Source organism: Lutjanus erythropterus, chromosome 12, assembly GCF_056507025.1.
Source record: "Lutjanus erythropterus isolate fLutEry1 chromosome 12, fLutEry1.hap2, whole genome shotgun sequence".
Classification (NCBI taxonomy): domain Eukaryota; kingdom Metazoa; phylum Chordata; class Actinopteri; order Lutjaniformes; family Lutjanidae; genus Lutjanus; species Lutjanus erythropterus.
The window spans coordinates 15,202,739-15,491,096 of record NC_139328.1 but is presented as its reverse complement, the minus strand read 5'-3'; the positions used below and the strand labels follow the sequence as shown (position 1 = coordinate 15,491,096).

General features: G+C 39.3%; 9 protein-coding genes across 11 annotated transcripts; 5 read left to right on the top strand and 4 right to left on the bottom strand.

Annotated features, from left to right (window-relative positions):
- Positions 1-70,613: 70,613 nt before the first annotated feature.
- Positions 70,614-97,467, bottom strand: wnt9a (wingless-type MMTV integration site family, member 9A). Its single transcript, XM_084732896.1, has 4 exons — positions 97,331-97,467; positions 78,743-79,002; positions 77,447-77,709; positions 70,614-73,392 (listed from the first exon to the last, which is right to left on the bottom strand). The coding sequence occupies exons 1-4, from the start codon at positions 97,420-97,422 to the stop codon at positions 72,892-72,894; spliced, it is 1,116 nt and encodes a 371-aa protein (XP_084589022.1). The 5' UTR covers positions 97,423-97,467; the 3' UTR covers positions 70,614-72,891.
- A 15,412-nt stretch (positions 97,468-112,879) lies between these two features.
- On the top strand, positions 112,880-133,846 carry wnt3a (wingless-type MMTV integration site family, member 3A). The gene is made up of 4 exons (XM_084731689.1): positions 112,880-113,353; positions 121,261-121,502; positions 128,929-129,194; positions 130,339-133,846. Exons 1-4 carry the CDS (start codon positions 113,283-113,285, stop codon positions 130,816-130,818), a joined length of 1,059 nt encoding a protein of 352 aa, XP_084587815.1. The 5' UTR covers positions 112,880-113,282; the 3' UTR covers positions 130,819-133,846.
- A 17,945-nt stretch (positions 133,847-151,791) lies between these two features.
- Positions 151,792-157,561, top strand: arf1 (ADP-ribosylation factor 1). Its single transcript, XM_084731324.1, has 5 exons — positions 151,792-151,912; positions 154,327-154,501; positions 154,663-154,773; positions 154,947-155,071; positions 156,588-157,561. Exons 2-5 carry the CDS (start codon positions 154,357-154,359, stop codon positions 156,741-156,743), a joined length of 537 nt encoding a protein of 178 aa, XP_084587450.1. The 5' UTR covers positions 151,792-151,912; positions 154,327-154,356; the 3' UTR covers positions 156,744-157,561.
- A 5,108-nt stretch (positions 157,562-162,669) lies between these two features.
- Positions 162,670-168,595, bottom strand: c12h1orf35 (chromosome 12 C1orf35 homolog). Its single transcript, XM_084732223.1, has 8 exons — positions 168,028-168,595; positions 165,687-165,837; positions 165,535-165,580; positions 165,354-165,436; positions 164,844-164,916; positions 164,293-164,372; positions 163,867-163,989; positions 162,670-163,203 (listed from the first exon to the last, which is right to left on the bottom strand). The coding sequence occupies exons 1-8, from the start codon at positions 168,122-168,124 to the stop codon at positions 162,948-162,950; spliced, it is 909 nt and encodes a 302-aa protein (XP_084588349.1). The 5' UTR covers positions 168,125-168,595; the 3' UTR covers positions 162,670-162,947.
- A 48-nt stretch (positions 168,596-168,643) lies between these two features.
- Positions 168,644-176,677, top strand: guk1a (guanylate kinase 1a). 2 transcript variants are annotated; one of them, XM_084732225.1, is made up of 7 exons: positions 168,644-168,820; positions 173,673-173,789; positions 174,416-174,457; positions 174,575-174,810; positions 175,012-175,096; positions 175,185-175,270; positions 175,538-176,677. In XM_084732225.1, the coding sequence occupies exons 1-7, from the start codon at positions 168,787-168,789 to the stop codon at positions 175,574-175,576; spliced, it is 639 nt and encodes a 212-aa protein (XP_084588351.1). In that variant the 5' UTR covers positions 168,644-168,786; the 3' UTR covers positions 175,577-176,677. The 2 variants fall into 2 exon arrangements, with proteins under 2 accessions (XP_084588351.1, XP_084588350.1); XM_084732224.1 differs by lacking the exon at positions 168,644-168,820 and adding an exon at positions 172,955-172,992.
- Positions 176,678-178,966: 2,289 nt separating this feature from the next.
- On the bottom strand, positions 178,967-243,742 carry obscnb (obscurin, cytoskeletal calmodulin and titin-interacting RhoGEF b). Its single transcript, XM_084732559.1, has 82 exons — positions 243,533-243,742; positions 239,997-241,086; positions 237,370-237,639; positions 236,920-237,180; positions 235,281-235,586; positions 234,918-235,184; positions 234,361-234,464; positions 233,729-233,897; positions 233,077-233,352; positions 232,708-232,989; positions 231,483-231,764; positions 231,114-231,389; positions 229,299-229,592; positions 228,390-228,671; positions 227,896-228,171; positions 227,534-227,806; positions 227,178-227,444; positions 226,568-226,837; positions 226,223-226,489; positions 225,801-226,067; positions 225,561-225,673; positions 225,315-225,468; positions 225,042-225,203; positions 224,795-224,899; positions 223,422-223,688; positions 221,532-221,801; positions 221,158-221,424; positions 220,774-221,040; positions 219,693-219,959; positions 219,321-219,590; positions 218,607-218,876; positions 218,132-218,398; positions 216,722-216,988; positions 216,312-216,578; positions 215,906-216,172; positions 215,456-215,722; positions 214,358-214,624; positions 213,848-214,114; positions 212,545-212,619; positions 211,846-211,920; positions 211,305-211,397; positions 210,586-210,657; positions 208,818-208,892; positions 206,180-206,446; positions 205,467-205,736; positions 203,526-203,792; positions 201,955-202,233; positions 201,159-201,416; positions 200,632-200,898; positions 200,098-200,370; positions 196,860-197,126; positions 196,375-196,650; positions 195,490-195,762; positions 195,003-195,293; positions 193,358-194,680; positions 192,902-193,183; positions 192,160-192,241; positions 191,941-192,062; positions 191,611-191,808; positions 191,456-191,488; positions 191,252-191,350; positions 190,925-191,143; positions 190,785-190,818; positions 190,630-190,682; positions 190,415-190,513; positions 189,193-189,249; positions 188,228-188,367; positions 186,935-187,135; positions 186,748-186,824; positions 186,494-186,664; positions 186,169-186,328; positions 185,026-185,142; positions 184,753-184,917; positions 184,483-184,641; positions 184,202-184,379; positions 183,984-184,097; positions 183,081-183,248; positions 182,722-182,824; positions 182,484-182,613; positions 182,259-182,352; positions 182,045-182,087; positions 178,967-181,104 (listed from the first exon to the last, which is right to left on the bottom strand). The coding sequence occupies exons 2-82, from the start codon at positions 241,075-241,077 to the stop codon at positions 179,991-179,993; spliced, it is 19,164 nt and encodes a 6,387-aa protein (XP_084588685.1). The 5' UTR covers positions 241,078-241,086; positions 243,533-243,742; the 3' UTR covers positions 178,967-179,990.
- A 7,145-nt stretch (positions 243,743-250,887) lies between these two features.
- Positions 250,888-267,318, bottom strand: atg9b (autophagy related 9B). 2 transcript variants are annotated; one of them, XM_084731682.1, is made up of 15 exons: positions 266,982-267,318; positions 266,587-266,753; positions 264,963-265,006; positions 264,593-264,657; positions 263,699-263,869; positions 261,528-261,669; positions 260,596-261,344; positions 259,244-259,397; positions 258,809-258,988; positions 258,392-258,637; positions 257,938-258,176; positions 257,729-257,822; positions 256,554-256,638; positions 254,484-254,656; positions 250,888-254,341 (listed from the first exon to the last, which is right to left on the bottom strand). In XM_084731682.1, exons 2-14 carry the CDS (start codon positions 266,693-266,695, stop codon positions 254,502-254,504), a joined length of 2,433 nt encoding a protein of 810 aa, XP_084587808.1. In that variant the 5' UTR covers positions 266,696-266,753; positions 266,982-267,318; the 3' UTR covers positions 250,888-254,341; positions 254,484-254,501. The 2 variants fall into 2 exon arrangements, with proteins under 2 accessions (XP_084587808.1, XP_084587807.1); XM_084731681.1 differs by having other exon boundaries at positions 266,587-267,318.
- Positions 267,319-267,987: 669 nt separating this feature from the next.
- Positions 267,988-278,119, top strand: abcb8 (ATP-binding cassette, sub-family B (MDR/TAP), member 8). Its single transcript, XM_084732625.1, has 16 exons — positions 267,988-268,200; positions 269,858-270,188; positions 270,295-270,450; positions 271,063-271,157; positions 271,842-271,947; positions 272,047-272,208; positions 272,804-272,889; positions 273,275-273,372; positions 273,480-273,585; positions 273,703-273,736; positions 273,841-273,977; positions 274,071-274,165; positions 274,258-274,391; positions 276,087-276,234; positions 276,317-276,567; positions 277,697-278,119. The coding sequence occupies exons 1-16, from the start codon at positions 268,097-268,099 to the stop codon at positions 277,778-277,780; spliced, it is 2,127 nt and encodes a 708-aa protein (XP_084588751.1). The 5' UTR covers positions 267,988-268,096; the 3' UTR covers positions 277,781-278,119.
- A 1,581-nt stretch (positions 278,120-279,700) lies between these two features.
- On the top strand, positions 279,701-287,561 carry cdk5 (cyclin dependent kinase 5). The gene is made up of 12 exons (XM_084732920.1): positions 279,701-279,911; positions 280,257-280,345; positions 280,443-280,510; positions 280,645-280,705; positions 280,789-280,845; positions 281,178-281,273; positions 281,468-281,542; positions 284,467-284,563; positions 286,134-286,205; positions 286,390-286,448; positions 286,542-286,622; positions 286,868-287,561. Exons 1-12 carry the CDS (start codon positions 279,875-279,877, stop codon positions 286,952-286,954), a joined length of 879 nt encoding a protein of 292 aa, XP_084589046.1. The 5' UTR covers positions 279,701-279,874; the 3' UTR covers positions 286,955-287,561.
- The last annotated feature ends 797 nt before the right edge of the window (positions 287,562-288,358 follow it).

Genomic DNA, 288,358 nt, shown 5'->3' with positions numbered 1-288,358 from the left:
CCACAAAGGACAGCCCTGCCTGCCTCAGTAGAGTGTTTTAGGTGATCAAGTATCTTCTCTCTGCTTCACCCCTGAAACTGAAGCTACATCTGCGAATATTTCTCTACAGTGACCAAGCCGTAATTTAAGACTTGCAACTGACGATTGGAGATGATGACCTCTTGTGATTTGGGCTTACGCTGCAGCTTACACAAGGCCGCCACTCCAGAGAGAGGGGGGACATGGGTTTTACAGGCCCACCCGCAAAGAGAACGCAACTATTTCCTCTCCATAAATCAAAACGGACACACTCTGTCTGGGGGCTTTCAATGGAAGCAGAGCGTGTTCATTTTTAAAATGAAAAGAGGCTGAAATTAACTTTTTATGTGCTGCACTGAATTTGGCCTCACACATACACTTACCTACCATACATATAGTATTTATGGTTACTTTACTTATTTTTGTAAAAGATAATCGTCAAATATTTAATTGAAAGTTTTTTTTAAACAGCCAGGTATTCCTTAAAATAGCAAACTTGCACAGAAAAAGCAGCTAGAGTGAATTAAAATGACCAAAAATCTATTTAAAAACTCATCATTCAGCATTCATATCAATGATCTTTGACAAAATGAGTGTTGTTTACCAGTATGATGTGCAACATTTCCTCATTAAAATGTCTAAAAACAGCTAGACTTTGTTGAGCTGTGTACTTACATTATCCCAAATATTGCCAACAATGTTCAAACTAAGAAAAATCCATAATTTTTTCCAGGAAAACAGAGGAAACACTAGATGATACGTCAGAGAGTGAGGAAGGAAGTCAGTGAACTTGACCTGATGTCATGTGACTGCCAATTGTTCCAACAGCCCATTATTACAAAAACCCCAATATTCTAGGTTTTTTTGCCCTTAAAACTGTAATATATATAGACGTGCAAACATTAGCTGACCTTCATCATCATGGTAACAATAATAAACACATAGATAACATGAAACAGTCACAGTTTGGTTTAGGAAAAGATCATGGTCTGTGTCAACTAAGTACATTATGGTGCATCACTTGAAAGCATAATATGTGTGTTGTGTTAACAGGCTGTTGGACAAATGGGCAACAAACTTTTTTTTTTGCTATCGGGGCTTCGGAACAACAGGCTATCAGAAGAATGGCATGGCACTGTGTGCAGTGCTTGCTTTCAAGCCTTTTTTGCTGATGAAAGCAGTCTGAGTGAGACAAGATGGTACATTTATGGACTATGTAACCAAAACAGTAAGTTAAAAGACACTAAAACAATAAGCTGAAAGATCCTAAAAGACTTTAGTTTAGTAATCTGTGTGGGTTTGTCTGTCTGTGCGACCCCTTTCTCACCACAGAGGCAATCGATCTCCTGTGAATACAAAAATATTGATTATCATATGTTTGAGATGTTTTCAGGATTTTGTGTCAGGGCAGTAGTCACAGCAATCTTTTTCATTATGTCTGGTCATTAATAATACTTCCACTCCACAAATTTTCCAGCACGGTGTTCGTCTGTGCTTTGACATATCTAGATTCCTCCTCCCATCACAAAAAAACAATTACCACAATTTTCCTTGTAATGAGATTCTCTGCAGGGACCAGGGGTTATGGAACACACATACAGACGAGTCATGACATGACTCACCCCACCAAAGAGCGTCTACAAATATGTGCCTGATGTCAATGACACTATGTCTCGGACACTAAAAGCATTCACATCCCTGAGAAAATATCAGGGAGTAATTACACATTTCCTTTGAGATATGAAAATTATTAAAATATGTTTTAGACAAAAGAGCAGTGATGTGTCACCAAATGCCCCTTTAGGGATTAAAAAAGGACAGAAAAGGCAAGAAATGAAGAAATAATTATCACCGCAATGCAAATGTTTGTTTACCAGCCACTCTGCAACTTGCACGAACAAAATCAATTGCTTGCATCCTCTGTGTATCGGTTAGTTGATGAAAAACTGTGAGTCGATGGCAGCCCATACTTCCAATGTAAACCCACAGGAGGATGTCCTGGAACAATTCAGCCAAAGCGTCTGGCTGAGACTCCGCAGAGCTGCGTGCATGGGTAATTGGTCGAGCAGCAGAGGAATGACCTTAAGTTTAGATTCAGGCAGTTAGGAGACCTTGGAGACAACCTTGATCCCCAGCCTGTCCCTCACATGCTTATACTTTGAGACTCTGCTTATACTTTGCCACTGGGGAAGTGCGCACAGACATTATAATGCCTGTGCAGTGACAGCACAAGGCCTTATATGATATAAGTGCTGTAATAACTCCTTTCTTAATGAATTCTGAGTGCATACTGAATGCCAGTGGAAAAATACAGTTTTCATTTTGTCAAACTATGGAGCGTGCACTCACTTTACTGGCTCCCCTGGTGTCTATATGAGCACATTTTCAACGCTGTCATAATATAGAAACATTACTCACAAAAGCAGGAGAGCCCAGTCCTCCCAGTGAATAACATGGAAGCCCATTTCTGTCAACGGGATGAAAAATAGAAGATCCTGTAAATAAAGAGTTAATATCTCAAAATAATGACTTAGATGCTAAATCATTATTTCGAGGAAGATTCTCATTATTTTGAGATACTGAGTCGCTCTGAGAAAGTTTTTCATTATTTTGAGAATGTTTCACATTATTTCAAGAAAGTTTCTCATTGTCTTGAGATTTCTTAGTATTTTGAGGTCCTTATTATTTTGAGATTCTAACTTATTATTCTGAGGTACTATTTCATTATTTTGAGAAGGTTTCCAATTATTTTGAGATACTAAGTCATTATTTTGAAAAAGTTTCTCAGTTTGAGAAAATTTTATTATTTTGAGACTAACTTATTATTTTGAGATACATTTCTCATTCTTTTGTGAAAAACCCTTTATCACAAGTATCACAAAACTTTGTGATACTAACTCATTATTTGGAGATACTTATTCATTATTTAAAGTAATTATTTTGAGATATTAGGTAAATAATTTAGGATATGAAATATTTCTTTTGAGAAAGTTTCCCCATTATTTTGAGATACTAAGGTATGCTATGGAGATAAGTAAGCCATTATTTTGAGAACATTTCTCCATGTTTTCAGATAAGTAACTTATTATATTGACACTGTTTCTCATTATAATGACTTACAAGATCATTTTTTCCCCACCGCGTTGGCAGAAATGGGCTTCCATAGCTTAAAGAATAAATCTGCGCCGGGGACACAGCTTCCTGTGGATGAATCCTGTGTATTAGTGTGAGGCCCTTTTAGATGCATGGCAGCCCACTTTCTACTGGAAAAAAAACTGGCTTCAATGCAGCAAAAAGCTTGATGGAAGAGAAAATCTCACCCCCGGCGCCCCCTCCTCCCATTTGATTCGGTCAATATACAGCACCAGTGGTGGCTGTAAGTGCAGGGAGCTCCCCATTGATCAGTAGTGGAACAGAATCCAGATCCAGCCAGCTGGGGCTGTTAGCTGGGGAAGCCGTGTTCTTTGCAGTGAGGTAATACTTCAGACATCTGCAGCAGGTTCTAATTATGCCAGAACAACTCAGTGTCTGGCTGCGTTTGGCTAGAGGAATAGCCAACACAAGCCATTCTACTCTTCTCTGTGCGTAAGACATAAAGGCCAAGGGGATGCCCTCATACCGCCCAGCTTCGTCATCGGCTGTGTGAGAAATTCTCAAGAGCAAAAGTTGCCTTATACTAAAAGATATTTATAAGTGATCATGAGATTCCAATAACATTAGAATCACAGATACTGAAGGCCCTTTAATGTACATGTGATTTGGCATTAAGCTCCATAATTTTAAGATGGTCTGCAGTGTGTGAGTTCTAACCTTATTAAATCCTGGAACCCTGTATCTCCTGTTTGATGGTACCATCTGTATTCATTGTTCAGGACAGAGGTTAGAAACAATGTTGTTAGTCAGCTTTGGAGGGATAGTTTGGATTATTTTACATGGCGTGTTCTGATGTGGTGATAGTAAGTGTATTAGCTACACTAAAGTTATAATATTTTCAACACTGCTGTTATGTACGCCACATAGCACTCTCTCCAAACCAACCAAACTCCACAGGTAAAATCAGCTATTTTACTCTGCAGAACACAGGAGCTGCTTGTTAAACACTGCCTCGATCTGTTAGTTTGCACATGTTATGTGACTCTGGTGAATCCAAACTATGCTTTTAAAACACCAAAGATACATAATAAGACAAACTAACTAACAGATCAAGGCAGCAGTAGACCAGCAACTCCTGTGTTCTGCAAAGTAAAGTTGCTGATTTTTCTTACGGAGTTTGGTTGGTTTGGACAGAGTGATATTTGGCTTTTTTGGGCAGTTTCCTGTCAGAAACGGCTGTCTGATGGTGCCCCTCTCTTCTTCTCCTAAATATACTGACTATAGATGAGTACCTCATCCAGCCCCATGTAAAATAATCTGAACTGTTCTTTTAATATCTCATTATGGTAGGCTCATTCATATAGTTTCTCCAGGGGCTGACCTTCAATCTTTGAGCAGATTTTCCTTTGGTGGAGCAGTTTTGGCTTCAAAGTAAAGGACAAACACTTATACCATGTAGTATTACAGTACTGTAGAACACTCACAATCACACAATTAAACAACAAAACATGAATTTGTCTACTCGCACCAGAAGACACAAATAAAGTTTCCCTTTTCACATGAACAAGGATTTTAATAAAGGGGTATTTTTGTTCACCTTTTAACCTTTGACTGTGCCACAACACAAGGTGGTGCTACTGCATCTTCGTGTTCTGTTACTACGCTTTGGCACGCCTGCAACAGAGCCAAACAGGCAAACAGGGTAAAGGCCATGTGTTTAAGGTCAGGTCTGTTTTATAAGCTCAGCATCCAAATTGACTTCCTGTAAGTGAAGAATGATTAAGACTGTCATCCTGTACTCAGACTGCGCTGCCTGAGGGGGGATACATTCCCAGTAGTTACAGCTACATCATTTTTTCATAGCTGACTCAATTATTTTTGATCTTTACCCTCCTCTGAGGTTTCTCTCGTAAAAGCATGACATGGATAATGTTTCACTTTCATAATTAAACTGATATTTCCTTCCATGTGACAAAATTAAAGGTTAGTCAACAACACCCTGGTCTTAAAATAAGATGGTAATAAGAGCAAAACTGCACTTTGCAGCGAAACCCTTGATTTGTGTAAGCTGTAAACTGTAAGTTGACAGTGATTAACACAAAAACATTTGCTGCTATAGTAACCGATCAGCACCGCCTGTGTTATGGTGCAGACATACCTGGCAATTATGTTCAATCTGTTTTAATTGTTCTTTGAGAAAGACTATAATTCTGCTTTATTAAAGAGTTGCATCAGTCAGTTGAAAAGTTTGGTCTGGTTAACTTTGCCATTCTTTCACATGACTGCATGTCAGAGGGGGCAAAAGTACACAGATTCTTTACTCAAGCAGAAGTACTGATGCAATCTCTTTACTCAAGAAAAAGTGAAATGTATTCAGAGTATAGAAGTAAAAACTGAGGGACATTTCGACTGATTGTGTCTGTGCAAAGCTAACTGAACGTCACCTTTTCTCTGTGGTCTCTTTTGTTATGTCGTTTTTGTCTTATTATATCTGTTGTGTGTGATATGCACTGATGGAATTGACCCTTCCTAAAAGATGCTGGGGTACCAGTAAAAGCAAAAAAATGTTGTTGTCCATCCATAGAGGCTGAATTCATCTGGGAAGATGGCGCACAGTGATGCAAAATAAAAATGTTCAATGATCAATGATTCCCCTCAAATGCATTAAAACTTAAGTAACGAGCGTGTTGTTGAAATGTTGAAAATGTAAGGAGTAAAAGTAAAGAGTTGTCAGAAAAAGAAATATTCAACCTACCTGAAAACTCTACATAAATGCACAATACATAAATTTTGTTTCATCAAACAATAACAATGATCTTGAAGTGGTGTGGGATCATGGGAGTTTGTTTTTTCACTTTCAAAATTCCCATGAAATCGCTGCTTATAGCTTATGGGTTTCCTGTAAAACAAGCAGCTAGGGAGGGACTTGTCGCAGACATTGATTGGCATTTACAGAAGCCAACAGTGCTGCGCGTTTTGTTCCCCCCATCCCACCATCATGCAGCTAAAGTTGTCCATGGATGTCATATTAAAGGTTAGCTGGCTCTTCCCAGACTGGGAGCTTCCAGCGAACACAGCCAAACCAGAAACAAAACAAAGCCTCAGAGACCAACGGAGGTCAGTTTGACGACAGGGAATAGGCTACAGTACCAAGGTTTTCTAGCTGGGTTTGGCTCCCCACATCCCAGGGCTGAGTCACAGCAAACCAAGCTAACAGCAGTTACAACCGTTAGCTAAGTTACTTTAGCAACAAGCGCAGCTATCTTTCCATCAGGAAACCCCATAAACGACCTCTGTCCTGTATTCCCTGTCGGCCTCGGATGCTGTCTTCTTCCTGGCAGTAGACTGTTTTCACTGGAAAGCTGCTGAGACCGGTTCTGTTTCCTGTTAATGGCAGCTAACCTGCTAACAGTTAGTTAATGCAATCACCATCAAGAAACTCTAATTGAATCATAGAGTTGAAGCTGAGCAGATGGAGGACACCAGAAGGGAAAACAGAAAATATTTTCTCCTTAAAACAGGATCCAGTTTCACCCAAATGAGTGAATAAAGATATAAAGTTGTGTTTTTTGTACGCTGAGGCCCCGAGAAACACTCAAGTCTGCTCTGGGTAGTGGATGTATTCTCGTTCCATGCTCTGCTGTGTCAAAACCGACAAAGCGTTTCATTGGATGCAAATCTAGAGTACACCCAAACACTATATAAATGAGAATATCGACAAAACAACTTTTTTTGTCATTGCTGGGCCAGATACTGACGTATAAATGACGTAGCACAATACATATGTGATAAAAAAAAAAAAAAACACTTAAACTTGACTTCATGGGAACTTAAAACAACCACCACAGCTGATTAAAATCTATCTGATATGATTCAAGCAGAATACTTGTTCATGGACAAGGTAAAACTAAAGTTTTATTCACATTACATTTAGTCACATTCACCAACTTCTTTAATCACTCTTTGGCTTATCCAATATATACTGTGTTATTCCAGATGTTATAGCACCTAGCAAGGAGCTCACAATGGCCAACAAGAAATGGAGTTCTCTGCTTTTGAAAATTAATGTACATTTGGGATAATGTAAGTACATACTCAACATAATGTATAACACTGTCTAAAGATTTAAGACAATTTAATGCAGAAATGTTACATATTACAGCTTTAAGTACATTAGCAAAGTATTTGTGCTTTGCTACTTTCCAACTCTGCTGTATGAGCCATGCTCTTGCCCTCTTTAACCTCATCTAGAACAAACACATGCACATATGAAGAACACATATGAACAACATGTGCCCACAACACCTCCACATGCACATACTCGCTGCAGCTCAACAGTAGCTGCAAATGCAATCTTGAGTCTTGATTACATACACAGCAAAGTGGCTGACTAACCTCAAATCTCATCATTACTAGTGCTGCAGGGGACGAGAGAAAACCCTCTGTAGTCCCACCACAGAAATAGAGTGGTGACAGTTTAATGGTCTCCGAGCTCAGAGCACCACACCCTTGCCATTCTATATTAAAGACCCTACTCCCGCCCCAGCACGTGACGTCAGGTGCCTGAACCTGCTCTGCAAAACTTTCTGGGATTGTTAATCTACAGGGAGGTAAAATTCCCTTTAAGTGATGACATTAGTGTGCGTGACTGCAAATGGAAATTTCGCAGCCCTCCATCACTGTCAAGGCTTCTAATACTAACATTTACTTCTCATTTATTTATGCTAATCAGTAACAACTGTATTTTTTGTCTTTTTTTTAAATGAGATTTGCAATTTGATATGTCCAGATGATTAAAAGCTGGAAGGACATGTACAATTTTATCATGCTTTGGGAATTCTTTCTCTGCCGAGATGAGAGGCTCATTCCATCGAAATGAATTCTCTGCGCCTGTCTCTGTCCCCTGCATCCACTCTGAATATTCATTAATTTTCCCCTTCAAGGCTTTTCCAAATAATATGACCACTTTTTCCTGTGCACTCAGCGAGCCCTCCGTATGGAGAATTACAACCCACAGACTTTCTGTCTCTCTAAGCCCTATATTCCACAACACGGGGACCTGGTCGAGACAAACTGTTGAAAGTTTGCTGGAGCCTCGGCAGCCTCTGTGGCCTGACAGTCTTCTTGTGTGAGACACTCCAGATGGGATCCCACACTTTGAGCTGTCCTAATGACCAGCGGTATCACCAGAGCCATAAGTGGAAACCTCTGATGTGACAGAGAGGGAAGGAACATCATTAATAAAGATAATGAAGCAGATGGGTGCTCTAATGGGTGGCTGGAGTAAAAACTGAGAAGTCAGTCAGAGGTGAAGACATGGAGTGTGCTTGTTGGGGGACACTCGGATATAAAAACCGGATGCTTACTGCTGTGTTTTTGACCTTGAATAACCACAGTAAACACATGTCAGCCAGCTTTGCCAAAGATGACTCAATAAATATACATTTCATTGTCTTGATGACACATGAGCCTGTTTTCTATATCTGATATGAAAAGTAGTGGAAACAAATTACACAATTGTGTTTGTTTGTGCCGATATTTGGTCTGTAGTGTTATTTATCCATCTAGATTTTTTTTGGTGTGAGTTACTGAGTTTTGGAGATATTGGCCGTAGAGATGTCCGCCTTCTCTCCAATATAAATGGGACTCAGCTTGTGGTGCTCAAAGCACCAAAAAATGCATTTGAAAAATTCAAAACTAGTGTCTCTTTCCAAAAATCATGACCTGGTTAATCAAGACATCCACACACATTGCTGTGAGCAGTTTCATGTAGAAACTACTGAATTTCTGCTGTAAAATCTACCTGAACACCAGGAAACATTTTCTCCATAATCCATTTGCACCAAAATCAGTGACACAGTTGGTAGCATGTGACTTAGTGTTGGTATGTGTTGTGCACTTGCAACCCAGATACCAAAGTTACACGGTGAAAGAACAGGCATACGGGGCGCAGACTGATGACAGAGGCACCGTTCACCTGATTATAAATCAGTGTAGCGTCAAAATGATCTTGAAGGTACTATTTTTAGGTGAAAAATATTTCACATCAAGGAACAGCAAAGGGTCTCTGAGGGATGAGAGGTCTTTCTAGGCATCAGTGAACAGGTGCGCAACTCATAATCCATACATGTGTATTTTTTTAAAGATACTCTATGGAGTTTTTAACCACTAGTAAAGCTATGGAGCAATGTTTTTGCATATTTTGTCTGCACAAGGACACACATGCATGCAAACAAGCAATTCACAATGTTGCCACTATTCCACTTCAATACAGGTGGTGCCAAGAAACACAGCAGTGTGTCAGCAGAGGCAGGACAGAAGAAGCCTCTTTGTGAGTAAACATGGATGTAAACAATGCAGGTTTCAGATGTTTTGTGACGGAGGAAATGCACTCAAGATATTTGTTTGACCTCAATGATACACACAGCTTGTTTTGGTGACTAATGCTGGATGTAAACAGAAAGTTGTATGTTTACAAGAAAACTCAGCAGGAAACCTGAGATTTTCTCTGAAGTTTAATCCCATTTATAGTACAAATTGGTTCAAGGACCGACTCTGTTTATGTGTTCTCCGCAGAAGGTAATTACATGATTTTGCCCGTTGGACGAATTGAAACTGATACATCAAATCTAAAATACCCAAACATAACAGGAGCATATTGTTTTGCAGTCACTCTTACATTAACTAATTGGCATCATGCTTTGCGATCACTGTCTCATTAACAGCTGTGTGACGATCAGCTGACTAGTCAAGTGCCATCATATTCATTCAGGTATGCAGCACGCCTATTATAAACACACCTGTTAATCCACTGATATGCTCATGCCAACAGTGTTTGCTGCTGCAGCTGTTCATGTATGTGTTTATTAAAGGGGGGATAAGTTCTCCAGCAGATCCTTTGAGAAGTTTTCAGTGTTTTCCACCAAAAATGTTATAAATGATCACTTCATTAAAGCATATCATCAGAAAGTTGGGTTGTCCACACATTGTAAGAACCAAAGAAATGCACAGTTCCTCCCACGAAAGTCAAGCCATGAATAGTTAATAAGCACCAAACGTTCTGTCTTTCAAACAAACAGCTAACTTATTAACTTAACTTAAAAGGCAAACACTACTTCTTCTCCCTCTCATATTGTACTGAGGGCAGGTTCCTCAGAGTTAGTGCAGCGGGGCTCCAAACTATTGTTTGAACATGTTTGGAAAGTTTGTGATGAAAGTTTTTTCTTTTTAAAAATGTCTAGAAATGATCATAAATTCAAACATGAATCAGCTAATTCATTTAAAAAAAATTAATAATAATAATTTACACAGCATTTACAAAAAGCTACCCGTGAATCATGTGATGTAGCTAACCTACTAAATAACTGCCACAATAAATCCTTTTGTAAATTCACAAGCAAGAGATTCTGACATACCCTCCACCTCAGAAACGTCCAGTGAAGGAAGGTGAGGCTAACACAGCTAACATGAGCCATGCTACAAATGCTGCTGACTTACAGCAGCTAAAAATATTCAATGCAGCACAGCAGGGGGTCCCTGTTCTGTCTCTTTATCAGGTAAGGGGTCCATGGACTGAAAAACGTTCAAGTGCTCTGGTCTAAACTTGACATTCTGTTTATAATTTTAATGTTTTAAAGGTGGTGACAAGCCATAAACCCAAAGTGTCTTTCTCCAGATTTGCTTGTTGCACCTTTAAACTAAAATTCTTATTAATTCTCATTAATCTCTGTTATTCCTCAATATGACAATGCAAATTCAAATAAACTAAATCATAACAAGATTGTCACCCCATTTCATCAGCCAGTTCACTTTAAACAATGTTTTGTATACAGTATGCCTTCACATTTTTAGCCCTGAGGCCGGGAGATAGAGCCCTCTGAGAAGGGAAACAGTGTGTTGATACGCCCAGGGGCAGTGGAAAAAAAGGCCTGTGTGAACTGTCAGCACCAGATAGACACAAGAGCGGCTAATCTGCTCCCAGGCCACCATTCTCGACCATGTGCCACTTGCACTCTCACTGACCGACTTCCTCCATATGCACACAGAAGGAGGTGGAGAGGGTCTGGGTGTACCCGCAGCTGGAAATCCTGAGTGTAGATATACATGCATGAGGAGACGATTACCAAGCATCAGATGCAAGTGAATTCTGGGAAACATGCTTCCTGGCGAAGGAACCCCGTTTGGAAAACCACTTTGAATGCGGACTTAAGTGGTTCGCCTACAGATTGAAGACACAATGACATGTGTATTATCTCATTCTGTACACTGGGGGAGGCGCTGACATGCAGTTGTGCTTCAATTAAATATACCATTATCCAGACAATGGAAAATGGATCATTTAATCAGCCCCTCCTGGCTGAATGAAAAGAGCAAATAAAGGATTGTTTGCTCAGTGACTAAGATTTTGAGATGGATTGAAGATGGATAGCTACGAATGAGACCAAACCCCATGATATCATATCCTTTACTGTAAATCTCCTCCATGAAACCTACTTCACGATTCATTAGTGCTGAACAGAGTCTGTCTTGTCATTAAGACTGTTTAAATCCTTGAGCGATCAGTAATTAATAATACTTGATTTGGGTGAAGAGGGAAGTTGTCATGGCACTTAACAACTTAATCTCATGTTTGGGTATGTTTTGTAATGATGACCTGTCAATCATATACAGTGTAATAAAGGTCAACAAGTATAGAAGCTGCATGATTTTGGCTGCACCTGTTGCACGAGTGTTTGACAGGTGCTGTCCGAGCATCACGCTAGACCCTTTGCGGCTGACACAGTGACCTTACGGCTTCTGCTGCCCGCAAGGCGGTCCAGGAGCAGCTCTGCAGACAGATCAAAGTGGGAATCATGCCCCACCAACAGAGATAAATACACACTTCCTCTCTTCTCTTTCACACTGGTTTTTCCCACACTCCTCGAACCCCCGTGCTGTAGCGAGGCCAGCTCAGAGGAAATGACAGACCACATCAAGAGGCTCGCTGTTGCTTTGACAGGAGCGCTCGCGCCAGCCTTCAGGAGAGAGGGAGACGCTCTCGCATTCATCAGGGGGTTGCGAGTTATTTGTGTTTCTTTTGCAGATGTCGGCAGTGGCAGCACAGCACGTCCAAATAAAAATGGTTTCACACTCATTTTGAGCCTTAGGCATGACCTACATACACTATATTCACACCAGATGCTGCAGAAGAATGTCATTAAACCTGTGTCTATTTTGTCATTGTTTTTATACTGTAATCAACCATAATTAGTTAGTTAGCAATCAGTTGCTCTAATGGCGATTAATTTATTATTTTGTTTGTGCACTACACCTACTGAATCTACAAACTGAGTCTCTTAAGTGGACAATAGGGCTGTAGGTGAACATAGGGAAGATTAGATTTTGCTCACATCTTTATCATTTACATTTTCAAACATTTTCAGTATCCATAACAAGAATTGACCCCATGACGTTGGTGAATGATGCAAAGTAGTCTTCTTTCCATCAAGTTGTTAAGCAATTTTGAAGCAAACCTTTGACATATAACAAAAAAGTTAAAAAAAAAAAAAAAAAAAAAGAGCTAATAAAATAGGTCTCTTAAAGCATAATTCATCATGAAGTGGAGGTATAGGTTATGTTACCCATGGCTGCAATAAAGAAGTAGAGGTTGCAGACCAGAAATAAGACAAAACCCATCAATAAACCCCAAAGAAGAAGAAGAAGAAGAAGGAGAGGAAGACAAAGACAGAGAAGAGAAAGACAAAGAAAAAACAAAACCACTCACTTTGGTGATCAGTGAGAGAAAAATGGTAAGTCTTCTTCTTCTTCTTCCTTCTCCTGCTTTGGGTTAAATGATAAATGTTCACTCTGCAGAACATATTCAGAACAGGTATTTCCGTCTTCTGTTAAACGCATTAAGTTTCAACAAAGGCAAAAACAACAACTTTAAGCGAGTCTGAAGGTCTTTTGGGAAATTGGGAACTTTTTTTATTTTAGCCATTTCCATCAACCTTTGGTTAACTTAGCTTAGCATAGCTTAGCTCGAAGATTGTGAAACATTTGTTTAACATGCAGGGAAAAAAGAAGTGTAGCAAGTTGTGGTTATGTAGTCGGCCTACATAATTTCCAGTCATTGCACATGGTCTTGCACATAACCCCGTATATCTTAATCTGTTTCTTTCCCTCTTTTTGTGCAAATTAAACAAATGAGACACAGCATGTTGATTACTGAGTTGTAGAGGTGTTGTTTTTGTGTTCCCCCCCAGTTCCAGTCTTTATGCTAAGCTAACCAGCTGCTGGCTCAAGCTTAATATTTAACAAAAAGACATGAATGTGGTTAAGATGTTCTCATCTAGTTCTCAGTGCTCAAGCAAACAAGCATATTTCCCGAAATACCAGTGAGGAAGCCATTAACCTTATTTCTACAATGTTGAATTATACTTTAAAGCTTCAGCTGTATTAGTTATAAGATACTTTATTTTAAATGAAACCACAAACTGAACATTTGTTATTTGTATAACCTATATTCCCTGGCACTTTTTAAATAATTTATTGACTTGACCCCTTCACAAACTGACTGATGTTCTTCCCACTGAGTGGCATATCACAGGCAAATACCTTCCTAATAGCTTAGTTTTACTGCCTATTAGGCTGCTGGCTGTTCCTGGACATTGCAGTGTTGCACACCAGAGTGTATTTAAATAGCATGTAAATCCTACACGTCTGATCTCATCTGGGCCTTATAGACTTGACGGGCCTCACTGGAAATCTTGGAAAACTGGTACTAAACAAAACCGTCTGAGAATTGAACAATGATTGATTTTCCTTTTCCAAGGTCTACAGTCATTTTATTATCTGTCCTGTCCGTACTTTCTCAAACTGTCCATCACAAACGACTGCACTGTGGACATGTCTCTGTCCTTGACGTCAGGAAACGGTAGCTCAGAAACAAGTTGTTTTTCTGGGATTGGCCTTGATACTTACCTGTTTCCTCAATCTATGTTCAGCAACAAAAGCCCCTCTCATTTTGAGAAAGTCATGGTGTAAATCAAGTGTATTTCAAGCCAATATTTCTCTAACATGATCCTTCTGAGACACGTACTTGTCATGGCAAAATATGGCAGCTGCAAGGAAAAACCTCTCCTCAAGCAATGAATTATGTTTGGGCATTCCCTGAACAGCGGCTGTTTATATTTTCTTGGGGGGATATGCAAGGCCACCCAAAACAAAATTGTGTAATGTTATATTATTCCACTGCTTTACTACAAACAGGAGAAAATGCCAGATCCTTCTAATAGGGTTGTGCTGCTTTTCCAGTTTTCTGCTCTATTTTATGCTTCTCCTCAGGAAATCCACCCATGCTCATAAGTTTCTCCACCTGTTTGGAAATATATTTGAATCGTTTCTGGTCCCTGTGAAGGATCATAAGCAGGGCCCTTAATGAGCAAATAAAGTTTGGCAATGCTTTGCACCCAAAATCGGAGAGAATGAATCATTCTGCAGATTCATCTTCTGCAACATCTAATATTGTTTGTGATTCATGTAGACATGTCAAAGGGAACCAGTGGGAGCATGGGAGAACTGAGCCTTGATGTCCCATAGCTGAGTCCAGCTCCATTAAACCTGACTCAACAACTGAGTCCAGCTCCATTAAATCTAACTGAACATTAATATTTGTACACACAAATCTTACAGAGTTTGTGGCTGGACCCAATCTGGGGAGGCTGAATGTGCTCTGTATTGATAATTTCACAGTTGTTATTGCAGGAAAAAATCCAAACCCAACCATTATAAAAGAGATGTCTGTTGACAGGACACCTCGAACTGTAAACAAGGTCAATTATGACTATATTATGAATTTTTGATCCATGGAGGTTTCATATTTGCAAAAAATTTTCAGAGCTAAGAAAGGTGATTAAAAAATCTGTGACATCATCACCATGTAAAGTCAATAGGTCGAGCGAGAACTTGCGAGCCGGGCCAGTGAGAGAAACATTATTGTGCACATTCAGCGGGCCACATACCCTGGAAGTAAATCTGGAAGCCAAGGCATGTGTGCTTGGCAAGCAATTCTCAATGGAAAAGGCACCATATTTGCATCTGGTATCCTGTGTATATTACAAACCCAATTCCAAAAATGTGGGAACTTTGTGTAAAATGTAAATAAAAACAAAATGCAACGATGAGCAAATCATTTTTGACTTGTTCTGAAGCAGCATACACTGCTATCCAGACGATGTGCTTGCTTATTTCAGCAAGACAATACCAAGACACATTCTGCGTGGTTTGTGCTGTCATAAAAGAGTTAGGTCCTATATTGGCCTTCCTGCAGTCCAGATCTGTCTCCTACTGAAAACATGTGGTGCATTGTGAAGCGCAAAATACGACAACAGAGACCTTGAACTGTTGAGCACCAGAAGTTGTATATCAAGCATGAATGAGAAAGAATTTTACTTTCAAAACTTCAACAATTAGTGTCCTCAGTTCTCAAATGCTTCCCGATGGTTGTTAGAGGAAAAGATGATGTATCACAGTGGAAAACATGCCCAAGCTTCTTTGGAACGTGTTGCAGGTATCAAACGCTGCTTCACCGATGCGCCAGCTGTTTGGCCAGGAACACTTTGCCAAGGCAATTTTGAAGGGCCGCGCCTGTAGCAATGCATCTGATCGGTCCTTAACTGCTTGATTTCATTGGGCACAGCTGCAAGAGCAGATCAAGTTATGATAAATTAATCGCTTGTTAGTCCCACGGTGGGGAAATTTGCAACACCAGCACAGGGAATTGGAAGATACAAAGAAGCATCAAGCTAGGCAAGAAGTCAGACACAGGAATGGCATATAGAATCCACATTTAATTCTGTAGCCTGGAAGCACAAAGCTCAAGGGAAAATGACCAAATCAGTAAAGTCTGAGCAAGTCAACAAAATCAGGCAGGCTACACAATCAACTCCTGAAACGCTTGTGGAGGGTCATGAAGCCATGTGGAGGACAAATCAAAGCTGCCTTGCAGACACGATGTGCCTGTGCAATCAAGGCATAATGTTGTTGTTATTTTTGATACAGCCTTGGACGACAGTCTTAAAAAATTACATTGCATTTGAGCATCTGGGACTAAAATTTTTGTAACTGAAGTCTGCCTAGAGCCTAAGTCTCAAGCCCACAGTTTTGATAACATCATTATTAACAAACACTATGTTTGTATAAAGTCATAATATGATTGCTAACAGATATTGCATGGAGTACATGGTCTGTGGCTTCACCAAAATTCAGATAGATCTAATTTATTTTGATTCGTTAAAAAAAAAAAACACTGTGAACTGTACTTCTGCCAGCCAGGTTTAAGCCATGAGAGCAGAGTGGCTGCCTCAGCTAAGAGATGTGGAGGGATACCAGAAGTAAGTCTGGCCAATGAAAAACAGGTGGCTGGACAGAAGTAAATGAGTTGTAAGGACAAGTGTAAATTGCTGCTGGCAATAATTCAAGGACTTTAATTGTGGGTGCGAGATGTTGAGGGAGACAAGATAGGACCATGGTCTTGTAGATACATTATGAAAGACAGTGGAACAGGTCACATTGATGCTGACTGTTTAGCTTGTTCATCTTTCTGTCTGCTGTGTGTCCACTTATCTAATGAGTCTTATGTCACTGTTCATAATCAAAGAGTATCAAGAGCCTCAATCTCTCTGCACTGACAGTCTGTGTCAAGGGAATGTCAGAGGAAAAAAAAGTGCCAGGGCTTTTTAGCAATCTGTTTGTTTATTTTTCTTTTAGTTCCTTTGTGGCTCTTTTAAAGCCTTTGGCACGGGATGATTCCGCCTGGCAGCCCCCCTCCTCTCTACCGCACACCTTCCCTCTTGCCATCCGTAATTACCACACTGTTCGAGTCCTAGCCTGTCCAAAAGCCACTGCAGGTCTGATTTTTTTTGGCTTGGCTCTTCTCTGACATGCCTGGGAAGGGCAAGGAAAGGAAATGGGTGGACCAGCCGCTCTCCGTTCCCCCAGAGCAGGCCTGGGAGAAGCCAGCCCAGTGTTTTTCGACTCGGCCGAGCTTGTAAGGGAGCACAGCCCATCTGGTTCTAATAAATCCGCCATGCGGCTTTGCAACTGGAATTGCCTGACCTGTTTGGGGACGTGATCACTGATACAGTCATTTTTGCAAAACAACAGGGAAGAGCTTGAGTGCAGTTGTGGACGTCATCAGACTTGTAGTCCCCAAACATCTTTCTACTCTTAAGAGAGAACAAAGCTCACACTAAGCAGACCTCCCCAAAAGCCAACAGGGCTAGGTGATGGATGTATGGTGTAATGGTGACCATATTGTAAATATGCATTCCTGCCAACGGTGGGCAGTGTATCACTGCCTCTTGCTTCATGACTCATAATTCATCAAATACGGTCTAAGGGGTCACGGTCAGACCAGCACTAATTTTTATAATGAATCTTAAGTGCTCAATTTGCCCATTTGTAGTTCCATTGCTATCACGCAAGTATTAGGTCAAGGACATCTTATTGGCATGACCCGTAATAAAAACATTTTCCTGCCATGACCATGTAAGTGAAGGTGCGCTAGCTTTACTTTGATTCAACATGGTATTCTTTCCCTCAGATTTAATTAGAAAAAACCCTCTGATTAGTTTCACCTTTACTTACACCATCCTGTTTGACAGAAACTTTCTATTATAAGTCTTGAGATAGGAAGGGAAAGACAGAAGGAAACTAACTTTAAGAATTTCATCTCATTTTGCTTCATCCCATCATATCTTGGGTTGGGAAATCCGAAACATGCAATCCAACATTGCTTATCAACTTCTAAACATTCAAACATTTTAACATTTAAACATTTTAAATATTCTCTGTGTCTGAAATCAGTCACTATGCATTACATACCCAAAATGTGTACTACTGTTCAATATACCTTTGTCTAAATAAACAGTAGTGTGAATCTTTTCAGATGCACTTAAAAGCATGTGTCATGTCACTTTTTTTACTTCTTTTACTATAGTAAATGGTTCCAACCATGAATTTTAAAAATATAATACACCTATAGTGAAACCTTACTTACGTTATTGACGTTTTCATTGCTGTGCGCTGTTTTGTTGTTGTCATTACTACTGCACTGTATTCTGGGATATTTATGCCACCGTAGTGTCCAGTGTTTGCATACTGTAATATTTCCCCAGAAACAGAATGCACCTCACATACCTGTTTGTATTTGTTTCATAGTAAAGTTTCAGACATGCAAAAAAATTCTCACATACAGCATGTTAGTATTTCAGGCACAGCTATTGACTTAGGAACTTTTCATCTGTAATGTTTTTTTTCCCTACAGGTCTTAACCCTATATTACCATGGTTACCAAACACTTAAGATAGGACCTGCAAGTTAGGAAGTTTCTGTAATAGGGCCCCTGAACAGTAAATCTATTTTGCTGTGTGAATGAATGGTAGTATGGGCACACCAAAACAACACACTACGCCGTCTATAGCTTGCCAGATCATTAGGTCATGCAGCGCTATGTTGGTAATGTCTGCCTCCCGATCCCAGGCATATATTTATGACCTGTTGGCTGCGAGAGTCCTGCTGACTCGCGCTTATGAGGTCAAAGCCATCAAAGTGACCTCACCATCAGAGACAACACAACATCTGTCCTCATCTTTCACACCTTCGGTGGCTGGGTTTCCTCAGACCTCCCTGCCTCTCCCTGCACGCTCACTTCCCTCTAATTAGAAACAGTTTGATTTAGCGCTCTGAACACGGTAGATAAAATAACAGAAGTCAAGCCTATTAAGACTTAACAGGGAAAAAATTTAGAGCGGCAGTGTAATGCATTTAAAATAACACTCCACATTTAGCAACACGATCAGAAACAACTTAATTCACTTTTCACATGACATGGAAATAGAGGGAACAGTTGTTATCTTCCAATATAAGCTTGTCCACTCTGTCTGCTGACATTTGACTGCCAAAGCTTGTGAGGAATGTGTAGGATTCAATGGTAGCGCCTATTTCTCATTTAAAAACACATCTAGTGTATGAACAGTAGCAATTTCTGTCCACATTTTTGTTTTCTCAGGAGTGAAATAGCATCTCAAAGGCAAAGCATGTGATGCAAGTGTCAATCAGTTGTATATTAATAATATTAGCAACAATAATGATACAATATCCCACAGGTATTATCCTGTAATTAAAATGGGTAATAATAGGATTTGGGTGGGGGTTTAGAGCAGAGACCACACATTGGGTAAGCTTGTATTGTACATGCTTAATCTGATTAAAACTTTAAATGTGATTATGAAAAAGAGTGACACGGACTTCACAGGAGTGTTGACATCCACCAGGTTTGTTCTTACAGTCCCTCCTGATAGGGCAGGGCTATTAATGTTACTATAATTCTTCTCACTGCAGCTTTAAGAGGCATTTTTTGGAGGATTTACTCACACAATATGGGCTGACAGAGAGTTAGTGAGCTGCTGGTATGGATTTGCACATCTGGTACTGGATCATTTGGGTTCAGTAAAACATAGCAAAGCGTAATAGGACTTGCGCTTTGAGGCAAGGGAGTCCACCGATATGATTCATCTGAGTCTGATGAGGACGGGCCTTTTGTTATTGCTGATTTCTGGGGCTGAATCATACTGGGTTGGTGTTTGGTGTTACCTACACTACACTCTTAGAAAAAAAGGTTCCAAAAGGGTTCTTGGTACACCTCTTGAGTGGGTTCTAGATAAAACCCTTGGAATATAAAAGGGGTCTTGCAATAAAGCGTTCTTGGTAGAACCCCATGGTTGTGTTCTTGATGAAACCATTAGAATATGAAAGGGTTCATGGCAGAACCCCCTGGATGAGTTCTTGTTGGCAACCTTAGAAGGTGGAAACATTCTGGAAAGAACCCGCAGTGATGGTTCTGAATCGCACCATTACACACTGAAGTGTTTTCTTTCAGAACCACTCAAAGGCCATGATGCAGATAGTTCTAGGTATAACCCTTTATGTTGTGTTCCAGGTAGAACCTTCTCAAAGGGTCCAAAAAGGCGAAGAACCCTGTATGGTTCTAGTTAGCGCTTTTATTTCTAATAGTGTAATTAATGTGACAAAGCGCCTGTCCTGGCAACTTTATCTGGTGGTAGACATGACCATTACATCATGCAGCTCATTGTCAAACACCCGCTGATCTACAGGGACTTGAAATTAGCTGAGAAATTAAGTTCTTTTTTTCCTCCATACCAAAATGGTATGACAGGCATGAGTGTAACACTGTGATAAATTCAAAACAGCCAGAACTTCACCCCACATTTTCCATGCATTTTTCTGTGAAGTGTGTGATATTGACCACCCCTTGACTTTTAAAGGAGACACCCATCAGCACAACCTGACAGGCAAAGAACAAAGCCCCTCATTCCTCCCCTCTTATCTGGTCATAATCTATGCACTGAATTCTTTCTTGTGGCCATTTTTGTTCATTTTGTCCATTGCACTATTGGCCTTTGTGGCTTGTCTTGGGAGAAAATTCATGCGTCTTCCCTCCACTTTGTGTCCGGGAACTCTGCTATAATAAATTGTCTTAGCATAGTGGTAATAACAGAAACATCTGAGGGCCACATGGGATGCAACAGACTCCTTTAACTTTTAGACAAAGAAATTAGAATTCATTTCTGCCACAGGACAGCACAATATATTTAGGAAAAAAGGCAGCCTCTTTCAGTGTAGCACACCAATATGTTTTTTTTCCTTCGTCTTCTTTTCTTCCAGGAATGAGACCTTTATCTTGAGAAGGCGACATGAAAAGTATAACACCTGGTATGTATCAGTAAATTGAAGGGAGGAAAGGGAAAGCCATATGTCCACCTTCAGTCTTCAAAGCAGCCAGAATGTGTATCTAAGTGCATTCGAAGATTGAAACAATCCAAAAAGGAAATTTATCACTGAGCTGAAATTTCTGGGCTCTTAAGGATTTAGTTTCATAAACATTGCATGCTGAATGTTTTTCAGCTCAGACTGATGCCATTTGAGCTCAGGCATCTGCAACTGTCAGGATATTTTCTGTGTATTCACCGAAGAAATTCAAGAGTTTCTGTAATAGTTTTTCTAAAGCCGTATTGATCATTTCTGTCTTTACACACAACCAAACAGAGAAGATTTCTATGTTGTGTTTAATAATTTTAAATTACAGAAAACATGCTCACTTTCTTGACAATTAAGTGAAAAGATCTATATCATTCTCATGTCCGTATGGTAAATATGAAGCTGCAGCTATTAGCCAGTTAGCTTAGCTTAGCATTAAGACAGAAAGCAGAGGGAAATGGCCAGTCTGGCTCTCTCCAAAGGTTATAAATATTTGTCTACTAGCACCTCTAAAGCTCACGAACTAACATGTCATATCTTGGCTGTAAAAAGTAAGTGTAAAAATGACCGGTTGTGGTTTTACGTGGGGTTATGTGCCAGACTATTTCTTGGCTGGATCCGCTGACTTGGATCTTGGTTTCTTGTCGTCGCCTTAGGGTTGCTGGGCAACCAGCAAGACTCCAGGAAGTCCACTCATAAATCTAAGTAATACCCCAAGAGGCCGTGGTTTACAGTGATTTTAGAACAGCTAAGGGTTGTTATTTGACACAATGTTAAGCTTTTCTAAAATCACTGTTTCTACTGTTGCTACATACAGTTTGTCAGTTTGTCTGGCACCTGGATTCATAACACGCAACAACAATAATACAATATTGTAATGATGACAAATAATTATTCTTCAGCCAAGCATTGTAGTTTAATGTGATATAATTTATGTGATATTTTTACCACTTGTATGTTGGGCAAATGAGCTCCTAACTTTATTTGCCTTAGATGGAATTTTACTTGCCAGGGGCAATTAGGCAATCCTTATCATTGAGTTCTGTATAAGGCAGGCTTTGTTTCTTAACCTTTCATGCTCTACTACATTGATTTCAGTGTGTCTTCTTTCTTTTTTATCATCCACCTTCATCTTTTTTAGCCACTCATCAACGCTTAGCCAACCCAGTAAATTAAAATTCCCAACAAAATCTGCTTTCCACGCAGCTCAACGAATCATAATCAAGGACTGTAACTATCAATTTTATAATGTCATTTTTTTTTTCTAAGATTATTTTTTGGGCTTTTGCCTTTAATCATAGTGACAGCTGAAGACATGACAGGAAAAGGGGGTGAAGAGAGAAGGGATGACACGCAGCAAATGGGCCGCAGGTGGGAATCCAACCAGCGGCCGCTGCGGAGGACTAACAGCCTCAGTACATGGGGCGCACGCCCTACCAGCAGAGCTATAGGGGCACCCCATAATGTCATTTTTATACTTATATACTTTATAACTAAGTTTTCGTATCATTTCATTTTGTGATTTGACATGATTTTACAGAAGCGAATAGGTGGAGTTCAACACATCCCTACACCACAGAATAGGTCAACTGCTAATGTTTCACAAAACAACATATGTGATTGGTGAAGAGCACCAACAGCAACAGCTTTATCAGACCTTAACTATGTTAAGTTAGTCATATGACATAAGTCGTGTGAACTTACACGTACATATGGTAAAAATAAAAAAAAAACCTACTTGGGATCGTGGTTTGGGTTAATATGAGTATGTTACGTACGTTGCCTGACGGTGATGTAACTCACATGATAGAAGTAACATGACAAAAGTCACGTACATAACAAAACTTAAGCAACTTAAAACTTTAAATAACTCCATGTTGCCTTCTCATGTCAAACAGGAGTCAAACCTCTAGCTTCTCTCCCCTGCTTTTAGTCTTTATGCCAAGCTAAGCTAACCAGCTGCTGGCTGTAGTTTCAAGTTTACATTATCACACATGATAGTGCTATCAGTCTGCTCACGTAAGTCTCAGCATGATAGCAAATTAATGTATTTCCCAAAAATGATTTCTGTACAATTCAGATTGTTCATGTGAAATGTAATTATGTCACATTTGGGATGAGGGGGTTGGATTATAGTATCTTGATCTGGACTCCTCATTAGTAAAACAAGATGGAACATAAAACTTCTCGCCGGCTATCCAGTTTCCTCCTCGTGGTCCACCAACTGCGGCATGATGTTGATAGGATTTTTAATGGTCTTCCTGTGTCTCATAGTCTGCTTCCATGAATCATGCCCACTGCAGTAGGCTCTCCGGACAGTGAGGTGTCATTTCATAATAAATAACATGTGCACTAGTGGGAGGGCGGATGATAAGTGGACAGAGAGAATCATCATTTACTCTGCTGGGGAAAACAAATACATATGGTAGTTAGATAAACTTCAAACAGGGGACAGACATCCTGAAAGCGGAGGGCTGCTTTGCGTGTCTCTTCGGACCAGAGAGGAAAGAGAGATTTGGCTGTGTTTAGAAAGCAGAAGTCCCTCCTGATAAGATATATTTAAGAAGTCTAAACACAGATAAACATATTTGTTGTGTTTCGCTGCTTTGAATGATGCAGTTTTGTTTCGAGTCTTTTCAGAACCGCTGTAGCAGTTCAAATATTTATCATGCTGAATTTACAGTCATTTTCAGTTTTAAATATTTGCGTTTCCCCCACATTTAGAGGCTTTTGGATATGATATCTGTCACATAAAACAGAAAAGATGGTTTTATGAGATTTTATTTGGTAAAATGTAGCAATGTAATTGCTATGTTGGTGCATTTATGTTGTTTCCAGGAAGTTGTCACACTTGCCAGTTTATTAGGTACACCCAGCTAAAATTAATGCAATCTACCATAACAGTTTTGCAATAATTCCTGTGGTGCTGTAATGCATTATGCGGGTGTGTTTTTTATTGTATTATTTAGCTAACAGCACTACAAACTAAAATGACCACACAGTTAAACCAACACTTCTCTAAAATAGTTTAAACAAAAACTGAATATCTTAACTTTCATAAAGGTAGAATTTATTGTAAGGATGATGTATGAGATCTATGAGACTGAATTGATGTCTGAGGGGGATCCTTCCTCTGTTGCACTTCCTGAGGTTTCTTCTATTTTTTCCCTGTTAAAAGGTTTTTGAAGGAGTTTTTCCTTACCCAAATCCAGGATCTAAGGACAGAGTGTGCGCACACTGTACAGATTGTAAAGCCCCCTGAGGCAAATTGTGATTTGTGATTCTAGGCTATATAAATAAAATTTGACTTGACTTGGAAATACTAAACCACTTGTGTTTATGGAAACATACTGTACTGTTCCTCTACAAGCCAGTCAGTTAAGAGTGTGCCACAGTCCAAAAGCATCTTACATCATCAAGATTTTGAAAAACACAACAGAATATGGTGGCCTCAGACCTTTATCAGACTAAACAAGTAATGTTTTTGATCCTGTGGTGTTTGTCAGACCTGATGCTCTTTGCTTGTCCCTTTACTGAATCTGCCATCTTTCACCTGTCCTAAACTGCGGAGATACTATATGTCATTTTACCTCAGCACCTTTAATCACCTGTAACATTTCACTGACAATGAAGATTGGGATGGTGATTGCAACATCATCCAAAGTGACTTTTTCTTCTCATTCAGATGTAAATAATTCAAATTTGAGCTCAGTTCCTGGTCAAAATTGACTCTTTACTAAGCCCCGCCCTCTTTAGTAACTGTTGAACCACTAGTTCTTCAATTTTACAGAGAAGGAAACAAAAGCACCTTTTCATTTCTAGCTGACGAACATGGAATTTGCTGGCTAAAATGATGACTGTTACTGGCAGATTTGTTTGTGTAGCTAACTACTTTAAGCTTATGCTGATGCTTAAACTCCTTAAGACAGCTGAGATGTCCATCTCCACCTGACTTTTCATGTTTTAATCATAACGCATCACATATTTTGAAAGGAGATATCTGCAAAAGGGTTTAATGTAAGTTAAGTTACTTAACAGCTGTGCCGACTACATGGTACTACTAAAAGACCGAGGTTAAAACTATATCAAGCGATGCACTTATGCATATGATAGATAGACAACAGAAATGCACTCATTAATATCGGAAAAGGAAGCACAGGGAAGTCAGTAGGCCTTGAAACAGTTACCCAGCCACACAAACGGCAGAATATTTATGAAATACTACATAAAAAGGAACAGTTGTCCAAAATCATAAAATACTATCACTGTTTTTAGAGTCCCCCTTCAACATGTAGAGAAACACACAGCTTGACAGGTATGTGGTGCCAGTTACAGTACTAATCTATGATTGGACAGTTGCTTCTCAGAGGAGGGGCTTAGCAAAGGGTCATTTGGGAACAAATGATGAGTCCAGACACTTAAGACATCTGTTCAGTGCCAATGGAGCAGCTGCAAGTTGTAAATCGTGACTTTATGAAAGATTAAATTCTTGATGTTCAGGTCTTGAGTAAGTTATTCAGGTGAGAGCATTATATGCATTTCACTCTAAATTAAACTGAGGGGAAAATTTGAAAATGTCTCCCTTGTATTTGACCTCATAAGTCAGACAGCATGCAGAGAAGTAAACAAACAATTAATTGGTAAAACAAACACGCAAACATGTTGACGGACAGGCCTCACACACTCCCTGTGTTCTGTGTTTACCTCTTGCTGCACCGCCTCTCCCTGTGTAACTGGCTCGGCGTCTCTTGTGGCCCTCCACCCTCACGGGGCTGCAGCCTACATGTGTGGCACCCGTCAAGCTAACACCAACAGATAGCATCATTGCAATCCTGACGGAGGCTCAGACAGTGAGCGATGGTTTCCCCTGGAGAACATTTGGCCCACAGAGAATGAGAGAGGGAGTTTCCCAGTGTATTCTCCAAGGGACTGCATGTTTGTCTGGTACCTGCACAGTCAAAACAAAATATAAATACATCCCTCAGTGATATTTAGGCTTTTCAGTGACCCCTACACATGGAAACACGGTGGAAAACAGCACGTCACAGAGCTTGGGATACCCAGAGCGACCATAGTAACGTGATAAACATCATGCCTGCCATTAGACGGAATAAAGCAAATAAAGTGAGTCACTGATTCTCATTTTTCAACCTTCTATCCATCCTGCATCAGCAACATATACGCTAAAGAAAACAAGAGGGCCAAAAAGCAGTGGGTGGGTTTGTGCTTCAGTTTCAACCTTGGCTTTGCTCTCATAAAAATTGGTGGGGGAAAATGTGAGTCGAGGACGGTCCCGCCCAGTCAGCGTCAGGTGAGTCATTTTATGTGGCAGTTCAGGTTGCAGTCGGTCCAAACCGCCCGCGTCTTCTTGTGGCTAGCGCAGGTCAAGTGCTGGTTGGGGAGAGAAGGGGAAAAAACGAGGTAGACTTAATTCATCCTTGCTTGTGACAGGTGTGTTTTTATGTTTTTGTTTTTTCTAGTTTACCTTAATCCCTCTCTGCTGGACAGGGGGCGAGTCCCTGGTGGCACTGCCAGATGACTGCATCCATCGCTGTGAGGCTTTCAAGGCCTCTTCACCTTATTATTTAGACAACGTGCTGAAAAGTTATTTTGAGAGAAAATTAGGTAGATTGAAATCATGTACCACAACTCCTCTAATAACAGTGCAGTAAGAGTGAGTATCAATCGGTTTTGACTGTTCACCCAATTACTGTAATTTTCATAGACATGACTTGCAGTTATGACAGTTTTTCTACTAGAATTACAGACAAAAGCTGCTCTCTTGCTCTGGAACATACTCCACTTACCACTTAGGTTACAAAGGTGGTTACAAGTTCAGTGCCTTTTAACTAGGCATCAATCTTACATTTATGTGCGTATTGTTGAAAAAAACAGACTGCAACTCCATAAATGCTACACTAACACTATAAACGCAATGAACGCTGTGTCTACACCCATCAGACGCAGCTAGCACACAAGATGTGTGGAGCTGACGCAAACAGCTGCTTAGATTTAAATGACAAGTCTACTGTTGTGTGAGACGTGAGTGAAAAATGCATCTGACTCACTTGTGGTCAAGACAGAGCTAAGAGTCTACAGCCATGCTAGCAGGTCTGTGACACTGTGAACGTAGTAGTGTTTCATACTAACATCAGAATGCTAACATGCTCACAATAACAATGTTAATATGGGGGAGCTTTTGTTCATCATCTTAGTTTAGCGTGTTAGCAACTGGAGCTAAACAGAAAGTGCACCTGAGGCTAATGAGAATTACTTTTGCAGACATCATGCAAACATTAATGTGTGTGCCAAGTTTCATAGAAATCCATCCAAGAGTTGTTGAGACTTAAAATTCTACAGCATCCATGTTGAGATATTTTGACTGAAAACTGAAAACACTGACCTACTGAAGTCGGGGGATCCCTAAAGTTAGTGGGTTTCATGCTCTCATTTGTTTTTGCAATCCATCCATTAGTTGTTAAGATATTTCAGTCGGTGGAGGATCTGCCAAAAGACCAACAATGGCATCTGTAGAGCCAAGCTGCTTGGCTAAAAACACTGATTACAATAAATAGTATAGTAATAGTATCCCTGTAAGTGAGCTTCGGCTGTCCAATTAGCTCCCAGCGGTGTGAAAACTTCACTGTGTAAATTTCCCACAACTATCGGAGTAGGAAATATGTAATGTCTTACAAGAAGTAGTGGATCCAATTAGACAAGAATTTCCATGCAGATTATCAAGTGCTGCTGCTTAAAACCAGGTGACGACCATCAGAGAAGAAATGGGTAGGAGAAGAATGGGGGGAGGGTAGATTTCCATCCATGTGTTTTTATTTTAAGAGAAATTTATAAAACTCTTTGTTTTAGAATCCAGGGGTTGACCTGCGCTGTGCCTCCCCCCTTCTCACCCTCTCCAATCACATTTAAGCCTTTAATCAAACGGACATCTGGATTGCATTGAGTGTTGCAGAGAGAGAGGCCTGATTGCTGTTAAGCAGACCACGCGATGATGTCACTTTTCATTAATAATGATGCTGCCCATAGCAGTCGCATTTATCTTCCTGTCTAACGATGCAGAGACCACAGGCCGAGGACATGACAGTGACCGTGGACGCTCGACTGGCCAGCTGAGAAAACAAGCAGACGCTGTGTACGAGTCAGTACGAGTCACTCAAGAAACACAACAATTAAGCCACCAGACAAAAGAAGATAAAACCTGAATGACCACTAACAGCACATGTGATGCGAAGACAGACTCAATGTTCATTAAGGCACATGACATGTAACTAACAGCTGTATCACCAGGACTGATGGTCACTTTTTCTCGTATTCTCACCTTATTTTCATTTTTTCCATTTTAGTCATGTTCTTTCTGTGTATGAGGCAGTCAACAGCTGTTGCAGTGTTTTTACTGGGTCACTGGTGTCATCTGGGTTGTTGTGATGAATTATTTAATGATTTTCTTTTAAACAGATCAATGAAACAAATCATTGACAGCAGAGATGAGCGGTATACCGGTGATGTCACCAGTGTCAAGTTTGCCTACGACATGGATTTTACAATATTGTCATTACTGTAATAAATGTTTTAGCATATTAAATCTAATGTGCTTTACTGTGGCCGCAACAACATGCACTTACAAGGCTGCACTCATGGAACTGGAGTAAATATTCAGTTGCCTACACTAACTACTGTTCCTCTTGCTAACTCCGACTACAGTACAGCATGCAGACTATGTAACAGGAAGATGTGGAAGATAACGCTATGGGCAAAGCATGGCATTTGCATAGCTTGTCAGCTGAAAGAAACAACGCAAACGTCTTCATCTGCACCCACCATCTGAGGAAGTGAAGATCCAGTGGATTAACTTTATTATTTCAGCCAGATGTAAGCCAGGCAGTCCTACTGGACCCACAAGCTTATTTTTGGTGCACATTCATGACTGTATGCTAAAAAGCCTCTGTGATTCACAAATTTTGAAAAACATTTTTCAATGCCTCCACGCTGGCGACCTTTGATGGACAAAGGTCATTGTAACCTTACAACCATCCTTATTGTGAGGACATCATGGTCAAAGGTCAAGGTAACTGTTACCTAATGTCTGTCCTATTCTTGAAAGCGATGTCTCAGCAATGTCTTGAGGGAATTTCTTAAAACTTGTCTTCTAGGATCAAGGATGAAATGATTAGATTTTGATGGTCAAAGGTCACTGTGACCTCACAAAACACGTTTTTGGCCATAACTCAATAATTAAATGCTAATTGTGACAAAATTTCACAATAATATCTAACAGGATACTAGCAATGTTGTAGAATGACTACTTACATGTAACTAGTTACATGTAATTTAATTACAAAATAAATCTAATTGTAATCCCATACAGTTACTGACAAAAAATATATAATTAGTTTACAGTTACTAATCAAAATGTTGGTGATTACAGAGTGGTTACATCCAAATACTCTTTTCAGGCCGCCTGCTCTACAGAGTATACTCTTCGAGTTTTGATGGAAATTTCCCCACATCAGCTGGGAAACTCATGTGTTTACCATTTTACTTTGGACTGCTTTCATAATGAGAGCCCGTACAAAACAATCTCTGCATCAAAACAGCAACTCAGAGATCGATTGATACTGACTTCAGACTTGGAGGAGTAGTAGCTTGGTTGTGTCACATTGCTTTTCATATATATATATATATATATATATATATATATAAATTTTAGATTGTGAAATAAAAAATCAGCTTACTGCAACTTATTTCCTTGTGTTGTTATTTCTTTGGTATTTATTACATTGTAGAATTCTCATCATTTAAGTGTTGCTAGCTTTGAGGTGACTTCAAGAAACCAAACACGGAGCAGATTTATGCTGGCATTTCTGTATTGAGACCATGAAACTGGAAAACCCTGCACACAGGTGAAGTACAATTCTCATTATAAGTGATGTTACATGTGGAATAAAAGTTCATGTCTTCATGTGCACTGGATGACCCAACAAAAGTTCATTCCTGACACACAACTACTCCGTGAACTTTTCTCTGCACTCAGGTTTCATTTAGTTTTGACAGTCAGGGGTGGGCTCAGTTTTAGGCCATTGTGTCCATAAATTTAATCTGTTACTGTTAAGTCTACACCCTTTTCCAAAACTGTGTTATGACTGGCTTATATGCTGTGCAACAGCGTCAATGCAGATTAAAAGCAAAATAAAGAAAAGGGGGGTTGAAGTAGGTCTTTTTTTCTACTATAAAAACTTGTGCTATAGTAGGGGAATGTGTCTTCAGAGCCTGCACCATCTTGCTTTTTATTAAAAAAATCTAATGGATTTTATTACTATGAAAAGACAATGCACTTTTTTACTTTAATCATGTGAAGCAAATAAACTGCAGATAAACCCTCCAATAAAATAAATTGAACTCAGATGCTGTGATGTGGCAGCACCTGTTGCTCTGCCAGCCTCACTTCAAAAAGCAGAGCAATAATGAAAATGTTCTGTTACCCACTTATTTCTGTCAGACAAACAGAAAGTCAAACTGAAGGTCAATGAAAACAACATTACACTTTTTAAAGTCTGCAGTCCATCTGATTTGCATTTCTGTAAAGTGTGGGAAAAAATTGGAGCACCGGGAGAAACTCCTGCACACGAGGGATGCACTTTTTGCCAACAGGAAATGATAATGACGATGTGCTGATCATATGTTTAATTATGTCTTTGCCATTTTTTGCAACCTGATCAGAAACTATAGACACCAGTTACCCTGCTAACAATACTGCCTTCCAAAATGACTGACCATGACGACTTGGCAAACTGATAAATTAGATTTTTGATGAGGCATTGTGCTGTCACTGTTTCAAAACACTTCATAAAACTAACATTTTTATTAGCGATGTAAGTGACCCTATACCCCCTCTCTGTCATGAGTGAAATAAAAATCATTCAGACAGTTTTAAATGCAGTATACCATTTATGGTGCACTGGTTCAAGGTTGATGCAAACGCAGTGATGTAATAATTAAAAACTAACTACATTTAACTACAAATACTACATTCCTGTTACTGTACAGAGTCAGTTTTTCTTTACTCAAGTCTTTTCTTTTCATGTCATTTCCTACTTGTGTTTTCAGAGATAAAAACTGTGCTTTTTATTTGACTGCATGTACTTAAAAACTTTAGTTAATAGTTACTTTACAAACTTTAACTTTAGAGTTCAATACAAAACATATGACGAGCTACTGAATGCAGTATGTTTTGTTATAAATTAAATTATCCAAAGGTTAATACAAGTGCAGCTGAAACGGTTAGTTGTAGTAGTATCAATTAGCTGACTGACCACAAATTAATTCACGACTATTTTGGTAATCATTTAAGTCAAAAACTCAAAAATATTTCATGGTTTTTTCAGGTTTATGTGAGGAGTGGCTGCTTTTCCTTTTAAATATTTTATTTATTTTTATTTTTCAATCATTTTGGAGATTTGCTCTTTGGACAAAAAAAAAATCACGGTGAAGGTGTCACTTTGGTCTCTGGGTAATTGTGACTGTGATCGCATTTCTCACTATTCACACTCGTAAACCAAACAATCAATTGATTAATGGGGAAAATAATCGGTAGATTAATCCACAGTGAAAATAATAATAAATTGCAGTCCAACACTCCTTTTACATTCTTACATTCTTCTTTTACATGAACACATGAATAACAATAACAATCTAATGATTTAATACAAAATAGCAACAGTCACAGGAGACATTTTTCTGCATTGACTGCATTTAATACTTTAAGTACATTTTCAAAAAATGTTTTCATAAAACAACATGCAGACATTGTGCACATATACAGTGGCTGACATGCTGTAGCTTTGGTATGTTAAAGAGACAGAAACAGATGAAGGAGTGAATGAGGGAGGAGCGAAGGAGAAAGTCTCAGCAGCCCAGGTGAGCCTCGTCTCACTAAAGACCCACCACCACTCTGCACGCTCACTTCCTGAAAGGAGGAAAGAGCTCACAACAGAGAAACCAGAACCCAACCAGGTCAACTACACCGCTGACATCATTCATACGTTTATGAACAACCTGTCTACTCGCTTCCGTCTGGCTGTGAGGCCTGTGTGCGTCAAAGTCTCTCATGTGTTTTCACAACTATAGTCTCTTACCCGCTAATTTACCTAAATCTATATTTCTCTTTAGTTTTTCTCTGTCTGCGTACAAAACAGTGGGATAAATGTGCTCTGAACAAAAACAGCTAATTAAGCTGATGGTTACGCACATTCCAAATTTGAAAATTTGAAAATGAAATTTATCCTTTTTGGAGACAGCAAAATGTTAAATTATCCAATGTGTTTTTATAATTTCCCCCTCTACTTTCCATTGCAGCCATGTAGAAACAATATTGTTCATGTTTGACAATGTTTTTAAAATATTTACATTTATCTTATTTTCCTTATTTTTATTTTTAATTAAATATATACACACACACATCTATATGTATATATGTATATATATGTTTTTTTTTTTTTACTGACAAACTACATATCTCACCAATATAAAAAAGTTTACAACAGGATGAAGAAATCATTTCTTCTTCAGAAATATAACTCAAATGAGTACAGCACATATTTAAGTATGACCATATGTTGTATTGTATTTCAGTTTGTCTGGATAAGTGCAGAGTGTAATTGAAAACAGCAGGAGGCTTCATGTTGGGTGCTTTTAATTTGACATCAGCTGATGGTTGCTAACAATGGGGAAACTTAATCTTCCCTAAATTAAATATTTCAAATGTTTTTGGTGTTAAAACAGGTCATGAAATAGAGTGATAATGCAATGCGCTGTTTCTGAAGTTATTAAAGGAGCTTCAGCATGTTTGTTGTTCAATGGCCACATCTGACAATAAGACACGTGATTTTTTTTTTTTTCTTTAAGTTATGAGAGGCCTTTTAGGTATTCACATTGTTAAAAGACAGGGGGTCAGATAATTTATGATTTGTGAATATTTGGCAGACAAATTTCACATCAATGAGAAGAGGAGAAGTCTCTATATTTGGACATCTTTTCAACATTTTAAAGACATTCCTCTGCCATCTGCTTTTGATAGTCATTAAGTTCTGTTTCCACTCTAAATTATGTCTTGCTGTTTTGGTCCGTCTGTTGTGAGACTTGAAAGTTATGTAAATGAAAATTCAAAGGTTTGTTTTATTTAAAAAATGTGAATCTGCAGCTGGGATGTTCCTTTGTGATTCTGACATAAAACACTTGGGTAGCTACAAAGCCAGATTTTTGCCTTTTTTCATATATTTTTCATCACAGAATTCCTGTTTTATGTTATTTATGCCAAAGCCAAAATAATTGTACTGACTGACATCTTTCTAAATCCATTAGCTGGTGAACAATGAAGCTTCAACTCTTCAGAGGTTCAACAGAACATGGACAATGTCCAAATTGACTTGTGGTGCAAACAAGAATGGCCTACTTCAAAGCCTGAGCTAACATTAATGAGGGAATCGTTTTTTAAAGTGTTTTGCTGATTATGCTGCTTATCCAAATGAGGAGTGGGACTTTCAAAAGCGGAAGCCATTTATCTGTGCAGGGACAGCAGAGCCGGTCTGGAGAGTCTCACTGTGCTTCTCTTATCACCAAAAACTTGAGGAGATTCAGTGCATAAAGGCACCGATTTCATCTCCATGGGGTGACTGTCTACTGTCAACAACTGACCCTAACAGTTTTATACAAACCCCAATTCCAAAGATGAGATATTTGATGTTCAGACTGATGAACTTTGTTTTAAATGTACTGTATACTCATTCTGAATTTGATACGTGGAACACATTCTAAAAAAGTTGGAACGAGGGCAATAAAAAGTTGTGGAATGCTTAAAAACATCTGTTTGGAACATTACACAAGTAAACACGTAAATTGATAACAGGTGACAGTGTCATGATTGGATATGTAAGCAGCATCCTCAAGAGGCTCAGTCGGTGACAAGCAAGGGCGGGTCGAGGCTCACCGCTTGGTGGAAAACTGTGAGAAAGTAGCCCAGTTTCTCTTGACAGACAACTTCAAGGAATTTAGGAATTTCACCATCTACAACATATGTGGCAAGGCCAAAACCTAAGAATGAATACCCACGACCTCTGACCCCTCAGGCAGCACTGCATCAAAAGCCAACATGATTGTATAAAAGGATACTACATGGGTTTGGGAACACTTTTCCTGTGTTCTTGGTAAACAGTTTTTCACCACGTCTATAATGCGGGACTCAGCCAAGCAAAGTGAAAGCCGTATATCAACAACATCCAGAAACTGTGGACTTCTCTGAGCCTGCGCTCGTCTTAGATGGACTGACACAAAGTGGAAAAGTGTGCTGTGGTCTGATGTGCCCATATTTCAGATTGTTTCTGGAAAATAAGGACATTGTGTTCTCTAGGCTACAGAGGAAAAAGACCATCCAGATTGTTACCAGCACTAACTTCAAAAGCCAGCATCTGTGATGGTATGGGGGTGAGTTAGTGCCAATGGCATTGGCAGCTTGCACATCTGTGTAGGCCCTGTTTATGCTGAAAGGCACATACAAGTTTTGGAGCAACATATACTGCCATCCAGACATCTTTTTCAGGGATGTCCCTGCTTATTTCAGCTAGACAATGCCAAGACACATTCAGCATGTGTTACAACATTGTGGCTTCATAGTAAAAGAGTTCAGGTACTCGAATTGCCTCCCTGCTGTTCAGACCTGTCTCCCATTGAAAATGCATTATGAAGCACAAATACGATAACAAGAACCCAGACTCAAGCAAGTCTAAGAAAGAATTTTACTTTCAAAACATCATCAATTAGTGTTATCAGTTCCTAAACATTTACTAGGTGTATTTAACAGAAAAGGTGATGTATGACAGTTGTTAACTCCATCCCAACTTTTTTAGAACGTGTTTCAGGCATCAAATTCAAAGCGGATATTTATAAGAAACAGTAAGGTTTATCAGTTTGAACATTAAATACCTTGGTTTCTGTGCTGTATTCAATTTAAAAGGGATTTGCAAATCATTGCATTCTGTTTCCATTTCTGTTTTACATAACATCACAATTTTTTTGGAATTGGGGTTTGTACATCCAGAGTATTTCACCACCTGCCAATGTGATAAATCGGACAATTACTATTTTGCAATCTACACACATGGATTTAACTGTGAAAACGATATATTCAAGCTGGAGGAGTCACTTGGCTCGCTGTTGAGAAGTTGTCAATAATAGCATGAAAGGTTTTCACCCCATGACTAGCAGAGAATATTTCCATGAAATATCCTCCAGATTCAGAATAATAAACAGCATGCTCTGTCCCCGAGCAACAGCATGCTATGATCATACACAGGCTTTCTGTCAGTGTAGAAATCATCATTACCGCAACTGTGCGTCTAAAAAAAGATGAAAGACTGCATCTGGACTGGTGAGGTGGCCTTTAGCAGGTCTGCTGCACTGTTGCGTGCTATCTGCTCCATCTTCTAAAACCTCAAGGTGAGGAGGATGAACAAAAACACATGTGACCTGGGAGTGATTTCACACTGCAGAGCTGGGTCAGGTCATTCTCCATCTTCCTTTGTTTCAGGATGGTGCTTTGAACCCAGGGGCCAGAAGCCTGCTAACTCCATCATAAACACGACATGAATCTTTCAAGCCATTCTGGTATGCGGCCAGAATATTTCAATAGCTAATACGCTCAGATTTGTAATGTTAGAAGATGTTACAATAACCCACAATGCTGTAAATCAACTCACATGTAACCCAAAAATGTTAGTGGATTTTAGGGTTATTAAGAATACTAAAACATAAAAAATAAATGCATAAAAATGATAGATGTGCATGCTTTAGCCATTTTATTACTTAACTTCATGTCACAGCCAACCATTTTACAAACTCTGGTGCCTGTTTTCTATTTTTAAGGGAGTTTTTTTTCCCCACCAGTCAAGCTGCCATTAGTTTTTATTCATTTCTTTCTTCTTCGTGTTCACTGTGATACAATTAACAGAAAAATAAAGTCTACTGTGGAAAATTTTCTAACATGGCTTACCTTCCATCTAACATGCCAAACTTGAGTGTCTGGCCCTGCATGTTGCAGACATGAGGATGTTCCCGTCTGTCTTTAATGCATGTGTTCTGGTTTCCTGGGCTTGCTGGGAACAGGTTTGACTCACCCATAGTCGTGGGACTGGATTCTGTAAAGTCCTCTCATGAGGCCGGAAGTGATGTTAGCCGTTTGTCTGGAAGCCTCCTTTGGCTTTGGTAAGTCTGCTCTTCTCATTTGCTGTGTAGGCTAACATCACCTGACTTCACTTTAACATAAACATATTATTCTTTGGAGAACAGTCTCCATTTGGTGGCAGATATCACAATTTCCTCTTGAATGCTTTCCACTGAGGCACAGTGATAAATTTGATTTGTTTCGGTCTCATCCTATTACTCAATGGCCTTGTTTGGACTGCCAGCTTACGTCCGTGTTTTGGCATCCAGATTGTATCCAGATTGACATTGTAAAATCTGGACAGAAATAACCAAAAGCAGTTTTTGCTAATTGGACACAAGCCACATTTGGAGGTGATTTGAAATGCATCTGGACACTCTGGTCATTAAAATCAGATTTAAAAGTGTCTTTTCCATTTCTTGCGTTATGACACATCCGGAGAGGCTGAGCAGAATCCATGCTGCTACTAGCAGAACGGTATGGAGGACAACACAGAGAACAACAGTCAATGGACCGACATTTGTCTGATGTGACAAAGGAGCTCTGCACCATGATTTAGCAGCTGACTGGCTGGAGGGTTAAGGGCTAAGATGATGGAAGTTAGAAAGCTGTGTCTCTAGCATACATAGTTACTGATGCCTATGTTGTTACCACAGCAACCTATGCAGATAGGTTGGTGATGTCTGGACATACAGATCCAATCGGATCACTTGCAAATAACAAGTCTGTCTTAAATAGCTGATTTGACACACAAATCTCATTTGACTGCAGTCTGAATAAAGCCAACATCTCCACCGTAGCTCTCCTGTTTCTCCCTGTGTTTAATCAGTGGATAATTAGTTCTCTTACCTTCAAATCTCTCTCTATTAGTCAAAGTAAAGAACTTAATCAGAGAAAAACAGATCCAAAAATCTGAATGTGCACAATTTGAAGTGGTATACATACAACATGCATAATAAGGAGATGAAACAAAAACTTGGAAAAACTGGTAGTATGGTCCTTTAAAGACACGTCACACCTACAAAGTTGTTTTTGGCTGATTTGACATTTGCCCTTGTTGAAGTTGGGTGCAGCTTCTGTATAGTAGGAACTGGCTTCTACCCAAACAGGTGCAACTAACAGGAGAATCAGGGAGAATTAGGTTTTGATTTTTGGTTGTTTTTTTGCCATTCACAAAAGAGATTTTTGAAACCATCAACTGACTGATACAAATCAATGTAAAGGTTTTCATTCAGTTTTGAGTTTATTGTCAATTAAGTGAATAATTGTTTAAACTAAAATATGCAAAATGCATACTGCATGCTAACAAACACTTAAGGTTTATCTTTCATTTGCTCATTTGTCTCAATATCAGTTAAAATCTTCTTCTGCAGATCTTCACAGTGGACAAGCAGGAACATACAAACGTGTGTAATTTTCATTTTAAAAAATACCACTAATGTGTTTAGGAAAAGGGTGATTTGAGACTTCATATCTTTATTGCTGTCCTCCAGCATCTCTGATATTACTTGTCCACTGTACTGACTGTATGTAATTGTGTTATCTCTGTCAAGCCCTTCCCTTCCCAGCTGGTTGGCAGAGGCGAGCTCCTAATTGTTTGATGAAAGGCCTCCAATTAAGAGGAAACATGTAGGTCCTGATGTTAACATTTGTGTCCAGACAACGCTGGTGGTCACAGAGGCCTGAGTCTCACAGTGTGGGAATTCAACATAACCCTTTGAGACATGGCCGTGGCTCAATATTAATTCCTTTAGTCATTAATGGCCTTTGCACAAAGTCTTTCGTATATTGTTTTAATAGGGGAGCAGTGCTGACGTAAGGAGGGAGCAGTGTTCTGACTGCTCTAAAGGGAGGGGAGACCAAAAGGTTTCCATTGTCTCAAATGAAGTTGGCAGTGAGAGTGGTTTACATGGATTCTCCCTGCATGGTGTAATTTGTGAGTATTATATTGATAACCTGCATTCAGTGTTTGTCTGCACTCTGCTGTAATAAGAAATGATGCCATATGTAACCGCAGCCAAAGGGACTGAGATCTCAGCCAGACGGTTAAGTAAATCACCAACTGTGTTGCATGTGAAGTGTACATTTGCGTGACTTGTTGTTTATTGCCCACATTCGGCTTCGTGACTGTCTTCCATATTTGTGCCAAGTCTGAGGCCACGTTCCTCAATCCCTCCAGTTTGGTGGTAGAGAAAGAGGCTTGTTTTCCTCACTGTATAATTCTGATCCATTTCACATCCACCATATGTCCTGGGACATAATGTATGTTATATAAATACAGTACTTACACTGTGTGTGGCATAAAGAGTCAGAAATCTTACCCAGAATATTTGACTTCTGTCGTCCTCTGATTCTTCTCCTTTGCTAATAATGTCCTTTTTCATTAATTTCTATTTTCATTCTTTAAAAATATACATGTGGAGCCTCTATCTCTGCTCAGGACTCAGTGGAAAAAAAAACACAGACAGTATCTGCTCTCTTCTGACATTTTGGAAAGGTTTCTAAATCTGATCAACATTTGGAAACACCAACTAAACCAAAATCAGGGCCTAATATCAGAAATTGAAGCTCTGGCAGTCAGCTAAACCAGGAGCCATGCAGCAAAGTCAGGTAAGACTATTGTGGACGTTACTTGGAGTAATAATTTACTACTTCACTAACTCTTATGTGTATAAGTTGGTACAAGACATTTATGGATTGATGGGGATTTGTATAAAAAATAAGAATTTACATCAGGGTGTTAACTGGGGTAAAACTTCACAAGTTAAGTTGTTGACTACTGCTCAAACTACTGCCAAATGCTACCTTGGCACAGTTTTAAAAGGTTGCCTTTACCCTAATCAGCCATAGATTCAATGCATCAAGACTGGTCTCCTCAACTGAAGAATATTTTTATGCACTTGCGTATCAGATTTGTCAATATCCCCCAGTTAAAGGGGAGGTGGTGGTGGGCTGGTGGTTAGAGAGTTAGATGAAAGGTACAGTATAATAAGGATCTTAACACATTTCATAACTAATTATATGACAAAATGTAATCATTTTGATGTTGTGTAGGCATAACATCTGCATTGCCAATGGGAATTAGAGATACAAATAAAGACGTCTCTTTATTATCACTTCTACTCTTGTTCTGTTGGGTGAAACTACTTGTCTCATCCATGGAGTGGTTGGTTCAAAGAGAGCGATACTTGGCTCATATAACAGTGGTTACCTGTCAGAAAAGGGTGTCTGATGGCAAAGTAATGCTGTGAAAACTTTCAAAAACTGATATTGATTTTTAGGTGAACCTTTTTTAAGTGGCTAAAATATCTTTTGTTGCTGACCTTGTTTTCCCCCAGTTCTCCTAACTGGGGGAATGTCGACTGTGATCTACCTTAGCTAATATACTGACTATTGACAAGTACCTAATGCAACCCTGCATCAAATAATCCGAACTATCCCTTTAATACTAGTGCACAAGAGATGGAGATGTAATAAATAAAAGGACAGGATTATCTGAATGACAAGGGATCAGTCATTACATTTATCACCCTGCACTTTAGTTATTGAAAATATACAAAAGTTATACAAAAGTGCGCATCTTAATCATGATACAAGTCTGGCTTAAGGTAAGTCTGTTTAATTCACTATATTCTTTATGGATGCTGCAGAAGAAAATAAAGTTTGCATTCATGGTGGATCCTACAGATTATAAATTTTTGATTTTAATGATGTTTTTTTTCTAATCTTTTTAGATAAAACTGAAGAGAATTTCTTTGGGCTTCTCATACCGACGTGCAGGCCTCGCTTCCACTCTCATGGATCCATGTGTTGTATTTGGCACACTGGCTGAGCACGTAAATGTGTTTGGCAGATCCATAGCGTAGTTTTGTGACTCATTCACAAGTGTTACATGTTAGGTTTGAAGAGTCGGAACTCAGCTGGTTTACAATTTGTCAAAGGTGCCCCTGCCAATAGGTCCTTTTAATTTTATGGCAGTGCCAATCAAATTTACAGGAGGGACCTCTGAACACTTCTGCAAACTTGAAAGGGTCAGGCCTTAAAAATGCATGGTCTTAAAATCTGATGACATGTATATCTTTCCTCAGAGGATTGTTCTGTTTTCTTCACTCAGTGCTCTCAAGGGAGGAAGTGGAGCCACATGCCAAAACGTGTGTCTTAATTATCAATATTACATCATAATGTTTTTACAGTTATCATGTTTTTGCAGTGATGAAAAGCATTTGTGAACCACTGGACAATAACTAATGGACTTGAAAGTAAAGGTGCACAAATACAATCCGTTGCTGTATTGGTATCAGTGGTGATACAGCTGTTAAGGCTAGAATCACCATTTTCGTTCGGTCAAGACTGACCTGTGAACATACATATAAATGGGGGAGCTACAGTATTTCTGGATAAAAGGCGCAATAACTTTTATTTTTCAACTGATCTCAATGAGTATTAACTTTCTACACTTGGATCATGAACCTTTGAATGTAACACCAGCCACTGAGATCAGTTGCGAAATAAACGTAGTGCTTTTTATCCAGAAAAAACGCAGGTTTAGTGCTGTGCATTAACTAGTCCTTTTAATAAGGAACTTTGTATGGAAAAAATATCTATTGCATCATAATGTTGACAAATCACAATGTCCATAAGTGAATGTGCACAGATGCGTATGTCTGCAGGTTCAGCAACAGACTGCTTTGCATATTATCAAGTCCAAACTTCTTATCTGTGTTATTCTGATTTGCTCGTCAACAGAGCCACATTTATCTGTCTCCATCTCTTTGCAGTTGGCTGAGAAATGTGCGTCGTTACTGACTCCAAGGAACGTACTGTGACACATCAGGTTTGTCAAGCATCTCTGTAACGTTTGGAGCTGAGGGACCGCAGCATACATCATCAGACGATTGTTAACAGCATCAGCGTGTTTGAGACGACAGCATCTGGGAGGAGGTGTTCAGACAGCAACAATTAGAGTCCCATCTGAAGAGTGATCATCATTTCAGTGCCACTTTTATATACTTTCCCACAGCCTGTCCCCTGCCCACTGGGACTGCCGATGCTATCTGCTGCCAAGTGTTTACTTAAAAATGTTAAAAGAAAAACAACAAGAAAAAAAATTTAATTATGTTAACCACATGAAATAAAAAAAAACTGATGTAACTGAATTATACTGAAGCTGTCATACAGTACATCGTGTAAAATATCAGGTCATCGTTGGGGTTTTGGCAGTTTTTAGGAGAAAGTTAGACGCCACACAAGTTCATATTATCTACAAACTGATACAAGTGGAGCTAATCCAAACACTGACCCACCCTGTGATTGGATATAATTACAGATGGCCTTCCCGACATCTCATTCACTAAAGCTTTTGCATCAGATTTTTAAGTAATATTAAAAAAGAGAAGTTATAAAAGTTGTTTATCATTTGTCCATTTGATTGGAGCTACTGTATGACCTCACTCTTCTTTCTGAGGGATTACACTTTTGTCCGTCGACCCAGACTGACCACGACTCCGAGGTAAGGCTGGGTTCAGCTCAGATCAAGAGGTCACATCCTTCAGTATTTGTCAAGTTGATATACTGCTGGCAGCATAATTGAAAGGCAGGAGGTTGTCGGGTCGGCAGCGCAGGCACTTTACAGAGTGTTGTTTTCTTTGGGCGCATGGTGAATCTCGAACTGCATATTTTTCTTTTTCCTGTATGGATTTCACATTTGCATGGAAAAATCTTTCTTGTGTGTTTGGATTTCCATTGTGTGGACAACATAAAGGGCTCTGGGATGGGATGTGGGAAAAGGGAGTGTGCAGTTTGCCTAAGTGCATGTTTTTATGTCTGTTTGACAGCCTTGGTCAGTGGCTGATGTCAGTACATACACAAAGTTAACGGCCATCCTCTTTCCGACTCTTAAATTCACTGAGGGAAACCAGTGAAAGGCTGCTACTGCAGATATCCCACAATATAAAAATGTGGATCTCTTCCAGTACATACAATGTTCAATCATTATGCTAAGCCTGGGGCACTTTAAACAACCGAAAAATTAAACATTTGTGGTTGCAATGATATAAAATAACTTGAAAGCTTAAAATTGATCAAGAATCTCTGTAATGTGGACTTTAAACGTGCTTGCCCTTTAATTTGAAAATAAGGGCTGATTTTCGTATTTCAGCGGTTCCTTAAACACTATTTTGAAAGGAAGTATCTCAGTCATATGATTTGTCCTGACAAATTGTGGTCATGGAGACATTGGCCAAACAATCAGTGTATAACTTTCACAGAAAACTGGAAATGGATGTCTGCTCAAAATGTATCCGATTTTATCCTCAGTGCTAATTATTTGTATAAAGCTCAGATTTTCCCATGACTGCTGCAGCAGACACTGAATCGAATGTGGATATTGGCAATAAAATTAATAAACATACATTTTTTTAACATGCACATCTGTCTTCCTCAGTCAGTCTGCCCGGTTGAAGAAAGTTTGCTATGGCTGACCCTCCTGCAAGAAAGAGAGCGTTGCTGCTTCAGCTCAGTGTGAAAAGTACCTGAACACTTCGTCACCTCATCAAGTCTGCATCATGACCTGAGGTAAAGCCTTTGACAAACGCCGGGTGTTGTCTCCAGATTAAACTTCCTAAAAAGTTGGCACACTTACTTTCTCCATTCTTCTCTGGGTTCCCCTCTTTATTGCTTTTTCCGGCTTCTTTCGTTGTTGTACAAATGTCCTGAGTATGAGGTGTTTAATAAGTGTCCACATTTCCTCTGTAAGAGGAAATAATAAATCCTAACTCACTATTTCAATAAACAAAATGTACTACATCCCTCAACAGCTAATGGGAGAAAAGTGTGTTTGGCACATGCAAGTAACAATGATATGCCAGGTGCTGCTATTCTGTTATTGAGACTGTCTGGCAAAGACGGTTTCTTGGCATGAACCGAGGCAGTCATAATTTTGCTTGACACTTAGCAACTGAGCGTGAGAGGTTTTTTTTCTGGGTTATAATAGGAACTGACCTTGTGGTCATACTGTAAGTATGGAGTCATTGACTAAATATTGGAGCATGAGGTAAAGAAATGTCGAGCCTGAAGCAAACGTCATCAGTCCAATTGTCCCTGCTCATCTCTGCACCATAACTCAGATATGTCAGGCTACCTGCAGCTAGCCTCGCAGGCCTGGATCAAGGTAAAAGTCAACCCTGACGACATCAAAACTATGAGGCTGCTGGCATGAAGGATTGAAATACCTTTCACATCCCTGTGACTGATGTCACCTCCACAGGCTAAATAAAGCCATCCTGGGTCTTGTTACACATGCAAGTTATCTGAGCGATTAAACTTTACACCGCTTACAAAAGTGAGACGGACTACAGATATTGCAACAGACTTGTCATTACTTTGTTGTGTGTACTGAATACACAGTGGTGAAGTACTTAGACTCTTTTTTTAAGGAAAAGTAACAAAACTACAATGTTAAAATGCTCCATTGCTGCACAAGTAAAAGTCTTCATGTCCATCCCACTGTCATGACCGCGATACCTCAGTAATACTTAAGTTTTGGTCAAATTTGGTGCAAATGTCCACTTGGACTCATTGATGAAATGCTTAGATTTTGGTGGTCAAAGGTCACTGTGACCTCACAAAACACATTTTTGACGCAAGAATTAACATGCTAATTCAAGACAAATGTCAAACAGGATAATAGCAGTGCTAGAAAGTATCTACTTACATGTAACTAGTTACATGTAACTAGTTACATGTAATTACAAAATAAAAGTAATTGTAATCCATTACAGTTGCTGACAAAAAATATACAATTATATTACAGTTACTAATCAAAATGTATAAAAGGTTCTTTTCGGGTTGCCTACTGGAGATCTGCACTTTACTGAGTGCATTCTTCTAGTTTCTTTTTAAGTTATATAATGTACATTTTACAGTATATGTTATGTATATGAAAGTAACATACAAAACTTACATAAGAAAGATATTTACTTGAACCCAAACCATGTTTTTTCCTAAACCTAAACAAGTAGTTATGTTGCCGAAAACTAACCAAGTTGTTTTGTGCTATTTTGTAAGTCTATTCAGATGTTGCATATTTATTATAACTAAGTAGTTCATGGAGCCCGGCATGTGCAAAACTGACCCTAGAGTGGTTCCTAAAGCAGTATAGTTTTAGTTAGGGTGTAGGGCCACTGACCATGCTGCCATATTTGACAAGCTGGAGTGGACAGAGCTAAGTTAACCACTTTATATGCTGTTGGTGGTTCAGTCTCTAACTATTAACCATAATTTAGAAACTGATGATTCATAATGTGTAAAAAAAAAAAAAGATGTGAATATGCAATGTAACAAGTAACTACGGATGTCACAAATGAAGTGGAGTAAAAAGTACAATATTTTACTCTGTGGAGCAGAAGTAAAGTAGTTTAAAATGCAAACACAATGCTCTGTACAATAACTTTTAACCCCTTTTAACCAATGCTGTTAAACCATTCAGTCACCAGGTGCAAGTCACAAGACATTGACAAAATCAAAACTCAACTCCCCCAGTTTTCTTTGTTCATGCCCCCCTTCACAGGGGGGTCAGTGTGCAGAGTCAGCAACAGAGGATTAAGTGTCATCCTCAAGGACTCTGAGGCAGGGTGGATGTTTGCCAAAACCAGGGCTTGAACCTGGCTTCTCCAGTTAAAGGACAGCTGTCTCCCTCCTAACCGCAGTAACTCTGGCAGCAGCCGTATCACCGCCAACATGGGACGGAAAGAGAATCCCTGACCCAAGTGCAAAAGACAATAGAAAAAATGACATGGGAACATCTCAACTCTCTGGTTCTCCAACACTGAACACCACCAGTGAGGGGATCCCCAGTTTCAAACCGCGGAGCCATCGCTTTGTCGAGGGAACTGCCCCTCATCCTGTGTTCTCTTCCTGTCCTCGGAGTGACCACAGACAGGGATCCCCATGCTTTTTGAAAGTGGAAAATGATGGTCCAGTGTCATTTGTCTGGACAATGATTGACAGCCTCTCCGTGTGCTCCAAAGCTGTGATGGAAAAGGAATTTCCATAAGGGTAAGCAGACATGGGAAGCTCTATTACAAGTCAGAACCCAAGAGGGGAGATGTGGTTACTTTAGCTGACTTCTGAGGTGCTGACGCCTTTAAAACTTCTCAGTTGAAGGAAATTTTGAATTATAGGATGTCATGAATCAATAAGAAAGGACATATCAAAGTCATGTTTTTTATGAACAACATTATGCCCCTGTGAACACGACTCCTGCGACACTTTGATTCCGGATCACTCTCAGAGAGCCCAGGCTCTTTTGCAAGTTGAATTGTACAAAAAAGGATAACCACTTACACATATGGACATTCTCTCCTCAGGCTCAATAAGACTGAAAAATGAGAGAGAAGATGTTGCTTACACACCTGTGCTTACCTGATCAGTCACTGTATGGAGAGGGCAAGACTGTCAGTGTGTCTGTTTTGGAAAATAGGCACCCACTCCTGATTAGACATTGGTAGCATACTTAGCATACTGAGGCCTTCATAGTTATCTCCTTACTCTGAGTTCATACTCGGGGACTGTAGCCCGGATTTTCCAGTCACCCATTTGTTGTTCAGCAACAAAAGGCTCCAGATCAGAAACAAATTGGTGTTTGCCCAGTGCTTGCAAACTGGCATTCAATCACTGTGCGTGAGCTCTTTAAAGATGAGTTCTGAGAACTTATCATGCCTCACAGACAGACGAACGATACCAAGCAGGCCTAATATCTGGTTGCATTGGGGACGGGTCGGGGAGCGATGCAACAAGCTCCAGCCAGTGAGAGCAGTCACAAGCAAGGGGAGAGGAGGAGTTGAGAAGGTGAAATGGAAGAACATCAGAGCAGCAGCCAGAAAAGCCCAAATACAGACAAAATGAGTAAAAAGTATTGTAGTAATATTTCTAAAGTTAGCGTGATATTGTCTCAGTTCATTTTTGATTTCCAAGGGGTATTATCTACACCAATCAGGGCAACAAAACATGTGATGTAGGAAAGCTTGGTTTGTTTCCAGGCAGGGAACATAATGGCAGCTGGTTGGTCTCCATATTTCTGGCATTACAGCTAAGCAGTACACCAGTAAAGTTCTCTTGTCAGTCAGTGTATAGAACCTGCTCCATATAGCAGATTTGTCTGGATTCCAGGCTATATAAAGTTATCAAGTAGTTCAAAGCAGCTCCACTTCCAGCAGCTACGACAGTAACATGCTGCAAAATGATACATAGTATTAATAATGTAATGTCACTTCTTGCACATGTATTCATGACATTTGGAGACCACACAGACTCATTGGGGATTCCTTCAGATGAAATGTCTTGTAATGTGTGACCCCCTGACTGTCACTGATCAGTCATATGTAGAAACCACAACAATTTCAAAGTTTCCCAATTACAAGACAAAACATTGTGCAGTGTGAAGAGCATGGCGATCAGATGACTTTGAAAGTCATGTAGTGTGACCAAGACATTATTGAATCTTGTTGAGGAAAAATACAGTCTTCTGACCTGCTGGTGTGTTCTTTGTGTTTTCTAGTCACCCATCTGACTAATCTCCTTTTCTGTACTCAGGATTTAACTTTGCTATTTGGAAAGTCTTCCATTCCTCCAGTCTCTTCATCATCTATTTGCATTAGACTCCACTGGTGTCTGTAGATATTGGCCTAATATAAACATGGCTTTCATCATACCAGGGGGTCAGTTCAATGGTCAGGTCATGGGGGTGGACACAAACATCCCACCCCTCAAACCTAATTCTCCTGCCGCTTTCTCATCCAAACCCGTACAAATCCCCCACCCAGCAGCCTCCCACAGACCTAAAATGCATGCTGCAGGAGCACAAAAAAGGAACAAGAGCTCTCTGACCACTGGGGCTCTTTCTTTTGTTTAATCGAGGTTGGCATTCTTTCTCCCAGCCTGGGCCTGCTCTGTACTACATGGGTGCAGCTCCAGTGGCTTAGGCCACTGGTGGCACCTGTCTCCTCTTCAGCGCCAGGCCGGGGAGACTGCCCTGCCTTGATCCCCGCGCTAATTATTTTCAAAGCAGCCGGGATTTATATCACACTCATGCAGGCGCCAGTGGCGCTACAGCTCCCCCAGGAAGCAGCTTTTCTAGCTTTTCTCTCTTGCTTGGTGGGCAGAGATTGTTACCATGGACGTGAGCGGCGCTCGGGCACCACAGAAGCATCTGGCCAGCTGGTTGGATTTGGATGTTTTCCAGATTCAGATTGCTTCAGTACATGTACAAATGGTCTCAGCATTCATTCCTCAGCAACTCAACAAGGTTATTCAGTAACAGAAATTATTTCTCCTTCTCACAGAAATGCAAATGTGTGTTTGTCAGGTATACACTATTACCATGGAGGAACTACACTAAAATATTTGTGGAATACACTGCTGACATCATTCATTTTTAAAGTCGTTGACAGCAAGTCAGTGGAGTTGATTGATCTGGGACTTTTATAAAATTGTTTAATTATGCAGATTGGTTGAATCAGTTCAGTTCAACAATACTGCTATATAAAATAAAGAAGAAAATAAATTTTTGACTTTGGAAACAATAGTTTAACAAAAAACAAGTCTATCTGTCTGACTACTGTGTTACTTACAGGAACATTATGGCCTTAAATAAAACAAAGGAAGCTCAGTGTCTTGAAGTAATAAGGACATTTTGACCAAATCAGGAATTTTGAATGGTTTTTAGAGGTTTACCACATTATATCATAAAGAGTGTCCTCTATTGGCAGTATTTTATAATTAATATTTATCCCCACAAAAAAATGTTAGAAAAGGCTTAAAAACTGACAAAATAAGCTATGATTCCAGTAAATGGATTTGCAACATGTCCTTTAATTGTCCTCTTGGTAATCCAATATGAAATCAAAGCAGTTTCTTGGAGGTTGCCCAGATTCTTCCCAAGCTGACGCCACATCCAGGATGTAAAGGCTGCCCATTTTTAAATAGGTGAAACATTATGGTTCGGCAGATTGTAAAACACACAGGAACGTGAACTGTGACCGTTTTCATACAGTAGTCTATTCTCTCCTCTCTTTGTTTTGTGCAAGAGTCAATCTGGATCATTAATTTTACTGGCTCCCTGGGGCTCAATGCATTCTTTGATGTTTTCTGATACACTGCACTTAACATTCCACATGTACTTCTCGTCACTCTCAGGCCCGACGTGACTGACAAATAAGTTATATCCCATGCAATGCGCACTTATCTGAGCCTAGAGGAAAGTAAGGAAAAGGCATGTGTTCTTGGCTTCATGCCATCCTACAGCACAGTGCTGAGATAAGGTCTCCATTTGATGATGTTGCTTGAAGAATGAGGCCGACTTGGTGGGGTCAGTGTACTCTTGACTGGGGCAATGCACATGCAGCCACACCTACAGAATATAATGGACCAATTGACACAAGTTCAGCTGCTCTGTGGTAAAAGGAATCCCCTCCTTGTTCTGTGGCAAATCTGGAGGATATATTTGTCCCAGATGCAAAACTAATACCTTTCATAAATTAAAAAAAAATCCTGATGCTCACATGGCTGTGAAAATGACTCCACTCATCAGGGGAATCTAGTAAGCTAGGTTAACTAGCCGCTATTTGGAAAGTCTAGCTTGCTAACATCAGCACTGATATGCACCTAGCATTACTTTATTTGTTCATGTTATTTGTTCACCTGCTGTGTCGGACACACCAGATGAAGCTTGTGGTAAAAACCTGCCATTGGCCATCTATTTCAAGCAGCAATCTCCTCTCCTTCTCAAGCCACCAGAAACAATGTTGGGCTTTGAAGCAAATGTGACATAGTGGCCAAAACATGTAATGACAACATTTCCCATAAGCTGACATTGTCAAAGAAGTGTCTATAAAATGGTGAATGGATTTTTGGAGCCCAACAACTCCCACAAACTAACCTGTTTCAATATCAGGATTTGATCCATTTGGATCATTAACATTTGGAAAGTCTAGAAGAGCTACATGACTAATTGATTTTAGCTCTGTTCAACTTAGCAGAAGGTGAAACTGGAAGTTAGCTGTTCAGCCAAAGGAAGTCTGTATTGTGCTTGCTCTAGGGGCTGCACAACGAGGAAGCGGTGGTGGAAGATCATATGCAGAAGTTGGCTTCATGCACCACTGAGCAGCTCTCATAGAAATGAATGGAGGCTCGCGTCCAACACTGTATCCAGTTCACCTTAATACATCCATGCTCCTTCCACTACAGGTTTCACAGTTCCCATTAGTATCTGAAACAACTGCCAAGTTAGTAACCTACATCCTGAAAATAGTAAGTTACCCTAACCCTAACTTGGTCATTAACAGTAAACAAGCTAGCAGCTGTTACCTGTTCTTTTGAAGGATTTAGCCATTTTAATGCCAGGGCTCACCTCCCTATGTGCAAATGTTCCACCAAACATTTGCTCAAATAGGCTATTCAGACTCATATGCAACTCCTGTATACTGAGTACTGTTTTTGACCTGTGTGATTATGTTAGACCTCTTTGGGCAACAAGCTTTTCTGGGGCTCATAACACACATTATACCATTGATGGGAATCTAGCTCTGAGCTACTGATTTCTTAGCAAAAACTGATTTTAATTGATTGATTCGAAAGCAAAACTGTATCATTTACTGTTTACTATTGGAACATGACTGTCAAAGTATGTTGATAAAGATTCTGCCATTTCTCCTTAATCTCTTTTCTCTCTCTTTAGCCATTGTTTTGAAATGTTTACACTTCCCAATCTGGCAGGTCCATAAAGGCATGTTTGTCTCTAATTGACCAACTGGCAGGGGTGCTGTTGCTCCTTATTGCCTACAGGTAAAAAGCCTTAAAGTTATTCACTCTGCATCCCAGAGGAATCCTAGAAAAAACAAACCACCATGTTTGACCTTTGCAGAGACTCTTGTAGCAACAGGCTCCTCTTACAACTCATATCAGCTTCCATTGAAGTGCAAACAAAGGCTCAGTAATAGTAACCAAATAGACAAGCTGAGCAGAGGTCTGGCACAGACGGGGGAACATTATGAACATGAGGCAGATCCAGACTACATTTAGACACTCATTATGACCAAAAACAATAAATAACAGTTTTAAGTACCTCTCTATGCCCCGTATTTGTGGACAAGTGGTCTGGTAAGATTTTGTCTATATTTTATGGATAAAATCTTATCAATAGAAGTTTACATTTGACATCAAAAGTCACAACTTTCCAGCTTATATCCACAGTGACACTGGACAGGATGGTACTGCCAGGGGAGTAGCCCATTACAACTGATTTTATAAATATTTAGGCTTAGTCACATTAAGCTGATTTGGGTACTTTACTCTGCTGGTCTGCTGTGAACACTTGAGTCTAAATCTGCTTAATTTGTACTGTGCCACTCTGCAAGTTTTACATTCTCTCGAGATAATATAAATACCTGATTTTACAGTTACGTCATCATGCATTTCTTTATATTTTATATGCGATTCATGGATGCTGTGAGGCTTTTTTCTTAGTTGCTGATGACAGTTTCTAAGAATTTGATCTGGTGTTTTTGGAGGCTCTGAGCACAAGGAAGGCTCCCGTCATCAGCTGGGAAAGTCTGAGCAGATCTGCGATAATTGATTTGGGGAGCAAAAAACTCTAGAAATCCTGGAAGTAGTGAGTTATGGGTGAGCAAGTATCCAATACCAGGTTATTGTGGCGAGACAGCGGAGATGTTGTGGTCAAGGGCTAGGCTAAACTCTCTGGGTGAAGGGTAGTGATCTTTGTGGTTGACTGAGAGAAACAATTACTGGAAGATTAAAAAGGGCTTCAAGAGGAAAAAAACACAATGAGCATTATAAAGGGTTGAAATAGAGATGTTTGTTTTTCCACTAAATGCTTCACTCCGTTTTACATGTTAGACATTTTTGTGGAGCTCAATCAAAAATGGGATGCAGACAAGAAGACTGTGGTTCATCTTTGATCCCTGGTCTCAAGGTGCTGGCTCTGACCACACCGCAAAAAAAAGGAATTTGATTCTGTTATAAAATTAACTCCAATGGGTGTGTTTCATACCAGTACTGGACAATTTGTAAGGAAAAAACATAATCGATCTATTTCAACAAGACTAAGAGTCTACATCCATGCCACTGGTGGCTTTTTGAGGCTGTGCAGTGCTTTAAACTTTGACAATGACAATGTTAACATGCTGATGTTAAGTATAATATTTCCATGTTCACCATCCAAGTTTAGCATTTTTACATACTAGCATTTGCTAATTAGCAATAAACACAAACTATGGTGATAGTGGTTCTCATGATGTGATCTGAACAAGGATGGTTCTCTTGTGGCAGGAGAACGAAACAAACCAGGTTACTTTAAAGAACCAGTCTTGTCAACACTACACTCCCACTGGGCCATCCGTCCTGTTAAAACATAACAAATAGCCTACTGATGGCTCTAGAAAGGAAGTGCTCGGATCCCCAAAGTTATGACAAATGTTCAGATATTTCACAAGATAAGGGATAACCTTAACTTGCTGTTGCTGGTGGGACGCTACAAGAAAAGTCTGAAGATCACCAAGGGTAAATCTCTATTAAGCCAACGCAGAAGTGACAAAAACTGGAGTTCTTGGAAATGCCAGTTGAGGCTGGCTCCAAAAGCAAGTAAATATCCATAGATCTCTCTAAATCGCTATATTAAAATGCCCAACTTTACAATAGAAATAAATTTGTTTATAGCTTGGTACAAAAACAAATTAAAACAAAAACTAATTCATGACAACTGTGCAGATGGTGAACTTTATGTAATCTCCCTTTTAGAGTATATTAGTTACAGAGGTAGAATATCATGTATGCTAGCGCAGTTGGCTAGCTACTTGGTAGCCTCTAATTGGCCACCTCAGCTCCACCCACGCGTCACTTCTTTGCACATTTTTGAATTACCCAAGTCAGGCACTTCCCAGATGGTGACGGCTGCAGCCACCACATTGAGCTTCCCAATAGCTTTTCAGAAACCTATGGGTGACATCACAGATGATCCATCCACTATTTATTAGAATTTCTATGACTTTAATTCGGGGTCTATAGCGAGATCACCATGGGACCTTAATTCGGAAAAAATATGTGCTAGTCAATGTTGAGAGACCAGAGACTACACACCCAAAAGGGGCATGAGTTACATCATGACTTTCTCCCTCTAAAAGCCAATGTTAGCTGCTGAAGCTATGATCCCTGTGCATGTTCATATGGGGATGTAGTCACACAAGCAACAGATGTTGTTTGTTCTTTGTCTTCCCAACTGATAAAAGGATAAAAGGACCAGGAGTTGCTAGATAAAACAAACACAGCATTACAAAGGTAAGATAACTTAACAAGATGTTGGTGATGATGATGTTTATTGTGCAAGAAGAGAGATGTAGTTCACTGAGTGGTTTCACACAAAACTAAACTATGACAAACTATGACTTCTTTGTCTTGTAAAATTATATTTTAAATTGAACTAAATGGAATTAAACATCACATGTGAACAGCCTCTGGGGACTGACTCCTTTTCAGAGCCAGCCTCAAGTGGCCACTTGAGGAACTGCAGTTTTTGGCACTTTCACATTGGCTTAATTTATCAGCCCTGGAGTTTTTGCAGCTTGGTGGTGTTTGAAGAGTCAGGGGATGCCCAGAGTCATTATGATTCATCTTCTAGGGGCCATGATTGTCTGTACGAAATTTCATGACAATCCATTCAATTGCTGTTGAGATATTTCAGTCTGAATCAAAGTGGTGAACAAACCAACACTGCCATCACTCAAGCCACTAGCATGGCTAAAACATCACTTTGGAATTAAATATGTTTATATTTCTGCCAGAAAGGCACCCAAAATATTTACAGTGATACCCATCAAAAGCCCCTCCTTTACTGTGCATCAGTGCTGCAATTCAATCTGTGGAGAGCTTGTTACCCTAACTAGCCTCTCCCTCACTGAATCTACTATCTTGGGCAAAATTCTTAACACAGCCACCGAAGAGCCAATGACAAGCTGGTCACACAAGTATTATGTTTTATGTTTTCCCCATTGCTGTCTAATGTTTCACATTGAGGTTGGGACCATCAAGCAAACTACAGCTCACAAAAGAATGGGCCCATTGATTCCCAGAGGAATAATTTTAGTGGAGGGAGTATTTAGCACAGGCCCAGCTAGAAAGAGCTATTAGCTGCTTCTCCAGCTCTGTGATCCATGACTGGAGAGGCTCAGTGTGAGGAGAGAAAGAGGACCCTCGCCTGGCACCGCATCCACACTCATTTCACCCCGCGCAGGCAGTGTGCTGAAGTCATATTTCAAGGTTGCATATCAGACAGAAAACACGGCCAATGTGATTATCTGAAGTCAAAACAAAGCATCTGATTTCCAACATCATTTTGCAGCAATTGTTCGTACTGACAAGAAAAAAGAAAAAAACAAAACAACAACTAATTCATGATATGTATAGATACAGATATAATCTAAACAATGTCAGTGTGCAGGAAACCATTGCGTTTGCTTCTGTGTACATATAGGTCTTAGTCTAGTCAGGGCACTCTGAGATTGGGTCTGAATTTCTATTTCTCAGGAGAAACCAAAGTGGTCCATCATTACCTCCTCCAGACTCCCCCTTTTCCCATTTCAGCACCACACTGAGCTAAGATATCAGCTAACACATTATCCTCTTAGCCCTGGAGACTGATAGCCAGTGAGGGCCTCGAGCCAGCAGCAGCCATACAGGTCAGGGAATAAAACAGGCATCACAGTTACAGCAACAGTAAATTTAACACAGATCAGATGAGATATTGCTGACGTACTGATCTAATGACTAGTTGCAATGCATGCAAATTGTACATTTAATTTTCCCTGTCTGCAATAACCTTTGTTGTGTTTTTCATTCATAAATCATTCATCAATAGACCCACACTGAGCAAATCCTTTTATTATCTTTGGGATTCAGTAATTCTTGTTTTAGGTCTATATAAAGCAGCAAATATGTGAAACAGTTAGTAGTGGGAGTACAAAAAAGCAGATAGATAGATAGATAGATAGATAGATAGATAGATAGATAGATAGATAGATAGATAGATAGATAGATAGATAGTCCCAAAAGGGTAAATTCTTAATATAAACAATAAAAAATTCTGATTGATGGGGGGTTTTTTGTAATCAACCCTTAGTAAATTAGAAAAAACAAGAAGTATAGAATGCAGATCTCTGTAAGGCAACTCGAAAAGAGTATTTGGATGTTATCCCTTTGTAATGACCAAGATTTGGGTTGATTTTATCATAATTAACCTATGAATTCTTGAGTTATAGCCAAAAATGTGCTTTGTGTGATCATAGTGACTTTGACCTTTGGCCACCAAAATATAATCAGTTCAAGTGGACATGTCAAGTGGACAATTTTGATTCAATATGTTCATCAAGATATTGCATTCATGAGGGTGGGATAGATGTGGGGTTAGAGTGATCTTTAACTTTTGACCACCAAAAAACATCAAAAAGTTAATTTTTGAGTCCAAGTGGACATTTGTGCTCTTGAGTTTTCCTCTTCATAAGAATGAGGTAACCTAATTGTCACTGGCATGAAAAAAGAAAGTTGAAAAATTGTGAATCACAGAGGTCCATCTGCATACAGTCATGAATGTGCACAAAAAAGGGCTGATGGGTCCAGTAGTATGTGAGATTAGCTTTAGACAAGCTCCAGGCCTGCTGGTCACAGACACAAGCACACGGTTACGCCTGGCAGGGATAATTAGCCCCACCCTGTCCATTGTAAGGCTACACTAACACTACATTAGAAAGAGACAGTAACTTCAAATCATTATCCCAATATCACTGAATATCAGGTGACATTATCCTGTCTGTGTTGCCCACCATGACTGACTTTTTCAAGAACATTTGATTGTATTTCTTGGCTTGGACCACTCTATGTCAACACAGGAAGCCAAACCCACCAGGTTTTTATGATTAAGTGGACAAAGTCAGAAGGGGTTTTATTCCAGAATTCTTGCCAAGTCATTTTATATCACTTCAACAAGCCAAAAACCCAACTTATGAAATTACATTAATAGCTGTCAATGCAGCAGAAACAAAAGTCCATAATAGCACAGAGATGTTTTACAAGCAAATCTGGCATTCCTCAGGCACCATGTTTTTCATCAGAGCTCGGAGGCATTTTATGTAATAGCTCGAGCCCTAAAAGTGAGATGTCATGCAGCTAAAAACATTACAGCAGCCCCACATGCTGGCAGTGCTCCAAGATGCACCTGCACTTTCAATTACTCAGCGAGTGAACTTCTCTCTGCTCGTCTAGACACCCAACACCTGCTGCACATTAATCTGTAATGGCCTCCGCTGCCGGATATTCCCGGTTAACAAGACAACATCTGATTGCCACACCTTTCCCTCCTCGCTCTGTTCCGCAGAGGCCGGCATGCTCTGCTTCGCTCGTAACTAACTGATACCTGTCACCGAGTGTGTGGTTTGGGGCTCGGTGGGGAAAGCCGGGAAGGTGGCAGACCCGCTTCACATGAATTTGGCTTTTTGGCAGCTGCATCGTCAGCTTGGATGAAACCGAACACCTCCAGTACCGCTTCACTGGAAGGTTACAGTGTTTCTGGATGTGGTTCATGGGCTCAGTCCTCGCCAGCTACCTTCTTCTCCAGCCACACAGTGACGTCATTATTCCCTGTAGTCACAGCACAGAATCACAGTTTGAATGGCACACTCACATTTTAATGACCTCCAATTTTTAAATACCACTAAACTCAACATGCGTTCTGCCTTTGCACATATAGCCACCCAAACGTTCTGGTAAGTCAACTGGAACTGAATACTCAGTCTTAAAATGTGCTTTAAAATGAAAAGGCAGTGACGTAACATGCTTTTTCAACGAAATTATATTTGGGTCCTTTTTGTTTGAGCTTTATTTTAAAGCCCTGCAGGAATACAGTGTAAGAAATTTACTGTTTTTAGAACAACAAACCTGGAACAACAAACTGCTCAAGAAAGGAAAGCTCAGCAAAATGTCAGTAGACAGCTGTGGACTCTCACAGAAGTCAACACATTACTAATAGTAGTATATTAATGGCAAATGTGTTCATTTAAATCCAATGTCAGAGGTCATTTTACAGAAAACACACCTGTTTTATAATTATTTGTATTTTTTGGCAGGACCAACAGGTGGTACAGTAACAGTTTGCAGCATCAGCACAATGTTTAATAAGTTTTCAAAATTGGCAGACTTCAGACTGTAAATTTTTCATAAATTAAACATGAACATGTTTCACTTCCCAGAATCCCAGTCATAATATATGAGAGATTGCACTCATATGAATAAACCGAAAAACAATGAATTAACCCCTCAGGCCAGTAAAAAATAATTTAATTTTAAAAGGCAAAAATGTTTTGGAAAAATGCAACATTATTTCCCTGTTCAGTCTGACTGATCAACAGAAATTTTATCAACAAAACTGTGATAATTATCTCCACCAGAAGTTAAGGGACAATTGAGTAAATTTGTTAAAACTTGGCACAAATGACCAATTGGACTCAAAGATGAACTGATTAGATTTTGATGGACAATATTCTTTTCATGTACAAGTGTGAATAAATTCTGCATTTCTCTGTTTTGTTTCAATCCAAAATGAATATCTTTGGGTTTCAGACCAGTGATCAGTGCCAGTTACAAGCTAACAAATAACATAGACAAATAAAAGATGCGAACCAAACCGACCATTATGATAGAATTGCAGTAAGTCGCTGATTTTCGAGCACTACAGGCTCCTCACCTGAGTCTGGGTCAGAACGAGACTCAAAAATGTTCATGCTGTAGCCATCTTGATGCGCACTGCTCTTTCATCAGTTAACCTAATGCAGGTGCTGGTGGTGGACGGGGCACAAGGCCAGATCTAGAACTTCTCAATAAAGGAGAAAGAGTAGATGTGCTTTCAGACTCTTTTAGAGGTTTTTTTTTTTTTTTACTTTTCATGTGGAAAAAATCAGGCTCAACAAAATATTTTAGTATTTTTCACATACTTTAAAACTTGTCTGAAGGGGAACTTTGAGGTTACAGAAAGACTGTGGTTCCAATCATCCAATATGGACATAGTAACTAGGATTACTGGGCTGAGATTTATTGTTGCCGGGTGAGTTTCTTGTGTCATTTGACTGTTGTTTTGAGGAGCAGGATGAATGATAATGACCTGAGGTCACTGTGATTCAAGCCTGCAAGGTGCACTCATCTACCCTGGCTGGCTGCAGCCAAGGAATGGAGCGCACACTGACAGCTGCAGCGCCGTGTTGAGTAAAGTGAATGTAAGGAAACACAGAGAGAAGGAGACAGTTGCTCAACCTGTCGACAGCTTCTCCATAATTCAATAAGTCAAGGTGGAGGACCATTCCTGCGAGGCTACAGCAGCTCCGTAAATAGCTGTCTAGCATGATGGGTGTTTTTTTTTCCATGGTAATCTTGCTTGTCTCTCTCAACAGGCCTGCGAACATAATTGAAAACACGGACAAGTTTCACTGACACAAGGAATGTTTCTTTGTCCTGGACGGTTACGCTTTCACTGCCCTGTTTTAACATGTTCCAAGAATCTCTGAATCTGTCTGCAGGTCACTGTGTTCGACAATGCAGCCCTTGTTCCATTATCTTTAAAATGAAATTATTCATCACTGTTTTCATGAACGATGACAATGTTCCTCATGTTTACTTTGCCAAGCAGAGACTGTTCTGTCAGTGTGCTACAAGGGAAAACATTTATCTAAGATTTTTGGGCATGATTGTGGTGTTTGTGAAATTTGTCTTTTCAAAGAGTCAGCTTAAAGGCATAGTTTTTTGTTTTTTGTTTTTTGTTTTTTAAGTGGGTTGTGTGTGAGGTATTTATCCATCATCGGTTTATTACCTACAGCAGATGCACATCCTCAGTGTAGAGAAGCAGAGAGAAGCACCAGCACAGAAGCTAAGGAATGCACTGCAGTGGACAGGGTTGGCAGCAAAATATATTTCAGCAAGTTGAAAAAAAGGTCCACCTAAAAAAATCAAAATAAATTCAAGTCTATGTTATATCTAGAATATTTTCACCAGTTGCCCTTGCTGCTCAGACAGCTATTCTGATGGGAAACCACTGTTATATAAGCAAAACATTGTTTTCTCTAATCCAACCATTATTGTGTGATTTTGGCACAGAATATCACAAACAAACTCAGTCAAGGCAGTGATAGACCAGCAACTCCCAATGTCTGTGAAGTATAATGAATGATTTTGCCTATAGAGTTTATAAGACAACTGGCATCCACTGCAGGTAATACACTGACTCCAGATAAGTACCTCATACAGCCCTTTATCAGATATACTTACATACTGCCAATGGGACCTGTTGGTCTTGTTCTTTTCTTTTTTTCTTCTTTAAGTAAGTTCTGTATTTTGGATGTTTTACAATAAAAAAATATTAGCAAAAGTAAATCACAAAGAGCAGTGTAGACAGTAGTTAAGGACTTTTCCACAAACCTACCGCAGACTGTTGCTTCAATTTCCTCTTCAAATTCCCCTTTTTGTCAAAGAAAAGCGGCATTTCAACTTTCCCACCATCTCCTCTCAATATATCTGCTCCACTACAATTGTGACTTAAGTCTCTGTTGGACCCTGGCCAGCGTGTTAACTCCAGCTAAATCAATGGATTAACAATTTAGCCCAACCCCACCACACACACACACACACACACACACACATACACATACACACACCACCACCACCAACACTAATCTTAAGGAGCTGACCTCGGCCAACAAATGACCAAATTCACACAAAATGAAGACCCACCCCCACCGACAATGTGGTCTTTCCTTTCTTCTGTCCTTATGAGAGGCTCCTATTGAAGCAGCCAGCCACACTTGTTGAGACTGTGGTGACAGATCCTCAAGTACCTCTCTGTTAAACGAAACCCCACTATCCTTTGGGATTCGATTTAGTCAGCGAATGCTTGTCACAAAAACGGCAAGGGTGGGAATCAAGCTAAAGCAAACTATCGTGCATTTATGGACGGGATTACTATCTCCTTAGCTCATATTCCCACACCAAATTAGTCGCTGGTGTTGTAACGGTAGAAGTGGTGAGAGGACGAATGAGTTGCCTTTCCGTGTGCCTTGCGATTTTAGCCTATTTATGTTACACTGTCTTAATTTATGGCCAATAGCACTGGTTTAACTGCCTCCCGTTAGCATGCAGCGCTGGTTGTGACCCATGAGGTCAGCGTTACTGTTGAACCCGTGCCATAGCGTCTGGTACAGTCAAGCGGGCAATGTGCAGCTGTGCAGGGCCGGGGGCTAGCGGGCAGCTCACACACACCATGTTGTCACACTGTTTGTCATTCCACATGTCAGTCATTCTGAGCTCTCCCAAGCCAACATGAACACATTTTAGTAAGAGGATGCAGGAGGAAAAGTTCTGCCTCTTCCTGTGTTAGCATCAATGTTTCCCATATTTTAAAGCTTTCCCATGCTGTCCAGTGTGAATTATGTTCCAAGAGCTACCATTCATGACACTTACCACATGTATGAGCCTTTATTTAATTTATGGTCAGCATAGATCATGCCACACCAAAAACTGCATGCTTGAATAAATGTTCAAATAAATTGCATTCCAAGAATGTGACATGTGACTTTGAAGGCGTGATTTTCAACATATCCCTAAAAGAAAAAATCCCTTTATAAATCATCACTTATGACCCACTAGAAGTGTGTGGTGGTGTCAGTATCTGCAGAGACCCTGCCCTCTGCCTGTATTTTCTTATTTTCTCATGTTTTGCTTTACTCAGTTTGTCGCCCCCAGACGCTGTAGCCCCCACTTAATACAACATGCATGTTTTGAGGTCAGATCTCTAAAAAAAAAAAAAAAAAAAACCATAGCAACCAATAGTTACGTCACATTCTCCATCTCTTCCCACCGCTCTCTGTCTGTGAGAGCAGAGTGAAGAGAGTTTTACACATGCACACACAGAGGCAGAGCAGACTGAGGATTGCTTCATCCGAATTCACACAAAATCCAACATAGAATATAATCACTGTGAAACAATTAGAAAATAATGTTTTCATCCTCTGATTCACAGCTTTGTTCCCTCTGATGGCACTATTTTATCCCTCTCTCTCGTTAGTTAAGTCAGGGAGGAGGGGCCAACTTTGAATGCTGCATTTACAAAAATGTAAAGAGAAACAGTTTGTCAAATACTGACATTTTGCCACACCCCTCAGCATCTCATACAGACACTCAAGGATCTGAGCTGAGGACAGGTTGAAAGAAACCACATAAAACTGGTTGTGATTTCTTGTGTTTGCTGTGTAATGGTCAGTTCCACATGTCTGTAATTTCCCAATAATTTCCTTGAGAGACTTATGTAATGAGGTAAGAATTGCAGGGAAAAATCTAAGTTTGATTCATGTTTGGAAACTCTCCATACAGTGAATTTTATGCTCATGTGTTGAGAAATCTCACATTTTTGCATGTTCAGCTATTAGCTTACCCTGGCAATTTATTGTAAGAAATGATTTTGAAGTTTACAAATGGAACACTGTCTCTAGTTACTCTGTAATTTTCCAGTCTCAGCTTACAAAGTTGTTTCCAAACTTCCTCGCAAAAGATTAAAGCAGTGTCATTTTTCGTCCTGTTTCTGATGATGATCAAGAATTTTAATGGAGAAGAAAACATAGACTGTGTTGAGAAACTGCTCAGTAATTTCTATTAAAACAAGACATATTTTGTGATCCAGCAAAGCTATTATCATTAAAAGTGATAATCACTCACTACCACAAAGTGAATGAAATTATATGAACATGATTACTTTGGCTATTAAACCTCTTCCACTCCACCTGTCCCTACCATCGATGCATTTTTGTCTTTTTTAGAGGTGGCAGGGCATACTTAGGGGAAGATAGCAGGTCAACAGTATATGCCACATACAAATGGTACAAATCACCTAGAAGCTGGGAACTTGAAGATTAATTTAAGGCATGGGTGGATATTTCACACCACAGTTGGTTGGAATAAACATATCCCAGCTGGAGCTGCTACAACGGTTGGAGGGGCCATGAATCTCATCACTACAAAGTCTGCTGCAACTCTTTCTTTGTGCTCTCTTTCTGTTGCCTGCTCTCTCAAAGTTTCAAAGCGACAGAGATCCTATAAGCATAGTATATAAGCATAGTCCCCTGCTTGAGGTGAACAGTGTGATGGGAAATGGAGAAAAGTTGTTCTGCTTACAACATAGATTACAACATGCATGGGAATAAATTACAAAATAATCGATTTTTGTATAATTCTCTCTTCCCCTGAAGCATCTATTCAAATTTTGAAAATCTGGACTGCATAAGGGCTTAGAACAATATGTTGGAGGTATATGATGGCCATTCTCATGCTCTATTATGTCTCATTAGTTGTTGCGGCAATTTTTTATCATTTGTAGCACAGATTTTGTGAAATTTAACCATCTTTGACCACTTGAGAATTGATTTAAAAAGACAGAACTCCCTCCAAAAACACGTGAGGACAGTCAGATGTTGAGAAGCACCACAGAAGAAATCATTCAGGTATAAATCCAGCTTTCTGAATAAATATTGGTAATACTCAAATCCTGTTCTACGTGTTACAAAACATTCTACTGTGTATGATACTTACTGCAAGCAACAGGCTTTTCTCCAATGGACAAACCCAGGTCAAGTTGGATGTTTGGTGCTTAGTGTTTGTGGTCTGTTTGTCAGTGGTTTGTTGCAGCATCACCTGTCCATCCTTTTTCCTCCCATCTCATCTCATCCTACATTCTCCGGGTCAGAGGCGCCGGGTCTAGCCACGGTGCCATGTATCCTAATCACATAAGCACACGGGCTAATCCGCAGGACAGCTGGGGAATCTTTACTGCACAATTGAAGCATGAGCTGGACAGAAGCTTCATGGTCCATCCCTGTAAACCCCCTCACTTTCATCAGCCTGCCATTGTAACCCCCCTCCAACCAACAACACACACACACAGTCACTACAACTACAACTAATTTCCCCACCATCACCCCCCATGCAGACACAAATGAGCGGTCGTAGGTCAGTGCAGCTGCTGATAGAAACTTCCAGGTCCTCCTCGATTCACAGTTGTACAACTTTCCCTTATGTGCTTATATAACATCAACATTCTGGGAGAAAACAAATCCCACAATTTGTCCCAGTAGTTAATATCTCTTACATCCCTGATGCACAAAACAGGTGGTGACCTGGTTGAAGCAAATTCTCCTACACTATTGTAGATGGCTGCTCTACTCTGACATTTAATGCTGTGTAGTTATGGTATTGAATATCCATCCAGTGATCTCCAAAGTACTTACTGTCCAGGTAAATTGATGGACTGAGGAGTATATGTCCATCGCATACATCCTACTGGTGATTCATCAGAACACTCTCTTGTCTAGGATATCTACCATGATGAACTGTTTTCCTCCACACGATCTCTGCTAGAGCAGTTAGAGCATCCATCTCCTTAGAGATTCTGATGAATAATGGAGTAATAGGAGGAATTTCCTCAAGAATAAAATGTTTCTAACCCTGCACCTCTGCTGGATAGTGCTCCAATCCTCCTGGTGCAATCGCAAGTGCAGCAGGCTTGCCAAAAAACCCAGGCGTCTGCACAGATCTATGTTTATCCCATCCCCCTAGAAACCCTGCAATGGGGTCTCTGGGGCTTTCCCGCCTCTCCAAGTATGTCTGACAATGAAAGAAACACATGTTCCATTATTATTTATAGAATAATTTGTTTGTTTATTATTCTATTTTTCCAGAAGGAGAATGTCGAGTCAGGTCCGCTCAGATTTTGCAGGATTTATGGGCTGTATTGAATTCTTCATTTGGACATGGGATGGAACACAGCACATTATAACAGAAGGAGGGGCGTTTGAAAAATGAGCTTTGTCATGTGAAGCTGACATTTTTATGATTGTGAGCAAGTGTTGAAAACCTCCTGAGCCAGTTATCATCATTATCCATCGCATCTTGTGAAGACGTAGTCAATGAGCTGTCTCCCTAAAGACAAGAGGGAAAAAAGCTGCAGAGACCTCCAGAATGGAGCACTGATAGTTTTTACAGTGCATGTATCACAAGATTTATTACACTTGAGTGCTCTTCCTGGTGTTTAATCATTTGAGCAGCCTGTCCTGTAATCTTAGCTGAAGTGATTATTGAGTTAATATTGCTGTTACCCGAGAAGTATATAAATGAAAAGTGTCTCTGTGTCACTAACAGCCCTATAAACTGTTTCACTCAACTTGACTGACAGTCTGCATGCTGATTCAGACAAAGTAATCCTTGTTTGAACTGCAGATTCTCACCAGCAGTCAGATATATATACAGCACACTAAGTATTTTTCCTTAATGCACTGCATTTTCTTAATTCGCTCCTGTTTAGAGAGATGCTGAGCTCACATGTTTTTCCAGGCTCGAGGGACAAGCGGGAGCTCTGACAGGTACTTAACAACAATCAAAAACAGTTATAAACAGGGTAAGCTATTGGGCAGGGCACAGGAAGGAGGCAAGGAAGGCACACATACCCTTCAGACCCCTATCACACTTTCCAGAGAGGAACTCGCTTTTTCCCACCGCGCTAAAAAAAAAAAAAAAAAAAAAAATCATAAATCTGTGAGTTCCACAGACCTACGGCATGAGCTAAGGTGTTTTCATAGTGCTCGGCACATATGTTTCACCCAATGAGTCGGTGTTAAAGCAGCTAATGTGCTGGATTCTCATTAGTGCCTTAGATTTTTGTTGTCAAATTTGGTCGTATTTTTCAAGTTTTCAGCACAAAAATAAAGTGAGACTGTAACTTTTGAAGGAAAAACACAGTCTTCATCATGAAAATGAAAAGTTGAATTCACAGCCAATACAGCGCACCCTTGCAAAGATCAGTATACTTGGTGGTTTTGGTGCTCTAGTTTTACTTAAGTCCAAGGCTATTTCCGGGCCCTGCCCCCTACCTCCCTGCAACATGATGTCCAAGAAGTAATATAATCCATCCCACAAAATTGTTTGATTTTTATTTTATGAGTTTTTCTTGTAGTTTTATACCAATTTATGCTACTCCTTCATATACAACTCAAATAAAACATAATGTTGCATAACCCAGGGGTATTAAAGACCTATTTGAAATTACAGAAGAGCTGTTGAGTTTGTATCCATGTCAATGTATAGAATCTGCTTTTTGTAGTTTATGGTGGGAATTGTTAACTTCTTGCTAGTTTTCTTCTGCTTCTGAGGGGCTTTACATACATTTAAGCAATGGGATCCTACGTGAATATACCATTTTCTGCTAAAATTCAACCAGTTTTGCCAATATCGCATGAGAGATTTCTGTCATTTACATTTTTCTTTGTAGTCTTGGTTCAGGTGGGCTCAGTAAGCAAATGGTGATGCCACATATGTCTGTGTACCAATCAAAGTTTAGCAACATTTGTGTTATATTTCAACTACGGCGTTATTCTCTGTGTGACCAACACTGTACATTTACTGCCAGATTGACAACTTCACTGCTCACCTTTTCCTCTCCTCTCTTGCATTCCCTCAGCAGTACTACACTACACTGCTCTCAAGAGATGGTGTTACACATTTGCACTTTGTCATTTAACCACGGCACAGTTTTGTGGGCTGCCATTTGTGAGTGAATACAAAAATGTGGCCACTGTTGATGGCAGCTTAGCTATGTAAAAACGCCGGGTTTGTGCAGGACGTACCATGTCCCGCGACCAATCAGTGGTCTGCAGTGTACCAGGTACCAGGTACTATCTGTAATGGAAAACCAAAAAAGCCGAGTCATGGGGTGGAAATGCGGCTTTAGTGAGGTTAGGTAGTGCCAGACTATTTCTTGGCCCGGCATAGTAACTTCTTGGAGGCTTGTTGTCAACGTGAGGCTGCCAGGCTAGCTGTTTCCCCCAGCTTCCAATCTTTGTGCTAAGCTAAACTAACCACATGAGAGTGATATTGATCCAACTCATGGCAAGAAAGCAAATAAGCGTATTTCCCAAAATGTTAAACTATTCCTTTACCAGTCAATAAAATTGTCTTTTCATGCTACTAGTTTCTGTGCCACCAGCTCTGCATTTTGCCTATGTATTTAATGCAATGAAGTCAGCATCCACTTACATGATTCAACACAACTAGACCACAATCAACACTCCTCAGCAAATCCTCCACGAGGCAGCACATATACATCCTGTGCAGCGGGGTGATGCTGGAATAACAAATCCTCTGCCACTCTGTCTGCTTGACAGTCAGCCACCAGTCAGCAGACCAGGAGGATGAGAGCAGGAATGGAAGGTAGTCTGGAGGAGGTGGGGGGCAAAGCTTGCTTGATTTTTTTTTTTTTTTTTTTTACCTTTTTTCAGTATGTGCTTTAGTTGCACCCACTTCCTTCATGGTAACAGCTGTCAAAACATTGTCGGATTACAGCACACCACAAAGTTACAGCTCATATTAGAGCCTGGTACAGGGCAGGAAGTTAGGAGGAGTCCAGCAAGCGGGGTACATTAAAGCCTCTCAGTTTCTCAGAGCACAGCAGCTAGGACCCAGGGGAGGAATAGCTAACACCGAGAGGGTGCTGCTCCTGCACTGCTAATTTAGGTACACGTGTCAGGGATATCATGGGCTTTTCCACTGATGTTTTAGGTATTAGGACAGATACAGTCCGTAATTGTGTATTGTTTTCGCACCCGGACGTCAAGTTCCTATTCACAGCCTGGGATCACAAAGCCCCTCTTCTCCTGGATTAGTCAGCTTCAGGGCTTGTGTGATGAGGCCGTGAGATATTTGCAAGATTGTTGAGAGAGAAAACTCCCTGAAATCTCCTCTCATCTGCTGAGGGAATAGAGCTTGTTGAAATAATATCAGTTCAGCAGGGTAATTCTCCGGCATGTACTGTACAGTATGTCCGAATTCCGTAAACCCAAAACAGAAATGTTTATATCTCGCACTAATGAGTTTCACCGTAACTTTGTTTGACACTGAAGTAAAAACATGACTGCCATGGTACCGTGCAGCGTAGTATGACAGAGGCCTTGATAATCAGTTTACACTAAATCAATATAAGATGTCATAGCAAAGTGAGGGTGATCCTGCATGAAACTGTGAAAATCCAACAACGTCTGTATCAGATTCCCATAAACACTTAACCTCAACAATGATGTCTGATCATACAAATGACGTACGATCACATAATGTAGAAGGAGGGCTCTTTTGCTCCAGTTACTGTTCTGCTATCATAAGGTGGAACCTCATACATTTCCCCAGACAGTACAGGCATTTGAACAGGTTGATCACTTCCCACCCGATTTGCTGCTTTAATAAAGCGTAAAAGCCCTTGAAGATTTTTTTATTATTATTTTTGAAATGTATGTATGATAATCAGTCCTTAAAGGTTTATATTCTGTGAGATTCTTAAGTTTTTGACACAACAGTCTCAACTAAAGGTCCACTTACTTGTTTGTTCTGGTGCCTTCAACTACCAACATACATACAACATATCAACATACTTAGTGTATTTAAAACCAAAGTGGGGGGTCTGGGGGTCCCCAACAGACAAAATGTGACTTTGCTTCCTGCATTTTAGTAATTGTGACGACCCCTCCTCCCTGCCACTAGTTTCTCCCTGCCCCTGTTGCTGCTGTTTCTTTCTCTCTCTTGCAGGAGGGTCGTTAGTAGGATGGGCCACACCTGGGCCAGGTGTGCTCCTTCCTTTTAAATAGCTGCCAAGGCCTGCAGTCTTTTTCTTCTTCTGCTCTTCGCCTGCCAGCACTCAGAGGGTTAACACTGCAGCAGCATGAGCCCAGCATGCTGTTCCCTTTTTTTTGTTTTCCCACACACATACACATCCACATGCACCCATACCTGCACTACACCACTGATCAACTGATTTCTTACACGTTTTGCTGATTTGTTGGGTGTTTTGGTTAAATACATTAAGTTTCTCAGCCTGCCACCTCGCGTCTGTCTCCCTTTGTGTTGCAGCCATTGAGCCAGGCTGTAACAGTAATTTTTTTTTTTAACTAACAAAACTATACGTACCATTTCTTTTTTGCAAACGGATGCTTTTAGATTCCCTATAACCAACACTTACTGGCTGGAAAACACAAAAGAGCAGTGAGCATTTGCCTTACCGCATTCAAATTAAATTGAAAGAAGAATATTTTACGAATACTTTTCTAAGAGTATGTTAATTAAGATGCTCTTATAAAAATGTTCTCCTTTCCTTTAAATCTCTTCGTAAGAAAGGGAAAAATGTGTCAGGAGAAATATGGGAGAACTGTGACCCCAGGAGGAAACTGGAAGAGGTCAGAAAACAGAAGACTCTCAGGAAAATCGGACGGGTTTGCTAATAATATATGCATTACTTTTAATGCCCATGTCCATTCAGCATTTTAGGCTGCCCTTTGAAAACCTCTGGCCTTCGGTGATAAAAGCACAAAACTCATCAGCAACATTGAGTGTCCTGCAAACCAGAACGAACTTCTCCTCCATTTTCTTGGTTATCAGGGTGACGAGTCCCCATCTAATATATGATTGGTTGTCTGAAATAGAGCAACAGTGATGACACTGGCACGCATCTGAAACGTTCAGAGATTTCAACCCAAAGTACTTGTAGCAGGCATACAAAAAACTCGGAGCACTCATAAAAAATAGGTCCAGGACTTTATCTTCAGGCATACTCTGTCTTTAAAGAGAGGTTCTAGAGGTCCTCAGAATCATGGGAATAATATATATGTTTCCATGGCATCCGGTATAACTATTTTGGCTAGTGAGGACCATGTGATTCAATCCAAAGAAGTCAAGAAGCCCAAAACAAGTCAGTAACTGCAGCTTGAGTTACAATTTTGTTGTGCACTGCTGTCTCCAGTGGTGCCCTGCAATAAAATGATAACCTATTATGATCAGCTGCATATTATTTGTTTTTGCAGCCACAGGCAGAGACTGATTTTATAGCCCTTGATTTTTGTAGAAATATGCATGAGTTGAAAAGCATCAGTTGGGTTGCGACTTGAAAATTATTGATCAGCATTCTGTAAAATATCAGAAAATTATGAAAAATGCTCATCACTTCTCCTGGAACCAAAGAAAGTGTTCAATATTTGTTTTGTTGATTTGTTTGATTAACAGTCCAAAATCAAATGGTATTACATTTTAAATTCAAATCCATCTTACAAATTATAATTATTGTAATATTTTTTATACAGTGACCTTTTGCACATTTCCTGGGCAATATGTTGTACACTCCTGCACAAGCTGTGCAAGTCTTCCATTTAAATATGATTATTGTACATTTTGTCTTATATTAGACTTTATGATTTGCATCGATATACCAAATCAAAGTGAAAGTGAAAACCTCCTCTCAAAAAACCACCATTCTTATTCTGATTTTAAAAGATTAAAAAGAAAAACATCCTCCAATTTGAGAAGTGAGATGTAGTTTGATAAATCATTTCAACAGTTATTACATATTAAAAAGCTCAAAGTGCCACTGAAGAATGAAATCACACATGAAATAATTTAAAAATTCATTTATTATTTCAGATTTTTTTCGCCTTTGTTATACAAAGATGTTAAATAACTTAAATACATTCTTACCAGTCATTTGTGATCTGTTTATACCTACAAGCTATACACATGAGGTAGAGGAAAATAATTTAGGGTTCCCATAAGACATGAATAAGTGAACATGGACAAAGCTTTGTTGGTGTAGTATCATCACAAAGGGCAATACATGGTTGGTGTGTTTTACAAGCACAGCACAAATCCTAACAAAGAGTACGTGTACATGTAAAGTGATCCACATGTATAAACTAGTCCACACTGATGCAATCATATGGTGATAACCAACATTACAAAGTCTTTTCACAAAAGTCGATTACACAAACAGATCAAATCCTATAAAAACAATAACGTTGATGACTGTGATTTTGTTTGAATACTCTCAAAAATGTGATCATGATCGTGCGCATGAATAAACGACAGCTAAAGGTGAGTTGATTCTAAATTTGTTAGGATTTGTTAGTGCTTAGATAACAGCAAATGATGAGATATGAAGTGAAATATGTTTAAAGTATACACTGCTTCTCGAAGCCTCCACCCCAAAAAAGGAACAAACACCCAAAAGAGTAAAAAATACAGGATATAAAATCAATTTAGACTTTGACGTTATTTACACTAAACACATGCTCATAATATATTTAAAAATAATTTATATTTTATTTTTTTCTACAAAAAAGAATTTTGTACATGATCCACTGACGACTAAACAGTGCAGAGGTTTTGGATTTGAGAATATGGACGACTGGCTGCTGCTGCATCATGCTCCTCGTTCTCAGGAGAAATTTTTAGGCCTATGTACAATCTATAAACAAACAAAAATGCACTCTGTGTGCATTTGGTATTCCTGTCATGCCTGTTTTGAATCAATAGTAGAGAACCTCAGTGTGTTTGGGCCCGAGGAGCGTGTGTGTGGTGAACGCACACACACCGAAACCTGTGGGAAGCAGGCATTTATGCTCCGAGTCTCAGCATAGCTATTATGGTTTCCATGTAGCGTGCAAAGTTCTATGTATATGTTTTGACCAGTCTTTATTTGGCATGCCTTCTCATATCAAAATGCTTGGAATTCATCTCCTCAGGACAAATAACTCATGCAAGTCTCGCTTCCTGAAGCATGATATCACTAGATTTTTTGAATATCATGACAATCATCCTTAAAGACTAGTCCATTAAAGGTAAAAGCCTGTTTTAAGGATGTTTGTCATGGTGGTGTGTCACTGATTACAATCTGTGTGCTGTTTCCACAAACGTCAATTGTTTCCACCAATTTCTGTTTCAGTTGCTTGTGAGAGTTGAACATGTGCCTCACTTTTGTCTCTATACCACAGGAGAAGAAACCTATTTAAAACCTATTTACATTTTTTTTAATAAAAGAAAAAAAAAGATTCTGCACTGCACTGTATCCATAAATACAGATCTTAAAATACTTTAAAGGGCTTTTGGGCTTCAGTGCGTGAATGGCGCTATAATACAAAGCTGGGTCCCTCACTCAGTAGTTAATTCACACCCATCTAAAACAAGGCATATCTTATAGTATATAACATAATGTTCTGAGAGTGCTGAGAATACAATGAAATATTGTTGTTTGCATTGTTTGTGTGTATACAGAGGCATTTCTCATAATATTAAACATTTGACTGCATGGTCATGTCTTAAAGTAATAGTTCAACATTTTGGAGGATATATTTACTTTCTTGCCAAGAGTTAAATGAGGATATTGATACCACTAAGCTTTGCTTAGCATAAAACTGAACTCACAAAACAAAAATAGACATGAAAACAAGAAATATAACATGCTATTTAATGAGCTAATAGAGGTTAGCTGATTTTGTTGCTTTTACTTCGAGCTGACAGATTAACAAAACAGATCGGTTGTAGCCCCACTTCATCCATTACTTTATGTATAATGGTTAGCACAATTTATGTGAATTATTCACTAAAATACCCTCTGCTCTGTGCACTCTTGACTCTGTCAAACCAAACTCCATTCTACAAGTAGGTGTTTTAAGCTAGGGTCATATTTTTTTCACAGTAAAAACTTTAGTTACACCATCACTAAGAATCTTTTTGGGTTTACTTGGACCTAAAGGCACAATCGGCACATGTGATTTACTCAGTGACATCATTAACTAACCTGTGGTGAAGTGCTTTCCACAGACACACAATACTGACTGGCCCAGCACTACAGCACTTATTTTCACCTGGCAACAGTGATGGATGAGGTTATTATCACATAGCAGGATGAGTGGGAATAGACAAAACCTTCAAAAAGTGTTGTGTTTATGTGTAAAATTACTTCGTAATGTTTTTTGGAAGTTAGCCTTATTTTCACTCAACAAGCATAGGAGTCGCATCAGACATCTAACTCTGGGCAAGAAAGTGAACAAGAGTATTTCCCCAACACACCAAACTATTCCTTTAAAGTGTCACCATAGTTGCATGGCAGGGTTCAGTTTGCTGCATTGTGTTAAATGTCACTTTATGTCAAGCATCAATATAAAAAAGCAAATTAACTCATGTGTTACAAAAACTTCACTGACTTCTGAATGAAGACAGCAGATCTGCAAAATCTCAAATGTTTGCATTTAGACATCAATTTGCCAAACATTACACAAATATTAGTCTTATAAAATATATTTATATTAGCTATGAGACTTGCGCATTCATCTTCACTTGAGCAACTCTGCAGACACGTCAGGTTAGATTACCATCTCAGTCGCCCCCATACTGTTCGGACTGACTGACGCACCTCCCACTGCACATGCTGCATGTCTGCGTCTGTTGAATATGGCTCAATCAAATCGTGGCAGCTGAAGAGGAAAGAAGGATGTGAAATGGTAGGGGGCTACATTCCTCCTGTTCTCCACAGTTTTCTTTACAACTTCAAAGTATTTAAAGTTAAACAAAAAGAAACAAAAACTAATAAGTGGATTTAAGCTCCGCAGAGCTCCACTATTTCTGATCTGAGTCACACGCGGACCGTTTTGCTGGTCGAGTGATCACTTGTTGCACTGATGTTGGCTGTCATAACAAGGCCACTGTCATCTCCAACTTGGCTATTATTTGTATTTGCACAATTTCTCTCCTATTCTGTCCAAATAGTTATTATAGTGGTTTAAGTTATTCCCTGAACACTGGTTCGCTCAAGGCCGAGAATAGCCTAAACTGACTGGTTATTTTCTGTTAATGCATTTACTAACAGCTTCATATTATATTATTAAAAAAGAAAAAAATTAGATTTTTTTTCTCCTTGTGAAGGAGTAGTCCCAAAGGATCTATAAATTATCCAAAGCAAGACGACGGACACAAGTGTGCTGCTTTCCAAAGGGCCTTGTCGACATGAATCAAGAAGAAAAACGAGCGAGAGCACACAAACAACAAAACATTTGTGTGGTTAGTGGTTTGTTTTAACATAGTTAGATAAGTGGCTTGTATAATATCATTACAATATAACTGAATTTATGTACATACATATGCAAACACACAATGTGTGTGAGTGTAAATATGTGCGTGTAGAGTAAATCTTACACCCTGTCTTTTTTTTTCTTTTTAGCAGTCTCTGAATATGGATTTCATTGCCATAAAAGTCGTCATTCAAACCCCCCCCTCCCTCCCTCACTATCCCCCTCATCACATGCTCACATACACACAAACCCACATGTAAAAGATTGACAAACACACACACACGCCATTCTTCTTTGGGCAAGGCCCCAGAAACCAGTCTGTTGTTGGTGTCACTGTCCTTGTGTTGGATCCTCATTAACTGGACACTAATCTCTTGTGAAAAAATGCAATTGGATTTTTTTCTTTAATAGGAAAATAAAAGCTCTCTTCAAGGCAAAACCGTGATAAAAAAAAAAAAAAAGCTTGAGATGTTGACCCAGTTGTCTGAGAGGGTTTTTTTCATCTGCAAACCCCAGACACGGGGGCCACAGGAGCTCTGAAACCCAACCCACAGAAATCCCTCAAAGTGCTTATTGCTCCTCCACCGGCTCGCTCCTCTTTTGTTTGAAGAACACTGTTCCAACAGTGGAAGCAAAACCTTGTTTGAGAACAAAACAACCGCTCCTCTTCGATACAACCATCTTTCACTTGCTCCACTGATCATAGGGGATGATTTACCCTTTACAGGTATACACCTCTTCTCTCTGTGTGCACTGCTTGCATTCGACGTAGCAGCACCAGCGCACCTGGCACTGGCAGGGCCGGGTCACCTCCCTACTTTGAGTGTTGTGGCCTCGCCCGCAGCAGATAGCGTCACAGTTCTTGTCCTTGTAGCACTTGCGGGCTGCCGTGCCCGATGAGTACTTGCTGGGTCTACAGAAACTGGGCGAGTCCTCGATGTGGAGCAGGTCCATAGTGCGAGGGATCTGATCGTTCAGGCCAGGCAGCGGCTGCTGCTGCTGCGGTTGATGCTGCTGGCTCCGGCCCGTAGAGATCTCCCCCTCTCCCGTGGCCTCATTGGTGGAGCTTCCAACCTTAACGGAAGTCTCGTAACGCTGCTTCAGCTGCTTGCCAATCTCGTGGAAGGGCAGGAGCTGCCTCCAGCAGGTCTGGACTGTGCAGGAACCGGACACGCCATGACATTTGCAAGTGGTCTCCACTCCAGCCTTGATTACCTGGTGCAGAGACAATGAAATACTGTTAAAGGCAGAATAGGAAGAATTTGTAAGTTGGTGTTGTTAAACACACCAGAAAGGTAGCTGACTGTTTAGTCTTATTCCCAGGACATCAAATATAGAGTTTTCGGGTCTGCAAAGCACAGCAAAATAATAATATGGATGCAGGCACTGCCACATACTTCTGGTGGCTTGTGAGTGATGATTGAGAGGAATTATTTTTGCATGAGTTAGGCATTGTTTGGGGGGTAAAATCCTGCATATTTTTGTCTTTAACTGACAAGAAACATTAAAGCAGAGTTTCCCAGACTTTTTCGGCTCAAGAGCGAAAAGGTAACTTTGGTGTCTCCCCTCTGCTTCATAAATCTCTGATAAAGAACACAACAAACCATGGACTTAAAACATAAATGCAATAATCAAATTTGCTGAGTGTAATATTAAGTTTGTCAGCACCTGATGACAGACTTGCACCGTTTACTGAAAAGCTAGAGCCTTTTAATTTGAAACAGCATAATGCAGTAACTTTAAAGGTGGGGTGCGCTATTCTGGAGAAAGATTGTTTACATTTGAACTTGACAACCAAAGAAATCCTCCTTCGGAAGATTCACCATCCCTGTCGCTCCCCCTCCCCTTCCCCTTGTCCTGTGCACAGGCACAAACGCGACCTGTGGCTGTTCGTCTAGAATAGTGTCATGTGGCTCAGTCCGAGTCACTTTTTGCTTATCATTTACAGAGCATAAAAAAAATCTGATTTTTTTTTCCAGCACACCCAGAAAATGGGAAGTTAGTGGACCGTGAGGAAATATTCACAGATTCTGATAAAAAAAAAGTGCATTGGATTAGAAAAGCACACCACACCTTTAACAGAGAAAACAGGAGCAGAACAAAACAAGGTTTCACAATAAAATATTGTAGTGATGGCTCACATCTCATATCACACTTGGACTGAATAGTCTATTAATTTTGCTGTTTTATGTTCCAAATTACAAAGTGTCAGTGTTTGCACTAAGTATGTGTGCGATTAGTCAAATAAATGATCAAACATCCCTACCATCGCAAGGCTGCACATGAAATACTACTTAGTTAAGCCATTTATTTGATCAGTGTGCAACATCAGTTCACTGCTGCATCTAAGATGTTACGTAAAAACGATGGGTCCCGACCCTAACTTTGGGAAATGCAGCACTAAAGGAATGTAATGAAAGCTATGTGATTTAATGAGCCTTTGTTTGGTAAGCAGCATTTCAAAGAGCTAAATTACTTAAATATGCTCACAATTAGATGATTAGGGTGGAGTAGGGAGGAATGTAAAGATACAGTAGAAAATTATTACATTCACCGAGCTTTTTGGTATCATAATGACAGGAAAAAAACAGAGGCTACACTTATTGCATGTGGACTGTCATCAAAATTATCCTGGAGGTGAACAATATGACATTTTGTCTGAGCCTTCAAATTAAAGAGAGTAGGTGGGAGGATGGATTTGCTATGACCACAGATGACATTTTGATTAAACTCAATAACTGTTATTATGATAAGTGAGGGGAGGTTTTTGCTAGAGAAGTATTCTCAAAAACAATTCATTCAGACAGCCATGGGAAAGAGGAGACTTTAATATGTAGACACTGGGCACTATTCTAGTCCTTTTTCTGTTATGAGTTTATTAACCATAATTATATTGTAATAACGCACACAATACATCATCCAAACAGTTGCAAAGAGAGAGAGAGAGAGCAGTAAAGAGATCTTTTCTTATACAAAATCAAACATAATTGCAAGAGAAACAAAGAGATCGTCAGCAAAAATTACCACAATGCGTTATTTTAACGCTACTGGACCTCTTCGCGGTCAGCCAAAGTTCACTCTAGCATCAACCACAATGTCAAAAGCAGTGTGTATGCGAAAATCAATGACAATAACACATTGTCTTAGACAGGGCTTGGATAGCATCTACAGTTCTTTTCTCAGACTGTGAAAGAGATTGGGGGAACAGGAAGTGCATATTCATCACACCAGCAGGTCAAGAAAATTTGATAGGTCAGCTTTTAAATGTCGGGGGGATGCAGAGGCTAGCACATTCCAGTTTCGTCCTCCGTGTGGGAATTCATCCTGAACGAATGCGGTCTACCTCACAACATGTGCAAATCACGAAAAAAGAGCAAAAACAATGTTGTAAATCTTTTATCACAAATAAAATCTCCCGTGAGATTGGGTTTTGGAGAGCCGAGCTGAAAAGGAAGAGCCTGCATTGGTCTTTTGGGAGAGTTTTGTGTCTGCTAACATTTGGGAAGTGTGCCTCTGCTATAATTCATTCTGAAACCAAACTGAAAATGGCTACAATATGAGAAAAGCCGAGTAAAAGCAACAGATTCCAGGCCTTCAGTTTGCTTTGGCCTGACAGATTAAGACCATTCCCTCTTTTTTATTTTACTATTAAAAACACTTCCAAGATGAAAAACCCATATTTGCTCACCACAAACAATCGCTGAATAGTGCCAGAGCACAAATGAGAGTGGTTGCCTATCTAATCTGGGAGAGAAAACCAAATATTAACTAATGAGCACTTTCAGATTTCACCAAATTTACAGTGGCAATTACGTTAATCAGTTTAGCTCTCTCTTTCTCCAGGTTTCATTGAGATGCCTGAAACTCAACACTATTTTTTCAGTGATTTCACTCTTCCAAGATGCCAAATGTATAACTCTATCAGTGTCATTCCCTTGTGGTCATATTAAATTCCTCTCTGGTCATTTCAACCATATATTTGGACAGTGTGTTTTGCCTTGGACAGAATCCATCTACCAGCACTGTAATGTTTAAACTCCAGTACTACAAAAGCAAAACCATAGATATGGTAGTAGAGGATATCCGGGATAAAGCGCACAGTGAATTGGCACTTCACGTTGCTGTTTGTCTACCTAATTGCACAACTCAGACGGTATTGTATTATCGCAATTTTCCCACCGCTCAAATGATTCATGTGAGCAATTAGCCAACATTTGTGTTTAAGTACTGTCTGTGACTCCAAATGAACTCTGGCCCCATTCAAACTGTTTTCCTGATGAGTGTGTCCTGGTTGGTCTTATGTGTGCGCTGTAACTCACATTGTTGAATTTATTACTTTAATAAAAAGCAAATTACTCTAACTCTAACTGATGGTTAAATATACTGCTATGAAATGATTGTGTAGTTAATTTTTTTCTTTCCTTTGAAAGTAACTCCCTAAAAATTGCCCAATATCATGGATGTGCGCATGAATAATTCTCTGCCTCAACTTAAATTTAGTCATAGTGTAATGTTTTAGACAAATTATTAGCTAATAAAATAATGCCTTCATGGAAGTGCAATTAAGCATTGCATTTCCATGAAGTTCTGGGACTCACAAGGGACAAATTAAAGCAAAAATGGTCCAAATCAATGCTGCAGAGGCTGAGGTATTCTGACTTTTTGTAGTAGTTCCAAAACACTGGACCCTACCCATAGTGCAACTCAATAATATTTTGTGCTTTCTCTTTGGTAAACCTTCTACATTGTTCAAACTCTACAACAACTCTAGTTTGTGTAACACTGGCTTTCTGTTAAAAGTTTCTAGCCTGAGATATCAGATTCCCTGAATCTGCATTCATTGATTTGGGGGAATTATCACTTTATCAAGTTGTTATAGCAACCGTGTTAGCAAATAATTGCTTATCTATACATGCAAAAGACGTGGAGCAACATTAATATTAATTTAGAGTTGTGTTTAGCCCTATGTTCACTCTGCTTTTGCCTCCTTTTGTGTCCCCAGTAACTACTGAGGTAAAGACTTGGCTCTTTAGCTGATAAATGCTGTGCATATCTATATGCTTTTTCATGGAAAATAGCTGCTTGTCATGGCTGAAATGGTGCGAATGAAAACAAAAAGAGTAAAACTGAGGGCTAGAAAACCAAAGCAATAAGCTAAAAGATGCAAAAATGTTCTGTAAAGCTAATGGGAACCGCAGAGACAGCTGATAATTATCTGTGGGTTTTATGATTGTAAAACTGTCGTCATCTTCTGATCCTGCACACTCACCTTCATGCCCACATTTGTGTTGTGCATGTCCACGCGTGCCCGCAGGTCCTTGTTGGAGCGATTGCCCAGGAAGTCCTTGACAAACTTGTTGGCATATTTTAGGTTGTCTCCGCAGCCTCCCCACTGCCATGCCTTGCGGTTCTCCAAGTCCGGGGCCTCATCACACGTACAGCGCTCCATGCGTCCTGCGCTGCAAGCTTTGGCCATCGCGTGGGTCAGGCCCGCCGAGGAGATGGCATACAAGAAGGCTGTCTCTTTAAATCCTGGAAAAGCACATCGGAGAGGGACAAATGAGAACCAGAAAAATAGAGAAAAGGTATTTTAAAGCGCCGGCACCAAACTGGAAAAAACTAGTTTCACCATCCCTAAAAGGCACATTTTTATAATTTTGTTTTCTCCCCCATAGAGCAAAAAGACAGTAAAAGAAGAGCTCTGTGGCTTTAGACAATCCACAGAGAGGATGAGAACAATATTCTGTGGGACCTGGCCAGTCAATACGTGTTATGTCTGTGGTTTCATCACAGGTCAGTTAATGATGAGTAAATGACATGTGTGCTGAAGTTTTGCTGAGAAAAAATATGGCCCTACCTTAAAACATCTGTTTTTAGAATGGAGGTTGGTTTAACAGTCTGTCCGCTCAAAAAACAACAGGAGCAGAGAATATTTTAATGTTAATAATTTACATAAACTAAGCTGACGCTGCCTTCTAATAAGGAGCATTGTAAAGACGCGGCTTGTGATAAAAGACCGCCATATTAGGTACAAGCAATTATCAATATAGAGACAGCGGTTCCACTTCACCACAGACTTAATTAGTTTACATTAAGGACAGACTACTAAAACAGCTAAATAAGGTGTCTTAAAAACATAAAAAGTGACAGATGTCAGAAATACACTACAGTCAATAAGGTAGTTGTGTATGTCAGGTTTGTCCACTTTGATGGAGGCAGACTGAAAGGACACCCATCAACCCCTATTTCTTTATAGTTTTCCATATGATGCCTATTCATAACCAGCAACAACATAACTGCCTGGACATTTGGGCTCCTGATGTCAAAAATGCAGTATTCTTATTCTATGCTATTAAATCATCAGAGCATTTACTGCCAGTCAAATTAGAGGGGCTGCTCTCACCCAAAAAGGAGCGGGAGAAAGTACCCACATGGGCTGCTCATCTATTTTCTATACTAAACACAGGGGAGTAAAATACCCAGATTTTTCCTTTGCCTTCCTCATTGTGCAATACTGGATACGTGGTTTGCTTTTAGAGTTCAAAAAGAAGAGGAAAACCCCTACCTCTCTTTAGTATGTTGGCTCGGTGGCGCCCCTCTAAGGTGCAGTTCCACCTCTCAAAGCGGAATTGATACTGGCATTCTAGGGCGCTCATGGTGATGGCCTCTCTCAGGGTCTCCACCACGCCCGGGTCTCGTCTGCACATCCTGCGCTGCTTCTTTTCCAGTTTGAGCCGGTCGCACAGCTTGTAGTGGGCCCTGCCCACGTTCTCCTCTGGTAGAGAGTTCAGTGGCAGGATAGACAACGGTTCATTACCTGTCAACCTAGAGGGAGAGATCACAGACACGCTCAGGTCAGTGGATACATCTTGATAAAGGTTCAAATAAAGCTCAGGATGCTGACCTTCCTGGATAAACAATAAGATATACTACATAAACAGCGCAGGAAGCACAGCTGGGGCATATAATGCTCCAAAGTTTGGTTAATGTTCAAATGAATTCAGCTGTTCAGTGGTTAATGTTCAGGGGAATTCAACATTTGCTGGAGATTGAGATCAACCTCCAGCACAGGCGTGTCTGTGTATAAAGCGAATTCTCTGCAGAGGTGGAAGAGTTCTTTCTTTCTTTTCATAAGAAGTTCCTGATACTGTTTTGTCCCTCTTTAGCCTTCAGACATGAGTCAAGTCATAGAAACAGCAGTACTGAGAATTTCATATCGATTATAATCTGTATAATGCATTCAGGTGGTATGACATATTTTGAACAATGGCACGCAGTGAACGTGACAGCTATACCACATGCATGTAAAACAGTAGCCAGCGGATACTTGGTTTAATATTTATATCATATCCTGAGGTGGGGACGTCACTCACAGCAGCGATGTATAGATTTAAACATGATCACACAGCAGGATTTACGCTCTCAGCAAAGAATCCCCATAACAAAAGTCCAATATTCAGCTGCAATCCATTTGCAAACTAACAAGCAGAAGTATCAGTTCTAAACATGGTATGGAGAACATGTGGTAGACTTGCTCTCCTTTCGTCAGTTTATTTAAGGGAAGCGTATATAAAACACACAAAGCGGGGACTGCCACATAGCTGGCAAAACCGACGACCAGCGTTCTGAGGTTGTGATGGGGAAAGCAGAACATTACTTTCATAAACACACACAGGGGACATGACTGTCAGCCTGTGACCATTTTGGTCACACCAACTGACAGGATTGGCACTGCAGTTGTTCATTATGTGGAATTTCTGGCCTCCTTTACACCCTTAAAGTGAAACTGAAGAATAAATGGATTTACAGAACTCACAAAAGCACAAATCTTCAGGCCAGTATTCCTTTGCAGACAAACTTGGGACATTTATAAGACACTTTTGTGCATGGCCTGACACCTCGCCTAATGCTGCACTGATAATATGCCTGACTCCTACTTATTGCCTTTACTGTAGAATGAAGTGTTCATTTTTCATCACTGTATAAAGTGAAAAAGAACAAGGATTAAAGCACTCTTTCCAAGTGAATATCTTGAGAGATACAAAGAGCCAAAGAATTATTTTATGCATCAGTTTATCTTGTTGCTAAGCCAAAATCAGTGTGCTACTAACTGATCCAAAGAATAAAATAAGATATGTGCTGTATATTTGACATGACTGTCTGTTGTGTTTTTATATGTTTGTGATCATATGTGTACTGTATGTTTAATATGTGTGTAATCTTTTTAATCGAGCTGCCCGACGATGCAAAATGAATTTCAGTGTATACTGACCATAAAGTCATACTGTACTGTACCATATCATATTGTATCGTATCATTGGACTTTTTTTGACATTCAACAACATTCAAGAGTCCATTTGCACAAACGATTTGCTGTTTATCATCATTTCAGAGATTGTGTTTTAAAGGGATAGTTCAGTGTTTTTGAGTGGGTTTGTATGAGGTACTTATTCATAGTCAGTGTATTACCTACAGTCGATAGTGGTCAACACACCCCCAGTTTGGAGAAGCAGCAGGAGTACCAGTGTAAGAAGCTAAACAATGTACTGCTGTGGACAGGGTCAGCAGCAAAATGCATTTTAGTCACCTATAAAAGGACCACCTAAAAAAACTTAGGTGATAGCAGTAGATCAGCAACTCCTGTGTTCTACAAGGTAAAATTACTGTTTTTATCAAAGGAGTCAGGTTGCTCTGCAGAGAGTGGTATTTGGCTGATATAATGATGGTTACTTGTTGGAGGCTTTCTGACAGCAAAGTAAAGTAGTGAAAATATTCTAAATACAATGTAAACTGATACTGATTTTTTTTAGGTGGACCTTTTTTAAGTGGCTAAAATATGTTCTGACCCTGTTCCACAGCAGTAAATTGCTTAGCTTCTTCTACTATATTTGCTGCAGGTAATACACTGACTATGGTAAAGTACCTCATACAACCCCACTTCAAAAAATGAAAATTATCCCTTTAAGATATCACAGCATTATTATATCAACAATCATAAATTGTTCCTCCCTCCTTGCTTGTAAAAAGTGTTCATACAGCCAAATAAATTAATAGTCCAACCATGAGACTGTAAAAAGTAACCACAGCAAATGGGAGACCTGCCACATAGTTTTTAGAAAAATTATTCCATAATATTTTTGTTAAAGTGCCGAGCACCTGCTGGATGTCACCACCGGTTTAGTTAATGTATCAGAAGTGTTGATCGGTGATCCGCATAACTTACATTTTTGACTTCATTACTGTTTTTCTGAGAAGATTCTGTCACCACTCATACACACTTCAGCCTCTAGCAGAAGGTCACAGTAGTTCTTCAACAAGAGATTTGTTTTATTAAGTCCAATAACTGACTGAAATGTTTCCCCTTGAGTCCTCACTTTCATACCAACGGACTTAATAGCTCACATATGCTATACGATACTGTCTTTACAATGCGTTCAAAATCAGAGCAGTCAAATCAAAAAGGAGGCATCAGGATTTGCTTTCAGATTGGGTCAAACGATTTCCTTTTAACAAAGCATGTTTGCCTTTCCTTAACTTGTCTGACAGCTATGAATTTTCAAGTGGAAACCTGGCAAGCTGCGTCTTGACAGAGATTGCTCTCCCAACACACTTAGAGAGTTAAAAAAAAATGTATGGTTTGAGGCGTACAGAGCGAGGCACACAACAATACACAAGAACTGTGTTTCTCTATGAATAAGCAACATTTTCCTCCTATTTGTTTCATGCTTTGTTAAAATACGCTGCGCTAACAATGCCAAGGAAACATGTTCAAAGTGCCAAAACAAACAACTGCAGCCGACCCAGTGTGTTACATGTGACTGACAACCGTTCCACAACATTTCTATGGCAAGCAAGCAGTCAGGGATTGAATGATGGCGCCACGTGGAGTACCTGCCCGAGACCATGTGGAACACCAGAGAGGAATTAAACATCATGTAAATCCAGGAGATATTTCAAGTTCACACTAGACTGGAATAAATAAAGGTGCTAACTAGAAGTATAAGGGGTTCTTTGGTTTGTCCTCATGAGAGGACCCCTTTTTTTTTTTTTTTTTTTACCGGTAGAACCTTTTCTACCACTTGGAACCATTTCAGACTTCTACCTAGAATCCAACATTCAAGGTTATACCTAGAACCATCTGTGAAAGGTTTCACCCACAACCTAAAGGAGAATACTCCTATGGCGTGTAATCCACTTTTTAAGGTTGCTAGCAAGATCCCACCCTTTCATAAAGTTCTTGCTAGAACCCAAACATAAAGGGTTCTATACACTGAATTATTTGTGACAGGCTTCCCCTGAACACCCTATTATAGGTTCTACAAAGAACGCTTCTATAGTGTAATGGTTCCATCCAAAACAGCCTCTGAGGGTTCTATGCAGAGTCTTTCCACTTTCTAAGGGTGCTAATAAAAGAGGGTGTTTCTAACAAGAACATCCTTATATTCCAGGGGTTTTACCTATAACCAAGGGGTTCTACTGAGAACACTTTTAAAGTAAAAAGGGTTTCATCTAGAACACACTCAAGGGCTTCTGATGAGACCCTTTTTATATTGTGGTACAAAGAATCCGTGACAAACCCTTGATGAAGGCATTATTCATGGATTTGAACAATCCTTGAAGAACAGAAGGGTTCTTAGAAACAAAAACCGTTGACAAACCCTTTCTTCAAACAAGGGTTCTGGGTAGAACCTCGGCTCTTCAGTAAGCACCCATTTGGTAATGTACACCAGGAAGACTCCTTCATATGTCTGCCATTAAAATGTGTATTATAAATAGCTTATAAGGGAACAAACGGTGGTGTTAATTTACTCAATACCACCAACATGACGTGCACATTCCTCAGTAAGACATGCATAGTAACACGTATCAGCGTCAAATCTTCCAAAAGCCCACATGCCTGCCAAAACAAGAGGCCATTCGAGTGACAGGCCTCAACTGTCTGTGTGACGTCTGCCTGTCTGAGACAAAAAGATGGTCTGACTCTGAGCGGAGCTGGAGGGAGGCCAAAAATGACATGACACTGATCTCAGCGCTACTGTCTCTGTGGCTTTTTTACACAAAGGCATATTTCTAGCTAGTTACAAAGACAGCCTGGGGGCGGGGGCGGGGGGGCGGGGGGGGGCAAAGTGTGGAGGGGAGAGATTTGAGAGCGGAGAAACACTTCTCTATGTCTCCAGAGAAGAAACTACTGGCTCACTCTCGTGCATGTTTCCACTCTGTGGTAGACCAGAAAATAGTCAAATAGTATCACAGATGTACCCTGATTCCACTTCTTCTGTCAAAGCAAAATAATAACTAAATAAAGACTTTCTCTTAATGAATGTACTTTTTGATATTTACAAGATTAAAAGCAGAATTGATGTCAATCATTCCTCCTTAATTCAAGTTTTGCTGGAAATTAAAGATAATATTTTCACTGGATGCGGGACTGTGACCCCTGCTGTCACACCAAAGGGTCACACATTCCAATATGGTGATCTGCAACAAAAAATATCTATCACTCTGCTGTTTGCTGAAGAGTGAACTCATTCAACTCACTTAGAGGAAAGGAGAATTGGAAAACAGTGTGGTGAGTGAATCACAAAAATCATTACAAATCTGAACTCAAAATCTTCGGTCAAACGGAAATCATGATTGTGTTTTCCCAAAATGACGATGGACACTTTTATGAGGGAAAAATGGTAAAATGCACTCACATGTCAACTCTGACAACTCAGTTAAGTGACTCAGTGATTCTGTGTGTGACACTTAATAAAGGGTTTATAAATTGTGACAAAGGGTTGTTAATGGTTAATAAATGTTACTAAAGCTTCTTGAACAGTTATAAACCATTAATAACACCTTTTTTCAGTTTCCAAACTGTGAAAACTCCTGATTCCACAAAAGAGCTCATTGGATCTGCACCAAAATCCATTTATTAATTTATTAATCATTAAAGGTGCAGTAAGCAACTCTGGAGAAAGATAGTTGATTGTTGAGTCTCAATCATTCATCTGTATGATTTTAGTGAAATACAGAGACTCAACAATCAACTATCACTTGAAATTACATTAAACCTAAAGGTTGCTATGGAACTTTTGCCCAATAATGGCAAAAATAAAGCACCTACCTTATCTTTAAAGTCTTTTTTTTTTCTGCAAAACTATGCAGAGACTTATACAGAAATCCCTCTCAATAATGACACATCAGAAGTTTGTGTGGATCCCAAGAAATCTTTACCAACCCAAAACATCAGCATTTAACGTTCTGGGAATGAGACCCAACACCTATCTTTCTGGTGTATTTACACATAGCATCTGACAAATCCTACTGGTTCTGCTTTCAATGAGAAGAAGTTTTTCAGTTGCCAAACTGTCCCTTCGACTGATTGAATCATACGACCACTTTCTTTCCAAAAAAGGATTCATTGGATCTGCATCAGGACCCATTTATCAGTCCCTCCAGGGTTTCACAGGCTTTTTGGGGGATTGTTGTGGCCTAAAATGCCCGATTCTTGCCAACCTTGGTTCACCTTGGTGGGTATTCCACAGACGCCAAATATTTTTGGAACTCAAACTCAAAACCAACACAAAATTATATAAAAAAAAAAAAATGCCTGCACAGAGCACTGAAAAATATCAACAACAACGATAAACCTCTTTAGTATCCATGACAAAATAAATAACATAAAAATACAACCAAATAGCAAATAATGAAACAGTTGAGTCAGGTCATTCATCTGTATGATTTTAGTGTGGGGGGCTCCTGAAACTCATGGGAAGCTATAGTGATTGGTCAACTTTGGGGAAAAGTTGCAGTGACTGAACAAAATTGCAGGGTCGTGCAGAATTCACAGGAATTCACTAATTTTGCATTAACTGTTGCAACTGCAACATTGCAACGTCCTGGAGGGTTTATTGACTTAATTTATTAGTCATTTATTAGCAATTAATAAATATATGGCTGAATCAAATGATTATTTTAATTAGAGGTATACAAATGATGCTGTATTCTTCGATGACAGTTTTCCTAAAATTAGATTTAAAAATAGCAATATATCACCTTGCTTACAGTATCGTAATACAATATTACAACATATTGAGGAAGGAAGGGCATCAATGATAACTATTGATAAAGCGATTATTTACTTACTAACTAACTTATTAAGCCTTTATAAAGTGTGTATTATAATTACAAGTTAGTACCATATTCAAAATACAGTTTCTCATTACAAAAGTTTAAAATTATTTACATTAGTTTAAGAGTAAGAGAAGCTCAGGTACGTACACTAATCTCTGCCACAATGAATTAGAGAGTATGAACATGTAAGCGTGTGTTTTCACATCATGGACCATTTTCTGTAGGTGTTTTTGTTTGAGGTGTTGTTTGAGGTGTTGGCACAGCAACACCAATTACACGTGGAATATAACACCAACATATAAAACTCATTATTATCCTACGTGAGGTGGGATTCTTGCTGATGTTTGCTCAGCTTTGCTTTTTCCACTCGCACACTTGCCTCTACACACTCCTCGCAGACATCACTGACCCACTCTCACGCTGCGCCTCCTCCACTGTCTTTCACTTACAAACGCTGCAGTTTGTTTAGACCTTTCTCTCTACCTGTCAGCACCTCCCATTTCCCGTGACATTTACTTTATATACATTCTCCAATGCAGCGGGCTCCGTGAAAACAGTTCAGTTCACACCGAGTCGATCCCTCGAGGAAATCATTGACTAGCACTAAACTCCGCCATCATCACTCCCCCTCTGGCTTTACATTACAGGCACTGAAAGTGACCCTCAGCAGGTAATTCTGCTCGTTCTTCACTGGTTTGGTATGTAAATAGTTAAGGGACTGAAATAGTGTAAAATATATTATCTGTGTTACTTTAACTTTCTGGGCCTAATTGAAAAGCCTGCTCTGTGTACAGGGTTCAGACACTTATAGCTTTGTAACCGCTGGTGTTATTCATATACTCAGAGAACCATATACAGTATAAACAAAGGCAGCTCACAGTCCACGTGGTATAGATTCATCTCATGAGGCTGAACAAACAGCAAGATTTAGAAATATTAGATTAGTGCTGAAATAATTCATTGAACAATGAATAAATCTGTGGTTCCATCTTTTAAAAGGATTTTCTGTTATTCTAAGGTGATACCTTGGGCTCTGGGAAAGTATGAGGGTATTTTTTTTTCAATTATTTTCATACATTTTATAAACATCACTTAACCTAAAAAAAAAAAGTAAGTAAAAAGTAAGTAAGATTTTAGCTTATCACAGATGTTTTAGTACAATTAATTACAGTAGAGAAATTGCAAAGATACATCTGAGGTCATTTAGAAACTGACTCCATTATGTACTTTGTCCAGAGAGTACTGGATTTATTTTTTTTTTCCCCACTAGTCTGTATCTTGGTCATAATTTCTTGAAACAAGTAATTTACAGAATCCTTATCAAAAATCTTTCTTTATGTTAATAACCATCACACGTTTAGGGCTGAACTGAATGCCGCAAAGCTTCTACTGTAGCCATGATATCAGACGTCCAAATCTGTATTCAAATGCTCCAGGGTTTTTTGTTTCATTGTGTTTTGTTTTTTGAAGAGAGGAAGGAGACGTTGCATTTAATTCATCTCAACAGGTGCACAAAAATCAGCATCCTTGCGTCCATCCCTCTGTCTGTCCTGATCTCCGGATCCCTGATTGGGCTCATATTGCAATATGCAAAGTAGATGAGTAAATAAGTTTGAGGAAAGTATAAAGCTTTGAGTATTCACTGGTAATTCTCACTGAACATCTTTAGGTTCTAATCAAAACAAGACATTTAGGGACATCACCTTGGGCTTTGGGAGACAGTGATCAACATCTTTCACCATGTTCTGACATTTTATCAGCCACACAAATGATTAATTAATAGAGACAATGATAGACAGGTCACTCTATAATGAAAATAACCATTAGCTACAGCCCTAGTTTCAACTGTTGAACAAAATCCTTCAATAACAAAATTCTATAACAAGTTACCAAAGTCAACATATTTCTGATGCTGTGTTACTTTTCAAGAATAAGAATGAAAAAAGCAAAGCAGCAAAGTGTTTTTGATGATTTTCAGCCAGTGTCTGTTTATCATCTTCACACCACAAGTCTAGCAGGTGCTGGCTATGTTTGTGAGTATAGTTATCATATTATACACGTGTGTGTGTGTGTGTGTGTGTGTGTGTGTGTGTGTGTGTGTGTGTGTGTGTGTGTGTGTGTGTGTGTGTGTGTGTGCATATGGGCTCTTACGACCTTAAGTCAACACCTACAACAGTCAGTCGTGGCTGAACGCGCCCAGGCAGAAAAAGCACAAAAGCCACAGGTTCTCCATCAGCCTGAACTTGCAGGTTGTGTGGTCTGGTGTCTCCGAGATCACAACTAGCAACCCCCCCCCCTTCCTGCCTCTCCTGCTTTTTCCCCTCTTCTGCGAACTTCCCCTATTCCCACTGGTCAATTACTCTAAACGAATGCCAATCATTCCACCCAGCTGTTGGCTCAAAACAAAGCCCCCTGCTAGACAAAACCGTCGCTGTCTGTGAACACAACCTACACGGGACAATGACAGACATGAACATGTGTCCTGGAACCGGTCACCTGTCATGAAGACAAACAACCTTGCTCACCTGAGATTAAGCCGTCTATATTTTAAACCATTTAACAGCGAGTTTTTGTGGGGAAATTAAACTCGCCAGTGCTGATCTCCTCGTCTCTCCTTCACTTTTTCCTCCTGCCTTCGCCGTGTTTAAAAATGCTCCTTTTGGGGGGGAAAAAAGTGTGTGCTTTTCTCAGAAATGTTGGATGAACTTCAGACCACCCTGCCCAAGTCCCATCTGGTGTATCACGGCCCGGGCCATGCCAGAGGTTGTAGGAATGTGAGTGTGTGTGGTGTTTTCCCGCTGGCTAACTATGGCTGACAATGTGCTCCACAGCTTAAACGTGAATAATTGAAGAAACCATGAATCAGTGTCGAATGACTCTCTGGTACAGGGAGTCTCCGGGCTGTTGTCCACCTCTGAAAGAGAAGAAATCCTGCACTGAACTCACATTTTCTCCATGGTGACACTGTTCGTTCCCCAAGTCATTAAAACCAGAAATAGGGGAAAGAGTAACCGATTATGTATGAGGCTAAGATAAGATTAGTCACTAGTTGAAAGCACTGGGTGTTGTGACTACTCCTAACAAGCTGTGACTGACACAGTACAGTAACATGACAAAACGACTTTGAAAACAAAGCAGCGCTGGACTGAGACTTAGTAAGTCATTATTAGTTGAGTAATGAGCCTTTCTGCGTAGCTGTGGGTGTCATGCAACGTCTAGAGGCCCCGCTGTTCACACTGTGAGGGGGGAAAGTCCGCTATCTTGTATGACTTAACAGGATATGACCCAATGTTATATCATCTGCTGTCCCTACTGCTCATTTACAACCCACACAGGCCACCACATCTGACTACTCCCACTAATTTTACTGATCGGGTCGAGTTCCCGTACATGTGCTCTCTTGACACTTTAGAGGGAAAGTTCACCCAAATATTAAAAATACATATTTTTCCTCTTTTTTTCTGGTGCTATTAATCCATCGAAGATTGTTTTGGTGTAAGTTACAGAGTTTCAGAGATATCAGTCATAGAGATGTCTGCCGTCCCCTCAATATAATGGAACTACATGGCACACACACAGTTTCATGTAGGAACTATTTTCTAGAGAACTACTTTCATTCTTCTAGAAGGAAAGTAGTTCTGGTAGATTCTACTGCAGAAAGAAAGTAGTTCCTACATGAAACTGTCACAGCAAGGTCTGTGGATTATCTTCCATGTAGGAACTCCTTCTAGTAAAACTACTTTCTTTCTCAAATAAACTTTATTTCTAGAAGAAAGAAAATAGCTCTGGTAGGTTCAACTGCAGAAAGAAAGTAGGTCTATTATTGCATCCAATTAAACTTCTCACAACAAGCTCTGTAGGTAGCTGGGTCAGTATTGTCAACTGGATGACACACACAACAGTTTCATGTAGGAACTAAAGTCTGTGGAACATCTTGAATAATTGGGTAATGATTTCTGGAAAGAGACACTGCTGTTCAGTTTTTCAGTTATATTTTTTTGCCACTTTGAGCAACACAAGTTGAGTGCATCTAGTTCCATTATATTTGAGAGAATGCAGACATCTCTATGGCCGATATCTCCAAAACTTAGCAACTCTCACCATTTATTTTATTTATTTAGTCAATATTTTCTCACCCATTTTGTCCACAGAAAAAGTTGCACTAGAAAAATATCTTTCCTTTTTCAATTCATAAAATGTGGGGGGAAAAGTTGCAGCTCAGCCTAATTTTTTAATCCCCAGCCGTGAAAGCGAGCGCTGGTAGCTGAGCAGTACGACTGCAGGACCTGGGTTTGGGAATGGGAGTGTGGGGCATGGTAAGAGGTTTAACTGCTATGTGAGAACTCAAGGCTTCTAAGGTCAGCAGCTCAGTTATAGTCACTGTGTGACTGGCACAGATTGGGCGCGCAGCGGTGTCCACATGACTCCCCTGTTCTAGCCTACACCATGGCACAGAGCAGCCCTGTACCAGCGCACCGACGCACCAAACACGTTCAGGCACACATACTGTACTCGGCTCTCACCGGTTCACACATGCTGACACAAGACTCAGACTACGGCTGTTTGGTGAGAGAGCAAAACAGTTTGACTATTGGTGCGATTCTACAAAGCAGATATTTAAAATTGTGCAGAGACTGGAAAGGTTTGTTCCTGTGAATAAATCGAGCATGCAAAGTCAAACCACAAAATCCAAAACAAAACAGTAGCTGTTTTGAATCACTCATGCCTCAGTAACTACAAGTGGCTGAGTTCATTAACGGTTATTTACTCTCACAACTGAAAGATTAGTTGTTGTTGTTTTTCCTGAAAGGCCACAAGAACAAAGGCAAAAATTGAAAAAGCAACATATTATTGTTTTTAATTTGCTGTGAAATTAAAGAGCCACTGCACACCCAAACATGTTTTTTGAGTTGTAAACTAAATTATATTACTGTGATGAGACACATCAATGCTAGCGTTAACACTAATATTTCTTAATAAAATGTATTAGCAATAAATCAGAATTTCATGAGTTGAAATGGCCCAAAATGCCGCCCACTATTTCAAATCATCCTGAATCTTACAAGGTTGATACTGAGACAGAGTCATCTGTTTGGGGTTACTGTACAACATGAAAACTATTTGAAAAAAGACGTTAACACCCTATTATCAGAGTTACAAGGGTTACAAGGCTGGATTATGGTGCTTCCGAAAGGGACATGATCACACCAGAGCCAAAATTGTAACAGTACTACACTAGCGTTAGCATTATCTTAACGTCACCCTTTCCTGCTAATCTTAATTCGTGGGTAATGTCCTTCACTTTTCCAGCAGATGGGGAAAAACATATACTGCACATTTACTGTACTGCCAGATTGACAGTTTACTGCTAAATTTAATTTTCTGCTCCTGTATAAGCAGCACCGTCCGCTGCTTACAGGGGAACAGCAGATAGACGTAAATAAGCGTCTACGTAAAAGACGTAGACGTTTATCAAATATCAAGTATTTATGAGATGTTACTGCTGTTAATCTGCTTTGAAATATATAAAGCACACTTGTTTGCTGTGACAGTAATTTCCAAACAAAAGATACTGTTGATGTGCCTCACCTGATGAATATTTCTCAGTAGTTATTATTGTTAATCTACTGTGAATATTAAAGCTCAAACACAACAAAAGGTGCCGTTTATTTGCCTCACCTGCAAATATTTCACAGTGGCATTGAGTTTTTGTGCACGTTTGCACAGCTCATTTATCGCCTGGAGTGAGAACATTCTTGACAACTGACTGCTGATTAAACCAGCAGTAACCAGATGAAATTTATGCAAATTAGCCATTTTGAGTGTGAAACAAAGAAACTCCTCCAGGGTTAATTACAGCAGCCGTGTCTAGGCCCATTCATGTCAGTGTACAACTGTGTCCACATTCAAACTAAAGCTCTGGTATTATGGATGAATATGCCTTTTGGGGCAAACCTTAGTCTATGTAATGACACCCATTTAGCAAACACACATATTTGAGTGGAGTGCATGTCAGGTCGGGCTTCTATAGGGTTGTGTTTATGCAAGATGATTGTCCTGATAAAGTAAAGTAAAAAGTGCAGTTTTGAAAAGGCAAAGTCAACTTTCTTTCATCCTCTCTGCAAACATGTATAATCATAAATCTTTGAAAACAGGTGCATGAGATTAAAAACCAAGACTGTACTGTATCTTGGCTGTTACACAGAGTTTTAAGTTGTTAAAACTGACATAAAATAAAGTTATGCATAAGAAATGCACTGATATTTTCTCAAAGACCAAAGCCTTGAGTGAGGGTTTGTCAATCTGCTAATCTTGGCACAATGTGAAGTGCCATGTCTCTTCTATCCCCACAAACGAGGCAGAAAAGAAAAACGCCTGCGGTCAAGGATGGAAAACACAGGACATAGCGGTCGCACTAACTAGCATCATCTCATCAATGCCTGACCACTAAAAGTATCTTGAGTCTATATTAGTTTTCCTGTTTTGCAAATTGCCCATGTCTCCAGCTCCGTCTGCAAAGATCATCATGCATGTACAGTTTTACGAACAAGAGTTTCCTTCAGCGGGAGTTTCCTTCCCATATCTTCTGACGTGCATGGCTGACTGGTGGTGGGACAGTCCTCTTAAAATCAAATATGTCTTAGCTGCGGTCTCTTCGGCACGCTGATGACACCAGCACTGTAAGTCCTTACCAAACCATGTAATCTTCCAAAATATTCAGAAAAACCATGTTATTATACAGCATGAGCCCCATAACAACCCACTACAGACACCACTGAAACCTTCATAACAAAGGTGTGTACCACTCTCTGCAATTTCTGATGAGTCAACCTGCAAAATAAACAGTAATACTGTGCATTGCTTAGTTTAGAGAAGATAATGTGTGCACAGAGGTGAGTTTTTGCTCTGTAAGCTGAAGTTCGTACATGTCATGCAGGTTGACCACAGCTAAGCATACGTAGAACTATTTTCCTTTCCTACATTATTTTTACACATACTTGGCTGCCTTTACATTTGATGTTTTCACATTTCATTTCCCACTCTCCTACTGTTACACAAAAAGGTTACAAAGTGCTGATTGAGGGCCACGCTGCACTCTTCAGAAGGCTCTGCACCACCCTGTGGCGTCTCCGGGCATCGCAGGCCCTTCCTTCCACAGTGATGTTATAGCAGCAGAGCACTCAAAGCAAAGCACGGCTTAGCCTCAAATCCGGACGTATCAAACAGAAATATAAAGAAAACAAAGCGCTCCCTCTTCAGAGGCCATGCGGTGTGTTATCTAAGCCTCCAGGTTTGCGTGATCTCACCATGCTACACGGTTACAGCAGCGCCGGTGCTGAGAGAATCCTATCTTCTTGGCTCACAGTAAAGTGATACCCTTTGAGGTGTGGCCGTAGCCACAGGATATCCTATGAAGTTGGGAAATCCCTCTATCAACGGTGCTCCCCGCCCTGCTGCACGTCAGGGCTAATCAGTCCTTAAGGCCTGGTAATGAGACGCCCGCCACCACTGTCTGCCAGGCAACGCCAGCCTGAGCCCACACTAAACTCTGCAGCTCCTAATGAGTGGTAATCACCCAGCAGCTCCCCACAAACCACTGCAGGGATGCCGGCACGCACATGAGGCAGGCAAAAACCAGCAGACGGGAGGGGAGAAGAAAGTAATGTTTACACGGAGCAGCTTAAAAAACAACTTGTAACATTTCTGCTGCTGAGCTTGAAGAAACGAGGCTCCTTTAAACCGTTTGATACACACCAGGAACTAATTCAGCACAGTGATAAAAAAGCTTTTACAGCTGCAAACTGAAAAAAATCACTCCTCCTCAGTAAATTTACACACATCCCATTTGTTATCCTGTTGTTTTTGGCATGCTGCCTCCCTTAATGGAGCGCTGAAAACAATGATACCATCTGAAAGGGCATCAGAGCTGATGATAGACTGTTTAAGGATATTGCAGTAATTAAATAGTGACCACTATATTTGCTTCTTCCGGATGCTGCGGTGCCTCTGTGATTGGATGCATGACTGTGGGCAGCCTTCCTGTATATGTCGCACATGAACTAAATAAAAACAAACTCTTGACTCAGTGTTAGGACTTGCATTCAGCACAGTTTACAAGACCACAGAATGACATGCCTTTTACCAAAACTCAAATTTAAACCAACAGGAGTCGTCTCAGAGAGCCCTGATGGGGTCAACCGGGCAAACCAATCACTTCCCTCTCAGACGGTTTACACAATATCTCATCAAGGTGCCACAACCAATTAAGTCAGGTAACGAAAGCTCAAGCGAACATCTCCAAACTCCAATGATAATGGATTGAGCAGAAGCAGCACCTGCCACAACAGGCTGAGGGAGAGAAAATGAGTGCTCACATTCTTGTGGCAAAGGATGACAATTTAAGCGGGTGCCTGACTACGCCAGGAATCCCACCCCACCCTCAGCTGCGCAGACTATGGGCAGGAGAGATTGTGTTTATGTTACACTTACGCTCCACCGCACTCTGGAAATTGGGTATGCAACATTGACCCTCTATTTTGAGTAAATCAGTACTCAAGAGGCCCCGGGATGCCTCGTGCTTGTGGAATATTTATTTGAACAGGTTTGTGTTAGCATGTCCCACAAGTCTGAGTCGAGCAGGACTGCGCCGGAGTGTCACTGGTGTCGAGTTTCTGGGAAGTTGGCCACGGGGCAGTCACATTTTGTATCTGTGTCACCTGTGCAGGCTCTTTCAGTATGCTTCAGCTGCAGGGCTAAATCATTCACTGACAGTCATTCATATTCCCTCCTCACCGGGCCGCGGAATAATAAATCTGGAGTATCGTAATACCACATGTCTCTCTGCGCTACACAGGCCACAGATAGAGAACAGACTGACAGAGAGAATTGAAAACAAGTGCTAACTGAATAAGTAAATATGCATTACCATTAGGACCATTAAGGCTGATGTGAGTGCCAATTTGGCACGTCAGCCTTGATACATACTGCCTGCCAAGGGCGACACTGCTTACAGGGAGTGAGGCAGAAACAGAGAGCGGGGTTACATTTGTCCTTCTAACGCAACTTTAGAGCTGAAACCAAAGACAGAGGCACAAACAGTGATTGATATGCGCATGAAAATTGCAGATGATGACGTTTTGCTGGGAAGGGCTGAGATATTTCCATCAGGTGCCACACAGCATGTTTGCATCACTCAGATGAGTGAAAACCCAAGAGAATGTTTACCCACAGCCGCTCAGGTTTGTTCAGACAGCTCAATATCAAGAAAAATGCTTCAATTCTCCTGAACTTGCTGTTCCTTTAATACTTTTCCTGCTGTTTTTAAACTTTCTGTGAGATTTTCACACCAACATACCTTATTCACAATAGCCTCTGCATCTCCACTGTAAAACATCATACAGGAATTTAATGGAATCAACTAATCTTTCATTAACTTATAAATATCTATTATTTTAATCATTATTATTAAATATTGAATTGAATTGATAAGTTGAATGAATGTACTGTACGGATTTCGATCAACTCATTAAATTGTGTTTCTAAAGGACCACGATCAGCATGTTAGCAGAATTCCCAGCATGCACTGTTTGAGACTTCAAACACATTACCACAAACCATGATGAAGGTTGGAATTTAATTAGTTCATTAAGCGTTAAACTATTGGAAAAGGTTAGATGTTATAAATGTTCATCTGTGTGGCTGAAGAGTTGTTGGTTCAACTTATTATCTTAAGGTTAATGAACATATTTCCTTATGTACAACTAAAATTACTTGTTCAACATGTGTTTTTCAAATTCAGTCAACTGCAAATTTTAAGGCGTAAATGTTAAATGCTACAAATGTTCATCAGTGTGACAGAAGACTTTTTGGTTCAACTTAATATCTTGAGTCTATTGAACATGTGCTTTCATGTACAACTTAATTAATAGAGTTTATTTTACTCAAAAGGTTTAATTGTTTTGAATCACTACAAAATTACCTCAACTTGTCTTTTTAAATTCAGTTAACTTAAAATCATAAGGCAGCCCGGATACTGACTTTTTAAAGTTAAGATAGTTTATCTTTACACAGAAGGTAAAACCCACTCCAACAGGTCGAACACACCAGTCTAACGGGCCCTTAGGGGACACTTCCTGCAGTGCTCTCTTGCAGATTCACAACAGTTCCCAGATCACCTAACACTCCTGGATCCTGCACAACACCCATACCTACCATAAATTTGACTCTGCTGGAAAGGCTTCAAGTGTCATCACTCCACAGTCTACACAGCCATTTGTCTCTGTGTGCGTCTGCACTGTTTGCAGCCAAGGGGAGCACTAACAACACCCATCAACACAGATATTTGTAGATACGACAGAAAAGCACTAAGATCGTGTTTCTGTTTAGCGCGACAGTTTTTAAAGGTACATTTTGTTCACTGTAAAAAATAAGCAAAGAAAGCTCAGAATTTCGAGGCCGTCACTAGATTTTTGAATCAAACTCAAACTCATACGTTTGAAATAAAGTTTTGCAGACATATAATCTTTTGTTGAGATAGTATACTTTTATTCTTTTGATAAACTTGAATCTTTGAATTTTAGAAACCCCAAAAAATACATATTTCAAAAATCATTCAGTGAGCTGTGAACTGGATTTAACATTATTTGCATCATTAAAAATTAAACAGTTGCAACTGAAAATATTAAATTATTAACCATTACACACTTTCACTTCAATTCGTTTACCAAACAGTTTTTTTAAATACAATTTTTTGGGGGGGTTCTAAAACTCAATGACTCAACTTTAACCAAAGCAGAATAGTAAATTCTCTCAACAAAACAATATTAGTTGTTTTGACTTTTTCAAAAGAGTTTGAGTTGGACTCAGAACTCAAAAATCTATTGTAGTAAGTTGCCTTAAAATATTGAGTTTTCTGACCAGACCAGTCAATTTCCAAAGGGTGTCATTTTTGGATGAAACCTCTTAAGTTCCAGGTGAAACATGGCTGCTCTCCCACCTGACATGCTGACCTCATTTGAATGACCTTGGCTTCCCCTGCAGGGTGAATGTTCTTCTGTAACTACAGACAGAAAAGAAACTGGAGTTCAGCTCGTGCCTTAGTAGCCACTCTGAAAGTGGAGGTCATAGTGGGCTACACCTAAAAATCCAAGGCGTTCCCTGGGAACGACTTACTTTGAAATATACACCCTTGTGCTCTTTCTAAATTAAACATTGTTGAATATGCGACCAGAATCATGCTAAAATTCTCAGATTGATTCCCTAACACGTGTTCCAAGTGTTGTTAAAGCTGATGGAGGCAGCAGTGAGAGAAAAAAAAAAAAAAAAAAAAAAAACCCTGCCAGAGTTGTGTGATGTTTATGCTGGATGGGGGAATTTTTCTGTGCAAGCTGAGCAGACGTTTCGGCCACCAGTTCAGTCAGTCAGATTGCTTTATTGTTACCAGCTGTTGAGTCTGAGGCATACACACTCACCTTTCGCTCCGCGGCTGTTTGCAGAGTCGACTGAGGATATGATTTTACAAGTGTTTCAGCAAAATAATCAGCCGACCGCTACCTGCCATTCAAACGTGCCGGGGGTCACTTTACAGTGGGCGCTGGCTCAATTGTTAGGGGAAAGAACTGGGGGTTGAACTCTCCTCCAACATTACTCTGAGGCTGCGTGTATCAACCTAGAATAGATGCTGTGTTTATGGTCCTGCTTGTCACAAAAATGTTTAATTGTCAGCAGCTTTATTGAGGCCAAACAACCTGCTGCAGCCACCGGCCGCGAGGGCGCAGAGCGCAGCGCAAACGTCGCCAAATGACACCTCTCTGACCCGCAGATATTCATGCAGTCAACTCATATAACAAACCAAAATGAATTAGACTGATTTTTGTTGCAAACTGACACGAAAAAAACTTCTATTAAAGTGAGTTTTCAATTAGTTAAAAGAGAAGAAAAAGTTGTTACCTGCTTTCTAATTCAGGAACCAATCAGATCAATGAAAGCAGCATCATGGACACACACTGTGTTAGTCTGTCTGTCAGTCCCTTACCCGAAATACGCTGCGGTCGGTCCAGGCAAGTTGAGAAGATAGACTATAACTGTGAACGATAACCATCCCAGGAGTAGGTGTCCATCCAGCATTTTGCTGCGGCTCCAGGGCAGATCATTTCGTTTCTCCTGAGTAGCTGTGTAAAATCCCTTGTTGAACGTTCAACACTTCTTATACAGAGAGGAGCTGCGCTGCGCTCCTCCCATCAGCTCACAGAGAGAGAGAGAGAGGGGGGAGTGAGAGGAGAGAGAGGGAGTAATATGGCAATACATACAGAGAGCTGAGCTGATTCACAATTCACTCTCAGGTTTCATCTTCTCTTTATTATTGGAATGACACTTTCTCCTCTATGCAGCCAGTGTTTTTTTTTTTTTTTTTGCAGACTGAGGTCAGTCTGAGCTGGCCTGTGCATGATAAAATACTTGTTTACCTCCGGTCAGTGAGTTTATTTCCATGATGGCAAACCCTGAATAATCCAACACAAGCGCAAGAATACAGAAATGCCAGTCCACATACTGTACTGTTTAGAAGTGTGTCTACACTGGCTAAAGAAAGATGTTATAGCTGAACTTTGCATAAAGAGTGCAGGAAGTACAGTTTTGGCAGATGACAAAACAATTTCACCACAATGGCACCTTAATCTTCTGAGGAGATTGTGACTAAAAGCTTCAGAACAGAAACTGGAGGAAATTTAACACAAGTGGACCTGATGATGAAAGTGTTAATAAACTTCAGCAGGATTATCAACGTCGGAACAAGAATGAACTTTCACTTATGAAATACTGACATACTGACGTGGTTATTGAGTTGGTTGTGTCCATGTAATGCTTTGTATCAGAGGTGAGACCAAGTCATTGATTTGTGAATCATAAATCTGAAGCCTTTGAATTCAAGTCCCAAGTAATGTCTCACAAGTCATGCCTTGAGTCGAGTCAAGTCAAGTCAACTTACTGTTCTTTATACAACCTCACATGTTGAACACAGTGGGAAGTTGTTGCATCCCTGTCTGTGATTTACAACCTGCATTTTTTGCATATTGAAATTTGTTTGTGTATTTTGTATGGGCAAGTCAGTTCTTCATGGTTCTCTCTTGCAACTTGATTGGATGCCGTGGGATTAGCTCAAGCAAGGAGTCTCTGGGGAATGTAGTGTTGATTTTCTGAGAATGAATAACATTAATGTGAGTTGATTCTAGGCTTTGGCAGTATAAATACAGTATACCAGGGTATTAAGAAATCCTGATGCTAAGATTTTCAAATCTGTCCCAAATATAGACGCATCTCTTTCTAGTAACCTAATAGGGAGGTGCTGTATTGTAATGTACAACACCTGACACCAGGGTTCAGTGCCTGTGTGGTAGTGCAGCTACTAAAAAAGAGATTAAAATGCTTATGTGTTGGATTATTTTGGATTTAGTCCTGATGATAAAGGTAAGCCAGCAAGCAAGACAGACTGAAGACAGTGAATGTGTGCTGAGTGGTGGAAAAGGTGAGCAGTGAAGTTGTCAGTCTGGTAATAAATGTACAGTGACGGTGCTGTAAATGCAGCATGGGTTTAATTTTTTCAGTAAACAAAAGCTGCAGCTTCTCAAGACCGCAACAGAGTTCCTAAGTGTGTGTGTTGTTTCCCAGCTGTGTCAATAGCATCACTATTACGATCAGCTCCACCTACATTGCGTTAGTACTACAGTACAGTGGAGTACAGTCAGTTGAGACGTTTCACTCAAATTTAACAAAAATACTTGCATAATACCATTTAAGCCGGTACAATGTCAGGAAGGTATGAAAAAACAGATACCACCCAAACCTAGTTGATTTAGAAAATTAAGGGAAATGAGTTGATTCATGACTTTGTTAGTTTTTAAATAACTTACTTTTTAATCTTTTGGTGTGAAGATAGAAAGTATTTTCAAGTCAAAAAGCTCAATTCCAAGTGATGTCATGAATCATTCGTGTTATTGATTGACTCACAAGTCAGTCTCTTAACGCTTCACTCAATACAAACTGAGGACCAGCTTTCCTTGTGGAACTTGGTGGAAACTACAATCAGAGATTTGCACTGCAAAACCAATCTAAAGTCTTTGGGGCAGCTGTTCATACTGTGGCAGTAAAATGCAGAAGTCGTGGACCTACCACGATGTCGGGGGAGCATCGTTTCTGGTAAGGACTGTCCTTATAAAAATGTAGAGAACAAATGTAGGTTTGTTAGCTGCTGTTTTCGCCACTGTTTAAATTTTAGACATCCCCAGACAATCAGTAGGTGGGGAGATCTCTGATTGTCTGGTACAGCGAGCGTATTTGTGTTAAAGTCTGAGCCAAATTGCCATGCAATGCGAAAAACTGCAACATCTGTTTTGATCTTGTTAAGAATCTAAAGTTATCAAATGAATCCACACCGCTGCTTTACCATTTCTGATACAAACATTCAGAAGAAAATACTGTACTTTTTACTCAACTACATTTATCTGACAGATGAAGTTACTGATCACTTTGCAGATTAACAGGAAACATTTAATGAGCACCTGAACCAGCACCAAACATAAAAAGGTATTCACTCACAGGGGGCATTTTGATGCATAACAGCTACTTTTATTTGTGATAATTAAAGTTAATTTTACTCATATAACTACTTTTCCACCACTGCTGCATTGTATAGAAGGGTATACTCACTGTCTCATTATGTTGCTCTAGGCTTTGCATTAGATGTTTTTTCATCAGTGAAAAATGCATCCTATATACTGCAGAAAAGGCTTCCTATAGGTTTTTGGTTAAAGATTGTCTGTTGAAGTTAAATATCAGTCTGGTCTTGCCTCTCGCAAGAAACAGTCATTAGTTCTCCTAAACCACATTCGCTGAGGTTAGTTCACGTGCAGTTCACAATGAAGAAAGCAAATTTATCCGCAAATACCACTGTAGGCGATTTCACAAGAGCTGAAGACGAAACCTTTAATCACTTTGCAAAATATCATATTGAGCACCATAAATCAATTGGCAAACAATCAATCATTCTGGCAAGTAATCCAAACCCTTTGGCAGGCCTGCTCTTGAAAAATATTTACTCTTCCTACGCATTTGATTGCGTAAGATTTAGAGATTACCAAAACATTTAGTTATTGTCACAGGAAACCTTCTCTAACGTGCAAAGTTGCATGTTTGCTTGTTGATCCATTTTAATGCATTATTCAAAATATAGACTTAATGGTTTGTTAAATAGCAGTAATTCCCAGCATTTCACTGGCATGACCACAATATTTACAGGTTTATTCTCAAGCATGACAGCCATCATGAGTAAGAGGCAGTGGTACAGATTTGTTAACTAAGTTGGCCTCTTGATTTGTAAATAATATCCACAGACTGTTTGCCAGCTGAGAATGTCTTCAGTCAGGGACAACCCTACTTAACTCCTGTGTAAACACCTTTCAGTGGCTCAGCTACCACCTGACATCTTTTGTGTCCACACACACCTTGATTTCTGGCACGTAAATAGAGAGAGGTATCTGAACTTGGGAAGGGTCCAGGTTTTCTCAGCTACACCTGGGGAGCGCTCCTGCCAGGATTCAAGATGAAGTCTATTCATTCCCAGTCTCAAACAATATCCAGCCCGTTCACCGCAGATCACAAACAGCCGCAGATGGGCTCACAGAGCCAAGTTTCTACTTACTGTGTGTAAACAACACAGCACCTAAAATTAAAGATTAAAAGTGAGCAAGCTTGATAATTATGGTTGCGTGTTTCATGTGATATTAAATCGCTCATGATCGCTCCCGTCAACAGATCACCACTTATTCAGCTTTTGCATGGTGTGTTATTTGAGTAAGAGTGAACATGACAGGTTGGCTTGCTGCATTGTGGAAGGCTGTTATAAGAGCAAAAGTCTGACATTTTGGGAAATATGCTTATTCACTTTCTATCAGACAGTAAGATGAGAAGATTGATAGCACTGTCATTTCTGTCTGTTGAATATAAGGATACAGACAGAAGACAGTTAGCTTAGCTTAGACTGGCTTGTCTAGTGCTGCCTTCATCAGTTAGTTCGTCTGTGTTATTGTCTGACTTTGGAGTTTTTAAAAAGTTAGTTTGAGTCACACAGCATTCTTGTCTGGTATGTCTGGTAAACATAAAACTTCAGCCAGCAGCTGGTTAGCTTAGCTTAAAGACGGGAAACAGGTGGAAACAGCTATCCTGGATCTGCCTGATCAAAATCCACCTGCCAGCACCTCTAAAGCTTACAAACACATTATATCTAATTTGTTTAATCTGTACAAAAACTTAACTGTAAACACTTCATCATGGGGCTTTAGGAGGGGAAGTTTTGTGTGAGACTATTTCTGGGTCATGTAACAGTGACTTTCTGAAGTCGCAGCGAGGTTGTCTGTGAAGTTATGTCAAGTGCCGAGCAATTTCTTAACTTCCTGGAGTCTCCGCTGGTTGCCTGGCAACTGCTCACAGCTGAGAAATAGCTCTGCACATAACCCCCAGTAAAATGGTGAAATGACAGTGGTTTTGGTCTTTGTTTTCTTATTCTTTGTTTTCTTTTTTTATGAATTAAAAATACAAGACAGCGCCTTAACTCTGAAGGTGCTGGTAAGTGGATTTTGTTACCACACAGTGCCAGGCCAGCTGTTCCCCGTTTCCAGTTTTTGTGCTAAGCTAAGCATATTGGCTGTTTGCTGTAGCATGTATTGATCTTCTTATCTATTTCTCAACAAGAAAGCAAAAAAATGCATTTCCCAAATTGATGAACAATTCTGATCTGAGGGCCTAAAATCACTCTGTGCATCTACATGTGTAGCCTGTAAAGCAAAGTTATGTTCCAGACTATTTCTTAACTTCCTGGAGTCTCTGTTGATTGCGTGGCAACTACTCCATTATTCCCAGTCAAATGGGGAAGTTTGAATTTATGAGATTTGAGTTGGGTTTCCAGAAACCTAAACAACCCCGACCTCACAATCCAAGATGGCTGCTCCACACGTCAACCACAGTGAAAGCTGTGATAATATAGTATTTGTATCTCTGTCTCCACAGTCGTATGAGGGGTGATAAGGAATACCAATGTGTTCAAACACATTGCTTAGAGAACCCTATAAATCTTCCACATTAGACATTGAAAATTTTAAAATGTAAACAAAATGCTGCTTTGCTGTATTCACAAAATACACAGGCTGCTTGTAGAACAGGATTAGTCAAAGCAGTCAGAGCTAAGGTTGTAAGTTATGAACTTGCTGTGTGCATGATTTCACTTTCAACTCATGCTTGATATCATTTGAGGATTCACACAGGTGAGTGCGTGAAAGCACAGGAATGCACCTTTTTTAAGCATCATCAGCATGTCAGTCATTCCCAAAGGGCAGTAATTCAAAAGCCTATAGGCCCCCAGTGAGGGCCCTGCTTCTTAATAACACCTGGTTTTAAGGAGATCAGCGGGAGGGTTTGTCAGTACATGACAAGAATGGACACTAATCCCAAGCAATACCCACTGGTCCTGCATGTCTCTTGAGTGGGATAATTGATTCCCACACCCTTCTTAAAACACGCTCACCCCCTCTTCTCAGACCCAGCAACCAAGAAAACAGAGCTTGTTTCATTCTGCTGTCGAGGGAACACGGCCATGAGGACAAAAGCGTGTGGAGGCTTTTTTTTTTTGCTCCTATGAGGGTTGAACTGAGGGCTGTCATAAGTGTTGTAGGTGGTAGCAGAAATTTGTTTGGTAATGGACACTAATCTCTTTAGGCTGTCAGGAAAGTTTTCCCTCCGTGCTCCTGGAGATACTTACCCTCCTCTACCATTTCCTGCCTTTCTCAGAAGCTAACATGCATATATAAATGAACAAAATGCATTTTAGATATGAATATTATAGATTCTTAGTCGTATCAGATATCCATGAGAAAGTAACGCTGCAGAAAAGTCAACTTTGTTGCAGCTCCAAGTGTGACCAGAATACTCAGTTCAGATTAGAGTGTTAGCCTGCAGTGTTACATTTCTTTGCAATTACAATGAGGTTCCTCTGGGCATTGAGGTTAGTCTGTGCACCGACTATTCAAATGAGATGGAATGTGCTACGGGATGTTGATGGAGTTTGAGGTATTTCCTTGAAAGGAACTAAAATGCATTCAATATATTTCAATGTACAGTATATATTTTTGATAAACACTGCACGCTTGGCATCCTCTGCATGCCCATATACAGTAAATAAAACAAATAAAGAGATCTAGAAAGATGAAGATTATTAATATAATGCAAGACAGATTGTATCTCATAGAGCATAAAATATGGTATTAGATTCTACATAAAAATGTCATTTTGAGCAAAGAGCAAAGATTGAATTCCTCCTCCCTCTCCTCTGAGTCTTATGTATTAGCCTTGGTCTGACCTTGTCTTGATATCACATCCCTGGAGAGGAATGTAAATCGTATCCGTCCAATCCCAACCCAGTTACCACCAAACTCCTCGTTCTCACCACCCCTACTCCGCTGCAGGGCCACATGATCTTTTCCATGTACCAGACATAATTTGTGGCTTAGGTTTGGAGGCTGACGGTGCGTCTGCGCCACTCTGCTGTTTCAGGCGTCGGGTGCACCATGTGCAGCAGTTCTCAGGGATTCAGGATTCAGGATAGTTCGTCCTCAGGGGCTGGAGAGGTAGCTGTTGTTTTTGAAAAATCAGTGAAAATGCAGTCAACCTTCTGTTGGTTTAATTTCACTGCATAGAGAAAAAACATGACACATTGCTAATAAATACATTTTAAAGGAGAGCAAGGAGCTAAAAAGTAACCAAATTGAGAAAAGATACTGCTAAACAGGTGTCCTCAAAGTGAGTTCTTGCATAATACCATCTCCTGGATTTACCTTGAGTGTAGAGACCAAAAGAGTGGCAGCAGTTTGAAGAAGGTGCATCTTACTATCAGAAAAGACCATAGTAGAACTTAATCCTGGTGCTTCATTTGTGGCATGTAACCTAGGGTCCATGCACATTTTCTTGTGAAGTGTCTTGAGCCAAATTGTATGTGAGCGTGTGGCAACTTGTCCATTCTTGAAAGTGTTTAAGTAGGCACATCTGAGCTGCTGCTGCTGCTGTGTAACTGTGGGAGGAACACCTTTAATGCAAGGTGAAGTGGTTGGTAGTAGTAAACATGAGCTTCCCAAACAGAACATTTAAAGGGATGGTTTGAATTATTAGAAGTGGGGTTATATGAGGTATTTATCAATAGTGAGAGTATTGACTACAGTAGATGGCGGTCAGCACGCCCCCAGTATTGGAAAGTAGCATGAGTACCTGTGTAGGGAGCCAAGCAATGTACTATGCACATTTTAGCTACCTAAAAAAATGTCTGTTTCCACCGCTCTACCTTACTGTCAGACAGCCTTTTCTGTTGGGATACTGCTGTTTTATAAGCCAAACAAGTCTCCAAAGCAACCAGACTCCACCGCTGCCTCAATTGGGTAGTTAGTTTGTGTTTGGTGTGTCCAAACTAAGTTTTTAAAACACTCAAGTCACACAGTAACACACACAAACAAACAGATGGAGCAACTCTTAAACATACTTATTATTTTCTGTTTCTGACAATAAATCCCCATAAAATATACAAACTGGACAATGAAGTGGCTGAAGTACGTTTTGCTGCTGACCCTGTCCACAGTAATACATTATTTAGCTTCCGTGCTGGCACTCCTCTCCGCTGTTTCATCCCATTGGTGGCCAACGGCTTTGCTCACTCAAGCGTTAATTACATTTCCTGTCTTGCAAACAATGACATTAATATCTGACAGTAATATCAAACCACAGTCTACTAGGTTTTTTATTGCTAAAGCCGCATGATACGATCCACCCTTCGGTTTCCCAGCAACCTGTGAAACACTCTGGTTGAATGGTGTTTACAGAATCGCAATTTTCTATTTGCCCTTGAACAAACACGGCCATTCATCCAGGTTCTACAATGACACAACTCAGTCTCAACAGTAAAAAGTAGTGACATGTGAACAGTTCGAGCCAGGAAAGTACAGGTTGCCTTACGAGGACAGACGATATGGTAGACATATAGTGAATGGGTCGTGCTCTTGACCAGCAGGTGGAGTTGATGGAATGGTTATGATCTGCTTTACTGAGCATTAATGAAACAAGACAGAGTCCAGCTGAGCAGCTGCAGTCCATGTCCGTGCAGGCTCCCTCTCAGCTGATTGCGACCTGGGATGACCCAGACAAAAGTGTCATATTGTGTGGAAAAGACCAGAGAAGAAGAGGAAGAGACTGAAAGAAGGTGGAGACATGGAGCCTCACACTCACTCTCTTAGCAGTTGATAGAAAACACTGCACCCTGATATGACACGAAGGGCTGTTCCTGTAATTAAAGCTGCATTGTCTCTTCTTGTTTTCTGGCTTAATGTGTGACCTCAGCGCTAACACAACTATCTGAGTCCCTCTGAGGAAAAACCTTGTGACCAAAAGCTCCCACCACAGACTGTTTAAGACTTCAGTTACAGACAAAATGATACTTAACAGGCTACACATGCAGACAGACAGAATGGTTTTAGGTGCATCTATTGGCCTATCGTGACGCCTTCTTTAAATTAGAGGATTAAAACCAAACCAGACATCTGGCATTATTGCTTTTTGATCTTACTGTTGCTTTTGATACAACTGACCACTTGATTTTAATTTAAGTCAAGTCTTGGGAAGCAGAGATCGGACCATTTGTTGTTTTTCAAGTTGCAAGAAAGCCTGAAGTGTTTGCACTTGTCCCAAGTCAATACTGACAAGTTCCAGGTCAAGCCCCAAGTCATAAACTTTGATTTTTGAGGCCTAAACAAGTCATAATGTGCTCTTCACCTAATGTAATGCAGAACCTTGCGTTACTGTTCTTTGTGTGACTTCAAACAAAGTTGGAAGTTGTTGTGTATCCGTCTGTAATTTTAAACAGTATGTTTTTTGGTCACCATTGCATAGTTTTTGTTCATGTACAAAATTATCTTTGTTATCATTTTTTCCAACTAACATGACGCTATTCCTCATACTTGTCTCTTGCAACTTGATTGGGTCCTGTATTGACTTGCTGAGAAGGAAAAGCGTTAATGTTGGTTGATTCAGAAAGTGAAGGGAAATGAATTGATTTGCAGCATGCTTTTTATTGTTTGGGCTTGAAGGAATGCATCGAGCCAAATGGCTCAAGTCCACGTGGTGTCACAAGTGGATAAGTCCAAGTTGAGTTGCAAGTGTTTTTTGATTTTGCCAGGTCAAGTCTTAAATCATCAAAATTGTCACTTGTGACTGTTTTAGGTGTGTTTTGTACCTCTTTGAATGGAAATTAATAACAATTTGTATCTATGATAGGTTCATCTCTCAAAAAGTTCAGTTATCTTGTTAAATCTTTGTAATGACATCTACTCCTTCTCCTTCATTAAAATTCAAGAATGTATAAATATAACTTAAACTGCTGGACAACAGATGTTTGAACACCTGTTGTCCATCAGTTCAACTCACTGTTAAGTCCATTCTCAATGTCTGCATGCTGGAGAATTCAAGTTTCAACATCACAGTTTCGTAAGTTGAATTTTGAGCCAGGATTGGCTTCTAAACAATTTGTGATGTCACAAATTAGACTCATAGGCCCATCCCTGATAATCGACTTTTCAATGAGGACATAGAAACTTTCCACTTTTAACAGATGAATGTAAAAAATATCCTTCTAGTGTCAAACTCTGCACATACATCATGCTATACAGTGACGCTCATATATTCAAGTGTAGGAACAAGAGGGAAAATTTCAGTGGATGGGGACTTTTACTAGAGAGGACAGACCTTCACCAAGGCTAAATGCCATATAATTTGGATCCACTCTATAATTCAATGGGTTCTTCCTTGGGGAATGTTACAGTCTTCAATCAAGTTTCATGAAAATTGAGCCACTATTTTTTCTGAAATACTGCTGACAAACAAACAAACAGCAGTGTGTTTTTGTCTCTAAACATTAAGCCTTATTGCTGACATCTCAGGGTCCCATTTGACTGCAACCTTTGTCCAATCTTACTTTCTATATTTCTAAAATTCAATTTTCTTGGTCTGCAAATCACTTTAAAACTGCAATTAATGCTTTTGTTGCACCCCCCTTTGGTAGATCAGTGCAACTTCATCTATCGATATCTATCAGTAGATTCTATTCAAGCTGTAACTAATGTTTTTATGATGGCGAGGAAGAGCCGCTGAGTAGCTGTAGCTGAACTGAACATCTGTCCTAATGCTCAGCTAACAAACAATTCAATAAATGACGTTTCAATGTGTTCTGAGCTCAAAAGCAACAAACCTGACCTCAAAGTCTACAAAGACAGTTTACACTAAGATATGGAAGTTGTCTCTTATGATTTGCCTTATCAGAAGCCTTTTTACACCCTGTATTGCCAAGAGGCGAGCAGGCAAGATAGGGACGTCAACGCCTGTGGTAATGCCCATCCTGAAGATAAAGTCAAAGCAGAGGCAGACCCCTTTGCTTTCTTTCCCATCATGTCTGCAGACCAACGGGGAAGAACAAGGGAAAGTGATGAGTTGTTTCCAGGTGTGAGCTCGTGGGGTGTGTCACAACTTACTGAGGCACAACTCTCCTCCCTTTTCCTTGGAAGGGTTGTAACTCAACCAGAATTACACAGGACGAAGAGTTGTTGTTTACAAGCCACATTAGTCTGGTCTTAGTCATCTTCTCTCTCTCGCACGGAACATCTGAGCTTGTTTTTGATGAACATATACAGGAAAAAGAGAGCAAAACAATAGATAAAATTGGATTCTGGGAAATATTAATTTAGGTTGTCACAGTGCTTAACTTCCATTTGTTTTAGTTGTCGTTCATGGTCGCTTTAAGTAGGCCTAAACAGAACCTGTTCAGTCTTAAACATTTTATTCACCAGGGACTGCATTACAGAAACTTCTTAGCAATGTTAAAACAGAGATAAACAAAAGTTAGTGGGCTAAAATAGCAGACACAGTCTCCACCAGATTAAACAGGCAAGCTAACACTACCGTTAGCTACTGTTAGCAAACACTACTGTACTGTAAGCAACTGTTAGCTAACACCACTGTAGTTAACACTACTATTAGCTTGTTAGTTAGTTAGCTTATACTACACATGGAAAAGTGAACATTAGAACAGAAAGTCAGAAGAATTAATTTAAGATTTTGCAAAGTTAGGATGCTTTGCTGTGTTAAGTTAGGATTGGAACATTGAGCCTCATTCACCAATATCTTCTTTTTGTTTGTTTGTTTGTTTGTTTGTTTGTTTGTTTTAAGAAAGGTATGTGTCAAATCTATGAATGTTTATAAGGCACAGAATTGATGGCACCTGTGTTGTTATAATGATGAATCCCATTGTCCTCGCTCTTTAATTGTGCTCTTGAGTGCTTGATTCAGTTCATACCTAAGAACAGTCTTTGTGAAACTGTGGAAGTGGCTTATAAGAAGAAATTTCTTCAAAAAAATGGTTAGTGAATGAGGCCCCTGTTCATCTGTAATGGCTGTTTTTCATAAATCAGGTCCTACCCCTTGTTACTATGGTGACCAAACAGCTAATATAGGACCTGCAAGTTAGCAAGTTCCTGTGATACGGCTCCAGCTCCCTTTCTAGACAATCCACCACAGAGCAAGTCTGTGTCCTTGCAATTTACTAAGCCTGCTGCTCAAAACATCCTAAATATAAAAATTATTTTACAATATTAATCTGTTGCAATTATTGAACAAAAACACATTTTCCATGGAACAAGTAGTAAAATAAAACTAAATTACCTGTGTTTTTGTATTTTTATCTTATTTTAAATATTTTTCTATTGATTGTGTTGGTATTTAATTCTACCTTATTTTCATTCATTTATTTTTTGTTTTTATTGTTTTTTTTAACTGCCTCTTTGTTTGAAAGGTACTAGACTTGCTTTGCCTTAAAGTTGTAAAATATATATATTTAAATATAATGTCTGGACCACATGTGCCTCCAATTGAGATTTGGATTTATTTATTTTTTCTTTTTCTTTTTTTAAGTTCAGTAGTAACAATAGACATTGTAATTTCATTACAATGCTGACATCTAGTGGTGCTGGTACATTTGTACACAACAAAAACCTTGAAGTAAATCAGTTTGAACAGAAGCTGTGGTTTGATTTTCTTTGTATGTTGCGTCTTATTAAGACACTCGAATGCACAAATGAGCATTAACAGCTTTGAGACACATCAGGAAAATATTCATGGAAAACTCAGTGAAGTCATGAAAATGTGATTAGTTCAATATTTGTGTATTGCATGATGTTAGCGTAGCTGTGTTGTGTCAAACAGAGGGAGTCTGACTGAGGCCTATGATGCAGAGCAATGACAAGACTCACTTGTCGGATATGACTCGTGGCTAAGGGCACTTTGCAAAATGACATCATCATCGCAGTGAGGTCACCATGGGCACACAGAGGTGCCATGATGTCCTGCTGTTTGCTGAATGGATGGACTGCAGAGACAGTGTGGGAAGCGTGTTGATGGAGGACCAGTTTACAGTTTGCTGAATAGATTACTTTTGAAAAAGCTGTTCATTGGGTGACCACTTTATAAAAAATAACTTGATTTATTTTTATGATATGTAGAAGTTAAACATGTTTTACACACATTTTAGCACTTATTAAGCGAACTATATGATCTGCACTGAGTTGCCGTGAGCTGAACAGGCATCACATTTTTCTCATGCATTTAACACCCTTGCTGACTTGGCCTCTGTGCCAGTGCTGACAGCTACTGGAGAGAAGAAAAAAAAAGTTCAGTTCATAGCTGCTCTGGCTTCCAGATTTCCCCCTCAGCAGCTGCCAAAACCCTCCAGCTCCTCTGTGCAGCTCTCCAGTTATTTACTGTATGTATGAATGTTTTGGTCATTTAGTGGCAATGTCTGAATTAGTCAGCATTACATGATAAATATTTGCTTACTTATGATGGTTACGGTTATTTTTAGTAGTCATAGGAAAATTAGTAGTAGTAGCAGCAGCAACAGCAGCAGAAGTGTTGTATCAGCAGTAGTTCTAACTTCTTGAATTTGTTATGACTGTATAATTATTCCTACCACTACTTCTATCAAGAATGGTTTAACACTGAATTTCAAGGACAAACCATTCAGGGGTTTTGTTGTTGTTGTTGTTTGTTTGTTTGTTTTTTCATATTTGAGGCTGTTTTGAAGATGATGTGGCCCAGGCCCTTCAAAGTGGTCTCTATGGACTAACAGCGACTAAAATTTTGAGGTACATCTCCACAAGTCTCACTGTCTCATATGCCATTATCTCTTCCTCCCTAATTGTATGTCTTGATGTTTTGTTTTTGGTTTTTATCGTCAACTCATTATGTTTCTCTGTCAAGTTGTTTGTTTCATTTGTGCTTGTGTGATCCTCTGAAATAAACAACATATACTCTTGAAAAAAAAAAGATTACCATAGCTGTTACTTCAATAACACTTGTTTTAATCACCGGACTGTTGACTCTTTTGGTAGAATTACTCATTTCATCCTACCAAGTAAATGTCTATCTTTAAGTAGTAAATGTGTTATCACCATAAGCAATAATGAGTATCAAAGTACTCATAATTTACTCTGCAACAAAGCATCATGTTTTATAGACTGAGCATAGGTTTTCTATGTAAAATCTGCAAAGTAACTTTTAACTATAGCTAGCAAGTATTTTTCTATTTGTGGTGAAGTAAATATGGGCAAGCAGAAAATGAAAATACTCAAATAGTACAAGTGTCTCAAAATTGTGCTTACAGTACTTGAGTAAATGTACTTCCCACCACTGGAAGAGCAAAGATGAAAGAAGGTAACGGCTTTTTAAGTGTTTGCCGAAGTTGCAGTACACAACATTGTCCACTAGATGTCGCTAACATCTTGTGTTCCGCTGCTTCTAGAGACCTCAGGACGTGTGTAGCATGTCCAGCCTCCTCCAGACGAGTCATTCAAGTTTAGTAGGAGGCAATATGAACACTGGGAATTAGAGAACAATGACAGGTCTGACTCAATAAATAGTTATTGCATGACTGACCGACGAGTCACTGGGAAGAAGCAGGTATGTTGCCGCATGTCAAACACCGCAGAGTTGATACACTTCTCTAGGACAGACCGTGTAAAAGATATGCTGTGTATAGGCCTGTTCACTTAGCCTATATTGTGATTATGCATGTAGATCAAGATATCCAAATCAGCTCGAAAGGGTTAAGCAAACTTAAACTCAAAAGCTCACAGAAAAGTTGAATCCCAGCAGTTAAACAAAATATTTTAAATAAAAAAAATTATCTGACTCGTTTCTGTTTTTTTAATATTAGCTATGGAAAGTGGTTACAAACAGTTCATTGGACTGCCATTGTAGGAATTATTTGTAATTAACTGTTAAACTAATCCATGGCATGCTGCTAAATGCTTCTGTTGAGTTTTTTAAACAGCAATATGAAAAAAAAAAAAAACAGTCATTGCAGCTTCATTAATGTGCACATTTTAGTTTCCTTGAGGGTTCTTGCTGCTATTGGTCAATTGCCCCCTAAGCCCTCCCCTGGTGCTATAACAAATTTTATTTTTCAGTCTCTTCAAGCCACAAAACTCCACTAAAGGCTTGATGAAACATTTATTCGATATCATTACAGTATCAAATAATCATTATGATTATTATCATTATTATTGTTTCATATCCTACATTACAATAAGTGTTGACAAAAAATAGTTTTGTTAATTTAATGCGTTAAATTTAGAATTTATCTTCTTGTTACCGCTTGTACAGCCCTATTAGTCACTGATATTGCACAACAGCTCCTTTTTAATCATCAGGTTAAGCATCAGTGGCTGTAAATGCAGAGACACATCAGCTATCAACAGCCACTTGACACTGAGGAAAGGAAACAGACAGTCTGCCATTTAAACTCAACGGTGCGGCCAATTTTATCCAATATTTTCGTTGGAATAAGCAGTCTGACAGTTTATCATGCGGGCTAACTACAAACACAGCACAATAATAGCCGTGCAGTAAGCCATGGGCTACAGTTTGAAGGGAAAAAAACTTCCTCACTTTCTAAATTAATGCTCAAAAAAATGCTTCTTTTTTTTTTACCTACAACTCAGGATGCGTCTAATTTACGATGACCAGACCATTAAAATCAGTGTTTTGGACATTTTGCAGCCTAAAAGCATAATCTAAAATAGTATACAATGTAGTGACAGAAAGCGTAATATTTTCGTTTTTATTTCACATACTAAATAATAAATAAATGCAATATATGGCCAAATAATTAGGACTTGCTTTGGAAAACTCTAATTGTAACTTGGTGTAGTTTTACTCTTCTCAAACCTCTCAACTCCTAATTTTACATTCATGGCAAACAGGCACAAATAAAGGACTGCAGACCTTAATAATGGTCTCAAGCAATTCACACATATTTATTTCTGCATTTTAGAAGCTTCAAGCCAGGGAGTGAAATCCGGACAGGTTGTTATAGCTACGCAATCCACAGGGGTTCCGATGTCTATTTAAAACCCCTCAGACCCTCCCTCTCTCCTTTAAACAACATTATATATCACACACACTGCATGCTAATGCGACCAATTCTCAGTGAGCACTAAAACACATCTTAAAATTAGCTCATTCTGCTGTCTGAGTTCAAACTGCCTCCTGACTCGGCAACAGAGGGAACATATCATCAGAATTCCCCCTTTGGCAATACCTGCTGATTGGGTCCTAAAACAGCAGCAAGCAGCTTTTAACTTTTAATATTTGGCTCCCGACTTCTGCCACGAGTAGTCGCGACAGAAAGAAAGATAGAGAGATTCTCCCTCAGTGTTTTTTTTTTTCTGTGGAGGACAGAAATTTAAAAAATCAAACAGAGCAGATTTTTTTTTTCCCCCCTCTTCAGTTAAAATCTGAGAGCGCGTCTGAGCGCGCATGTAGGCTTTCTGCTGGAGAAGTTTTGCGAAACTTTAAGGATGATATACCTTGGATGTTTCCTGCTGCTCTGTGGGCTCACACATGTCATGGCAAGTTATCCCATCTGGTGGTAAGTTTTATTTTCTTTATATCCCGAACGAAGGGAGTTATATTTTGCCTAAATGTTGAGAAGTATGTGATGATCGGCTCCTGAGTGGTTATTGTTGTGATTTCGTTTCTGACAGCAGCGGGACATTTAGCTGCACTGATGGTAAAGTTGTTAAAGCTTGATTTTGAGACGTTTGACACGAGTGACGGGTGTTGTGATAACCAGATGAGTGTAATTCAATGAAAGAAGGGGGGAAAAACAATGACGCTTTTAATTTTAAACCTACAGCAGATAACCGACCCGTAGAAACCAAAAGTAAAAGGCACAAAATCAGATATTTCATGTATAATTTCTGATGCTGAGGAACCCAGCATTTGCAGCATGAACGAGGCAATTTGACTGAGAGCAATTTTTATATTCAGCGTGCAGCAGGTGCAAAGTTTGTGTGCTTGCAAGTGTGTGTGCGAGTGTATATGTGCGTATGTGTGCGCGCGCGTCCACTCTTGTGAGTGTGTGTTGGGGGGTCAAAGTGGCCCAGAACAAGAAGGCTATGAAATTCTGCTCAGGATTTAGCCTTAATGCTTTGAACAAATTGATAATGTAATATAAAACTGTATGCATAGTCTGGTCTTTATGTAATTATATTATTATATTTTGATATAATTATTGATAATGCTAGGAGAATTATCAATACATTTGAAATAGAATAATTTCATTTTTCTTCCTAAACTGAGAACACTACTTTCACTTTTCAGTAGGGTTGCACGATATGGTAATAATAACATTTAATTTTTGCATCACGCTGTTAAAATAAACTATTTAGTTTAACTTTAAAAATGTTAGTGTACAGGCTGCATTAAAATTTCAGGTTCACTGAATTTGAAAAGACAATATAAAATTTGAAATGATTCAAAACAAATAAACATTTCCAGTCAAGTAAATAGAATATGAATTCAGTTGTACAAGAAAGAAAACTTGTTCAGTAAACTTAAGATATTAAGTTGAACCAACTCTAAAGTCACACTGATGAATATTTATAACATGTAACATGATTTAAAAGCTTGTAATGAACTAATTCAATAACTTCATCATGGTTCTCAATGTTTTCATTATTATGAAAACAAATAACCATGACATTTAAAATGTATTAGACACACAGCAAGTTTTCATAATATGTGTTTTCTTCAAAGTATAACAAAGAAGGCTATCAGGAGATTTTTAATTCTCAAACAGTGTATGTTTCTGCAGAAACTTAATTTAATGAGATGATCGAACTCTGGACAGTACATTCATTCAACTCAGCATTTCAAGTCAAAAGACTTTAAGTTAAAATAACTCATGTTTATAAGTTTTGAGGTGGTCTGATAATAAATACTAGAAATTTTAAGTTGAATTAGCTTGAATGAATAAAACTTGTAGGCTTATATTTACATTAGATTAATGAGAAAACATTATTGATTCCACTAAATTCCTCAATGTTTTTACACTGCACAATTGTTGAAGTATCAAACTATTAAAATTATGATGATGTGACATTTTTTGAGGTCTGTACCAATCATGTTTTCGTACATTTGGAGGAGAAGATTTGAAGGCCAGAGCATCTCTGCAGCACTACTTCATTATAATACTGTTTTGTCACAAATTTTTCCGTCATCAAAAAATTCTAGCTTCCGTAATTTCTATATTGGCTATATTTCAATAATATTTTGATTACTTATGCAGCCCTACTGTTACGTAAATATAACTGAAGGCTTAATTCACAACAGTAGCAGCATTCTTGAATGTTTATCATGGAAATCTCAGTCCACCACTGATTTCTTTTACATTTCTTCACTTTCCAAATGTCCTCGAAGATCAAAAACTGGTCAAATCACATCAATGATTGCAGCAACATTCACAGAACTAACAAAACATGTTTTTCTTGCCTTTCTCTCCTAAATCACACAAGAAGTAGGGAGTCACTGCAGAAGATGCATTAATTTCTAAATTAATAGTGCAGCAGTATCCTGATTATCCCTCATATTTAAGAAACTGAGAGGTGATGTTTATTAGCACTATATTGTCACATTTTATTTGTTTTTAATAAATGGACTGTCTCATCCTCTGGAGTAGCTCTTGTCTGGTTTCACAATGTTCATGCCAAATGTCTTTTTAGCATTAAACGAACGAATGATGTCTGTTTTTCTAATAAATCCTCCCATATTTGGGGTTGCTTAGATATTAGGTGTACCCTAATCTACTTCCCTTAATGGGTCCCCTGGAGGTAGTACTGATGAGAAACTAATTACATGCACAGCTGGAAGGAAATCCTGATATAACAGTGGGCCCTCTGCACTGAGAGGTGGAACAAAAAACTGACCCAAATCTGTTCACTCTCCTTCTAAGAGTTTATGCATGCAGCCAAAATTGATGCTTAATGGATGTTCAATATATTTTTTGAACAGTATGTGTTTCATCATCTGCTATGAGCACATTTTGAACTTTTACTGCCAGTATGTGCAGTGCCATGTTTTAGCTCTGCTGATTGACACACTCGTGCACACTGGCAAGAAACAGGCGGCCTTGAATTTCAATCTCCACAAGAGCTTTTTTGTGGAGCCAGGTATGAATGACACAATGGAAGGCAGGTTTCCATTCTGTCATAACAAAATAGGCAGGGAACTTCTGTGTTGATGGTTTGATGTTGGCGGGTGGGTCAGGTCTTTGATTGAAGAGTGTAACTACAGAAGCAAAAGAGAGGCAAGTAAACATAACGGGAGCAGGTTGCTGTATCACTCCTACTAATACAAACAATCGCTGCCTGCAGAAGTAGCACATGAAGTCACCCTGAGTTGAACATTCTTGACGTAATACTCAACTTTTTTTTTCTCTTGCAAGACTAAAGATGTATTTTTTGTTTCATGGCAACTCATCCCAAGTCAAATAAGCGAGGTTCCTTTTGGATTGCACTCAATACGCCTGCATTGTCGGTCCGTTTCCAAACAACATGTCAGCTACCTCAGAGCTTTCCCTCTTCTGCTGACAGACTCTGCTGAACTTCGCTTGAAGTGGCCATCAGAGCTGCATCACGCTCATGCACACTCTGCTCCACAGTAGTCTCCAGGGATAGGGATCTGTGCACTAAGACAGGTTCATGTCTGTCTCTTCTCGACCTGCCATGACATAGCCTGGCTGCACCCGCCACCCCACCACCCCCTTCCCTAGTCCACCCCACCTTAGAAGATAAATACCTGGAGGTGAAAGCTTGCCGCACATTCCTTTTCCCAAACATATTCTCTTGATGTCAAAGTCGGCTCCAAGGCCCCAGGGCCCACAAGTAAAGTGGTAATTCTAAGGTACCCTGCTTGGGCTTGCTGAAATATGCATTAAACCTGTGCTGGATACACTTAGACGAGAGGGGGAAAGTCTCCACAGAGACAAAAATTGAATGTGATATATGTTTTGCTTAAGTATTTATTTGTAACAGTTGCAAAGTCTTCATTTGACAACATAAACCTTAAAGAATCCTCTGTTTCTTTATCAATTATACTGAATATCAGCTTCCTTGGAGGGTAACTGATGTGAGGAGGATTAATGGATTTCTAAGAAGTAAGAGCACTCAATAGATACCTAAGATTGATGTTTAAATATTTGTTCAATCTGGTGTTCAACAACACTGTTCTTTCTTTATGCAATAACTCTTTTAAAAAATCATAAATCATCCCTGGTGGAACATGCCCTGCCTCCTCTTTCAGGCCATTTCCTAACACAGGAAGAGGTGGCATGGATTACTCAGCCCCACAGAGACAGACACAGAGACGCGAATGAGTGGAGCAACCTAAGCACACTGACTCATGATGGTTTTTTGTGGCTCGGTTCAGAACAATGACCTGGCAGAACTGCATGATAAAAGACCCTCACAGGTGTAGTCCTAATGAGCATAAAAGGGATAGTTTGGATTATTTGAAGTGGGGTTGTATGAGGTACTTATTCATAGTCAATGTATTACCTTAGTAGATGGCACACCCCCAGAGAAGAAGCAGACAGGAGTACCAGCACGGAAGCTAAGCAATGAACTGCTGTGGACAGTGTCAGCAGTTAAGTTTATGCTATATTTCATTTTTCACCACTTTAATTTATAATTTTAAGCTATATTTAGAATATTCACTGTTTTACTTTGCTGTCAGACAGTCTTTTGTGACAGGAAAGTGGCACAAATACCTTGTTCAACCTGAACAAGAGAGATGCTGATATACTGTCACCTCTATCTTTTAGTTAGTTTGTGTTATTGTGTGATTTCAGTGAATCTGAACTAACTTTTTAAAACACAGAAGTCATACAGTAACACAACTAATTAACTAATAAAACCAGCAACTTGAACCAGCAACTCCCAGGTTCTGCAAGGTAAAATTATTGATTTCGCCGATGAAGTTTCTTTAAGTGAAATATGGCATCAGTTTTCCATCAGAAAAGGTTGTCTGACAGCAAAGTAAAGCAGGGAATGTACTAAATACAACTTAAAATTATAATTGTTAATGATTTTTCAGGGTGGCTGAAATATGTTTAGTTGCTGACACTGTGCACAGTAATATATTGCTTAGCACTCTACACCAGTATTCCTGAAGCTTCTCCAAGCTAGGGGCGTGCTGATAGCCAATTAATATAGGCAATACACTGGCTATAAATAAGTGCATCCTCACTTCAAATAATCTGAACTATCCCTTTAAGACCCATTATGGCCAAGAGGAAATTCCTGTGTTTTCTGGAGAAACAAATCAAAAGACAAAGTTTTTGGCCATTAGTCCTGCCTTGATAAGAGCTATTTCAACTTTTATTCTGTACTTATTTCTTCTGGTGAGATACATTTGGTGCTGATTCACCGATGCACAATTCTTTTTCAGTGATGAGCTGATAAAAATCTATTGAAAACCTTAGAGACACTATATTCTTCTTCAAAAGTCTGCACCAGTTTGTGATGTGGACTCAAGTTTCTGCTGGGAAATGATGTGCTTCAGGGTACGCTGTGGACTGACAAGAGCCAAAGAGAGGTCAGCTGGTAATAGGAGTGCCCTTGTTTACTGATAGACGTTGCAGACAAACTGCAAACAAAACGTGATTTCCTCAGAAGTTATTTTCAACTTGCCATTCCTCACTTACTGGATGTCTCATGTATGATTAACTAGAGCAGTCTAGTCTGTAGAAATTAGGCAAGAAATTCTGTTAAAACCCAACGTGACACATGACTCTGACATTTGCTTTGGGGGAAAATAACAGTGGTTCACCCACCAGGTCATCTGATGGCTTATACACACCTTGACAGCTGACAGGCAACATTAAAGTGCAATGTTGGAAATGAAATCAGACTTTAAATTGCAAAACATAATTGAGGCGTTCAAGGTCAACATGTTCTGCTGCCATTAGACGCCATCAGCCAGGGGTCATTTGGCTGAGAAGATCTTTTCTTGAGCTTTTAAAGAAAGCAGCCTGAGGCCAGTGTCAGGAGTTCTGATAATCTTGTTGTGATCAGTGATTAGTCCTTGAACAACAGTGAACAGGTCAACAGATAGTGAGCTAAAGACTGCACACCTGCTCTGGCTCTGCTTTTGTGCAAAAGCTACAGTAACTGTTATCAAGCCCAGATCACTCAGGGGAAGATCAGCAGATTACTGCTGCCAGTGTTCAGTCTTTAATAGACAGTTGAGGTGAAATGAAGACCTGTATGGATTGCCAACAAGCTACTTTGTAGCTACTCTGCAGAGTATCTGCCAAAGATAATAGGAACTCTGCTATTAAATAATCAAGTAGTCAAAATATTGATTTTGGTGACACTTCAATGAAAACTGCACAGCTCAGGTCAGCAGGTCATGCAGTCGTAGAAGAAATGGTATTTGTTTATCTAAATTATATTAACACTCACACATTTATATATGTCCTTTAAAACAGAGCTTAACATGCAAATCAAATCCATTAACCACATTAATATTAAGCTGCGTTTCCACCACAGGTACTTTGTTTTGGAGGAATTCAGTATGTTTTCATGGCAGGGACCAGAGTCTAGATGAAGTTCCAGGGACATTATTTAACTGCCAGAAAGTACCTGCACAGAGGGTAGTACTTTCCAGGACAGGAACTTTTGGGATGGGACTTGCAGCACTGAACATTTCTGCTTGGTCGAGTGCTAGCAGCATTTTAATTTCAGCCAATTTTTTTTTTTTTTTAATCTGCAGCCGCAAACAAGTCTGTTCTTTTTTAATTGTGCTGCAGAAGAATGCATACGACTGATGTACTGCCAACAGTCATTGTTATATAGTCGCGTGCAAAAATGATGGTGGTAATTATGGTATAAAAACGGCCATCATTTTTTCATAAGTGGATTACTTTGCATACATTTTGCTTAATAATCACAGGTTTATGGACCACTGTGGAAACACAACTGAAGGAGCCTTTTAGCTCCTGGGACTAAAAGTTCTGGGTGGCTGCATTACCACCCTGGAACTTTCCCCTTTGGGGGTGTGACTTTGTTTGTTGTTCCTTGTGCATCAACATATCAACATGAGTATCTGGAACTTTTTGTCACAGAAACTACTTTTCAAGGACTTAAACAGTCATTTTAAAACACGATTATAGAGCCATCTCTAATTCCTGCTGGATTTAATCCTCATCATAAATGTTCAGTAAGGCCTGGATTTAATCACCAGTCCATCCATCATATGCGTTCCTCTGTGACTTCATATTGTTGTGTCGAAGCACAGTGAACAAAAAACAGACTTATTTTTGGCAGCAGTTTTTTAAAGTTGTGGTTGAAATAAAAGGCTGCGAGTACTCAGCTAATTGGAGATGTTCAGTGCTGAAAGCCCCATCCCCAAAGTTCCTGTACTTTTGTTTGTACTACCCCGTGAGCAGGGACTACTTCCAAAGGTCCCTAGTCACTGGGGAAAGTTTCTGTGGTGGAAACACAGCTATGGATTTACAGAAGAAAGCACACGATAGATGGATCATTATTGCATGGTCGCACAAAAATGATGCGTATAAACAGCTGTAATTTCATAAGCAGACTAATTTCCTTAATATTCCCAGCTCTTTAGAAAATGTAGCTGAAGAAATCTTTCATTTCCTTGAAATTAGTTCCTAGGATTAAAGGCTTAAGGTATTTTGGGTGAAAACATGTCTTTATATGGTATTAACCAATAAGGCTTTCTGTGATGTGGAAATGACTACAGATAGACTGACAAATGGTCCTGTACAAGCACAGTGCAGCAAAATGTTACTTAAAATTGACTAAATTACATACCACACAATGATACAATGGATATCCCATTTCTATGATTACCAGTTACTTAAAGTCCTAATTGAGAGGACACAGAAAATAAAGACAGAAAGACAGAGAGAAAGCAATAAAGGCAGTGCGACAGAGAGATGTAATCAGTGAACCAAGTTTGCACTTGTTGTATCCCAGAATACCTTCCTCAAAGGAAAAGAGGGGGTTGGGTTCTGTGTCACACTTAATACACTCTCTGAAGTTTCAATGTAGGGTTTGCACTCTTATTACCCTAAGCTGAAGGCCTGTTAAGTGTGCGGACAGTTAATAACAAGGTGTAGTTTTCCAAGTTGTCAGCTTAAGTTCTATGAAGACCTCTACGTGCATCGTGGACTTTCATCTTAGACAGAAACACTGCCTGATTCTGTGGTAGCAGGGCTGCAATTTCAATACACACAAAGGCCAGGTGTCTGCATAGAGGGTAGTTGAAGGGATAAAGGATGGCCGCCTAATGGTAGCATCTGATACAGCAAACAAACACAGACAATCAAACAAACTCAGACGTAAAATTACGCTGCACCTGGAGAGGGAAATTAGTCTCCCGCTTGAGTGGTGTTAAATCAGTAAATAAAGGCACGGGCAGGCACATAAGATGCAACACTGACAATTTTGACTTCTCCCCTCCTTGCAGGTCGCTAGCAGTGGGCCACCAGTACTCATCACTGGGCACTCAACCTATCCTCTGTGGCAGCATCCCGGGTCTGGTGCCCAAGCAGCTGCGTTTCTGCCGGAACTACGTGGAAATCATGCCCAGCGTGGCCGAGGGGGTGAAGATTGGCATCCAGGAGTGCCAGCACCAGTTCAGAGGACGACGCTGGAACTGCACCACGGTCAATGACAATCTGGCCATTTTTGGGCCAGTATTAGACAAAGGTAACGTTACAAAGCAGCAGCATTCAATTAATGGTATCATAGCGTACATATATGTCTTGCCTTTGCAGAACATGTATTCTTTCTTGCAAAGAACCTGTAAGTGTAACTCAAGCACAGGTCAGCAATGTCATGCTTCAATTCCACCATAAGTTTTCTGTGGTTTGATTTTTTAAGAGATAGATATCTTCATGTTAGAACAGGATATTTTCACATTATTACAATACACAAACTAAAGTTACAGCAAGGTACTTTACCACAACAAGTGAAGGGCGAACAAAAATCTACATTACTGGGAAAAATATGGCCAACATGACAGCAACACATATATTAAACAGAGACCTGGCTTTATGTAAAGATTGAAAATTTAATGCTTTCAGTGACTGTGATGCCGTCTGACCTGAATGACCCCAAATTATGTTTCCAGGTTTACTATGTACTCTGTAGCCTAAGTTCTTAGAAGGTCTTAGTTCTTCAAACGACCTGCAAGAAGACTAGACCTGAAAATAATTCCATGAAATGAAAGTGACTTATTGTATCTATATGCTGATTAACTCTTCCATTAACAATCCTATATTCTCTCCGTCTTGTATTTGCATTAGAAAAGCTGCACTCCCTCCGTGCATCATCCATTATGCCCATTCAAATCCTTGTTTAAATAGACTTTTAAACTGAACAAGCTCTGAGCAGCCCGTATGCATGAAATAATGTACACAGTTAAGACGAGTGAGTTCTGTCTTGTTGGTTTTCTTTAGGAGGGAATTCCCTGAGATTGTTCCGCCATACAAGAACCCCGCACACAATTGTAATTTGAGTTACAGAGTTTTCCAACATACATTTTTCCCATTAGATTCGGTGATGGTGCATTACGACTTTCAGACATATGTCAATTCTGGTCTAATCATGGGATCAGACTGGAGAAATCCCCACTATACAAGGCGCAATTTGAAGAAAACAAAAACCCACAAATCCAAGAAAGAGCATACAAGGTACAAGATAGATTTATTGATCACTGGGTTTTATAACTGTACTCTACACTATACTCCCCCTTTTTCTACTCACAAACACATTATTTATACAAAAATATATACACTTGATGGTTGATTTAATAGATAATAAGTCATAAAAATATAAGTGCTGAGGATCAATTAAGGAGAGCCTGAGGGAAGAAGCTGCTCTGTGGTCTGTGGCAGTGGATGCTTTTATATTTCTTGGCAGACTCAAGAACTTTGAGGCAAAATCTTTTATAAATCCATATTTTACAGTATTCAGGAGTTGCGTACTTTGCTTAAGGTGGAAATAATCTGAGCACTTTTATTAGTGCATCTTAAAAGACTTAGCAGACCTGCTTTAGCCAGCAGTTGGTTAGCTTACCATTTGCCGTTTTTACACTTTGGTGTTTGTACAGATGAAACAAACAACAAATAACTTGTTAATTACTGAGCTTTATAAGTGTTTTTAGCTAGATTTTGGTACCTTCAGACAGAGCTGACTTAGCTGTTTTGTTTTGTCCTGTTTTGTTTCCATTTCCATGCTAAGATAAGCTAACCAAATGCTGTTTGTAGCTTCATATTTAATGGACAGATATGATAGAGACACACCAGTATTCAAATCTTCACAAGAAAGCCTATCTTACAAAGTCTAAAGCCAGAGGTACCTTTGCTTTTAAACCACTCATTCTCACACTTGTAGCATTAATTTCAGGGAACATGCACAACTAATGCTGTAAAAGGACACAGGATATGCGAGGCAGGACTGGAACAGGTTTCCAAGACACCCTTTTCTATGTGTTTTTCATTTCTTGCTAACTCTAAAACGAGTTACAAGCTTCAAAATTGAGAATGAGTGCAAAACACAGGGGATGGGGTCGGGGATGCATCTAAACCTGTCACCTAGTTTACAGAAGACTGATGCAAACACAGGGGGTTGGAGGTTGGTCAGGGCAATTGCTTTTAATAAACTCCCAAGCCAGTTGATAGAAAGATGCTTGAGCTCAAGTAGGTGGCTAACGATAGGGGTTCTCAGTCCGAGCCCTATTGTGGTGCAAAATGCCACCACATCTACTCCCATTGCCTCCCCTCCCAGGCCTAAATTGCAGGGGTACTGAGTGGAAAGAGGAGGCAGCTACTGGGCTTTAGTGAATCATTTTGATTGGATTAAGGTCACTGAGGGCCTTAATAATGTGAGAGGTCAAAGTGGCTGGATTAAGTGCCTTTGTCAGAGGCCAAGGAGAGTGACTCAGGGGCTCACAGGCCTTTGATAGGGCTTAGTAGGAGAGGGCTTCCATTTCATTGGATTTGATTGATGCTGGTGTTTGTCTGTGCAACAGGGCCATTGTCCTCACTGGTGTCTGTTTGTCTGCGATTCAGACTGTTGTGTGTTGGTTTCCTCCTGCCTTTTTTGGGGACTAAAGCTGAAGGGAAGAGTAAGCGCCTTTAGAGGCTTCAGAGGCTTAGTTCCTATCAGTTAGCCCATCACTGCCCATGTCCTCTTCACCTTCACCGAGGTCATTAGAAGTTTGTTTTACAGAGGCGGATCAGGCAAAGTACTAGGAGAATGAAAGACATGGACCATTAAGGAGAAGAGGCAGTTTGTGAATTGAGTTGGTACTACAGGTAAAAGAACAGGAGAATGAATGGAAGAACATTTCTCTGCTTGCTCTCCAGGTTTAATGTGATCCCTTGTGACATCCGAGTTTACTAATTTCATTTATACCCAGTTTAGGTGCGGATACATCCTTAAGAGTAATGTGACACAAACTGTAAGTGGATTTTGAAAAAATTGGGTGTTGTGATAGTAGTATCTCAAATACCTACATAAGACATTAGCATATTCTTTCTGGTTCTATTAACAAGTTATTTACAATGTATCCATGGATGTACATCATCAACTATCGACTATCATTGAGTTACTTTAATGCTGAAGAAAAATTAAAGGCATTCTAAGGATCATAGCTTTTTCGTTTTGTAAGTGGATAAATGGGCACTGCATCACTCTGTGTCAAGTTGTAATATGATATACTGGGTTTAGCCCTTTTTGAGACAGATTGACTGGACTAAAATGCTTTAATTACTTACACTTAAACTTCCTGTCAAATACATATGCATAAAAAATTCTCATGCCAAATGTGATCATACATTCACTTGAACACAAAGCGACATTCATGTCACACATACTAATACCAAATGTCATGTACCAAACCATAAAAGTCTTATGTTACTCCTGCCTTTAAAATGGACAGTTGATTCTTTTATGTTCATGTTCTTTCTCCCTTACTCATGGCCTGATCTTCTCTCTCTGTTTCTCTCTCACTCCACACCCCAAATCACAAGCCCTACCTCGAGGCTACGTCTGCGTCAGCACTCATTAATTTACATTAACTAAAGTGTCAAAACATGCACCACTGGAATCTGCCTGTGATGAAAGGTAGTAGAAAGCTGTGCAGGTGTTCTCAGTCCACAGAGCCGATCCCAGAGCTGTTTCGGCATTCTTGGTATTTACAGAACACCTACCTACTATCTGGGTATAGTCAGGCTCCAGGTTTATGAGTCAGATGATAGAATTAGTGAGGGCAACTTGGCTACAAAGAGTGGACAGTCACGGCTTCGCTGGTGTTGCCGCCCACACAGGTATAGACATGCACCGTCACTATTCTACTTGAAACCATTAAGTTCAAATGAGCCTCATAGGAAATTCCTATTACGTAATATTTAAAGCTTGAAAGGACTACAAAGTTTCATACTGTTGTAGCTCTGACTTATCTAACCTCTATTCCCTGTAGGTGCCCCTTCCTTGCCCCAGCTCTGCATACCAGGAAATCCACCTAATAAATTAACCTAAATCATGAAGTCCCATCTTAACTAACTGGGAAAAGGTCAGGGGATGTGGGTTACGACCTATGACCTGAGGATGAGAAAGTGTAACTATTTAGGATGAGCTAAGAGGTCTCTGCTTTTCAAGAGACGTATGTCTCTCCATGCCGGGGGAGGGAAGCTAGCGCACCAGTATATCATTAACTCTGGGCAAGAAAGAAAGAATGGGTGTGGTAAATGGAGTTGATGGGGGGACCTTAGCCCCACTCCCTGCTGGGCACTGCTAAGAGCACAATATCTTCGCAACCATGAGATTAAGCAGGAGAAAAAGTGCTTTTCCCCATTCACACGCCCTTTAGATTGTTTTATTAAACCATTTGAATAGGGATTTCCCCGTCTGCCGACAAGTGGGTCCAGCCAATGCATAGTTCTCTGTTGCTATGACTTAACTTGGTCCCCACTAATCACTGGCCAGGGCAAATTTCATATAAAATATCTGGGGCCATTGTGGGACTAACACAGCGTGACAGTGGCAGCACAATAGGGGATTCAACCCCCCAGCAGGTTGTAGGGACCACTTGGCCTGCCAGGGTCTGGCAAAGTTTGGTGGAGGAGCATTGTCGGAGTAAATGTCCTGAAATACCATAAATTGGTAGTAAAACCAAGAAAAGCTGAGCAAGTAATGTAAGAGCTGGTGTTTCCAGGTGACGTAAATGCTATTACAGGTATATATAGCCCCATAATGGTCTATGAAATGCCAGGCATGACACATAAGTAGTAGTCTAATAAAAATGTGTCATTCTTTCTTCTTCTAAAGGACAATAATTGTTTAATCACACCTGGAAGTTCTGAATTATATTTCAAAATGTCAACATTTTATGGTATAGCTTTTGTTGGCTTATTAAACAAAGTGTAAATGCCTCAAAGAAATACTAAGTTAAGAATAAGCCTTAGAATTGGCATCAGGTGTACATAGAAAGTAAGACTCTCCTCATAAACCACCTATTTTCTTTTTGAATGTGCTAAATGTATTTAAGTGATTAGAATATAAACAACAAGATATCATTAACTAAAAAGTATAGGTTTATAGATTAATGTAGAAGGTTTCTGCCGGGCCCATGAGTGTTAAAGAGCTTTGTGGACAGTAGCATCACTGCTTGGCAGATATTTATATGCTATGGTTAACTTGTTGTATGTATGCATCGATATTTTCTGCTTTTCTTTTTATTATGTATAATGACCATGTAATGTATATAACTTTGCTGTGGGCAGTTAATATTCTCTGTATTTTTGTTCAGAAATCCCAGTATGTTATCAAAGAGCGTGTGGCTGTTACAAGAAGTCTGCAACCTTAGAGACCTACTTTTTTTTTTCTAGGTTAGCCAGCCTGCTCACACACAGAGACACCAGGACATATTTAATTTGCCCCAATCCTTCTCCTTTGCTCATTTTATCCCAAGATAATCCTCTTTTCCTCTCCCATTTGAACTCCTCCTCCCCCTTATGCTGTGCAGCATCAGTGCCAGTCATCCATAAGGTTACATTTCTAAAGGAGTACCCCAGGGTTCCGTTTTAGGTCCACATTTCTTCACACTTTTCATAAATCAAGATCAACAGTCTGTGACACATTAAATTAAATTCTATTTCTAAGCTGATGATACAATATTGTATAGAAGAGAAGACTAACTAGACTGACAGCCAAATCCTGGTTCAAATGGCTCAGGTTAATTGTGTATGCAGGGAGGGGCGTGTATACAATACAACATTTAGTTACAGAGTCCTTTAACACAAGTTATACTGTGCAGCATCAGTGCCAGTCATCCATAAGGTTACATTTCTAAAGGAGTTCCACAGGGTTCTGTTGTAGGCCCACATATCTTTACACTTTTTGTAAATAATGATCAACTTACTGTGGTGCACAAAATTAAATTCCATGTCTATATTGATCATATAGTCTTGTATAACAGAGAAGAATCTAACTAAACTGACAGCCAAATTTTGGTTCAAATGATTCCAATCAGCATGTAAAGGGAAAATACTTTATCCAACACAAAATTTAGTTACAGAGTCCTTAAACACACCTTGTGTTTTGCAGAATCAGTGCCGGTCATCCATAAAGTTACGTTTGTGAAGGAGTACCCCAGAGTTCTGTTTTAGGCCCACGTCTTCAGCAATCTGCTAAATTCTATTTCTATACAGATTACATAATCTTGTATAGAAGAGAAGAATATAAACTGGCAGCCAAATATTTGTACAAATGGAAAAGTCTTTATCTGATACATAATTTAGTGATAGAGTCCCTTAACACACCTTTAATAGAATCCATGCTGTAAATACTGTATCATTTCATATTGATGTAGGACAAACATTTGAAATATACACTTCCAACTTACTCATAACTCCAAAATTAAAAACATGAGCTTGACTGCAATGGAAATCATACAGTATCCTGTGAAATTATCTGTGATGGATGCAGTTAGCAGGACTCAAGGAAGGAGAGCAAAGGTTCAGATGTATTCTGAACATGAGTAACCTTGTGCGTATACAATAGTAGTGTGCAGTGGGTGGCGGAGGATGCCAGTAGACCTTTTCTCTTGCATCATTGTTTCTAATGCCCTTTAGTCCTCAAACTGGTTGGAACCTGCTGTAAGGGAGGAGCTCCTACTCCCTTCAGCTTTACACTCCTCCCTTCTTTCTTTTCTTTTCTGTCTGTCCTTCTTGTTCTTTAGACAGAAGCATGTGCTGCCTCTTTATCTCATACACACATACACACACACAATCCCAAATTTCACTACTGGTCTTCAGCTCTCTCTGTCTATTTCTTTACTCTCCGTCTGTTCATGTTACACCTGGTGTTTCCTCTTTCTTTATCTTGTTGTCTCTCCTCTCTTTTCTTGTCATTGTGCAAGACCATACAAGTACATATATTCAAGACAGGGAATGCTAAGGCAGAAAGTCTCCCCTTCTACAAAGTTGAAGTGTTGTTTACGATATGGACACTAGAGTCCCATCTTCATGTTGTGTGTATGATTTGTCCCCGCAGCGTGAGGCAGTTTCCTAACCTTTCAAAAGCTTAATTGAGTCTCTTAATTATAGGCCTGTCAGGCGCGTCTCTTCCTCTCATCTCTCTGGAAGATCCTGATCCCTCTGAGTCACCAGTTAGCTATGTCAGACAGAGGCATAGAAACCTTGCTGGCCTTATTCAGAGACAGGACGATTGATGTCTGGGCTAAATGAACCACACACTGGTACACCTTGCTAGATACCTTAACACTAGTAGTAACAATAGTAATGGACTCTGCAGTATGTTGGCTATAGTTTGTTTGAGGTTGTCTTCATGGCTTGGGTTGAAAAAATATTTGCTTATGCAATCATACAAGACCGAACACAGAGATATCCTTCTTAACAGGTGGTGACCTACATTCTCTAGCAATTATACTTCAACTTTTTTTTATAAATGAAATCCTGAAATTAATAATTTGCTTGAAAAACTCATTACTCATGTGACAATCCATGTTTTTTTTTAATTTTGCAGAGGTGTTTTTCTGCAGTAAGTTGCTTCCAGGTATTTGTTCCAGTACTTTAAGTCTCACAAATATCTGAATTTCTTTTTCCAGCCACTCGAGAGTCAGCATTTGTCCATGCTATTGCCTCTGCGGGAGTGGCATTTGCAGTGACCCGTGCCTGCGCTGAGGGTTCAGCCACCATCTGCGGATGTGACACACGCCACAAGGGCCCCCCTGGTGAGGGATGGAAGTGGGGTGGCTGCAGTGAGGATGTGGAGTTCGGGACCATGGTGTCCCGGGAGTTTGCCGATGCGAGGGAGAATCGCCCAGATGCACGCTCAGCCATGAACCGCCACAACAATGAGGCAGGAAGAATGGTGGGTTTTCTAAATGCTAAAAGCTTGTTTTGCTGATTCTGTTCAACCAATACTGGTTTGTCACACTACTGGGCATCTCATACTGATGCAGAATATACACTTAAGCAGTTGTAGGAGATGCTGCCAGAAAGTCTTTTCAACACATGGTAAACAGTGTGAAACTGTTTTGGTCGGTTTATACACCTATGCACCTCAGCCCAGCACAGCAAAGATTTTCATTTTCATTTAAATTTTTTTCATTTAAAAGCTTTTATTTTGATGTAGCAAAATCAGGAAATGTTGAGTTTTCATCAGCAGTAACTTAACACGACTGCTATCCAGCCAAAAGTGAATATGAAACAGCAAAATAAAACAACTACCTGAAAGTACAAACAGTGACACAAGAAAGAAACTAAGCTTCAAACCACAGAAATTTGGTTTGAAGCTACACAGAGACTTTGAATAAATTCTTTCTCCCTGCTGTCCTGCACACACATGAGTAGTGTCTTGCAACAAACGCTTGTTTGAAGGGAAGAAAGTGGGTTGTGATTGGTTGGCCACAGCTGGCACAACATCTCTTCAGCCTGCTTGGAGGTGGACCCCACTCACTTTGGCCCCTTTTCAGAGAAGGTCCATCTTGGGCCCAATTTGATACAGCTCAGCAGTGTTAAAACTGGTGATGCCAGTCAAAAAGCCCCACAAAATGACTTGGGTAGGTTTAGGAAACCATCATGCTTTGGGTTTAAATAAGATGTTGCATTACATACATCACATGAGTTGCAAGGCAAAAATAGTTACATGACACAATAATCATAATGTACCTTAAAACTTTTAGTAACATTTGGTCTCTCATTGGACACAAACCCTGACCAGGAGGTCAGAAGTCCTGTTTTTGTTTGACCCATTGATCCACTCCACTTCCTCCAATGCTGACTTTGTCGCGCTTTATACTACATTGAAATCTTGGTGCATCTCATATATGGCTGTTGAAGTAACTGAAAGTCAGATGTGGCACATACAGCCACAGGTTTGTGCGTCCGTATGAGTTACCAAGGGCTGTGACAAAACATTGGTATTTGCAGACTTGGGAATGAGTTGTTGAGTTGCATCAGTTTTCCTACTTTAGGATAGTTGATTAACACTTTGATTTTGTTTTTATCCTCAGTCACTCAATGACAACATGTTCCTGAAATGTAAGTGCCACGGGCTCTCAGGCAGCTGCGAGGTCAAGACGTGTTGGTGGTCTCAGCCTGACTTCCGAGTTATTGGTGACTACATGAAGGATAAGTATGACAGCGCGTCAGAGATGGTGGTGGAGAAACACAAGGAGTCCCGCGGATGGGTGGAGACCCTGAGACCCAAGTACAACTACTTCAAACCCCCGACAGAGCAAGACCTGGTGTATTACGAAAGCTCGCCCAATTTCTGTGACCCCAATCCTGAGACAGGCTCCTTTGGTACGCGCGATCGCATCTGCAATCTGACATCCCATGGCATAGACGGGTGCGACCTCCTCTGCTGCGGCAGAGGTCACAACACCAGGACTGAGAAGAGAAAGGAGAAGTGCCATTGTATTTTCCACTGGTGCTGCTACGTCAGCTGTCAGGAGTGTGTGAGAGTCTATGACGTGCACACCTGCAAATAAGGACGCCTGGTTCTCATCTTTTCTCACCAAAATTTAAAGACTTCAATAGGCAGAAGAACAAATACAGCAAGTTATCTACAAGACATGAGGGACTGTAAGCGTCTGACCTGTCCATGGACGCCAGTGGCAGACATAACAGCCTTGTATTTTGTGCTGTGATGCTAGAAAGAGCCAGTTTCTGCCTCAATCAACTGAAATGGTTGAGTAGATGTTGACATCACAGAGCATCATCCATATGTACTGTGATGATGGAGTTGATGACAACAATGTTGATATCTCTAGCGATGACGAAAGAGTTTTCATGTACTGACGTAGGAAAGGAGAACTGTCGGCTAATTGACAAACACCATATTGGTGATTTTTTTTTTTTTCTGTGTTCCCTGTAGTTACATATGTTGAGAATAGTACAGCACTGCCAATGCTTTCAAGTCTGAGGGGCAAACAGTAAAAATGTTGCATTTTCTTCAAATCATCATTTGTTTTTGCCACAGATTTCTGAGCAATTTACCAGACACTCAACAGCATGCATTCTCCTCCTCAACATTATTAAGTATGTATGTGTATATCTGAAAACTAACATTATCATTGTGTGAATGAGTTTTTTTTTATAGTGTTAATATGTTACTGATGTTTGGGTAAGAATGCACTTGCACCTGAGTGAATGTAGTTATTATGCTGCAATGTGTTTACATATTCTCAAATTCTTAAGCTAACGAGTTAATATCTGCTTTAAATGACTAATTTTATCTTGAGATTAGACATGAGCCACACCAACTGAGCAACAGCAAAACAAAAATATAGTCTGCACATTTCCCGAAACACCTGAATACACTGGAAGCTTTTTCTCAAAGGGATAGACTTAATTTTTTTAGGTGGGGTTGTATTATGTACTTACCCATAGTTAGTACAATATTTAGAATATTTTATACAACTTTATCTTGCTGCCAGACAGCCTTTTTCAATGGGAAACCACAGGTATATTAGCCAAATATGACACTCTCCAAACCAACCAAACTCCATAGCTGAAATCAGTAAGTTTACCTCACAGAGCATGGGTACTGCTGTTCTTGATTTGTTAGTTTGTTCGTGTTATCGTGTGACTTGCATGTTTTAAAAGGATAGTCCGGATTCAGCAAAGTTTGACAATAACACAAATAAACACTGATTGAGGCTGCAGTGGAACAGCAACACCCATGTTCTGTAAGGTAAAATTAGTGATTTTGCCTATGGAGTTTGGTGGGTGTGGAGAGAGCAATATATGGCCTTTAGAGCAGCTTTCTTTTGGAAAAAGGCTATCTGATGGTAAGATAAAACAATGAAAATATTCTTAATATAGCGCGCATTTTGCTGCTGACTGTGTCCACAGCAGTAATTACTTTGCTTCCTACACTTGTACTGCTGCTGCTTCTCCAAATGGGGGGCATGCCAACTGCAACCGACCATAGGTAATACACTGACTCTCAATAAGTACCTTATACAGCCCCACTCCAAAAAGTCCAAACTGTCCCTTTAAGAATAAAAATGCTTTGAACAACATCGAGAATTATGACCAAAGATGAGAAAAGAAAACCCCCTGTAAGTCTGCGGTGGTCAGAGAGCTGTAAACAAATCTGAAAGGTCAGCACTTGTGTCCCATTGAGAAATATGAAGCGTGTTCTCCTTGTTTTTTTTATCAGTATTAGCAATGTCTCATGTGACTGGGTGTGGGTTATTTATAAAAGGGTTATTCCCACTATATTTTTGTTTCATTCATACACATGATTATGTTCTTTTATTTTAATATTTGATGAAAGAGAGGTAAATTCTGTACTCCCTGGTCAAACACAACACAAATAGCAAACAAACCGCAAACTAAGCTGTATAATATAAGCTCTGTATAATGCAGTATAATTTGCAGTTCAAGTCATAAAATGATGACCAAAACCTGTGCATGTGATGATTCTCAGCTGTGGCTTCTTGTTCCCCAAACTAAACAACAAGCAGCATCACTGAAACTATCAATACTTCCCTTATTTTAATGCTGCTAAGTAAAGATAATACTTGTTTGTTAAGAGTGTGTGTGTTTAGGTCCTTACATACAGTATGTCTTTGTTTGTGTAATATGTATATTCTTGCATGTATTCTTCTTTCTGTGAAAGAAATCTATTATATATAGTTTGGGAAAAAAAATGTGAAGTTTTGACTAATTCTTGCATACAATAATTCTCATTTTAACCAAATAGACCAAAATAGAGTTTATGTTATTTTAGTTGTCTATGGTTTTGTAGTTATGCTAAAACTTCAGGGCAAAAATGACGAATCATGTTGCTCTCCCTTAATTAATTTGAAAAGAAATACAACACGGTATTTATTTATTTGGAAAGTGAAAAACTACTGAAAGCTGAGACAAGACGTCTAAACAAGTGACATAATGTTTATAAAAAACATGTGATAGCCTTGAGAGATGTGTACAGTCACTGATGAGTTATTGTTTACAGTCAATGTAATGCGATGTCTCAGGCATATATAGTTCTCAGATTTTAATCAAAATTGCCCACGTATGATTACTTTTCATCCTGACTGAAAATATTCACAAGCAGCCATAACCAGACTCACATTTTAAGTCATTTTTAATAAACTACACAGCAACCATTGTCAGTACGACATCTGTTATCTTGCATTATTTACTGTACACTTTATATGTGATCGATTGCTTGTGTGGACAATTTGCTTATGTTCTAATTTTTTTTTGTTAAGTCTTTAAATCCAAAGTTTTGTACAAACTAGTTTTTGCGTTTTTATGGATTTCTAAAATTGGATGCTTTTTTATAATTATTTATTTCGTGCTATGTACATATTAGTAAGTAAAAGTATATATTTGCAGAAATACATTTTTTTGAAACAGTGTTGTGACTTGTAACACTGTAGCCTTTTTACCTCATCTCTGTTTTTTCACTGACTGCACACAGGTACCGTTTGTCCTACTGCCTGTAGTAGATTTCTAAAGTTAACTCTGTAACACCAAAATAAAGCAACATAAACAACCAAACAGTTGTTTTATCATCTATGACTGAGGTTTACATGTAATGAAATGCTTTGTTGGTTTTTGTGAACAGTGAGTGCCAAGAAATCAACAGCCAGTGCCTGTTGACCTCTGACCTCTGTGGGCTGACCTGAGGGAATGTTCATGAACGCAACACCAATATCATACTGCACAAATAACACGTGTATTTAATGTAGCACTTGACTCTAAAGATGATAGTGCAATGTAAAATATGTAACATTATCCTGGGTCATCAGTCTCCAGATTCTTTGGACTACGAAAACAAGGAATTTTAAAATAACACAGATCCAAAGATCTGACTGTCTCAAATTTTCATCATGTTATCACTTTTATGAATAGCTTCCTCTGGGCTTGAAGGAGACAAAATATTTAAAAAGCTATTTTACTATTGTTGGAGAATTGGGTAGCGGGTAGAGGGAAGTGATGCCTGTGACTTCAGTTAGCTAGAAGACACAGTCAGCCAGTTATGCTGATGTTTGTATAATAGTTTGTATTAACGGCATAAAAGAAAAAAAACTGTTGGACAGCTTTTTAATGGCTCTGGTAATCTACATTTTCCCAGGAGTACACAAATATGTGTAATGTCACATTGTTGTCCATTTTTATGGTGAGGGGACTATGTGTTGGAATGGAATTGTGAAAGACAGACTGACATTGGTCATGAAATGTAATGGAAGCAGGTGATGGGAGACTCAAGAGAACTGGTGCTGATAGAAAAACCCACACAAATTAAGAAAATGTATACATATACATATGTATTGTATATAACATGAAGTTATTAATGTCAGCTATCTGTAAGTAGTGTTGGGAAGCTGTTGGGAGAAGTTAGCCTTCAAGACTTTCTACCAGACAGCACTTTTTGATTAAGGAACAACATAATTGTTAAGGATAAATGGCAAGATTCTTGTTCTTTCTGACAGAGAGCCCCGAATGCTAACTTCTCCCATGTGCTATTGGAAAATAAACTATTCATCACTTTTTAGTGTCTTGAAACAAATTCTGTTGTTTCAGTCATTTGTGCTACTAGTAACAATTATGCTTTCTTTAGCCTGTTCTGGGCTTTGTAACATGGTAGCCTCAGAGGAACAGAGTAGATAGCTACACTTCATTTTAAGGTAATGAAAATACAATGATTATTGCTTTTCAGGTGATTTACACTCATGAAAACATACTTATTCTGGCAATAAATCCCCCTAAATCGTACACACTGGACCTTTAAGTTGCACTGCATGGCGCTCTGAAGGCCACCATAGTAAGGATTTCTCAAAGATGATTGTACCAGGAGTACCATCACTGGTGTAATAGCAATAAGTAATAGTAGTAGTAGTGTGAGAGTGTAGTATAAAGCATCAATCATGATTTGTTGCAGTCCACAGGTGTGAGAGATTTTTAGATGACAGAATTTCATATCACAATAATGCAACTGCAATATTTTATGTTTTGATTGTCACAATCTTTTTCCACTGGCAACCAGTAAGAAAGTGAGAAATTCTGTCTTGTGTTGTATTTTATTTATTTGAATGATGTTGAATCAAGGGACAAGTAGTGGTGAAGGCAGGCTCAGCTGATGGTGACATGAACAGGTGGAAAACCTCTTATCAATGGCAATAAATAATGGTAACATACACATAAAAAAAAGACTAAGTGCAGTTGCATTTTGAATAAAATCACCTGTGAATCACTAAGTAGAATTTAATTGTATTTTCAGTCAAAGATGCAGAAAGTTGCTAAACTTCATTAATTGGGAGGTGAGAGGTCTTTGGCTTTAATCACCTTACACTTCTGCCCAAGGCATTTTACGTGACATGACAAATCATCATCTGCCACCACCTATTTCTGGGACTGCCATTTTCCCAAAGGTAAGACTTTTTTATTCATTGTTAGTTAATGAAAAAATATAACCCCATTGCTGTAGCAATTGAACATTGTTCTGTGTTAATGCAAGTTGCCAAATGTGTCAACTTGCCTGTGCTGTAGTCAAAATTAAGCTGTATGGTAATTCAAGGTCCGTCTGTATTGTCTTTGATTGAACTAACAGCATTGCAAGAATGGAAAAAGAGGTCGGTTCAGTTCACAACTTCATGTGACTTTCCCAGGTATGATGTTATGCTCTTGTCTGTATCTACTGCATTTGTGAGATACCAGCAAATCTAGTTTTACCAATTTTCCTGGCCTCAGCCTGAACTTCCACCACGTCAGAAGCTAGCTAGTAAGCAGCTGATGTTGGAGACTGTATTAATGTGTGCCATGTAAAATACCTAAGGGCCGATGAATTAACTGCAAAACTGCCTAGCTGAAGCTGTTGTCTCATTATGAAGACAGTAATGCAACCTACCACAGATTGCACTGATGCCCTCTTTCGATTTCTGAAGCAAAACATGAAAAATGTAATCAGAGTCACACACTTAGAATACGGACGAGCTGTCAGTCATGGAGACTAACAGATTTAGGCCATAATACCCAAACATGGGCTGTGGATTTGTCATTGGATGGTAAAAGAAGAAGAAAATAAAGCTGGACTAGTAATTTGATTCCTTTGAGAGACGGCAGAAGCCAGCTGTGCTTTTTGGAGAAACAATAATAACAGAAAAAAAATCTCAGTGATGAGAGTTTAGAAATAGATGGAGCTTTGTTGAAGAGAAAGACCTGATCTCAAGATAGATTAGAGGCTGGATGTGAAAAGAACCCACCAGTGCTCCGGCTCAGCCTCTGGACCCCTGATAGTCTTTGAGCCCTGCAACAATGTCACCACCAGAGGCCAGGTCTCACTGCTATCTAACCCCATTATCTCTCAGAAAGATTGATACACACCCCCTCCAGAGTGGAAGCACCACAAAAAGTGATACCCTTCCGTTCTCATTCATGCGGATTCATTAGTCTTGCCCACCCCCACATCAAACTATATTTTAAGCCGTCTTTCACAGTTTGTCCTATGACTAAACCTCATTACTTGGGTGTACTTGCTTTCCCAGACTTATATAAAAATGCTATGGCATCTAACCCCTGGAAATGAATACAGAATTGTTGGAGTGTATGAACTCCTGGGAGCCAGCCAGGTTCAGGTTTGGTTTAGTGACTGGGAGCAGCTCATTCCACACCTCGACCTTTGACACTTTTCACACCATCTGAATGGGAGAAAACAAGTACAAAACATGAAACAGATCACAGGATGGACAGAAACTCCGGCCCTGCAGCAACGCTGTCCTTTCGGCTGAAGGAAATGGGCCCTTCCCTTTAAGCCCAGACCCACCTCGTAGCTTTGTCACCAAAGTGAGATGAACATTGTTAGCAGATAGTTGCCAGAGGAGGCTACGGCGGCTCCACAGTGAGGGACGTGGCATCCTGACTGTGAGAACTTCGACGCGACCAGACTGCAAGAGGCACCACCCAATAACCATATAAATGGGAGACAATGGGCCTAATTGCAATCAGTGTCCTCTTTTTATTTTATGTCCTGAGTTTCACCCTGACTTTCACAGGAGACCTCTGCATGCATTTCAATACAGCCATGCTGCTGTGGGGCAGAGCGGAGCGACATATATACAGTGGAGTAGTGCAAAAGCCCACACTCAGACGACATGATGCAAATACTCCCACAGAAGTCACACTTTGGTTACAGCCAGCTTCTGTTTCATTCTTCCTTGGGCCTTTTGATGTTCAATTGAACAGAAAAAATAACTTAAAAACATACAATCTGGGATGATTATTGATGCCTGTCATATGTTAAATTTGATGTTCAATCTGTGTGCAAAAGTCTGAGTTTTAAAGTGCAAAGTTGATGGACACAGCTGCTCCAACAGCTCAACATGAAATGTGTTTGACTGCAGCTTTAAAGAATGTGATTCTCAAAGCTCTTCTTGTTTATAGGTCAAACACACCAAAGGTGACAGGCCAAAACAGAGCTACAGAAGGGAGTGCAGTACAGTGTGTGGGCATTTCATTATGTAACTGACTTTGAAGCCAGTCTTTTGATGTCTGTGTGTTCCTCTGTCTGAGATTAGATCACCTTTTTGGATTTAGAACATATGTTTCACACATTCACAGGTCCAGTGTGTAAGACTTCACAAGGAATTATTGCCAGAAGATGACACAGATTGAATATAATATTCATAAGTATGTTTTCACTGGTGTAATTGCCTGAAAACAAGAATAGTTGTGTTTTTGTTACCTTAGAATGATCCATTTATATCCACAGAGGGTGTGGGCCCTCCTCCATGGAGGCTGCCATATTGAACTGCCATGTTTATACAGTAGCCCAGAACAGACAAACCAAATATTGGCTCTAGAGAGGGCCTACACACTGGTCCTTTAACACATCGGGCCTTCCAGAATGGCAGGTTAAAAAAAGAAGAAGAAAGGTAGAAATATATTTGTTGTATGAATATTGTAAGAAAAACAGTTTTGGTAGGACATAAAAATAGAGGAGCATCAAAAGCAGCAAAATTCTGTGAACATATTAGAAAATATTAACATTCTGTATCCTGGAAATAAGCTGAAACATGGATCAGTCACAACTAAGTTTTTATCAGATATTAAGTAGATCCTACTGGTGTTCTTTCAAATTAGACCAAACTACATTTGATCAAAAGTCCAGGATTATTACTCTTGGGACCAGGAATCACAGTGTCATTTAGCTATGATAACAAGCTGTAGGATAAATCTACGCCACTGGAAATATTCCACCTTATTTTCCCCATTTACACTCTGTATCACTAGAGATATATGGCCCACCCCACTTTTTTTTTCTTTTCTTTCTTTTTTTTCTGTAGTCACTGCAGACAGAAATTCCCTGAAAATAAGGGTACACTGATGAATTAATCAGTAACACACATTTAAGACCAATATAAAGAGTAATCAGCATTTCACAACTTTATATTATTGTTTATGTAGTATATCTGTGAATGACTGTCCCTGTTTTTATTGTTTATCTGGGCAATGCATCCTCAAGGATACAAACACAAAAACAACATACAACATAAAATCACCCCTAAAAACTATTTTCTGAAATAAAATCTCACAACATGAAAACATAACAAAAGCTACATTATGGCTAGTGTCTTTGTCTACATATGCTGCCATTTTGAATTTTGATGACCTATCAGGTGTTTCTCATGATATAAAGCGCACCCTGTAACAGTTATTTTATTGTACATGTCTTTTTGTATACGGCTTCAATCTAATTTGAGAAACTATTGCAGGCGATCACTGAATTTAAACTAATCCCCCTCACAATGTTAAATAGACATTATTTATATTTGTTCTGTTTTTATATGGTCTGTAAGTGATGATTTCTCACTTCTGTTTTCTAAATAAATAGATCCTGACAGCGCTCACACCTTCAGCCAACACTTCAGCCACTAAATTCTAACTTAGGATTCACCAACGTGTTGTTTATCACACAGTACTAATCACTTATTCACCACTTTTGGATACACATTAGACTCAGACAAAATAATACTCCACAGATAACTCTGATGCGCTGACACAAAATTAACTGTTCCCTAATGGCCGTGTCGAAACATCTTAACATCTGTAGCAATCATGGCATTATGTTTTCTCTTTTACAGCCAGGGAGGGGAACGTGCGAAGTATGTCGCCTGCCTTGAATGAGGATGATGGGTTATCTGGCAGATTTCTAAAGAAGACAACCATCATCAGAAGAGATGTGACACCTGTAAAGCAGCCTTATCCCCTTTTGAAGTGCCTGTTTGTATTGTTGAAGCCAACAAAGGAATTTTGCCACCTCTGTACTTATAAGAGAACATTAGTCAAACTGGGGAGATAACAAGGAAAGAAGGAGGGGGGTGATATGGGAGACGTACTAATGCACTACACAGTCTACAGGTGTGTGTGTGTGTTTGCACATGTGTGTGTGTGCATTGCCACACAGACAGCTCTGAGTCCTCAGTTTAAGGTTTTCAGGGGAGCCCTGTGTGTTCAGGTATGCTGCCGTAAGATGTGGTCTGGTAGTCTGGTGGTGGTGAGGTGCCGAGCCTGGAGGTTGACAAGGGGTCATCATGCAGATCGATGTGGGCTAGGGCTGTAGAGGGGGAGGAGGAGGCAGGCATGATCACTCATTAGTCACCTTTTCACCTTTCTGTGGCTCAAAGCTGTTCAGCAGGTAGGATGAACAGGTATGCACCTCCAGAAGAAGTGTCAGTCAGATTCACTAATATTAATATCCCCAAATATTAATTTGGGGAATTATATAGTTATATAATAATAATGTGTCTCTCACTTTATACAATTAGAAACTTACAAATAATTTTCAGTTGCTACAAACAGGATCAGGCCCTAAGATTTTGCTGTGTGTCCATCCCCAGATGTAGAGCCAAAGCAAGTTCAGCCTGTGTAGCTTCCATAAAGCTCTACAGTAATCAATGAAACTTTAATAATTTTCTTTTGCAAAAACCTGAAGGAAATAAGGCCCAGCCTGAACCACCCACCCCCACCTCTGTTTTTTAGTCAGCAAGAAAATGTATTGTCACAAAGCTGAAACCAGATCTGTTTTTCATGAAAGGTGACTTTTTAAAGATCTCACAGGACAGTGACACTACGTACATAGAATAATCTGATAAAAATCTTTAGTATTGCTGTAGATTAAAGCACCAGTGTGTAAGACTTAATGGGGTTTAATGGCAAAATGGGAGAAATTTAATATAATATTCATAAATATGTTTTTATTGGTGTATAATCACCTGAAAATAAGACTCACTGGGTTCTTGTTGCCTTAGAATGAGCCGTTTATATCTCCAGAGGGAGCTGGTCCTCTTCCACAGAGATCCTGGTCCTCTCGTTCTGCTCCTTATCCGTGTTGCACCAGCATGTTTCTACAGTGGCCCAGAACAGACAATCCAAACACTGTGGTCTTTTGCATTTTCCGTGAGTTTCAAAGCCACCACAGGTTCCTAGATGCTTGGAAGGTGAGGGTGAGACTTTTTCATTCTCTTCCTTTCCAGTGTATGAACTTGTGTAAATCTGGATAGAGAATTTGGTTTAATTCAAGATTCAAAAACTTTGTTGTCATTGTGCAAAGAACAATGAAATTGCAACAGCAGCCAGGAATGAAATCAGATATTAGCAAACAAAAGTACAGAAAAGTACAAAAATAAGCAATACATAAGTAAAATACAAGTAAAACAAAAGTAACAAGGGTGCAAAAGTATTCAGCAGCAAAATATAGCATTGAGTGCAGTGTGTGACAGATATTAAGTGTTGGTGTACTTGTTGAATCACCTATAGTATGTGTGTAAATATTGCACATAATGCCAATCATATTGCTAAATGCTTATAGTCAATATTATCTTAATATATGTATTCACATACTTGTTTTTATTCTCAAATGTATCCACATTTTTCAAAGGTAGAATACGTAGGAATTATCAGTAAATAATGAGAAAATAGGAAGGTACTGGCTGAGGATGGAGTCTATAATTGCAGGCACCACCACACACTTCTGGTGGGTCGTAGGTGATGCTTGAGATGGATTATTTTTGTATGAGTCTATGCATTGTTCTGGGGGAAAATCCTGCATAGTTTGCCTTTGAAGTCGCATTCTTAGTGATCTAAAACATCAGCTTACTGTGGGCAGAAAATCAAAATGAGGTTAAAAAAAAAAAAAAGATGCATGTAAAAATTAATCTGCATTATTGTGGACATGTCCTGAGTGAGTGAGATTGGGTATATCAATTACAAGGTGGCTAGCAGGGGAGAGGAGCGGGGTTATCATTAGCAGGGACTGGCGCTGGCCTCTGGTAGTTCCAGTAATTACCTCACAAAGGGTGGTGCTTGCCTTCCCACTGCTTTTCCCACACTGCACTGCAGGCTCAGAATTCCAATCGGCCCCAGACCTGCAATCTCCTCGGTTTTAGACAGCAAATTACTGACAAGTCCCATTCTTCACAGCACTGTAATTGCTTTTTAGTGCTGTTTTTATTGAGGCAACCCCAACCCCCTTGGCCTTCCCTCAATAAAGCTAAGTCAGGGAAGGGGCGAAGGGTTAATATAGATAACATTAGTACCTAATTGGAAGGTCTTGGACCCCAGGAAAGTTTCATGCAAGTCCTGTCATTTTTTAAAAATCCCTTAGCAGTTCTTGAGTGAATATATGTGTTTCTGCATTTGTAGTGATCAAGAAACACATGTTTTTCTTTGAAATGTTTGGTTAATTAGCTCCACATTTGCTGGAAGATGAAGGTACGTGCAAACTTCTGCGTGTGTCAGCTCAAGAGAAGTGATATCATTAAGGCTCTTCACATCCCATACAAAGAGAGGCACTGAGCATCTTGGGACTTAATCACTTCGTGTTGTCTTTCCCACCCCTGCGCATTACTCCCTCAATCTATTACTTTGTGGAAATCATTAGTCTCCATGTCAATACAAGCTCCGAGAAGAGAAAACATCTCATTATGGGACTTAAACAGATCCGTAGCATTCTTGGCTCTGTCAAGCTGTTCTTCCTTTCTTCAATAAAGTTACTTTCCTTTCACTGAGAGGACAAATTCTCAACGTTCCAATGCCGGACAACCAAACAGTCGCCATTTGAAATGGGGAAAAAGAGAAAGAATGGAAAATGGCTGAGGGATTAGAGGATCTAAACAGGATAAAGGGATAGGAGATTCTTGGTGTGATCTAGTTTAGTTTGAAAGATGGAGGGTCTTAACAAGGATTTGAGACTTTAGAATTCATTGTGCCATTATTTCCATCCTGTGAAGTTTCAGCTAAATTGTTTGCCGTTTTGTGGCCCTTACAAGTCCATCGCTCTTCACATCTTTATACACAAGTGTACACACAATGTTTAAAATTATTGTGACATTATGTGTTAAACATCCCTTGATTGAGATATATAACTATTTATAGTTTGTTTCCCATGTGTATCTTTTCTCTATTTGATCTCTCTAACTGGCAGATCCTATCTTAACGGTTTAGTAACCATAATTAGATAAAAGCCATTACATGTGAATCGTTCCCAAGTCAATGTTCCTATCCTGACTTAAGGTGGGAAAATTGCATTACACAAGCTTCCTAACTTCCCAAACTCTTCTAACCTTAAGAAAACTGTGAATCTAACCTAACTTGCATTTTTCCACATGTAGCATTGACTAACTTACTCACTAGCTAACAGTAGTATTAGCTAACTTGTTTTTTAGAACTGTTAAGCTGACCAAACTTTCACTTTTCCACCAGAAGTAGTGGCTAACCTTCTACCAAGATAGCAGTAATGGTAGCTAATAATAGTATTAGCTATACTTTGTTAGTCCATGTGGCTGCTCATTCATTTATTGCTTTTACACTTTTTTATCTGCTGTCTTAGCATTTTATTTTTGGTCTGCTATTTTATCCTTCTGTCTTTTATTTAGCAAAATAAGGAAAATCAGTATATTTCTCTACAGATTTAAGAAAAACCTCTAACCCATTTGCCTTAAAGTTGAATACCATTGTTGTTTTAGCTCCAATTTTTTTTTTTTTTTTTTTTTTTTATTGTATGTTTATAACACATATCTTAGTATGTTTCAGTGATAAAAAGCCACTGGTTGCAAAGTTGTTTAACTCTCAAGATGAAAAAAATAGTGTTGGTTGCTCAGTAAGAGACATAAAAGTTGATAAGCAATGTTGTATTGCATATTTAAGATTTCCTAACCCCCAGCATAGTTAGGATGAAGATAAGATAGGATTCCTAAAGTTAGTAGCTTTTGTAATATTTGGAAAAATCCTTTCTTAGACTCTTTCTATTTCTATCTTTCTATTTTAAGCCTCTGTTGGTATTTAAACATCACATGGAGCTGGCATTACCCATTCACCTTGCCGCTTCTTCAGGTATTGATCCCCACTCACACAATGTAAAAGCTCCACAGAGTTTTCTTTCTGCCTAAACCAAACACAAAAACATCAGGGAAATATCAGAATAAAATATATAAGCAAAGATGAGGTTATATATTTTTATAATATGGTTTAAATGCTGAAAAGTGATCTACGCATCTCTTGTTTTCTGTCTGCACATCAAACGTGACTACATCCGGGCTTTACTGGCGGAGCAGCCCTAGGGCTACAACCTGCAATTGACTCGGGTAGCAACCTAATTCGCCTGTGTCTTTATGTGTCCATCTCACTGTCAGTCTGAGCAGGTTGACACCTTTGACCCTGTCAGGGTGTCAAATAGCTTGTCAGAGGCCTTCAATAAAGTACAATGACAAGCCCTCTAATGCATTACCACACGAGTTTGAGCCAGAACTGAGAGGCTGTGGTCTTTCCAGCCTCAAGGCAGACAGGTGCGCTGTCGAGCAACACACACACACCCCAACCACACACACACACACACACACACACACACACACACACACACACACACACACAAAGAAGCCCTCCCTATCAAAGCAGTAACCAGTAATACAGTAGGTTGATAACACTGATTACATGTTGAATATCTATTTTAACTTTACCAGAATAAATGAATCACCACAGTGTTAAGGGGGAATTGTCAGTTGTCAGAACTCTCATTATGATTTTTGGCCTATGATGAATACACTTGGATTCTATGTTCAAAATGTCTCCAAATTCATTATTCAATCACTTGAGGATTATCTTTGAGGGGCTTACATAACCAAGAGAGAAGTGTTGTCAGTAGCAATAAAAAACACCGTACCTGGACCACCTTGGGAGCATATGAGGCCTGTCACCATGAGGCCTCTCCAAAGGGCCCACAGGGCCACTAACAATCAACTCGTCAATGTCACGGTTGCCTGAATGTTGGAGGAAGAAGATGAGACGATGTTACAAATCATTTGGCATCAACATGACAAGTGAAAAATCCCAAATGCCAGATCTGGACACCTACCTGGTTTTGATGCCACGGGTTTTGGTTGGTGCTGGTTGTCCTCAAGGCCCTGCTTCGACATGCTGTGCATTCCAACCAATTATCTACCCCAAGGTGCAACAGGTTCACACTTTAATCTTTGATGCCTCCTCCAATGGGATATAGCTGGATTTAAAACAGGGAACAGGGGTGGGACAACCCTTAAAAACCTGTATACACAGCAAACATGAATCAACTTCAAACCAACCCACTGAGGGAAACAAAAAGGTCTTTCAAAGAAATACCTTTATCCTCACTATTGTTTCATCTTGCAATGGCTCGTCATAGCCCATGTGGATGCTTGAAGCAAGTTTCAAAGAGAGAGGAGCCGACATAGCCTCAGATATTACACCATTTAAAGTGTTCTTGGGTTCATATAAGGTGGTGAAATGTCCTAGACATAGGTCATTTAAAGGGTGCTGGGAATTTCAAGAAATGGAGCATGGTAACCTCACGTCCAACCAAGTCATCCTTTACCAGGAAATCCAGTTCCCTGGCATGGACGTGGTGTTCTATGTGTGCCCTTACACCTTGCCAGTATATTCACATCCTGCAAGCCAGCGATTCCCATTCTTAATACACCCCCCGCCTCCCACGCCAGAGGCCCCCAATGTTCTTTCTGAGGAAGTGCGTCCTTGAAGAGCTTGTCTCAACCATCTGTCACGGATGTCCCAGAACATCTCTCATCAACGTCAATGGCTCCCTCACATACTATAGCAGTTGTCGTGGAAGGAGTGAAAAGGTCATCAGTGTTTGCATTACATCATATGTACAATTGACGTTAAAGATCATTTGTGGATTCAAGGATGAAGGAAATTTATATTGCATTAGCAGGTTTCTGGAGAAATCTGATTAATCCAAAAGAGGTGCGACTTATGAACGTTCCCATCTTTCATTTGCTCGTTGCTCAAACTTATGGCTTTCATACACTTCATTGCCCTTCAACTAGATCACCTCATTGCCTTTGTTCCCATAAACTGCGCTGTCAAAATACATGAGAACCATCTTCACGCAGTAATGACTCAATATGGAATCAAACATTTCCGCATGTACCCGGGGCGGAGTGCAAAATGTTATGTAAATCCCCTTAACGACCTTTTCAGGCTGCCGACAATCACCATACAAAGGTGATTGGCAGCCGACACTGGTGCACATTTATCCTTTTGCCCCAGCCTGTCTCTCTCTGTGGCGCCCCCTACTGTGAGAGGCGTGGGGTAGGGTGCCCAGTGGCACTTGTTGCCAATGGATGAAGCCAGCATGGATCCTCTCATGGCAACGATGCTGGTCGTTGTAATAATGTTCGGTTTGTTTCCTGCTTCACACCTCCTTTGGGATTTTGCCCGACCCATAATCCAGTACATGAGACGCAGAGGGAGGCATCCCATGCCTGTCCATCTGAGTTCCAGCGCTGCTTTGCCCAAACCAGCTCCTTTGTACGATTCACACAGCAGTCTATTGGTTGCCCGTGGGCCATTTCATAATGTGGGTCTATTATCATGATTATTATTATGATTATTGAAATAACACACCATATACGCAAACTCCTAATCCAAGATAAATTCTTTAGTGTAACATGAAGGCTCACAAATCTGTAGATAACACTGCTCTCTTATGCATACACACATTCTCTTCCTCTGCACACAAACACACACACAAGATCAGCGTTCCCAAGCCCCTTACTGAGCGTTTTTATCCTTGCTAGGCCTTGTCTCAGAGGGGAGTAAGGCCCCTACTGAGATTCTTACCCATTTCCTACTGCGAAGCCTTGGCATCCGTCCTCCATTCACAAACTGCTTATGACCCCCAAATTTACTTTTATTCGGGCATGAATGACTCAGCGACCTGGATAACGTCTCTCAGGTGATGATATAGTCCATTTAGATTGCATAGAAACTTTACATAACCATATTTTTCCTGCAGAAAATGTAGTCCTTTGAGCTTTGCAGTAGCTGGCTCTCAGGGGTCGTGGCCCCTAGGTGGGGATAGGTGTTTTTGGGACACATTTGACACAAATAAAGAAGGGATTTAACAAAAAAAAAAAGTGTGCACGCATGTGTCTGTGTGTGCGCATGATTGTGCATGTGTGGGAGAAAGTTGTTAAGCGTGTACACAAGCGGTGCCATCAGAATTTGTTTGTGTTTGTGTGTTTGTGTGTGTGTTTGAGAGGGGGGTGTGCGTGATATATACACCCCCTACTGTCCTATTTCTAGCCCTCTGTCCAGACATCACAACTGTCAGTATCCAGTGAGATATGAAGCCGAAAAGGAGAAAGGAGGAAGCAGCACAGTCCTTCAAATGGATATTACCGCTGAGTTTGCCTGTGGAGCATGGAAAGGTGGATTAGCACGACCCCTGGGATCTTTACTGTATCTACGGCTCACTACGTGGTACGTTGTAGATGAATATTATCATATTGTCAAGATTTTAGCTGAAATCCTCCTAAAATGAAAAGCGGTCAGCTACTGTTGGAGATTTTTTTTTAAGATTTCTGAGTATTATCTCTGCATTTGAATTGAAAATGTGCATCTTAGAGGACAACAATTACAATTTATCTTAGCCTGTAGATATAATACACCAGGAAAAGGATTGTCTCAGATTACAGATATGTGATTTGGCTACAGTAGAGGATGCAGCAGTTATAAAATACGATTTTGACAGCATATATTGCACGTTTGTCCTTATCTCACCTGTTGTTACGCCTGAGCAGCTGCACCTGTGCTCTGACACAGAGGAGAGTGGTGGGTTGAGCTTAGTTTTTCCTAACTATGTTGGAACAAAACAGTTTATGGCTACAGTTTACTTCTTGTTTTTTTTTATATACCGTCTATTTCTTAAAGAAAGTTTAATAGTTGTAGTATTTTGAATTGAGGAAATACAGAACAGTGCAGAGTTCATGCCCTTGGTCTCCAGGTGTCGGCAACCTGTGGCTCTGGAGCCACATGTGGCTCTTCAGCTCCTCTCCAGTGGCTCCCTGTGGCTCTAACAAAAAATTATATGGACATGAATAAAAGTTCTTTTTTAACAGTTTAATTTTCCTTTATCTTTGGTAAAGATCAAAAAAGTGATGCTTAACATTCTTCACTGGTGAAATGTGTGGCCTATACACTGAATTTGAAAAAAATTAATTTCATTTATTTTGATATTAATACAACTAAAATGTGTGTCATAGCCCACGTCTTTGGCTCGGTGCCTTTTCCTCTAAGTTTTGTTTCTCTTGGCTAGCTATGGATGCCAAATCCAAAAATGGAAAAATCTCAGAGGAAAATGGAGAATTTAACAGTTGCACCTTTAGACAGATTTTTCTTTCTCTTTTGTCCAAAAATGGCTTTTTGGTGGTAAAGGTTGCAGATTCCTGTTCTATGCTGTTTATGGTTTTTGTGCTGTAATTTAAGATGATGGTTCATATCGGTCCAAAACCTAATAGGAAAGTCAGTCACTAAAAGTAAAGATGCTTAGTGATGAGTGATAGTTGAATGACAGGTTTTACTTGCATAACCTTGTTTTTAAGACAATGAATATAGGTGAATCTTGGCATGGCATTACGTTTGATTAATTCTGAAAATGTACTTGCTTTAGATAATCAGTAGATAATCAGCACAGTGGGGAAAGTGAAATACTTTGTTATGCAGATGTGACTTTCCAGACTTGTCAGTACAGTACTGTCAGTACTTTGGCAAACATCTAATTTACTAAACACCAGGTAGAGAAAGACAGTATGTACTGGTCTTCATACTTTAAAAGAAAGAGACATCCACAAAGCAAGTGTGGTATTTTTGTATTGTCACATTGCAACAAGATGAAACAACTTGTAGTATTTGTTGTATTGTATACATTTTGGAAATATGATAGACAGTGTTTCTCAAATGGGAGTTCTAGTACCCCTAGGGGTCCTTTGGAGTACTGCAGGGGTACTTGAATTAAAAAAAAATGTTAATGTTAATTGAAAGAATAAAACTTTTGCACCTTTGTAAGTAGACAGGTGCCTGGGAGAAAACCATGGGACTATAATACAAAGCACCACATAGTACACGTTGTATTCTGAACTTTCAATCCAAGATTTTATTAATAACATTTCAGTTCAACAAACTTCATCAGGATACTTTACACACAAGGAGAGACCATTTAAAAAGGTACAGTAAGCCACATGGACCAATCGGGTCACACTACAAGCTGACATCATTCATTGAACGAATGATTTTTCAGCTGAAAAAGGGGAACTGTACCATTAGGTGATAATATACAGTGTTTTTTTCAATTGAAAAATCATTCATTCAAGAAATTTAATTATTTTATAGCATAATCCGCTGGTCCATGTGGATTACAATGGTCTCCACATTACAATTCAATGGTCTCTCCTTGTGTTTGCTTTAAAGTGTTGTTTATAAAATGTTTTTGCAAGATTGCAAAGACAGTGCACTGCAGTGTTTTTGCTTTTTGAAATGTTAACTTTAAAACTATCAGTCATGCACAATTCCTAAAATAATTATCAGCTCAGTTCTGTTCAGTTAGTTTACTGTCATTCAAACATGTTAAAAACATCAAGGAACATTCGTTACCCAGGTCCAGCAGCATACAGAATAATACTATATTAAATAATATAATAAATAAATAAATAATATAAAATATATACTATAGTAAGATCAATAAAAATATAAATTTAAGTCCAATTAAGCAACATTTTATATTCAGTATTCCCAGTTTAAAAAAATCACTAACTGCCAACTTACAGAAGAAGAAAGCAACAAAAACAATCACATTCACTGTGAGCAGAAAGCCTCGTTTGGTTCTGAAGGACAGACAAAAATCAAGGAAACTGATTTTTGGTTTAAACAGCAGTAATACAGCTGAAGCAGAAACACAACCAACAAAAAACAGTCAGTATCAGGAAGAATGTTTTAATGTTTACCACAACCAGCTGATACTGATGGGGAAGTGCTGTATTGTACCTCTTTATGTAACTGAAAATGTGCTGCAGTGGTCAGGTGGTACTTGGCTGAAAAAATGTCTAAAGAGTGACATTACTGAAAAAAGTTTGAGAACCACTGCTCTAAGACCTACTGCCTTAATTTATTGAAAGGTTTTTTGGATTCAATCAATATCTGCAAAAGACAGAGGGGCTTAAGAGAGAGAAAAGGCTATGTTCAGGGCTTTGTTCCAGTAAATCAGGATTTAAAACATTTCTATGTTTGATTAGAGCTCTGACAGTTTGCTACTGAAAAGTTAAATGTGTGAATTTACAAGAATCTTAACAATTGCCTCTCAGTAAACACCTTCAACACACACACACACACACACACACACACACACACACACACACACACACACACACAGAAAGACAGCAGTTGCTGTGAAAATATGCTGAAAGCGATCTCTCAGGCATTTGGCAGGGCAAAACCACAAATTATGGTAGCAGAGTGAGACAGTATTATGAGCCTTCACTGTGTGGTCCATCACCAACTATAGACCTTCTACCCTCCTGCTGTTCTCTCCTGCCCTTCTCCCCTCCTGCTGCCCCCTCTGCTGGGGGTAGCAGGCATAGTTGACCCTGGTTAAAATTCAACTGGCCCTACAATAATGTGGTCAGACTTTTCCTTACTGATGCTGTCGTGGGTCTAAAGGAACTGGAAGTTGCAGAGTTTGAAAACAAACACCTCCATGGTTTGAAATGGATTTAATCTGCATAGTTTACAGACTGCAGGTCACCAGCAGGATGCTCCTCTGGCAGTAAAACATCTCCACTTAATAAGCACCATCTAGAGTTCAGACGCTGAATACACAGGGCAATAACACATATGAATGACATGAAACAGCATTAAAATTCCCTTTAGAATATACTATACAAGGAATATCAATGCTGTTTCATATCAGGATCCCCTAAAATGATCCACATTAGACCTCAAATTTATCTGATTCAATTGTTCAGAAGTTTAAGGTTTTAAATATGTAGTTTATCTTTCTACATAATATATTATTTGCAGTTTTACTTTTCTATTGCTGCAAAGTAGCTTGGGCTATATATGATATCACATGTGCAGGGTTCAGTCAGATTATTTGAAATGTAGACGGTTACTGAAATCAAACATTGAAAATATTACACCTTACTAAAAAAAAAAAAAAAATGAATGCAGCCACAAAAGTTTTAGTTCCACAATATTTTTTTTTTCTTTTTAAACATCTCAAAACATTTTCACTGCAAATAAAATGTATTTTTCATTAGTTAATAAAGAATTGGTCATCATGAAAAAAATGTAATCAAATAATTATTGACAATGCAACTGTAATCCAATTACACAGTTTTTCGTAATCCTGATTACATGTAATACATTACTACCCGACTCTGCATATGTGGCAACTATTCAGTAAATGTATAAAATACAACATTAAATATTCTGAATTTCAAAAGTATGATAGCACTGCTGCAGCTGGTACAGAGCTCAGAGACTTGCAAAACAATGTCTATATATTCTAGATTTTTAAAGAGTTATGAGGACAAACATAAATCTCATGATAATCCTCCAAATCATCTAGTATTCACATACTATATAACTCAGTGGGCAGTATCTGTCCATTTGCATGTTCATCACATGAAGTCAAACTATAACAAGTTTCCGCTGCTCAAGTATTCAGATCATGTTGGGTTAAATGATTGATGATGATGAAATATTATGAATTTGTTTGGCTGATCATGTAAACAACAATATTGGGGTTTATGATGTTTGCTCAGTGAATTCAATATTAGAAATAATTCCTCACCAGTATTTGAAATACCCCAGTTTATGATTTATAAGCAGTATAAAAAGGAATAAATGTCTTGTAACACATTATCATCACATTAACCTGTGCAAAAGGCATTGTAGAGGTGGCTGTAATGCAAAGAGAAAGGAGGACTCTATAGATGGCATGAGTATAGCAGTAGTGCAAAAATACAGTAAATTATGAAGTTCAAGTGGGATAGACGTGGCAATGGGGCAAAAAAACATCATTTATGAAGTCTGAATGATGATCTACATTCATAAATGACACTACAGTCCCTTTTAACAATGGAGCTGGTGCCTGTAGTTACCCCCCTCAGCCACAGGGGGCGACATGTCCCATCATGATGATCACGGAAGTTTTTGACGGAACCTCTGACGTGTCTGTTTTCGCCATTTTCCTGTGGAAGGAAACGCCTTGAAGAAGGAAGGAAACATCTCAACTTTGTAAGTATATAAAAGACACTTAAATTATCCCAGATTATTGCCGTTTTGGCTAAACGTAGTCGTACAAAATGTGCGTTTGAAAGCAACATTGTCAGTATGCCGGCGGCTTTAATAGTCAGCACGCCGAGTGAAAACAGCGACTTGCTGTTTTGAACGAACAAACTTTACCGATTAGCTTTGACTTATCTGACTTTCTCTCACTTTTCCTTTTTACCATGTTTTATACTCGTGTTCACAGACTTGTATCAACTTGGCATGTAACAAAATGTGGCGTTAATTAAAAAAAAAAAAAAAAAATCTAAGTATACTTAAAGGTTGTTTCTTCAGTAAGCTGTCAAAACTGAACCGGTCGGACAAGTATTAGCATTGCACTTAACTGCTAACACACTAGCTAGCTTAGCTAACTTTGTTGTTCACGTTGCTAAATGTCAAAATAGCCGTCTTGCGTCTTAAGTAGCAAAAAAAAAAAAGGCACGACTGCTACTTACTTCATTTAAATTTAGTTTATTTTAATATTTTTACCTCTTGAGTACCGCTTTACAGTAAAATAACCCTTTCAAACGTCTCCCTAATGGCACAAAATAGATTAGAAATTAGGTTGTAAACGCTATTAATTATCAATAAATAATTTGAAACAAATCATTATTTTACTTTCATACATAGATTTGGGCTCGCTATTTGGTAAAATCTAGTTACTGGTTAATACTAGGGCTGCACTATTAATCGCAGTTGCAATAAATCACAATTTCAGTCAAAATAATCCCAATGTGACTTTTTCATCAAATCATGCAGCCCTTCTTAGTACTAATTAATCCTACTAACCACCTGCTACCTTTTATAAATGGCAGTGGGGGCTTTATTGTACATTATAAAACCCATCACAATTTGTTAGGCTAATGTTATGTTTAAGATTAATATTTTTTAAAAAAGGTAACACATGCTGACAATGGTTAAATGTTTGTAACTTGTTGGCAAATATGTGCTGAAGCTGACAGGTATAAATGCTGCTGATGGAGATGAAAAAATTAGATTAGATCTGAGGTTCAACAGTACAGATAAACATGGGCTCACTATTTGGCAAGCAAAACGTGACTGTTGACATTTTTATCTAACTTGTTTCAACAGCTTGTTGATGATTTAAGCATTTAAAATAGCTCTGCAACAATGAATCGATTATTTGTCAAGTATAAAAATAATTGCTAGATATTTTTTAAGGAAAAAAAAGTCCAAATTGTCAATAATAGCTTGTTAAAAGTATCTCCTGGTTTCTGTACTACTCTCGACAGTAAATTGATTATGATTGGTTTGCATTTTAGGACATCACTGATCACAAACACTGATCAACATTTTTCTCAATTTTCTGACATTTTATAGACCAGATGACTTAACAGTTATTCAAGAAAGTAACTGACAGTTAGTTGCAATTCATTTTATTATTACAGTTCTCATTCTTTATCTGTGCCTTGTCGTCTTTAGAGTTCTTGTTTGTATTTTTTTATCTACATCATTTTCATGTTATCAGCATAAGAAAAACAGATGCTTACCTCTGTTCTGGAAATGTCATGTTAATTCTAGGGGTGTCATGATTGTCCAAATCCACGATTGGATGTGACTTTTGATTTTAAGATTATGATATCATTAAGATACCATTTCATTTAACAACCAGGAAGCTACACTATGTGATCTTTGAAGTTTTTTGTTTTTTTTTGGTTGTTGTTGTTGTTTTAACTTCAGACACAGACCGGATGCCACATGTAGGTGTGGATAGAGAGAAAAAAAAATACTGGGTGAATCACAGAGTCTGCCTTTGATTTAGATTATTGGAATTGATTTTTCAGTTTTGTATTGAAATTCAGACACCCAGAGTTAATATGTTATAGTAGGGCTGGGTAATGTGTTGATATTATATCAATATTGTGATATGAGACTAGATATTGTCTTAGATTTTGGATATTGTGAAACTGTTCTAGCTGTTCTATTATTTGACTTTACCCACTTAGTTATTATATCACATTACTGATGATTATTTAGCAAAAATCTCACTGTATTAATATTTTGTCCATATCGCCCAGCCCTACATTAAAGGCACAATCTGGGGTCAGTCGATTTTCATAGGAAATCTCATCTAGTATATGTATAGGTACAGATGTGTGAGTGTTAAACAGTTTGCATTTTTAGTGGACAGAGGAATTGGAAGGCCTTTGGGTGCAACTAATGATTATATCAATGTCTATATATCTGCTGATTATTGATTAATAATTTGGTCTGTGAAATATAAAGTAGTCAAGGCAAGACCATCAGATAGCTTGTTTTGTCCAACCAACTGAAACCTGACCCAAATAGATTCAGTTTAATATCACTTAAGACAAAGATAAGGAATCGATCCTCAGGTTTTTTTTTTTTTTTGGCCACAGTCACCAGCCTCGGTCCCATCACCAGCCACGATGGGGAATATCTTCGCAAGTCTCTTTAGCATGTTCGGGAAGAAGGAGATGAGGATCCTCATGGTGGGTCTGGATGCTGCTGGAAAGACGACTATTTTGTACAAGCTCAAACTTGGAGAGGTTGTGACTACTATCCCTACAATAGGTAAAATAATGCTGTTTTTCCTGGGACTGTTACATGGCTGTTATGTCTTAAAAATCACAATAATTATTATTTTCTAGGAAACCATGTATTTGGTGCCATTATTACTCTTAAATGATAACATTTAAATGAGTTTTTTAATATGATTGTCTTTTTTTTCCTAGGGTTTAATGTGGAGACAGTAGAATACAAGAACATCAGTTTCACAGTATGGGACGTTGGTGGTCAAGACAAAATTCGACCACTGTGGCGTCATTATTTCCAGAACACACAGGGTACGTTCAATTATGTCAAAACCTTAGTGTCTGACATTTGTTAGCTGTAAATCAGTCACTTTGTAGTGGGCTCTTTTGAAAAATTTCCACTGCTTTCTATTTAAAAGATACAGTGCACAATGAGTGTGTGTGCGGACACACACTAATTTGTTCCCCATTTGTTCTTGTTCCAGGTCTCATCTTTGTTGTGGACAGCAACGACAGAGAGCGGTGTGAAGAGGCTCGTGAAGAGCTCAGCAGAATGTTGGGTGAGGACGAGCTGCGTGATGCTGTGCTGCTAGTATTTGCCAACAAACAGGTAAGTCATACTTATGAATGGGCTGGGTTTAAAAAATAATTTGACTTCATTTAATTCAGCTGATATCGATTCATAAAATCCCGTGATCATTCTTTTAAAATATGCCTTTTCTTGAGGATGCATGAAGCTTAAATCCTCTCACAGCTCATGTCCATATGGTGATTTTTTTATTTTTTATTTTTATTTTTATTTTTTCCTGGGTTTCCATGTTGAAGTGCTTACGCAGTTAGAGAAAGAGACTCTGCATGGGCTTGTTTCCATGACAAGCATTGCCATAATTTAGGTAAAAAATAGAAAAATAACCCCCGCTAGGTGAGAACGCGTTTTTTCGATGTATGAGGCTTCCCCTGATCTGCAGTGTGAGGCCATACCCCAGTGTTTGTTCCTCCTCTTCAGGTTTAGGAAACTTCCTCCAGCCATGAAGTGCAGTGACTTGGGCTACACGGTTCTGAAGATGAACCAAGGCTGGAGTACTTGCATACTTGGGGAAACTTTACAGATTCTATGCTTTCACATGTTCAGCTGCTAGCTTGATGAAGACTGAGCTATAAAGAACATGCAGACACACTAAACAGGAAGGCAGTTGTGGTGGGGGAAGAGGCATTTGTCTTTTTTACTAGTTAGTCCTGCAACTTTGTCCCCAAGACAACGTGTTTCTTAGCTCAGCTGCATTGTCCACCTCTAGAGAGACTGACTTCTGGTGGTGTGTGCTGTGCACTAGAATACATCACCTCAACACAGAATCTCCCTATCTGTATTGAAAATTACTCCCTAATACCTTGGTAAACTGTATTACCTTCAAAAATCTGTCACTCAGGTATGCATGTTCCTGGACTCAGCTGACTGACCACTAAATGACTGAGCCAGCAGTCCTTTACAAACAATCTATGTCTTATGTCTTTTTTTCTTTTACGTGAAAACATTTAGAAATCCAGTACTTGAACTGTACATGATTGACAGACATTATTTCAACCCTAAATGCCAGGTTTATTTTTTAAATAGACCTGATCTGTTTGACTGTTGACTGTAAACACAGGAGAGTCAGTTCTTAATATAAACATTAATATTTTGAATAATACACTAGTATTAAGCAAACCTGCCACTGTAACTTGAATATCCATCACTGAATCAGTATTTAATTGAATTAAATCAGGGTCTTGTTTATTTTTATTTATTTATTTAAATGTATTTATTTCTCAGGGACAGTATATATTAATAAACATTATTGTAAATATGCCAGTATCATCCAAAAGGCTAGTTTTCATCTAAAGTCCCTGACCAGACTTAAAGATGGCAACCTAAAATTAATATATAAATTAAGAATTAAGTTATAACCATTGTAAAGGTTAAGTAATTACAGTAAAAGCAGAAAACAGACAGCAATAAAAGCAGAGCAAATCTAAAACTAAAAAAGTTTGATCAAAGTTGTGTATATCATAAATGGTTTTCTACAGTTTTTCTTGTTATATCCACAGGGTTGGCTTCTTATGTTTTCTCACTGTTTATTGTTTTGTAGGACCTTCCAAACGCTATGAATGCAGCCGAACTCACAGACAAGCTGCACCTTACCAAACTACGCAGAAGGTGGTACATCCAGGCAACCTGTGCTACCACCGGGGATGGCCTCTATGAAGGACTGGATTGGCTGTCCAATCAGCTCAGGAACCAATAAAAATCACCTGCTACCCACAGCTAATCTACTCCACCCAGTCTCTGATGTCACTCTTAAGGTGTTGGAAAACTGGGTTACTTTGTCCAAAAAAGTACTGGATGCTGCCCTGAGCTGGCTCAAAGTGGGGTGTTCTATTATTGTAAAGCTGTCAGTTTTTTGTTTTATTTTATTTTATTTTATTTTATAGAACTGTTAATATATTTGGTAATGGGGCAGCTTACATATAGTTCTTTCTCTTTGTGGTTTCGGACATCCATGTGTGCCTTGAATAAGAAAAGGGAAGAGAGGAAATAAGAATTTACCAGCACATGTTGGCCCCAGGACCTCAGTGCAACCTGATGACTTGTTATTATCTGGTCACACGTACTGTAGAGAGTGATCCACGGGGGGATTTTAATTTTCTAAAAGCTGAATTAAACACAGATTCACTACTTGCAGCTACCAAGGTTAATTTAAAGCAGCATTATGAAGCAACTGATTGTGCAAAAATGATTAAAGCAGTCCTAATAGCAAGTTGGAACTGTAGACGAGATATTAAGTAGGTGGGAATCCTATTTGATGTGCGATCTATGGTTGAAGTGAGTTGTTTTCCCCGCTCCCTCCTCCCCAGACATGGGGGAGCTCATGCAGGCTGCAGGAACACAGCAGACGAGCACAACATCGTAAATTCACAGTAACAAGCGAGGTCCTACACTGTAAGTTGATCAAATGTCAGTTGTCCTTTAATCAGTGACTACGTATACCAGCCCCCCCATAACACTGGCATTGACTCTTTGTACTGACCAGCCTTTTGTTGTTATACAGTATGTTGGCTTGAATTGATCTCACATCTGGTGTTGTGTTGAGTCAGCATTGGATTTTTTGTATTTCTGAGTCTCAGGTTTATCGTGTGCTGCCTTCACAATATACTTGTTAACTGTTGTGCATTATTAGTGAGTGTTGCAGCAGAACTATTACCCCACCGAGTACTTATTTGAACAGTATGTGTATTGTGTTAGCTAATTGTATCAAAAAGAATTGCACATTGCAATGGCCTGACATTTAAAGCTACTACAAGGAGTTTTAACTGGTAATGAAACAGTCTCAGTTTAATACTCATGCCTCTGCAAATGAAATCGCATGCACCTACTTTGTGCTTACATTCTCCTAGGGAACGTTACAGTGAGTAGTACATTATCCAGTTAAAATGAAGCAAGAGGAGAGTTTTATTTAGATTATACTGTTTTTTAAGCTATATTTTGTGGTTATTATGGTGGAAACATTCACTTTTATCCATAGAGTCCTCTGTAATAAACAAAATATGAAAGTTCCCTGTAGTAGCTTTAACTAAAGGCTTCAGCAAATCGTGCAGTTTTTTAATCTGGGAAATGGCAATACAAAATAGGTTTCAGCAACATGTTTACTACCAGTATTTTCTCTTTTGTAGCACATTATCATTGGGGTAAACAGGAGCCAAACATACGTCTTCATATCCAAGACACATTGCCTCTTATTTTCAAGCTTCTTTTCTAAAAGGTGTGGGTGTTACTATAACTGTTTTGAACATGTCTTGGATTTGTAACTGCTTAAATATTCGAAAACTCTGCTAATCTCTTACTTAAGTTTGTCTGTTTTTATGTAAACCTTTTATATTGTGAGGAAAAGGCACTGTAATTAAAGTGGATAAAAATGGTTCAGCAATTGATTTTCATTCTTTCAATCTATGCAATAAAATTGCTGAATATGTGGAATATACCGTGTCTTCCTACTTTTGTCATATTATATTTGTCATATAATTTGCATCTAAAACATGCGCATGTAATTGTACTACTTCTAAGTACATAACAGTGCTGATATGATTAGCTAGTAAACAGAATTTGTCAACAAATTTTATGTTGTAGCTATTTATCAAACAGAAATGCCCAATGTTCTGTTTCCACTACTTCTCTGTTGTATATGATTTCAAGTATTTCAAAAAATCAGATTTTTCTTTTTCATCACAACTATATGCTCATCACAATGTCGCAAAGCCCAAAGTAATGTCATCATCTTTTTTTTCCAACCAACAGTCCAAAACCCAAAGACTTTTCATGTGCTATCATAAATGACAAAGAAAGGCAGCAAATCCTCACATTTAAGAAGCTGGCTGTCTATGAGCATCAAGGTTAAGTCAGATGCCAAGTCTACTTACCAACAGGTGGCACATTTTGAAACATGAAACTTTGTTGTGTTTTCCTGTGTCGCCCTTCTGTAGAATTCATGATCACAGAACATAATTTGGGCACAATAAACATCAGATTTAATGAATGAAGCAATGACTCAGAGCATATATATATGTACAACCCTAATTCCAAAAAAGTTGAGATCTTGTGTGACACAAACAAAAACAGAATGCAATGACCTGCTAAAACTTTTTCACCTGTATTGAATTGAATTCAGTACAAAGGAAAGATATTTAGTTTCAAACTAATCCACTTGTTTTTTATATATATATATATATATTTGATGCCTGCATCGTGTTCCAAAAATGTTTCAACAACACTGAGTAAATGTTTGGGAACAGAGGACACTAATTGCTTTAATGTTGAAAGTGAAATTCTTTGACATTCTTGCTTGATATATGACTTCAAGTTCTCAACAGTCTGGGGTATCCATTGTTGTATTTTCATAATGCACCATACTTTTTCAGTGGGAGACAGGTCTGGGCTGCAGGCAGGCCAGTCTAGTCCCTGAATTCTTTTACTACAAAGCGACGTATGATTTGCATTTGTCTTGACATTATCTTGTTGAAATAGGGAAGGACGTGTCTGAAGAAAGTGTTGTCTGGATGGAGGCATGGGTTGCTCCAAAACCTGTATGTACCTTTTAGCATTAACTGGGTCTTCACAGATGTGACAGTTGGCCATGATGTCATGGGCACTGACACGCCCCCATAGCATCACCGATGATGTCCATGATTTCCAAAACAAATTGGAAATGTGGACTCATCAGGCCTCAGCTCACGTCTCCACTTTGCATGTGGCTTTCTCAACTTGCATTTGTAGATTCAGCAACAGACTGTGTTTACAGATAACAGTGTTAACAAGTGCATGTAGTATCATTTATACAGAAAAAATGTTTTTCCAGTGTTCTTGGGCCCATTGTTGTATCCTTTACACAATTATGTGGGTTTTTAATGCAGAGCCGCCTGAGGGGTAAAAGGTCACACACCTTAAGCGCAGATTTCTCTGAAATCTCTGAATCTTTTAATGTTATTATGGATTGTAGATTGTGAAATCCCTAAATGCCTTGCAGTTTTGTGTTGAGAAACAGTGCTGTTAAATTGTTAGATTTCTTGCCCGTGCAGTTTTTTACAAATTGGTGAACCTGACCCCATCCATGCTCATGAACAACTGAGCCTTTTGAGGATGCCCCTTTAATACCCAATCATGATACTGTCACCTGTTACCAATTGACTTGTTCACCTGTTGAATGTTCCAAACAGGGTTTTTTTTTTTTTGAGCATTTAACAATTTTTCCAGTCTTTTATTACACCTGTCCCAACTTTTTTGAAATGTATTGCAGGCATCTGATTCAGAATGAGTGAATATTTACAAAAAACAGTAAAGTTTATTAGTTTGAACATTAAATGTCTTGTCTGTTTTTATTTGTTTTACACAGCATCCAAACTTTTTTGAATTGGAGTTTTCTGGTTGGCAATTTTTTTTTCAGCTGACTAATTGACAAATAATTGCAGCTATAAAAAAAATTACAGAATGACTAATAAAAAAAATAGGTTAACTGACAAATACTAAAACTTTACAACAAGCCCAAAAACTGGTTTTATAGCAACCTGTCGGGGCCATCACCCTTTGACCTGTGAAGAAATGTGATGCCCCAAGGTGGTGTAAACCATCCAATGTTTGGGTTAAAGCAGTAATGTGGAGAGCACACCCTGTTCCACATTGTGTAGGGGTGGCAATCTCAGACAGCATTCTTGCAGGTTGATTAGGCTGCTATGGTTAATGCAGCCAAGCCTATAAAACATGGCAGGAGAGTATGGTGGTGGTGGAAGGGGAGGGAGTTGGAGTCTCGGGTCCCTCATGGGGCTGCTTTGTGTGGCCTCCTCTCCTGCTGCTCCATCAGCTTGGTTTGTGTGTGGCGGTCTAACGGTACTCGGTCATATAAAAGGACCAGCCTGGTTTTTTGCACTCTTCTTTATGAATGCCTTGCTCTTTTTTAGTGCACCCCCCAGGTGCCGGCCAGCAGAATACCCTCTTTCAGACCAATTCACAGCAAATGCAAACACTACACTCTATTATGACCAGTGGAGAGCATTCCAATGGTATCGCACCAGTCAGGGAGCCCAACCTAGAACGGTGAGGGATTAAGGAGCGCTGGCGTGATTGAGAAAAGAAAAGGAGCGGAGCTGCTGAGTAGCGCAAGAGGCACAGTGGGATGGAGGAGATGTGCGTCAAGGAGCATCTTGGAAAGATTTCAAGAAAAACATTTAAAGCATCTCATTTGCTGGACTCTCCAAAATGGAGGCTTCATTTTTCTAAGCAGGACAGCTGCTTTAAATTTAAAATCTTTTCTTTGCATGCTGATATTTAAATGTGATTTATTATTATTATTTATTTACTTGCCACAACCTTCAGAAGTTTCCACTTTGCTGGAAAGCAGCAAGATGTGCGATACTCTAAAGGACTGGTGTGTTGGATCTAGTGACATCTCATCTCACTATTCCTGTGAGTGTGTAAGAGAAACTTCAGTGGCCACAAAAACTTCCAAAAAACACAAAAGGCCCCGTATCTAGAGGCAGTGTTTGGTTTGTCTGTTCCGGGCTACTGTAGATACATGGCAGTTCAACATGGCAGCCTCCATGGATGTAGATAGTAACAGCTCATTCTAAGGTCACAAAAACACAACCGTTCTAGTTTTCAGGTGATTATACACTAATGAAAACATGAATATTACATTCCATGTCAGCCATATTCTGCCAACAGATCCCCCTAAATTGTGTACACTAGAGCTTTAAATTAGAAATGTTTGGTGGTTCTGCTTTACAATAAAACAATACAATTTAAAAAATGAAATAATCTAAATATAAATCTCGTCTGCTTCTTCTACTAGTCACTGTAACTTTGCCTGGGTAAAGGTAAACATTGGCTCATTTCATCTGATTTGACAGAACGTGGCAGGCATTAAGGCCAACAATATGGAAACAGCCAATCTTCTTGCTGATGGTCTCACTAACTTATGTAGGTTATATTGAGGTATTAGTGATAAACTGATACTTTTTCATGACAAGTTAAAAACTCCTTGTAGTAGGTGTAAAATAGAAATGTTTATGATTTCCCAAACAGTTCCAGCCACAGGGACAAAAGATCACAGGGTTTCCTTTTGTTTTATCTTATGAAGTATTTTACTGGTACAATGTGCAGGATTTGTCAGTCGCTGTTCATAAAGGCACTAGAAATTTAATTGATTATTGAGTGTTATTCCCAGGTCATCAAATACCTATATGTTTGGTTGGTAAACTGTTGCAAATGCAGCAAAACCTGTGAAAATAAGGAAATTCGGATATGTATAATGTATACAGTGTTTTCTGTATGAACATCCTGTACAATATGCCTTTAACTAGAACTAGAACTTGCCGATATGAATCAGTGACAACTTTTTTTGACAGGACATAATGCAGATAGTTTTGTGTATTTCATCCTTTTTCTCAATTTCATTTTTAATAAATAGATATTTTTTGTTTTATTTGTATTTTTTTATTTATAATTATTTATAATTATTGAAAAGACCAGTGAAAGTTTCATTTCAGTGCCCCAATCTAGTATGCTGTATGTTAAGTGTATTGTTACTGTCAATTTCCTGCCTCCATTACTTATACCAGCTGGTCTCTACCTTTAACTAATGAGAAAAGCAAAAAAAAAATCACAACCTATGACAATAGAGAAAATGCAATTGTTGGAGGTTTAATCACATAAAATGTATTAAAAACTAACTTGTCAAACACAAACCAATACAACAAAAAAGACACCAGTGTCTTATGACCAAATTATCGGGTGAAGCAGGTAAAATACTAGTCCACAGCCTGTTAGTCAGACACATTGATCCGTCTCCCTCCACAGTCCGTTCAGCTGGTTCAGGGTAAATGAGGTCCTCGGGGCCAGTCAAGCTGCTGTAGAGCGTTCTGCCCGCGTTATGCGTTTTTGAATTGGGGGGTTGGGGAGGACATTAGTCGTCCGAGTCTGTGTCGTGGCGCCGCCTGTGGCTTTGTGTGGCACCAGCAGGGGCCGTCTTGTGGCTGACAGGGTTACGGGGGACAGGAGACCCCCCATCAGAGGAGTCTGTGTCATGTCGCTGCTGTCGGTGATGGGGGTAGGAGGGCTGTCGCTCGGCCTTTGCTCCCCCCCTTGAATGGCTGTCATGGGGTCTGGCTCCACTCTGACTATGGTATGATGGATTATGATGGTGGTGGTCCCTTCTCTGCCTGAAGAGTAAAAGGAAGCAAACAATCCATGAGTGGGTTGTGGTGGATCTGGTAAGATGTTATGAGGCTGGGGAACAAGAAGCTGCTAAATGAGCTTCATAGTGACATTTACAGATAACACCTAATGAGCCAGAATACAACCCAGGTGTAACTGAATATAAATGTATTGTGTGGACACATTTCTGTACATTTAACTACTTATATCATAAATTGTGTGCATCATGTTAGTTCATGTTAGATTCCTCCCTCATTAACATAAATTAATAAAGCACATGAATTATGTATTGTTCCCCCTATGTCCTACACACCTGATTTCCAGAATATATCTGAGGTCTTGTAACACATGCACCACAAATTTAAAAGGTAATGCTTCAAGATGCTGCACGTATGACAGTGCCTTAGTGCCCTCTAGTGCTGACAGAGGAAAGCTTCTGTTTCAAATCAAATTTGACCAGAATACACTGTATCAATATAATATATTGCTCAGCCCTATTTAATACAATATCACTCAATAATGAAACCTCTGAGAAACCTGTGATAATTAAATTAACTTTGGATATAGAGGCATTCTCCCAAATATAACCACTCTTTGAAGTGTTTCTGTTATTTTGTCCACCTTCGGGTGACAGCTAATGACCAAAAGATCTGATGAAATGAACCAACCTCTTCCTGTTGTCGTCCGACTCCGAGGAGGACGAGTCTCTCCTGTGCCTTTTCTTCTTTTTTTCCTTCTTCTTCTTCTCCTTTTTGTTCTTTTTTTCTTTCTTTTTCTTTTTGCTCTCATGCCTTCTATGTTTAAAAAAAAGTAGTAAATATAATTATCATCAGAGTAAACAAATGGGATACAGGGTCACATTTTGTCCAGTAAAGCGTGTTTATTTTCTGTCTGATATATCATACAGCTGTTCAGTAAGTTATCTTAGGTGCTAACAAATGTTCTACGCAAGGCCATTTCTGCCAGTCAGATAAAAAAAAGATCCTGCAAGTCATTATAATGAGAGATATTCTCAAATAATGACTTGGATACAAAGTCATTATTTTTAGATAGTAAGTCATTATTCCCCCCCTGGGGGTGTAATTTACACTCACCGTTGTTCCACATCGTCTTTTTCCGCAGTCTGAGGTGTCTTTGATGTTGACGTTTCCGGACGAGCCTCTGTTTTGTGGTGCTGTAAATTCAATTCAAACTTTATTTCAGACTCACAAGGGGGTCCATAGCAACAAAAAAAGAAAGCAACACAAACACAAACAACAGTTCATATTTAGGCTATCACATCAGTGTTTTCTGAGCCTGGATGAGTCCAGCTCTTCTTAAGGCTGATTAAAGCCGCTACTCATCTGTACAACACATAAAGATTATACATCAGTTGTCTTATAAGTGCCTCACATGTATGGACGATGATCTGTGTACACAGATGTGCAGAAAGCTCTAAATAATGAACAGAAAATATTTCATTAATCTTTGTAGCTGAAGGTCCAATTAAATAAACGGTCACTCTTTGAACTCTTAACGTCTTTGCACTACCTGCAAAAAGATATTCAAGACCAGTTTTTCCAGCCATCAAACTGTCTCACATATTACAATCACCTGCATCTTAAAAATGTCCTGTGGTATTTGTCAGTGAGGAAAAACGACTTACTGTAAAGACTGGTAAGCCTATTTTAGCTGCTTCTTTTTCCTTCTGGGAGAGCACCATTTTCCTCGACCCTGCACTGTAGATAGAAACATTCATTTACAGACAAACACTTGACAGCCACAGTGCATTAAGATAAAAGACTCTCTTACTGCCACCTAAATATCAAGAGGAACATTTTAATGATTCTTAACAGAACAAAAATAGAACATAGTGAAAGGCAGTGAGAGATATCACCATTTTCCCAAGCCATAGGTTGTTTGGTCTAAAACAAATAAGTATTGTTGTCTTGCGAATTATGATCGGGACTTTCCATGTGGATTTCTGTGGATTTTCATGTGTAAATTGTATGAAAATTCAGTACAGGGTTGTTTATTTTTGCATTGTATTGCACTTTTTTCCTTTGCTATGCATACTGTCCCTTTAAATTTGTTGATTTATTTTGTTTGGTTGCTTTTCATATTAGGTTGTTATATGCATAAGTTGACAATGTTCATAAGGGGGAAAAAAAATTACCTGGAGCTTCCTAAACCTGAGATACGGTCCACATTTCTCTCTTCACCATCAGCCTCTTCTCTTCTGCAAACATCTGCAAGGTCCTGGTGTGAAAGTTGGGAAAATTCAAATCATTCAAACTTTTTAATAAAGGCAAGTTCTTTAAAAATGTTTACAAGCAAGAGAAAACAAAGTGGCATACCTCTTTGGTCAGACCAGTTGGTTGCCTCTTGATATTCTTGTGCCCTCTAGATAGATTATAGAAAAAATATATTGATTATATTTATCAGTCTTATATTTTTTGGTCTATACTTGCATTTGTCAACCATTTATATTGTATGAATTTATACATACAGGGCAGCCATCAGTGCCTCATGCTCAGCAGCCTTGACGGCAGCAAGTTCTTCTTCTTTGGACATAGGTCTGCTGCCTTTTTTGTCTTTTGCGTACCATGTCAGGTCTTTGCCTTTTTGCCATCGTCCTACTGGTGCCATCAAAGAGTTGCCTGGAAACATGACAGAAGAATTAAGAGCCATTGAGTTTGTTGTGTTATACGAATTGTTTCTACTGTATTATACAGTGAATACTGAAGGTGCAAACTGTAAAATCCTTTAACCATCCATGGTAACTTTAATAGGTCTTACAGACATAACATTTTCTAATTCAAAGATATGACTACAGCTGCAATGATTAGTCAATTAAGTGATTAGTCGATTGAAAGTAAATTAGTAGCCAACTATTTTGATAATCGATTAATTGTCTCTGTCAAACATCAATGAAACATGTCAAACATTTGCTGATTCCAGCCTCTTTAAAGTAAGGACTTTTTGCTTTTCTTTGTCGTTTATGATAGTAAATGAAATGGGTTTTGGACTGTTGGTTGGACAAAGAAGCAATTTGAAGATGTCACTTTGGTCTTATTGTGACGAGCATTTTTCACAATTTTTGGCAATAATACAGGCTGAACAATTAATCATGAAACTAACTGGCTTATTAACAGATTGGATTCAGATTCAGTGATATAAGACATAGATACATAATCAACAAATGGGTGAAAGGTGCCCATCACAAGTCTCTCAAATGAAGGTTGATGTCATCAAATGTCTTGTTTTGTCCAAACAGTCCAAAAACCAAAGATATTCAAATAAGTCTCACATCTGAGAAACTGGAACCATCAAATATTTGGTATTTTTGCTTGAAAAAAGATCATCAAAACAGTCCACAATCAAATTTTTGTAGGTCTGAATAACCTGCAGGTCTATAGTGATGTTGTTGTTTGCAGAAACTATCCAAACTAACAGGAATAGCACAAATTAAATTCTATTTTTTAGTTTTTTCTTGGATGTAACACATAAATACAGATGAGATGGTAACATGGTAAGGTTACATAAAGTGATGTTCATTAACTAAACTAATTATTCAGCTTTTGAGCATCCTTCTTACGTTTTTGTGAATAAGACAAATATATAATATAGAAAAAGGCCTTATGCATTTGCAGCACATTTTGTTTCAGTTCAGTGATCCTGGAATCTTTTTGACAAACCAATCAATTATAATGCTTAATACATTAAATTTAATTCCAGCATTAATCGTGTTATTTAGCAGTATTCACTATGGCCTGCACCATATGGTAAAAAAAAATCATATTGCAATTATTTCGACAGACATCATGATTGGGCGTGATTGACAATTAGTGTGAACAGTCATTTTTGTATCACAGTTTCACCAGTTTCACATTTTCACTGGTTAAAAAAAATGTTAAAATCATGATGATGATGAACATGTTCTCTTGCATGTGGAGAACAAGATTTGTAGGTCAGGGCATCTCTGGAGCACTACAGCACTTTCTTATAATGTTTTTCACACATTACCTTTATCATAAAAATCGATAAAGGAAATTTGAATACAACATTGTAACAAACATAATGAAGTAATGAAGGAGCAATGCTTAGTTAATCAGGATTAGAACACCTGGAATTCAATGCAGTAAATGTGTACTGCTGTGACAGGTGTGACCTATCCAAAGATTGAAAATCTATATTCTATAATCCTGATCTTGTGATATCTGGATCAGAATGAGCCTATCTGAAAGTTCTTTGAAAAGCCAGAACAAAATATACAAGATCTGTGTTATCTGGGATTGCAAAAAAAGGAATTACAAAATCTGTGATCCAGATTAAAGGTTTTGAAATACTCGTCAATGTTGATCTAACTACAATTTTAGAAAACTCAGCAGCTGATAAGAGTGTATCGTATCTGTGGTGTCAAAATGCCTTTTAAGTTACCCATATTGTGTTTCCGCGAGTTAATGTACCAAACACTGCACTTTGCTTAACGAGTGGTGTATTGTAGTCTATCCTTTTATGTCACAGCTGTGGGTGCTACGTGCTCCTTGTGGACATGCTGACAGGCAGCGGTGTGGGTCAGATCGCGGAGTGGCTACGTGTGTCTGTTCAGAGAGAAGGAGCAATAAAACCCAGGACCTGCTGTTTGTAGAGTAGAAAACTGGACTAACACCGGGCGACTACAACAGCACACACACTGTGTAATGAGGGACTCTATAACAAAAGGTATGGAACCGCAGCATGTGCTGAAGCCCTGGTGTGAGTTCATCTGTGATCTTTTAAGTATTGCTGCAAGTTAGCAACTATTAGCCTTGCCTCTGCTCAGCGCTGATAGCAGACTATCGACTTACCGAGATAATTTTCTCTGTGTTTATCGGCTTTCACGTCATCCCAGTTGAACTGGTCCTGGCCTCCTCGGACGCCTCCAGATCTTGAGGACCCAAACATTTTTAGTCAGTTGGGGAAAAGCGGCGTGCCGTTAGCTCAAACAGCTGACATTAGCCACATTAGCAGAGCGATTAGTCAGGCCTTTTAGACTCCACTCATCCGGGGAGTTCTGCGGTGAGTTTGACTTCCCTGTTCAATCGGAACAGCGTGTTTCCTGGTGGCTGTTTACTTTCAACACGGAAAATATTCCGGTAACTAAATTTGACTGTTATTTCCAGACAGCTTTACAACGCGCAAGAGGAATTTGGTTTAAACAGCCTTTACCTCAAGCTAGGCTATGCTAGCTGGCTAACGTTAGTCTGCAGCCGTAAAACAAAGAAAGCTTCTGCAATAAGAGGGTGAATGGCTGTGCGTTTATGTGTCCCTCTGTTAAGAATAAAAGTGTAGCTACAAGTCTGTTAATTAACGCTAGTTAACGTGGCTGCCTTTGACTCGTCCACTTTCTTAAGCTAATGCTAATAAAACTTCACGTTTCTGTGTTGTGTCGCGCGCATTTTCGACGTTCGCGAACGTAACGTGACGTTGTTGATGTTTTGGCCCGTAGTGATGACGTTGGCAGCACAATTTTCCCTAATGGCTCTCAGAGTAGCAGGGATACAGAGCGGAGGAGGGAGAAAATCCTCCGGAGACCGAGCAGAAATCTTGGACTAACGTAACTCCCGATGTACATGAGACATTTTTCCAGACTGTTGTCAGGTAGGATGGAGGATGTTTGTTTGTTTACTGCCTTATTTGATTTGTCACTGCCATGCCTCTGTAGCTAACACCATTCATTCCCTTCAGTGTGATAGAAGATTGTTTCTGCTGCGTTATAAGAGAAGGTTGTTGTTGTTAATGGCTACAGAGCAGGTTTAGGTTTAGCTGATGCAACTTTACCTGTAGTTTAATCATTAGTGTGATTGCTGCTGCACTGGAAATTGTCCTCCATATTTCTTGCTATTACTGTGACTGCTGTACCACAGTTTGAATTCTGTCGAGAATGACTGATAAGTCAAACTCTGACATTATTCCTTGTAGATGGGAGGCATCATCGTTAACTGTTAACTTTGAGTTATTAAGTTTTAACAATCCCATAAACATTCTTTACATTGCAGCCTGTGTAAAGTACAAACTCTGTATTAATATGTCAAAATGCTTAGTGTTACCCACTGATGAAATGCACGTATATGTCATGTTGACATTTTATGGGTTGTATACCATAAGGAGGCTGCAAATAGCAATTGCCTTTATTATCCATTAAGCTGCTGATTATTTTCCACGATTAATCAATCAGAAATATTGAGATTTGTCAATGAAAATTAGAATAATGATACAGAATGATCATTACATCCAATATCATGAATCATTTTGCAGTTGCATTATCAGACAAATAATTGCAATTAGATATGTTTTCCAAATCATTCAGTCTATAAAATGTTCATCACAGTTTCCCAGAACTCAAAATAGTCTAAGTTGCTTCTTTGTTCAACAGACAGTCTAAAACTCAAAAACTCCTCATTTCTTATTATAACTGCCAACGTAAAAATGCAAATGCTCAAATTTCAGAAGCTGGACCCAGGGAAAGTTTGACATTTTTGCTCACAAAAGTAGTTGGCAACTAATTTTCTCTTGATGGACTAATCATTGCAAGTCTAGAGGGGAGCCAACAGTCACTATTGTTATAATCTTATTATGTTTTTAAAACAATCCCAAAGACATTAGTTGTATTTACTTAATACTTCAGTCATTGTTTAAAGTCCAAACTATGTTTCAAAATTCTCACTATTTCCTACTAATCAAATTTATGCTTATACAAATCCCCCATTCACACCTGCATTTTAATTCAGCCAATAATTATAAGATCACTTAGTTAAAATAAGATTAGTTATCAAAAAATCTTACCCATCAAAATCAAATGCACAAACAAATGACACATTTTCTTCAGGAAAAGCTGCTTTAGTTTGTGATTACCACCATAAAAACACAAATTCAGTATTTCCTTGCAGATCCTAGTATTTTATTGCCCTTAAGAGTGAGTCAAAGTGCACTGAGTTTTTATCTGTGAGATAATTCTGGCACAACATTATGACCACTTGTGACAATCAGTCTATGATAATAAAATATGAAAAGTGCTACTCTGCAGTTTTGGTATGCTATATTTGGATTGGCAAAAGATTAAATGAGTTGGAATGTAGAGATCAGGACTAAGGATAAGAACTGGTTGAACATGTGCCCCCATAATGACAAAGTCACCTCTCCTTCAGGGGTAAAGGGCCTGACAACACTGCTGTTTTGACATCAGACACTATACTGTATGTTGTACTTTGTAGAGGTGCATCAAATGTTTATTTTCACTGCCGATTAGTCTGTCAAGTATTTTTTTTTCCACAAATCAATAAATAATTTTGTCAATAAAATGGCAGAATATTGTGACAAAAAAAGATAATTTTCGTTAATCAACAAATAGATTTGCCTAATCGATTAGTTGTTTTAGCTTTCATACTGAGCACCTAGCACACTGCGTCTGACTGATAGACCTGATAGATTTCACATGATTTTGCTCGAGGTGGAAATCAATCACATGGGGTTTAGTGCACATGGTTTAAGTTGAGCACAGTGCAGCTTCTAATAAGTGTCTTAATTTGTAAAATCACGTCCCTCATTTCCTGTCAAGCAGCTCTTTGTCAAGTACAAAAGGTTTATTCTTGTGTGGGTGTTGGATTGTGTGTAGCCGCAAGTTTCAGAAGCTTTAGTCAATAGGAAATTCAAATTTGGTCTTATTAAATATTACTTTAAAAAGTTTCTTAAAAAGACCCAGAACACCTGCTTTTTCATGTTCTTCATACTTTTGCATTGATGATATTTTGCACTGGGACAGCAGATAACAACTGTTGTAAAGTTCATCTTTGTCTTTTTTTCCGTAATAATTGACGTCCCGTAAAATGAAATGTCAGAAAATGAAGATGAATGACCATCTATTGCTCAAAGTTGTAGCATATTTCTTTGACCAGCAGCTGAACAAAAATAATGATAAAATTATAAGAAACATTGTTAAGAAAGTACACAACAAATCTTTACATTTGCAAAGTTGTAACCTGTAACTATTTACTACAGCTTTGTAAATGACAATACCAAAAATCAGTTGATCAATTTAGTGGTTGAATCGGTTGGTCCAGTATTAATTATCATTATTAAGAGGCTATCTTTTAACCTTGACAATAAATCTATCAACGAGCAAACACGTGAGGCTATTTTTTGGGAAAAAAAGGCATATATATCAAATATATTCAAATTTCCTCTGTGGTTTCTAGAGCAACATTTAATTGTTTAGGTCGTTTTATCAAGCAAAACCTCTGAACATTGTCTGGTTGTAGCTTCTTAAACATGAATATTAGCTGCTTTTTCTGTTGTATATAAAAAATCGAATGTCTTTGGGTTTTGGGACATTTGTTGCAGCCCTAATTGTTTCCATATGGCAACCATAAGCTGGTGCGTATTGCCCAGTAGGAATGATGATGAATTTTTGACAATCCTGTGGTGGATGGTTTGGGGTTGGGGGGTGATACCTGTTCCCTGACAGTACTCTAAAAATATAAAGGCTTCCTATAAAGACCTCCTGCACCTTTAATTAGCCATGTTGCTGTTTAGGGGAAGCATTCAAGAGGCGATGGAGAATGAGTCTTGTCATTTGCACCTGCAAACACAACCTCGCTGCATCTGCTTTGCCTGGAGACAAGAAGGCTCATAATGCTGTGATTTTTGGTCTTTGCTAAATAAAAAGATCTTGGAGGCTCACCAAAGTCCATCACAGTGTACTTTTGGATTTGTTTTTAAACATGGATTAAGCTAAATTAATATATAGTCATTTGGTGCAGACATCATGTCATATGGAATACCTCATTTTTGGACTAATTGCCAGCCTGTCTGATACCTGACACTGATGTAAGTAATAGGCCTGTAACCAGTAATCATGATGATTGATATCAGCTCTTCACTAAAGCTGCTGCGATGAGTCGCTTAATCGATTATCTGTAAACAATTAACTACTAAATTAATCTCCAACTATTTTATTAATTGATTGAGTCATTTTTAAAAAAAACTTATTACAAGGATTTCTCCTTGGAATCAAATGAAACAGGTCTGTGTTTATATTTTCAGAGGCATAGTTACAGTGAGTAGTACATTAGCCGTTTAAAAGCAATGCAGAGATTTTTATTTAGCTCATTTTTATTTTTGCTGTTAAATTTTGTGGATATAGTGTGGTGGTGAAAAGATTATCACTTTTGCCTCCAAAATCAACAAATTATGAAAGTATCTTGTGGTAGCTTTAGGGGAAAAAAAGTCCAGATTGTCTGATTTCAGTTTCTCAAATGTGAGTATTTTCTGGTTTGTTTAGTGCTCTGTTACAAGACATTTTACTGACCAAAAACCTAATCAATTAATTGAGAAAATAAGTGACAGATTAATTGATAATGACAACAACAGTTAAGCTCTACTTTTCAGTCTGTATAGCATGGCTATAGCTGGTTTCGTATTGCTCGTATCTGTTTGGAAGATGCCTGAAAATCAGCTGACTTCCTGTTATCCTGCATTGTTTTCTTCACCACTAGAAAAGATCATATCAACACTTATAATAATGAAGGGTTGTCTCAACGTTAAGACTAAAAATAAAACACACATACACGTCTTTATTGTGATAACAAATCATAATGGACACATTTATTCAACATTTTAAATGCATCTTGGGCAGCTAAATTTACTCGTGTGTAAACATGACCCTGCCTCCTCTTATTCTCCTCCCTCCTGCACTTGTACACAATCTGCCAACACACACACACCCTCCCTGTTCACTTCCCTGTCCGCTCGAGCTCTGTGTGTATTCAGGAAAGGTAAGGAGGAACACTACAGCCATTATTTCACTCTTTACTTGAGCAGCTTATCTAAAAGTAGTTGGTTGTTAATGAAGGAAACGTTGTGTAGAATATGTCAGAGTACAGAGAGGGCTGAAGCAGCTAAATAGTAAAAGTGCTGTGCTTGCTGGTGTTTGTCAGTGTTTGAATGGTTGCATAATTTATTTAAAAGGACTTTTAAGTTGTTGTTGGCTTGAATATGAGCCCATATATCTGTATAAAAAGCAGCTTTTCCTGTTGTATTTCTTGTTCTGTTCTTCGCTGCCATCAAAAGCAGAGTCAGGCTCTCCAATTAGTTAGTAATTGCTCCTCGACAGCACCATGGTAACCTCACAGCTCGCCAACCAGTTGATTGCCTCTGCTCTTATGGGGGATGTTTTTGGCCTCATCATTTGGTTCACCTCTAAGAACCGCTGGCTTATCATTTTATCATGTTTATCCCACCCGTGCGAGGCTTGTCTAAACATGTGAGCTCACTGTGATGTCGTGAAGCCCTTTTTTACAACGATATTATGTCCGTGCACAGACAGACACAGATCCTGGTCTTTTTTATGAGTCATGCCATAAGATTCCTGTGGATACGTGTCACCCCTCCAGCCTCACCCACTTGTTTTATTTACTAAACCTCTCCTCTCCTCTCCTCTCCTCCTCTCCTTCAGCTATGGCTGCTGGACCCAGGCCTGTGGTGCTGAGCGGCCCGTCCGGGGCGGGAAAGAGCACTCTGCTGAAAAAGCTCATGAAAGAATATGACAGTGTGTTTGGCTTCAGTGTCTCCCGTAAGTGTGTCACTCTCTGCCAGAGCTTATCGTTCATTTTGGTTGTGGTCATTCAATTAATGAGGCTTGTTATTGAGGAATGTGGTCAAATCTGTAGGACATCAAACTTTGCAAGGACACTGGGTCCCCCTCCAGTGGGGGATCCTACCCCCAGTAGAGGTCGCCAAAGTCTCACAGTGGGTCGGCGGGCCTTCTTGCTTTAACAGGGCTCAAGAAAACTTTTTAAAAAGAATATACAGTAGCCCAATGTGTTAGCATCTCATTTATTTCTCGTAAGAAAACTAAACAGAATTGCTATTTTTCAAGTTTAGATTGTTGTGTAAGGTACAGTACCAGTGAGCAGTTTGGAAGTTATTCAATGTTTTGTCTTTATTTTTATAATTTTTCTACATTGTAGATAAATACTGGAGACATCAAAACTGTGACATATGGAATTATTTAGTAAGCAAAAATGTGAAAAAAAAAAGCAAAATATGTTTTTGCTTTTTAAGAATCTAAAACAGAAAAGAATCTCAGACACTCTCTTCATTTTATGGACCAAACTGTTAATTTATTAATTAAAAAAAAAAAAAAAGACAAATAAGAGATAAAGTCCAGACTAACTTAAATGTCCTTTCAATCCTCAGATACGACAAGAAATCCTCGACCTGGAGAAGAGAATGGCAAAGGTACAGCATGTAACCTCCTCTTTCACAACCACCATAGCAGTACATCACATTTTCTGAGTCAGATGTATTACAGATTTCTTTTATTTGTATTCTGAATACCTTTTTTCGGGGTTTCAGATTACCATTATGTCACACGGGAGGTGATGCAGCAAGGGATCGACAACGGTGAATTCATTGAGAACGCCGAGTTTTCTGGGAACATGTACGGGACGAGTAAAGCTGCTGTGCAAGACGTCCAGGCCAGGAACCTCATCTGTATACTTGACATTGACATGCAGGGTGTGAGGAACATCAAGACAACAGACCTCAATCCCATCTACATCTCCATCCAGCCGCCATGCATGGAGGTCCTGGTAAGCACAGAAGGAAATGCTTTTCATTCAAACAACACTGCTGCACACACCTATAGGATCCTGTTCTCCTGGAGTTCCTGGGTGTGACGTTTAGTTTTCTTTGTACCACAGATACCGGTTCACACAGGTTTTGGATGGTCTGACTATTTCTGAATGCCTTCTGGAAATAGATTTGACATTTGTTCGTTTGCATTGTTTCAGGAAAAACGTTTAAGAGACAGAAAAACAGAGTCCGAGGAAAACCTCCAGAAGCGTTTAAATGCAGCCAGGGTGGACATGGAGTTTAGTAAGTATTTATTGTTTGTTTGCAAAAAAAAATAATGGAACCATATAAATTTAAAAACATGACTGAACATGATTATATTTCCTTTTAGGTAAAGAACCTGGTGTATTCGATGCCGTAATTGTCAATGATAATTTGGAGGTTGCTTATGGGAAGTTAAAAGAAGCTCTTCTTGAGGTGAGTTCTGAGTGCAGAGCAGTGATCAACATTAACATCAGCAAACACGTCTTTAATAACTTTGTACACTGATTGAAAGTAAAGATTCAGCTCGAGTTAGACTATATGACTTTAAGAAGAAGTAAAGTATAATCTCACAAATGGAAAGTTAAATTGACCTTTTGCCAAACCCCTCCATCCACAGTGACTGTCCAATCATAGCTTAGCAACTGTTAGCAACTGTCCCTTTGTTGGGAGCATGACAAAGTGTTGTTTTTCCTTTTGTAGGAAATTAGTAAGGTCAAGAAGATCAACATGTCTTCGTAGGAGACAGCAGCATCCTGACACCTTCTTAGTCCCGTCCAGCCACTCCTCACAAAACCACAGACCTCCATTCCAGTCTTGAACATTCCCTCAGATGGCGGTCTGTGAACCTCAGACATCCCGTATCGGACACACAAATATGTAGGATTTACATGGTTAAGAGGTAGTTATTACCAAATGATAACATGATGTAAAGTGGAACATTTTTTTACTGACAGGAAGCGCTTTCCATATTTGTATTTTCATTTGTATGAAGAAAAGATACTCCAACAATGCTTACTTGATATGTGACTGGCGAGGTGTGCAGGATTTACTGAACACAGATACAGTTAACTTGCATCTTTATCCTCTCACCAACCTGCAGACGGACTAATATAAACTGGGAGTTACGTAACTCAGGTCATCATGTGATCATTGTGGTAAAACTGGTCTTTGAAGGACGTGGAAAAGCATTTCTTAATGTTTGTTAGTTGAAGGAAGCGAGTTATGTTACTCGTAACATCCCGGGCTGATGGCTAAATAGATTTACAGATCAGTGAAATGCACTGGTGACAGACGCAGTGAGAGTTTGAGGCCCCTGTACACGTTTAGTTCAGGAGGGAAACCTTTCTGAAACATCAGCACTACAACTCTGGAAAACATGGCGGCTGTTTACTTACAGGGAGTACATGCAAGTCAGCTGTACTGTGGAAATAATAAAACTATTCCAGTGCTGGTAAATGCTTTTCTTTTACAGGTTTTTGTAAATGGACATAGAATGTGCTAACTCCATTAATGTTTGGTTTGCTGGATAACTATAAATACTTTTGTGCTCTAGTGGGATTAAATCCCCTGATAGACGTAGACTAGAGGCCATCTTGTGATGGGATCACACCAGCCGCGACGCTTGTCGGCATGTTGACACTCTGACCTGTGAGTGCTCAACAATAGCAGAGCTGGTATTGTTGTCACCTTGCGAGTCTGTCTGTCTGTGTCAGTGTGTGTGTGTCTTCATGGCAAAATGTGGTCCTGGAGATGAGAAGCAGGATCTACCATTGAGGTGATGTTCAGTCCTTTCAGCAGTGTTCAAACATGGGTGTGGTCCGACCCATGAATTCTCAATAACTAGAGACCATCTTGTGATGGGATCACACCAGCCACGACGGACTTCATCATTTTGATGTTCCGACCAATGAGTCCTCAGTAGTATTTATTACACGGGTACTCAGCACTCATGGGTAGGACCACATCTATCTTTGAACTTAGCCTTTTCAGTTTTCTATTAAGTTTTGTTTCTCGTACTGTTGTTACCACTGACATACACGTAGACGCTGCCTTTGATCATATGTCAGTGATGCCTCCATATTGGTCCCATCAAGACTGGCCTGTTTTTTCTGGATAAATGGCACTATAAGATTGATATTTCTGAAATGATTTTAATAAGTCACTTTTCTGTTGAAGGGTTCATGATCTACATGGAGCGAATTAAAAGTACAAAACATTTGCTCCTGCTCTATAGCTCATAGACCCTTGAATATTACGTGGCTCACTGAAATTTGGTCGAGAAATGTAAACATCATAGTGCTTTTTATCCTGAAAAACCAGAGCTCCCCCGCACTGACGTATCACAGCAACAGGCCGAAGCAGCCATGCAGCGACTATGTATTATGTCTATGGTTGTGATGTTATAACATTAACAAAATATGATAATAATATGAACATTTTAAAGTATTGAAAATCACCTCTGGTATTTCCTGCTACAGTAGGTGTCTCCAGGACCGCATTTTACCATAATGACACACGCACAGACTCACAAGGTGAAAACAATACCAGCAAGGCTGTGGCGGCTGGTAATAATGTCACTTAGAATACAGCTTTTTTTTTTATTTTGGGGGGTGATAGCAGAACAATTTAACTGTTTATTTTACAGTTGTAAATTTATACAATTTTTATATCGTGTAACTATCATTTTGCAGCTTCACCTGTACAGTACACAGTCAGTGGACTGTTTTGATTTCTAACTAAAGGAGTGGTTTTTAACTTTGAAGGAAAATTGAATGGCATGTTTATTTTTTTTATATATATATATTGCTTAGAATCAAGCACACAAATCTCCTTTTACTTGAAAAATGACAATATTTATGACCCATTTAAGCTAATGTTTTTTTTCCATAACAATCAAAATTTTTAGATTTTAAAGTGTCAACTTTAATACAGTAATCAAATGTTACACACACACACACACACATTGAGGTGCATGCAGTCATCTGGTTTGCCATTGAACAGTTAACCAGCTCTTGTAGTAACGTGCTTGTTGTTGTGAAAAAATGTCATGATGTATTCCTGAAGTCCATTAAACATCCAGCAGTAAGACTGATGTTATTTGTTAACACTTAAATAAATATGTTACAATACAATACTGGAAGAATTATTTGTGTGTGCTGCAAATAAGAATTGTGAAAGAATCTTGGCATAGTTATAATTTGCGGTACATTTATTTAGTTCAGATTTAACACTGAGTACTCAAACATGTTTCAAAAAAACTACACATGTACAGTACAAGCAATTACAATCTGTTAGTGCTTTAACATTCATACATAACATGATCGTTGTAACTAACTTAAAGAACTTGAAAAACAACACAAACACCACAAATCTTTGAGGGGACGGTTTCTGAGTTCTAGTCACTTTTTTTAAATCACAATGAAAAGGTAGTAAATTCTGTGAGCTCAAGTACTTTGCATAAACATTCTCTCGCAATCAAATACAACATTGTAGATCTGGTTACTCTGGATAAACACATCTGCTTTGGGAAAGCAAATACATGCAGTCACTCGTCTAAATATCTATCACTTACATATGAATATCCTTGTGATATCCTGTGAATTCACAAGTAATTACACTGCATTAACAGACACAGAAATGTCTAAAAATGGAGCGCAACATTCAGTCCACAATTAATGGTAGAAACATCTGCCTCACAATCATAAATGACATAAAGACAATCAAATACTGATGTGAAACAGGCTGTCAGTCTGGCAAACTCACATGTAGGTTCTCTTCTACTTTGGTTGTTTGTGAGCAGTCAGACTGACTTTAATTTGCTCACATCTTTTATTAGACTTTAAACAACAGGCCAGAGACCAAAACAGTCGTCAAAGTTCTGCTGTTACATAATCAGTGTTGCATAATTGAAATTAACTGGAAACACTTTATAATAACCATCAATAATATGTAAACTGATAATTGAACTTAAATTAATAATTATTTCACTGTTTGATGATGAAATGATAATTATGTTTACTAATTATTGGTAGTGCATTAACTTATTTCATTATTGTCCATTTAATATAAAATAGTTAATAAATTATTAGCTGATGAGAAACAAACACAATTACATTACATTAATTAGTAGACAGTTTATTGTTGAACACATAACATTTTATGTATATATAAAGTACTTGCCAATGATTACCAAATGGTTTATAACCCTTTAAGAAATCACTATATAGAGAGATGGACATACATTATAAAGTCGCAGCTGATGATTGAGTATTATTCCTTCCTTGTAATTAAGAAACGTAAAATAAGAAATAAATATTTTAATAATACTTTGTAAAAGATTAATAAATACTTTGTAGTGTATCTATTAACATTATTTGCATGGCCATTATTAGGTTCCAACTGATGTTTATGCAAAATTACAGCTGCTTAATAAATGGTTTATAAAGCATATAAAACATTATTTGAATGTTATGAGTAAAATAACGATAAACTTAAGTCTGACTATCAATTTACTGTTATTTAATGAAGTTTATTATAAAGTGTTTCCAATGAACGTACAGCAATACTGAACTAGGAACATGTAGACATGATCTTATTAATAGTCATTAACTATTACTTACAAACGTAAAACTGAAAAAATATATCTGGCTAAAAATAATGTACTATTTGTTTATGTATATGATAAGAGTCATGACCATGGATCAGTAAATAACGATGGGTCATGATTCATGATTTTGTGAAGGTATGTAGAAATGAAAACCAACGTTTTCTTACAAAATTAAACATTGACATTCTTCATCAGTAAAATCAGTAAAAACCTGAATTTCTTGGTTTCTGTCCACCATGTGTTTGGTACAATACATACTTCATGTGTCATAAAGCAGTTGTAACAGAGCAGTTTGGGACTGACTGACAGTAAGATTGTTGCACCTACATTTTCCAAGTTGCCTAGTCTAAAGAGACCATCTGACTCTAACCATTTGTCAAGAAGAAGACTCGGAGGACGAGCCTGTTTTCTGATGGGCAGCTTCAAAATGGAATGGTTTGTCAAATGCAGTAAATATACTTCAGGTTAGGATATGTCTCATTCATCATGTAAGTAGAAATGTCCCTGTTTAAGACTAAGAGGGTACCAAATTATAATAGTTTGCTCCTACTGGTTCTGATAAAGGTTATTATCACTGATTTTTAGAGTGACCGGGTTGCCCACTGACGTGTAGCCATAGGTCTGAGTTGACACTTTGGTTTTGAAACTCTGCTGCCCGCCTTCGACTCTTTGCACCTCCGAGCAGTATGAAGGCTTCACCTCCAGCTTGGCGTGGCTCACTTGGATGGGGATGTGCCTTTCCGTCCTGGACTGGGCTCCACTAGCTTGGGGGCCAGCGGATGAGAAAAGGCTGCTGGAGAGATGCTCCCTGAAGCGACTGAAGAAGCCGCTCCTCTGCCTCGGGACCACGACGGGCCGCCCCACGTTGAGGAGCACCGGCTGTCCCACTGTGGAGCCGCCAATCTCCCTCTGAAGTACAGAGATCTCGCAGGGCTTTTCTGCAGCGGGATTGTTGGTGCTGGTGGAGCCGTATGTCTCTCCTTCCTCTGGGACATAATCCTCCAAGTCTTCAAGGGTCAGGATGCGACCTCCCTCCGTCAGAATCTGATGCTCCTGCTTTCTGAGTGAGCTGTGGTCATCAGCTTCATCATCATCGGGTTCAAAGATGACAGTTTGTTGATCATCCTGGTCCTCGCTGTCCTCTCCAGCTGGAGTGAGGACAGATGAGAGCTCAAGTGGCTCTTCAGAGACAGAACCAGAGGTGACAGGACCGTCCTCTCCTTCCCAGGAGAGCGGCTGGTTGCTGACATCTCCCTGTAGCTGCGCCTGCTCCACCAGCTTGTTGTTGGAGTTGTTGGCGTTCGGGTTTTCTGGTGGAGATCTTTTGGGTCTGGAGGGCGTGGCTGCGCGGTCAGACCCTGCCGGGGAGATGCCTCTCCTCCGGGGCAGCCTGGGGGACTTATTGACCTTATACTCGATGACCTCCTCCACCTCCACCCACCTGGGCTTGGTCTCCACAATTCTGGCTTCAGCACCCTCAGCTTGAGTAACATAGAGGGTGGGGATGGTGGTCTTTCTTGGAGTGGGCATCCTCCTCACCCTGACTGTAGGCGGCTCTGGGGTGGAAGTCTCCGATCGGTGGGCTCCGGTAACAGTCAGGCCGGGAGACCTGTGCCTCCTCATGCGTGGGTTCTTCACCACAGTGGTTATAGTCTCCTCACTGGCAGAGAGAGAAAGAGACAACACAGACAGAGTCAGAGCTACAGGAAGAAGTGTTGGATTCAAATATAAACTCTGTGTGAGGAGCTGCAGTAATGAAGTTGCCGGTTAAAGAAGACAACACCCTGGTGAAGACGGCCCATCCTTTCAACATCCTTGTGATAGAATCCTCTGCGCTCAGGCTTTAAATATTACACAACAACACACACGGAGCCACAGAGAGAAGCTTTCAAAGCTACTCCTGTCTAGTGAGATGATGATCGCTTATCTCTGTTTTAGTCGTTATTGTTCTTCTGATGATTATGCTGTTCATTGATGCAGTGCTGAGTCTGTATTATTGTTACTTCTACTAGTGTTATTTCACGTGTTAGTCTTACTGCTACTGTTGCTATTTTATGTGTTTTTATGTTCCACTTTATGCTGCAAAATCAGTTTGCAAATTTCAAATGCAATGGGCATCCTGAAACAAATATTCTTGAAGATTCTTGATATTAACAAATTATCTCACAGTTAGATATTTTTGTTAAAATCTAAGTAATATTTTTTTTTACTGAAGTAAGGGTGATAGTACCGCACAGAAGAACTGTCTAGAACAGGGTTTCCCAGACTTTTTATGTCAAGGACATAGATGCACATTAGGTCACAGACCACCAACTTAAGAGGCTTTTGTCTTGAGGGATCCCCTCTAATGTGTTTTTTTTTTTTTTTTGGTTCAAGGATAATAGTCTTCATAGTCAATCAACAATCAAAACAGCCAACCCTAATTATTCCCTTGTTCCAAATTCCAAAAAATGTAAAACAAGTTAATAAGTTACCCACTCAAGGACCCCTATTGGTCACCGGACCCCAGTTTGAAAATCACCGGTCTAAATAATCTGACAACCAACCAGGCAACAGTCATGCTTCAGGCCCAAGGATAATTTTAACCTGTTCACACTTACATGATGATGGTTTTCTTTGGTATTCTAGTCTCCTGCTCAGTCACTACAGGGAGAAGCAGAGTAAATGTGTGACTTTATTTATAGCAAGAGACAACTGTACATCTTTAAACCTGCATTAAAACCATTATTATCCAGCCTGAAAAAAATGTGCATATTATACAAAGAGCCTAGAGAGAGTCTCCTTTTGTTTTGTTGAAAAAGTCAGTGTTCCTACCTTCAATAGTGATGGCCTGCTCACCAGTGCGAACCACAGCAGAGGCTGGAATTAAATCAGCACCACACTTGGCGCTGCCCAGACGGTTGGACAACTGGCAAGAGCAGAGAATATATTTTCAGAGTCCTAAAGATTGTTGCTAACTGATATCAATTCACTTCAACTCTTGGGTGCAAACATGATTACAAGGCCACATTTCTTCCCACAGGCAATATTTATACCAACCTCACACTCATAGTGCCCCAGGTCTCTCTCTGTCAGGTTTTTGATTACCAAGACCAGAACTCCACTACGGAGCTCGCTGTAGGTCTGATACTTTTCCTGGTCAGTCAGCAGCCTGCCGTCCTTAAACCACCTTGACCATAAACACGTGCAAACAAACCAAAGAGGATGACAAGAGGTTAACACACATTTTGAAGGACCTTCAGAATTTAACTAAAATGTTTCATCAATGTGTGCGTACCTGATCTTAGGGCTGGGGGCGCTCTGTATGACGCAGGTGAACTGAGTGTCCTCACCAGCAACAAATATAGCATTCCTCATTTTATTCACAAAACGAGGAGGCACTACAAGAAATATGCCAAAATACATGTTACATGTTTAAATACTAGAGGTCATTAATGAGAATTCTGTGCTGGCGTGTTCTCCGAAACAGTTGAAAAAACACTTCCTTGTCTAATTGTTAACGGGATAAACTGGTTTCTTTCTTAATTCCAAAAGGTCTTTAATTTGGCGGCAGCACAGTATGACTCATGACTGCACTGTAATTAGCATTCATTCATTCAGGTATTCTAGGACATCATCGCCCTGTGTGCCACCTACCCTGAACAGTGATCTTGCCCAGAGTGCTGGCATTGCCAGCTGAGCTTGTGGCGAAGCACATGTACTGTCCAGAATCATCTGCTGTCATGTTGTCCAAGATGAGTGTGCATGAACCATCGGGGTCCTCGATGATGATGTGATGAGGATCAGCCTCCACAGCACGTCCATCTACAGCCAACAAGGAAAATAATGCAACACATTTGGCCTCAGATGCTGTATTCATACAAAAATTAGTCTGTGGTTAAAGCTACAGCTGATAACTTTGGCTGAAACTGTTACTATATCCTGACAGAAGTACATGAGACAGATAATATGTGAAAAAAAAATCCTCCTCAAAGAGCTCCTGATGATATTTGCAAGAATCTACTGTGCCTGAACAAAAGCAACCAAGCAGAGCCAGCCTCCAACCTAAAACGTCACCCAACAGTATTTCATTTTTGTTATTTACCTAATTTCTGTGCACTCATTTCATTTCGGCTCTGTGTGCACTGCTGAGTTTTGCTGTATTTACTGTCATGCTTTCTGTGTGCTTATATCTACACACACACAGAGCGGAGCAGAGGAAAGACAGGTAACAGGCGTCACTTAACCCAGTGTATGTTAGCACCACCCTGGTGGTACGACCTGGGAATATACTCACTCCCCGCTCATCAAATACATGTTTTGGGTTGAAAGCTGGCTCTGATTGGTTGTTTTTGTTCAGGCAAGGGGGATTCTTTGAATTTCCATTATAAGCACTAGTAGGAGCCGGAAGAACCTGAGTTTTTCACATATTATCTGTCTCATGTACTACTGTCAGGATATTGTGACAGGTTCAACACATATGACAAAAAGTTATTTTTATAGGTGCTACCAACTGTAACTGTAATGTTTATCCTGTTCAACAGAAAACAAAGAGCGTACCCTTGTACCAGGTGACCGTAGGTTTGGGTACTCCGGTGGCTTTGCAGGCCAGCTTAACAGTCTGTCCCAGCTCTGCCGTGCAGTTTGCAAGAATTTCATCAAAGTCAGGTGGACCTGTAAAAGGGATTAATCATTATTTGTTATGTTTCAAAGTGTTAGAATATTAAAACACATTCTGAGTGTTTATGTATGTATGCATGTGTGTGTGTTTCACTCACTCCATGCAGGCATGCTGTATCGCTGCTGCAGTTCTCTGAGGTCTCTCAGCCACGAGTTCTTGATGATGACAGTTCGGGCTTGCAGGGTGTATTTCCTCACAGAGTCCTCACGTTCATGCCAGATCTCAAAGGCACGGTCGTCACCCTCCACTGTCTCATTCACATCAATGTTATTCAGCTGCAACAGGAGGAAGATACAGAAAATATCATTTAGGCTGCTGATCAGGAGCAATGACAGTAAAGCAGAAAGTGTTAAAAAAAAAGTTTTAAAAAAGCTTTACCTTCATCATGTTCTTAAAGACATATGCTTGTTTATCAGTGCTGCTGTCTCTCTTGGGTTTGCAGATTATACAGTAGTTCTTAAACAGGAAGACGTGGCGGTGGTGACCTCTAGAGGACGTCCTAATTCCTGGAGCCCCTTCCCACACTTGGAAGGGTCCCTGGTTTAAAAAAAGAAAAAAAGACATCAACATACAAAAAAAAATTAAAACAAACACAATCACACCTCTAAACATTGTACTAATCAAGAAGGCCACAGTAACTCCATCTACCTGTCTGATTGGCTCTCCTAATATTTCAAGCGTGGCAGGATAGTTCTCAATCATGGTCACATGGTGTGTATTCTCAGAGCGCTGAGGGAGAGCGGACACCATGGCGTACGCTTCCTCCAGCAGGCAGCAGTTCTGGCCATTTCTGGCCTTGTTTCTAATGAGCTCCTGAGGATGTTAAAGAAGAGATTACAATATTTTGCTCGAGCAATCATGTATTCCTCTCTGCATTGAACCACACAAGAGTTCATGCATATTATGTATCAAAGCTGTCACCTTGAGGACGGCCTTGTACTTCTGGATCCTCTCCAGTGGTTGTTGGAGGCTGGCGTTGATGCTGCGTACAGGTGGATCTGCAGGGTCTGCACTGGCTTGCACTTTCTCAGTGTACTCCTACAATGTGATTAAAGGATTATTTTTACATTCAAATAAATATAATGGTGCAGAGTCCTTTCATAGTCATCCTAATGAAGAGGTATTTACAGGGTAGAAAATACAGTAAAAAAGTAAAAAACACATAGTAGCAAGATACCAAAGAAATTACAGTTTTAACCAGAAGAGTGCACTCAGTAAAATGTAGATCTCAGGCAGGCAACAGATTGAAAGGCACTAGCTGCAATTAGACCACAGCTGCCAGATGCAACCAGCTAAATTTACAAAGTTTTGACTAAACTTTTCTGAATAGTAAAGTATGGTGTGGTTAAGTTTTCTTATCTAGATGTATGAAAAGATTTTAATGAACTGTTTTTTATAGTATAGTCTCAATTTTCTGTGCAGTGCATAAAATAGTGTAATGGTAATGCAACTAAGCATCCTGGGTTCACCTAACTGTATAAACTTAACAAGGAAACAGTTACTGAGATAAGTCACAACTTCTCAGATTTAACATTCGTTATAACATTATTTATTTAGAACATAAAAATCAACCATATCATATCATATTCAGTTTACCAAATTTATAATAAATTGAATTACTACAGTTACTACAGTCGATTCTGTAGTGAAGTCTGCATCTCTCATTTGTTTTCTAGCAAACCTTGAATGCTCCATTCTGGTGACCATACAGACCTATAGCAAAGATGGCAGCAAAGCTAACAAAATAGCAATTTATTCATCTCGTATCGTGCCTAACTTCACTATCAAGTATGGAATGGATGTTACACTTTAAGATGAAACTAAACTTTACGGGTGCCAGTTTTTGAGACACAACAAAAGCCAAAATGTGTCCTGTGATGGGCTAGGTGAGCCTTGTTTCTAGCCTAGCAGTCATTGATTTGTATAAGATTAGCTGCATACAGTAGCTCCAGCCCCGTTAGTCACACACGCACACAATCTATTACATGATCCTGGGCGAAGATAATAACTAGGCTGGCAATATAAACAAAATCGACAGTACAGCAATAACAGTTCTGGCGTTACCTTGAAGAAGCGGTGAACGGTCTTGTCACTGACCGCAGATTCAGCCAGACCCTGACCGACGAGATACTGGAGATACTTCTCGAAGCCCTCCTTGTTCTTCAGGAAGCACATGGCTACATCGTCATCTGTGTCACACTCATTCAATTTTGGGAGGAATGCCCTAAAAACAATAATTGAGGGGGAATTAATGCCTTGAATATCCTACTTGATGTCAGATATTTTTCAGAAAGTAGAATAATATTCTCCAGGTGTGGAATACAGATGTTCTTTACTTTTTATCTTTAAAATATCTGGCTAGTGACAAGTCATGAAGAGGTGAGCTCACTTGCTATGGAAGGACTTGATTTCATCAATGTTTCTGAATATGACATCCTTCTGGCTGCTGACATCAGGAGGTGCATCGGGACTGTCTACGTGCTTCATGTGATGGGAGGTGAAGAATTCAACCTCTTTTACAAACTCTGATTCACCATTTATCAGATCTTGGATCAGTTGGCTGGGGACATAAAATATTAGTTGGTTATGATATGTTCTGCAGTTTCAGTCTTTGAATCTAGAGTGTAGATATGCTTTACTTACAATAATTTCCTCTTGTATTCACCCTCAGACACCTCCTCCACACTTGTCTCTGGAAGGTCACCTGCATCAGCGGAGAGCTGGAAGAATACACATTGTTAATATTACCTTTAAAAAGCCTCTAGAGAATGAATTAATTCTGAGTTTAGATGTTATGTTTGTGGATCACTGAAATTAGTTTAAGCCATACTTTGAGTTTCTTGTCCAGGTAGGCAGGTGAGACCCAGCCTTGGCGGGATGGCGTCGTTTTGGTGGGTTTGGTCCGGACTAACCATTTGAGGGGATGAGCTGAATCCAAAACCTCAACATACTGTCCCTCTTTTAGAGAGATGGATTCTTTTGTTGCTATGATGGGGTTGTAATCAGCCGTTGCCACATAGATGTCAAACATCTGTAAAAATATGAGGCACACGTGGTTTCATCAAATGACCTTACATACATCCAGTATGCTGTAAAGCTACTTATTCTTGCACAATATTGGTTCTACTGACATTCCTACTTCTCTGTGTGTGGAGTTTTTGGTTTTACAAGCTTACACATGTTTACCTAATTTCCCAAATACTACCAATAGATCTCCTGCCTCTATTGTCCACATATTATAAAGAGATCACAGACCAGACAGAATAGGTATGGAGCTTGCTGTGTGCAGTGAATTATGACAAGTCAAATTTGAACCTTTATTTATCCTAGTGTAGAGAGGTGGTTTGTTTTAGGAACTGTTCTGATATAGAGACAGTGTGATTTAATTTTGTGTTCATTTCTGGGGCTCTTGTTTGTAGTGTTCTTGTTTTGTGTGGCATTTGTGGCAGATGTTTCTGCTGCAAAACAGCACTGCAAACTCACAACTGGATGGGCAAATCTCTGAAAAGTGGATGTTGTAAACATGGCTCTGAAATAATATGCAATATGGGTGCAAATGTACATCCACAAAAGTTTCAAAATAAAGATTCACCGTCTCAAGTTTCAGTGTTTCAAAAACAATATATGAGCACCAGTTTTCAGATCACCATTTACAAGGTTTCAAAAGTGAAAAACAAAATAATACACTGATAGAACAGTGATAATGTTCTAAATGTGTTGGAAAAACACTGTAGAACATGCGGTGAAGTTGTGAAGAAATACACAAATACAAAATAATGTTTGCAGAGATTTGGGGGGTTTTTTCTGCCTATGGAAACATAAGTTTTCCAAACTAAGGTTCAATCTTGCAAACATAAAGTTTCAATCTTTCAAAACCTTTTTTTTTCTCACAAAATGGCAAATCATATTTATCCCATGCTCATTCTGTGTAAAATGTATTCAAAGTTAATATAAGCCTTCAGCAGAGTTAGTTAAATTACTTTGTAAATAGGTATTTAAATTGCAGGATGACTATTTAATCTGGCTAACTCAGATTTACTGAAGCCAATACAAACATCAATGTTTACAGTAAAATAGTTCTGGACAATATACAAATATTACACTGAGAATTTCTATATCTCACCTCTCCCCTGGCCTCCCCCTCATCAGACTCAGAGGAGGAGTCAGCAATGAGAGAGGGAGGACGAGAGCGGCCGTGATGAGGTGATGGAGAAGGAGTCTTGGTCTCGTCGTCACTGTCAACACCTGGTACCCGTAATGAAGCTGGGGCAGCAAGGATGGAGGGAGGCAATCGGAGGAAGACAGGTCAGTAGTGCTGTAATAGTCAGCAGAACTAGAGCATATTTTACCATAAATACTTGATGTTACGGTAAAGGAAGGCACTGTCATACTGTACTTTGTTCAAGACGAAAAGAAATCTGTTTGACTTGAATTTGGTAGCGGTTTTTAGTAGCCACTCCACTCAGTCTGTCACAGCTCAGATGAGGCAGCCAGAGCAGTCAGCTCACAAGCAATAACTGCCTCTCTGCTGGCATCTACTTAGTAATGTTCCTCAAAGCACATACATCATTATTCCTTTGTATTATTTTAGATTTTACCTCAAAATAATTACATAATTTTCAGACATAAAAGAAAAGAAAAAGAAATCCACAACAATCATTTCATTCTAAATGCTTTGCTGTAACTGTGTTAGTATTAAGAAAACATGCAAATAAAAGCTACAGTACAGATACTTTTATCTGAGCTTTCCACATACATGTCTGTCTGTGAGCATGTATTCCACCTGTAAGTTGCCAAGACTTCATAGTCATTTCAAAATCACTTTGAAATCCATGTTGAAAATACAGGAGTGGTGATGCATAAGGAGGTATAAAGGGGCACAGACAGCATGAAAAGTCAAAAGATGTTTTAACAACATGAGGAAACTGTCGACTAGCACTGAAATATACTTTTTTTTTCCTGTATGTAAAATGAAATGTGAATTAAAATAGTTTCCACAAGTCATCTGCAGAGTCATCTAATGCTACAAAAATATCTAAATGGAAAAATGTTTATTAATTGTGAAGCTGAAACACTTGGAATACATACTGGTATTTTTGGGCCAAGATTTCATCCACTGGAGCACCTCTTGATTCTGTAAGCTGTCTGAATAACAAATTAATGATTGGATGAGTATTTAAAGTGGGTGGGTTGCTAAACTGATGGATGTAAAAGTGGTAAAGAGGTTATGTCTGTATGAAGCAGTTAAAGACTTTCAGTGAAATTCTCACATATGAAGCAAAACATGCTGAAAAACAAGCATGAAAAGAGCAGGAAATGAACACTGACTTTGTCAAGTCTGGTGTCTTGAATCTACTGGAAAGTGAATTCTAATTCAAGAATTGAAGTGCTAAAACATTCACAAAACAACATGTTTACAATTCTTGAATAATCAGAATGAATTCACTGAATTCAACCAAACTTGACTGGCAAAATACTTCACAGAAGCACTGTATCCAACGTAATGTAGGGTTTATATATATATGATTATATACTTTCAGCATCTTTAGCATTAGCAATTAGCAAAGCCATTCATGTTTCAAATGCAGTATCAGAAAATTACTACTCAGGCTAATTTAGCAAAGGGACAGACAGCTTTGCAGGTTTTTATTCCAACCACAGATGACATGACTGATTTAAGAGGTAGAGTCTCCTTCTGGATGAAGGCACCCACATCTTTTAAATCAGCTACAGCATGTTATCTGGTCACAGTTAGTTTGCTGCACGTTTGATGGTGACAGAATTGATCATTTCACACTGTATAAAACAATGCATGATTCTATTTCATTCCACCTTAATGCCAGAGCTACCCAGCACTGGATATTAGTCTGGATATTGGCAACTGACAACAGTCTGATAAATTTCTAACAGCTAGCTAGCGTCCCTGCTAGCCTCTGGAGCTGAAACATCTTCCCATTTTTCCCACTAAATAAGCTATCTTCCTAATAAATGTAAACAATTTATTAAACACCAATATAATCCATTACTTTCAGCTACTGGCACACTGTCAAATGCTAACAAAATAATTGCTATTGCAACTGAATTGCTACCTTGATTTAAACCACACAGTAACAAGCCTAATTATGTTACCCTAAACTTGGTTTGTAAACACAAGTGCATCGTCTTTTTAGGTTAATGCAAGCCAGGCTTTTAATGTAACTCCAGCAATTATCTGATAGAAAGTACTATAAACTGTAACTACATTTTCATTCAAATTAAATATTTTTAATTAGTAATTTCACGGACAAAATGGTTCATAAAATACACTTACCCTGGGTAATCTTCGCTGATACCATTTCAGTGATCTGGGACGTGAGTTTCATGAGGAATTCCTCTGTACCTACTTCACCAAGGAAGGGGATTTTACTCTCTGAAGGCACACATGAAGAGGAAAGACACCATAAATATTATTGTATTTATTACCAGAAATATTTTATAGGTAACGTAAATATAGACACTATAAAGGTATAAGGTAAAATGCCTCACCTTTTCCTTTGCTAGCCTCCTCTTCTGGAGGACTAACTGTAATCCCAAGAACCCTGAGGAAAATAAAATGTTAAATATTTCAGTTTATTTATTAAAAAATACTGCATATAAATGTCTTGTTGATTCTTAATCTCAAATCTCATAGAAAAACTTACTCTGAGGGTTTGGTCTCTTTCTTTGGTTGTGGTGCTACGAAAAGAGGGGAAACAATACAATCAAACACAGGAGACAGACTACGAATATAATTTTAATATAATTTCTATATTAAGTGCCTAGATATCTTTGTTTTCCTTACTGTCATCAACCTCGAGGTGGGCAGTACAGATGGACTGTCCTGCCCTATTTGTGGCGATACAGGTGTAAGCACCAGTGTATTCTGTGCCCACGTCCATCAGGATTAGGCTGTGTTGGCGCCCTGAGCTCGCGATTTTGTATCCCTTGGTGTCAGGCTTGATCCACAGGACGTCCTCCATTGATTCCTCTTTTATCCAAGAGACCATAGGAGTGGGAGAGCCTGAAAGAGAAGAAGGGAGTATTGAGAGTTTTTGACACAAGATAAAGCAACCAGATTCCTGTATGTGCCAAAGGATCCTAAAACAGTAACACAGTAAAGTAAACAAACCTTCTACTTTGACAGACAGAGTGATGCTGGCTCCTTGTTTCACCTTCCTGTTGCTGAACCTTTCAAGGAAGCGGGGTGGCACCAGTGGCTCCTTGGGGTCTGTGAAATTATGTTGTAAAACAAAAGTACAGTTACTTATAAAACATTATCATTTAGATTGAAATACTTATGCTGCCAAGTTTGTAGAGATAAATGTCAGATTACCTCTTTTATCTTGAGGCATAATCTCGCCTGGACCTGTTGCAAAATACAGGCATTACTGCATCTGTGAACATCTTAACTGCAATTTTTAATTAGAAAGAAATTTAAAATACAGTTTCTCATACTCTTTTTACACATTCATGCAATTGCATACATACTCAGAACTATGAGTCGGGCAGAGGAGTAAGCAGAACCAGCCACATTGCTGATGTAGGCCGAGTACTCTCCCATATCCTCTCTCTTCACCTCCAGGATCTCCACGGCATGAATGTCTCTCTCTGCCAGAAGCAAAACCCTTTTTGAAGGTCGAAGAGGGTGGCCATCTTTGAACCAGTACACTCTGGGTTTGGGGAAGCCTGGAAGACAAAAGGTATTTCAGGAACTTTAGTCCTAGGAAACCATCTCTGAATTGATTTCATTCATAAGACACTTACAATCAGCTGATATTTGGTTGCCTCAGATCTGACTGTATTGGTTTATGAACTTACCCTTTACTTTTAGCTGCATCTTAGCAATAGGGGAACCTGGACTGACATGAACATCATGAAGCTCCTCCACAACTTGCGGAAGCTGATCATCTTCAGCTACAGACTCAAATGTTTCAGTTTCCCTGCACGATGTGAGCAGATCAGTAATTATTAATATTATAAAACATATTTTTCAATATTAATATGAACGGCATAAAACACTTTTCATAGTGAACTTACCTGGACATGTAGCCCTTGGCGCTGACATAGGAAGATGTCTCAGTGGCATCAGCAGCAGTGTCATAGTCTGAGCTGCAGGACACTGATGGAAGAGAGTATGTACAGCATTATACAGTGATGAGTGAAATCACAGACAGACAGCGTGATGGCATAATTTTGCATGCTTGTGAAAAACTTCTTAACTTTTTAAGCTATTTTTTTCCAATTGTTATTCCAAATTGTAACAAAGTTGCAATGTGAGGACATTTTTGGCCACTCTGATTTTTTTAAGATGGCAGTGTAGGACTAGGACTCCTGTTTCAGGTTAAGAAGTCTAAGGTTTAAGATGGTTAAATGCACATTGGAAACTGTTATATAGCATCAATTCACATTATTTAGCTTCAGTTATTTCAGTTCCTAGTTCTCAAAATCTTTTTGAACAACAAGAACAAAAGATATGCAAAATATTTGCCAGTTAAAAAAACAAGAGATGCACCCTTCATCAAAACATATCATCTTGTGTGATGAACTATTGAGACTGCTGCTACAGTTTATCAAAAAATGCTTTATTTTCTTTTGCAATGGATTTTCCTTATATTAATGATAGCCAGTTTTCCGCAAACAAATGAACACATCACCACCAAACACAAAACTGACCAATAAATAGAGACAGGTGAATATAGGCACATTGCCAGCAGCTGTTTTTAACAAGAAGTCAGAGTGTATTTGTAAAATAAAGGTGTGTGCGTGTGTGTTTACTCACTGTCCACCCTCAGTTCAGCCTTCGTGGATGCGATGCCGCTGCTGTTTTCAGCTGTGCAGCGATAGACACCCATGTCAGTGGGCAGCACAGTGGTAATGATGAGTTGGTGGCAGCCCTCCTGGTCTTCATTGATCATGTAATGGTCATTCTCTTCCAGCAGTTTTCCATCCTTGTACCAGCGAATGGTGGGAGGGGGTTTACCAATCACAACACAGTCGAAGCTGACTGGATAACCGTCTGGAACATCCTGACTTTGTAGTTCTGTCAAGAAGACTGGGGCGGCTGGGTAACAAGAGCAAATAGAAAATCAAAATATTAAAAATGACCAGTTGGACTAACCCCACATCACAGGGCAGAAAGCTGACTGTGGATCTTACACATCATATTATTACTTTTATTTGACATATATTTTGGCAATAATATACATGATATTGTCACAATATTGATGTTTCTTACCCGGGGCTCCAGTTAGCAATGCAGGAGGCTGCTTATCTTGTGTGGGAGTCTCTGTGCCATCTTGTGTGTAGCCCATCTTTCTAATCCGCAACTCCACTTTTGGATGTCCCGCTTCCAGGATGGTGGTCTCCACGGGAACCCCATGGACTGTAAACATCTCCTGGAACCTCTTTGAGGCAGTCTCAGCCTCCGACCATGTGTTAAAGCGAATGTAGATGTAAGTGTCATCCTCCCGGTAAGAGTGGGGATCTGGGGGACGAAGGTCTCCTTCATCTGCGCTGACAAATGGTTCTTCCTCGACATCGGGCGGGAGGCGTGTGCGCAGCAGGCGCCGAAGACGTCTGCTCGCCTGCCTCAGTGACTCGTCCATTTCACTCCCTGAGGAGCTCTCGGCCTCGCTGTCAGCGCTGTAGCCCACCGTTAGTGGCCGTCGCCCTGATGATTCTCTCGCTGTTCCTACTGTGATCTTAGCGCTGTGAGAAGAGACTCCAAACTTGTTAGTGACCTCACAGGTGTAAACTCCAGTATCTTTTGTGGTGATGGCAGTGATGACCAGCGAGCATGTACCATCATTGTAAATATCAATATGGTGGTGCTTGCCATCTGTCAGTGGTTCTCCATCCTTCATCCACTGCACCTTATCAGGTTTACCTTCTGCCACACACTCTAGATGAATGGTTCCATTAGGTTCTTTGGTCTGATCTTTGAAGGTCTCTTTAAAGACAGGGCGCATGTCCTTCCGAGCTTTGTAGCCCTTGAAGGCAGCTTGAATCTTAATGGCTGCCTCCCTGAGCTCAGGCTCATCCTCTTTACTGATCTCCACGATGTCAGTCTCCCCTGTAGACACCTGTTTTACATCTGTCTGCTGAATTGTGGTTATTTTCACGTCAGTCTGCTGCACTGTTCTCTCCTCTGCCATCTGGAAATGTGCAAAGAACCTCTCAGTGGACAGAGTCTCTGCCTCATTGGTTGCTGTGACAGCGGTCTTGCTGCTCTTCTTCAGGTAGGACACAAGTGATGAACCCCCAGAAACAGACTCATCCTCAGAGCTGGTGCACAGTTTGGACTCTGTCTGCTTCTTCTGCAGAGCAACCTGCTCCTTCTCTGCTGATTTTATTTCCACTTTCTCTGAGTCCTTCAGCTTCTTTTGACCACCTTTACTGTCATCCTCCTCAGTAATGGAGTCCAGAGTGGGCTCTCGACTCATGCGCCGCTTCTTGGCCGATTCCTCCCACAGTTCATGGAGATCACCTTCTTCAGCTGCTTCTGGAGGCAGACTGGGCTGACTTGGCATCTCAGTCTCTACCCGTTTTGGCTCTGCATCTATAACCACAACAAGTTTTCATTGTTATTATGTTGTTTTAAACATAATTTCTATTGATCCTGCAAGTTCTACACTGCCATTATCATATGTGTGCGCAAAACACGGCTAATGTGTCTATGACAACAAAATTAATATTATAGTTTTAGATAAATTACAGAACAGAACTGTACTATAAGGTCTGTTCCAAGTACTAACAAGGGATTTGCTCTCATATTTACATCTTATGTAAACAAAAAAGTTAAATTAGCATTGATAAACAAAATGCCCTGACAAACAGGCAAGTCCACTCAACTCCACTTTTTCATGAATTAAACCACTCACCAAGCTGCACAGTCTGAGGCAACTCAACAGGCTCTCCAGTCCCACCTCTGTTGATGGCTGCCACTCTAAACCTGTAGCCACTGCCTGGGGTGAGATTTTCAACCACAAACTCCGTGTTGCACACAGGTTCAGAATGACACGGGAGCCAGAGGGCACTGTCCACCAGCCGCATCTCCACCCTATAGCCCAGAATGGGACTCCCTCCATCATGTAAAGGAGTGAACCAAGAGAGGCTGACAGACTGCTTAGTCTTACTGAGGACCTCAGGGTCCTCAGGAGGATCTGGAACAGCTGTTGGTAGGGAAAGAAGCAGAAGTTATATGCTTTTCTGAACAATAATGTAGACCTACACAGATTACAATGTTTATCTGTCAAACTTTGTCTCCTATAATATTCTGTTATATGTATGTGGAGTACATAACTAGAATGCATGAGAAGGTGGAAAGTCCATTAACTTAGAGAACCATTTTTTTTGTCAGACACTTACTGATGATGGTGAGCTTGGCCAAAGAGAGAGCATCTCTAGCAGCAAATGTGATTTCCTGTTGTGGCAAGAGAGGCGCCTGTCTCAGGACAAGGCGATAAGAGCAGCCATCAGCCCTCATGGCCCAGAGGTCACTGGGTTTGAGTTCAACACCATTAGCATACCAGCATACTTCCGCTGAAGGGACAGGCTCGGTGAGCTCAACACAAAACTCAACCTTCTCTCCCACTGCTGCCACCTTGTCCTCCAGACCCTTCACAACATCCAGCTGCCAGCCTTATGAGAGAAAATCCACAGAAGGAAAATGAATATCAAAACTCAGTTTTGCCTTTTTTTTTTTTTTGCCTTTAATTACTTTTTTGGTGCTTTTGTGTTCTTATCCATGTACATTGTCTTGTAGGACTGCAACTAATGACTATTTTCTTTACTGATTGATCTGCTAATTATATTTGTTAATGTTTGATCAATCATTTAGTCTATAGGTGTCTGCCCCTATTTTCCAGTGTCTAATGTTATGTCCTCGGATTGTTTTTGTCCAGGCAGCAGTCTGAAGATGAAATAGTCTTCATTTGTTGTCACAGATGACAAAGAGGAGCAGCTAATCCTTACATTTAAGTAGCTGTTTCCAGCAGATGCATGACATTGTTGCTTGAAAAATGTCTGATCAGTGAATTATCAAAATGGTTGGCAATCAATCTTCTCCTGATCGACTAATCTCTGCAGCTCCACTGTCTTGGTTCACCATGTCAAGGTTAGTGGGTGGTGGTGGAGTGGGTTGGAGGGAAGAAAAGAAGGAAAAGTGGGGCAAAGAAACTGTTCTGATGACAAAAGAGGATAATTCTAGGAATACAGCTTCAGAAACTCCTGGTGTTCATTTAGGTGACTCACCTTTAACAGAGAGCTGGGCAGATGTGGATGCTGTGCCAGCTTTGAAGGTCACTGTGCAACTGTCTTTAGTACGTAACTCTTTCAGCAGGAGCAGGTGGCGACGACCACTCTCAAATGTCACAATCTCAGCATTGGGGGATTCCTTCACTGGTTTCCCATCAAGCAGCCAGCGGCAATCTTTGCTTTCCGGACGAGAGAGGGCACACTCAAATAGCGCTTCACCTCCATCAAAGGTCTCTACATTCTCCAGGCCCTGGACAATGTCAATGGGTTTGACTGTAGAAAACAAATAGAAAAATGAAGAAAGAAGGAGAGCACATTCAAAAACTATTTTAAGACAACTGAAATGTTCAAGTCAATGGGCATGAAAGTTGTGATGATCAGCAACTGATCAGTTTACTTGGCCACATATTAACTGTGAGATAAGAGGGAGCAGAGGAGACTCCCTAGAGGTTGGTGCTCTTTCCATGTGGAGGGAAGCTCACCTTCCACATGAAGTGAAGCAACCACGCAGGTCCCCTCTGCCTCACAGGAGTATGTGCCCCTGTCCCCAGCGGACACGCGGCTAATGAACAAGCGAGCCACATTCCAGTCCTGCTCCACTACCACCCTTCGGCCATCGGGCTGCAACGGCTGCCCATCTTTCTTCCACTGAGCCTTGACTGGCCTTGAGAACTGACAGATGAACTCGGCCGGTTGGTTTTCGAGCACCCGAAGGTCCTCCATCTCGCTCACCACTTCAACTGTGGGATCTGAGGTTGGGGTCAGGGGTCATAGGGTCAGGGTTTGACCTTTATATATACTGTATATATAAGATAAAAGCCGGACATGCCGAGTGACATGGGCTTTATAACCCCCAAAAGTAGGTTGATGTAATATGTGAATGAAATTATTATGTTTTCATGGATTATCCAATACAAACTGTATGTTCTATTAAAAGGCCACAGACACACACATTTGAAGTCCACGGTGACCACTGCATTAGATAAGGGGGTCAAAAAGCCCATTCGTCAATGGTCAGGGTAATGGTTGCAATCAAGGACCAAGAAGTGCTGGCAGCCAATGAAAGAGGAGGGGATGATAAATGGATAGAAATGCCAGTGTAGGTGTAGGGGGGGTTAGAGGTTTTAGTGCTTGAGGGTTAGGGGCAGGGCTTGGTGGGATGAAACAGTGGAAGTTATTCAACAGCAGCTGGCCTGCATGGATGGGTGGAGCAGCACTTTTGTAACACAACATTTCTGTTGTCGCTATCCAGTGGTTCACCAACTCTGTGAAATAAATCTTGAATCACGAAAACCAACCCTACTATATGTTATCCACTGGATCCAATCACTAAATTTGCGTTATTCATTATTTACATTACCAAAGGGACACATACACTCAGGGCTGCCTATAATAATCACGATCATGCTTTGGGCTCCTACCATCAAAGTTGAACAGTTGTCACTTGACAGTTAAAATTGTATTTTCTCCAACAACGACTTGAGGGATCCCAAAACACAGATGTTGTCATTAACTAATCTCTTCTTTCCAAACACAATGGTGGCTGCAGGCGAGGGCACTTTAAACTTCACATAGTTAAAGGGGATTGATTCAGAATTTTTCATGATCTCTTTTCAAGAGATGTTTCAGATAGCAAACTTAACACTTTATTAGTATTCAGCGCATCTCTGAAATGCAGCTGACAATGACCAAATCCTGACAATCTGCCTGTGACACAACTGGCACAATCATTCGCAGGTACAGTCAGTCAAATACGGCACTACGATTCTACAACATTAAATTACTTGGACAAATGGGGCCAATAATGAACAAATGGAATCAAGTCAGTTTTGTTGCAGGTGTCTCCCCATTTATTTTTGGCAGATTCTGTTTTGCATGGAAAGGCAGAAGAAATTCTGAATGGGTTGTGGCATTTGAATGTAGGACTGAAATGTAAGAGGTCATTTATATACTGAACAGGAAATTGGGAAACAGCAGTCAGATGTCAAAGACATCAGTGAACAAGGAGCAACACCCAGGGCTGCTAGCCTCAATAATAGATTGACCCAGCAGTTAGGAAAACTGCTGGTGGGGATGATTAAAACTTGATGAATGAAGACAAAGAGTAAGTGTTAGTACAAAGTCTGAATGGGGACCCATCATTTTTGCTTGATTACTTCTGCCTGGATCCAATAGCAGCTTTGAATCTGTTTACAGAGGCAATATACAAAAAGAATAAAACAACAAATGCTAACAGACACAGCACAACAGTTTACAACTGAGTGAGTGTTTATGTAACCAAATGTTTTCTAATCAGCAATGTAAATGTAAATGCATTTTCAGACACAATGTGATTTGAGTTGTGCTCGCTGCAACCTCGCTGAGGTGTGCGCAGTACCCCACACACTGCTTTCCTCGGCGCAGTGCCAAGCTGCCTTGAAAACAGTGGGTTTCAGAGCACAGCAGTGCCGTTGTCGCATTGTATCTGAACGCCCTGTAAGAGTATGTCATTTTCTACTCTCGCAGGGTTGCTAACAATGCTAGCACAGATTGGCATATTTAACAGTAGCATATTTATTGTCAATCACACTAAAGTGCAGCCATGGTTGATATGTATTTTAAGGGTACATGAAAATACATGTATCATTTATGCGCTTATCCTTGAGGGTTGCAGGGAGGGGGCATGACTCAATCCCAGGTGACACTCGACAAGACGGGGTACACCTTGGACAGATCAGTCAGTCACAGGGCTGACACATAGAGACTGACAACCATTCATGCTCACTTTCACATGTATAGGAATATTATGCAACATGCAAATTCCACACAGAAAGGCCCCTGGAAGGCATATTCTGACCCAAAGCCTTTTTGCTAAGGCCACAGTGCTAAGCACTGCCACCACTATCAACATTTTAAAATTAATATTTTCTTAATATTATCCCCATTTATATTTATAGTTTAATGAAGGCATCCTCACTGCATGTCACAGTTTACTCTGATGATAGGATTTGTACAATTAGAGCAAACTTAATAAACTCAATAACAAAGCAGCTTTAAAAAGTTCAAGAGCTATAAGACTACTTTGTTCCCAATGATGAATGAGTAGTTACAATAAATAATAAAAGTGAGAAACATAATCGTGATTATCATTGATTTATCATTTCTGCAGCCCAACATACAGCACATAGGAAGGATAGAGAGAATCAAAAAGAGGATCCAACATAAAATGAGCCTAAATAATATATTTCCATTAAAATTAATTGCTAATAATGGGTTTAGTTGTTACTCTGCCCTACACTGATAAAACTTTGCTGTGGTGCTGCACCCACTTGTATGTTTTGGATGTATCAAAGCATACAGCATGGAACTCTCCACTGCCATTACTATTATTGATGAAATTAGAAACAATACTGCTCATGCACGATGAAGCACTGAAATGTAAAAATGTCCACTATTATATTAATCCATTCATGAACTTCAAACTTTTTAAGGAACCCTGCAGAAAACATCATAATTCACCGTATATTTCCTCATATTCTTCAAGAATTACTAAACCAGATTTACTCACATTTTGCTCAATATTGCCATTGATTAACTTGCACATGCTAGTCAAGCTTGGATTTAAAATAAACTACAAATATTGTAAGGTTTGCAGTGTAGAATTAAAATTCTGCAGGGTCTAAAAAGAGACTGAGATACAGCTGATCTCAGTCTCTACTGATTATCTTTTTAACATGATACCTTTGACTAAGAGCTTGGCCGTTGATATTAAATTGCCAGCTTTGAACGTGACAGTGCCAGAGTCATCTGTTGCCAGGTTCTTTAGGATGAGTGTGTGGATGTGGCCCTGGCTCAGCCCTATCTCACTAAAGGGACTGTTCTCCAGCAAGGTGCCATCCAGCCACCACTGCACCTTGCCCGGTGCCCTACCAGACAGCTGGCAGGAGAAGGTTGCCCATTCCCCAACAAAGACGTCGGTGGTCTTAAGACCACTCACAATGAGGACTTCTTTCACTGTGAAAAATACACATGTGCATACACTGAGCCTTTAACTTACTAATTATCAGCATTATATCAACTCAACAGAGCAACATTTCATACAAGACAGACAGAAAATGACACCATGCAACATCACAGTTTACAAAGACATGGGCCAGTTCTAAAAACAAACCTACCACTCTATTTGTAAGTATAAACTGTAGAATATAGACAGAATTAAGCTAATCAAGCTTAAGTTAACTTGAGAACAGACGCAATATTATTGAGATTGGCTACCTTGCACTGCCAAAGACGCTGTAGTGAGCTGGTCTCCTGCGTCACAGGTGTAGTAGCCACTGTCTTCCGGCTCCAGGTTCTGTATACAGAGCTCTTGAATGCACCCTTCCTTCCTCATCTTATACTTCTTACCGGGCTGGAGGACCATGCCTCCTTTCCTCCACTGAACATGAACGTCTGGCTTAGACAGCTCACAGTGCAAGGTGACATCATCACCTTCTACAGCGTCCTGGTTCTTGAGCTCTTTGTGGAAGACCACTGGGGCACCTGGTGAAAATTTAAAATGGGAAAGTTTGGCATCAGATGTTGAGGTGGAATGTTTGGCATCAGATAGATGAGATGACAAGAAAAACATCTTTGTGGGCTTTAGACAAAGTTTTTGTTGATGATGCCAGACTGGGTGTGTGGTTCAGTGAAGTGGAAGTTCAAGAAAATTTCAGCTGTTTATTTCAATCATATCTTGGTCCACATTCTTGAATCTGATCAACAGGAAAGGGACTTTTTTTTGATGTGGCATCGTTCTTTACCTTCCACAGTCAAGGTGACGTCACACTGTTCATCTCCAGTGTCACAGGTGTACGTTCCTGAGTCTTCAGGCACCAGGTTGTGGATACGAAGCTGGTGGAGAGCTCCGTTGTTCCTCAGGTCATACTTGAGACCTACTTGAATGGGCATGTTTTTCCTCCTCCAGATGACAGTGGCCTTCGGGTCAGAAATGGTGCAGGCCAGAGTGACAGTTTCACCCTCTAATGCCACAGTGTTGTTTGGCTTCTCTAGTATTAGCACTGTAAATATGGGAAACCCGAAACTACATTTAATTGTATTAGCATTTATGAGTCTTTTCCTTTTCCCTCCCTTTTCGGCCCTGCCATAAATAATTTAAAAACTATAAATATAAACACATGCATGCATGCATGCATGCATGCAGCAACTACTATATGCTATCACAAATTTTACAGAAAGGTGAATAAAAATCTAACAATTTCATCAGAGTTCTTTCAAGTTTGTAAAAAAAAACAAATAAACTAAGCTATAAAACATAGCATTTTATAAATAGACCACTGAAACAAATCCATCTTCAAGAAACATAATTTGCAGTGTTCAATAGCTAATCTCTTTTAGAAGTAATATTTGTGTTAGCATTTTGATAGCATTTCTTTTATTACAAACACTAAAGGCAAAGAATGGAAAAAATGTCTAAAAGTTAGGCTGTTGAAGATGATGGTGCCAGCAGATTTCCATTTGCCAAGACAAAGCTGTTTGGTGGTTGATGGCAATGGATGTGAGAGCAAAAATCTCTAGTGACCATGTCATCTCCTTTACCTTTAGGTTTCTCCTCCACCAGAAGACAGGCCACACTCTTCTCTTCTCCCAACACAAAGGCTACGTCCCCTGATTCATCTGTGGTCACCATCTTCAGGACCAAGCGGTGCACTCTGCCATGGCTGCTCATTTGATTCAGATCGTTATTTTGGAGGAGGTTGTCTCCGAGCCACCATTCTCCAGCTGTCATGCCTGAGTGTGACATCTCGACCTCAAAGACAGCGTCCTGCCCAGTGGTCACAGTAATGTCACAGAGTTCTCGGAGGATGCGAACATGCTCTGAGGGTGAATGGGATGATGGGAGGTAAGTGATCAGATCTTGGCAGAGCTTCCAGAAGGCATCAGTAAGAAGGTTGAACCATGGCCAAGAATCTGATTTTAATACTTACTTTGTACTTCATGCCTCATGTTTGATCTCAAGGACATGGTGTAGGCATGTCCCATTTTAATGACAACTATAAGGAAATTTACTAATCCTGATTCCAAAAAGTTGTGTCACTGTGTAAAACATAAATAACAACAATGCAATGATTTGCAAATACATTTTGACCTATATTCAACTGAATACAGTGTAAAGACAAGGTATTGTATGTTAAAACTGATAAACTTTATTGTTTTTTGTAAATATACACACATTTTGAAAATGATGCCTGCAACATGTTACAAAAAAGTTGGGACGGGTGCATGTTTACAACTGTGTTACATCACCTTTTCCTTTAACAACACTCAGCGTTTGGGAACTGACAACACTAATTGTTGAAGTTTTGAAAGTCAAATAATTTCAACAGCAATTTCAATTTCAGCAGTCCAGCGCTTCATAATGCACCACACATTTTCAATGGAAGACAGGTCTGGACTGCAGGCAAGCCAGCCTAGTACCTAGACATCTTCTGGATGGCAGCATATGTTGCTCCAGAGCTGTATGTACCTTTCAGCATTAATAATACCATCACAGATTATGGCTTTTGAACTTTGCACTAGTAACAATCTGGATGGTCCTTTTCCTCTTTAGCCCAGAGGGCACAACATCCATGATTTCCAAAAACAATATTCCTCTGGATTCTCTGAATCTGATTGCCTTGTAATTGTCTTTTGTTGCCCCTGTCCAAACATTTTTTAAATATGTTGCAGGAAATAAATTCAGAATGAGTGCAAACTTACAAAAAACAATTAAGTTTATCAGTTTAAATTTGCCAATCGTTGTCTTTGTACTGTATTTAATTGAAAGCAAGTCAAAAACGATTTGCAAATCATTGAATTCTGTTTTTGTTCACATTTTATAGTGTGCTAACTTTTTGGGAACTGTTTGTGCAGTTGTACTAGATATGTACAATGAAGACTTCATAAATAATGAATAAAAATAAATAAACTAAGCTATACAAATCACTACAAATTCACTTCATCTGTAATTTGGTGATCTACAATACATATCAGAGGGGGAAAAGTGCTGAGTAGAAGATATGATCCAGTGATTGTTGATGGGATAAATGAATGTAAAATGAACTTGAATGAAGGAAGGATGAAGACAAGATGAGACAAGAGACAGATGAGATGAAGCCGTGTTCTGTTACCTTTCACAGTCAGGGAAGCAGTGGTTCTCTTGTCCCCTGTATCACAGGTATATTCTCCACTGTCCTTCACATCCAGCTTGTGTATAACCAGAATGTGAGTGTTAGCTCTCTGCTGGATACTGTACTTCTCCCCATGGGTGAGCACAGTTGAGCCCTTCAGCCAGGTCACCTTGCAGTCAGAGCTGGATGTCTCGCAGGTCAGAGTGGCCTCTTTACCTTCAGTGGCCTCTTGACTTTCCAGCCCCTTCTTGAACAATACAGGTGCCGCTGCCAGAAAGACCATTATTAATTAGGATGAATGATTGAAAAAAATGTCTTGGGTAAATACGGCCACCACAAAAGACACTGTAATCATAAGGGGCATTATTTGTACTCACAATTCTACCAATTCCACACCATCAAGAAGCATAAAATAGAGCATGAAGAAACTTAAGTCAATCGTTTATCTATACTCAGTCCATTTTAAAGGGGCAATGAGTAAGATATGGCCACCAGCCAAAGGTCAATCGAAACAAGTAAGTGGCAGCATTTCACATGAGTACCACTAACTGCTGCACACAATACTCTTTGCTGTAACTATATTTGGCTGTAACTAGCCCACTAGCTGCCATTAGCTCAGTTAGCCCTGTAGTTAGAGGTCCTTAGCTGACTCCAGGCTGACCAGACCTGCAGATCAGAGCACTGTGGGCAACGGATTCAGCACCATCAGCAGCCTCTTCATAAACATGGCCAGAGTGAACACAGCCTCTGCTGATCTTAGAGGCTGTACAGCTTGACAACAGTACAATGGCTCTGACCAGGATTCTGACTCCGGGAGCGATGAGGATGGCACGCAGGGACAAGAGAGGAGCAAGAGGGCGGTTGGGCATCAAAGAGGCATCAGGGAGCCGGAATATTTTCACATCTAACATTATTAATTAAGGATTTTTTTCCAACCAAGCCAGAGTTGCGATGCTTGACAGTGGAAGGATAAACTAAGACATTTTTGGTGAGTTTTCTTTTGTTTCTGTTGAGTTTGAAGTGTTTTACAAACAAGTTTGTCTTAGTTTGGTCAGAGGAGATTTGAATTCAGCACATTTCAACATTTTGAATTAAACTATGGCCATATCTTTCACATTGCACCTTTTAAGTTTGAGGCAAGCCACATATTCGTGGACAAATGATTTGGCTGATACAATGGGATATGGTGAACCATTCAACACCTGTGCTACATGAACCCAGCCATGAAACAACACATGAAACAACACAAGAGATTCAAGAGTGCTAAGACAAAATAACAATACATTACTGAAAATCAGGGGTATAAAAATATCTTTGTTTATGGTTGAGGGGGTGTCCTCCTAGAGACAGGACAATATAGAGGTGACAGGAAATAAGTGCAGAAAGATGAGCAATGACATGCAACAAAGATTTCCCAACAGGACTCAACATCAACATCCTTAAACATCTAAATCCCCAGACCAATGAGACACCACAAAAATATTAAATCATTGAATAACATCAAATGTGAGTTGCACTATTAAAAACAACAGTCAAGAAATCCTACAGTGCAGAAACAAGAATTACAAGAAAACTTATTGATTGACATAACCAATATGTGATTTGAATAATAAATTGGACAGTAGAAGGTAAATGTTGTGAGTTCAAGTTCAATGGAAAGAGGAGTGAACATGCAACTACTAATGTGCAGATTTGATACAAATACAAAAGTGAGATCAATGGATAACAAGTCAGTATGAAGTGGAAAGAAAGTTGAAAAAAAAAGGAGCATCAGGAAATCACAAAGCATCTGTGTTTCAGGATGCTTTTAAAGAGGAAAAGATAAAGGGCAGGTGTCCCACAAAGAAGATGATAGAAACAAATTATATAAGAAGGCCAAATGTTACTAGAGAGGAAAAATGACAAGTATTCAAAAGATAAAATGCGTAATATGTCCCTTACCTCTGACTGTCAGAGAAGCAGTGGAAGTGTTGTTACCCACTGTGAAAGTGACTGTTCCTGAATCAGCTTTGGTGACGCCTCTGAGTGTGAGGCTGTGTATCCGGCCCTCGCACTTGATCAGATTCATTTCATTATTCTGTAATGGGACATCCTGGAGTTTCCACTGGGCCTGAGGCGCCTCCTCGTGAGAAACCAGGCATTCAAAGTGGACATCTTCCCCCTCGTATACGACACAGCTCTCCAAGAATTTCAGTATGTTAACCTCGACCTCTGTTTGACAAATACATTTCAGCAGAATGGTTATATTTATCTGAAGTGAGCATGTGCTTGACAAAGATAAAGTTTCAGTTGTCCAGACTGTGATCAAAGTGTTATTCAGTATATAAAGTTTTCTGTTGAGATGTTATTGTGAGTACCAAGTGAAGAGAAATAATATAGGGTGTGTTAATGTTTGCGAAGAGAGACCCGAGACAGGCAGAAATGATGAGATGAGATCTGTGATCAAGATCAACAGAAAAGTGATTTTGTGAGTAACTACAGGTGCTTTGAAAACAGTCAACTGCAAGCCAAGAACACACGTGGGATGAGAAAAAAGGCAGTCGAGAAGACGGCAAACGAGTTCTTCAGGTGAAAGGCTGTCATGCTCAAGTGTTGAAAAGACGTCATTCCAGAGGGTGCATGAAAAGGATAGTCTTAAATAGAACAGCTCCTACCCTCCACAGTGAGGACAGCTGAAGTCCTCTGGCTGCCTGTATCACAGGAATACTCTCCTGAGTCAGCTGCCTGCAGTTTATAGATGACAAGCTCGACTATGGTTCCTTCCTGTTTCAGGTGATACTTGCTGCTGGATGCCAGGACCCTGTCACCACAGCTCCAGACTACACTGGCTCCGGACTTTGTGGTCTCGCAGCGAAGACTAGCACTCTCCCCTGCCTGTCTTTCAAGGTTCTGCAGCTGGGTTTTGAAAAGGACAGGCTGGGCTGCAGGGGAGGAAATGAGGAGAAATTTAGGACAACCGGGACAAAGCTGGCACAATTTATAGCCCCGTCAGACGCATAAAACTGCTGTAGTAAGTCAAAAAGTAAGTATCAGAGGTACAAGTGAGTCATACACACCCAAGTCTCCTAGACGGGTTTCACCAACAAAGATTAATGTAATTAAGATTAGTCTGAGATTTAAAATTAAGCAGAGTTCAAATCGTCTCACTGATCACAATCAGTGATAGATTAAATATAACAAAACTGACAGAAAAGAGGAGTCTCTACTGTATTACGGTTTTCATCACAAACTGTTACACAATAATGCATAAACAACCAACATTAACTAACATTAAATCAGATAAAGGCTTATTTTTTCATAATATTATTATAGAAATAATTTCCATTCAATAAAACATATTTTAGACAAGCGAGTCTTAAGTCAATTTGCAACTCAACTATCTCCACTACAAACACCTGGTTGTAGCATGCATACCCTTCACAGCTAGATGCGCAGTGCTTTGATGGTCACCAGTGTCACATGTGTAACTCCCAGCATCCTCTGGGTCTACATCATGAATTACTAGTGCAGCCAGGTGTCCCGTTTGTCTAATTTCATACTTGGCACAAGGACAAAGACCAAGTTCTCCTTTTCTCCACTCCAAAGGAACGCCAGGTTTAGAAAGCTCACAGTGCAGGGTCACACTGTCCCCCTCGTCAGACGTTAAAGAGCTTTCAAGTTCTTTTGTGAAAATAGCTGGGGCAGCTAATGAATGAAAGAAATAACCAGATGTTTATCGACAGTACAAGGACAAGAATGGTGATGAAGAAATACAGTGAGATGAAGAGAAGTGGGTTTAAAAAGTGAAATGAAAGACTTGATGGCAGAAGAAGACAACATGAGACGGTGATCTCCATCCTACCATTTACTACAAGAGAGGCGGAGCTTATTGTGTCGTCTGAGCAGCATGAGTAGCTTCCCGTGTCTCCAGGTCTCAAATCAAAGATCTGTAGCTCATAACACAATCCTGTTTGTTTCATCTGGTACTTTTCTCCACAACTCAGGACTTGAGTGTCCTTTTTCCAGTCAACAGGGAGTCCAGGTTTAGAAAGCTCACAGTACAGAGTGATATGGCCTCCCTCCTCAGCCTCCTGGCTCTCCAGGTCTTGAATGACTATTACTGGAAGAACTGGGGAAAGAATCAATTTCATGAGGTGTTGATGTCTAGCGCTGTAACTGAAAGGCTTTTAAACTAGACACAAAATTAAGAGTACAGTCTTTTTTTTTTTAACTTACCGGACAGAGTCTCTGATTTTTTGCAAAAGTAGATCAAAAACAAAAATAAAAAGAACAAAAATAAAAAATTATGTGAGCAAAATGTATGGTTGCTTTAATATATGCACATACACACACAGTAACACTGATGTACAGCCAATGATCCATACTCCCATTCAAAATAGGCCAGTTAAGTATATAAATGATCAACCTGACTGTATTTCATATTGCACTTTTCTGGTCCATCAACCGTTCAAAATATTTAACAACTACGTGTCACATACTCCCATACATGGCACAGCCATCAGGGGCAATTTGGGTTTCAGTATGTTGCCCAAGGACACTTTGACATGCAGAACAAAGGAGTCGGGGATCAAACCACCAACCCTCTGATTAGAGGCCAACCCACTCTACCACCTGAGCCACAGCCACCTCTAGTCTGCCAAACATACCTCAATTATTCCCATCAAGAGACAACAATAATCCAGAATGCAGCAAATCTGCCTTTCACAAGAGAATGCATACATTGAACGAGCAGCAATAAGCCAAACCAATTACACATCATACAAAACTCCCAACAAACATGACATAACATCACATACATAATAAGGACCACAGAACTTCTACCTTGTCCTTGCACTTTGTTATCCAGCTTTGTAGGTTCTGGCTTTGGGGTGACTTCTGACACAGGTGGCTTTTCAATCTCTGCAGGTGTAATTAATTTAATTAGACCTTAAGTATCTATTGTAATAAACACAGAACAGCACAAATGCAAGAATAATAAGAATAATAATTAAATTTCAGTTGAATAAAGCAACAAAGGATGGTGCAGAACTGATACATTACACAAAAGACACCAACAATAATGCAATCAGCTCTGAGGACTGACTCCAACTAAATGCGCTTGCCAATACACAATTTCCAACTATTCAGCCAGCAAGAACAAATGAGTATTGACAAAACTCTCAATACAAAAGGTTGTTATTTCACAGTATAACAGTCTGGATGTGTAGCATATACTGTCACAGCATGTGCTTTGGCAAAACCCCAGCATACAAAATAAATCTCCTGAATACAAACAGAAATACTACCACATACCTTCAACTGTTTTTCTTGATTCCTGCTTCTCAGGTTCAACTTTGGAGGTCACTGCTGAAGCTGGTGACTTCTCTGCTGTAATTGAAGTTATTTATGTATAAGTTTTAATTCAACTTGCGTGAACTGGAAATCTTCACCAACAGACTGAACAAGACAACAAATCAAAAGCGATGTGCCACACAAGTTTTACAGCCGCGATGTCCAAGACAACACAATACAATCTACACAATTTTCATTTGTCTGAAACTGAGCGTGTAAAAAAGTTCTTCACTTCATCTTTCTGATGACAGACGTATATTCATGCAATGTGCAACAAGAAAAGCTGCATCTTTAAAAACATACAGACAGTGTCATGACCACAAGTTTGTTCAGCAAAGACAATAATAGCACAGTGGCAGATGACAACTAACACCTTGTAAAAATAGTGCTATATATATTTAGGTAATGTAAAACTCTGGGTTCATACCAACCTCTACTTCTCTGGAATCCAAGTGTAAAGTCACTGCTGCTGCAGTATTTGCTGTGATAAAACATTTAAGCCTGATTACACGACAGGCCAGCTACAGAGCCAGCAGCCACAAGTCAATTAATCCAGTGAGGGTTTGCTGAGTACACATGCTATATTTCAGCAACATCTTAAATAATTATAAAATACACTTTCTTCTCTCACATTGCTGCAGTTTAACTTGATGACATCACCAGTAACTCTAATCACTGAGCTGCGAGCTTTTAAAAGAACCACATAGAACACTAACATACAGATTGAAGTCATCCATAACACAATAAGCAGTACATCTCACAAGCCAACCTTAGATAACATGACCACTGTTGACAATTGCTTGCTTTTCTTATTTACTGAAGACTTTTAATTATGTCACTTCCCCCAAAAAAATACAAGAGGGGCAAACATTTAACAATGGGAAATACAAGGAACGGCGAAATGAGAACAGTTGAACAAAATCATATAACAGATATATAATATGGAAGAGCAACATGGTGGCCACCGTAGAAGAGAACCATAGATGAAATATATAAACCTAGGCAGGACACTGCTGCTCAGCCTTGCCTCCAATTTTTCCCTGTGGTCCTCATAGTATTGCAGCAAAAAATTCCACTATAGCCCAAAAAGCATTTTCCCCCTATGAGCCACCATTATAAAACTGTCTGTAAAACTGTTGACTGCAAACAAAGTTTTGGAGTCATATTTGCAAAAGTTCAAAGTGGGAACTTGCAAGAAGGGAAATACTACTGCATATTTTCAGTGGGCTGTATATCCAGAAAATACACTTGAGTGCTAGAAATGTTTTTGGCTTATATGCCAGGCAAGCATTTCTCATTGGACTGACTGGATGCCATATTTGCAACCTAGATCATTGTAATACAACTATGAAGAGATTCCATGCCTGCTTCAAATAAACATATCGTCGCAAAAATGGGTGATTTGTGTTTTCAGGTCATTAATGAAAACACACTTATCAATATTACGTTCTATTTCTGATATTTTCTGCCAAGAAATTTCTGTAAACCTTACATACTGGACCTTTAAATTAACCCTAAAAACTGGTTTAATTTTTTTTTTTTTTTTTGTCAGTTGCAGCACAAACAAGCTGTAGCCAAAGATACAACATGCTTGATACACCATTGAAAGCAAGAAACATCAGTAGAGATAGAACACCTGCATTTGAAATGCAATGAAAAGACTGAATGTGATGTGACAAGAGACAATGAGGAAGCAAAAGGCCAAAAATGAGCTTCAATCTTTGCATACCTTCTACTGGCTCTTTGGTCCCCTGCCTCAGTGTATCTTGTTTGGCAGCTAGTCCAGCAGCAGTCTTTTCAACTGGGATAAAACAAAACATTAACCTTACAATCCTGCAGTGATGAGTTCTATAACCTGAGGGCAGCAGACAACCAGAGCCAGTAAAGCACACAAATGATCCAATACACCCAGTCAACTGTCGCCTGTGTGCACCTTGGAATACTGACAAATGCATTACCTGTGACAACTGACAACAAAAGAAATCAAAATCAATAAAGCCACAAGCAAAAACAATTAAAGCCTCTCTGTCCACTCACAGATCATTGTCAATAATCCAACAGACAGCAACACGTCAACATAGAACTGCCATAAGAAGTGCCATAAACATGTTTGACATTCAACACTGAACTGGGGTAACCAAAGCATTAAAGACACAATATTTGCACCAAAATGAAACTGACAGAACAGCAACACAGATGAGGGGTAACAAAAAAACAAAAGCCACCTTCTTTATATGTTTTACACATTCACCAGGCAATATAACCTATTGCACAGTGAATCCAAACAGAAGCGCCTACTCCCTTCATATTTCTAAATATTTTTAAACATTTATAGTGTCTTTTTCTCCAAGCGTGAAATTATATCTACCAACATAAATGACAACCATGCTTACAGTACTGACAGATGTCTCAGTAACTGACAAAAGCCATGCAAATGTGTCTCATTACCTTCACCTCCAACTTTGAGCTCCTGTGAATCTCTCTGAATCTCCTGTTTGAAGAGCTGTGTAGGTGTCTGTCCAGTAGATGGCAGTATCACAGCTATGAAAATGAACACAACGTTGGACCCACAATTCAAAATTGCCTCAGCATAGCACCAGCCACATATAATAACAGCTGAGATATGTTGCCATACCAATGAGTCAGCCTCCATGCAAGAAAGTAACCCCACAGATATCCACAGATGCTGAGATTGAAATAATGATTTTTTTTCCAGCACCAGCAGCACAGCCCCCAAAATAACACAGATCTTTGCATTTAACGGATGAATAAAAAAAGCCATGTTAACCAGCACACAGATGAAATAGCCATATTAAAACCATATTTAGCCTTAAAGCAATTTCTTGGAGCGACAAGACACAATATAAGCCTGTTCATGATCCAACAAGTCTTTGTTTGATAACACCAGTTTTGACAAGGCGATGCATTGCACAGACTGATTAATTAAAAACACACAACTAAGCAAAGCTAAGAATCATCAGAGATTTACCTTCTACTGTCTCATTTATCTCTTGTCTCTTGTGCTTGTCTTTAGCAGCTAAGGACGGAGCTTCAGGCGTCTTGGCTGAAATGCAAATATGATGTGATGCAAATAGAAATGCTGTGTAAAGTAAAAATGGCAGCAACCAGTGACAATACCAGACCCACAGAATTTGATTATGAACACCTGAATACAGCCTGTATAACTGCTATAAATTCATAGACTTTCAGGCTCCTTAAGCCACGCAAATATTAATGGAAATGACAAAGAATCATGCCACACACAAGTGAATTATGCATATGTAAACCCCAGCCGACAGCAGGTATCATTCCCAAACCTTCAACATGCCACCAGCACAATTGGCACAACTACAAGGGTTCTTCTTTAAATAGCCTGGTTACGCTTCATATACTGCAATACAACACTGAGGAAAAAGATCCACAAAAAACTGCTAAACACAGCCCGACAATAAGACAGATGGAACAGCTGACACAGCAGAGGCATAACAAAACAGCAACTTAAAAAATAGGGTAAACTAGAAATGAATAATGCTACAAGAATGCATTTATCATAACCTATGTAGGCCAACAGACACACAGGCCCACTTTAATGGCACACTGCACATGGAAACACGAAGGCCATTAACAAGGTGGGCTGAGCACATGAAGCTGAAAGTCAAGCCAGGACATGGCCATCTTCCCTCCATACCTTTGACTGTTTCTTTGGTCTCCTGCCTCTTAGATTCCAGTTTAGTAACTGAAGGAGGAACTGACAGCTTCACAGCTGAGAGGAAACAATTTGAATTCAGAATACTGTAAGATACTTCATCTGCAGTATTTTACCATAACAAGTAGAAACTAAATATCACCAGACGAAATAACTCACAACATGTAAACAATTAAAACAATTACAGAAACAAACTGCAAACACCGTAAAACACAGTTGATAACAACAATACAACATGAATTAAGACCAACTGGCTTGTCTGATTAAATAGATGAAAACTGTGTAAGAATTAAATGTACATTATAAACAAAAATATAAAATAAAACATACAAACTAAGTGATATGAAGGAAGGGGATTTTTTTGTTTTGTAATCTCAAATGCACAGTAACAAAAGGGGGAAAAAAGTGATGAAAAATCTTCCAAAGAAAAGATCACAACTCAAATTCTGTACCACAGCACAGAGCACACTGCAGAAGAGTGATCCAGGCAAAGACATCCAACCTCCTGATCCACCACATAAAATGCTGAAGGAAGGATCTTCAAAGAACGCTGACATTTTATAAGGCAACAAAAAGACAACAAAAAACAAAACAAAAAAATAAAAACAAAGTGACAGCAAAAGAAATAGTATAGCAAAAGCAAGTGCTTCAATACAAGTGCTTCAGTCAAGACAAATTCACCATATAATACAAATTCAGCATGATTAAATGTCAGCAATAAGTGATGCAGTGCAGTGACAAAGACCAAAAACATAATACACCACAAAATGGATATGCCTGAATTACAAAGACACACTGTAATATACTGAAGATGCTGAAATCACAAATCCTCCTACCCTCAATTTTAACGCTGGCTGTGGTCGTCTGGTCTCCACACACACAGCTGTAGTCTCCACTGTCTTCTGGCACAACTTTGATGATCAGGAGTTCATTCACAGTGGCCTTCTGCTTCATCTGGTACTTCTCTCCAGACTTCAGGACCTGTGCTCCCTTCTTCCACTCCACTGGGACTCCAGGTTTAGAGATCTCACATCGCAGAGTAATGTCAGCTCCCTCCTCAGCCTCCTGACTCTCCAGCTTGTGTTTGAAGGTCACTGGTTGGGCTGAGCATTTATTAGTTGGTTAGCAGCCAGTTCCGTGCCAGTAAGCAAACATTGACAAGCTGCATTCCACAATAACATGCAAACTCTGAAACACGTCTACATATGTACATGTAAAAAGGTGTTTTATAAATGTATATATTTTTGTAATGTTTCTCAAGTGGATCCTGAAATCTTCTTCCTACCCTTAATGTTGACGCTGGCTGTGGTCGTCTGGTCTCCACACACACAGCTGTAGTCTCCACTGTCTTCTGGCACCACTTTGTTGATCAGAAGTTCATTCACAGAGGCCTTCTGCTTCATCTGGTACTTCTCTCCAGACTTCAGGACCTGTGCTCCCTTCTTCCACTCCACTGGTACTCCAGGTTTAGAGATCTCACAGTGCAGAGTAATGTCAGCTCCCTCTTCAGCCTCCTGGCTCTCCAGCTTGTGTTTGAAGGTCACTGGTTGGGCTGAGCATTTATTAGTTGGTTAGCAGTCGGTTGCGTGCCATGATGCAAAACATTAAAAAAATATATTTACACAACATTGGTAGGGAAAAAAAACATAGATGACAAAAAGCAAATACTTACAATTTGCAATCCATGATGACATGCAAACAGCAAAAAATATTCTAAATATGTATATATAAAAAGCTCTTCTATGGCATTTAGATTTTTTTTTCTGGAACCAAGTCTATAATATCCTCTTCCTACCCTTAATGTTGAGGCTGGCTGTGGTCGTCTGGTCTCCACACACACAGCTGTAGTCTCCACTGTCTTCTGGCAACACTTTGATAATCAGGAGTTCATTCACAGAGGCCTTCTGCTTCATCTGGTACTTCTCTCTGGACTTCAGGACCTGTGTTCCCTTCTTCCACTCCACTGGGACTCCAGGTTTAGAGATCTCACATCGCAGAGTAATGTCTGCTCCCTCCTCAGCCTCCTGGCTCTCCAGCTTATGTTTGAAGGTCACTGGTTGGGCTGAGCATTTATTAGTTGGTTACTTGCAAGACATGAAAAAACAAGGACACACATTGATATCATTGATGCAAAGCACCCAGAGCCAGACCCAGCCAAAATGCAGTGTAATTGTTTCAACAGTTTTAGCACTGCAGGTCTGGATTTGCAGACTTAGTCTGACCTGTGCCACCTACAGGCCTGAAAAGTACAGCAGCTGCAGTTTTAAACCATTACACTTATTGCCTGCAGGAGGCAGAAGTGTTAAAACTACAGCTGCTCTTACTTTGTTCGTCTGTTCATTTTGCAACTGTATGACTAAATTGACCCTTCCTAAGTCTTGCCCCTTTTTGGATCCTCAGTCATATTTCTCTTTTTTCATGTTTCCTGTACTTAATATATGCTATGTGCTAGGTCTGTCTATGTTAACAAGAAAACCAAATTGTAAGATGGTTCAAAGATGTTTTTGGGGGACCTGAAAAAGCAACATATATATATAGTCAGATCTTAAATTAGCTCATGTTAAAAAAAGTTTCAAGGACTTAGGGTCAATTGTTGATATTACTTTACTTTCCAAGAGGCAACACATGTTGGCATGTGGAGAACTGGTCTCACAATAACTGGGCAGCTCCCATGTGTGGATAATCTATAGCCTGGTAAGTTTAAATGTTTTAGTGTCTGATTTTGAGCTAGTTACATGCCAGTCTCACTAGGTACTTTGCATCTAAAACTCTGATCAACAGAAGGACATGAAGGTAAGCAAGCACGCAATTTAGCTTCACTAACACAGAAAACCACTTGCACAGGTTTTATAAAATGCTCCACTGAACAACTCTTCAGAAATCCTCTTCCTACCCTTAATGTTGAGGCTGGCTGAGGTCTTTTGGTCTCCACACACACAGCTGTAGTCTCCACTGTCTTCTGGCAACACTTTGATAATCAGGAGTTCATTCACAGAGGCCTTCTGCTTCATCTGGTACTTCTCTCCAGACTTCAGGACCTGTGTTCCCTTCTTCCACTCCACTGGGACTCCAGGTTTAGAGATCTCACAGCGCAGAGTAATGTCTGCTCCCTCCTCAGCCTCCTGGCTCTCTAGCTTGTGTTTGAAGGTCACTGGTCGGGCTGAGCATTTATTAGTTGGTTAGCAGCCAGTTGCATGCCAGTACACAAACTGTGATGATTTACAGGTCACATTAACATGAAGACTGTAAAATACATGTCTAATTATATACAATTAAAAAAGTACCTTACACAACATTTTTAAATATGTCAATCAAACAGATTCTTTGAAAATCCTCTTCCTACCCTTAATGTTGAGGCTGGCTGTGGTCGTCTGGTCTCCACACACACAGCTGTAGTCTCCACTGTCTTCTGGCACCACTTTGTTGATCAGAAGTTCATTCACAGAGGCCTTCTGCTTCATCTGGTACTTCTCTCCAGACTTCAGGACCTGTGCTCCCTTCTTCCACTCCACTGGGACTCCAGGTTTAGAGATCTCACATCGCAGAGTAATGTCAGCTCCCTCCTCAGCCTCTTGGCTCTCCAGCTTGTGTTTGAAGGTCACTGGTTGGGCTGAGCATTTATTTGCTGGTTAGCAGTCAGTTGCATGCCATTACATAAAACACATAAATATAAATAAAGCAAAAAAGAGACCCTGAGAAGAAATTTAATAATGCTACAGGGACTGACTCCTTGAAAATCCTCTTCCTACCCTTAATGTTGACGCTGGCTGTGGTCGTCTGGTCTCCACACACACAGCTGTAGTCTCCACTGTCTTCTGGCACCACTTTGTTGATCAGAAGTTCATTCACAGAGGCCTTCTGCTTCATCTGGTACTTCTCTCCAGACTTCAGGACCTGTGTTCCCTTCTTCCACTCCACTGGCACTCCAGGTTCAGAGAGCTCACAGAGCAGAGTAATGTCGGCTCCCTCCTCAGCCTCCTGGCTCTTCAGCTTCTGTACGAAGGTCGGTGGCAATGCTGTATAACCAAGTTTTCATTATTTGTCAAAATCAGGTGAAATAAATAGTTCAACAAAAGTCTTTATAAAACAGTAGAGCTCCTTTGGGAAATACAACAAAAACACATGAAAGATTGCTGAAAAAGACTCCATGAATCCATACCATTGATTTTCACAGTTGCAGATGTCTTCTGGTCTCCACACATGCAAGAATATTCTCCACTATCTTCAACCTTCACATTCATAATCTGAAGCTCATAAGACATCTCCTTCTGCTTCATCTGATACTTCTCTCCAGCTTTAAGGACTTTAGAGCCTTTCTTCCACTGGACATCAGCCACAGGTTTTGATAACTTGCAGCCAAGTGTGACAGTCTCCCCTTGGTTCTTCTCTTGGTTCTTGAGGTCTTCTGTAAAACTGGCAGGCAGGGCTAAAATAAAATGAACAATGACTTCATTATATAAAACAGGGTGTTGAATTTTGCTGGGTTATGATGGAGGATGGAAAATGATTAGAGGTGAAGGTGAGGTGCTGTGCTCCAGTTGTCCACCGCTAGGTTTTGGAACCCAAAAAGGATTCCATCAGTTTGGTTGATGCTCCTTTTGATGAAGGTTCAGCTACAACAGTGCAACTAATATAAAAGCAAAAACAAACTCTCATTACATTACTACAGAATGAAAGCCTTTTGAAATGCACAAAGGGTTACCCAGAAAGGAAACAATTTATGCAGTCCACAGTCCTCACATAACAAGACAGTTCATGTGAGAACAGGTCACTTTGAAACATTTGCACATGCTGATGGATGTTGTTCACACTTTATGGATTTACAAACAGTTTCTCAAGAATACAAACCCAAAGACAAAAAAGATGGAATAACGCAACAAAAGAGCAAAGCAGACCCAATGCAAAATACAGAAAACAAACATCTGTGCAAAGAATACAGATGATTTAGCAAAAAAATACAATCTAATCTATGGTACTTTTGACAAATCTACATTGTAAGTAGACAAATCTACATTATAAGTAGATTTGTACAAGACTGGCGCAGTTGGTTGGTTACCTTTAACAACAAGGGACGCGTATGCTTTCTGGTCCCCAGCAACCACAGAAATGGTGCCAGAGTACCTGAGAGTTAGCTCTCTTACAGTTAGAGAGTGGAGACCCCCCTCTAGAACATGAATATCACTGAGGGCGCTTGGCTGCAGCAGAGTATCATCTAAGTGCCACTGAACATGAGGAAGACCAGCAGGACTGACACGGCAAACAAATGTAGCAGATTCTCCTTCAAAACAATTAACATCCTGTGGTTTTTCCAGAATAACCACCAACTGGCCTTTAAAGCAAAACAAAACCAAACTCTGAGCGAAGTCAACATGGCATTAAAATATTAACAATGGTCTCAGGTTAAATCGTTCAAAATACTCTTTTGTGTGTTATCTAAAGATAAGACATACAGGACATTTAATACTCTAATAATCTTTTCAAACACAATCCATAAAGATAAGCAGCTCTCCAAGACAAAAACTTACCCCAAACTTGTATACACACATATATACATATGTTAAGTTCTTACCATTGACTGTCACCTTTGCCATGCTCTTGGCAGTGCCCACGTCACAGGTGTAGATATCAGTGTCTTTCTCTTCCAGATGTTTGATGGTGAGAGTTAAGACCTTCTCCTTCTGGGACATCTCATATCGACCTCCAGCCTTGAGCTCTGTGTGACCTTTAAGCCAAATCACATTGGACGGGGTTTGTACGGTCTCACATTGCAAGGTCACGGAGCCCCTCTCCTCCACTTGGATATCCTTTAGTGCTTTAGTGAATTTATGGATTGGCTCTGTAAAATACAAATCACCTTGTTACACTTTTAGGCGCAGTATTAAACTGTAGGATTAATCTGTGGTTTCAAAAAAGAAGAATACCCAAGAACCGTCTCTATACTCAGTAAAGATATTAATCAACTTTTTACCAAAATCTCACAGTGTTATCATATGTAGGCCTCTTAAATGCCCCTTCGTTGTCAAAGATTAAAATTTTAGTCTCACCCTTGATTTCCAGCTTGGCCTTGGTGGTTGCACCTCCAACAACTTCACAGCTGTACTCTCCAGAGTCTTGAGCAGAGACATTATGGATGGTCAGCTTCATAACCTTACCCTCTTGGCTGATGTCATACTTCTGGCTCTTTCTGATGGCTTTGCCTTCCTTGGACCACTTTACAGTGGAACTGGCCTGTGTTACCTCACAGGTAAATACAGCATCTTCCCCTTGAACAACACTAACATTCTGCAGTCCTTTTGACACTGATGAAGCTTTGCCTGCAACAAGAGATGATGTGTTTATTTTCATACCTTAATATTTTTGTTACTTTGTCTAGGCCTCTTACAGGACCAGTGTATAGGATTTAGTGGCATTTAGCAGTGAGGTCACAGATTGCAACCAACTGAATACTGCTCGCCTAACCCTGCCCTTCCAGGTGTACTGGAGAAATTCCACTCGAGCCTAAACTAGAGCCCGAGTTTGTCCATTCTGAGCTACTGTTGAAACATGACGGTCAAATTGGTAGCCTCCATGGAAGAGGACCCATGCCCTCTGTAGATATAAATGGGTCATTCTAAGGTAACGAAAACACAATTGTTATTTTCAAGTGATCATAAACTATAATGAAAACATATGTATAAATATTCCATTCCTGCCATATTCTGCCAACTGATCGCCATAAATCTTATACACTGGAACTTTAAAATAAACCTGCAGCTTACCTTCAACTGTTAATGTTGTTTTGGAGCTCAGGTCTTTAATGTTGAAGACCACCTCTCCAGCATCAGCAGGAGTGACATCCTTAATGGTCAGCATGTACTTGCGTCCTTTACTGGTGACTTTGAAGCGGCCTCCATTTGTAATAGTTTGACTATTAAGAGTCCAAGTACAGTCATCTGTGCTCTCACGAGATAAGATGCATTCAAAGCTACATGCCTCTCCCTCATTCACCTCCGCTGACTTTAGCCATTTGGTAATTCCAATGCCAATCTCTAAATTTGGGACAGAGAGAATAAGTTGATGACAATGTCTAATAAGAGTATATATATGTGAAGAATAACACTGTAAAATGATGCATCTCAAACAACCAGTACCTCTTACAGTGACCTTTGCTTTAGAAACCTCAGTTCCAAGATCACAAGTATACTCTCCAGCATCTTCTTTGGTGACGTCCTTGATGATCAGTCCCAAAGACTTGCCTGTGTGAAGGAGCTCATACTTTGATCCAGCCTTCAAGACTTTACCTTCTTTTCTCCATGTGGGAGAAACCCTGGGCTTGGATGCCTCACACGCCAGAGTTATCATGCCCTTCTCCTCTCCAATGACATCATCTAGAGACTTCAGGAACACAGCACGCTTTTCTGGGGGGAATTGAGAAAAAGGGTTGCAGTTTCAAGGTACTGTACGCGCTAGGGCAAAAATGACCAAATACTTCAGAGTATGATCACCCATGTAGCAGCAATGCCTGTTTCCCTCCTTAATATGATAGCCATAGAGTAATTAAATCATACAAGAAGTTATTCCAGAGCACTTTTCATATAGAGCAGATCTTGACACTGGTTTCCACTGGTCCTGAACCCCCACTAGGGAGTCGCCTAAGCTTCACAGGGGGTCACAAGGCTTTCTTGATTTTAAGGAGTATAAAAAAAACAAATAAAAATGTATATATACAGTAGGCCTGTACCTCAGCATTTCAGTAATTTCTGTGAAGAAAACTAAATGAAATTGTTACTTTTAAAATGGAACAATGGCCTGGCCAGACACTGAAACCTATTAAGTTAGCCTGGCATCACCAGACTAATTCATCATGAAGGGTTTGCAAGAGGCTACTATGTTAAATTAATAGGCCACTATTAAGTAAGTAAAAAAAAATGTAACAAATAAACTTTACACAAACTCCCTGCAGTTATTATGTCACCATTTGGCTTATTTGCACAGTGTATCAGTTGTTCTATGCTAGTATTGTAATGCAGTGAATATAATATGAAATATCCATAAAATATGTTACTTAATCATGGGTTGTCAGTTTAATCAATAATTAAAAAAAAAGGTGTTCTTGAAGGAAAAAGATTGGGAACCACTGCTCTATAATATTACTTACAGAGACCCAACATTTCCCACCATGAGCAAGCACCTGGCATCAGTAGGAAGGAAAAACTCCCTTTTATGACTTACCTTTAACCTTAAGCGTCACTGACTCTTTCACCTTGCGGACTTGGAATGTGACAATTCCCCCATCCTGAGGTGCCAGGTTCTTCAATGTGAGCTTGTGAATCTTCCCTTCATGAGTGATGGTGTTGACTTCATTGGTGAAGAGCACCTTGTCATTCAGAAGCCACTGTACCTCTTCATCTGGATAGTTAATCTCACTGATGAACACTGCATCGCTGTCTTCATCAACCTCTGTGTCAGCCAAGTGCTTGGTGACCTTAATTTCACGGACTGAACAGAAAAAGCAAAGATGTTTTAGTTGGAAGACCACTTTAGTCCAAAGGCATTCTAAAACAGTTGCTCTATGATGGTTTGCACACTTGCTGTATTTTGTGTGGTGTTCATTACCTTCAACAGTAAGTTTGCCTTTGGTTGTAGCAGGTCCAGACTGACAGCAGTACTCTCCACTGTCTTCCTCAGTCAACTTTTGAATGATAAGTTGAGCCCTCGTAGCATCTTGCTTCATGTTATACTTGTCTGATGCTGTCAGAGCTACCTGACCTTTGAACCACTTCACCTCTTTGGGTGAGGCAGAGAATTTGCAGGTGAGCATGGCTGAGCTTTTCTCCTTCGCCTTCACATCTTTGATGGGCTCTGCAATCTCAAGTGGACGCTCTAAATGTAACGAACAGTGTACAATTACATATATGTATCCTCAACAGTATCACAGTACACAAGCTACTGTGTCTAACTGCTTTATAAAAGTGATTCAACACATTTACCTTTGACTGTGAGCTGTGCTAATGATTTGCTCTTCCCTGCTGTAAACTGTACTGGTCCTGTCAATGATGCTTTGGTCTTTTTGAAAGTGAGACGGTGTAGAGTGCCCTCTTTCTCCATTTCAACATCAGTGCTCTCCTGCACAGCAACTCCATTCAAAGTCCATGTCGGAGGTTTCACCAGTTCCACGCTGATTTCAACTTCAAATACAGCTGCAAAAGGTTCTGTCACTTCTACTGAACTAAGCTCCCGCACGATGCTGATGGACTGTTCTGGAGGGGTCATGAAAAGAGAATGTCACAGTAAGAAGTCAATTATAAAGTATAATTTTATAAAATAAATGTAATGCTCATTTTTAATAAATGTTAAGCCTTTTTTTAGACTCAAATCAAATTGCAAATCCCTCTCACTTTACATTATATTACCAAATGCTGCTCTAGTGCTCAGAAATCAAGAAATGACGTCCAATATTTTGTGTGTGCTGTAAAATCAACGTGTAGAAACTTAAATCTTGACTTAAATCATAACACACAAGTGAGAACTGATTTTTTTTGTAGACAAATCATAAAATTTATAGTATCCCTTGAAAAATGCTCAGTAGTAATGTATAGTCAGACCAGTACTGGATATTTGCAGTGAATACCACATTCTGTGGCAGATACCAATATTTGGGAAACAGTTAACACTATACTGGCAGATCATTCAGTCATTTACATTGCATTACAGTCATTTTAAATATACATAATGTAAACAAACAATCTAAAAATCTATTTTGACCCAAGTATGTACTGAGCAGGCCATTTTACAGTTGAAAAATAAAGTCAACACTCTGTTGTGGCCAAACTATGTAACAGAGACACTTTCTAAATTAAGTATAATGCATGCAATTCAAATCAATGTCAGTGTAAATCCTCTGCAAGCACAGTTTTTTTGTCCTATGTTTAAGCCTCTATATACACGCACAGGTGTTTTCACCTACAGGTATTAAAAAATTAACTAATTAAAAGAAAATGGACAACAGCTCATTTGTATTCAAGTGTCCCAGGAAGTCATGACAATGTGACAGCAAACCAGCATGCACAATGCCAGGACCCCCGAAACTGAAACAGCTACTTAGAATTCAGCCATCATCATAATAATTCAAATATATTATTTGTCCATAGACTTTATTATAATGTCCTCATGTATTTACCATTTAAACCTTAGAGGTCTACTCAATCAGAATGACTGTAAACACCTCAGGGTGTTACTTCACCTGCAGTGGTGATACAGTTTTGTTAATTTCTTTCATGCACTAATCATTTGAAATGCCTATGTTAATTAATTTAGTAGGTCAGGCTCAAATAAATGAATATAATGTTCCCATATTTCCCTAGCCTGGCATCACCAGACTAATTCACAAATGCAAATTAAGTCTAGTTTAGTTGATTTCCAAGGGTCATGTCTAGATAGGAACACCAGACCTGCAAAAGATCGCGAAAGAGTGATCATTTTAACCAAACCATGATCCTTCTCCACCCTAACCTTGAGTATTTGTTTGTCCCTAAACCTGAGAAGATTTTAACCACAGCCTTGTCACATTGAAAAGCATAATCCGTTAATAAAATGTGTGCAAAGAAAAAACAATGGATAGAAATTTTGCGAGAGCTTTGCAAATCTAGGGTTCCCATCTAGACACGACCATCTGCTATATAAATACACAGACAGATATATAGATAGACAGACATATAGATATATAGACAGATACCTCATTGACCAGGAGTCTGATGGCTTGTTTGGTGTAAACACCTTGTAAATCCAACATATATTTATAGAGTTATATACATAAATGCCCTTCGGTTGATAAACCTGACACTATACTTATAATCAATCGTTGTCTTCCATCATGTTACCTTCCACAAGTAGTTTACAGGATGTCTTATCATCAATGGCGTCACAGGTATAAGTGTCTTCGTCACGCTCGTCCACATCGTTGATGGTGAGTTTTCGGTACACATCTTCACTCTTGATCTCGTACTTCTTGCTGGGTTTGAGCTCCGTCTTGTTCTTGTACCACTTCACCTTTGCGCTGGCACGTGACACTTGGCATTCAAGATAACCACGATGCTTATACATCGCTATCTTATCCCTGAGTCTCTTCACAAACTTGACAGGCAGCTCTACAGTAACAATAACACTGAATCAATGAAAACTATCACGTATGCCACAGATTAAAGATTAAAGGATATCAATGCCATGGTCTTGCCAGAGCCCTTGTCTAAGCGCAGGGTACAAAATTAGCACCAGCCACCAGCCAACTGCTGGTTAAATATGCAAGCTGGTAGATTTGCTTCATTCACCAGCAAAAAAAGCCATTTGGTAGATGGACAAAAAAATTAATTTTACACCCTGCCTAAGCACATTATAGGATGGGCAATGCTCATAACTAAATGATTTTATAGCCAAAGCAAATGGGTCTAATATTTAATGGAACATTAATGCTTCTGATGCTCTGCTGGTTCCAGTATTTTTTGCAAAAGCTAAAGCAGAGAGCAAGAATCTTGTAATGACACTTGCCAGTCATTTTTGTTTGTATATCAGTGACTGCTGGATTGCAAACAGTGTGACACTGACACAGAAACAAGAAACATCTGAATAGTGATGCAACTTATGGTCAACTGATAGCAAAGTGTGTTTCTAACATAATTTTTTACATTTTTTTGTTATAGTCCTGTAGATTCCCAATCATCAAATGACCCCTTCCTCTTGCCCTTGAAAAGACTTACATTGAATGAAGAATGAAAGCTATGACTAAAAGCCCTCTTCTATTGTGAGTTGTGTGTCCTTTGCCATCAGGCCTCAATGAGGCATAACAATGAACATGCAAGCTGCAAATGGATTTTCTATCTCACCAATATTGTCAGAATGATGCACAGTTTTTACTCTTTTAGCAAGACAACATTTCATCCAACTTCAGTGTGACCTTTTACATTTGGCTCACAAAAGCAGTTGAAATGTTGAGGTCAGAATATAAAATTATTCAGGAATTTTTAATTTGAATGCATCTGTATAACCTATTTATTTGTTTACAGTATTTCTTAAGCAAATAAAAGAAAATAAGGTTTAAAATGTTCAGAGGTATTTAATTATTTGCAAATTTCTAATAGCTTAGAATAGAAATAATCCATTTGCAACCACATCTGAACATTAAACATAATGGTTAGGTAATCCATGCAACAATTTACAGTATACATGTTATTTCAGCACATAACAGACACTCGTGTACCTTTCACTTTGAGTTTTGCGGTTGAAGAGGCCTTTTCAGCTGTGAATTTAATCTCACCCATATCTTCTGGGGTTACAGACCTAAACAGCAGTACGTAAGTTCTGCCTGGAATAAGAAACAGATAACTAGTAGTAATAAAATATCATTGTTAGTGATAATAATTATAAAGATAAACCCAGTAACATTGCATGAATACACACTACAGGTAGTTGAATCATAGTGATTTACCCTTTTCTTGAGGCCTTACCCTCTTGTCTCATTTTGATGTTGTCACTGACTTTGAGTTTGTTGCTTCCTTTGTACCACTGGCAGTCCACTTCATCATGTGAGATTTCACAGACAAATGCAGCACTCTCCTTCTCCATCACCTCCACATCTTCAAGTTTCTTAATAATCTTAATATCTCTGGCTGTAGGGGAAATATTTTTAAGATGATTCTATACACTGTAAATCGGTTTGCTGTACTCTAAATTATAGTATGTTACTAATTTGTGTGTTTTGGGACATGATCGGAAATTACCATGAACAGTGAGCTTGGCGGCGGTGTTATCATCAGTAGTGCGGCAGATGTAAGTGCCTGCATCTTCAGGGGTGCATTTGTTGATGACCAAAGAGCGCTTTCGACCCAAGGAATGGATGCCAAAGGTTTTCCCTGGTTTCAGTTCTACGTCATCCTGCAGATTAATCAGTTTTACAAAATGTTACATATCCACTGTGCACTTGTGTATTTACTCTGCATACGCTAATTCCAACAATAATGTCTCACCTTGAACCATTTAACATCTGCATTTGTTCTGGACACTTCGCATTCAAAAGTAACTTTCTCCTTCTCAGGAATACTGATATCCATCATGGGTTTGGAGATCATAGCAGGAGGTTCTGTGGAATCAACATATGTTGGTCAAAATACGACTAAACCAAAAGTCTAGTGTAGGTCTCGGTTTGGTTGGTCAAGATCCTAACAACTGATAAGGTGATTAAATGACTAGCAGGAAGCAGCCCTTACCTGTGACAATCAGTTTGCAGGAACTGTGTACTCCTTCTGCTTGGAAGGCAATAGTTCCTGTATCCTCCCTCTTGAGATTGGATAACGTTAAGGCATGTTTCTTTCCCAGAGCTGTGATCCGGCAGTTCCCCCCTGACCTTATCTTGGCCCCGTCCCTGGTCCAGGAGCCTTCAACATCAGCCTGGCTGAGTTCTACCTCAAGAGTCACTGTCTCTGTCTCATGTGCCTTGGTTTCTGTTAGGCCCTTTATTACCTGGATCTTCTTCACTGAAGGGAGGAGAAAGTAATGGTTGAGTGTTAACATGTCTTAACTTGTTACTCAAAATTTATATCCAACAAACATTACTGGAAAATGGCTCCTCTAGGGTTAAGATATATACTTAAATAAACTATAACTAAATGTGATAGGGTATCAGTCTTACTCTCTACAGTGAGTTTGGCCTGGGTTTTGTCGTCCAGGGTTTCACAGGAGTAGATGCCACGGTCAGCCTGAGTCACACTCTTGAAGACCAGAGCCTGCTTAGCTCCATTAACTTTAATCTCCATGTTTCCTGCAGGCTGCAGCACCACACTGTTCTTCATCCACTTGACTTCATCTGACGGCTTACTGAGCTCCACCTCCAGCTTCACTTCACTCTGTTCCACCACTGTCAGGTTTTCAAGCTTTTTCTTAAACGTCACAGGCTCATCTAATTGAAAGAAATGTCTAAGTTAATGAGGAAATTACATTATTTAAAACACAAATGATGAGAAATGCATGTTCTTACGTTGCACTTGTAGGGTAGCTTTGCAGCTTTTGCCTTCTGCATCAATACTAATCTCTCCAGCATCTTTTTGAGTGACGGAGGTGATGGTGAGTGAGTGACTGCTGCCACCACGCTCAATCTTATACTTGGGTCCAGCAGTGACAGGTATACTGTTGTGGAACCATTTCACGCTGGCGTCCGCTGGGCTGACAGCACACTTGAAAATGGCGTCTTTTCCCTCCATTGCAGCCACATTGTTTAGTTTAGTGGTCAGCCGCACTAGTCTGGGTTCTGAAAAGAATCAAATGAAGAAGAATGATATGAAAGAAAGGGTTGTTTTGTATCCGTTTGTAGTTGTAATTGATTTGTGTTTCTTCATAGCTATTTTGTATCATTTTGTAGCCTGTGTGTCACTTTGTAGTGATTTTGTCTGACTTTGTAGTGGTGTTGTCTTTTTGTAGTTGTTTTGTGTATTTTCATAGTTGTTTTATGTCTTCTTGTGGTGGTTTTGTCTCTCTTTCTAGTTATTTTGTTTGTGTGTAGTCATTTTTTGTCTCTGTTTAGTCATTTTGTGTCTCTTTGTAGTTGTTTGTATCTCTTTGTAGTTATTTTGTTTTAAATGATTAATTACCTTTAGAGGAGACTTTGGCAGAGGTCTTGTCATTTCTGCATTCACAGCTGTATTCTCCTTCATCTTCTTTACTCATCCCAGTCACAGTGAGAACCCGCTTAGCACCATCTGTTCTGACAGAGTACCTGCCTCCAGGTTTAATCTCACGACCACCATGCTTCCAGACAACATCCCCCGAGGCTTGATTTAGTTCACACACCAGGCTAAGTGTACCTCCCAACTCCACTGTAGCAGGTTTCAGAGGGACGACAAACTTCAAAGCTGCATCTGAAATTAAAACATGGGAATTAGACACCAAAACAAAATCTGTCATCTGAAGTAATTACCAGCATGGTACAAACAATTCTTTGACTTGCCTTTAACTTGAACTTTGAACTCCAGTTTGTCGTCTGCAGTCTGACAGGAGTATGACCCACTGTCTTTGGATTCAGTGGATTTTACTATCAGGGTACGAGAAAGGCCATCTTTTTTCATTTCATACTTGCTGCCCTCCTTGAGCTCAACACCATCTCTAAACCACTTCACACTGCCACTCTCTGTGGTCAGCTCAGTGGTCAAAACAATGTTTTCACTTGTTTGAACAACGCATGTGTCCTTGACAGTCTTCTTCTGGAACTTGACAGCTGCATCTAAAGAGAAGTCAGAGTTTCTTTTCAGCGCTTTGTGCAAAGAAACAACAATCTTGTAGCAAAACGTATTATATTTGAATATACTTCACCTGTCATCTGCAGCTTAAATACCAGCTTCTCTGTTCCAGCCTCACATGTGTACTCTCCAGCATCTTTTTTATCCACTTTTTCTATCACCAGCTCACGACTCTTGCCCTTTGACTCCATGTGGATTGCTTTGCTGGAAGTCAGCAGCTTGCCATCCTTATACCACTTCACCTCTGTCTTGGAATCAGAAACCTCACAGCTCAGGGTGGCTTTCTGCGAGAGAGTAGCTTTCACCTCCTTTTTGACAGACTCCTTGTTAGAGAAGCCAGCTGGGGCCTCTGCAGAGCAAATGAAAAATTGGATGGAAACAAATGTGTGATATGTAATCAGTGAACCTGAAATACTTAAATAATATATACATAATATAATAATAATTAAATGTAAACAAGGGAAACACAATATAAAAAGATCAACACAATGCTACGAAACATATAAGACAAATCACATTTACATTTCCATATTCTTGAAAATACTAACAACATTTTATTCCTCCTACCTGCCACCTGTATCTTAAAGACCATCTTCTCAGTCCCAGCCTCACAGATGTACTCTCCAGCATCCTTCTTCTCCACACTGTTGATCACCAGCTGCCGACTCTTGCCTTTAGATTCAATATGGATTGTCTTGCTGGAAGTCAGCAGCTTGCCATCCTTGTACCATTTCACCTCTGTCTTGGTATCAGCTACCTCACAGCTCAGGGTGGCTTTCTGGGAAAGAATGGCTTTCACCTCCTTCTGAACTGATTCCTTGTTGGAGAAGGCTGACTTGAACTGGATGTCTGCAAAAGTAATAATGCAAAATATCACCCTTCATTTAATACATGAAAATATGGACCTTTTTCCACAACTGCCATTTTGAAATAAAAAAGGAGGGTAAACACACCAGTTTTACCAGTGATACTAATTAAAGTTACGTTCCATTCAGGTGGAACAAAGCCAGGGTGCTGACATTGCACATGTTGGCTCACTGTAAAGGCTACACTAAATGGAAGAGGACATCAATTAGTACCATTGGTAACACCTGTTTTTTTTTTTTATTTCATATCAACATGGCTGCTGTGAAAAACGTCTATTGTGAAACTACTGTTCCACTTTCATGCAAGCCAAAATAGAATCAAGAAAACTGCTTAAAACAACAGAGATTAAATAACGTGGAAAACTGTGCAGCCAAGATCAGTGAATGATATTGTGTAGCTACATAAATAAATCATAAACAACAATCCAAACATCTTTGATACCAACATACTACAACACTCACAAGTCAATCCAGAACAACCCAGAACTAAAAAATAAAGTCCTCCAATTTAGCTGTTTTCAGTCTATTTCATTTTTATTTTTAGACAAGCATTCAAACCGTAACAAAATACACACACATCACATACACCATTCCCTTTGATTCCTCATACCTGTCACCTGTACTTTAAATGCCAATTTTTCAGTTCCGACTTCACAGATGTAATCTCCAGCATCTTTCTTCTCTATGCTGCTGATCACCAGTTGACGGATCTTTCCCTTTGATTCCATCTGAACTGCTCTGCTGGAAGTCAGCAGTTTTCCATCCTTGTACCATTTTACCTCTGTTTTGTTATCAACTACCTCACAGCTCAGGGTGGCTTTCTGGGAGAGAGTAGCTTTCACTTCCCTCTGGACAGACTCTTTGTTGAGGAAAGCAGATTTAGCCCGGACCTCTGTAGTAATATCTGTAAAGGAGTGTAGTGGCAGTACAATTACCCATACATGACTCCACAGCACGGGTACTACTTTGGATTTACTGGACAAATGCAACCAAACCTTACAGCAGCAGTGTACAGAAAAATAAGCTATTTTGAAGCACATTAAACAAAGACGCAAAATTGCACTTTGCAGTCGTAAAGCGAAAGAAAATTGGGCATCTGCAAGAAGCCACAAAGAGGCACAATGAATACATCAAAAACAGTTCATTTAAATTTCAAATCTGTGACCAGGAATCAACAAACAGCCACAATGATACCAGAGCTGCCTCAGCAAACAACTGCTACAAGACATCAAAGCATGGAGCTGAGTAGTGTATACAAGCCCTGAAATATTCCCATATTATTTGTCATCTAATAACATGAGACTCTCAGTCAGTACTGCACTATAAATATTTGAGCAAGTCATGTCAAACAACTCATAACTAAAGCAAGCAACAATTGAGCCAGAATTCAACTTGACATTTACAATCATAAACCAGAGACCACTGACACCAATAGAAAACACAAAATACACGCAAATGTCTTTTTTATCTCTGTATAAAAAAAGCTAAAATGAGACTTATTAGTGTTCAATATGTAATAATCAAACAGTTGTTTTATGTAATCAGAATTAGTGCCAAGCTTTCACATTTATTACAATGAAATTACTCATTACTACTAGTACTACTACACTACATTATTAAAACTACAGTAGGTTTTAACTAAAATGAATCCACAGTGGGATTTACATTTTATGGGGCTTTAACAAATGTATTTCTTTTACATTAGAGTCTTCTATTGATGTTTTAATGCAAAGCTTCACATCTCTGTTGTCATATTTTATGACATCATTACATGAGTAAACAGCTTGTATTCATATATCTTTGTTCTCTAACAGAAAATGAAACAGTGAGAGAAAAAAAAATGCTGCACTTGTGTTTTGTTTCTATGACAACAATATCTTGACAGTTTCTAACAATTCCCTATTAGCTTCACAAATGCGCTGTGGTTTGGTAAAATAACAACTGCAGACAAAGCAGTTGGATATATCGCTTTTTAACTTCTCTGCCTCTGCTCTGCTGTCTGCTATGTGTGTGTGTGTGTGTGTGTGTGTGTGTGTGTGTGTGTGTGTGTGTGTGTGTGTGTGTGTGTGTGTGTGTGTGTGTGTGTGTGTGTGTGTGGGTGGGTGGGGAAGAGGAGAGGACAGGAAAGCTAAACATACTTTTTGTTACTTTGTTTCTTTTCTGTCTCTGTTTCTCTCTGATATATCATAAAGTAGCCTAATACTTTTATCTGCAACAGTGCAGAAATACGGGATTTGAAGAGAATGAATAGACATCCAAAACAAACAAACAAAGAAAGCTGCACAGCACTCGAAACTGTTGATTTAGATGCACATGCTATGTCTTCAAAATAATGATTTTTGAAGTCCTTAGAAACAAGTAACAATCAAAGGTAGGATTTAATTATCTCAATTGGTATTTATTAAACATGCTGCATTCTCCTTACCTTCCACATGTATTTTAAAGACCAGCTTCTCAGTCCCAGCCTCACAGATGTACTCTCCAGCATCCTTCTTCTCCACACTGTCGATCACCAGCTGCCGACTCTTGCCTTTTGACTCTGCATGAATTGTCTTGCTAGTGGTCAGGAGCTTGCCATCCTTGTACCATTTCACCTCTGTCTTGGGATCAGCTACCTCACAGCTCAGGGTGGCTTTCTGAGAGAGAATGGCTTTCACCTCCTTCTGGATTGACTCCTTGTTGAAGAAGGCTGACTGGGCCTCTGGTGGAGGAGGTGTGACAAGGAAAAAATCAGATCAGATGCTCTTCATTCCATCAGGTCTTATTATTAGTTTGAAAATCCAATCTCCCTTACCTGCCACATGCATCTTAAAGACCAGCTTCTCAGTCCCAGCCTCACAGATGTACTCTCCAGCATCCTTCTTCTCCACACTGTCGATCACCAGCTGCCGAGTCTTGCCTTTAGACTCAGTATGGATTGTCTTGCTGGATGTCAGCAGCTTGCCATCCTTGTACCATTTCACTTCTGTCTTGGTATCGGCTACCCCACAGCTCAGGGTGGCCTTCTGGGAGAGAGTGGCTTTCACCTCCCTCTGGACTGACTCCTTGTTGAAGAAGGCTGATTTGTCCTCCAAGGCTAATGACAATAAGAAACACAGTGTTGTTATGAACACTGTTTGAAATAACCACTAATTGAAACATGTTAGAGACATCAAATTTAGGGTTGGGCAACTGAAGAAATACATTGGTTACTGATGATTGGCCATAGCTGGTTGTTTTTTATTTTATTTTCCTAGTTTAATGGTCTGAGCACATGCAACACACTGCTACACACTCTCATTCAGTGGCACAATACACAACCACTGAGCTTAAGACAGAATGAGAGGAAAAAAGACAAGTAAAGCCAGTATATTTTTACATCTAACTCGTTGAATTACAGATGTATTTCAACCAAACCAGAGGTGGTGATTGTTGGAACAGTGGAAATACTAACCAAAACAGTTCTGAGCTTTATTTTGTTTCAGTCAAGCTTAAATTAAATGTGTTTTATGATGGGTTAACAAGTCAATTAAAGCTAGCATTAATTGGGTAAAACCTTTTTTTTTTCTTTCTTGACATTTTGTGAATTTATTTTGTTCATTCATTGGACATAGCAAACATAACATAGGGGACTCTCAGCTCACACACATCTCCCAACTTAAGAGGGGGCCACACACACACACACACACACACACACACACCTGCCTGAATATATCGGCAATCACCAGTCATGCCCACTTGGAAAGTTGTAACATATTGCCCAAGACTAATCTAATTGACACATTCTTCAGGTTATTCTATAAATACATTATATACCCTCCCAGTCTTGTTTAGGACATTTAAAATCCCAAAAATGATACTACATCTCATAAATGTGACGTACTATAGACGTTTGGTAAAATGTGTACATACTAACCTTCTCCAAACCCTTAACTTAATACTATTTATATAGTAAAAACAAAGAGAATTTACATTAATCATATGAAACTCAAATTAGTTGTTTAAATCTATATGTCAATTAATCAATCAAGCAGGCTTACCTGACACAAATATCTTGAAGACAAGCCTATCCACTCCAGCTTCACATGTGTACTCTCCCTCATCGCTCTTCTCCACCTTCTCAATCACCAGTTGACGAGTATTGCCTTTTGCTTCTGAGTATATTGTCCTACTGGATACCAACAGCTTGCCATCTTTATACCATTTCACCTCTGTCTTGCTGTCAGAAACATTGCAACTAAGGGTGGCTTTCTGGGAAAGAATCGCTCTCACCTCCCTCTGGACTGACTCCTTGTTAGAGAAAGCAGCTAGGGCTTGAGATTCTGAAAAAAAAACAAGGTAAATAAATTTATATCTGTGATGTGCAGTCAAGTGTTGAATAGTATTACGTAAGAATCATACACTCTTACCTTTTATCTTGACCTGGAATGTGACTTTGTCTGTTGCTGTCTCACAGGAGTAATGTCCTTCGTCACTTTTCTTGGCATTCTTGATGATGAGTTTCCTTTGAGTCCCTTTGGAGATGAAGCTACTTCTTTGGTCCTCAGTGATCACCACATGATCTTTTTTCCACACTACGGTCGCGTTCGCCGAAGATACCTCACAGGTCAGCTCAAGATCTCCTTTAAGGGTCGACGACAAACCCATGGTACCTCTGGCTTTGTTCATAAACTTGGCAGGTTCATCTTTGAGAAGAAGAGATAGAAACAGAGTAATTACTTTTTAATATTTACTTGTCTTTCTTTTGTTTTCATACAAATGAATATCTGTGTTAATGAGTTGGAGAATATGTTGTGACTGTGAGTATGAGCAGAGTAACACTGGAGATAACTATGTGATGACAGAAAGCTCTTTCCTCTGTTTGATAGCTCATAAGCGTTTGCTAGCAGACATCAGAGCAGGTCAAATTTCAGTACATCACATGGTCTGAGACACACACTATCCTGTTCCCTTTACGAAATCATCTCTGCGCCAACCATAGCAAACAGATTATTGAGTGTGCTCTGTGATAAAGTTAAAGAGTGAATCTGTAATTAGTAGCAATGGTTTTGGTGAACGTACCTTTAAGAGAGAGTTGCAGGAACATTTTGTCTTCACCTAAAACACACTCATAGATGCCTACATCTTCCTCTGTTACATTGTGCACCACCAGGATCCTCTTGCGGTCGATGATCACATATTCAAACTTCTTTCCCATTTTGACCTCCCGCCCATTCCTCATCCAAACCACCTGAAGAAACAAACACAAAACAGATCAGGTTAATAGAGTACATGAATGTTTTACTCAAGCAACTACTATTACTTTAGTGTCACCAAGCTGGTGACACTGGTAAGGAAGCTGGCAAATAATCAAATACAGAAGTTTTATTCTTGGTAACAGTAACATGAAATAGAAAATGTGTCATACTGACTGTATTAATTTCCATATGAATAAATCCTACCAGCTTCAACTATAACTGTAAACACCAATTCACTCAATCAACTTAAAAGTTCATCACATACTGCTTGCGCACAAAACTGTTAATGAGCACTGTAAAGTATTTTGAGCTGGTTCAACTTACTGAAAGTTAACTGAACTTAGAATATTAAGTCAAAAATAAAAACTTGTTGACTTAACATAAAACGTGGGTAAATAAAATAAGCTGTGAAAGCTAAAAGTAAAGCTGTAAGTGACATGTGATCCCATCACAAACCTGTGCATCATAATCTGACACCTCAGCAGTCAGCTGAGCAGTGTCTTGGGCACTGCAGGTCACCTCCAACACATCTGACTTGTTGGTGAACCTAACAGGAGGAGCTAAAAATACAGACAAAGCATTACTGGTTTGCTTCTCACAAAAAAATACAGTAAATACCAATGGGCTTCAATTAAAAACAAGAATCTTAATAAAGTTTTAATGCAGAGAAGTGAATGTACTACAATATATTAATTAGGGCTGTCAAAGTTAACGCAATAATACCGTGTTAATGCAAATTCCTTTTAACGCCACAATTATTAATTAATTAATTTATTTATTTTGATGCGTCATTAACATACATTCTGTTATATTGGCCCTTGGCCTGACCCATAGTTTGAATCAGTTGCTGGAAATGATTCAGCTTGCAGTCCCAAGCTTTACGTTACCACTCAGATGGTGTTGCAGCGGACGCTTAATCGCTATTAAATATTTTAATCAATTGACAGCCCTAATATTAATATGATTTAGAGACTTTTCCTCCAGTGATAGTTTAACTGGCTGTGAGTGCATACCCTTCACAGTTAGGGTGCAAGTGCTTTGCGAGCCTCCACCCACAAACTTGACTTCAGCTCCGTTCATCTCTGTGGTCACAGTGCGGATGAGCAGAGTGTGTATGTTCTTGGACCTAGTAATGAGGTAGTCGGATCCACTACGCAGGAGACGGCCGTTTAGAGACCAGAAGCCAGAGCAAACAGCAGACAGCTCCACGGAGATAGAGAACTCCTCACCAGAGATCGCCGTGCTGTTCATCAGGCCTTTCCTGATTTCAGCACTGGGTTCTGGAGACAACAGGCAAATCAGACATGAGAAAACAACACTTGAATACTTTCCACGATAGCATACAGCCATGAATGACAAATGTCATGGTCTTTTACCTAGGTAGAAGCTTCCAGGCACCTCCAGGTAGGGACTCTGGCCAAAATCATTCATAGCAGAGATACGGAACTGATAGCTGGCTTCTTCGGTGAAGTTACTGATGGTGATCTGTGTTGACACAAAGTTTTCTTCAGTGATGCACCTCTGCCATGTCTGCGCGCCAACCTTCCTCCTCTCCACACTGTAGCCCTTGATGGGCACAGGGCGGTCACTGTCAGGAGGAGACCACTGAAGGGTGATGGATGAGTCAGTCTTGTTCAGCACCACAGCATCGACTGGGGGATCGGGAGGATGCTTCCTTGCAGCTAAAGCAGAGAGTGGTGATCAGGTGGGAATTGAGTGATTGTAGTCAATCAAAAGAAAGATTAAAAGAAAAATATTTTTGTTTGTTGTTTGTTGTTTTTGTTTGCTTTCAAAGCCAGCGACCATTCTCTTCGGTTATCACAATATTTTATTTGCCAATTTAATTACTGTGATGTTGTTGGAGTCTTATCTCTATATACAGCTGTACAATACACTACACAAATATAAGCAATCAGCCATATAGTGTGAATTAAAAAGCCTTTGTTGGAGACTAGGGTTGTAAATTAGGGTTGTGCATTTTGCTTAATCTTAATAATTAATAATAATAATCAATAATAATAAATAATAATAACGATGGATTAATCAGTTAATCATTAATAATTTATAAGATACATAACACACATGCATTTTCTTTTTTTTCAGGCTTTTTTCTTTTTTCCTCTCATTTTCCTGCGTTTCAGTTTCCTTATTTTACAAATGGCTCTGCCAGACAAAATGTCAGTGTCAAATCATGTGCAATTACTGACTATTTTTAACTATCAATGAATATATTATTTAACTAAATGGTGTTTAATCGATTAATCATTAATATCCCTACTAATGATCAATCCATTTCAAAACATAACTGTAAGCTGTGGGGGCTGACCAATTATGGGCCTGGCCAATAAGATAGTCATCATTTTACAACAATTGGAATCAGCATTTTTTTCATCTGATTACTGATAAGATAATTTTTTTTCAAAATAGCTCTGTTGCAGGCGCCTCTGTTAGTCTGTAGTCACGGTTTTGTGGTGTCACTCTTTATAAAACATTTGGGAGCTTTTTTGTTTTACATACATATATATATACATATATATTAAAATTTTCAATTAACTTTAAGAAATTAAAAATTTCAATCAACAAGAAATGCTGCTGGTAGTTCCCTGCACTTGAATGTTGAAAAATTCTGCTTTAATTAAACATATCTTTAAAAGCATTAATAAAGTTCTGTGTTGGAGTTTGTGTTATTCTAAATTTTGACACCAATATTTTATTTTTTACAACAAATGTACAGTGGTTTTAAATAACAGTTATAAGTTTTCCTGATTTCTCATAATCGGTACCAGCATTGAAAATCAGTCAATCCCTAATAAGCTGTATCTATCCAAAGATACCTTTGCTTTATGATCCTCTTTCATCACTTATTTGGAGGTGAAAACAGATGGCTGGGTTTAGCCATCTGTTTAGTTTGACTTTTTACCATTTAAACATTGATTTTCACATTCTATGCCATCCTGTATATGATGCAACAAGTCAGAACAAATACAATAAATCTGACCAAGGTGTCGGCCTCACCAGTGACAGTGAATCGAGTGGAAGTCTTGCAGTCTCCTGCCACAAAGGCCACTTCTCCTGAGTCTTCTGCTTGACAGTCTCTTATTGTGAGCGTGTACTGTCTGAGCATGCAGGCAATGGAGATACGGGAATCTTCCTTCAGCCTCTCGCCATTGCGGGTCCAATAGGCCTCGGGGCAGGGATGCTCCAGCTCCACACAGAAGATGACAGTGTCACTGACAGGAACTACTGTCCTCCGGGGAAGTTTCTTAGTAATGTTGCCTGGGATATGAAGGGAAGTAGATATTACATAAAGAAATGCTGAAAAAGGATTTCAAGGATCAGGTATACAGTGGATTTAAACTGTATAATTTTATAACTTTGAGAGAAGATTACATTAATTACTCTTCATAATAGCATTGTACATAATCTTTAACAAGAAATGAAAATAGAAAAAAGTGTCTACCATACCCAGGACAGTGAGCTCAGCAACAGTGCGACTGCCTTCTTTCATCTCGCAGATGTAAACACCATCATCGTTGGTGGTGACATTGTGTATGGTGAGACGACGCAGAGTGCCTTCCTCCTCCATGCGATATTTGGTATTTTGCACCAGCCGCGTCTCCTCCATGAACCAGTCGGTCTGGGTGGCACCGACAGGCACCTCGCACATCAGCATGGCTGACGATTTCTCTTGTACCTCCACATCCTGCAGCTTCCTCCTGAACGGCACCTTAGGCTCTGACACCATGAAAAATAACAAAATCTTCTGTTTATGCAACCGTATTGATGTGCATATGTCAATATATCAACTACAAAGAACAGCATATATTTTAAGATTGTATCATCCATTTTCAAAACATTCTACATTAATTTTCCTGTGTGTGATCCTGTGATGTAGCTCAGGCTAGTACAATATTAAAATCAAGTCGGGGAAATAGTAATAATAAATCATTTTTTGCATGTTCTCAGAAATACCCGCAAATAAGGTCTGATACTTTCTAAAGTTAATGAGTTGAAATATGCAAAAAGAAAAAATACTGTATGTTCAATATCTGTAAAAATAATGACAAAAGAAATTTGTTGTTGTTTACAGTTATATTACTTTGTTTAATGTGTACTAAATGTTTCAATGTGCTTACTACATTTACTATTTCAATGGATGTTGCAGAGTTTACAGAATGTTGGACGTTTCTCCTACTTCTCGGTTTTCTTACTACCCTCTGCACTACAACTGTATCCATATCCATACTTTGGATCTGATCCAAATGTTTTAACTTTAGGAATCAGGTGTTGAAAGATGTGGAACTCCACTTTGAGTTATGGGTGAAGTTCACTGGGTAAATTACATTTACATTTAAATATTTCTAATAATTCCTGTGATGTACCTTCCAACGGACAAGTCAGCTGTTTTCAGCTTTAAAGATGTTTACTTTGGGAATATGAGGTGGGACATAAACAAAGGTCAAACACTTCCGAGAGTCAAAGTTGGTGACACAGAGTTTGGCTCCTAAAGTGGCCCTTAACTTGTAATTTATGTACATTAACAACCTAAATTTATTTGTAAAGCATTTTGACTGACTTCCCTTTCTGCCAGGACCCCTCATTTAATTTCTAAGTGACTTATTAAAATCTGAATAAAGTTGTTGAAATAAAGGTTACACAAAGCACAATATTTTTTCTATTTTGTTGAAAATGAATGACCAACTTTTTCTTCTATGTCCATTGTTATTGTAATGGTATAACAGAAGTGGCAGATAATTTAGTGCCTGTAACTGTGTACTGTATTTGTTGTTAGTATTACCATTTCTTCTCCATTTCTTGTATTTTTTATATTTATTCAGTGCTGTATTTGGTACAATCATTGTAAAAATGTTAAATGGTCATACATCCACTAAATGTATGTCTATATAAAATGTATATTTTCCATTGCAAACTTTCCTTTAAAATCCAGAAAACTAACAAACGCCAAGGTAAACATCAAAAGCATCTATTTTCCTGCGCACGGCACAGCCCTCTTTGTCGGACTGAATGGATATTAACAACCCTCATAAATTTACAACTCTACAATTTCATCTCTTGGGACAATTTCTTCCCAAGGGAAGTCACACTAGCAGTGGTGCCAATGTGCTCCAGTAAGCGAGTGACCATCTTAGCAACTGTGAACCACTCATCACCAGCAGAAAATAGATGCAACACAACACCCTTCTTCAGAGGATGAGCCAGAATTCAACCTTGTTGTGAAGAGCCACACGCATTTTCAGACGTTTAAATGAGGCTTTGGGCAACACTTACAGTAGTGCAGTTGCCAGCAAAAAGTTTGTCCCACTAACATATAGCTTATTCCTCTGTGCCATATACCTCCACTTTTATTGCTATTAAAAACACATAAATGAACCACACTGCAGTACTGGATGACAGCTTCCTTCCTTCATTGTGATGAACATACGCAATGTACTGTAGTTTATTTTGAGTAAATTACACATACACCATTCTGGTGTTTTAAATACTCACCAGAGCAGCAAACATATATTAATATACTGCCCAAAATAGCCCCCAGCCACTAACTATTCATTCCTGTTTGAGTAATGTTTGCTAAAAACTACAGTGCCCAGCTGTCTGGTACACTGTGTATTTGTGAGCCACTTTTATGTCTTCATTAGGGTCTTGGGGTGGGTTGCCACAAACATGGTAGAGAGGTTGAAAAGTATCAGAGGTGGAAAGTAACAAAAAACAAATACTTTGTCACTGTACTTCAGGTATTTGTACTTTACTTGAGAATTTATTTTTCTGTCAATGTTTTACTTTTATTTCCTACATTTTAACACAAATATCTGTACTTTCTTAAATTTTCAAAACAGGTTCATTGCTTTACTTTTAATGCATTTAAGAGGAATTATTGATTATTTTTATTTTGTGTCACTGTCGCCTGCCGCCGCCACCTTCCCAACATGATGATTTTCAATCTAAATGTATGGGGCATTGACACATAGAAAAGATGATTCCTTGTTGTGTCTATCAGAGCATATCACGTACATCAGACATAAGACAAAACAGACAAAAGATGTATGTACTGTGTTAATCCGTGAGCATCTTACCTTTGACAGTTACCAACACAGCACTGTAGGTCTGCCCAGCCATATTGGTTGCATTGCAGGTGTAGAGACCATTATCACTCTGCTTGCAGTACAGGATCTTGAGGATGAAGTTCTCAGCTTGGTCCTCATAAATGACGTGCCTGCGGCCCTCGCTGATGTTTGTTCCATCCTTCCTCCAGATGATGTGGGGTTTGGGGTGACCTGTCACAAAGCAGCTGAGTTTGGCATGTTTGCCCTCAGTTACCGTGCAGGTACGGGTGAACACACCTTTGGGCAGCTTTGCCAGCATGGATACCCTCAGCTCATGTTCCAGACCCAGAGAACTCAAACCATCTCTGACTGTAGAAGAGGAAGAAACGGAGGTGCTGCTTTCTTCAGTGCGATAGATGGAGATGTCCTTCTTCATTTCCTCTTTGCGCTTCTGTAGGTGAGAAAGGAGGGAGGTGTTCTTGTCTGCAGTCAGATAGCGGGCATCCTGGGCATCCACAACCAGAGCTGCTGCAGTGTGTGCACGCCCAACAGTGTTCTGGGCCCTGCAGGTGTAGGTGCCGCTATCCAGGTTACGTACACTTTGGATCTTTAAGGTGCTGCTGTCACTGTCAGACAAAATCTTGATGCGGTTAGTCTCCCCCAAGTAGCGCCCATCTTTCTCCCAATCAAAGTTGGCTTCAGGGAAAGCTGCAACCTTGCAGAGAAAAATGACATCCCCTCCCAAACCTACACGTGTAGATGTCGGCTTAACCAGGAAAACAGGGGCCCGCTGAGCCATCTCTGTTGGCAGGGCCACTTTGAAGGTTACAGCAGCATAAGCTTCCCCAACACTGTTTTTGGCCCGGCACATGTACTGGCCACTGTCCTCCAGTGTTAAGTCATAGATGGTCAGGCGGTACACGTTTCCATCCTCCACGGTCTTGAAGCGTCCCCCAGATGTCAGCTTAAGCTTGTCCTTTTCCCAGGTGATCAGTGGGGTTGGGCTACCCACGATAGTGCAGCTCAGTGTGGCATCCTTGCCTACACAAACTGAGAATGCCTTTGGGCGGGTGAGAAACCTCGGGACTCCTCCAAACAAGTTTGGATCCATTGTTTGTTCCTGTAACCAAGGCAAAGATTAATATTACAATACAGTCCCAGGGAGGTTCCTGCAAGATATAATATGCCATGAACAGGAGGTATCCAAAGCTGCAACGATTTGTCAGTTAATTGATTAATCAACTAATTAGTTAATCAGTCTTTTGTGATCGTAAATGAAGAGACTTTTGGTTTTGGACTCTTGGTTGGAAGGAATTTGATGACACGACTTTGGGCTATGTGTGATCGTGATGAACATTTTTCACAAATTTTTAACATTTTATAGAGTAGATGATTCATTCATTAATCGTGAAAACAATCACCAGATTAATCAATATGAAAATCATCTTTAGTTGCAGCCCTAAATCAATTAATTAAAAAAGTCAAACATTTACTGGTTTTAGCTTCTCAAAAGTAAGGCTTTCTTCTTTTCCTGTCAGTTATGATAGTAAGTAAGAGACTTTAGTTTTTGGACTGTTGGTTGGGCAAAAGAAGCTTTTTGAAGACGTCACTTGAAGACTGGGGAATTGTGATACCCCCATTTTTTTGACATTTTATTGACTAAACAATTTAAGGATCAGATTAAGTGTAAGATTTACAAGGATGTCTTGACAGAATATGGCAGAAATTGATTACAATATTCATACTTTTGTTTTAATTAGTATATAATCACCCGAAAATAAGAGTCACTGTGTTTTTTTAACCTTAAACTGAGACATTTATATCTAGAAAGGGAACAGGTTCTCTTTCATGGAGGTTGGCATGTTGCACTGCCATGTTTCTACAGTAGTTCAGAACAGACAAACCAAAACTGGCTCTAGATAAGACCTTTTAGATTTATGAGTTTTGCAGACAGCACATTCTCCTACATGCTTGAAAGTGTTTGCTCTCTGCCAGCTCACTGCTAGAAGCCAATAAATCCTACACACTGGTCCTTTAATCATGAAAATAAAAGACAAATTAATCAATAATGAAAAAAAATGTTAGGTGCTGCCCTAGACATGTCACCTTTATTTGAATGCTGGCTGGCGAAACAGCAGGCAGTAGTTTAACACAGCTTCCAACCAACTAGGGATGGTTCCAGGGGGAAAAGTATAATCCAATTCAATCCATCAGCCTAAACTGTCACATAAATACGTCACTAAACTTTGAGCAATAATATCAAAAGTAGTATTACATAACTGAGGCATGTTGTCGACTTAGTATTTATTTAAAATTTTGTGCCACAGTTGACCATGATGTCTTTTAGATGGCTAGGCTATGCAAGGCTTATCAATACCAACGTAACTATTATTGACAGCTTAGTTGTTTAAGAGTGGAGAAAATATCAGTATTGTGGTATCGGAATCAGCCAAGAAAAAGTGATATTGAGCATCCCTAGTATCAAATATTTTAGATGTGTTAAGTGTTTAGGAAAAGCAAATTCAGTTTCTTCTGAAATAGAACAATTTTTTAAAAAAAAAGGACTGCACATTTTATGATCATACAAAGGTTGTGTGAGCTAATTTAATTTATTTTCTAATGAGACATTAAATTACAAAGAAACCCGGTCAAATGGCCAGTGAATGTTCAAATTTTACCAGCATTGTTTTGTTTGAGGGAAGCAAATTGACCAACCACTTGCATATTTTACCAGAATTTGACTGGTGGCTGGTGCTAATTTTGTGCCCTGCACCCAACCACTGAGAGATGCTTCAGTTTGTGAGGCCTACTCTATAAATATGTTATGCTATGAAAATAGACATAAATCCATAGTTCAGATAGGCATATTTATGGCTTTCAGTTACAGTAGGTGTCAGTCAACATACAGTGCCGCTGCTCTGGCCTTTGCAGACATTGATCAATACAACAAAGACTTCACTTCATGTCGTGCAGCCTGTTCAATATGCAGATAGTTAAATGACACAACAACAAAGAAATTCCCTTGTAACAAGGTCAAATAGTGCAGATATGTGCCTTTCAAAGAGTGACATTTGCCAGCTTTGTCACCTCTGTCGCTTGAACCGCCTGTCCCAAAAATAACCTCAGCTGTCAGACCCCGTCTCTGTCCATTGCCATTTGTAGAAGCGAAAGGGACATCAGCTGTTTGATAAAGCTCCCACTTCAGAAACATACATACATTTTTTCACGCTCTCCGTCTTCTATGCTCTATTATTTTGGAAAATGTGTTGGAGTTTAATTACAATTTTAAAGTTTTTAAGTGTCAAAACGGTGAAAACTGGAGCTCACGCGCTCGCAATAACGGTTAAAGCGCACGAAGTTACCCGTTGTAACCGTTAATTAACCGTTCCAGGTTTAAACGTTTAGTATCTAACAGTTAGGTTAACTAGCTGCCCACACAAATTTGAATTTAGCGTTAAATTGATTGAAAACTGACAACATCGGTCAAGTACTCTGTGTAATTATTAATGTGACATTAGGTATTATTAATGCTATTATCATGTATTAGCCTAACATTACTTTTTCACCTTGAGTCTTCAGCCCCTCAGGTAAAATGGACGTTGAATCATGTGGGCTGAAACGTCAGTTGGCCGTCAAAGATGTCCGGATACTCCAATGTCAGTGTTTAGAAATCCCACCAAAAAAATGTCGTCTTTGTGTTGAAATATCCTTGAAATGGTTGTAAATCCAGGATGGTGGAACATCCCCCAGTCTCCTGCAGTGGGCGGTTGACTAGACTTATTTTTTCTTTCTTCTCCGGTAGGTACCTCATGATGCCAAATAGCTGACGTGCCTATTTTGGCGCAGCCTCCTTTCCAAAATAGACTTGTCATTTAACTGTGGAGATAGGAGATAGCCTGACTGCTGGTGAGGTCGGGGGAACAGAGCAGACTGGCCCTGTCCTGGCCTCTGCCGGGCTACTGCACACTGCTGCAGGCAGGCAGGCAGGCTGTGTACCTCAACGGTTGTAAACAAGTCATAATACTGATTTGTGTTACCAAAACTAATGTACACCTGCAATAGAGGCTTTCAGTGCAAATAATCCGATTGCTTTTGCTGTGTTTTCGATTAAATTTGTAAGCCTGTTGAGGTAATGATCTCAAATCCCACCTAGAAAGTATGCAAAATGTCTATTTAGACCTTTCATGTCATTTATTCAGCTATATTTTATGTATATTTCATTTCCTCACCTAATACTGGTCCATAGTCCTCTCCACACAATAAAACAAGGGAGATACTAAGTTATTTATTTATTTACTTAGGCCACATTGCATTATGTTTTTGTCCAAGGTTACTTTGTCATACATTAGGAGACAATGGGCCCCTGGGCAGAGACATGTAAAAGGCCATCCAACCCTCCTTAATAAGAGCAGATTGAAAGAGACATAGTGTCTTTTTAAGGTATTTTTGTGTTTCATCATGATCATTTTGTATCTGTTTTTGTTAGTTTTGTGTCTCTTTGTGGTAGTATGTGTCCCTTTGCAGTACTTTTGTGTTTCCTCATCATTGTTTTGTGCCTCTTTTTGGTACTTTAGTGTCTCCTCTCAGTCCTTTTGTCTATCTTTGTAGTAGATGTGCATCTTCTCATAGTTATTTTGAGTCTCTCTCTGGCACTTTTGTGTCTCCTCGTGGATGTTTGGTGTCTCTTTCTGGTACATTTGTCTCTCTTGGTGGTACTATTGCCCCTCCAATGTCATTCTGTGTCTCCTTCTGGTACTTTTGTGTCTTTCTAAAATAGTTTCCTGTCTCTTCATAGTTCATAGTTTGAGTAGTTTATATCTCCTGGTAGTCATTTTCTGTCTCTTTGTGGAAGTTTTGTGTCTCTGTTATTGTTGTGTGTCTTTGTGGTCATTTTGTGTTTCTTTGTAGTCATATAATTGACTTTCCCAAAGACGTGTTAACAGTCACACTGGGCCCAGTAGGCTCTTTAATTAATTTATCCAGGCTTACAATAAGTGGAGTCAAACAATGAATGAGCAAGAGCTGGATGTGACCCACTATTTTGTTTAATTTTGCGAACACAGTAAGTGCTGGCTGTGGTCGGTGAGATGTAAAATCTGAAAAGGTGGGTTTGTTTAATTATTTATTTACTGTCCTAAAAGTGGCCAAATTTAAATATACCGAATCAACTGGAATTAGCCCAAAAAATACTTATCATATGTTAATTTCAGTTCATATATGTCAACTCTGCCCTGGTGCAGTTTTAGAATATGATCTAAGTGTCTGGCTACATATTAGTTATGCCCCTGCTTTTGGCTTATGAGACATTTCATTCAAGTCAGCCTAAAATAAATGCTTTTAGAATTTATCATAGTGCTTCCATCTTTGCCCAAGGAGGTGGGGGGAATATTTTTTTTTAATTTTTGATTTAATGCAAACAGCATATGTACTTCAGACTTCCTTAAAGGGTAGTTCAGGTAATTGATCACTCACTTTGTGTAACCAGTGCTGTTCACTTGAGTCACTTGACGTAACTGAAGTTACATTTCACTATAGAGCCATAAGCAGCCAGAAATACCAAAAAAAAAAAAAAGTCTAATACAGGACTGTTGCTGACTTTACTCTCAACTCCACAAAAAGCTAAATCCAAACTGTAACTTCATCTTTCTTGTATGTTCAACTTTGTGACCTATAAATCAATCTCTTGCCTCCTCTGTCTGTATCTAATGATCTTTTGGCTCGCCTTACTACAGGGTGTAGTGGGAGCTGAGCTTGAGGACGAGCCACATTAACTGTGATGTGGCTGAATGTGAAGTTAACTTGTGTATTGGAGTTCTTGAACAAGAACAACTGATCCCTGTCCCTATCATGTCCCATATCAACTTCCCATCATAAGGTTACTTCTTTGGCACAAATGTAACTTTGAACAAACCTGAGGACTCTTGGAGTTGTTGAACGTTTTTGCCATATTTTTCCCACTTCTGATAAAGGCTTATAGGGACAGTTCAAAACAAAATTAAGAATACTTTTTTTTTTTCTCTCACCTGCTATGAATCCAGATTGATTTGTTTTGAGTTGCCGAGTTTTGGCGATGTCTGCCTTCTCTCCCACATGATGGAAGTAGATGGCACTCAAATGAAGAAATACATTTGACAAATTCAACCTGTGTCTCTTTTCAGAAATTACGACCCAGTTACTCCAGATAACCCACGCACCCTGTGGAGCATTTTCATTACTTTGAGCACTGCAAGCCAAATGCCATTTAGCTCCATTATATGCATGAGGAAGACATCTCTATAACCAATATCTCCAAAACTCTGCATTCACACCAAAACAATCTAGATGGATAAATAACACTACAGGTAAGATATAATATATGTATTTTTATTTGGGGATGAACTGATCCTTTAACTCATTCTACTACTTCTTCATCTTAACTACAACAAACACCTGTTTTGATCTGTGAACACACAGAGATGAAATTGATATCAGTCCTCTAATCAAACTGAGGATATGCAGCAAACAATCACATTTCCCAAAATGTTAATGTTCCTTCAAACCTTATTTTTTGTGTTTTTCTGTTGTTTCACAAGTGACCTTACCAGCATACGGTGTCATAATATCACTCATTAGAAGAAGAGTAACCTCTCCTTTATGGTAGGCATCATCCACTGAGCAAGACTAGAAAATCCCTGTCATCCACACGTATACAGTACGTGATAATCCTCAATTTGATTGAATGTAGGCTAAATATGATTGGCCTAAGCTGAGAGATCGGCTGAACTTGGCCCCTGGCACATTGTATTCAGCAGTCACCATGTTGACAGCTGCTTTGCCCAGCTGGTCAGGCCCATAATTAAGTTATGACTTCATATTGTACAAAAGTTAAATGAATCCATGACACCTTCACAATGATGAAAACACTTAGCAATCATTCAGCATGACACAGCAATCCTTAGATAATAGGGCATCTGTGTTCTATTACGCTCCACTTCATCAGAGATTTGAAGATAAATTATATAATCTAATGCTTATAGTGTCCAGAAGTGAGGAGTAACTAAGTACAAATGCTTTGTTACTGTACTTAAGTAGATTTTTACCCTTACTTTACTTGAGGATTATTTTTTTTGTCAACTTTTTACTTGTACTGCCTACATTTGAACTGAAAAATCTGTACTTTTTACTCCTTACATTTTCAAAAGAGGCTCGTTACTTTAGTTTTAATAGATTTTAGGGGAATTATTGGGACAAAAGATGTGAAGACACAAAACGTTGTAACAAGGCAAAAAAGAAATTACAAGGAAAAAAGTCAGCTGACAAAAGACAAATGACAAAAAACAGCAAAAAAAAGACATAAAATGAAAAACAACATCAAATACGTAACAAGACAAAAAACTATGTAAAAGACATAATGATAAAAAAAAGATGTGACAGGAGGAAAACAAGGTAAAAGACTGTTATATTTGACTTTTATACTTTTCAGAGCCTGTACCTTTTCACTTCCACTCAAGTAAAGAAGTTGTATCTTTCACAAGAGTCTTTTTTCCACAAGTGAAAGGAAACATGTCTTACTTATTTCTCCCCTATTCTTCGGCTTCCATGGTATTTTCTCGGTCTTTCAGAGTGGGCTTTCCCCCAGTGCCAATGACTGACAGCAGCAGGTCGCCTGGACCCTGATTTAAACTCTCTGAAACTCTAGCAGACGGTAATCCACTGTTGCTGCTAGCCTCTGCTTCATCCTGTTCTGACTACTGTGTTTGGTTTCAATACTCCTGAAAGTACACAGAGAAAAATAAAAACATACAAGAAACTGACAAATAACTAATTCATCCGTCTCTCCACTAATGTTCAATATGTGAAAAAATCAAAGGATGTTTTGTGTGTATTTGTTATATAAATTTTAATTTGACTTTACCTCCAATTGTTTTTCTCCCCCTCCTTTCGCTTTTTCTGTGGTCTACATTTCAAGATGCCAAATCAGTTAGTAGCATCAAATCACATCTTGGATGGTATTTCCACAATCTGGTCGTCGTCCAGAAGTCACTCTGAGCCAGCAGTCATCCTGGCACCTGGAGGCCAATTCAGCAGAGGACAGAGGACATACACATAACTCCCAGCTATGTTTCTTAGCAGCCATAGAGTTGGATAAAATCCCAATTAAAACATTCCTTTGTGATGAAACAATATTCACAAAAGTGGAGGCGATGTATACTCTGTAACATCTGATCAACGTGGGCCGTCCACTTCTTGACCTCTTAGCCATTTCAAGAATAAGGTCAGGGTTGTATCATGTTCACAGTCGAAACACATGGGTGTTATCTCAAAAGAACATTAACATAGCAGATGACAAGTGAGACAAATGTCAGTCACACCAGTACCATGTTACGACTTGTGTAGATTTGTGCTCTTGGCCTCTGTTTTTTGTGTCAGGAGGCTCCTAACCAACCAACTCCTCCCTCTAATCAGCTGCGCCTGAACCATGCACTACAAAAAGTTAGAGTATACAGGAGCAGAGTCCTTCTGCAATACTTTGTTTATCCTTTTTCCTTTGTTTACCAAATAAACATAAAATTTGGTGTAACCAGCTTTATTTTGGCCCTCACGTTGCTTCCTATGAACCAGGGTCATAACAGACCCATAGCCAAGAATGAACAGCAGATGGCGCTTCTGTCCCTAAAATGTGCAATGGGGACTTGAAGAGTGATGATATATATCCGACTACATCCAAAAAACAGATGAGACGAAATAGTATGTTGCAAAATAGAAGCACGTTGTGTTTATTTACAATGTGGATAGTATTTACAGTATTGACAGAGTAGCAAATAGGACAACAGGGGTAACACAGGTCAACCACAGAAAACCATGAAACATCAATTTCCCTAACTGTGCAAAATGAAATCAAACAAAAATATCTGTTCTAATAAAAAAAAAAAAAAAAAATGCAATAGTTGAACCTGGTGTAGTAGGTTCGCCTGGGATACTTCAAGGTTTAGAGTTCCCTTGCACCACCAATCATTTCTTGTTGAAAGCAGTCTAAGAAAAGTCCAGAGCACATGTTGTCACAGAGACACAAAACTCAAAAGCTGACATGGCCTCTGACAGTGTGAATGTGCCCTTAATAGGTCTGCATCACGTCTGTGTTCAACAACACTGAATAAAGTGTTCTTTTTTTGAAGATTTGTTCCAGTGAACTCTTGGTGAAGAGGTCAAAAGTCAAAAACTTGGTGACGATAACTTATCAGAGTGTATGACACATAAATCAGATTCTTATATAATAAGAAAGATATTCTTCAATATCTTTGTTAGATGTCCTTCATTAGTACAGTTAATTGTTTGTCTGTATTTTTACATTGTGTTTTACACTGCTGTCTACCATAGTGTATTTTTTGATACCACCATTATGAATCACAAAAGTCAGACATTTTCAAATCCAAAGGGGCTTTTTGGGTTTCTTTAGTCACAGGGTTGCCCAAAGTTTTTTCCTTGGAGGACCAAAACTGATCCTAAGTTCCTTTAACTAACAGGCTTGCAGTGTGGCTCTAAATATGAAAAATAATTAAGAGATCCAACATATTTAAAGAGCTCGTTTACCTTACAAAACAAAACAGCATTAACAGTGATTATTTTAAATTAACATCTGGTTGCTGGAATGGAATATTATGGCGGGCCTCTGGCCTGCAGACCCGACACTGAGTAACCCTGATTTAAGACATCTGAGACTCTGCTTGTAAGGCTCTACTTCATCAGCCTCAGATGCACTTGGGGTCATTGTGTTTTGGGCTAAATGTATGGTAATATTAATTAGCATTTGCCTATAGCTGGCATGTTAATATACTAGCATCACCTTACTGCCATGTTAACAAATACAGGACATTAGATAAAAAAAATCTATGAGTTTACAATCTCATCATTCATGAATGAAAGACTGAAAGTCTGTAGAAAATGTCACAGCAATCATTCCAACAGTTATCAAGATATTTCACTCTGGAAAATGTTTGGTTACCAGACTGACATTGAGTCATGCTGCATAAACACTTTCAGAAAAGCAGGCCGTTCAGCCCAGAAGACAAATGCATGAATACTAGGGATGCATGATAATATCAGTACATCATCCGTATCAGCCAATAAAGGCTTTGAAATTAAATGAACATCTCTGCCAATATGACAGTCCAAAAAGATGACGCTTTAATTATGCATACGTCGTGAGCATGTCTGCCTTGTGGAGGTTTCTTAAAGTTGCTATTTGCAATGATTACCTGGCGTCGGTCAAATGACATTCTTTCAACACTACAAATTTAATTGCCCATCGCAATGTCATCCTGATTGTTATGACAAATTTGTGAAGAACACAGAGAAACAAGTAGCCAAACAAAGTCAGTCAGCAGTAGTTTTCTTATTTTGCCCAGCAACTGTGAACACTTTAAAAAGCTTTGTATTTTAAGTCTGCGTCTGCCAGCGGGCCATCATAATAAGAGTACGCATAATAATGTTAGTTCCTCTACAGGAGAGATGTGATGCAATTCTCTGCAATTAGGTGGAAACAGTTATGTACATGTATCTGTGTTGGCCAAAATGAGTTGGAAAATATCAGCAGATCAGATATTGTAAAAAAAAATCCAATACAGTGCATCCCTCACCAATACCCTTATATCAGCATTAGATACATTCAAGACTTGGGGCGTCCCTGTGACTCAGTTGGTGGAGTGTGTGCCCACTGGGACTGTCGGTCCTCTGCAGCGGCCATCGGTTTGGCTACTACCTGTGGCCCTTTGCTGCATGTTGTCTCCTCTCTCTCTGCCCCCTTTCCTGTCTGTCTCTGTCAAAAAAGGCATAACCCTCCCCCCTGAAAAAAATCTAAAAAAAAAAAAAATAAATAATAATAATAATACATTCAAGTTTTGCAAGCTCATGGTAAACTAGCAAAAGCAACATAAAACAGAGAGAAAATTAAAATATATTTTATTTCAAATAAACATCACATAATCAACCACACATGAAATGATTAAATACACTCAAAATAAGATTTATTTGCCTCTCTACTCACTCACAGAAAACAACACATGTATTGTAAAGCTGTGCCGAAAACAAGTTCTTTTGGCATGTTTCATTTTTCAGCTAGTGTTTTTTTTTTTTTTAAATTTACAGAACGAAAAACAAACAAACCCATGTAACAAAAAACCAAAACAAAACATGTCTTAAAACATATTCAACGTTTCAGGATGAAAACTTAGCACCTTGTTCCAGTCACTGTGATTCTTTAGACTGGTGTATAGTGGATAAGAAACCATAGTACGGTGAGAAGGTTGGCCGTGATGACAATGCCAATTACAAGGCAAACTCCTGCTTCTTTAGGATATCGAGTACAGTGCAATCATAGACACCATGATAAGAAGAAGTGTGCTGTCGGATGCAACAGACAGACACAAGATCTCAGTTTGCAACTCATCCACAATTTCACAACATACTTGATGCTATACACAATGACTCGCTGAAATAAAATACTGTACATAGTGTGTGCTGCTAAATTTGTGAAAGTAATCCAACAGTTTACATGAAATGGCTTCTATAAAGAGCAAAGACTAAACCTTAATACTAAGGCACTGCTTAAAATAAAATGACAAACATAGCAGTGAGGTGTAAATGTGGAGACGGTCACAAGAAATCAACTCTGTGCACAAAGCTGAGCTCCAGTGTCTCTACAAAAATAAACTCACTGCACACATGGACAGTGGACACAACACCCATGTAAGCGTATTTAACAGTGTGACAGAAACACACACATCCTCCCCTACAGGGCGAACTTTTACTGACCAGAGGTAAGACCAACCTTTACGTGATTATGTGATTTGGCCACAGTGCTTCCAGGTGGTTTACTGTGGACGACGACAATACAATACGTGCTGATGCTTTGCTTATTTATATACAAACAATGAGAAGAGGTGACACAGGATGGAGACGCACTCCCTTTAGAGACCTGCCCTTTCTAAACTGTTGCAAGTACTGTATATATGCACACATTAAAAAAAAAGGTTTATTTTCTGTCAGTGCAAAAATTCTGAGTTCATGTTAGCATAATTACGCAGGTGTCAAAATGCATTCCTTCCAGACACACACACACACACACACACACACACAGACACACACAAAAGAAAGAAAGAAAAAGGTTTTTACACACACAAGAGGGCAAAGAGACATTTGTACCCTCTTAAGTCTTGCAGTCATGGAGATGAGATCTATATTACTGTGAAAAAAAACATGGGTAGAACGATATTTTGCGCACTGCATCAACAAGCAGATTTAGTCCAAGTTATTTTTTGTGTGTAAATCACATTCAACATCATGCTGCTGGCCTTGTTATGCATTTTGCATCTTTGCATTAATAAATCCTTTTTTAATCAGAATTTCTAAATCAAAAAGTAGTTTTAACTACTTTCAGTGGGGGATACATGCCATTTCTTTCATTAACAGGATTATAAGCTTTTGTTAAAGTAAATGGCAAAACAATCTAAATATTTTCTTTTTTTCTTTTTTTTTAATAAATAATACACATATAATCAACTAAGAAATATCTGAGGGGCAATAAATAAACCTAAAGCTAAGACTCTGGAAAGGCATTATCTTCTCCTTATGCTCTTACTTTGAAAGTATGAAGCCAACACTGAGAGGAACTGCTGTCCTTAATTCTTAAAAACCTAAACCCAACAGCGCACACTCTGACATCAGCCCTTTTATGATTAAGTTCCATTTTTATGTGAGCTTAGCTAAATGTTAATGTGCACAACAAAGATTTGTAAAAGCAACACCACCCTGTTTTGTTCTAAATAATTTTTTTTGGGATATTTGACTCATCTGCTGGGCAAAAATGAAAACAGAGAATGAAAGAGATTCCATTTACACCTGCCATCAAAATCAAAATGCAGTTAAAAGATGCATCTGTACACTGCAAATAAACTTTTATGTACTGTATATACACAAGAGTAAATACAAAGCAGAGGTATTGGTTGGATTATTAGTCTTTCTTCACCACCGCTGAGGTAAAAACTAGGATTTAAATACATCTGTTGTTAAATTGGTGTTAAGGCATAAAGCTGGCTTTTAGTCCAGCTTAAACAGAATTAAAAAGACATCTTATACCTGCATCAGATTTTGATGCTAAGTGTATCTGGGGCCCATAATGATGTCAGTCATGTTTCTTAAAGGAACAGTAATGTCTTGATACATCAGCTGTGGAAATATTAATTAATACTGAATAAAATCTGTATTTAGGACCACTAAACACAGACAGCAGCATCAGAGCATGTGTATATCTGGTTTAAAGACATGTTTTGTCAAACCCAATAGGGCTTCTTGCCAGGTACACATGGTGTTTTAGTAGTACAGTCAGCTCTTTATCATAGCAATACTTGGTATCTTTTTCAAGGATTAGATCTGGTAGTAAAAATGAGGACTTTTATAAGGATAAGTAAGACGTAAAAGTGTATTTACAAATCACCAGGGTCAAACATCTATGCAAGCCCTGAAAGGCAAGTCAAAAAAAAATCTGGTGATCCATTTTCTAGGTCTGATCTCTATTGTTTTCTCTCCTCTATTTATGACTTCAGAACAGGTGGATAAAGGGTTTGCCAGGATCTTTTTTTTTAATTTCTTTGAATTTTAAATGTCATTTTTTAGGTTTGTTGTAATAATTTTCACAGATCAAAATAAGAATTAGAGAATTAAAAAGTTAATTCTTGCAAAACCCTTCGTCCACTTGCTCTTAATTCGTAAATAAAGGACAGAAAACCTATCAGATCAGACTTATAAAATGGATCACCAGAATCGTTCGTCTCGCTCGCCTCTCAGGACTTCTGTATACAGCACAACTTGAAATATTGAATTAATTTTTTCCAGGTGATCAAAGTTGTTCAGGCAGCTATGATACAGTCTGCAGTCTTTGTAGCACAGATCAAGACACCACTCTGTGAGGAACTTCAATTAGACTTGCGCTGTAAAACTTTGTGATGCACAAACACTTGAATTGCGCACACAGACACAGGCTCAGCAGACACCACGATGAGCCTTTCACATGCATTCCACAATAAAAATAATCGGCCACACCCTCCATCACACAGTGATCCTATGAATACACTCTATTGTCTCTCTCTGTCACTTTACACGCAGTTTGTCTGTACAAGTTTCTGACGAGATCAGGATGAAACGGACGGAAGACGTATGGTTTCCCTGATGCCATAAGTCTGCCTGATGTGACAGGATGAGGCGTAGAGGTGCAGAGACAGTGGTTATTCAATGACCCCTCCTACAACAAACGCTGAACGATGTTTTAAAGGTCCATGCTAAATTCTCCATGAGGATCATCTAAGGCCACAATGTTCATAGAAGAAAGTAAAATGTAAACACTAGAAAAGGAAAAGAGAGAAAGAGGAGAAATTATCGTGGCAATGTTGCAGGATAAAAGGCCATTTGTTATGTTTGTTACAGAATACAGAGCCACAAAGCATAGATCGTAGACATGTGTCTGTGTTAAAAGAGAGCATATACCTTATGAAATAAGGCACTTCAACAACTACTCCCAGCAGTGCCCTGTTTTGGAGTAGATCCACTGTTTATCTCCTGATCATCTTCATTCTCCTCCTCCTCCTCTTGCCAGCGACCAAGGTGGACAGGTGTTGGCATGGAAATGCTGGAACCAAGGCCACTATGTGCCTGGATACCTGACAAGAGTGTCGATACTAAGTTAAACCTTGCATCAGAGTTTGGTGTTTATTGTTAAAAATGTTTAGTTTTAGATTTCAGCATTAGTTTTGATTTTTGGTTTTAGGTCAGGGATATATTCCAGGAGCAAGATGTAAGAAGGTCAGAAAAGATATTACAATATAAACACAACACTTTGTGAAGGCAACTGACTCATGTGATATAGACAGCAGTCCATACCTATAGTCAATACTTCCTCATGCTTCTGTGTTGACAAATTTGACCAAACTGACAAAGATTAAATCTAAAGACACTTCCTGTAGTTTTTTAGTTTTTAGTTTAATTTCAATGAACTATAATAATCTTGTTTTCAAACACACAGCTCAGTGTGTATCATGTAATTTTCCACAAGTCTGCTTGCTGGTTGGAGACATGTAACCTGTGCCAATGATTTAAAAAAATTATTACACCTCGCAAAGTGAAAGCTTGCACTTGATGTTATGCCAAAGTTGCCATAGTTGCTGTCCGCCATGTTGTTTCTACTGCACTGCATTATGGGATATTTATGCTGGCGTGGTATCCACTTTACATACTATTGGTTTTATACTAAGGTTTCGGATAAACCAAAAAAAAATCTAACATGTTGTTTTTCAATATTATTTCAGCTTTTTAGATTTGGATTTTAGATGCTGCAGATTTAATAAGTGTGATTTTTTTTACAATATGTTTGCATGTCAGTGCTTAGAATACTTATATTATGCCTCATTTTGTAATTCATATACATATATATCTTTCAAAGCACCCAGGTGTCAGTAGCCATCAGTGCTATTTGCCGCTGGTGAGGAATCGCCAGTGTGGCTATTTACACCAGGGAGTATATATAGCCTATCATGGCAGAGACAAGCACCGAGGTGTCCATAGCCAAAAATGCTATTTGCACCCTAGGTGTAAATCTCTGATGTGGCCATTTACACCCACATGGTAGAGCTGATTAGCCTGCTGATAGTGTTGCCAGCCAGCAATCACAGTGGATGACAATTACAGAGCAGGTTGTACCAACATTTGGCTCAAAAAGTTTAGCCAACCTCACTGTCAGTTAGCACCAGAGCAAAGAGAGTGTGAGCAGCCAAAAGACTGGAGTCGCACTGTCTGGCATCACACTGCCCTCCACTTCTATCATCCTTCTTCACTTCCATCACAGTTAGTTGTGTGTTTGTTTTGTTAGTTTGTGAACATTGTGAGAATTGGTTTGTTTACAGCCTGTTGTGCTGTTGCCCCTGCATTACTCCGTGTACAATGATGCAGTTAAAAAAAGAAAAAGTAAAATGCACCCCAAGTTGACTTGAGGGGTCTACTTGACTGATGATTCAAATCGTTGATTTTTCAGGGGCAGCCCTAGTTTTCACATTGTATTTTTTTCACCTTTCTGGCAGTTAATGCTCTCCATTCATTTCAGCTGGAACATGGAGAGACTTGAAACTCTTAATACGCCCCAATGAGCTTCATATCTGCATTTATGTTCTTGTGCCAAGTTGTCAGAGCAGGTTTGGCTTCCGTGCTGCATTACCATGTAGTCCAACGTAAGTTTGACAAATATTAAAGCAGACATAATTGCTTCTAAAATCTATTCTAATTTAATCTAAACTCCTTTAAGGCTCTACTCAATTTGTAGTTCTTGATCTGACTGGAGTGCGTAATTAAGTGCTGCAGATTTAGGTCACAACCAGGATTTCAGCACTACAAGCAATTTTCTTCACATTACACAGAGTCAATTAATGTAATGTTAATGTCAAAGGTATTTACAAATGCAGGTCATACTTAACAAACAGAACCAACACTGACAGGAGCTTATCACTTGTTTTTTTTTTCAGCTAAACTGAAGCTGCAAGGTTCTTGAAAATCAATATGTTCATTTACCAGTGTTTGTGTGTAGGTCTCTCATTGGCACTGGGTTCTGCCACTGCCCAGAACTTCTCTGAGGCTGGGAGCTCTGCTGGTGGAGCTGGAGAGATAAGCAGTTGTCAGTCTACAGAAGAACAGAACTCTACACAGGTGGACTAGAAAAAATACTGAAAAGTGCTACTCCAAAATCTAGTGCTTCACATTACAGGTTGGTAATAACGGTAATAATAGTGAGTTAATAGTTTGATAATAAGGAGGTAATAATTAAGTAATACTATGTAATTACCAAAGTAATAACCATGCAATATTAGTATTAACAATGGGTATATCTTGGTAACATTACATTGAAATTTATGTAGAAGGGTGATAAGGGGCCAAAAACAGGGGTAATAATGGTGAAACATATTTAAGGACAGCAACGAGGCAAAACAATTTAGTTGGGTAACATTATGTCTCTGTGTGTGGTTTAATTGAAAATTACGATTTAATTCAATGAAAAAAGGTAGTTTAGTATTTTGTAGCTGTATTATGGAGTTATTACACAAAAACTAACAACTACTAAACTACTCAAGTTTAAATATAAACTTAGCACAGTATTTGTAATATATTTAAAATTACATGGAATGATTGGAAAATATGAAAAGAAAAATTTCAGGTTTATTATTAAATAATTACTAATATGGGCTTCCCAGAATTTTATGTTATTTTGACGTTACATTGTGCTAAAAGTACCCTATAATACTGTGGAAACATCAAGCTATATTGACTCATTATTATCATCAGGTTATTACCCCCTTAATGTCACCATATTACCATTTTAATCCAAATATAAGAATTTTATTGTTGCAAGTTACCATATTGTTAACAAAATATTACCATACTATTTGCTATTTGCTCAATTACCCTTTGTTTTTGGCCCCTCAAATCCATTGTTAATACCAAGCTATTACCTGTTATTACTTCTGTAATTACATGGTATTACTATTACTATTATTCTTCTTCTTTATTATCGCTCTTCATAATCAAACTATCGCCCCACTATTAACCATGTTATTACTGAGCTGTAATGTAAAGTGCTACTGATACGTTTGGGGAGTATCACTTTAAATTCCAGAGAAGGAAGGATGAGGATAAATATATTAATGTCAACTGCAGTGCCTAGAGGCGACAATTCGTGGTCAGGAAATTACCTCATGCAGATAGATTGCGTGGAGACTCATCTCTGCTGACGCAAACTCTGAGTGCAGTGCATTGCTCCGGATGCGAGAGTCACTGTTAGTCATACTGAAAAAGACACATGTTAATCAAAGCTGATAAACAAGCCTCTGCATTAATTATTTATTTCTAATAGCTGCAGGATGTAAACAACACAGTGGAAAATGTGATGTGTGGTAAGTACCTGTCAATGATGGTACGATCGCTGCGGTACATGGTGCTCTCGGGGTGGACGGATGAGGGCAGGAAGCCGTGTGTGCGGCCACGGCTGGGGTGTGCGAGCTGAGAAGTGGACAAAGAGGCCAGGACGCTGGCAGCAGCAGAAGCAGCGGTGCTTGGTGGGATGAAGCGATGGTCTCGCCCTTGTAGTCCCGACGCAGTTAGAATGGGGTAGGCCAGGACACTAGCCAACAGATTGTCAGGCTGGAAATGACATACATACATCAGTCCAGAGCCACAAAGTATTTAAGATACAATATAAAAGAGAACAAAAAAGTTGACACTATAATTTTTTGATTTGATTTTGTCCTCAACTGTAGCTTATGCAGAAAAAGTCTATTTTCTCTGTAGATGCTATGTTAATGGATATTTATTTGAATGGTATTTGTGTGATCAACGTGTTTCTCAGGGTTTCTTACCCCAGTGGCAGACTCGTTGGACTGCAGTGAGGTGCAGAGAGGAGCCTCAGAGAGCAGCAGCTGGGTGGAGGGGCCGCCTTGTGCATCATGCTGCACCTTTTCCTTCAGATGGCTGATAAACACTGAGCTCTCCTGAGGCGGCTGCCAGCGTGGGTTCTTGATGGTGAAATGCATGAGAGACAACTCTGTCTTGCCATTTTCAGCCTGCTGGTAAATGGAGGCCTCCGTCTGGCCCTCTGACATCCACTGAAAAAAGACATTTAAAGACATATATACATCAATTCAAGAAACATCATCACAACATTACATTAAACATTCACTAGGACCTTTGCTCACTGAGTCATATCCTCTCCATTTTGATAAAAGGTAATGAACTGAGTGGTTTGAATCTTATGTAAAAGAAGGAAGAAACCGTACTGTTGGGTTTCCATGACGTCTGATATCCATCTGCGCAAAGGAACAGATGTCTCCAACTCCAACCACCTCCACGGTGAAGTTCCTGAAGAAGTCAATGATCTCTAGAGACTTATTCCTCAGGAGGAAGATGAGAATGAAGGGTGTGACAATTGGGCTGAGCAACTCCTCCAAGATGAACACCTGATTTGGACAGAGACAACACTGATTGTACATTCTCAAATTCTAACATATCTAATATTCATACATTCATATTCTACACATACTCAAATGTAGATCAGTGTTCCCAAAGATGCATCATTAAATCCAGTCTGATAAAGTCTAATCATTGACCAGGTGCTACATTAAAAACGTCATCAATCACAACAAAACTCAACCATAATTTTAGTCTGACTGTGACAAATGTGTTCCTATCCAGTGAGTTTCTGCATCCCTCACCGCTTTGTACTGGAACAGCTGGGCCACCTCGTCACGGGTCTCACTCTTGTTAGCATTGCCCCTCCAGTGGTCTGGCATGTAGTGAATGTGTGCCAGCACACACTGCAGCAGCTGTTCTGGACACCACACCATATGCTCATCTGGGATGAAGGACCTGGTGTAGGACAGGTACAAAATATGGGCATTTTTCAACAGAACTACTATGGCTGCACATATAAGGTGAATTAAGGAAACAAGATTGCTTTGTAATGTAGACAAGAATTTGATTTTATAAGTGAAAATCTGTGACTCAATAGGGGACAAGGGTTCTCTCTGAATTTCACTTATTCATTAGTAAGTGATATGCGGGATGTCTAAAGTTTCCTTTACACTGAAAGGGACAGTTAACCCCAAAATCAGAAATACATATTGTCCTCTGGCCTGTAGTACTTTTTTTCCCATCTGGATTGTTTTGGTGTGAGTTGCTGAGTTTTGGAGATATGAGCTGTAGAGATGACCTTCTATTCGATATAATCAAACTAAACTGAACTCGGGTTGTAGTGCTCAAAGGGGAAAAATGTACTGAAAAACTCAACAGTCTGTTTCCAAAAATCATGACCTTGTTACTCAAGATAATCCACAGGAAGCAAACAGTTCCTACATGAAACTGCTTGCAAAAAGATCTATTGAACAACACCCACTACCTGCATAACCACACAGAAGGAAGCGTGCAACTACTCATGGATGAGAGGCACATACCCGTGACAGCGCAGGCTGTAAATATTAATGGCATCCTCCTCAGCTGAGCTGTAACCTCTGGTTCATGAGAAGATGCACGCTTCTTTCTGTGCTGTGATATGGTTGGCAGTTGTACTTCACTCAAGACAAAACAGTTCCAACATGAAACTGCTAACAAAAAGGTCTGTAGATTATCTTGAGTAAAAGAATCAGTTTTTGGTAAATACACATTGCTGTTGAGTTTTTCAAAAGTTTTTTTTCCCATGATATCTGAGAGAAGCCAGACATTTCTATGGCTGATATCTCTAAACTTGGCAACTCATACCAAAACAATCTAGATGGATAAATAACACTACAGGTAAGAGGAAAAACATGTATTTTTGATTTTGGGGTGAACTGCACCCCCATTTCCCCCCATATTCATTAATAAATGATATGCAGGATGTTCACAGTGTCTTTTACAATTAACTTCCCCCAACAACTGAATAAACAAAATAAAAACAAGTGCAAAACATAATCTATTATAGCACAAACCAGTAGGATTATCAAGTATAAAGTACAGACAACTATTTCTACACCTACTGATAGTGATCCTGGAATGGTTCCAGGACAAGCACCTGGCTCTGAGAGCTCACCTGGTGACAGTAACAACCACCCCCAGCACAGTGATAGCGGTCAGAATGTGCTGCACTGTCAGAACATCCTCGTCATAGACGGTCAGTGCAATGAGCACAGCCAACACTGAGCCTGAGAAGAAGGCAACGTTCTTCGCCAGTACAGTCAGCAGCGGTGATGTAAAGGAGTTCATGTATTTGGAAGTGGGTTTGTAGCCGCGGCCCAAACGTCCGTGCAGCTCGTGGTCCAGCTCATTGAAGTGCCGCAGGTACAAACGACCATACAGGGACCAGCGTCGTGCACCCAGACTTCCCGGTTCTCTGCGGATCACTTCGGTGTAGCTAAAGAAAGCATAGAGTACCTGCCACACCAGGATGAAGGGACACAGCAGCAAATTGGCCAAACCCATGAGCAGGATGACTCTACTGAGCTGCTGAGCCAGCTCCAGGCGGTTTCCACTCCGCTTGTATTTGGGGTGCAGGTTCCACTTGTTCTGAAACAGCGATCCAGGGCCCCAGAAGAGGATGAGCTCAAAGTTGTACTTGAGGCCCTGGGTGAGGAACACCACGTTACCCAGTAGGGGGAGCTGCAGCTGCACCGGCAGCAGTGATTTGTTTATCATAGCCACCATGTAGTTTTTGAATCGCAGGATGCGGTGATAGATGTCGAGCTCTGTCAGCTCTTTCTTGTGTATGCACATTTGCTGCTCTCGTTGCAGGCTGATGAGCCGGTCCTGGACCTCCTGCCACGTGAAGTTGCATAGTTCATCCTGGGACATGGAGGCAAGGGCACTGAGTAAACGGACAAATACTACAGAGGCAATGCATGACAAACGACTTATCATTTTAGGTCTGTCATATCATCTTTTCAAAACCAGAAGACATTTGTAATGAGACTGATTTGAGAAGCATTTTTTGTACATAATGATTAGATCTCCAGGTAAAACACTCACCATTCTGATCTTCAGTGCTTTAATGTAGAACTGCCTGATCTCCCAGTAGCTGAGAACATTGCAAAAGACTTTGACAAGTCGATAAATCCAGAAGATGGCTGCCATGATGAGAAGGAATATGATCCAGCTGTTGTCTTGAATTCTGAAAAGAAACAAAAACCCATCTTAGACACGGCTGGCTTCACGTACCTGTTAAAAGTTTTGGGTTTTTGTCATTCAGGCATGGGTGTAAAATTACGGCTGTAATCAAACATGTAAGGACATTTACAGAAAACACAACAATGCTCATGCAATACTAGGAAGGCAGAACAGGCATAGGGGGAAAAAAGTTGTTGTTTTTTACATTTTGCATTCTGACAATAAAGTAAAAATGTTGAGAATAAAGTCAACTTGAGAATAAAGTCAACAAAAAAGCTTATAAATGACCTGACAAAGTGGTTGAGATGGAGACTGATCTGGCATTCAGAATTTCTGCAAAATAACAAACATTTAAAGTGGCACCTTCACTCCTCTTATTACATGGTAAATTGACCTTTTATACTACATTTAACATTTTAGGTGATAAACAGATGAGTAAAGCAGCAACTGTCGCTCCCAGTGTATGTTGTAATCTCTCAAACTGATACTTAACTCCTGTTTACAGGTTGTGGGTGAGGCAGCTGGCTTACTTCATTCTAAAATTAAGGAATCTTCTGAGTATTACATGTCAAAACACAGAATATACTGAGAAGTAGCTGCCCATACTTAAAAACATACATCAGCCAGTTTCGGTGTGATTGCTGCTGGTCCTTTACATTCGTATATCATTTCCTATAAGGTCACTTTGAGATATAATAAATGAAATACTAGAATGTTTTCAGGACAAGCATCTGGCTTTACAAGGGAAATTAGAGAGGGACCATGAAGAGGACAGAGATGATCCAAACTGTGGGACAAGCTGTTCCCAAATTAGAATTCCAAGCGGCTGTACGTCATTGACTTTGATATAAATGACTATTGAGCCGCTGTCATAACCAGGAACAAATGGATGACAAGCCTATTAAGAGTAGCTAGAGAAAACAAGCAGAGACTAGGCTACATCTTGAGTGAAAAAATATATGACAACATGGGAGTGGGGAAGGAGGGAGCCAGGGAAGGGAGGGGGGGGTCTATCCCTTGCAGCCAGCCAGAGGTGTCATGTGGTTGTCAGCTTGCTGGCCCAGCCAAGTTGTCAGGATTTCGACAGGCCAGTTTTACCTCGCCGAAGCTATCAATTACATCGTGCTGTTCCCTACAGTCAGTCTGAACACAGTGCACCAATACCTTCCTCCAAGTAAACTATCAGTGAGAGGAATGTTGCAATTTGAAGCTACCGATCTCATGCTGAAATAAACAACAAAACTGAGAAAGACACACATTTCATGGAAAGACGTGTCACTTGTACTTAAATCAATCTGATAAAATGATTTTTGATGGAACTGTTTTCTAAAACAAATCCAACATTTAAGCTCATAATTTGCTCTTATCACTGCTACTATTTCCCAACATGAAGTATTTTAATTTTGCAGATGTGTTCAAAATGATAATGCACAATAAAAATGTGAAAAATGTGTTAATGTTGCTTCTTTTAAGTTTAAGAAAAAAAAAGGAACAAATACTCAGGTCAGCTAATAACTGAGTGTTCCTGCTCTCATATGATATGGATTCATTTGTGATAAACCATTAAAATTAGTGCTTAGAGCGCCGACAGTTAATAAAAGAGCTTAAACAGTCAGTGCCAACCATTAATAAATACAAGGAAGTTCTCATGATTTTCTGGTGTAAATAAAGACACCCACAGGGTACAGCTAAATAGGCTACTGTTGCATATTTTGTCCCAGTGAATATGACGGTATCTGGCCGTCTGAAGCCACGTCTGACACAGTCCAATAAGAAATTAAGTCAGAAAATCTGATTGCAACTGTATTAAGCCAGACAAATTAAATCCCTCTGAAGGCCTGTCTCTAAAAGAGCTCTAATAATATCCAAGACCATGTCTGCTCCAGAACAAAGTATCTAATCAAACTGGCTGGAATGAGAGGACAGGCACATCACTTGACAGTATATTATGATTAATTCACCTTGACTTTTCCACTCATTTTGCCCCCATAGGAAAAAGCTCTCCATTAAACTGTGTTAAACATGATGATTACCTTTGAGTGCACTGCTGGCTGGGTAGGATGGCATCTGGAAGTGTGACTTTGTTCCTGTCCAAGGGGTTGTGGCCCGGCCCGGTGTGATTGACCGCTCGATTGGCAAACAAGACATCATACTCCACACAGTTGACGAGGAACGTCGTGAACGTGACAACAAACAAAAATTGACTGTGAGGATGAGATGCAAGAAGCAAAAAGCAATTAGGCATCACAATTAATCCAATTGTTACAAAATAATAACAATGACAAAAGAGATTAACAGTAATATACAGTATTGTGCAGATTACAATAATCATATTTAATTTCTAACCATCAAGCCACAGCCAGTGCAGTGCACTCAGCATATACTAAGAAATTATTCATTTCTAATAGTCTAATTAGCACAGATCAATTGCAGTTCCCTTATTAAATATTTTGACAGAGGCCCCACATTAATGAGACAACTGTGGCCAGATTCAGACAAACACCAGACCAGGACTTAATAATAGAGAGAGCTCCTGGCACGTTAGCAGCAAAAAATTATCTCACATAACAGGGCTGGAAAATAAACACTATGCTGCACTGACACAATAAATTATAATAATAAATTATACCAGAAAAATACATATGAATAATTATATAAATATAATAAAAATAAAACAATTAGTAATCAAGTTTTAGTGTTTAGTGAGGAGAAACTGTTTCACTTGGGACTCAAGTGGAGCTGATGTTGAAATCATCTGGCTGAACTCGTTCATGCTGAAGCCTGAGGCACACTGAACTGTCATAACAACATGAAAAATAACCACTGACAGAAATGAGGCCCAAGTCTTACTGAAAACAAGTGTCTTGTTAAAAACACATTGCTTTATCTCAAGATGTATAGTCTAGGCATCAGTATTCAGTACTTACACAAGTTCAAAGAACTCTGACAACATCATACAGGCAAAGCCATTCTTTTGATGGAAATGATAGATGTGAACAGGCTGGTTAAGGGAAAAGTACAAGCAGGACAACACAAAATACCACAAATATATCAACCATCAAACTCAAGGCCCCCAAGAGATTTCACTTTCCTACTGATCTCTGTAGAAACACTGTATAAGTAAGTGGCAGTCAAGAGGTAAACATTGCGAAATGCAACAGATTCTAAATACGACTACTGACCTGCATCTTAATAAGTCTGTGTGTCAGCATGGCATGATGCCATTGACGTATAAAATGACAGTAAGCTACACTCGGTAGACCTGCCATTTAACTACACTATAATTTAAAAGGATATCCTTGTGAAGAAGTTATCCAGGTTCTTGATATGGTGCCATGAGTCTGTAACATAAATGGAGGCATTATTAGAAAGCTAGACATCCTACAGAAATTTCACCCAGTTGCAACTGGTACAACACTTTAAATGTGCAATTAGTCACTTACATTAAAGACCCAGTAAGAATTTACAATAAGAGTGCAAATCATGTACTAAGTCATGCTTAACTAATGCATGACATATGAGGATTTAATGCATGAATTAATACAAGATGTATCATGAAATCCTGTTTCTCACCACTACCAAACGATCACAATGACATTATGCGCTTAGTTCACGCTTAAAAGATCATCAGTTAAGGAATGTTAGTTAGAGCCCGACTGATACTGGATTTTGGGGCTGATGCAGATACCAATATTGATATATTGGCCAATATTCTTTATTTATAAGAGCAAAACTTTTGCACACCTGTAAGTACACAGGTGCATAGGAGAAGAGTTTACAATAAAAAGCAAAAAGACTCTACTGCACATTCAAATTCAAAATTTTATTAACAACTTTTCGGTGTGTTGACCTTCATCAGTTTAATTTTACAAGACACAAGGAGAGAACATTTAAATTGGTAGATTAATCCAGTTGGACCCATCAGGTCACATTACAAGCTTACGTCATTCAGAGGAAAAATCTGAAAACTATCTAAACCAAATAAGACCTACATGATTTCAGCTTGGAGCGTGAACAAATTGGTGCATGTGAATTATTCTACCAATTCAAATGGTCTCTCCGTGTGTACTGTAAAATTAACCTGATGAAGGTCATCACACAGAAACATTTAATACAATCTTGAATTTGCAAGTGCATAAGACAGTTTGTGGGAGTCTTTTTGCTTTTTTTAAATTCATATATTTAAAATCCAAATAACATCAGGTTACTGACACAATAAACTTTCATTGGTATTTATAATATTTACAAATAACTAGATATTTTAAAAAAAAAAAAAAAATTTAAAAAACACAAATAGAACAACTCGAATTAAAAAAAACAATCAGATAAACATAAAAATTCAAAAATTTGCTTTATGTTCTGTAAAAAAAAAAATCAGACAACATATATGCGAATACCTATATAGAAGGATATAGGTGTGCTATGTCAATATTGGGCTGATAATATTGGATAATCAATATATTTGTCTGGCTCTAATGTTAATTTACAATTACTTCACACATCGATTGATGTACATCAAGTTACCTGGACTTCTGTTATCTAAAAGTATTGTATTTATGTAACTTTATTTACAGCTTCATATTTTTCTGAGAACAGGTAACTACTGTTCTGCTTTCAGAGAGGCTGAGCAAACGCAAAAATAAACTTTTGGAATCCAGCTAATTTGATTGCATAACAATTCATGTATGAAGTAACTGTAAATTAACAGTCTTTATCGATGATCTTTTAAGTGTGAACTCATCATATGATCATATGAAGTTAAGGATGAGCAAGAGGAATTCGTAATACATCCTGCATCAATTAAGGTGTTAAATCATCATAAGTCACGCATTAGTTATGAAATGCTTAAGTATATGATTTGTACCGTTACTGGAAAGTGTTAGCAACACGATTTATACGTTAGCTATAATAACATGTTTACCTTTCAGGCCTTCGGGCACATGCACCAGCAAATCCTCCTCTCCTGGTGGTGAGTCCTCTTCGAAGTCCTCAATTCTCTGATACTCCTGATAAGCTTCAAAGTTGGCCATTGTGCTTCACATTCTTAACTGTCGCTCCCAACTTACGACGAGCTACTTGTAGTAAACACTGTTATTGAGAAGAATGCAGTCTCACGACCTCAGTACATTCTGTAAGCTAGCCTCTCAGCAGTTCAAATAAGGGTAACGTTAGCTGCGGCTAACATTAGCATGCTAACTTGCTAGTCTGACGGACAATGTTTGGTAACGCTAAATTACCATGGTAACATGTAACACGTTAGAGATTAGAAACTAAATACAAGTATCTTCGGTAGATTAACTAATGAATATTAGTTACCTTAATATAATAATACAATCTAACTCAAGAGTCTGCTGGCTGGTTAGCTTGTGAATGATTCAGCCTCTCTCATGTAGTCTGGGTGACACGGTTTGTTTTGTTCCCGACTTGCTCCGTTCATCTGCTGATCCAGATCTGCTTTAGCTTAGTCTTTGCCTCAGAGTCCAATCTCGACCAGCTTGTTTTAATTCACACAGCAATGTTATAATCACCACATGGTGGTTTTCAGTCTGTCCCGAGGTCCGTTAGTTGGTTTCCAAAAATACACCATCCTCTGTGTGTCCACTGTTTTTGTCTTTCACAAACAAATGTCAACAAAACGTCATTGACGTCACTTCTGCTTGGTCATGTCTTCAGGTGGGAACCCCAAACCCGCAAATGATCTCGCGAGAGTAGAGATTTTAATCTAAATTATTACCTTTTTTCCCGACCTCACTCAGTGATTTTTGTTTCTACACGAAAGAAGATTGTGGTCGCAGCCTTGCAACTCTACATAATTAGCTTGAATCGAGTGCACAATTAAGTCAAACGCCTTCAAATCGCGAGAGGTCCGCAAATCTAGGGTTCCAATTTAGACATGACACTTCTGCTTTAACGTCATTTCCAGGTGTCAGTTGTAGTTTTTTCGTGCTTTCCCCACAAGTCAGATTTTTTTTTTTTTATCGCGTATCTGTTTAACGACGTTGCACAAATCGCTAAAAGTCGTCAATATGTTGCCTGTTACAAAATAAACAAGCACTTTTCTGTCACAAACCAACAACAGCATGTTGTGCAGAATGTAACCCTTGATTTGCAAAACTCTCGCGAGATTTATAGGCGTTATTTCTTTATTTTGCACCTTGTATCGATTAATTATGTCTTATAACATGACAAGACCGTCATTAAGATCTAGGACAGAAAACACCCGGACAGGGTAAAGGAAATATCTTGGCTTGGTTTAAAATGCTCACACTCGCGAGATCTTTCGCGGGTCTGGGGTTCCCTTCTAGACTGGACCGAAATGCACTGTGGGATCACAGTCAACATGGCAGCTCGCAGGTTGCCAGTGGATTAATGCAGAGCTTAACGATTATTTAGATCTAATGAGCTCGTTATTACTGAAATAAGCATAAATCATGTTTCAGTTACTTTGTTGTAGAGCCAATGTCACTGCTTCAGGGCGGTCATTGTCGTTTTACTCGCGATATAATAAAACAGCAGACACATGGAAACTTTCACGGTAGGGTTATGTGACCGGTGACCGGTTGTTTGGCTAATGACAGCCGACCTGTATCAGCTTTCTAAGCCATTTGTTAGTTAATCGAAACTGATAAGCTTAGCTTATTTTGATTTTCTAAACAGTAGTTAGTTTCCTCTTCTGTTCAGATATAAATAGATAGGTACAGTGTAATGTAGATGTGTTTATAGGGCTGTGCAGTGTATCACTATTATATACCAACACCGTGATATGAGACGATCGTCTTAGGTTTTGAATGTCGTTATATCACGATGTGGCATAAATTTTGTTTATGCCTGGTTTTAAACGCTGCACTACAGTAAAGTGGTGCAATTTTCTGAACTTACCAGAATGCTATAGCTGTACTATAATTTGTCTTTATCCATTTAATCATTATATCTACATTACTGATGACTACATATCAAAAATTTAATTGTGTTAAGATTTTGTGAAACCAACGATAGTCATCCCTACAACGCTGTATATAGCAATATCAATATTGAGGTATTCAGTCCAAAATGTTGATCTTTCATAGTAGTTATAGTAGTAATAGTCGTAGTAATAGTTGGAATGAAAAGTAATAGTTGAAAATGCTTACAATCAATTAATCATTAATAATTAATAGGATACAAAACACACACCCCCCTCATTTTAAGCTTAAATTTCCTAAATCAACAAATGGCTCCACCAGACAAGACAGTGTAAAATAAGGTGCAATTACTGCCGGACTGCTGATCAATTATTTATTAATACATTTTTAATCTGTTCAACAAATTCTTTAATGGGATAAATCAATTAATGATTAATCATTAAATTCCTAGTGTGTAATCAGAAATAAATGATTAATCGATTATTTGATTGACAGAAGGTTAATAAACAGCAATTTACAAAACGTCAGACATGAGTGAATTTTGATAAATAATTAATTAGTTTAGTTGCTCCAGCTTCTCATCACAACATTGTAAATTTAATGACTCTGGGTTTTGGTCAAAACAATAATTTGAGATTGCCTATTACTAGGCCTGTCACAATAACCACTTTTGTAGGATGATATATTTTACCAAAAATAATTGCAATAAAGAATATTACTGTCGTTTTAAAACCATTTTATGCCACTGATATAATATAATAGCACAATAATGTAAGTACACCTTTTTGACGAGCAATTAACCTTTAATTCAGACAGCTGACAGCAAGAGGACAGGAGCAGCTCAACCAGAAATGACAGAAAAAAAACACGTCTCATCATAATTTTTTTCTGTTCATTGCTCTGTAAATAAAAAATTTAGGCGCTGCACTCAGACTTTTATTGGTAGGGAAAACCCTGTTGTGTATTTTGGCATCATGTTTAGACAGAGGTCAATATTGTATAATATATGAACATCACCTTAATAAATTTTGCTGACCTCGATCAGTTGATACACGCAATTATCATGCCGGGCCTACCCATGACACAAGCCCTTCATAGTACAATTCCTTTGTAAGATTGAAAGAATATTAATTAATGATGATTAATTGAAAAAATAATCATCAGGTAGAAACTAGTGGCAGCCCTGTTTCAGATCTATTTTAGCCTAAATATATAGCCTTATTTAAGCATTGTACTACTTTTATAATAGGTTATTGAATGCTTAATTATATTAATATTCTTCGCATCCAGGTGGTACACATCTCCAGGATCTAATGCACGCAGCTCCTCACAGCAGCCTGGACATGCTGTCAGCCGTTTTTGGAGCCTCACTCAGAGAGCTGTCCGCCAGTCCACTACCCGAACATCCAAACCCCCTGGAGTGGCCCTGAAGTTTATCCTGGGACCAGCAGTGCTCACTGTCTCTGCTCGACTGCTCTGTCGTGTAGCTCATTGCGAGGCAGATGTGAATAACAACATCCCTGTGGAGGTTGTAGCCAAAAACTCTGTGCCTGAATTCAAATGGCATATCCTGTGGGAATTTGTCAAACCTCAATTGTTTGCTCTCATCGGTGCTGTTGTGGTAAGGTTAAATCAGTTAACTTCAATGCAATGTCTATATTTCTAAAATAAAATATGATGTAACATGTAGGATTTATGCAACTTAATTGGGTTTTTTTTCTTTTCAGCTTGCTTTTGGTGCAGCCATCTTGAATATTCAAATCCCCTTGATGCTTGGAGATCTGGTGAATGTTGTGGCTCGTTACTTAAGAGAACATACTAGCAATTATATCCAGGAGATAAGAGGTCCTGCACTGAAATTACTTGGACTCTATGGTATCCAAGTAAGTAAACAAGAAATCTGTCAATATGCAATGTAGCTTCACAACTTGAGTACAATGAGCTGTTGTTTTCCTGCTGTCAAATGGAGATATATGTCTGATGTAACTATTATTGCCCAGTCAGGTGTTTTATTTGCACAAGGAGTCTTGTCCTAATGGCATCATTTAAAATATGTGATTATATTATAGGGGATAATAACTGGACTTTTATGTCTCTGTTAATTAACTGAGAAGAAATGCAGGGGATGGGTGCAATAAAAGTAACACCTGGACAATATGATGCATTCCAGTGCAGCAGCTTTATGAAGCTTGTTACGCTACGTTTTTATTGAAACTGTCAGAGAAGTGTTGTTCAGCGCTGTGGTACCAGAGTGGTGTTAGTGTGTTGGTGTGTTGGATTACATTATAAAGTGAGACTGGTGAGCACATTTTCTTTCAATAACTGTCAAGTCATGGCTTGAAGATCTTATGGTTTTGGAAAGTTCATTTTTCTTAGAGCCGTGATGCTTATTTCTCACTTTCATTCTGAAAGTGAGCATTTAAACTTCTTAATGTCACAGCTGTTTTCTGGAGAATGGTCGGCTGCACAAGTCATTAATCACCTCCTTTGTGCAGGGCCTTCTGACGAGTGGCTACATCATCCTGCTATCAAGGGTGGGAGAAAGAGTGGCAGCAGACATGAGGAAAACCCTTTTCGCATCATTATTGAGGTACATAGTCCCTTAATACTAGTGTAGAAGAATGCATGGCTGCAGTAAAATAAAGGCTCACATGATAAAATGATGTCATTTTTATGCTAATTGCCAACTATTAAAGTGTTTCTGTCTGTATATTTCCACTTGAATCCTAGATTCTCATTTTTCAGTGTCCAAGTGACTAATGGAAACAACGATTTTTGAAAGTGGTCCAGTATTGAGCAGGAGTGCTGCAGTTGGCAGAACTAAAATTAGGCTGCAACATATTCCTTATGGGAAACTGTGCTGTCAAAGAATATCCAGCCAAAGTTTTGCCCCTGACAGACTCAGATTGTTGTTATTAGTTTATACAAAAGTATGAAAATGATTGCTACTCATTCAAACTCCCTTCAGATTTTACCATCGTAAAATGCAAAAATATTCTGTCTGTACTCACCCCCACTGCTCAGCTGATGTCTGACGTCCCTTTTGCTTCTTTCCCAATATTTTCACATCTAACACCAAGAATAAAGCAGTTATTTCAACTAACTCAGAGTTAATGATTGTTGAAACAGTGGAAAGACAAGCCAAGATGGTTTTATTTTTATTTTGTTTCTGTTGAGTTTCAGTGAAGACAAAAACATGGGAAAATAGTATCCAGGTTAAAAAAAATGCTGGAAGTTCCCCTTTAATATTGTCAGTGTTATTTTCTTGTCTCAGACAAGATGTGGCTTTCTTTGATGCCAATAAAACTGGACAGCTGGTGAATCGTTTGACTGCGGACATTCAGGAGTTCAAGTCGTCCTTTAAACTGGTCATCTCTCAGGTATGAAGTGCTTTTTCGTGTTGTAAAATAATAAGTAATTAATATGCTATTTAGTTTTAGCCTTCTGACTTCTGTTGTGCTCTTTTTGCTTATTTTCAGGGTCTGCGGAGCGTCACACAGACAGTTGGATGTTTTTTCTCGCTCTACTTCATCTCCCCAAAACTCACAGGTTTGACAGTAATTGTCCTCCCGTGTCTAGTGGGAGCAGGGGCTCTGATTGGCTCATTCCTCCGCAAACTATCCCGTTTGGCTCAGGAACAGGTGATGTAGTATTTTCAATTTTTTGCTAGAACTGCAGTATCTTGTTTACACTTTGAGTTTTATTGCCATGTCATGAGAGGCTGCAAAATCAGAACATCCGTAATTCAAAAAGCTGCAGATATGAGCGCGCAGAACAGACTTTTTTTTACAAATGTGGATGACACACTGCACTTCCTCCACTCTTATATATATCAATATATATGCAGACACGTCAGGATGCCAAGTTTCTATACATTTTCTTCTTGACTCCTACTCTGATTGTCATTGTGCAGGCTGATGTACAAACAGAAAGATGTCTATATTAAAGATTGTATTGTCAGATATGTTATTGACACTCCAAATTAAATATGCAATAATCAGAAGCAACAAAAAGTTGTTTCCTTCAGATTTCTGGTGGTTTTGAGAATCATTTTTTACACTGCTGCCACAAAGCCTAAGTATACCATCACACAGACAACTCAAACTACTTATTTTCAAGGTCGGTACTTGCAGCATGCAGAGTTTTAGACAATTATATTGAAATTATTTTGCAATTTAGAAAATAAATTTAATTTGCTGCCTGACTGTGTCTTGCCTGAACTGATTTTAATTAAAGGTGGCAAAAGCAACAGGAGTGGCAGATGAGGCACTCGGCAACGTGCGGACAGTGAAAGCTTTTGCAATGGAGGAGCGGGAGCTCCAGTAAGTCAAAGTATATTTTGATGTACTCTTTTGTTTGCTTACTATTTCGTTTGCAGGCTTTTTGCTTTGCTTGTTGCTTTATGTTTGTATTACATAATAGAGAAGAAAAAATCTGAAGGGAAAAAAGAAAAGAAAGAGGAATAAACAAAAGGAAATTTTGTTAATGTACGTTTTAAGGCTGGCTGACTCAAGTTGTGAGGCTGTTCTGTGTGTGTGTACATGTGTGTTTATTAGGAAGTACAGGTTGGATTTTGAATTTTGGTCTGTTTTACTGACTTTTGTGTTTGTGACTATTTCGATGTACTGTAACTATGATGCATGTAGAGATACGGTATGCTGCATGTCAGAGATTATAGGTTTTAATTTTCTAAATCTTTTTCCTCAGGTTATATGCATATGAGGTCGACAAATCGTGTGAAATGAATGAAAATCTTGGTGCTGGAATAGCAGTTTTCCAAGGACTGTCAAACATCGCCCTGAACTGTGAGCGTATTTTGCTACGTTAACTGACAAACACAATGTAGACCAGATTGTTATTGTGTCTCACAGTACCCTTTATAGTCATGTTTTTACGTTGTGTGCTGTTACAGGCATTGTGCTGGGAACCATTTTTGCCGGAGGGACTTTAATTTCAAGCAATGAATTGTCCCCTGGAGACCTCATGTCTTTCTTGGTTGCTTCACAGACTGTTCAGAGGTAAAAGACACAACTTACTCTACATGCATTGCTCTTAAATACCATTTACAATTAAATGTATCTGTTTAGATGTAGCTGATGTTCAGGGTGTAACTCCTGTATTCTCTTTGTGCTCAGGTCACTGGCCAGTATCTCTATACTTTTTGGACAGGTGAGTAAACGTTACATACAGGTGTACGGCATGTGTTATCTGAGTGATACTATTTGGAATATTATTTAGGGAGAAATCAAGCCATTCTCTAACATTTACTACAGGTGGTGAGAGGACTAAGCTCCGGCGCTCGGGTTTTTGAATACCTTGCTCTGAAGCCGACCATCCCGCTGTCTGGAGGAGGCCGCATCCCGTACCACTCTCTGACAGGACGAGTGGATTTTATGGACATTTCATTCAGGTTAATTCAAAACAAAAGTAGATTTTAAAATAGTTCAAGATATAAACTGTGCATAACTATCAGAGGATACTATCTAATGATGTTTGTTTATAGCTATCCAACAAGACCTGGCCACCAGATCTTAAAGAAGTTCAACTTGACGCTGCCACCTTCTAAAACTGTTGCCATTGTTGGAGAATCTGGAGGAGGTAATTTCTTCATTAATGATTCTGATTGTGAATGTGTGATGTATAAATAATGTGATTATGAGCCATTAAATTATTAATCCAATACACTTTAGGAAAGTCCACCGTGGCGTCTTTACTGGAGCGTTTCTATGACCCAACCAGCGGTGTCATCATGCTGGACGGACTGGACATCCGAACTCTTGATCTGTGCTGGTTCAGGGGGCAAGTCATTGGATTCATCAATCAGGTAAAAACTGTTCATCAGTAGTGTATCCCAGTTTTTAACCTCTTCAACTCTGTGCATGACGTCAGGGTTTCAAACATATGCTAGCTTGTTGGAAATTTGGCTAAATAACACTCCAAAGTTAGGCTGTGTTTTGGCTTGGGGAAAACAAACCTCTCCTGAGGTCTCTTGACCTCTCACCTCATGACATCAGAATAAAAATAGGCGCCGTGGGTACCAAAGAGTCTCTCCTCTACAAAAATGCCCACTTCATGCTAATCCCATGCACTCTGGGGCAAAAACAATGCAGTTTCAGGCATGCAGGATAATTTAGTTATTTTGCCTTCTTCTGTTTTAATATATCTGGAAACTAGGGGCCCTAAATACTACTGGAATTGCATTAATTGGGTGTGACTGGAAGGCTGATTTAATGGGCCTCATGCACCAATATTTATTATTTTTCTGTCATATTTGTTCTTGCACAAAGCAATAAGAGGAAAATAGGAAAATCCTGTGTGCGATTCATGAAACGTGCGCTGACAGCCAAGTCTGTTCCTACCAACCTGATGCTGATGAATTATATTTGATTGGATTAAATGGGATGCCTGTGCCAGGGAATTTGCAATTAGCATATGGAAACACCCCAATGAATTCATATAGAAGAAGAAAATGAAAGAAAAGGGACGGGAAATGCCACTGAAGGACAGGAAAAAAAAAAAAAAAAACTTCAGCCGACATGGTTAAGCGCATTGGATCCATCATAGGAGAGGTCTCCCTGTCGGGGGACAGTCAGATGCAGCTAATTATCTTAAAGCGTAAACATTTCAAATTATTAAATGAATAAATATTTGTATAGCATTTTTCCTCTGTGTTTTCATGAAGTAAATAGCTTTCTCTTCATCAGTGTCTCACAGCACAAAATGCAAGTTTTTGAGCATTATAGATTTGTGCATGAGGCCCAGTGAACCCATTTTTATTGTTGCGTGATGATTTTAGTCCCCAGTTTCAAAGTAGTGACACTGTTTTTTTAAAACTTGACCTGGTGCACTCAGAGGATGGATGGATATGTGGCATTTTGACAATAAGCATGTTTCTGAGCAATTCCCCAGAACAGAAATGCCACCAATCCATTTGCCAAAAAGTGCCATTGTTACAGAAATCTCCAAATGTCAAACGGTTTTGATACCAAACCACAGCATGAATTTGCTCTTGGTCTTTAAATGTGGTATTTTTGAGGGATTTCTGGCCCTTCTTAATCAATTGTCAGGTGGTCAAAAATGGTTTAATTATGCACCAAATCTGTGTAATAAATGATCTTAACCAGAAAACAGCTTGAACAACTTATGAAACATGATAGAGCAGGAGAATGGCGACCATAATACATCTATCATAATGTTCTGACCACCTATAAACTTTAAAATGTTGAATAGGTGCCTAATGAAAACACATTACAAATTTATGACTAGAAAAACGCACAGTGCTGAGCTGCATCTCAAATTACACTTCAGGATCCCAGCTGTCAGATGATGTATACCACTTCTATGTGACCTCCTATTTCCCCCTAAAGATCCCCTGTCCTCCCGTAAAACAGACCAAAATGGGGACATGGCAGGGATAAGAATAGGGATGTGAATAATTAGTCAGCTTAATACGAGTGTAAATTAAACACATTTGTCGCTGTGCAGTGTTCACAGTATCTTTCGGCGCGTATCTCCTCAGGAGCCAGTTCTGTTCGGATCATCTGTCATGGAGAACATCCGCTTTGGGAAGCCTGAGGCCACAGATGCTGAGGTCATTAATGCAGCCAAGCAGGCCAATGCTCACGGCTTCATTACAGGTTTCCCAGACGGATACAACACTGTGGTCGGTATGTGCTCTCGTTTGGGTATTTACAAGATATTAAAATTTGTGTTCCATTTTAATACTAAGCTCCAGATTTCTACACCCAGGTGAACGAGGTGTAACGTTGTCAGGTGGCCAGAAACAGCGCATCGCCATCGCCCGCGCGTTGATCAAAAACCCCAGCATCCTGGTGCTGGACGAGGCCACGAGCGCCCTGGACGCAGAGTCGGAGCGGGTGGTGCAGGAGGCTCTGGACAGGGCCACGCGGGGTCGCACCGTGCTTATCATCGCCCACCGGCTCAGCACCATTCAGGGGGCGGATCTCATCTGTGTCATGAGCAACGGACGCATCGTGGAGGTGAGGCAGCAGAGAAGTGGAGGTTCTCTATCTCCTCTTAAAGGCTTTTTGCTCATTTATGAGACTAGTTAAGTTCAAAGTTTGAATGTCTTGTCCCTTGTGTGGAACCCAGGAATAATAGTTGTTACTGAGGTAACAACAAAAATTAAAAATATAAAATAAAAAAAGAAGCTCTGAAAATAATTAACTTCATACAGGTCCACAGTAAGATATAAATGAGCTATCTAGAACTATAAAGGGTTCTTCCCCACAAGAGAACCCTGGTCCTAGTGGAACGTTTCATAAAGATTCTTCTTGGAACCCTTTTAGTTCTACCTAGAACCCAACATTAAGGGTCATACCTAGAACCATCTGTGAAAGGTTGCACCCAAACCACCCTATGAGATATTAGACAGAGCACCCTTCTATGATGTCATGGTTCCACTTAGGACCCTCTCTGGGGGTTCTATCTAGAACCTTTCTAACCCTCCAAGGGTGCTAACAAGAACCCAACCAGGGATTTCTAACAGTAACCTCTTTATATTACAAGGGTTTTATCTAGAACCCACTCAGGCAGTTCTACCAAGAACCTTTTTATATTCCAAGGAATTTATCCAGAATGCACACTGGGTTCCACGGAGAACATTTCTTTTATATAGAACCTAACCATGGAATTCTGCTGAGAACCTTTTTATTTTCCAAGGATTTCATCTAGAACCCACCCAGGCAGCTCTGGTTTTATCCAGAACATACTTAGGGGGTTCTGCTGAGAACTTTTTTATATTGCAGAGGTTTTATCTAGGACCCACCCAGGGGGTTCTATCAAAAACCATTATATATTATGATACAAAGAACCTTTGACACAAGTTCTTCAAGGATTTCAACAATCCTTGCCGAACTCTTTCTTCTAAAAGGGGTTCTTTGAATAAAAATGGTTCTTAATGGAGCACTTCATCTTGCAAAGAGCCCTTGACAGTCCTTTTCTTCAAAAAAAAGGGTTCTTCAGAAGCAAACAGTTCTGGGTAGAACCTCAGCCGTTCAGGAGGAACGCCTCTGTAATCTGTATTTCTCAGAGTGAACATTGGTTGCTTGTGCTGACTGTGTACTGTGAGTTTTAATGATGTCTAACAGTTTCCTCTCGTCTCTTCAGGCTGGGACTCACATGGAGCTGCTGAGTAAAGGAGGACTTTATTCTGATCTGATCCGCAGGCAAAGAGCTGAGGGGCAGAAATGAACACACCAAAACTTGTTTACTGTAGATCTACAATGAGAGTACTATGAGTAATGGAATTTATTTTTAATGAAATTCATAGGAAAGGCTTGTCTGAACAGATGAATTATGTTCTGTAAATTTGCCAGCTCTCTCTGTGTAGTTTTATGACAAACTCTCAGATTTATGTATGTAAATGTTTAAATGGACCAACTGGATCAGCCAGGGATGATTTACAAACCACACTACTGTACAGTATCTCACTTAAATGTGAATTTCATAACACTGTTTTCTCTCATCCTGTATAGAATGATAAGTTATATTATGGTAGAAAAAAATGAATTAAACTTTGTTTTAAGTAAAGGGTTTTTCCTTTTTTATGAATCACAAAACAGAATTTACATGTTTTGTTACAAATACAGGGTTGAAGACACTAAACACTGAAACTAAACAATGAGCAGTGTATGTTTTGTGGATAGAGTCATTTTTTTCTTGTAGAGATCCTACAGTTAAAATCCTCCAGCTCACTGGGGGATGAAGGAAACAGAAATGTAATTTCCACTCTGCGCTTCAGTTGCTCCCTACAATCATCCATTCTATTTAGATGGGACATCTGGGGAGGAACTGCAGTTCTGTTGCCAATATTGCCTCCCTTATATGGGTGATAACTATAAAGTGTCTTTTAAAGCTGGCATCTACCTCTGGATATATGATTTTACTGGCTTTAATTTCAATCTTTTGAGCAACTTATTCCTTGTGACACAGCTGCTGGAAACTACAAACTTTTGATGGCCACCTTTCACCCTACAAGAGGGTAAATGTTTGACACTAGGCAGAGTCAGGGTGTAGTATGACTTTAATGTCCCTTTTTGATGTGACATTTTATTCATCCGTTGTGTATCTGCACAGTCTTAAGTGCTGACGCAAAATCTTGCATACTGGTGAATATTAGCCATAACTAATCATTAATTGTATTATTGGCCGGTTTGCCAAATGGACCAAGTGAAAGCTCTGTATTTTTTAAATAGTGCTTATATCATTAAACGGGTAAATTAAGCTGTCCCTGCTTAATAAATCAAAGTATATAACATATAGCTTGACAACTTCCCAAAGATTCCATTTGAGATTAGATCAGAAATGATCAATTTAAGAAAGAGAAACACATTTTTCAGATATCACATAGCCTACAGTGAGTACAGACATCCTACCACTGGTTGAATGTAACTACGGACATAATGTACAAGTCCACCTGAAATGATTAGCCAGAAAAGTAATTAGTCTGATAATGGTTCAAGTCATTTTTATGCAAGAGCATATATGGTTTTAGGTTCTTTTTCCATCTATTGTTTCTTTTTTCTTTTCTTTTTATGCTGTAAATAATTTTGAGGTTTAGACTTCTGGCTGTTCAAAACAAAATGTTGAAACTTCAGTAATTTCAGAATTTTTACAAGCCAAACAATCAGTTGATTAATGAGAGGATAATCATTAGATTAACCCATCAAGTCCAGTTTAAAATAGTTCAAAATGGACTCCACCTCAGCAAACTAAGTCCTGTTTTCACATTTATACATGATTACTGATAGTCTACTTATACTACATACAATGTTGAGTGCTTTTACTCTTAATACTTCAAACACATGTTCTTTACTTGCATGTTTTTACTTAAGTAACATTTCCAGTGCAGGACTTTTACTTATAATGGAATATTTTTCAGTGTGGCCTTACTACTTTTATATAAGTAAATGATCTGATTAACTTTCTCACAACTGTATCTTGCAAAGCTGTTGACAGAGAATAGTGTGAACTAGTTTAACTTCTGTATAAAGTTATTATGCCTGTCTTTATAACCAAAAAGCTGTCCTAAAATGTCCTCACAGAACAGGAACTTGTTATGCTTCTGCACCCAGCAGTGTGGGTTTTTAGCATGTGGCAGTTCATCTTTCGGCCTCTAGATGACCAAGAAGAGAAGCTTTGCTGCAGCTGCAGACGGAGCAGGAGCAGCCAGTGCAGATAGCTGAAAGCTAACGGTAGTTATCATAACACAACATAACCCCCATTTGGGGCTTTAATCAGTCATTGGTGTGCTAGCTTGTTGAAGGCTGGCTTCACTGGACAAATATGCAGAAATATGAAAAGCTTGAAAAAATCGGGGAGGGTGAGTTTCATACGCTTTTTTTTATAAAGTTAATATTAGCTACCCTGGTTTGCTAAACTAGCATTCATATAGTTGCAGAGCTAGCTGACGTTAGTTAGCCACATTGTGAGCTTTGTGCTTAGGTTAACCAATTCCCTTGTTTACCATGTATACAGCTGTGTGTACAGCTTTTACTTACAGTATTACGTGTTAGTGATAAGATCTGTCAGAGTATTTCTGCCTGCCAGCTTTTACGATATTAAGGCTAGCTAGGTAGCTAATGCTAGCTAATGTTAGGACCGTTGCTATGCCATTCATCAGTACGATAATTCATTTAACTTAACGCTGTCTAACGTTACTCCGTAGGTACGTATGGGACAGTTTTCAAGGCTAAAAATAGAGAAACCCACGAAATTGTGGCTTTGAAACGGGTCAGGTTGGACGATGACGACGAGGTTTGTTTTCAGAGTAACATTTTCGTTACATTAACTAACATGCTAGAATGTTGTTAGCAGGCTAGTGCTAATCATAGCTGGGTGTCATTTCTTCAAGGGGGTGCCCAGCTCTGCCCTGAGAGAAATCTGCCTTCTGAAGGAACTAAAGCATAAAAATATTGTCAGGTAAATCTGCTGCACACACGGAATTTAACTTGTTGTTATGTGGGAATGACGAGTAATTTAATACACCAAGAAGTTTGCATTTATCTCTGATGTCATCAACGTCACCTTAAAGCTGTTCTGTTCTTCTTCTACAGACTACATGATGTTTTGCACAGTGACAAGAAGTTAACTTTGGTTTTTGAATATTGTGATCAGGTGAGATGGAGTTATCCTGTACCCGCAGTCTGTCGTTTAATGTGTACCTTCTAAGGCTAATGTGTGTCTCTTACCAACTGCAGGATTTGAAGAAGTATTTTGACAGCTGCAATGGGGATCTAGATCCTGAAACTGTGAAGGTGGGAGATAAACACACCGGATAACCCACAAAGAGTTTAATCAAGGACAGCATGTCAGCTTAAATGCATACTGTGCAATTATTTGAAATTGAATTAAAGTGAAAACTGATGTATATTGATCATTCCCACTAATCATGAATCATATTACATTCGCAATATTTGTCAAAATAATACCATATTGTGCAGCCCTACTCTACAGATAGCATGTTTTTTTTTTTTTTAAATAGCATCATGTGATTGTCATTAGTATGTCAGTTACATCTTGTGAGACTTGGAATTAAGTGCTTCAAGATATTTTTGTCTAAACTCAGTCTTTTCTCTTTCTGCTGCAGTCATTCATGTACCAGCTGTTGAAAGGCCTCGCTTTCTGTCACAGTCGAAACGTTCTTCACAGAGATCTGAAGCCGCAGAATCTCCTCATTAACAGAGTGAGTGCATTTGAACTTTGACTTGAAGGCTTGTGAATATTCATGTCCGTATGAGAAAATCTTTTGGCTCAGTGTGTAATGTTGAAACTAAGTGGAAAGCAAACCAGAACAAACTATACAAACTTTAAATGTGTGAAATTTATGTCTTTGTTAATATAATCTGGGACTATTTGATCATTTGTGTCTGTCTGTAGAATGGGGAGTTGAAGCTGGCTGACTTCGGGTTGGCTCGAGCCTTTGGCATTCCTGTCAGGTGTTACTCAGCAGAGGTAGGTTGTACTTTTATTAACACAGCAGGTACGACAAACTGACTCCTTCCATCTTAAAACGTATAACCTGTGTGACATTTACATTGATTTTTGGCACATTCGGTGTCTCAGGAGAAACCAAGTCAAGGACTGATTTCTGAACATTAGTCCTGCCAATGAGAAGGATTTTAAATTGGGTGCTAACTAACAGTGTGAAAAGGAGATTTATGCTCTTTAATCCAGGAGGTCATAGAAGTTGTATTGCGTCTGTGTAGCCAAGGTAAATTGTCCCAAATCCGGTCAAGTCAGATTTTGTATATATAGCCCAAAATCACAGTTTGCCTGGGGAGCTTTAGAAACTGTTTAGTGTTAAACACCCTGCCATTAGACCCTTGATTCAGATGAGGAAAAACTCCCCAAAAAACTTTGAACAGGAAAAAAGATACATGCTCTTAGTTTTAAAGGACTTCCTTCCTGAAGTAGAAATAAAGTAGTTCGTAGATGAAATTGCTCTCAACAAGGTCTGTGGATTATCTTGAGTAATTGAATCATGATTTCTAGAAACAGACATTGCTTTTGAGATTTCTAAATACATATTTTTTGTTGCTCTGGGCACCTCAAGCCAAGTGCCACCAAGTTCTATTACATTCGAGAGAAGGCAGACATTTCTACAGCCGATACCTCCAAAACTCAGCAGTCACCAGAACACTCTAGATGGATAAATAACACTACAGACCCTAAGAAAATGTGTATTTTTAATTTTGTTTAGCAGTGTCCCTTTAAAACCGGACAGTATCTCATCAATAAATTTAAAGCTTTCAGGCAGGACAGTGTGACCTAAAAATCCATTTCTCAGTATAAAAAGTAACACCAAAATATAACACAGGAATAGCATCTAACCAGGAGGCTGCAGCAGCAGTGGCAGATGTGTGGCCTCTTTTAAACACTTGTTTGTGCTCTTATTTTTTGTGTGAAGAGTAGATGGCCTCAGTTTGTTTCTCTGCCGTCCTAAAGTGAACCTGTTGAATTAACGATGGAGGGAGATAGAGAGTGGAAAACACTGCAGCGTGTCGCTTAAGTGGTGTTTTTGTTGTTGCTGATGCCATCAGAGAAATGACAGGCCAGTCTCAGATAGGTTTAGTGGTTTTTGGTTGGCTGACCTAAGGGCCCGGCGAGCCAATCTCACGAGGGTGCACTTGACCCAGGGTGACACGATTGATCTGAAAATGTAATAACAGAAAACCTAGAGGGGGACAGACTTTGAAGCATTGAGAGTTTGAAGTAAGGTCATTTTGAAAGGTCATTTCAGAGAATATATTACCCTGAGACTCTTAGCATTGTTTCAGCAAGAAGAAATGAATGATACTGCAGTTATTTTACACTAGATTGATATGTTAGATATAGTACATGCACCGTAATTAAGTTCTTATGATAATAGAATGAGGATTTTCTTTAAAGCTACTACAAGGAGTTTCTAACGAGATATGAACCAGTCTCAGTTTAATACTGATGTCTGTATATGACCTACATAAGTTACTAAAACTTGTGAGAAGATTGGCTATTTCTATTTATACAACAGATGGTTCCAACCAAGTAATTTGATTAGACAGGAGGTAGAAGTGTTGATATAGAGTACAACAGCACTGGGACTTTTAACTACATGTCTCACTCTGTTTTACAGGTGTCCTAATAACTGTTACCATTAATGTTACTGTGATCAACAGGTAGAGAGCACAGACAGGAGGAGGCATCTCGCACAGTAGTGATTCAGGGCTTTTATGTTTGATAACTGGTCACAATTCATTTAATTTTTTTTGGGAGATTCTACACTGCTGTGATATTTCTTAGATAGTTATTCTAAATGACTGCCACCAGGTCGGATTCTCTGTGAAAACAGATGAAACAAGGCTGTCTTTATATTTTCCCAAGCAGAGTTACAGTGAGTTACCCAGTTAAAAAGAAGCAGGGGGAGATTGTTATGTAGATCATTTTATTTTTGATGTTATATTTTCTGAAAGGTAAGTAGCTACTAATGCAAACTATTAGTATTTTTTGGTCAGTATGGATGTAAAGTAGGTATTAAATTGCATTTGTAATGGTCTTAAAATGTCTTACATTTAACCTGCAAGAAAATGGTCTGGATCGCTAATTTATGCAGGAACAGCACACATGCAGAGCTCCCCACACTTAAAAACACGTCAGAATCCTTCACCCAGAAAAAAAAATTAAAATCTCCCATAACCCACAGTTGGCTTTGAAAAATAGTGTTACAGGATGTGTTGTAAAGCATTAAAAAATGCATTAGAACATGCTCAATTTATGTCATCTTTGTCACTTTTTTGTAAATAAAAAATGAATTCTGCAAATGGTCGTGACTCAATGTGCAACTTTTTCGAATCACTTAGCAGCTTAAAGTCATTCTGGTTGGAGGATTCACACATTTTCCTCCATTTTTCCTCTCTAAAATTGATTTATGGAAAGTTGTTAGCAATTCTGTAGCAGGTGGTCACATAATTTAACATCTGTACTGAAGTGTACTTTTAAACTTTTCAAGCTGAAACATAAGCACCTCCAACTGCTCTCAGCCAGCCCACACAGTCTCTCTGGGAAACAGGACTTTTCTGTAGTTTCATTTTATTCTTTCTTCTGTCGGTGTACTTTACCAAATGCATTTTCACATAACCTGGAAAAATACCTATGAAACACTCGACCAAACAGCGGTTTGTGAAAAATGTCAAGAAGCTGTAATGGGAACCAGGTGGCTGATGTAAGTTGACTGTTTAGTGTTGGTGACAGTGCTGCCAAATCCCTTTCTTTGTGAAATCGCCACCCCAGGGAACGGTCATTACATTGAACGCCTGAACGGTTGTGTTAACACCATTTTGGATGTGATAATTGGTGTAATCGGTCTAATTCTAACACTTAACTCTGTGATTTGTATATAGGTGGTGACGTTGTGGTACCGGCCTCCAGATGTGCTGTTTGGTGCTAAACTTTATTCTACCTCAATTGACATGTGGTCTGCTGGATGCATATTTGCAGGTTTGTTTGTGATTGTTGACGTCAGTAAGGATATAAGTTACTCTGCTCTTGTCTTTCTAAATTTATTCTGTTACCAAGTGTGACTAGGACACTGAAAAAATATTATTCACTTAAAGGTCCAGTGTGTAAGATTTATAGGATATATTGATAGAATATGGCAGAAATTAATAAAATATTCATAAGTATTTTTTCAGTAGTGAAAATAAGAATTATTGTGTTTTTATTACCTTAGAATGAACTAAGAGGGTCCTCTGCCATGTTTCTAGTCAAGAACAGACAAACCACTGATACTAGAGAGGGTTTTTCAGGTTTCACGTTGTTTTGCGGCCACCAGGTTGTTCTACACATTTGAAAGGGGAAAGTGAGACGAGGAGTTTGCAGCGCGCATTTTTAGATGCCACTATTGGTGCTTTTCCATTGGCACTTATGGCCATGTGTAGTCAAACTGTGCTGCACTGATTTGCATTTCCATTACCACTTATAACGCGCCGAGCTGCACTTCAAATGGACCTTCTATGGAGTAGGGCCAAAGCGCGCCTCACCTGCAACTCAGGGGTTTGAACTGATTAAATAAGAAAATAACACAGGACTTTTTTTTTGCCATTTTGCCATTTCTGCCATTTTATAGCTGGTTGACTCAAGCTAAGCTCGTCTTCAGTTAAAAGACATACCTTCAGGCAGGTGTCCATGTTTTAAGAGTTGTAAATCCCTGCCATGCTGAGCTGACGAATCAAACAGTCAGGCCAAGCCAGCGCATGTGAATGAAAAAGGAGTATAATTATTGCACACTGGTCCTTAATAGTGAACAGCACAGGTATAATACTGAAAATGGTCAATTCAAAGATGTGGTACTTTGGAGATAAATCTTTTGTGGCTTGAAAGTGGAGCATCTTATCAGATAATATGAGATCTTTGGAATATATTACAGCTTATAAAAGCAAGTGAAGAATCCTCTTTATTTGATGAAAGAGGGGTGATGGGTGAATTTTATTTATTTAGTAATTTGTTAAAAATGCATCATTTGCAGAATGGGGCAGGCAAGGACCACAATGGAAAGAAGTAATTTTACCTTTTAGTGTTTCTATCTGCCGTTCTTAAAATTTATACATAACTGTTTAATATGCTGTTTATAGTTTGTGTTATATTTCTGCACGTCCACTTTCTGTAGCAGGAGAGATTTAATCCAAAGAACACTGGAGCACACAGACGTTAGCGACAAACTTTATTCAGTGACTAACATTTTCATGCCAGATGCGTCTTCATCAGAGTCGATGAAGAATGAAGACTCTGATGAGGACACATCTGGCGTTTAAACATTAGTCACAGAATAAAGTTTGTTCCCTTTGTCTGTTTGCTCCAGTATACTTGGGATAAATTTTCAAAGTCTTTCCTGCTGCAAGATTTCCCTGCCCTTGAGAGCACCAGACAGGCCTGTAATTCTTTGTGATTTGGTTGAAGCATGTTTAACCTCTTCCTACATTACTGTATATATGTTATTTTCTATCAGAATAAAACTACACTGCATATAAAACATTCATCCTGTTTCCTTTCGTTTCCTTGTCCCATTCAGAGCTGGCTAACGCTGGAAGGCCATTATTCCCCGGGAACGACGTGGACGACCAGTTGAAAAGAATCTTCAGATATCTTTTTTTGACATTAGTACTGTTGGTATCAGCAGCTGGGTCTTGTATGAGTATGTATGTGGGACCACAGAGGTTTGTTCAGACGGAACTATTGATCTTCCGTGCGATCAATGATTTACAAACAGTAATAGGTCGGACAGGTCTCTCTGTTGCAGGAAGTTTTTCTTTAACCACTTGGCACATTGTTGGGTACACCGACTGAAGAACAGTGGCAGACGATGACGAAACTCCCTGATTACAAGGTAAATTATTACTCACAGATGGAGTATACACTGTGAGTTATGGACTTTTCTCCCCCCAAAAAACTTATTTACTGTTTGTTTTTATACCTGCAGCCATATCCCATGTATCCAGCCACCACCTCACTGGTGAACGTGGTCCCCAAACTAAGTAGCACAGGACGGGATCTACTCCAGGTACTTCTTTCTTTCAACTCGCCTGTGCTAATTTGTCAGAACAAATGGCACTGCAGTGATGTTTGGTGTTCTGGATATACATGCACCCCCGCATGCATTCATTTTTTGTGAATAACTGTTTATGCAAGTAGTTCATTAACTTCAGCTGAAACAACCCACCACTTGATGCTAATATATTTTTTTTGCATGCAAGTAACGTGACATTGCTGTTCACTTATTAAAATGTTTCCTTTGATCTCACCCAGAACCTGTTGAAGTGTAATCCCGTCCAGAGGATCTCTGCAGAGGAGGCCTTGCAGCACCCGTACTTTGCCGACTTCTGCCCACCCTAAACGCTAAATTGCCCCTCGCTGAACCTCAGCTGCCAGAATCAATCATCCTTCACTCTGTTGGGTCATTAGGACCAGTCCAAACAAGGCAAATCCCTCACTGGTTTTCAAACACTCCCCCTGCTTTAATTCTGCTGTGCCTCTGTGCGGAACAAAGTCCTAGTGGCTCTGCAAAGGTTTTAGGTTCTTTTTAAGTCACAAGCCTGTTTAATTTGGTACATATTACGCCTCCCAGTTAATTAGCACTGATGTGGGAGGGTGCACTATGTGTTGCATTGAATAAATTTTATACCTGTGGAAAAACATAATGCCCCTCTGCTCCAAAACACTGAAATTAACGTGCTGTTTATTTCTTTTTAATAGTGGATTGTGAATGAAAATAGGCCCTTTGAATCTGTGGTGAGCTCATTTGATGATTTCATTAACCTAAAATTCAAAATGCACTGCATCACTTATTCGAACAGCCTTTATAACATTATGGTTTCTGGTCCTCCTGTAATATGTTTTGCCAGTTTGCTTCTATTTATAGAAGTCTTAACATCAGTGGAGACTGTAGCCTAACAGATATTGGAGTTTTGATGCCAGAAACAATATTAATATTTGAGAGAAATGTGATGAAGACGTATCAGCCATTATTTATGTCCACCAAAACAAAGAATAAACAAACACTTTTCATGTGGATCAGTTAAAGTGTTATTAAAGGATTGTGATTGGATAGGCCTGCACCTAATTTTTATTTTCATGATTGTTTAATCTGCAGTTGATTTTCACGATTAATCGTTTAATCTATAACATGTCCAAAAAATGCTCATCACAATTTCCCAAAGCCCAAAGTGTGACGTTTTTAAACCTCTTCGTTTGTCCAACCAACAGTCTGAAGCCCAAAAACTCAGCAAAGCAGCAAATCTTCACATTTAGCAGCTGGAACCAGCAAATATTTGACATTTTTGCTTGAAAAATGATTGAAACGATTAATTGGTTATCAAAATAGGTGGCAACTATTTTTCTTTTGATAGACTCATCAGTGCAACTCTGTGATTGAGATAAATGTTCACAGGCTGTGTGACGGCGACACTATTTCTAAATGATCTTATTTATCTTTGGCATTTCTGTTCTGCAGTTCGCTGTTACACATTAGTCATAACATACGCCGGTACAGACACATCTATGATTAGTTAGTATCAGTCAGTTTATTGGTTCTAGTAGAGAACACAGATTTCTGGGGCAGCTAATGCTACAACTTTGCTTATAGAGATTGATTTGTCAGTTTTGGAACCAGAAGTGGGCGATTCATTTGAAAATGGCAAAGGCTTAAATCAACGCTTCTTTCTTTTTAAGTTGTATTTTATTTTGTAACACTTCATTTTACAAGTCTGTAATTTCCTGGGAATATACTGTAAGATTAAT

Excerpts from the sequence above, each read along its gene's own strand:
- arf1 (XM_084731324.1), top strand. The coding sequence starts at position 154,357 with ATGGGGAATATCTTCGCAAGTCTCTTTAGCATGTTCGGGAAGAAGGAG. Across the intron at positions 154,502-154,662 it reads GACTACTATCCCTACAATAG|GGTTTAATGTGGAGACAGTA; the intron begins GTAAAATAATGC and ends TTTTTTTCCTAG. Across the intron at positions 155,072-156,587 it reads TAGTATTTGCCAACAAACAG|GACCTTCCAAACGCTATGAA; the intron begins GTAAGTCATACT and ends ATTGTTTTGTAG.
- atg9b (XM_084731681.1), bottom strand. The coding sequence starts at position 266,695 with ATGGCCAACTTTGAAGCTTATCAGGAGTATCAGAGAATTGAGGACTTC. Across the intron at positions 261,670-263,698 it reads AGCCAGCAGTGCACTCAAAG|AATTCAAGACAACAGCTGGA; the intron begins GTAATCATCATG and ends GTTTCTTTTCAG. Across the intron at positions 258,989-259,243 it reads AGCTGTTCCAGTACAAAGCG|GTGTTCATCTTGGAGGAGTT; the intron begins GTGAGGGATGCA and ends TGTCCAAATCAG.
- cdk5 (XM_084732920.1), top strand. The coding sequence starts at position 279,875 with ATGCAGAAATATGAAAAGCTTGAAAAAATCGGGGAGG. Across the intron at positions 279,912-280,256 it reads GCTTGAAAAAATCGGGGAGG|GTACGTATGGGACAGTTTTC; the intron begins GTGAGTTTCATA and ends GTTACTCCGTAG. Across the intron at positions 284,564-286,133 it reads TGCTGGATGCATATTTGCAG|AGCTGGCTAACGCTGGAAGG; the intron begins GTTTGTTTGTGA and ends TGTCCCATTCAG.
- guk1a (XM_084732225.1), top strand. The coding sequence starts at position 168,787 with ATGTACATGAGACATTTTTCCAGACTGTTGTCAG. Across the intron at positions 173,790-174,415 it reads GTTTGGCTTCAGTGTCTCCC|ATACGACAAGAAATCCTCGA; the intron begins GTAAGTGTGTCA and ends TTCAATCCTCAG. Across the intron at positions 174,811-175,011 it reads CGCCATGCATGGAGGTCCTG|GAAAAACGTTTAAGAGACAG; the intron begins GTAAGCACAGAA and ends GCATTGTTTCAG.
- abcb8 (XM_084732625.1), top strand. The coding sequence starts at position 268,097 with ATGTTTCAGTTACTTTGTTGTAGAGCCAATGTCACTGCTTCAGGGCGG. Across the intron at positions 272,209-272,803 it reads CCCGTTTGGCTCAGGAACAG|GTGGCAAAAGCAACAGGAGT; the intron begins GTGATGTAGTAT and ends TTTTAATTAAAG. Across the intron at positions 273,737-273,840 it reads TCTCTATACTTTTTGGACAG|GTGGTGAGAGGACTAAGCTC; the intron begins GTGAGTAAACGT and ends CATTTACTACAG.
- obscnb (XM_084732559.1), bottom strand. The coding sequence starts at position 241,077 with ATGGATCCAAACTTGTTTGGAGGAGTCCCGAGGTTTCTCACCCGCCCA. Across the intron at positions 231,390-231,482 it reads CTTTAAGATGCATGTGGCAG|AGGCCCAGTCAGCCTTCTTC; the intron begins GTAAGGGAGATT and ends CTCCTCCACCAG. Across the intron at positions 190,819-190,924 it reads CCACCTCGAGGTTGATGACA|CACCACAACCAAAGAAAGAG; the intron begins GTAAGGAAAACA and ends CTCTTTTCGTAG.
- c12h1orf35 (XM_084732223.1), bottom strand. The coding sequence starts at position 168,124 with ATGTTTGGGTCCTCAAGATCTGGAGGCGTCCGAGGAGGCCAGGACCAG. Across the intron at positions 165,838-168,027 it reads ACACAGAGAAAATTATCTCG|GCAACTCTTTGATGGCACCA; the intron begins GTAAGTCGATAG and ends TCATGTTTCCAG. Across the intron at positions 164,373-164,843 it reads TAGGCTTACCAGTCTTTACA|CACCACAAAACAGAGGCTCG; the intron begins GTAAGTCGTTTT and ends TTGAATTTACAG.
- wnt9a (XM_084732896.1), bottom strand. The coding sequence starts at position 97,422 with ATGCTGGATGGACACCTACTCCTGGGATGGTTATCGTTCACAGTTATA. Across the intron at positions 79,003-97,330 it reads CCGACCGCAGCGTATTTCGG|GTTGACAGGTAATGAACCGT; the intron begins GTAAGGGACTGA and ends CTCTCCCTCTAG. Across the intron at positions 77,710-78,742 it reads AGCCAACATACTAAAGAGAG|GATTTAAAGAGACAGCCTTC; the intron begins GTAGGGGTTTTC and ends GTGCTTTTCCAG.
- wnt3a (XM_084731689.1), top strand. The coding sequence starts at position 113,283 with ATGATATACCTTGGATGTTTCCTGCTGCTCTGTGGGCTCACACATGTC. Across the intron at positions 113,354-121,260 it reads GCAAGTTATCCCATCTGGTG|GTCGCTAGCAGTGGGCCACC; the intron begins GTAAGTTTTATT and ends CCCTCCTTGCAG. Across the intron at positions 121,503-128,928 it reads TGGGCCAGTATTAGACAAAG|CCACTCGAGAGTCAGCATTT; the intron begins GTAACGTTACAA and ends TTCTTTTTCCAG.